The sequence below is a fragment of the Lepisosteus platostomus genome, chromosome 24, assembly GCF_059453375.1.
Source record: "Lepisosteus platostomus isolate fLepPlt1 chromosome 24, fLepPlt1.hap1, whole genome shotgun sequence".
Classification (NCBI taxonomy): Eukaryota; Metazoa; Chordata; class Actinopteri; order Semionotiformes; family Lepisosteidae; genus Lepisosteus; species Lepisosteus platostomus.
Genome location: NC_142634.1, coordinates 7,960,312 through 8,219,382, shown reverse-complemented (window position 1 = coordinate 8,219,382; position 259,071 = coordinate 7,960,312). Strand labels below are relative to the sequence as shown.

Sequence of the window (259,071 nt, the reverse complement as noted above, 5' to 3'; positions counted from 1 at the left end):
GTCATTTTCAGTCAGTTCTAAACACAGCATTTGCTGATGTTTTTTTTCCATGAAAAATGCCGTTTTTCCTTACATGACTTTTGATATCACAGGATTTTGAGACACAGTCCTATGCCCTCCATTTTCCACAGATTTACTCCAGACTCCCACAACCATTTATGTAATCATGTGCTTGTTTTCAATGCACTTTGCTGTAGTTTCCACTTGTATCCTCTGATTTGTGCTTCACTGTGGATTCAGGAGAGAAATTAAATTGCATTGAAAATAGCCAGAAAGGATTGTTGGTGATATCTTTCTCTTCTGTTACCTTTGCAGCACTTAATGAATGTAATCTCATTAATTAAAATGAATGCATATTCTTTAAACAATGCAAGCCACCTAATGTGCTGTCTATACTGTAGCTCTGCTTGTCTTCAACCCCATCATTTGCATGGATGCACACAATCCAGACATGCAGTGATACTCAGGTTCTTTACACAGAATATGCATCGGGATTGTGCCGCATATGAACTGTGAACACAATGTGGTCATGTTTACCGATATTCAGCTACTCTTCTTTCAAGCAAAAACCTGATATTTTTCCTTTCCTTCAAATTTACATTGATTTTCATGTTCTCGGTAAGCTGCAGGGTTGAAATAAAACAAAGGTTTCAAATCAATCTCTCCCCTGATGGGAGCAAAACCCATTGTGGCCCTTTCCTCAATTCAGACATTTTACAGAATCAACAGGAGGCAGCAGAAGGTCATGGAGCTTTATATAGACCTAACGCCAAAGCCGCTTTCAGTGAGCAACTACAGAAGCTTGCCCCTTTGTTCAGGGCAACCTTTTTTCATGTTAACTCTTTGGTGTGCAGTTTTGCTGTTCTGGTCATTTGTTTCCCAGTTTGGCTTTGCTGTATTCCCATGCTGCTTGGGCTGGAGCCAGATTGCAAAAAAAGGTGTCATCATTTACTTGCCACCAGTAATCACTAGATGGCAGCACACCTATCTTTAAACTTGAAGCAACAGGACATCAACCTACAGCATTTACTGTGACGCAATGCCACGATTCTTCCAAGGCTAACTTTAACTCCAGCCTCGCACACGATGCATGAGTTGGGAGGTGACAGGTTTTCACTGTTGTCCATCACTGATTTGATGACAGCCCGACTCGCCTGATTTAAAAGTCAGCCCCAGCCACGAGCCTCAGGAGACTGAGTATCGTAGCGGAACCAGCTCTCTACCTGTCTACAGCTTTGGAGAAAAGCAGAGCAGCACAAAGATGACAAGTCTGCACACTTCATGCAGACATGAAGTTTTGGTTTTCAATAGAATTCACATTCCCAACAAGCTGAATTAAGCACAGGCAGAGGGAATGTAATTCCCTATGGAAAGTCAGTGTTACATTAATGTACTGACATTATAAATGATCAAAATGTAAAATCCAAAACAGAATTTACATATATTTACCTTTCACATGTTAAAAAATACATCCTACTTTCATGGTAAAGTTACACTATTACAATTGCATTTATGTATCCCTTTTCTTTCCAAAGGAACCCAAAGCCCTTTCAGTGTAGCAGGGGATTCCCTTCCCTTTGTCTTCTTCTTTAGTGCAGCACCACTTGGGTGACATGTGGAAGCCATTAAATGCCATCAGCTTCTCTACAAAGCAGATCAGGTAGACATTACATCACCAGGTGAATCAAGGGGGGATTTTTAGGTAAAACAGATTACGCAAACCAAAAAAGGATTTTCCTAGGACTTCCAGATTAATACCATTACTCATCTGGCAAGTGCAATGTGATCTTTAATGCCAAAGTATTTAGGATCACAGTTTTGTCTTATCTGAAACTCACCTACTACAGCACAGTGTCTCCTGTTAGTTTACTGGTGGTCTACTCACAGCAACATCCTGCTATTTTGTAGAGCTTTGCATGTCATTATTGACCTGGTCTGGACCTGCTCAGCTTCTGAACCCTGATGAGATCAGGGTAGAAGGGGGTATCGTTGTCAAAGGTAGTGATGCTAATCTGTGTTCATTTATGTTAAGAAAATATTCACAATAAGATTTTGTAATGCTGACAATTAGTTATTTGGGCTCAGATAACATTTTGGGGGAAATTAATAGATGAAAATAAATATTTTTTAGGAAACAAACAATTTTCTGAAATAGCACACACGTCTGAGTACAGTAATTATCTGCAAGACAGGCGGGCTGAAAAAATGTCAAAATATGTTAAACAAGTAAATCATTTTTCCCTTACCATTCTAATTCAGCACTTGCAGTGAATTTTGTTATCCACATTACTATGACAACTGTGCCAAAATCTAATGTACAAAACATCCTCCATTAAAAATAAAATGAGAGCGCAAAAATAAAAATTGAAATAATAATTACAGTTATATATACTGTAGCCCAGGGCTATATACATTTTGATGTATAAACATAAAATATGTGCATACATATTTTTGAATGTCTCTAGTGTTTGGTTGTTTCAGTAGTGTTTACCTGGCCGATTCACTGCACAGTGAGGTCAGGGGATGGTTGGTTGTTTTTGAGTATGGGGGAGACATAATACTTTAGAAATTAAAGGATTAATATATTCTATTTTCTAGCACCCAACCTTGATTGGCTTTAGTTGTTGACCTTAACTTAATTTTCTGCCTAAGCTAAATTATAATTCTACTTCAAAGGCTAATTATAAAGAAGAAAGTCTGACCATGCACTGTCGGGTCACTTTAAAATTCAAGCTGTTTTGCATTTCACCTCTGTAGGACAAGCACAATGCAACCCACAGAGCAATAAATGTATTTTCTTTCTGTGAAATTTGGCATCTCCACTGAAGCTTTGCAGGTCATTTCTGTGAATTCTCTGTACTCACATAGAAAACTCTATTTAAATAACACCATACAGCGTGACTTGTTTAACACAAATAAAATGATAATGTTAGCAAGTGGATTACAAATGTGTAAAACCCCTCCTTTGATTCTGAATATTTTACTTTTCCATAAACATTTAATTTCATATTTTAAATTACTCTTGCACTGTACTTAGTCATTGTATCCAGTGTCTTCATTATGTATGGGATAATCTTCCTTATTTTTGTATTGAGCAGTACATTTTTCACTTCCTTTCCACGACCTCCTGACAGTTTAATCACAGCTCCCTGACTGCACTGTGGGGCTCTTCTGTTTGGTTCATTGTACCAGAAGCCTGTCCGGCACCCTGTCAGGAGGTAATGGAGAAGTCTTGTCTTGGAGTGAACCAGCCACCAGAACCCAGAGGACCGAGCCTCGGTCACTAAGACTTTCATGCTACTGTGTCATATAAGAAAACCTCTTGAAGACTGAGCACATGCATGCTTATTTGCTGAGTTATCGGACTGCTATACACTAATATATTCCATAGCACTTCCACATTTGGTATCATGCCTGGCTTAGATAGTTCACTGTAACAGAATTTATGACTTGTTGTTTTGGCATTTTTCCTGTGCATTTTTGTTTTGTTTTATTCTTATCGGCTCTCTCACTAAAGCGCTGCATTCCATGGCCTGGCTGTCGGAGTATGCTAATAGCCTTTTTGAAGTGCTCCTCAGTTATTTCGGGATACCCTGATGGAATGTTGTGATGCCACTAAGGAGGTGAAAAGCCTGAATGTGAGGCATAAGCCTTTGGAAAAGATTTTGAGTACATAAACATCCAAACAAAACCAGTTCCCTGGTGGCTGGGGCTCATTCTTGTGAATCAAAATAATGCAAAACAGCTTGCAAGCTTCACTTTGAAGATATTTGGGGTAACATTCACAAAGCTTTTTTTTCCAGTTTTTCTGGATTGGACAGCGTTCCATCTCACAGCAGGGAAGATTTATTTTATTTGCAAGCTTTTCAAATGTGTGTGCGGAGGGTGGGGTGAATACTAATGAGCTATTTTAAACAGAGGTGGGCAAAGATTTGCTGTAATGCTGCTAGTGTGGATTCATGAAGCAAAGCCCATCGAGATCCTTTTTTAAAGATGTTCAGAGATTACTCACTTCATCCCATTTGTAACCTTTCTTATGTTCTAAGTAATCAGGCAGCTGATAAGAATGTTATCAGCAAGCAGTTATAGTAAATTAAAATCATAACATTTGTACTTCTCATACTGTACCATCGAATATATCCACTCATATAAATTGCATGCATGTTTTTAAAAGTTTTCATGGGTAATCAGAGGAGCAAAACCATGGTCAAGAAAAGCATCTTTGCTGATGTGCTTAGATGTTAATTTATAGCTGGATAGCTTCATCTGATTAAGAACAATGGAAACATTTATCTGTTCTTCCTGGGAAATAAAGAAACATTCGGACTTCGATGAGCAGCAGCTATTATGTACTGTATTCACACAAGGAAAACTGGGGTAGAATATTATCTGATCCCATCAGAGTTCTGAGGTGTGGCACTCATACCCGCTGAGTGGATCCGCTGATCATGTTTGGGGTATTTTGGTTAACACGTTTGTTTGTTTTTCCCTGCCTTATGCAGCAAATAGTGGCTAGGAAAAGAGCTCATATTTCTCTGTCAGGAAATGAGATGGCAGCAGTGAATACATCAGAGCTGCTTGTGAAGTTGTTTTGATGGTCGTGGGTGTCATCGTTAATTCCAGGTAGCTTACATATTGACACCTTGGATCAATAACGAAGTGTGAAGTGGGAAGTATTCCCATGTGCCTGGTTCCTGCCTCCCCCTGCCAATGAAACATTCATTATCAGGAGGTATAATTAATGATCCCGCTGTCTGTCAGGGTTCCGGTGATGTCTTCTGGCTGTTTAGACAAGGTTTGCACAAATTTTAATTTACTGCACATGCCGATGGTGTGCCTCAGTTAAATGAAGCATTGTCAAGACCCATTGCCTTATCAGCTGTGAGTTTCATTAACACCTCCAGATAGCAATGAAATTGCAACCTGGCGACTTATAATAGCCACACAACAGCTATCTTACATTAATTTAGATTACAACCACATGATTTCTACTGTCCGAGAACGTTTTAATGGAAAACAGTTTTGTTTACATGAGCAAAATGGTAGCTCTCTGCTTCCAGACTGTATGCCTTCATTTTGTGGTTCCGCAAGTCTTCTGGAAACATTGTTTAAACTTCAATGTTTTTTCCGCTACTAAAAGGCTCCTAGGATTTAATATAGGAAGTCATTAACTTTCCTTGTGAAGTGCTTCATATATAATACATTTATGTATTGAGCATAAATAGAAACATATTACTGCATTACTGCAATGTTTTTAGAAAAAATAAAGTATGCAATTTTGGATATTGAATATGATCCTGGCATGATTTTAATTTTTTGCTCCTTCATGACCTACTGTGATGCACTCAAGTTACTTTGACTGCTGCACAAGCATTGGTGATGTGCTTCTTAACCTGTTGAATGTCAAAAAAGAGCTTCCTTATTAAGAGACCATCACCATGGTGTCATTGGTATGTTAGAGGCAGGACTAGGTCAGCGAACTGCCACTTTGGCAGAATTCACCTTTTGGAAGATGCCAAATTGAGGTCTCATCTCTCCTGTGTCGCAGAAAATATAGAGCTAAACCTTTGAAGACATAACACTGTTTTTATAGGTTTTATAGTTGTGCAATGTCTAAGTTAAGCAGGAACACATCATTATATCTCACTTTTGATTTCTTTTTAAACAATTTTAAAAATCGTTTGCCCAGCCTAATAACAGTTTGAGGATTTGGATGCTGTAACCCCAAAATACTTTGTGGACCCCAAAACCCTTTAAAAAATACTGTTTAAGACAAAGTAAACCACACCTTTGTTACTTTTTACAGCCTCATTCAAATTTAAAATGGGAATGCTTTTTTGCTTTTATTTATTTTATGTCCCATGTGAATAAGTTCCTGGATATAATGTAAACATAGCAAAATAAGTATAACTGGGAGGAGTACAAAATAAAATGAATTAATTCAATACATTTTTAAAGATAGATATACAGTATAGCAAATTGAAACAGATCCATCTTGTTTGCTATCTAACAGTCTTTGGGGAGTATGAAGGGGGTTTTTGGCATTGTCAAAGTAAAATTTCGTCCTTATCTGTATTTTTCTGAACTGCCAGAAAAAGGGGAAGTAATTAAATAATTTAACTTAAATTGATGATGTGGGTGGATGAATTCAAAATGAATTCTCATGGTGAATATTGAAGAGGAACAGTACAAATTCAGGTAATACAGTTAAATAGAACAGAACAAAGAACATCTTTTGAGCCAATTATAGTCTAGGAGATGCAAAAGCTAAGGCATGAGACAATGCAGTTGCAAAGACAGGGCTGTTTTACATGTAATTCCAATAGAAATCAGGAATAGAAAGCAGGAATTTTAATTCCATCAGATTCCATCACATTTAAATTAAATCATTCATTATCGGGTACTGACCTTCTGTTTTTGTCAGTAGTTGACCCAATTCAATAACAACATAATACATAGTTATTTAACTATTTAACTATTATTTATTTAAACAATTATTTAACTATTCATCAAATTATTGATGAATTAGTCCTCTTGTTTGAGACAGTGCTGCTGCTAGTATAGGTTCCACGCTAAGATTATCTCTCTTAGAAGCCTCACTTGTAGGATCTGTTCAAGCATATTAACTTAATATCGTGAACTTAAATGATTTTAAATTCAATGATGTAGAGGCCAGAAGCAAGTTAGAGAGGAGAGAGACTGCTAGCAATAAATGAAAAAATCAGATGTTTTCCCTCCGACTGCGGGAGTGTCTAATCATGTTGTGTACAGGGACTGTCTATTGTTGAGTTTTGCCAATTATAGATGCAAATTTGTTTCCTTCAGAAAGAAAAGCACTACTAAAAACTGAAATGCCAACAATCTATTTTTGAACTTTTTTGCACCAAGTGATTGCTTAATGATGTGGGGTTGCTTATTTTGAATATAAACAGGGATTTTGAGTATTAAGAAGGCGCTAATTGATTACAGGTATCTGAGCCGTATATTTTGGTTAATGGGCAGCTCAGCAGTTTGCTTGTCTTTAGTGTTCCTGTTGTAAGCCAGCGGCCACTTTCAAAACTCTGCCTTTGCTGTTTTACAGGCAGGCTTTGTATGTATTCACAAGCTGTGTTCATTCAACTAATGACCTGATTTTCTCAGTCAAAACATATTATCCTCTGAGATTTAGAACAGGGACTGAAAAGACAAAGTAGTTTGCTGACTCTATCATTGAAGAACAAGAATCATCTCATATGTTTCAGGAATGTATTGACAACTTTATCATAGTCTGCTTTTTATGTTTAAATATATTTTTTTAATGAAATGGAACACTTTCATGATCCATAAGATTTAAAACTTGCATGTCTGAATAAAGTTTTCCCTGGGTAGACAGGATATTAGAATGACCATTATATCAGTATCCAACAGCCGGTGGCACAGCTGTTCGGTGAAATACAAGTAACTACTGGAGAAGGAGGATATCAAAGTTTTATGTTTGATATTTGCTTATTAGTTCAAAGCTCCTGATTAGAATAACGTCTGTGCTGCTGTTAAGCAATTTATTGGCATTCTCTTCCAGAGCAGTATGCAATATCATCTTAAATGCCACTTTTCGAGCAGTGACAAAGCATATCTAAAGTGCATTAATGAGAAAAAAGCATTTGTTTTTCTTTCTTTTGAAGACCGTTCTTAAAATCTGATTATAACAAGTATCCACTTTCTGAATTTTAATCAAGATAGAATAACCAATCTGTAACTTCAAAGTTTTGGAAATTGGGGCAATACGGCTGTATTTTTTTTCAGTGAGAGTTCGAGCCTGTTTACAAGTATTTTAAGGAAAGCTGTTTTGACACATCAAAAGTCTCAGTCTGCGGGCTGTGTTTCTCACAGACACAAAGAAACGACTTGGCAGCTATTAGGTTGGAGGAGAAAGAGGACACAGAAATGACAAGTGATTTTTTAAAAAAAGAATAACATTTTGATAGATTGACACAGTGCTCTTCTCTCTTTGCTTGGGTCCAGTTTTTCCTCTTAGGTAAACCCCTATTGTTGTGATTGTTATTTTTCAATATACAGTACATTCTAAGTACACATTTAGTGAATTCTATGTTATCCCTTTTACATCTTTACATTTATTCTGGTCATTATGTTACCATGAGTAAATAATGTAATAATGTTCATTTGCATGGCCTGTTACTTTTACAGGTGTATTCTTTCCTTTTTGGCTGTTTTTAAGATTTAAGAAAATTTCAGTGTCACAATTTCAAAAGTAATGAAAAAGGTAACAATGACAATGTCCCATTCACTCTGTATGCTACAAAATCTGTTTTAAAACTGACACTTCATCAGACTTCCTATACAATATTTGTGACATAGTTATAAAGATATATTTAAAAAACATATTTTTTTCATTGGTGACTCGGAGTATTAGGATTGTACAGATAGAAGCAGACCTCAGGGTGAATGTCCAAATTTACTGGGCCCGATGTGTGAGAGAAATAACCAAATGTTTTCCCATTAAAGTCCTTTTAATAGACTAATAATAAGTGACATTGGCTTCCATTGAAAGGTGAAGATGTTTTCATCAAGTAAATCACCAAGGGTACAAAATGCATGTGGATTTTGTTGTACTTAATGTAATAGAAATAAGCAAACAAAAAAAAATGCCTTGCAGTGTAGCTGAAGAGGGCTTTGTGTCAGGCCTTTCATCATCTTTGATATAGAATGACAAAATGGTTAGAGAGGGCATGTCAGTGGCACAAAAACAGATTTTCAAGCCCAAGACCTCTATGCCTCTGTGTTCAAAGTAAATGAGCTCCAGGCCACCAGTGTGTTACCAAACAGCGGGCTGCCCAGTTTCTCAGATTCTAATCTGAAATGCCTAGTACCTGGGTCATTTCATAATCTGTAATGCATTTCTCAGGCAAGAGTACCTCCCCAAAATTATCAGAATCTTCAAGGAATTACAAGATAGAGTTGCACTTCTTAAAAAAACCTCAGACCTTATCCTCCTTAACCTCATGTTGTTTAAATGTGCTACCCTCCACTGTCAAAGCTACAGTGAAAGCATATCTTTTGCCATATTACAAAAAAACAGACATTTATATAGGAACAGAAAAAAATAATGCTAATGGAAATGGTGATTTTTGAGAGTGTTGAAGATCACATTTAAATTCTTATTTTGGAATTCCATTTTTATCAAGGAAACTGCTTTCCTCTTATTTCACATTTATATTACTGGGTTCTTTTTCAAAGAAACTTCCTTCTTTTTACCAAGCAGGATGTTGTACTATAGTAAGTGTGTGGCAGTGATTCCTTTTCTATACGCAGAGCACTTTGTTCCTCTGACATGTTGATAATAATGTTATGGTTTATCCTTTTTTTTTTAATAAGACGGAAGGAAGCTTTATAAGCTGACTTTGCTGTAGCTGTGTTGGTCTGGATCCCCCTCATCTTTATCTACATGATCATTCTCCTGCAGTGGTACTGGGGATTTCTGCAGGCTCAGCACATCAGCAAGAGCAGAAAAGAAGAAAAAAGGGCAATTCCATTAGCGTCTCATGACTTTTACATGAGCAAATTCTGAAATGCAGAATTTGAGGCTATTAGGGACATATAAGGGTCAATGTACAGTATGACATCCTTTGGAACATTAGGTTGGAGTTGTAATTATTTTATTTATTGATTTGCAAAAGTGCATTGAAAGTGATACAGTATATAAAAGTTTTAAGAAATCATTTCCTTGTGTCTTATTTCCTACCCTCAGGGCTCAGGTTGAAATACAGCTATAGCTACCATGCAGTTGCAAAGTTTTGAACTTCATGCAAGTGCTTGAACATAACAGTGGCTTCCATTGAAACATCCATTAATCCATTTTATATCTGTTATGTAAATTACTGTCAAAACTCACTAATTGCTTTCTATATAACTTGCCATTCATCTGGTGTACTTTTTATGATTGGTCAGCTGGTTGATTGATTAAATGGCTGCAGCTTTAATTGTCTGGTACCTTTGTAGGTTCTAAGGTGTCAATGTAATTTTCTTTGTGCAATGTACTCCTAGTACTGTATACTGGGACATAGTAATGGGATTCTCAGGCTAAAACATTTCAGTTGCGAGATCCAAACTGCTTCAATGTTCCATTACTCTTATAATCTCTATATAAAATATGTTTTTCATCATTTGTGAAGGAACTTTACAGCTTTTTCTTAGCTTTATAGGGATGCAGTTTTGGAAAATGGAATTTAGAATAACGTATCTTTAATGTCCAAGTTCATTTATTGCTATTCACAATGGATAAACGGCATAGCAGAGACATGTCAGAGAGATTATTAATTGTCCTCCTAGTATTTAGCCAGTGGATGCATCAAAGCAAAATGGTTTAATTTGTTCCAGTGATGCGACTTCTTAGTTAATCCCAAAAGAGATTTTAATATTTATGAAGTGATAAAGTTAATATCCTTGTATAAAAGACACTAATGAATGTTGTTTCCAATGTATCTGTTTAGGTTACGCACATGCTAATAAGATTTATAGAACCATTAAGCACCAGCACTGGTGTAAACAGAAAATTATACAGCCACAGTATTATTCCTTAATTTTCATAAATTGTTTTTCAGAGTTGCATGGAGTGTAAACTAGCCTCTAATGCACAGAAATTGGTTAATGTTATTTAGTGTCATTTTGACCATATAAAAAAAGACTACTCTGATAAGATTAGTGACTGACTATGTTTTGTTTTCACATAAGGCATCAGTTTTATTTTTTCTTTGTTTATAATTATAGGTTAAATAAGATCCAGGGAATATACTGTAGTTTGTCATTTCTAATGGAACTCAAGAAGGAATTTAGTCTTCAATAAATCCCAGGCACTATGTTACATTTTTCTTATATTTAATTTCTGATATTCACAATGGATCAATTGCTTTGTATGGTCTTTACCAAGCAGTCTACCTGTCTGGTACTTATTAAATATCTGGGTATCTTCTATAACCCCATTGCTGTCAGCTTCAGATTTTCATCAGTCTACTGTAAATAGGTGTCCTCTGTTTATGTACAGTGCAGTATATATCAATCACAATTGCTCATTTAACTCCAGCAGTTTCTGTGCTTATGTACTTCCCAAATAGCTGCCTGCATTTGTCTAGACACAGATTTAGATAGTTCAAGTAGGGAGCTGCGTCAGCATGCGTAGGCTGCAAAGGAACAAGCAAAGGTTTATTCCATGTTGAAAAGAGAAGAAAGGAAACACAGCATTTCGGCTGTGGAGCCTTCTCACACCTGCTCACACTGGAAGAAGGCTCCACAGCCGAAATGCTGTGTTTCCTTTCTTCTCTTTTCAGCACGGAATAAACCTTTACTTGTTCCTTAATAGATTTGGATAGGTTGGTAATTTTTTCTACACATACAGATTACATAATGGAAAATTATTATTTATAATTGTCATTTGTTTTTGCCTTGACACATTGTAGTATTGGGTACCACTTCTCAAGAGTGAAAGGTCAATTGACCACTTTGCGATTCAAGCAGTGCCAACAGTCATTCACTTATAAGGTAATAATATCCCCAGGATGAAAGTGTGCCTGCGAGATGAATGCTATTCATACTAAACCAATAATACAATTGTGGAATGGATTAGCCACATTAAGGATTTCCTCAAGTGCAAAATTTGCAGCTTTCATCATTGAAATATCCTTACAAAGTCAAAAGTGCCAATCCATGCTCATTTAAGACTCTAATTTGAACCTAGGGTCCCTATTCACAAGGTCTCAAATCATGAATTATTTCAATAATGTCTTTCAAACGATTTTGTTTTAATAATTAAATGAATTTTCATATTCATGAAACTCTTCTGAAATGAAATCCAACAGCAGTCTAGGGGGGCATTAGCTTGTACCTAAGTTACTGTAATAACCATTCCATAGTTAAATTAAAACTGTCCGTTATCCAAATGGTTTAGTCTTTTTCTAAATCTATGACATTTATTGTTCTAAATGCATTTTAAAAATGAGCTACTGCATAAGATTCTAAAATTAATGTGTGTTATACTGTATGTATGGAAAGCAGTGGGTGCTGTAGATGAGTATTCTTCAGTGATTTTAGCATCTTCAGCTAAACATTGTGCCTGCATTGTGAAACATTATCAGTTAGTCAATTCATAGTTATTATTGATAAAGGCTGGAGGAAATTTGGCGAGGACACAGGATTAACACCCCTTAGCTTTGCGAAAAACGCCTTGGGATTTGTAATGACCAAGATAGTCAGAATCTTGGTTTTACATCTCATCTGAAGGACAGGCCTTTTTTAAACAGTGTCCCCATCGCTATACTGGAGCATTCAGACCCTCACAGAGTGAGCACTCCCTGCTGGTCCCACCAACAATTCACACTGGGTGCATACAGAAGTACATCTGAGCTAGATACGTTCCAGAGCTGTTTGTGCATGGTTATTCTTAAACAAGCACCTTAATCACACTTTTAATGTTTCAGTGCTTCAATATGTACTATATCTGTCTCAGGGAATCAGGGGATTTCCTGCCATCTCCATCGGTAGGCTGAAGTGTAGGACCTGTAAACTTCAGCACACATTAGGTCAGCTGTGACAAATTTAATTAGAACTCCAAACGTGCCAAGGGTATTACAGTATGTATGTCAACAAAGAGGGTCTTCCTTTTGTATAAACCTTGAGTGTCAGGAGATGATTTATGTGCAGGCAAGCAATGTTTCATTAAACGAAAATCAAGTTTTGTTTTCTTGCAGCGCCTAATTTGATTTAGAGTTCCTCCTTTTCATTATTTATTTTCTTGGCTTCTTAACAATCTGATGCGATCCGGAAAGCCCTAATCAAGTCATACGGAACTGCATTGCCATGGTGGTTATTTGATTAATTTGTCCTTGGGTCAAACCAAGGAAATCTGAAGGGCTTGGCAAGTAATTGCACTAGTGAATGAATATAATTCACAACATTGGTCTTCTGTGATTTTCTTTCCCTTCTTTTCCCAATAATGTTATTGCATTTGATCTCTTTGTTGTACCAGCAAGGTCTAAAAGCAATAAATTGAACCGATGCGGAGAAGCATATTGTTTAATGGCAGTTGATATATGAAACTGCCAAACACTAAAAAATAAAATCACTGAAGATCTCTCAAGACATTAAGGAATCCTTAGCCCTAACCCTGATAAATGCCAGGTTTGAAAGGGGTATCATACTCAGAGAGGTTAACTGATTCTTAATAGCTTGAAACAAGATTCAAAGTTAAGAAAGCCATTGACCATGTTAAAGACTTTTTCGAGATCTGCAACATTACAAAATAGGACATACTACAGGTATACTCCTTTACACTTGTTGGAGTTTGTAGGGTTAGTTTTTTTTGAAGCTGACCTATTAATGTGATCCTTTAAGAAATGGTTTGGTGGAATTCTTGGATCACTAAACTACTACTTCCTATGTCTTATTTTTACTCTTCAAATTGAAAAGCGAACTCATGAATGGCTGACTCAGGATGCATTATGTTTTAAATGAATAAGATACAAACTCAAGGCATCTGCCCGTAGAAGCTTCTTTTTATTCATACTCTTCAAAACCTGCGATCTTTTACAATGACCATTTCTTTCCCTTTTATTTTATTACCCGGGCACCACTTTGCTTTTAACCTCTTTAGGCACTGACACTAATGATCATGGTTTTGCTTCTTCAGTCTTTCACCATCAGACATACCTTTATAGATGAAAAGAAAGAAATAAAAAAACACTTTCCCCAAAGCGCTGAGCCCAGGCAGGGTATTCACTGAGCCATGCCGTTGTCATTGCTCTCAGTTAATAGCATCTTCACACAGCACTGTTTAAGAAATACATAAATCAGGTGTAGCCTTATCTTTCCAGTGGCTCCAGAGCTAGAGATTCCACCCAGTCCTGGAGACCCATTTAACCTATTGTCAAAAATGCTCTTTTTAAATTCTAGAGAAAACCAAAGATGTTAAATTCATCTGTACTTTTTCCTAGCTATTTCAAAATGCTGTGATGGTTATTTTTTACTTCAATTACATTCTATTGAAATATGGAAATGAACATCATACACAGAAATAATTGCTTGATTGCTGGATTCTCAAAAAGGTCTGATTATAGAACTTTAGTCATCTCAGCTGTCCCTCCTTGTTGTAATAGTAGTAGTAGTATCAGCAGTAAACTGATAGTTTGCAAGGGCTTTTCTTCTGTTCAGTGTTTCCTTTCACACATACTGGATTGAAAGTGTGATTATGCACCACAAAGGTGATCTTTTTCTTCACGTTGTCTTGGTGTCTGAACTTTTTTATCATGTTATGATGTTGTGTCAAGCTTGACTGTGTGCTGGCTTTCAGGAAAATCAAATGCGTGCCCTGGGAAATTCAGATAACCTTTATCGCTTTAGCTTAGTCACATTCTTGTCTGGCAGTTTTAGGCAATGGTACTTCTGGTATCGTAGATATATGAGGGGTAATCCTTGTCTCGATTAAACCCCCTACAGTAATCTGACATGCTCTGCCTCGTGCATTCTAAAATATTGTTCTTACTGAGAATATTGTACATTAGCGGGGTGTCATTAATCAAGGCACTCTTTTGACAAATTTTCATGTCTGAAAAGATATTAATAATGCCATGAAAATAAAATGGAAATCAATAGTATCAGTATTAGTGTTTATTCAAGTTGCAAAGCTATAATAGAGATGTTGAAGTGGGATTAAGAAGTATAAAAAGGTCAAACAGTGATTTCTGCCTGTGCGCCTGTGTCTTAGATGTGATTCCAGAATAGATAACTGTACTGTAGCCAACTAAAATGGTTCACTTATTAGTCCATGGGTGATGACAAAGTTTTTTTTTTGTGACAGGTTCTCCATTTCAGTTTAAGCAGATATACACAATCACACATTCCAAAGTCAGTAATTCTCCATTCACTCAAGGGAAATCAACTTTTAGATTTTCCTGTGTGTTTTTGCAAATGGATGTTACATACAGTGGATGTTTTTTTTTTTTTTGCCATCCTGCATAATCCTCACTTTATTAACAGGATGATTTTCCTGCTCTCTTCCAGTTCTCACAGATCATCCTTTTGTTTCCATTGAATATCATTTTGAAAGTTTGCCATTCTATATTAGTGTTTAGGAATGCCACACTCACGTTTTCAGACATATTGGAAGAACTGCTTATCCAGTGAGTGTCTTGTAAATAACTGTAATTCTATATTGAAGAAATAGAAATCGATGACATCTACCTGTTCACATTTCCATCTTATTATACAATATTAACCCTTTTTTATTCTGAAGGTTGGTATTGCTTGGTGAATACAATGTTGTAATCCTAAAATTGCAGCTGGTATGTGTTTAGTATAGCAGCTGCTTATAGCCAATTAGAATGTTACTGAAGCTCCTTAATGTTATGTACTGTTTCAAGTTCCCCACAGCAAATGAAAAGTGGGATTGATCTTGTGATAACCTTTTGTGTCATCTTTCTTATTATTGTGCTTATGTCTCCGAAGTTCAGTCCTCAAGTGTAAATTCTTTGTACTGTAGAGACTGTGTTCTGCTAAAGCAACGCTATGAAAATTCAATAAATCCATTGTTCAACGTTCCCAAAGGGGCTACTTGATAGTGATAGAAACCTCTTCTGAATTTAACTGCTTGCTTTTCTCTCTTCCCTGAAACTGGGTCAGATTCCCCCCAGAACTCGTATATCTTTGTAACTAATTCCAGGTAACATTGAATCTCACAATGTGCTTATTACCATGAAGTAATATTATCATAGATTTAAATTAGACACACTTAAACTCTTTTGTGTACAGATGCATATTAGTTCTGTGCAATCACCTCATTCTCATCAATGTATCAGATATCTAATATGCAGAGACACACATATAAGAATGTGCTTATAAATGCATATGCTTCTAAAATTGACACCTGAAGAAGGCTCCACGGCCAAAATGTTGTGTTCTCTTTCTTCTTTTTTTCAGCATGGAATAAACCTATTACTTGTTCCTTTGTTTCTAAAATGCCTGTTTTTCATTACAATTACTTAAACCCTTTCTATTCTGTATATTCTTGTTATATGTGTTTGCCATGCTATTTCTTAAAGGTCTTTAATCTACCTTTATTATACACAGACTTTGTGATTCTCATGTGTTATTTCTGCTAAAAAATATATCATCCTAACCACACATTCCAGAAGGTTTGTACTGAAAAGGCATGTATAATCTTAATGAAGGAAAATACCTGGAAACTTAGTGCATATCACTGTTCCACATGCAAGCATGTATAAACTTTCTCCAATGGACAATTTATTCCATGGACTTGTTGGCTATTAGCTTAGAATGTCTTTTCACATGCAGCTTCTTTCAAGACACAGTTATTTGGGTAAAATGTTTAGCATTGACAGCAACAAAAATTCCCAGAGCAGACATCAAGCGGAATATACAGTACTGTTCTACATTACGATGTGAAATAACAAAAAAGGCAAATTTTGCAATCAGTGCTAAGCAATTTTTGCTAATCTTACTTCAACTTGAAAGACAGTTTGATCCTGGAGAATGGTGAGAAAGATGGAGTGAAGTTCTATCTTTTAAATCCTTAACTTGCTCTGTCCTTTTTCATACATTTTTATTTTAACTCTGACATTTTTTTTCCTGCTCACAGTAAGTGGTGTATAATGCAGAGTGCTGTAAAAAGGTTTGCTGAAATGCCCGAGGGGTTCAGAGTGTTTTATGAAGTTCTAATATGTAACTGGAAAACCTCATGACACATGAGGGCATTCACTCAATTCAGCAAAATGCTTAAGGGCTGCTTAACCTAGGTTTTATCAGTACATACTGTGTGTGTCATTCTAGCTGTAGCTGAAGGTCCATATCAGAAGACAGATTCTGTTTTCAGTAAATACAATTTGATTGCAGCACTCTGGCAAATGATAAGTAAAATGTAATGTGTTTTTTTCCAGTTTAAGTCGTGAAATATACAGTACTTCCCAGTTTTAGACATTCATAGTTTATTGCTTTCCATAATCAACCTAAATGGATTGAGATGAATGTGTTTTAATGTTTTTAATGAGAACATGTTATAAACAAGTATAATGTTAAGGGGCTGTAGAGGAATTTTGTTTTATCTTCTGAAGGACAAATCAAAATAGGGTAAAGCCATTGTTTGAAAAAGATTCATTGCAGCAGCAAAACAAAAAGGAAAATTATATATGAGCTATGTATTTATAGTGTTCATTTTTATTAATAACAGGTATTTGGCATTTAAGTATTGTATACCTACATATTACTGGTAATATTAGTGATTGTAGAATAAGGTTAACACTTCTGAAAGTAGAAACATTAGACTTAGCAGACAAACCACTATTATGTCTCAAAAACAGAGACATTATTATTATTTTGTAATAATACTCATTTAATAATAGACCAAAAGAAAAAAAAGGTATGTTCTAAGGCAATTTACTTCAGATAGATATTGGCTTACTGTTTTCTACTCTAAAACAGTTAACTATCTCCTTTTCTTAACTGAAAATAAAACATTTGATTTCTTTACATCTTTAAACTTTTACAATTAGCACCAGAAAACCAGGAGTGCATTTCAATGTCTTTTACAATTTTCAATCTATTTTTTATTCTAAAAAAACCCTGCTTGACAATGCAAGCAATTTTAAGTATTATTTAGAGGCCTTTGTTGCTCTGTAAACATTACAGTTTCACTTTTCTCTTTGGCCTTAATATTTCCAGCAGAGCTTGACTGAACCCCCAGTTCTTCAGGACTAGTCTTTATGTTTCATTCTACATGTCACTGTGGTATTTCAAATGGCAACATCTGGACTATACAAAATTCAAGGAACTCCTGCTGTCCCTGAAGCCTCTCTGATAAAATTACAAAGAGTTAGGGTGTTAATGTAACTGGATTACAACTCATACGAAATGTAAAATAGGAATACATCATACATTTCTGTCCATTTAGTAAAAATTACATCTGACATTAATGTCTGGAGTCATTTGTAAGTAAGCCCCACTGTTGAAGGTAGTCTTATTACATATTTTGAGCTGTGACATGCACAGCAGGGAAGAATATTAATTTTCTTTCATTTAAATGGCTTTGGCAACATACTGTGGTGCATCTTCATCAGAATATTGAAACTTCTTTGGAATACATTATACCTTAAGTATTTAATTGACAGGAATATAATTAGTCGAAGGAAAATAAAACACAAACAATTTATCTAAATTGTTTATGTAGACTTCGTTCTCTAATGATGCAGCTAATAACTGTTAAATATTTTTTACATTTGTGGGAATTAACCTAGTGTCATTGATGCTCCTTGTAGAATTATGGAGAAATAATAAATTCTAATTTCCTCCAGTCATTGACTCTACAGGGAACATGTACAGGGCTTACATCCATTATTCCCCAGAATATCTTATCAACCACTACCAGTAACATCACCATTTCACAAGCCTGTGGTTTATCATGGGGAGGTTCTGATTTCGTCTTCCATATGGTAAAGCAGTTATCCCTCAAACATACCAATAAATTCCATCCATCCATCCATTTTTTGACCGCTTCATCCAATTCAGGGTCCAGAGGAAGCGGAAGGCCATCCTGGCAAGCAATGGGCCACAACAGGGCCTTTTTCCCTCAAAACAATTAACAGTATGTCTTTGGGCTGTGGGAGGAAACAAGAACATCCAGAGAAAACCCCCAAGATCTAGGAAGAGCACACAAACTCCACGGAGATAGCACCCTGAACTCAAGGTCACAGCTCCGTGAGGCACCAAGGCCACCATGACACACTACCAATTAATTATCTTTCTTTACTGCAATTCCTTTATTCGTCTGTGCATTCTGAATTCACAGTTACAATACATTGCTGCCAAAATATGTTGACAGTGGGGGGAAATGTAATTGATATGGCTTTCTTTTCAACTGCCTAGGAGCAATATTGGTGTGAAGCATTGGGGATTTTAACTGGCCCTAGTTAACATTAAGATAAAGACCTTTCCACTTGAACAAAACTGCTTCCGTTTCTGAGTCATTCTACACATGAGAAACTTTTCATTCAGCCTTCTGATGTATTGTGCTCTTATCAAAATGACAATGCTTTGATTTTAATTTAGAGTCTTTAAAAGACTAATGCACTGCCTTATAAATTTATTTTAAGATTCTCGAGGGAGAGCTCTATCATTTTGCTTGGAGTACAGCACAGACACTGTCACAAATGCCATGTGCATGGAAGATTATATTTTCTGCTTACAATTTGGGGATATTTTGTGACAGGAGTGTGTTTAGATAATGTTAAAAGTTGCTTTCAGCTGCCTATCAATCAACCAATCAATCAATCTTCAAGCCAAAGAAACATCTACTTAATTGCATTCTTTGTCTCAGGATTTTTAATTCAGTCTCCTCAACTGTGGGTAAAATATTTTGATGCAGTAAAAACATGTGATGATTATTTGGCTGACATTGTCAACTTCCACATTATCACTGAGAATCTAGAACAGGTTTCTGTACTTATACAGGTCAGGTCATAGACCATTCTCATGGTACTGAGGGCGATCTCTTCTCATATACCGCAGACATACTGTCCCTGTCCATGGTACTGAAATAAAGTTTTTCCTCATATAAATGAAATCTTCTCTCTGCAGTGTGAGTATTCATATTGGTGATGTATATTGGAACAGAAAAGTAATTTTGAAGCATAGAATATTTTGTTTTTTTATTACTAAGTTTCAATTGGTGGGAAAGAGCTAGAAATTTGACTAGAAATAAGATTAACATGACTGTTAGGGGGTTCACAATAGACATGGTAAACCATTTAAAATAATTCCAGTATGCTTTTCACTTTCCTAGTTTTTCTTTATCTATAACATTTGCTTTGTGTTTATATTTTTAAGTTTACTTAGAATGTTGTGTCTTTAAGGGAACTGCAGTGCAACTGTTTCACTGACTTCAGCCATTACAATTTCAGACTTATTTTCATACAAGGCTTCTGCTTGTCTGTGTTTTCGAGTCTCCATAACTTCTAGGAAGATCATTCCACAAATCAATCAACATAATAAGTGGTTAAAGCAACATGGTCCTTTTCCTTTGGGCAACGAAGCTTGAAAAATGCTCTCCATTATTCTTCCAATTACAGTTCTTTCATGATCAGCTATGAAGAATGGCCAGCAAGGCTGCCAAGGCCACCTGCACTTGGTGATTATTATTATTATAACCTTTGAATGCACAATCTCGCAATAAATCTACTTTATCAGGAAACATCAGGTATTTCTTGCTCAGTCTGGCCTTTTGTATGCACTGCCTAAGAATGTCCTAAAACAGAGGCTTGTTCAGCTCAGTGACAAACTGAGCTATATGTGAATAATAGTTCTTTAACAGCAATAATATTAATATAATAATTTGTTTTTCAGAATTTCAAAGATTTATATTCAAATAGAAGACCACGTAATAAGACACCATGACTCTTTGACTGTAAGTTTGTAGAAGTCATTTTTGCCACAAATGCAGAATTCTGCTAATGATCTGAAGACCACACCTGTCTGTGTTTTCCAAGAGTGCTGTTGTTTTTTTTTTCCCAGTTCTTCATACTTCACAGACGCAAAAGTGATTACCAGCAAAGCCTTAGTCACAGGGGGAAACAGCTAATTAGTTTAATGACTTATTCATTTTAGTGAGTTGTATTTCAATGTATACAGACTCGTGCCAAGTAAATTCCTCGACCTCTCTGGTAGTTAGAGTAAGGCTACAGTACATAAGCTGCTGGTGGACATCTGGCACAAGCCGTTAAGCCCTGTAAGCAAAACACTTCTTAGAGGACAGCTTCCTGACTCATGATTAATGAATCTCTTGAACTGATGTTAATGATTTGCATTGTTTCCCTTTTGTCGGGACAGTTGAATCTGGCATTACTGACATCACTCTTGTGTTGAGTTGTTAAATCCCAAGTTAAGTGCTACCTTTTTTCATAGGTCACTGTTAACTCTGTTCATTTACTACAATAACAGTGTCTAATAATGTATTTTCCCCCAGCTCTGTAAAAGTAAAAGTGCAGTTAAAGAACTATTTGAAAGAAATTATTGTTTAGCCTCTTGTGTTTGCTTCCTGTATGAACACTGACCAAAAAAGTCAGACTATTTTGGTTGAACACAAAGATAAAATTAAAGTGTTGCACTTTGAGCATGTTGAGTATACTGTACAGATAATATATCTCTCCAGATTGTTAGTTCTGCCTGGTATTACAACAAAGAAAAAGACCACAGGAAACCACTACAACATTTGCAGAGATGATCTAACTGCACAAAATCAATTAAGGTAACTAGTTTACTTTTAATGTTTCTCTGTTCCAGATGTTCACCAGTTTATTGTTTCCAGACACAAGAAAACAGGGTGTTGTGCTACCCTGAGAAACTGGAGCTTAGGAACCATTTATCAAAAGCAAGAGCTGAAACCTGAGAAGATCTTTAAAAGAAAGACTTTCTTGTCATCCTATGCCCGCACCAGTGAAAAGAGAAAGGCAGACTTTGGACAAACTACAGGGGTTGCCAGCATGGGTGCCAGACTGACAGATGAGTGCTCCTTCCCCTTGGCACTCTGTGTTATTTCATTTCTTCAGGTGCTGTCATTGCCTTGAAATCAGCAGATACCCAAGGAATTGCAGATAAATCTGTGCCCTGAGACTTTTTTTTTCTCAGTACCAGCTGTCAGTGGATTTCCTTGGCCATCAACTTTCAATCTGAAAGCATGCTTGGCATTTATAAAGAGCTTTTTATGGTTTTTCCTTTTCTTCTGTTCAGCTGTTAGACTTTGAATGAAAAAGAAGCTCTCTGCACAGTATGGTAAATTTCCCATATCTCGTTCACAGTTAGCAGGAAATTCAACAGGTGGGGTCCTATTACTTTAGGTGGCGTTATACCACATAAATCACTTTCAGAATAGTTCAATTACTTTTGCCTTGTCACTGTTGCCTGTTTCATTTCTGTGAGTGATTAAAACATGCTCCAACTGCAAAAAGTAAAAGAACTACTTTAATAACATGTCCATATAAAGTGTAGTTATACTTCCTCCTGTGTTTCTTGAAGCCTTAGAGTCTCAGGTTTGTTGCCTTACAGTAGCACACAATCCCTGCCTATAGTTTAGATTGGAGAAAGAATTTTGTCAGCAAAAGTACAAATGAAATGAGTATGGGAGAGACCTGGGAAAATGGCAAAAAAAAAATGTAAAAGGAAAACAAACAGGACTCACCTGCAGTTTGATTTCTTCTAAAGATGAGGATGTTGCAAAAGCTTTTCATCATTTATTACCATTAAAGGTCACACGCCATTGGACGTTAAATATAATGTGAGCCATACCAACTTGTGCTGTGAGGGAAACTGTGCAGTAAAAGGCAATGCATATTCCCCCGTGGTGCCAATGCCATTTTGATGCAAATAAGACCAATCAGATTTGCAGCAAGGTGATGGCATTTATTTGCAGAAGCTTTTATTAATTATAGACTTGGGGGTCTGTACCATTAAAATGCCACAATAATGGTATTTGCCTATGTGCCAGCCCAGCTGCTGTGCTAGAGAAATAATCCTTTCTACCGATAGTGTATTGCATTTGGGCATTTATTTCCCCTGGATTGTGTGCAAGACTTACTTGCAGAAGGAATTACACAGTGCATGTGCTTCTGCAATTCTTAAGTCCTCCCAGTTGCCCAAATGTAAGTTATCACTCATTTGACTAGCATCCCTATCCCTAGTTCATTATCTTAATTAACCTTTAAGTGCTTCGAGATTCATAACACGTGATTTCCATTGAGCTGCATTGCAAAACTCAAGTCTTGTATCTGAAACCATGGGATATGTGGGATATTTTAAAACTGGATTGTTTCAGTATAGATCTTTCTATGTGCATATTTTCACATTAACACATTGCCTGCTTGTTGACTTCTTTCTATCCATCCCACAGAAAGCTCAATTGCTTGTTTGAAACTAATTGAAGGGGTGGCAATCCTTTTATTAAAGGTGAACGTATGCAATAACTCTTGTTATTTAGAGTATGTGAAGGTCAGTGTTGACTGTACTTCCAATAGTGTGTGTTGCAGATAATAGTGTACTGTTAGAAAGCTTGTGGAGGCTGGGATCAATAAATCTGACAAAAGGCCAATAACAGTCTAAAAGCATCGCATTGTAAATCTGAAGCAAAGCTTAATCTACTGATTTAACTAATTCACTTATGTACTAAAACATTGGACCAGTTTTGCTATGTATCCATACATTTACATGTAAAACTTACTATTATAACCATGTTTTGGTGGGATTGACATCATAAGTAAAGTTCAATTAAATAAGGATTATGTGTTAAGGTTAGCAAGAATAGCATGGGAGTCCTGTGTCTTCAAATAGGCATGTGAAAAGCTTTTTGTCATTACATCACTTCATTCCTTTGTGACACTTTGACCTAGGAAAAGACAAGTAACACACAACTTGCCACTTGAAGAAACTAATTAAGCACTCAGAAGTGTAATATATTTCACTTGGGTGTTATCACAAGTTGATTCTGATTAATCGTAATGCATTCTCAAATGGGGTTCAATTAGTACATATAAGGGTGTGTCTGACTGTTTAGGAGTAGAGAGTTTTGAGTGAGTGGTTGTTGCCGGTTTAGTTATGTTGCTTTGTTGAGGGAGTTAAGATAAGATCACTTTATTGGCCATATACAATTTCTCATATTAGGAATTTGTCTTTTCACATACCCCAACTTGCTCTCCATGAGACAAACAGACAGGGAGAGAAGCTGGGGGTCAGAGTACAGGGTCAGCCATTTATACGGTGCCCCTGGAGCAGTTGGGGTTCAGGGCCTTGCTCAGGGGCCCAACAGAGCAGGATTCCTCTGCCGGCTGCTAAATACGAACTGGCAACCTTTCAGCGACAGGTGCAGATCATTAGCCACAGAGCCACCACGCCGCATTTGGTATATTTTTGTTTTCTGAAACTGTTTTATTTTAAGTAGACATGAGGAAGCTTTCTAGCCTTTAAAATGTTTTATGTGTGAAGGTTCCCTTAACCAGTCTTGCCATAAGCAAGGATTTTTCACACCTTACTCCTCTATTTACAGTATAAAGAAAATGAACTAAGAAAATAGTTCATACTGAGTTTTGTTAAAAAGGTATTTAAATATATTAAAGAACAGAGATCCAGTAGGCCTCTATGTACAAAGCCTAATCTTCATAAAAGGAAAATGTGATTTTTGAAGTTAGGAACCTTCTCAGGTTTGCTCTCAGACAATGACCTTATACCATTGGTTATAATTGTCACCTTACTGGATGATATTGTTAAAAATGCACTTTTATTTGTATTTCCTTTGATATATTAAAAACATCAAAATGGTTGAATTCAAGAGTACTTTGATAGACACTTTGGCCCAAGAATAAATCAAGCTACTGTTCAGAAACACTCATCTGACTTGGCAGTACATCTTCTTAAGTAAAGGAAGATGATGTTGCTACAGCTAGGTGACGAAAACAGCCAAGGTCATTCAGCAGCAGATATTTGGAAAATTGTCTTGAAAGCGAATTAGATTAAAGACGAGTAAGCTGCCTATTTTTGGGATGTATTCTTTACGTCTGAGTATGACTTTGATAACTGGAATTCGTAAGGTAAGAATCTGGACTCCTATTAATACCTGCAGTAACATTAGATTTAAGAGCTGAACTTTCAGGTTTTGGTAGTATAGCTGCATGAACATTATTTTGACTTAATGTTGCCATAGAATTGAACCATTTCTGAGATGCTGCTAAACCTTTTTCAACGCTGCTATAAATATATTGAACGTGGACTGTAGTCTTCAGAAAGACTTGACATACTTCTTTCGTTTGTTTGCCTTATAGTAAATAAAGCATAGCTAAACATAGATCCTTTCATAATATGTATGCCCTATTTTTTAAGTACTAAGAGAAACAAAATCAGAGTAGAGTAGTTGACTATACTGAACTTTAATTTTATCTGCTGTTCAATTTGCTGATCATGCTTTATGTACCTTTTCAATATTCATATAAAGGTAAAAGGATAGATGCCAATGTATACATGTCTTAGAAATTTCCATCAATATGCATAACTTGGGTTATTTGTACACATTTGTTGTATTGTTGAATAATGAATTGTCATTACGGAAAGGAATCTCATTCTAGATCAGTTTAGAGGTTAAATAATGTAACACTTCTCTTTAGGTAGATAGGTCTTAAGACTTCAAACTCCCCTTCAGTATTGCCCAGTATTCATGACTGATAAGCACCCACACGTACATGTTAAGACACATAGCTGATGTTTGTCTGCAAGACAGGGCTAATTCCAGTCTGACTTTTATTAGTCCAGTAAATAAGAAATTACCCAGAACATAAACGCCTTTGGAATGGGCCTCTTAGTAGGTCTCCATCACAGCATACCTTCATGAATACGAAGTTATCATTGTGATGTAGTTATCAGAAAATGTGTAAACTCTGTGTCTCGAAAATCATTATATACATTTCACAGTTATTTGTATGTACAGTACTAAAAATACTACTGTGTGTACTGTACATACAAATAACTGTGAAATGTATATAATGATTTTCGAGACACAGAGTTTACTATTCCAAAAGTAACTTTGTGCTGAGCTTGTACTTGCTATACTTAATTCCAGGGACTCTATGAACAGTATTTTAGAAATCGGGAACATTTTTCAAAAAGGAAAAAGAGAAACCAAATCCATCAGCAAACGATCCTTGGATGTATCTGGAAATTGCAAGTTGGAAAATTACAATCCATTCTTCTGTTTTACAGTTCATTCAGTCTATTTCTTTCCAGTGGTCTTCTTTTTAATGTAAATCCAGTTTATGAAATTCACAAGCTATTTATTTAATCTTTGTGAGGTATAGTATTTGATACAACTTTCAGCCATGTTCAGCTACTGTTAACTACAGAAATAGATAAAATATGTGTTACAATGTACAGTAATTCATTAAATGACCTTTTTTGGAAATGACAATATTTTCATTTAACATAGTCTTAATTAAAGGTGTCAGACAATCTTTATTGCTTGTCTCTAAGTTCAATTTACTGTGGTCTTTTATTTTTTAGACTAGTATGAAATTATATCAGATCAGAGGCAGCCACAATGTCTACTATAATCTAATCTAATCAAGCCATATCTAAAAAACCCTGCAAAAGGGAACTGTATGAATAAAAAGTTCTCAAAATGGCAACTCAGTATAGATCTATATATAGTTATATTTTTTTAAATTAATATACAGTATTAACTGTTCCTAATGCATGTTCCCAATGTACTATGCATTCAAAACACAATCTCAACAGCATAATTTCATACTGTTTCATACTGCAAAATGCATCAGACAAACTTAATCAAAAATAACATAATCACATTTCTCCCTTATAATTATTCTACAGTGAATAACTAAGCAGGCTTTTTATTTCTTTACTTAAATTGCAGAAGCAGATCTAGTGTAAAAAGCAGCACATGATTTTCATCCTTCATGTTTTAAGAGTTTAGTTTCCTTCAAATGTTGACAAACTGCTTAAAATGTTTTAAAAATAAGTAGATTCCCTACAAGGCTTTATAGCTATTGTGTTTAATTAACTAATGGAAAAAGTCAACACATTTTTCAAACACTGGATAGGAGTGGATTCCACAGCCATACTCAATGAATGAACTTTTACTTTAACTTTTACTTTCCACTCTAAAAGCTTTTTTCTGTACAATGTGATACCCTGATAAATAATGAAAACAAAACTCAAATTTTACATCAGTAGCTATCAGTGAACACATACATAATGCTATTTACATTCTAAACAGTGAGCAGGTTTGTTTGAGTAGCATTGTTCCTTGGGATGACAAAATACTAAGCTCAAGACATGAATTGATTGAAACAGCAGGTGCTCAGTGTTTGGTATTTGAGTTAGGATCAAAGTGCCAAAATGAGTTGATTAACAATCTGTATTAATGTCCATTTCCAAAGGCATGATTTTAATTAATCCAAAAACGGAGAAAGATACAACCATTCCCCTTTAGTAGTAAAGATTGGTTGCTATTGGTATGATTGAAGATGGCCTCTCTGTATCAGAAGCTACCTAAAGAAGGGGATTTTCTAATACAAGAATCAGCAGACAAGAAAAGAAAAACTACAAAACGTGCTGTTAGAGACAGACCATGTCCTGGAATGCATAATCATTTTCCGACTCTGATGGCTTCAAGGTCAGAATTTGTGTGGAGAAATGACCAATGCGTCAGCAGAATATAGTAGCACTCCTTCTACAAGAAAATGGCCTGCTTGCATAGAAACATTTCAGTGATAACATATTGTATTTTAGCTGAGAGATTTAATTGCTGTCTTCAGTGGACCAGAGGACATCTGAGCTGGCAGCAGAGAATGTTACAATGTTTTATTCAAAAAAGCTGTTTTTCTCATAGCAGAAATGACAGAAGACAATGTGTGGAGATGTTGTATTATGGTTGTATTGTTTTTGTATTACAATTACATCGTTCAAAAGTGTAGGGCAAGAATCTCCCTTAATAAAAGATGGCCTTTAGTGACGATTAAGTGATACCTTGATGAAATCCTGTCAACTATCCAACAGGACAATGGAAAACATACAGTGCCAGGATTACAATGGCAAGACATCAAGAAAACAATGCAGAGGTTACACTATGGCAAACTTTCTCCTGACCTGAATGAACACCTCTGGCACCAACTCAGAAATGTCATCATCAGGAGACAACCACAATAGGCCATCCTTTCCCAACTAGCTGCAGTAAAACAGGAACTGTCAGAACGTCCAACTGCAACCAAGGCTGATCAGGGCAATGGTTCAGAGCTGCCAGGATAGCATTAATGCTCAGGTCAGTAAGTTTGTAATTTGACAGTATATCACATTTCATGCTGAAAATTTAATTATTCTTAGTCTATATTTTCATTCAGATTTTCTGTGATATTGTTTGAAATGTTTAAATAAATCCATTTAACCTGAGTACACCTTTCTTTTGTTCATTAGTATACTGTATATCAGATAGTGTCTTTCTCAATAAGTTGTCTGCACCATTATTTTGACTAATACAGTATATCTTATTCTGGTGTGAAATATGCAAAATAAATAAATGAATATTCACAGATGCATAGATCAAAGCGATCAAAATCTCTAAAATGTGTCCATTGCAGTCTGTGAAAGCCCCTAATTGCATTTGCATACGGTCTCAATAAAAGCATTAAAAGAGTAGAGCAGCAGAGCTCAGGGGTACCTTTTTTGCCTCAGAAGGCACAAATTAAACTTTTCCTCCTATTGTATGTCAGCTTCTCTTTTCCAATTTCTTTAGCCACCAAACCCTGAAGCTTTGACTTGCTCACCTGTCAGTCATAAAAGGCAATTGCCTGAAGAATTTGAGCAATAAAATGTTTCATTGTGCTTTTTAAGGTAGTAATCAAGAAGTGTCATGTTGGATCCAAAGATGATGAACACCCACATGTTAAAAGGAGTCCACACCGTACAACTAATTGCAAAGTCTACTATAAAATCTAATAATTGTAATCGTGCTGTTAAAACTAATAATAGTAAGTTTCAGGAAGTGCTCACACATCTGGAAAGGAATAGTAACAAGAAAGCAAAGCAAGAGCAATGACCAAAATAATAAAATTATAAAATAATAATAGTAGTTTCAGATAATTACGTTTTTTAAGTACCGAGGTTAAAACACCACTAAGTGTTATGGAAAATACACCCTATGATAATAAAGTAGTATTTAACTCTGTGAACAAGAAAATAATACTGTATGTAATATTTGGCAAGAATCGTTTTTTAAATAAATTTGACCAATTCTTGTGCCAGGATACACTTTAATATATTTAAATTTTTACGATTTTTGCAGAGTGGTTTCTCTTTCAAGGCTCACTATATTGTGTTGGTCACATTCATGGCAATCGGTGTTCATTCCTGGCTTGGGTCTTCCTGTTTTGTCCCTATTTGCATTCCAATTTGGGATGCAAGGGAGCTGCTTTAATGAAAAGGTGTTTTGTTTTTAATGGAAAGTAATTGCCTCCACCTCTTTCTAAATGGTGCTATTGTTAAAGCTTAGCTCGCAGCATGTACTGAGGCAAATGGAAGTAAAGTTAATGGAAAGGGCTCCCAAGAGGGGCCAAAGCATTACTTTAAAATCTGCATGTGTTATGGAGTATGACTGTTAAACCAGCAGCTCTGATCAAACCTGCAGTGATAATCTTGCACATGCATACCAACTGAATCCATGCAAATAAACATTACAAGGCATATTTACAAAGAATGGATTTGTATTGTGGTTAAGAATCCAGCCTAATTTCACACTGTTAAAGCTTGCTATTCAGGATATATTCCTCTGATGATAGCCTTCATGTTTAAGACACACTCAGTTCCAGGATAAATGTTCATTTATTGTGTTTTTTGTTTATGTTTTTACTGAAATGATCATTATTTATGCTCTGTGAAGAAAATGTGTTATTGAAATACTTATTTGAGCTGGTTAAGTTGTTTTTGTTCAGGCTGCCTTTTCTGAAGGGAACTGGGCCCTGCTTTGTTATAGTTACATTGGCTGTGTAGGTACAAATGATAAGTAAAATCTTTACATTATCCCGTGTAAGCAATCTGCATGATAGGACTGGGATTCTGCCTCTCAGGTGTATAGAACTTTAATCACAATTAGTTTGCATTCAACTCTTCATGAATATGTATTTACACATTCTTTCATCTGTGAAAAATAAGATAAAACAGGTATAATTATGATTAAAAGTAGAAATGGAACAGCTGATTCCACTCCTTTCAGCCAAGAACGCCTTGGGCAATTAAAATCCTCTTTCTGCTCAGTTGGACTTTGGTGAGCTTTGTTGTATCTAGTTGTCAATAGCTGTGCAAATGTTTAATTTTTATTGCATTGTGTATAACTGCTATTAATCCAAATTAAGAGCTTTTGACTTGATTTACTTTGGAACAAAAAAGGAAAATGTATCACTTGGGCATAATTTTATTTTTGATTTGTAGAACTTCTTGCTGGTATACTATAATTAATTATTACGGGAAACATTTGGACTGCTAGAATCCATCATGTGTTCTTTAACAAGGGTAAACTTCACTTATTAAAAGAGAATGATGAGAGACAAGTACTAGGTTCTTGTGCAGACCTTTAACCTGAGTATTAACATCCCATTGCCTAATTGAAGGTAAGAGTATAAACATTCCAGCACCTAATTAAAAGCTAGGATGTGCTGTCATTTTTTTACTGTATAAATAATACAATACTTGTCTTGTATGTCCTTCATGTGTGATATCTTTTGATATGAAACTGGAAGAAACAAATAGATTTTCATCTTCATTCACCTTGCCAGATCACGTTTGCTCTGATGGAGAAGCTGTGGTCACAGAACCAACTCAGCTACACTCCTCTTAATAGCTCTGTCACACACTGGAAGGACAAACTCCACTGAGGGTAATTGAATTAGTCCCATCCCAACTTATTTTTCACTTGTGGCCTTGAATATTAATGGTCCCCAACCTCCGTAGTTCAATATCACCATGTTCGAGGGAGGTTTTCCAGTTTATACAGTGTATGAATAAGGCAAACAGAACCATGATTTTACGTTTTTACAGGAATCCCACAGATTGTAGTGGAGGCTGTGCTGAAGTGTGTGCAGGATTACTGTTGTATGAATTTCTGTACTACAGATGCTACCATATTGCAACAGGCAGTGTCCCAGGTGGAAGTCTTAAACTGTACTTATTCACTGCTGTTCTTTCTTTCTTCCTATTTTTCTTTGGAAAAAGAGAACATATGCACATGCAATCCTAGATTAAAATATGTGAAATTTTGCAGATGGCAAAAGAAGCATACAGTGATTGTGGCATACAGCTCTCATAGATTGTCAAAGATTTCGGAATGGAAATGAATAGATGAAAATTAAACCCACAATGTCATCCTGAGTATTTGTTGTTTGCAAAATATCAGCATGAATGCAATAAGACTGTGGATGGAAAAACGTTTTTCAAACACAGCCAAGCCGATGGTATATAACAGCAAATATAAAACCACAAGTACAGTAAATACTAAACATGAAAATGAATCTTGGAAATCGACAGTGGCCAAGCTTTTTCAGAGTGAGCTAAGAACTGAGTGTGTGTTGCCATTAAATTCCCATTTTTATGCTCCTTGCTCTTTGATCTTTAATTTCTTGCCCATTTAATATCCCTTCATATATTTACTATATCTTTCTTTAGTGTTCTATCCTATGCCCATGAAAATGTTTCCATCTTAAAAACCAATGCTGAATTAATAGCTTCCCTCTTTACTTCTGAAGAAACCTTGCTTGTACAGTGTCAGCAAGAATCTGATACCATATTCTTTTGTATGTATATGAGCTCTAACTGGTTTCCTAAAAATATATGGCAGTATTTCCTGCTAACTTTATAATGGTGCTTTATTTGTCAATTAAATAAATATCATCCATTTGAATTGGTTTTGTTCCGTCAAACATGGATTTTTATCTTTCACCTGTAATGTTAGTGCCTTCTTGTCATTCTGCTCATTTTGAAGGGTGTTGAAGCAGTTTAATTGGTTTTCCTCAACCATATGTCTCATTGAGATCACAATCACCTTGGAAGGAAAAAGAAGAAACTTGACATGTGGAAGCAACGTCTGAGCCAGAAAGCGATGGTACACAACCAAGACCTTATTGTTGTTGTTGTTGTTTTTTTTCAAAAATAGTGCAGTTCAGAATAGTAAATTCTGGACCCCACTGAATCCCTTCATTATGTACAGTGCCCCCATTGCCATTAGCATGTGACAAATGTTCCACTCCAAGTCTGTTGCACTGAACCATTTCACATGCGCAATTTCCCCAGGTGCCTTTTGGTCAGCAGGTGTTCTATCTCACCTGGAAGCCTTTAATGCACAGGAAGGTGCTGTGTTACATAAGGATTGCGCATTCAGAAGCAGACAAAGCTATTTTTGCGGCAACCGCAACACCTACTGTACCAGAGTGAAAGACAGGTATCAGCATTCGGGTGGCGTTGTTACCTGGCTGGATCTCCAGGTGGTCTCAGACAGCGCCAGTTGGTGGCCATTGAACCACATCTCACCTTCGTAAACAGCCATTGACAACGGCGGTCATTAAGGCAGATGACTTTGCAGTTAAGGCGTACAGGACTTCAAGGGCCTTGGTGCCAGAGCTCTTCCTCCAGCCTTTGACTAATAATGTGAATCCTGCCTGCTGCCCCCCACCGAGGTGCCCTCTGCTGTGTAAAGGAAGAAGAGAGTCCAGCACTCTCTGTAAAAGATGACTCACCACCTGCTGACAAGTGTCACGTAGTATTATGCTTAAAGGGTAGAGACCTTCAATACTTGAATGCTTGTTAAAAAAAACAGGAAGCTTTGTTTCTTCTGTAATCTCTCTCTATAATTATACCTCCTTTTCTTTCACTCACAGTATTTTTGAATTGCTTAACTCAAGCCTTCAGTCTAAACCTCTTTCTCTCTCTGGTGTTCTTTTTATTTACCTCTGGGTGATAGGTAGTAGTATTTTTTGCTAGTAGTTTGTGTGTTTTTATTCTCCTTTTAATCTGCCTGGCTGTCATAGATGTCAGCAAGGAAAATGAAATGTTCCTAGTTCTTGTTTGTAAAGAAATTGTGTGGACTTGTGACCCAGCCAATGTTACATTAATACACTTAATGTATATTTTAGTATTGCCTCATATATATATAATTATCATACTTCTGAAATTAGGACGCAGTTATGAAGCTTCAAACAGATGTGACAGTATTGCAAAGGCAGCTTCAGGAAACATTTAGAACCTATAACCTCATTTATTTGATGTAAGGGAATTTGAACACATTTCTAATGGCTCTGTCAGAAGCCACAAGAAAGGTTTGAAAAAATGTCAAAAAAGCATTCAGAAGAAAAGAGGTATTTTGTTGTTAGAAAACATATGTCAGAAAATTTTAGAGCTCAGGATCAACTTGTAAACATCTTCAATTCTAATCATTACCCAATAATTACTTCACTTACAAAAGGAAAGGCAAATACAGCCTTCTATGCTGTATGAGCAGGTGAGAAATGTTACGATTATTCTAAAGACATTTTAATTACACTTGCAGTTCCACAATAATTGAATATTTTAGTGCTCCCAGAAGGAGGCTTTGGTGAGTTCTGTTACAAGGGAAAATCGTTTATGATGACCTTCGTCTGAGTTAAAAGTCATATACACCAGCTTGCTGAAATGATAACACTGTGGCTACGAAACTGTAAGATACAGTGACATCTTGTTTATGCTCCTACTTGTAAACAAACGAGGATTTAAGCTTCAAAATGTGTTAATTTTCAAAGAGATCTCCTTTATTCTTATTAACCTTTAGATATGTAATATACTCTAATATCCATGGGAAGTATTAAAATAAAATATTAATATACTTTCCCTTGAAAGGAATTACAAGAGTTTTCATGGAAAATTTAAGTGCACACAGTTTTAATAAATGTGACCATTTTTACTTTTATAAAAAATCTGTTATCTACTTCATAATTTTGAAATCTTGGGTAAATACAGGATCTAACTTCAATTTTATCTGATTGAAAGCATCAGAGAGTGTGAAATTAAAAATATAATGTCTGACCAAAAAAGAACATATTCAAACGTATGGTACACATTATAAACTTGGTGGATATGCTCTTCTTGGGGAGTACTGAAAACTAAAAAGGTATTGCATTTTAACAGATCACAGAGAAAAGGAAAATATCTTTCAAGACCTTGACTAAAGAAGTACAATAAAACCAATGGCATTAGATTTATTAATTATCTCCAATTATGTCACACCAGTTATCTAAGTTATTAGTTAATAACTAATATATACAGTTATTGAGAATTTTGTAAGTATGTGGTTGAAATATTAAAAAAAACATTTTCACTATTGTTTCCATTAGAGAAAAATGCTAGAGAAAATATGTTTGTACCTGACATGCTACCTAATCATGGGAAATGTGGTTTCAAATTGATTAATTAAAAGAATAAGAGCCTTTACATTACTAGGTAAAGCAGAATTCTGATAAGGATACACTGTGGAACTAATAGCAACTCATTAATGCTATTTAAATTGAGATTGAGCAGAGGTGTTGTTTAGGAAAGGAATCTTCTCGTCTACTGGGACTTCAGCATTTCTTCTCTAACATAATTCTTATCGGGTTTTAGCTTCTTATTTAATTACTTTGATCTAATTTCAAAGTGACTGCTAGTCATCACGAAGACTGCCTCTGAATGGAATTTAAATTATTAAACACAATAGAAACTTTGAAAATGAACTGCTTGAAACAGTAGCCATCTCAAATGCAAGGACTAAGGTGGTCTAATTTCTTTCCAGGCCCAGTATTAAAAAAGTTCTATAGACTAGTAAAGTAAACATTTTAGCTTTATTGTGTATTATTGTGCTAATTATAATTCTTTTAGTTTTTAGTCTAATCTGTAGTTTGTGTCTAAATCTGTGATCCACTAGAATGTGTTCTGAAATTTTCAGAATGTCTGCTTCTGATAGTGTACTGTGCATTGTCTTAAAGAATATATTTTCTAAACTGGAGTTGATGTACTTATTAAGAAAATGCAGAAGAAAAAAAATCGATTTAACGTCCATGCTTAATAACATTCCAAGTCTTCAGTTGTCAGCTGTAGGAACAAAGGGATTTCAGTCTGTCACTTCAATGTCTTGACCTTTCTTAAAATTCTGCATTGAAACAAAATGGCAGAAAAGCTAAATATAACATATTTAGCAGACATATTTATTTCATTTTGCATTAATAGAAATTGTGATCATGTTCCCTGTCACAGGCACTTTGAGAATATGATTGTTATTGATTACCATCATAGGACTTGACCAAGATGGCTGCCTACCTCCGTTGTCATGTAGCTCCCTTTGCCTGGTCAATCTTTTCACAGGAAGCTTTGTAGTTTCGGTATCCTAAGCTCAACACAACTTGACAGGTGGAAAACAGCACTAAGGGACCCTTCATGTTTAATAGCATAACCTTGAAAGATGTCTGGTCTCCATGGAGATTTACAGTCTCTTCCCTGAATTAAAAGGTTCTGGTGTTACAATCCCAAACACAGCTCTGTCTGCTGTTGTCAACTTTGTACTAAGCAGTTTGCCGAATTATTCATAATATGCCTGTCTCTATCTTTTAGAACCAGAGGTTTTGATTCATTCAATTATGGAGTTTGCCATTTTTGCCATTTTGCACTAGTTTCCTTTAAAAAAAACTGAGTGGCTTGTCAAAATGTGGGCTGTTTAGAGGAGTCATGTCATTAACTTTAAAATTTCTAACAGATTCTACAACTTTCTGTTCTCATCAATTTTTGTATTTCAAAACCTTTCACCTGTTACTCCTTCAAAACATAAAGCTTTTGTTCATAACAGTTTTTGCCTCAAAGTGACTGGAAAATGTTTAATCTTTTTGAGCTTTTGTATATACTGTCTAGCTCTTATCTTCAATGTGAAGTTTAATTGACTGTAATGGTAAACTGGGAGTGTTTCTTCCTCAGTGGTAGCTTTTGAGTAAGTGCCAAATTATATCAGTTAATTTCCTGCTCATTGCTATCAGCAAATGTTTGCATTGTGCATGGTAATTAGTACTATATTTGCATAGTATCTGCAGTGTGTTTTTCAATGTTTCCCACATAATGTCTCATTTACACCTGCGTTTGAAGCAAAATGTTATTACTAGCAGAAATTATTTTAAACAATGGGCTGAGAACTAAGCAGTTTTCGTTTTTTATTTAGAGATAAAAAGTTTTTTTTATTCACATCCCTATGAAAACAGTTCTGTAGAGTTCCTTCTGAATATCCTATTTATCTGTGACAGTAAGAAAAATAGACACAGAACAACAGGCAACAGTGTACTAGCTATGAAAATGCAAAGTTTTGATAACAGTTGAAAGAAAGCAAATGAACAGAGACGTTAACAATATATGACATGATAAACTTATCATTTGTTTTCACAGCTTCAAAAATATTACATTCCTCTAGTTTCAATACTGGGTTTGCTAGAACAAATCAATGTTATTTTTTTGTAGTTAGCATAATCAATAGACATAAAATCTGGAGTGCTTCACTTAACTAAATCAGCTATTTCACAAAGATTAACAACATCCAAAAATCATATGCTTTGTGATTGTTTATTGAGTATTTATGTTTTTGCTTAACCCACTCGGTGTTATGGGGTAGCCCTCCTGACCACAGAGCTAGGAACACCCCCAAAAAGAAAGAAGCCCCAGAACCACAGATGCAAAAACAGGGACAAAAGGAGCATGCAAGGCACAGTGTGGCAATCCGGACATGCCATTAAAAAGAGAAGGCAGATATTAAAGCTGTAGGATACCTGCTGGCTAAGCTGGAGGTAGGACGCCAGACATCCCTATGGCTGGGGCCGATGGACCAGCTGGGGCCTCAGTGGGTGGCACCTTGGGCTGTGTTTGATGCCAAGGATAGTGGCAGGGGAAAGGGTGGACATGGCTAACTATAGGACATGGCTAACTAAGCTAGAGGTAGGACACTGGACAGACTTGGGACTTAGGAGAGGATGTCAAGAGGAGCAGGGGCTGACAGTTAGGAACCTGGGGTCGAAGGCACCAAAGCTGCTGCGATTGAGCCACGTTGGATGTGGGGGATAAAAGCAGAAGAGAGGCAGGAGAAAGACTGAACTGATGTACAGGAGGATGAGGACGTCAAAAGACAGCAGGAAACGACGGAAGTAGCAGGGATAGTAGACAACTTACGGGGGGAAAAAACAAAGCTAGACTTTAACGAGGGCATGTAAAGAGAAGCACACAGGTAGACAAGTTTCAATGGAAGCTCAGCAGTAGGGGCAGCAAGAACAGGGGCTTTTTTGATAATGCCATCTAACTGCTTGCTGGTTATGGGGAAAAAATGATGCATTCCTTTTTGAAGGGAATGCTTTTATTTTAATGAAGTTTAGCTTAAATGTTTTGATTTATTCAATTCAAAGGAGAACGGCAATGGTGAATTATGCGCAACAGAAAATGAGAGACGAGTATCTCATTTATTTTAGAAATGTAGTTTTTTGTAGTTTGGAAGTTGGACCATGTATAAATGAGAAATGTATGAAGCAGATAAGAGGCAAGTGGCATCTTTTTCTCTTTCATTCTTTGCCATCTGGAGCATGGTCCAAATGTAGCATGAATGCAACAAAAAGATGAGAAGAGGTGTGTGAAAGATACGTATAGTGAAAGTCGGTAATGAATGAGAATTAAAACAGCTGGTTGACATTGGCTTTATCTGTCCTTATCCCTCTTGAACTTCAGTTAAGAACTTTCATTTAAGCTGAGTGGGGGGAATTGCAAGGTTGAAGCATATGGACTGTTTTGCAAATCAAATACATCTTTCTCTACCTTATGGGGTGTCTCTAAATATCCAAGATACAGTTTCTAACAATATTAAGGTGGCTTCAGAATGGCTGTGCTGCAAAAGGTGTTCACTCAAAGTTCAGGTTGAGCTCTGTGATCCAGAAGTCACACTTTTGAGCCAGGGTCAGGTCACTAACCAGCCGGAGTCTCAGTATTACCGGTTGTAGTGTTGGGATTGGTTGGCAATGGCTGGATCTTGTTGCCTCCCAGTGGAACACAGACTCTTATGACTTCCTGGGTGCTTACAGCTTGTGGTAGTGTCAGTAAAAGAGAAACGTCTCCTCTAGTTGAAGCTGTCCTCTTGCGTGCTGCTGCAGATCTCGCATTGTGTCAAAAGACACCCAAAGGATAAAGGAGGGTCCAAGGCGTCTCAAAAAGGCTCCATTCTTCCAACCCAGGGGAGGTGTTGTGGCCATGAGCCAAGATGTGAAAATGCAATTGGCAATTACGAAGAAAAAAACAGTTGGTGATTGTATATGTTTTAAAGAACAAAAATCTTAAAATAGATGCTGATGTTAAATTCTATGCACTATATAAATGGAAAGTGTGTTTAGATGTGTCAGTATAACAATATATGCATTCTGATCTATCTATCTAAAGTGTGGACAGCTTTGAGTGGTGTTTTGTTTGTCTCTACAGAGAGCTTAATGGAAAATCCCCACTTCTGAGTGTTCAGTCCATTAAAATTCAACTCATGACCTTCTCTGAGATTTCTCTCAAATCTGAAGGGAGATTCTCTCTATTGTGCAGTCCTGGAGGGAGCTTTTTCTGGAGAGTGTTCTTTTGAGAGGAATGATAGCACTGCACACCCAGGGGTATTATATAATCCAGCTCCTTCTCAGAGACACCCCAACCAGATTGCAAATTGACCCCAACAGGTGAGACCTGTAGCCTTACTCTTTCGATTTGATGTTTCACGTGTCGTTTCTCATTAACTTATTCAAGGCAGCCAGCAAGATACCAAGCTCTGGTGTCATTATTTACTTTTTAAGAGAGTTTGTTCACTTTTTTCCTTCACCCTTACATCTTTGTATTTGCACTATAAAAAGAGTACTGTTTTTTTACACCGTGAAAAAGAGATAATCTGTTAAACTGTGGTATAACTGTAGAATTATTAATACGAGTTTATTAAATATTATTTATAATTATTTTGTATGTGGATGCAGCATGTATAGCCTCAGGTTTCTGCACAGTGCTTATAAGTACAGTATCTCAGCTATGTTCTAAAAAGTATTCACAAAAGGCAAATCATTTTTGGACATTATTTGATTTGTAGAATAATTTTTCACTCTGTGTTATGTGAGGAGCAGAAGGGATTATTATATAAACTGCAACCTATAGGGACATACCTACCTGCCAGAATCAAGGAGCTTGGGTATTATTAAGGTAATTATGTTAAATCTTAAGCATTTCTCTGTTGTTTCTTCTCCTTCCTAAGTATTGTGAGCACAAAACCCACTGGCAACCCTAAGCCTTGAACCTTGTAATTATGAGGACTTCAGAGGTAGTATAACATCCTAAACAGTAGTTGTAAATCACAGGTATTTTCATAAATATTCAACAAATGGAGTGCTTCTCTCTTGCACATGAGCATGCATTTAAAAAATAAAAAAATCATGTCTTTGACTTTGAGGTATAACACATACTTGGTGAAGACATGGTTGATGTTTCAAAATCGTTATCCAGATAACAATTATCTGATTGCTGGAGATAGTCTGAGATGCTTCAATTATCCCATTTATATTTTGTAAGATGAGGTGACCATCTTTGTACCCACTAGAGTATTATGTCTGTTTTAAATGACTTTATCTAAGAACACATGAAAAATATACTTAAACTCCTTTGGACTCTGCTATTGTTGAACTCACCTGTATGCTGATGCCATAGTTATTTATAGTTACCTAAAAACATTATTGTGCAAGATTTTTTACAAATCAGGGGCCATTCAGCTCATCTGGGTCATTTGGTTTTTTAGGAGCTAATTGGTCTGAATATCTTATCCAGTCATTTCCTGAAAGAAGCCATGGTATCACCTGTGGCTAGGTAGCTTGTTCAGACTTTCACAACCTTTTGCTCCCTGTTCTCAGTTTTCAATACGCTTCCACATAGTTTTCACTTGTGTCCTGAGGTATGCGTGTTTCACTATTCATTCTTAAGAAGTCCATTGGGATGACTAGGCAGTGCATATGAAATTTTGAATACTTGGGCCAATTCTCCTGGTAGTCTTCTAAAAAGGCTAAAAAGATTAACTTGTTTTAGCCTGTCAGTGTAGCACATTCCTTTGATCCCAATAGTGTATCTGGTCACTGTTCTCTGGACTGATTCCAAAGCAGCAATCTTTCTGTGTATTGTAGTGACCAAAATAGCTCCAAAACAGTCTAAATGAGTTCATGTATTGTACAACTTTAATGTAGTGCCCCTTCAAATAAGTTGTACACTTTTAACTATATATATATATCAACATTATGTTTGCCTTTTGATCACTTCCCTATGTCTAAAAAATAACTATCTACATGAACACCAAAGTCTTTTTTTATAAGTAGCCTCTTCATACTTGGTGTTTCACTATTTTATATTTATAGCTTGCATTTTTGCTAACTGCATGCAACACCTTGTGCTTGCCTACATTAAATGTCATCTGTCAAATATTTCCCCAATACTGAATTTGGCCAATTATAAAACTTTGGACCATGATCTATTAAAGTAACAACTCTTGTGACATGAATGCTGTTTGTCTAACATGCTGGGATGCTAGTTTTGCAGCTCTGCAATAGCATAATAAGTGTTTTGGCCATCTTTGCTGTAATCTGTTGTTCCCAGAGGAGAGGACATTAAAGGAATCTAATTTCCAAGCGAAGGAGAAGAAGGATGTCAAATGCTTGTTATGGATGCTAGGTGCTTACCTATAAATTACTGGTGGGGAAAGAAGAGAGAATGTAACTGATTCTCTTCAGCAGTTCTTCAGACTGACTTCATAACAATCACTCATTTTAACTGACACAATGAGCAGACAGATGCTCACTGGGCAGTGACACTAAATCTGCCGCTAATGGGTCTTGAACAAGTCCGTGTGCAATTACAGGGTCTCCCCCAAAAGCTGAACTGCTATTTTTTTCTAAAAATATCTTTATCTATATTTGTTTTTAAATACGAGAAATGTGTAGAACATTCAGTGTTGTTTTTTTATCATCTTTAACAGCTTTCATAGCTGCAGCATCACCACTGTTGTTGCTTAATGTCTCTTTTTACCCATCTGCCTCATATGACCCTGTAGGCTCATGCTTTCTATTAGGATTTTTAGATTAGTCAATTTAAGAACTTTAACTGAGGCTCTTTGATGTAATTGCTGTATTTTTAGTGTCAGTTTATGTACTGTGCCATATGTACCAGAGTAATTTACATTCAACAGTGTGTAAATCACTCTACACATAGGCAATACAGAAGCTTTGTTTCTATTTTTTACAAATACAAATTACAAACCAATAATTTCATTAATAATTATTAGCCTTCAGATAATATACAGTATATATATATATTATAGATATGCCATGTAGGTTGGACTTTAAATACAGTATGTCAGAGTATTAAATAATTAGATAATGATATTCCTTTATAATCTTATTTTTTACATAAATCCTTTTTATATCCAAAGAGAATAATATTATAAATTAAAATTAAATCACATAACAAAAAAATTGTAAAAACATATGCAGTATCCTTTTATATACATTTTGCAATCAATTCAATAAGGATTTAAACAATGATTTAAAACAAGAGGTATAATGAAATGGGGTTACAGTAGGAGAAAAACATGGTTAAACAACTGTGTGTCTGGATGAAAGATCCAAGATTTTTTAGAAACAATACCAAATCAATAGCCTGCACATGTACATACTACAAAGCAGTACTATAGACATCCTGTTGATATGTGTTCCTTCATAATGCTGCTGGAATTATTTGGTGTTTGGTTTTACTTCAGCAGCATTAGTATTTTATCCAGATCAAAACCAGAGTCAAAGAGAGCCTGGAATATCTCAAGATATTGTATTATGCAGTTAATTCTATTTGCAGTTGGAAAGTCTGTTTAATCATAAAATATATATGGATATCCCAAGTTTCCTTATTAAAAAATAAAAAGTTAACTCGGTTGCGGTCTCTTGTTTCGGCTCTGTTTTTGGCTTTAATTCTTTATTTACTTATTGTGTGGGACATCTGATCTCGAGAAGGCTTGGCCTTTCAAATGAATTGCATTGCATTGGACAGCAAGTGATTTTTCCAATAACACTTTACCAGTAATGTCTATTTTTAATGTAGTTACATATGAAACCATACTCACGTTTCCAATAAATGTAATATCAAATGTCTTTTAAGTTACTATTAGATGCATTAAAGAACAATACACATGATTTCCTACTATATCTCATGATTTAAAAGGCCACATTGTAAAAGTGTTATGGATTTTTATTGTTTATAGGCAGCTGAGGGTCATGGACATTAGTCTCTTCAATTCTCTTATGCAGGGTGGGACCAAAATGATGGTCATTGTTAAGGGTCATATCCACTCACTGGATTGACTTTCTTCAAGGTCGATGCCGCAGTAGCACAAATTAAAATTCTAAAGAGTTTTGAGCAAGAAGTGACGCCCCCTTCCCCTCTAGCAAAATGAAGTAATTTATCAATTGACAAAATCCTTGACATACTAATGATACTGAAGAATATTACTCAATTATCGAGAAAGGATACAGCGTTTATTAATATTAATGGGGAATTTAAAAAGAAGTGTGTGTTAATTGCATGTTTCTATTCACTAGCAGCAAACGTGATAGACATATGCTGTAGATACTTCAATACTGTTTCTACCATCTTTGTAGAATCATTACAAAAAGTTACAAACAAGGCAGTGGACAGCATTATTGTTAATCCAAATGCCTCAGCTAGTTTTTTAATCAATTGAATCTAATGGAATCCATTTTCATCCATGGATTAAAAAACTGGATAAACCTACTGGAGTGGATTGGTAATTTGTTCCATACACATGTGCTTTCTTCTCTATTGAGAACATCTGCAGTTCTTTAGGTCTCCAGTAAAGGCATAGATTGACTTTGCTATTGGTCATGGAGGAAGAAAGAAAATTATTTCACTACAGCATACATGAGATTGTTCTGATCGCTTTTCTCAAAATGATCTTTTGATGCATCAGAGCCTACATCAGCAATCATGATGTAGGCCTGTACCACAGCCTTAATGACTTTAAGTTGCAAAATGTTTTCATGCACAAAATCATTATTAAAATATTATACTCTCTCTGGTATTTCAAATAAGAAGATATTTTTAAAAAATGTAAAGTGGGTATTGCAAATTTTTGCAACAGCAATTAATCTGAAGGAAAGCTGCAATTTTACGGTTGAGAGCTAAGCATATTAAACCACATAATGTGAAAGTTCTGCTGATGAACAATTTCCAACTGTGTTTGATACCAGAGAAGTGCTCAAATTACAAATTTATTTGACAGGAAATTTTTGAAACTGTGCTGCACAGATCAAATTACTGAAACTTACAGGAGACAAAATATGTAAATTCTTATTACCATTATAAATGTAAACCTATTTGAAATACACATTTCATTTCACATTTGTCTATCTTGCTATTTCATACAGTACACAGTCACACCAGTATATTGTATGTATTCAAACATTGTACAGTATTACCCAGCTGCTGGAAGATACTCATGAAAGGGATCTGGGTGTTTGTTTAGATATGTCTGTGTCCTTATCAAGACAATGTTTGGAAACTATACACAGCAAACAAAATACTTGGGTTTATAGCAAGAAGAATTTAAATCCAGAGACGTTATGTTCGAGCTTTACAACACACTAGTAAGACCTCATTTAGAGTATTATGTTCAGTTTAGGTAATCAAACAATAAAAATAATTTTTGAATTTCTAATAACCTATCTAATGGCCTATTTTACACTCACTGACAAGGATATAGGGTCACAGAAAGAAACTAAAAGGGAATATATTTATGACAGAATAAGAAATCCTTCCTAATGCTTTCGAGGTAGGTGGTTAAGGCCCAGACTCTGGGCTCTTTCAGGAAATGGACAGACAAAATTTTCAATTTTCACTGAGCTACTTAACACTACTGAACTACAAATTAGCAAGTTGGACCTAAATCCTGCCTTCATTTTCAGCCCTTATTATGTTCTTATACTACAGAGATACAGCATATATAGTGCAAGATCATAAGGTGTGCATTACATGTATGTATTTGGAATTTCATTATTACTATATATACAGTATATACTATATATAATTATTACTTAACTTAGCCATCTCAACTAGTCTCTTTCTAAGATGCTTTGATTTCTAATGCAAAAGACTATTTGGATGTGCTGTGCCAGTTATGACGCTGTAGTTCCAAGATGAAATAAAAGGTACCTCAGGGTATAATGGCCTGCCTGCTTGGTTATTTATTTTGTTTCACTTTCATTTTACAGATGGGAGAAAAAAAAACTTGCATTCTCCAGTCTGTAATGAACACCTTGGTGAATCTAAATTGTACATGCCTTTTATTACAACAGACAGATGGCAGGTGCACTAACATCAAAGATACCTGTGCACCTACTCTCACGCTGGAGCTACGTCTCGGAATTGAACCTGTCAGCACTGGGCTTTGGAGGATATTTTCAGAATTTAGTGTGTCAGTGTAAATAATGCTCCACCTGCTGGATTAGAATTGTCACCTCTAGCATGATTATTCCATGTAAATGGACAGAATATTTCTGGGTCAACTACAGAACAAGAAGCAGCTTGCAAAAATGCACTTGTTTAGGCTTTTCTGCTGGCCAAAAAACACACCCAGGGAAGTCAGTAAACAGAGAGTTCATAGACGTAATTAACAACGTTACGGCAAAGGGTTTGTTTGCTGTGGAATAAATATCAGCCTTCGGAATGAAGGTCTGGGTCAGTTTTGGCATGGTACACAGTACCAAACTAACTTATACAGCTGCACTTGAGTGCCTGGAAACTTGCCATTGTGTTACTTCTCAAAGGCTACTAAAGGCCCAGTACTTATGTTATAATCCAGTATAACTAACAGCGCTCTTCAAATCAAAAATAACCTGCCAGTCAAATACTGTTCCACAAGGACTAAAGAAAGCAGTAAGTAGCACCCAGTGCATTATGAGATGTGATTGTGAATTTGTTTTACATCTTGGGACATTGATATATCTTGAATTGAACAGATTGCTTTCTGGGCCAGAAGGTTTGACCTTGAGAATTGAAAAAGCTCTTGGCAATCAGATTTGCCACCAAAGACAATTATCCACTAGTAATGCATTATGTAAGGTAGCATTCCTTCAGCGATCAGTCATTTTCTACACATAGCCAATTTTATTGTCCATACCTAGTGTTCAATCCCATTATACTGCTTCAGAGCAACACACGTGTGACTGCTGTAAGTTTTTTTTTTGGGATGTTTTTCATCAAGGTGACCTTTTGGGGACATCACGTTTTAAATGATGCACTCAGGATTTATGTTTATCCAGGCTTACACAGCTGTGATAGAAACATCACATTTAAACTGCAGCCCAAGTGCCATTTTAGATTTATGGCAAAAGCGCTTCACTGGAAAACTTACATCATGCACCAAACCATTCCCCTACTATCCTTCATTCCCAGTGTGTGAGGAATATTAACATGTGCTTAAATTATTAGGTATAACCTCTCCAGGTGCTGTACATCATGTTTACCTACTTGACGGTGTCAATTTGTGTGCAGTGTTTATTTTGCAATTGTTTTTAATAAGATTAGGAAATCTTTTGGGGGAATTATAGCAAATACATTCTCAAAGGATTCATAAACATAGCATTGTAAGCATGCCGATTCTGAGCTTTTGTTTAGCTAATATTTTTGCGTGCTTTTTTCTCCTGATTAAACATGTCAACATTTATATGTGTATTCCCTCTGTGCTTGTAGGATTGACTTACATGTAATTAATTATTTCGGTTCAGTTTCCTTACAGACTGCTCAGTGTTGTTGTAAAGTCCAAAATGTTTAGGAAGGTTGTGTCCTCAGAATTACTAATATGATGTTCTCCTTCTTCAGAAGATCATATACAAAAGTGCTACAAAATCAAAATCGAGTTTCAAAGATCAGGATTATCAAATTATCAATTTTTTTCCGTTATTTATCAGGATTTAGCTAATAATAGAATGAGCTACAGGTATAGGCTAATCCCCCATTAAATAGTCACTCATACTGTAGAAAATACGTATATTTCTTCCAATGAGAAGGAATGAATTCACACATTAATAATCACTTTGACAATATGCTACACATATTAAAGGTGGAAAATTCATGGGGTGTGACGCAACAGATTGTGTCTCCAATCTATATTGGCAAATTGAATCAGAACAGTGACGGATAGCATGTCAGTAATCTTGTGATTTTGAGAGCTTGATTAATGAGAAAGATATTTGTATATGTATGTTTGCCTCTATGTGTGAATCCCTTAGTAAGAAGAAGGTAGGATGCAAACAATGCATATTTTTAAACAACAGCATGCTCTGTCGATTTTTCCATTGAGTAGCTGAGCAAAACTAGGAACCTGTCAGCAGCCTTTTTTCAAATCCACAAAAAATGTGTTTTTTTATAGCAGGCAAGTAGCTTCTAATACTTTCTTGACTCATTGCTATCTTTTCAAATATGTGAAACGGACTAGAGGATTTTGTATCACCAAGTCTTTGTAGTAGTTTGACTCCATATAGCAATATTTAAATAGAGATCCAGAACTCATTCACATTTTTCCAAAGTACAAAATATATCTTTGAGAAGGTCTGCATTAAACAGTAGTGGTGTATACTACAACGGCATGTACGAGTATTGCATACTCACAGCATTGCAGTATTAGATTGAGACTTCATCTTCTGTAATTTTGAATCTGCAAGTGACACAAGTAATACAAATCTATTTCTTATTTTGCTGTTGGAGACCTGTAGTTGTCGGTTTTCATTTGCATAATGGTGGCCTGTTTTTTTTCATAGTGTGCTATGAATTCTAAACATTGAAACACCTTTGTTATAGCATACAGTATAGCTGACACTTTCCTTAACAAAATCAAAACACTAAGTTTATTCACTTAATGCAATGTTAAGGACTAAATATGTAGAGCATGTTTGTTTTCTTGTCTGTGAATCTCTTAAAGAATGCAATGCTGCCATATCAATATTGACTTGAAGACTTTCATCTTACAAGTCTATGAATAGCATTAAGGTATGTACAGTACCTATCAGTACAGTTCAAAAACTGAACATGTAAGCACACCAGATGGTTAAGCTTAGCAAATTGAAAATTGCACTTCCTGGCAGACAGGAACAGTTGACTGAAACTGGAAAATGTGGAACTAGAGTGAATTATTCACAGTGCTTTTATGTAATTCTGCATTGTTTAATCTTGATTTTGAATGTTCTATCAGCAAATCCAAAGTCTAAATATGCATCAATGTTTATTTATTTTTTGGAGCAAATTACTAATCATTTAGGATGAATGTATGATAATGGATATTTCATAGGCTAAACATCAATGACATCATAAAACCTGATCTCAAAAGTAGTATATGCAATCTTCAGTTAGAAATATATTTCTATGAATTCCTTATATTAACAAAGTGAACATTTAAATATGTTATGCTGGATTCCAGAAATACAGTATGTGTATTGTTAAAATAAACATTATTCAAAGTGAATTAAAATTAATTTCACTGTGATTTGTTTTACATATATTTACATCCAAAATGTTTGTCTTTAATGTTTTGCATTAGACACATCCTAAGAGTAAGATTACTGTCTCTTTTAAATCCCTTTCAATATGCTGAAAGAGGTAAACTAAGAAATGTGGCACATCAATACATAAGTCAGTGACTGACTCAACTACAAGTAAGGATCTTTCCACCCTACCAAACCTCACAGGTGGAATTAATGATATGTCTGAGACATGTTTTAGATAGTTAGACCTCTCAGACATGGAGCTGTTCAACTTTTATATTAATCTCAATTAAAAATCTTTTATTATGCAAATGTTTCATGAATGTATTATGTTTAACAAGGTTGATCTCTTTTTAATACAGTTTATAGTTAATTTTTTTCAGATGATCTTTTATTTTAAGTAATAATACAAAATATTTCATAAGAAACACCAAGCATTATTTGAATTTCAGATTTTACTTAGCCTTAATTGTGTGACTGGATACAAAGTTTATTGCAACCACTCATACCATAAAGTGCTTGCACTGCCTTTTAATAATCTTGCTTCAGAAAATCTGTTTAAACTAAGTTGTTTATTTCAGTGTGGCATTATTTGATTTTTTTAGATATCTGAAAGACTAAAATATTTGATAGCATTCCTCACACTAACAAAGAGGAAATTTAAATATGCTGTGCTGCATTCCAGAAATTTTATGCAATACATATTTCACACTCTCCTAATATATTTATGCTGTGATCATTTCATTAAAATTTTATTTTAAAAGGTAGAAAGAATAACATAATGTCTTTTTAAATAACTTGAACAATTATTTTTTTTTTTAGTGTTTATTCCCATAAGCCATCTTGCATCATACATACCAACATAGTGTCTCAATGGCTTGACATACATACTTTATGTAAGCAAGTTCACAGGAGAGGAATAATGCCTTATTTATCAAGTCCATTTCATCAAAAATTGAGTATTGCTAAGACATGTTTGGAGAAAATAAATATGTGCCGTTCCTGACTTGGCAGTAATAGCACAGATTGGTCAACATACTGTGGGGATGAAGGTAATGAAGCAAGCTGTCAGGCAAACCAAATTCAAAATTGCCCTGGAAGTAGTGACAGTCATATGCTGTCTGAGTTTCATTGACTGATGGGCTCTGAGCGGTTAATGAGCTGGAAGATCCACAAGCAAATCCAGTGTTAACGGTAGACAGCAGATGATTGATGTTGGTAGCGTTTGTGATGATTGGATATGAGGCATACAGGTCTCCCTGGAAGTAAGGGACATGCTGGATCTCCTTCTACATCACTGCTGCTGTCAAATAAGGTTGAGACTTTGCTTAAAGGCTAGCTTAACCCATACGTGTTTGAAAATTAGACACCTGTAGTCAACGTATGAATGCAATGAATTAATCGTTATTGCTCCGCAAGAAAATAGTTTTCAGTCCATGTAATCCATTTAAGAAACTTTTTTGTTTCTGAAAGCCTTTTAAATAAAATGTGAGGCAAGCTACTTGGATGGACTGTGATGCTGGCTATAAGTGAAGCAATTTGATCCAGATTGTCAGATATCATCATCATCATAAGAAATTGAAAAAGGATTGAATTTGGCCTTTGATGTTTTGTTAAACTAGTCCATATGAAGATCTGCAGGTTGACTTTTTTTTCCCCAAGCGTAATTTCTACTTTTCTGTGTAAGATGCACGGTGACAGAGTATCACAGGTTCAGGCATCATTTGCATTCAAGATGGAAAGATGTTTAAATTTGGATCTAATAGTTAAAATACTTTCTATCCTAAAGTTTTCAAAGAAATGAAAGAGCAGTTACAGCTCAATATCTTTTTCATTTACAGTCTTATAACTCTGATCAAGACAGACTTTATCATTGATTCCAATACCGCTCACCCTGAATTCTGAATCAAGACAGAATTCCTCTCAGTCAGAGACCCTAAATTGAGTTAAAGACAGCACTTCCAAAATCCAAATGAAAATGGTTCTAAAAAGAAAATAACACTTTATACACTTTATAACTACATTTTTTATAGTTAGGTCTGGATTATTAATGAAATACTATTAATATAGGAATAATATTTTAAAATAATATACAGTAACGTATTCCAGTAAAGTCAATAATGCCTTCACAGGCTACTGCCTTCAAGACATATCTCAGCACCAAAATACCATGCATTTTGATACTATTAAAATTGAACATGGCATGACATCAAAGTTGTAACTTTAAAAAGTTTTTGGGATGTAAGCATTAAAATGACAGGCCTGTTACTTAAAGAGTATAACAATACATAGGGATGCTGGTTAGAGCAAGTTTCTCTTTAAAGTTAATTGAAACAGGCACGAAGTGTATTTGCAGACAATGCAAATGAGATGATTCCACAGAGCATGGCTACCGTAGACATCTACTGACACCACTCGAGAACTGATGGGTCAAAATGAAAGAACTGCCTCATTAAACTCATTCAGGTGTTAAAAAGAAATGTCTACTGTGCGCATCTGTTCAGGCCCAGCAGCATGAGAAATGAATAGATAAACTGCCTTCAATTACCTCAATATTGCAACCAAAGTTTTAACAAATCTAATTGAGTTTTCTGCCTCTTTAGGATGTCAGTTACTGCTCCTTCCCAGCCCTGATGAAAATGCATTGCACATACCCGGTCTGTAACCTAATACTTCTCTATAATCTATTACGGTAAACGACAAAACTGTATCTTGCCAATAGTTAGAACATACAATTTACTGTTTCCACTAATAAAACACTTTCCCAATCAATATGCCATTTAGTCTCTGAATGCTGTATATGTAATTCTTCTTCCCTCAGATGCTGCTAATGTTTAATCTCAGATACGGTACACATTACTACTACTGATTTATGCATGCTTGTAAAAACAATGAAAGCAAAATCATACTTCTAATACTTAAATACTTTTCTCTTGAATGCTGAATGCGGTACTTATGTAAGTATTTTCTTATTGAATGTGTTTCATTCCACAAGGAATAACAGCATTCAAGGATCTGATGCTTTGTGAATGTTTATATAGAGTATTTAATTATAAAAGTTTTGTTAATTATAGTTCTATCTTATTGGCCAAAGGGAAAAGGGGCTCAGAACACTCCAAAATAAAACAAGTGAACATGAAAATGCAAACATTACATGAAAAAGAGGAGGCAGACATTAAAAGCTGTAGGACACCTGCTAACGGTAGGACACTGGACAGATCCAGCGCCAGGGAGTTGCAACAGGGGCTGAGAGGGAAGATCGCCAGTCTCTATTGGACACTGGGAATTGTGGCACTGGGAAATGCAGGCATTATGTTATTAAAACAGAAAGCAGGCCTTAAAGATGTAGAATGCCTGCTGACTAAGCCATAGGTAGAGTAGGACACCGGACATCGACTGAGGCTGAGATGGCATCAGGAAAAGCAGGGCCTAAAAGGCTATGTTGGGGCTATGTTGGAGGCCAGGGATAGCATTAGGAGTAAAGGCAGATATTAAAAGCTGTAGGACGCCTGCTGGCCAAGATGGAAGTAGGACGCTGGACAGACCTGGGGCCAAAGAGTTGTCATCTGGAGCAGCTGGGGCTGAGAGTTAGGAATCCGGGGTCTGTTTTCTGGTAGCTTGTAGCACAGTCCATGCATAAAAGAATAACGCATGGCAGAGATGACAGACAAGTAGTATATATTTTTTTCTTTTCATTCCCTCTTGTTTTCCTTCTTTGCTGTTTGGAGCACAGACCCTGTGTAGAATAAATGCAAGAAAAATGTGAGAAGAGGTGTGTGAAAAAGAGAGGTATACAGTATGTAGAAAAAGCTAGTAATGATAGTGATTTAAAACAAGTGGGTAAAACTGTCTTTTTCTGTTTTCTTCAGCTGGACGACATAGGGTAAAATAATCTGGTTCAGATCATCCTCAAAATAGATGAATGGTTTCATAAAAGATTTTTCTATATCTAGGAAAACAACAGTTTGACTTAATATTTGACACAATTATATATTTGGTTAATTTATTTAATCTTTTTAGGAGAAAGTATAAACACAGAACAAATGTAGTATTTGATATATTTACATAAGTTCTAGATGGTATATTTAAAGGTGTAGTATATCATTAAACATACAGTAAAATACCCTTTTCTACATGTGTTCAGCTCTCAGTGACCTGCATTTAAATGCCTTTTTGTTCCATTTTCCTCTACAACTTATTAATTTTGTTTTCAGTTCAACCTGATTCTTAGGTGACAAATGTCAGAGAGCATTTTTTTTCCCTCCACACATCAGGTTTAATAAAGCTTCCAGCTCCCTTGGAATGCATGCATTAGCAATACCCCTGCTTCAGTTCAGGGGATTGGGCTGTCACTGTCTTTTGAAAGCAATATCACAGCATTCAAATCTGAAACAGGGAGAGGTCCCCAAGCTCTTTGTCAAATGAAGAAGCCAGTAGGGAAGGTTTGGTTTACATCATAAATGTTTTTCTCAATTAGAATTATCTGTACATATTCAGTCTGCCTTTGGGCTTGGGGTATTCAGAGACTAGCCACGTCAGAGAATGAAAATATTGTGAAAGCTGTTTTAGCAGAATCTTTTTTTCTTCTCTTCAAGCTGTGCTTTAAGTGCATCTGCTGTATTGTCTGACTTAGACAAAGCCTTTTTAAAATTAAACACTTAGTCTTTTAAAAATGAAATAGATGAGAGCTAAAACACTAAAAACAAAATTATCACAGAACTGCTGCACTTACTGTACATAATTGAACATCCAAATCACAAAAATGTGTTCAAATAAAAGAATTGCAATTACGTTCTGGAGAAACTGCAGGAGCCTTCAACTATAATTATTATAGTTTTTTACTGCTTTAATGAGAAATGATCCATAAATATTTTTAAAGTGAATTTGAATTTTATAAGTTTACATATAATTACCAGTACTGTGTATTTTTTACACAGTTACACAGTGTTACGTCAATGAAACAAGAATAGAAATTTATTTGGTACTTAAGAATATACAGTAAATACAACTTGAGTCTCGGAGGAATTTAAAAGCAAAATGCTTTATATCACTCCATATTCCTGTCACATTGAGGAGAAAGGTGAACCCATTGTATAAATTCATAACAAATGGAACTACGAAATAGTAATAATTGTGGTACACTTCACTGTGTTTTTCCATGCTTACATAGCCTAGTTTTCCTTCAGTATTGTTTCTTCATAGAAGAAGGCATTTTGTCTAAATTATCCTGAACAATAGAAAAGTGAAAAAAAGGCCCAACATAAAATATTTACCAGTCAAAACGTGTTGATTTTCTGCTGTAAGTGACAGAAGTAGGTCTTTCCAGCTGCCCAAGTGAATGCTGGCTTTGGCCTTGCGTCCTCTCTGCCCGTTTTGTTGTTGGGGACTTGTGGGCACAGAGAGTGAGTAAGAGACTTCATCTTGAAACCAGGGGCTTCCCTAAGGAAGGCATTAATACTGCAAGACAGGACTCACTTCCACCCACACACTTTCCTCTCCAGAGCAGAGCGCTCAGACAAATACATCCATTAGTGTGCAGTCACTCCGCCGTGTTTAAAAATCCTGACAGTTTCAACCCAGTGACATGGCATTTGAAAAGGGCCTATATCACCACTGTTTAATTCACGTTTCTGAACTTAGACTTTAGCATTCACCTGCAAGAGCTCCTATGTCATACGACTTTTGGCCATTTGGGAATTTTAATATAAAAATACACGGTTTAAATATTAATGTCATAATATGCAGCTTTATTAATAGACTCACAGAAGTTTTGCTTCCTTCAAAAATAATTCTCATAGGCACCTGTAAGAAAACTTAAGAATTTATTATTGGTATCTTTGGATATGTTGCTGCTAAGAAGTATTTTATTCTATATTTAACAAGATAAGTTACTTAAAAAAAGATTGTCAGCTATAGTGACAGCCTGAAGAGTGCCCATTTGTACTGCAGAGAGCATTTACTGGAGCACTCTGTTTGAAGTGCCTTGCTCTAAGGTACATATACCCCCTGGGATGTGAGCCCTCAAGCCTACAGTGTGGTTTCCAGAGCTCCAAGATGCTGCCTTTGAAGTTATTTCACCAAGTGGCTCAGATCACAGAATTTGACAAACCATGATGCACAGAACAAACAAGGAACTTTTCCACTCTGGCTAGGGTCACCAAGTGGCCCTCTCATCTCCATATACTTCAAAGGTGACCCAAGCTGAATTGAATTAAGCTAAAAAGCACCGTAACCAAATAGCATGGGTGGTTATTTTGAGATAGCCTTAAAGGGCAATGCTGGTCTATCAAACACAAATGAAACTGATCTTTAATATTTGGATTTATAACATTTATTTGTCTTCATTTATTGTAGCTGCCCACATTTCGAAGTTGCTATTTCACTTAAATTTAATTTTAACTGTTTTTGTCAGCAGAAACTGAATAAATCAAGTGTTTGTCTACACAGCCAAATTGTTGAAGCTAATAGCCTGGTGTATTTCAAAAAATGCCTGGGTAAGGATAAGGTGAAAGGTCTCTTCCCGTTTGCAAACTTTCTTTCATTTTTGTAACCGGCAGGCACGCTAGTTGATATGAAGTATGTTCAAGGTTTTGATTTAATCTGGACCAGATGGAAAAGAATTCTGCGAGACAAAAAGTAATGTACAGCTGTCACCTGCTGGTACTTTCTAAAGCCTCCTACCCTAAAGGTAAATTTGGCAAGACATATTCTAAAAATAAGTGGAAGACAATAACAAACATCAGCCAAGGACACTAAATAAAAATGAAGCATGTCAACATGAAGAGGCTACAGGCTAGAGAAGAAAATCCAGGATTGGTTGATGATAAAGAGGTGAAGGGTGTACAAGTATCTGCTGTTTATCAAAGTCTTTTGGAGCCTGTCTTCAATCCATTCTGCTTTCAGTAATTAGATCTATTGAAAGAGTTGGTGATGAGCTTGACTTGCCCTGCAACTGCAGATCCATTTCACATTTGCTTCAGAAGTAACCTCTTCTAACTGTCCATAATGTATATAAAGGTTTTTAATACAAGCCTGTCCTTTTCTTCAGTATAAATCATTGCTGTGCATCATACTGCAGCATCCCTAAAAGCAATCTCATCACAAAAATTACCTTTTATTACCCCTGTTCCTAAAAAAGCAGGTGGACTTCTTCCTGAATAACACCATGTGTGAATGTTAGTTTGAAATACACAGGAGTTTCTTCTAGGCAGGCTGTACTGTAAAAATGAAAGTGTTCTCTGTAGGGAAACTGGTTTATCATCTGTGTTTCTAAGGGTATAATTAGTAGTCAGTTTAAATACCAGCAAAGTCACCTCAAGTCTCATAATCCTCTCAAGGAGAGAGACCCTTGAACTCACATATAACAATCTTCTTGATAATGGACTTCTTCTGTGCTGCTGTTCTCTAGTCTTTCCTTTAAAAAAATCAAAAAATCTAAACAGCCTCCGATTTCCAATTACAGTACTTAAAACCTTACATGAGGCCTCTGCCAGCTGGTACTGAACTAATCCATTAATGGCATCATAATTAGTGCAAGGTAAAAATGCATAAATCGGTGCCAATTAACAAAGGATTATTACAATGGCCCTATATTGAGAAATAATGAACAATGCAAAAACAAATTGTACATGAAACACACTCCTAAACTATAGATTAGCAGCTGTTAAATTCAAAATCTGATATCAGGATGTACTGATTTTAGTTTCATCACTCATTGTATGTGATGTCTAAACACACATTTAATAAAATATAATTGGATTAACTTACAAGGCAACCAAGTACATACAGTATGCTGTCGGTTGTCATAAGAGAGCCTCTCAGGTCTTTGGCTGATTGAATAATGGCTTCATGTGGATTGTTTTCAGTATCTGCTACCTGTTTGCTTTATGTAGTGCAACAGCAACAAAAACAACATATCAGTGAAAACAAGTTGAATTAAGTTTAGTCAAGACTTGGAACTACTATACTCTCAGATAAGAAATCTGAAAAATAAAATGAGTTGTAGAAAGAATACATACATACATTTTCACAAAGATTTGCCTATTAAGGTCTTTTCTGTTCTTCTCACATTGGAAAAGAACGGCACTTTCCAGAAGGAAGAAAATACTCTCTCTGTTATTGACAAGTTCACCCTAAAATATTGATTCTAGAACCTCTGCAAAAGCTTTTTTAGATGTCAGTATCCATAATGCAAGCATGTAATTTATTCCCAACAACCAGCACTCTTCATGTGCTTATTACATGCCTGTAATACAATCCCTTTTCATTTTCAGTTATGATTTCCTGGTCCTGTTGTGTGAAATCAAAGGGCTTTGAAGCATTATTAGTTCATTCAGTGTAGACCAGACATCTAATTTCTTTTCAGAAATCTGCTTCTTCTTGAGATGACTGCTCTCTAGATACTGTATGTCCTTTAACTCTCTTTTCATATTTCCAAGTACCTTGTACAGCAAAAATGAAACATGCCTTTTCAATATTGCTGTTCTGCTGTCGCTCTGTGTTGTGGTTGATGAAATGCTATAAATCAAGGCTGGTTATGTAACTTAATTTCTTTTTACACGGTTATTAATTTTTAATTGCTGAATATTTATTATGAATAGTCCTTTAATTAATTAAGCAGCTCTTCTATTCTGTAGCAGTCACCATAAGTGCTATTTAAATTGTACTTAGAATTCTGCTTATGCCAATTTGTTTTCAGTTACAGAAATGTGTGTACTCTGAAACGGTACAAGTCAAGCAGTTTTGTAAATCAATCCTCTATATCGAGGTCATCATTGTAAATGAGAATCAGTTCTCAACTGACTGATCTGGTTGAATAAATTATCATCAAGCACTGTTTCGAGACAACAGCAATGCAAAATCTACAGTTCAAACAACAACAACAAAAACATCACTTGCTGCTTTCATTAATACCTAGCAGGTTACTGTATGTTCTTTGGATGCATTAATAGGGTGAAAAAGGAAAGAAAAATACAGACATTAAAATGGACAGCCTTGGACGAAATATGTCAAAATAATAATCTAATATTAATGATGTTAAGAAATACACGATCTGCATGAAAATGTTATTTTCTTAAGTGTTCGCTTAGAAAATATAAATCAGTTACCATGATTGCAAACACAGCATTCTAAGAAGAGTTTGAAGGATGTTGGATCTTACAGTAATTAAAAAACTGTGATAGGTGAGACTTCTTTCAATACTGCCAACATTCATTAAATGTCCATTAAATTACAGAAATACATTAACTTCCTGTCATTATGTTTTATTTTTTATTAATTTATAAGATTATCAAACCCCTGCACTGTGTAAATAAGGGAAATAATTGTGCAGTTGTTTTTCATTCTGCTTGAAATATAAGTTACTAACAGAATGTGTACTCTGTATGCAGTACTAACCTTTGTAAGAATTAATATTTTACAGTTTCACTGGTATACTATATATACTATGTATCACATATATTGAGATGTTAGTATTATGTACTCAATTCTAACTGTGAATTTCAGACGAATTAACTACCCAAAAAAAGCAACACATGCACAATCTGAAATCTGAAAAATTAACATATTCTTGTTCAGAACTATGTTAAAACAAAACAAGCTGAAAGGATTATATAGACCATAGCGTATCTGTCTTTTGAAGGAGGCGATATGGTGAGAATAATAAGCATCGTGCAAATATTGTCAGAGTCTGAGTAGTGGAGAAGGAATTAGGTTTTTAAAGTGGAAAAATGTGCTGTGCACAACCATACAATCACTTGCTGCAAAATGAAAATAGCTCAGTGGACCCTCAAGAAACCTGGCTGTTTGAATTTGGTGTTCTGTGCTGTGAAAACTGCATTTAAAAGGAGAGATACACTCACTGTGGCAGTCAGAATTGGGAATAGAGAGGCTGAACACAATGCATCATAAATATGGGAAGAATATTTTTCATGGCCAACATTTTACCATCAGACAGTCATAGCAACACTTTGCTGAAAATAGACTTGCTATTTGAAAATAGCATTACAGAAAATAGCAATACAGGAAAAGTGCTTTACCTTATTTTAAACATCTTGGTGTTCTCCTTCTATTATTAAATGTATCTGAAACAGACAAGACATCATCTCAGCTGACAGGAAAACCAGTTGAGGGGAACAGCTATCATCTGAATTTAAATGTTTAGTCAGACTAATTAAAAAAATATATAAATATACTGAGTAACATGTCACCTGGTTTCAGTTTAAATAAATAAAAAAAAACAGTTAAATCAAGTTAACAATTATAATTTCATAATCTGAAAAGTTGCTACGGGAATACAGGGTCCGCTGAATAATAAATATTTCTGCAACAATCAAGCTCTGCCTTAAACCTGCTTCTTCAACGTCTAGTGATGCTGAATTAGCAGTTCTGTTCCAGTCATGCAGAATTTGCAGGGTTGTAACAGTTAGTGCTTTGTGTTCTCTATGACATCCTGGTACATCGTGATCTTCATGTTCTGATCATTGTTCTCATTGTAAACCAAATGGCTGGCAACAGACACATTCCCAATTATGAATACATCTGCATACCAATCTCTCTGTCTCTGCCTGGGAAACAGTTAAAGACAGCTTCTACTTGTTTGTGTTTGCTTGTGTATTTTTAAATGTGCCTTTATCTGCAGCTGCTATTTCTATCAGAATATTCTGACCTTGGCAATAGAGTCTGGGGTGCTGGCATCAAATCAAACGCGATTCCCTGCTCTGCCGCCATCGCTGTTGCAGGCAGGTAAGAAATTTGGGTCACAGAGATTCTCTCATTCAGATCTAATGAATTCCCCCAGCATTGCGTTGGAAGATTCGCAATTTCAATTACTGGGCTAAAATAAAAATCCTCTAGCTGCCTCCTGCCGAGCTGTGAGTCTGGCCAGCAGACACAGTTAAAACAAAGACAATTTATCACCTTGTGCCTGAAAGATTACTTAAAGAGAGATGCTATGAGAAACTAATCTGGTTCTACAAGGAAGACACAAGGGGTGAGGGAGGGGGAACAGAAATTATTTGCAAAGGCGGTGGACTGTAAAGAGTTGGAGAGATTAATGTGCTGAATGTGTGCTAAGCCTGGATTTTTCCTGAAAAGTATTTCATTTTTTAAGTTACTGTATACATGCACCACTATGTATAACAATAAAAGCAGAAGCCATTCCATCAGATATGATTATGCTCATGCTGCTGTGTAATTGCTAAGACTATATTTATATATAAATGTATGGGCAGAGAGTACACAGCCCTGATGCATAACTGTGCATGACACTGTAACACTGCACCTTATTCAGTGAGAAAGCTCCTGACATTTATACGTATGTACTGCAGTTTAACCAAAACTCACTCACAGAGACCAAATCCTGGAATTAGGCTCTTTTCATGCCCCAGTCCTGGAATTACTATTTGAGTGTGTGGTAATCAAGAGAATGAGGTGAAACTGTAATTACAAATGTGACCAAAAAGAAGAATTAAGGAAGTCAACTAGACAGAAGACAAAATATATGCGAAAACGTTGCAAAGTTAAAAATGAGAAATGAAATCTAAAGAACGGTTTCTTCTAAAAAATAAAGTATTTTGTTGCTTGCATATAGGAAAAATATTCTTAAACATTATTATGGCCTTCTTTACCTAGCTTTTGTCCAGGAAGTAATTTTCATACTATTTATTTACTTATTTTATGGGGTAAAGTTGGTTTATTTTACCAATTGAGAACAATTCTTTTTTTGACAATGGCCTATATATTCAGCAGGGTATTCACTGAAACAATCTGAGTGATGTACTTTGCTCAAAATTCAATGTCTGACCTAGAATGTGAAGCCATGACCCTCAACCAATACTCCACACTGCTGTTTCACATTGCCTTGTATGCATTGTGTGTAACAAAAGTAAATTAGACTTACAGTATATCTGTAAATGGTACACGTTTTCTTACAGTGGACAATACTTTGTAACCCATGTTAGTTACATCATCATACAGTATTGCATATTGTGCATACATCACATCATCCTTTTCTGTCGCCCATACCTAAACTAATTACCATATTACCCATAATGCCTTTAGACATTTTAGAAAATAAGATACCAGTACCAGTACCAACAGTTATCCATTTATACCCGTCAGGATGTAAAGTCAATTTTATGGGCTAAAACATGCTTAAATACAGTATATAAAAACAGGCCACATAGCTGTGAATTAGCACAGCACAAAAAGCCCTCCTGTCGGTTCAAGTTTCGTTTCTTTTTTGATCAATCTGAAAAAAGTGAAAATTAATTTGGATGGATAAGTGGTTGAACCGATGAATGGCTGGATGGATGTCCCAAAATGGTTTCCACAGTCAGTCAGCTCAACAGATGTTCCTTTTCCAGGACAATCATTATCATTGTAGGCCAGCCAGTTATGATCAAGGCTCGAAGGGCGTTCTTGTGCTAGACGGTCATCAGAGGCAACAAGACATTACCAATTTATTTTCTTAATGACTGTTACAGCATTCCAGCAACTCATCTGGACTGATTAAGGCCAAGTTTTACTTGCATTTGTCTCTCGGAGAACAAAAACCGATGTCATACTGAATTTACATGGAGAGCAGAGAGGAGGGGTAAGCTGAAGATATAATTCACTGTAGCACTGTGCAGCTTTCTCCTGTCTGCAAAATGCACTTTTCAGCCTCAGATGAAAACTGATTAACATTTTTAAAAAGGCATTGGAAAAGTAGCCTCAGCTGGAGAGAAAGCAATTTAAACCCACAGGACTATATACTGTAGCATAGAAGGTACCCTGCAGTTAATCCTTCATTTGCGGTATATCCTGTAGGCTGCCTTATCTTCACTCACTTACAGGCTGTAGGCCGAGATAATGTGTATTGCAGCTCAGACTAATTGCCAGTCAACCCTTTGGAAGCTGACCCATTTGCAAGAATGTGTTGTAATTTCTGCCTAGCGTGTAACATCAGATTAGTGAAAGGATACCCTGTGTCATTCATGTTTATGATGTTAATTTTCTTAACAATCACCATGAATAGTGATTGTAAGCATTTTTTTAAGACAGAGTATTCTAAAGAACAGAGTCTCTTCAAACAAAATCACTAGCACACACACAGAATTAGATTGAAGTCCCCAGTCCTGGTCCTGGAGGGCCAATGTGTTTTCCATGTCCCTGAAGCACTAGATGCTGAAGAGCACTGTTAAACTGGTGCAACTGAGTGAATAATCAGCTAATTCAGATCTTTAAGAGTCCTACTGGAATGAAAACCAATAGACACCATGGCCATCCAGGACACGCGCTGTGAATTCTCGTTGCTGCCAACAAGCCTATTTCCTCAGCTCATTTCTAATCCCTGCCTAAAATGAAAAAACCCTTGTTTACATGAGCTACTGTACCAATCCCCTCGCTCGTTGGTCAGAGTCACTTGAAGGTTGCACATTATTGTAACTCATTGCAGGTGACATTAATGTAATGCGTCTGGTCATGGAATAGGAGAAAGGAGTCGCCCACATAAATTTCAATAAGCCTTTGACTGGATACCCCCTGGGAGAAGAAGCAACAGCTTTCTGTTGTGTGAGCTCCTTAGGTGACTTTGACTGTTTCCAAATACATTTCAAAATAACCTTTATTATTCTCATTGATTCTTAAACCGTAAATGTCCAACTGGCTTTCTAAAGTTCTCTGGAGAGGCTGCAGTACATTCAAGCTTTTACTATCAATGCCTCACTGGCAACTGATTAACTTAAGCAGCCTTGCAAATGCAGTGTTTAATCTTAGTGGTATATTCCAGAGTAAATATTCACAGAACATTTAAAAACGTATACCCCTGCCTAAATGGACCTAATGCAATTTTCAGCTGCCTTCATTACACTGATTTTTCTCTGGCCATTGTGTGGGTAGTTCTCTATACAAAACAAAGTTTTCCTGTGTTAACATCTGTTAACGGCACTGTTTTCCACATAGCTAACCCACAAGCAAAAACAAGAATTGAGTATATAGTCCTTTTTAAAGCGTGGTAAATTAAAAGCACCAGAGTCATTAGTATTCAAAGCAAAAGTATTGCATGACTGAGGCAGTGGTGCTGAGACTCAATACAAGCATGCTGACTGCATCCCACCCACTGGGGCTTTTCATTTATCCCTAATTACACTGAACTCTATTAAAGGTGTCTGCAGGCAAGTCAGTGGGATGCATAAATCTCATCTTCTTTCATTCACACAATGGGATTTAGAAAGTGTAACACTGCATAGTAAAGCACTTCAGTGAATAGCATGTCCAAATTTGAAGAAGAATGTTTCTTTACCTCACCTGAATGAGTGGTCTCGCTTCCCCTCCTCATCTACCTTGATTTGATTAGCTGTCGATGGACAAACCACCTGCTGTTGTTTCTAAGAATTCTGCAAAAATGAGCGAATCAGTATGTCTGAAACTTGCCTGAAAACTAGACAGAAAAGAAAGCCTTCAAGGCATTACACTGAATTGGCGCCATATAAATGACAATACACAACAAAATGAAATAAGAATAATGTGGTTTTCTTTCCAGAAAAAAAAGATCAAGAAAGACAACGATTTTTCATCATCATTCACAGGTAAGGTAAAAAACATTAAAATGAGGGAGCTTAAATATGTTATGCCTGATTTAGCTCTATTTAATACTATATCATAAATGAGAAAAAAGCATAATAATGTAACATAATGCCACTTTTCTCATTCTTTACCTTATAAAGTTTGCGGTTGTGATTACTGTTCATATATGTGAAAATCTTAAATATTTTCACTTGCATAATCCTAAACATAAATGCCTTTCTAAACCTCTGTCTATGTGTTTCTCCTTTGTCCAGTGGAAGTACAGTTACTGGATTTCACGTAAATACTCGCAAACACCTAAATACTATTTTATACTATTTCCTGGTGTGGTTCCTATAATCTTCACTATATAAAATCAGATCAAAATCACTACATCATAAGGGTTTCACTATTTATTCTCAAAATTCTGGGCTCAGATAAACACTGGTATTCCACAAAGATAGGAGAGGAAATGGGTATCAAGTTTTAGAAGGGACAGGAAACCTCTTCATAAATTTGGAGAAGAGCTTACCTTTTAATGTGAATGAAGATTCCAATTCATGAAAGATGCAGGTGCTGAATATCTATGGCAGATGGAGTTTCTCATTACCTAGAGGGTCAGAAAGTTCACCGCAAGAAAATATTGCTTTGCGCCCATTGATTAATGAATCCAAGACCACACAAGTCACAGTCACTTTGGTCTTACATCTGTCAGCAAAAACAAAGGATAGACCCTGCTTTTTAGAACAAAAGTAAGGCATTGGACTCAACACTTCGTGAGTAAAAGGTCAATATACACTATAGGTTTGCTTGCCTTGCTTTGTGGGACTCATCTGTATGTCTGCTGCATTGCATGAGGGTTTATTACTATCTTGTACAATACCGCAGTAATGTTTTATTTTCACTGCATCACTTTAGGTAATATACTATTATATTAATGTATACAATAAAATAGATGACAGCATGACTTAAAATATATCTGATTAGGATTAATATTTTATGTAGGATTCTTGTTTTATTTCCTCAGATGCTATATTTTATTATACAAGGATTTGAGTGTATGAAGCAACAAATGAGCTATTGATAAATATGCTTACCAAGAATGGAAACAAGTGTTCCTTGAAGAATACACATGTGATTGCTGCATAAATAAATTTTTTAATGTTCCCATGCTACTGAAAAAACACATCCATCTCTCATTTACAAAATATTCATAATTTTTGGATTTAAGTATTTGTTTACAGGAAAGAGGATTGGGGGGGGGGGATATTTAATATATTTATATAACACATTCAGTACTCCATAGGTAAAAGACTGCCACCTGCTGTTTGTTTCATTCCAGATGAATTATGACTATTACCTTTGGAATATTCTTTTCTCACTCTTATGCTTATTCGGTGTCAAAATATCAATCTGAATGCAGCCTGACTACTTATTTCATTTCATTAAAAATGTCTGAAATGCAAAATACATATTTTGCAGAGATTAATAGAACTAATATTCCTGCATATAAAGTTAAAAAACATTGTGTGTTGGGGTCACGGAATCTGCAAGAGTTACAAAAAGACACCGTGAAAATTCTGTTGTCTGAAAATGAATAAGCCACAACATGCTCTTTATAAAAATGTATGATTTTCCACAGCTTTGTCCCTGACAAATTTTAAAAGGCTTGGTCTGCAAAGGACTAAAGTAGCAAGAAGAAGAGACCCTTAATCTATAGTTCCATGGTTAACTCCTGCACATGAAACAAATGCAGAACATATACTGTACGAACTGCTCACTTTAATTAACAGCTATACTTAGAATTGTCCACATATGGCTCAACCTTTTCCTAGACTGTGTCACTCTGACTAGCCTGCCTGCTAGCATTTCAGGTTCAGCAGGGGTATTTTCTTCAAGCAGAAGTGTGAATCTTCTACACTAATCTTTTCTTCATTACGCTGGGAAGTAAACAGAAAGTGGGGATTCAGCAGCTCACAGCCCATTGCATTTGCTCTTTTGATTCTGGGTGGAGGAGCCTCATGCATGGAAATGTTTTTCGGCGGCTAATTCTTTGTAATTTGTTTTCTTCTGAATTCATCAGAGCATTGTAGAAATGGTGCTTCAGGGGAATCATACAGAATAAGCCTCTTTGTACATGTGCACCTAATGTTTTATTTAAAAAAAAATAATGCAAATTAAATAAAGCTTAAAAGGCTGCATTGTTTACATGTTAAATGTCTCTGTTTCCTCTTTATGGTCCACATAAAGATTGATATCAGATATCTGTGCAAAGATACAAAAGACTTCTAAAATAACAAAGCTAATAAATGTAAGTAATTTTTCCTTTTCCTCCTATTGACCAATATGATTTTTTTTTAAAGAAAGGGGCATTTTTGTTATGTATCCATTTTTAATGATGTTTCCAAATATCACCATCAATCCATTAATTCAATTTACACAGAAACTGCATTTTGCAAACAGCGTTTTAAATCTTTCCTGTCTAAATCTTTAAGCATTAAACACAAGGTTATACATGTTTTTTAAACCATCACAAACTGTCAGATCCAATTCATAATACTATAAAAGTCAAACTTCATGTCATTATAAACACTTTAAAAAAGTCTTTTTCTATAGATACAGTATGTAAAAACTGAGCAAGCACAGATTAACATCCTTCCTTCATGTCAGTTTCATGCAGAAGCTTCACATGGCATTCAAAGGATTTCATTCCTATTAATTTCATGATACACTTGAAATCATTTTAAGTCTTGGTAATCCTAGAGATACTGCAATCTTTACTGTTGTAGTGAGTATACAATCCAACCCCATGTAAACAAGGCTCTAAATTTGGTCAATGTCTTTCCTTCTGTATTTAGAGGTACCATTAGATTGTATTCCGTCCTGTCACATCTCTGCCTGAAGAGTTTTAGGAGTCGCGACTTCTGTCTTGTCCAGGAAGGGAAAGAAATCCCTCTAGGCATTTAGAGCTCTTCGAAGAAGGCAACCCTGGATTTTGTGCTCTGCAAAGTAAGCTGGAAGACAATTAAAATTAAATGAAAATGAAAGACCTGCAAATAACATAAGAATTAAGACCATATGGACTAAATTTGAATATCTCAAATGTCAAAACAAAGCTTTAACCTCAGGCCTGCTGCTGGAACAAGTATATGCTTTGACATTTACTCAGTTTTACTTGCTTCTAAATAGGCCTAGTTTTTAAAAAAAATATATTTGCTCAAGGCTGATAAAATATTAATGTATACTTCCATTTTGCTTTGTACTTTTTTAGAACACCGGGAAAAACTACAGAGCTTCTTCTGGAGAACAAAGGAGGTTTTCTTCTGTTTTTGCACAAATGACTTGTGCACAGGAAAGCTTATTTCAGCCTGCAAGCCCATTAGTGTGCAGGATGTTAACTATTTTGCAGAACTTGCGGGAAAGCTTTCAGATCACTGACACATTCTTTCATCTCCTCCTCCTTCCCAACAAAAAAAAAATATCACACCAAGTATATATCAGTCAAGGACTGGCGTTATCAATATTTAAAAGACAAAATCCATCCTCTAGATTTATCATCTAAATTCTACTAAAGTGGTTTCATTACATTGATAGTTCTGCATTCCCGTAATTGGAACCAACAGCACAACACAAATAGAAACTACGCACAAGTCCATTTAAAACTGAGGACAGAACATAACTTCTTTACATCAAGCATGATGGGAGTTTGGAATACACTGGCATCAAGCAATGGCTGGAATAGTTTCCTCGATCAATTAGGTACTAACAAATGAGTTCAATACTCCTTCTTTATATTTTGGGTGAAAGATACTCTTAAACATTAGACGTCAGTAACTGGAGTTAATATTTAAATGTCAAAGTGCTCTGAGACCATGGGTATACCTACAGTATATTTACTTTTAGAAGTGGTTGGACTGAACGATTTTTATAGTACTGATGGCTTGCTTTTTACAGATTGTAGGTTAAAGTAGCATTCCTGGGCAATGTTTAATTTATGTTAGATTTCTTTTTAATATAAGAATTCTTTTTAGTATTTCTTTTTGCTACACAAGTCCACTTGATAACTGCACATACAACTAAAATAGTTTTTAGAGATACATGGAAATAGCAGCTCACTGTACCGATAAAGCACTGAGCTTTACTCTGTTAAAGGCATTGCATATTTATTTTGCTTATTCATAGGTTGTCCTGGCAGTCCAGATGTAAATAAAGAACACAGAACAAAATGATTTGTGTCAAATCCATTGTGGAAAGTATGGTGTTGTGTTAATCAAAATATCAGATTTCTGGGAGAGATAGGGATATGTTTAGTCCATGTTTACCAATATTCCTCAATTTCACGCTCGGTAGGAGGAGCTGGAGAGATGGAGAACTTGCTGAAGCGATGCTCCAAGCATCAACTCCGTGATCTCAGCTCAAGGCATTCTGTTGCAAAGATAATTATCTTGTGCCTGCCTCCAACTTGGCAGAGACTCTTATGGGGATCAATAAGGCAGAACAACTCTGACCTGCAAGATCCTGGTAAGAGTTTTCTCAGCACCTAGCTGATCAATTTTCTATCAGCTTTACTGAAAATGTAATTCGTTGTTAATCACTGGACTACGTTGTGCCAGCTCCTCTTTATCTTCTATCGATTTGGGCAGTGGGATGAAACAGTTTTCTTTTCATACTCACTTTCTGCCTAGCATTATCTTTACAGTCAGGTTTTCTGTGTCAATGATTTGAAAGGACAATTTTACCTTAGCGATACAACTTTGGTTGCCACAAAGATGAAAAGATTTGGATTGGTTATAGGGGCTTTTCCTTGATTAGCCTTGTAAGTGATGCTAATTAATAAAAATTCAATTCAAAATTCAATATCTGCAGTCACAGTATTTGACACAGTTTGTGTAATTGTTCCTCTAAGCTTAGAGGTTTAAGTGCATGATCCATTCATTAATCTCTATAGGTCAAGATGCATATATTAAGATATTAAGATTATTAAATATTCATATAATGCAATTTACTTAATTTATATTTCCAATTTATTTTTTTACTCTAAAGCTTTAAATGAGTTCATGTGGACTCCTGAACTTTATAAATCATTCTAAAGAACTTATGAGACTTATGCTCTAAAAAGTTAAAACTTAAATTTGCTCATACAAAAAAGGGTTTAGAAGATGTGTACGAGTTTTGTGTCATTTCATACGAGCACTTTATTATCAAATTGATTTCTTAACTGAATCAATTTGACACCTTTCACCAATTTTCTTTTTACTGTAAAATTAACTATACTTTATTACCTATAACATCTTCTCTTCTGTAACTGCTGATGCACACACCTATTTTAGACAGAGATTACCATAAATAAATGACAAACTACTGCTGAGAAAGACATTTTATAGAAAATTCAAAGTTTGCCAACCATAGCTGAATTAACAAACACTTACTGAAAAGAAGACTGCAATATATTTAAAAGAAAAAGACTTCAATGTTCAATTTAAATATGCAGACATCCGACTACATGTTTAGTTTTAAACAAGCTAAGTAAACTAAACCATCCTGCCCAGTAATTTAACCTTAATTGCTAAAGCCTGAAATACTGATGTCAGAATACTAGACTCTGGCTAAATGCAGGAAAACTGGTTCTCCTTGGGTGGGCCCCAGAAAACCAATTTTCACTGAGTAACTCTTAAAAACGACATTTTTTTCTGAATTTCTCTGCCCTGCCACAGATGCAACATACAATCACACAACCCAGAAGATGAGTAAGAACATGAATACCACTGCACAGCACTATCAGACACCTAGATCATTAGCTGTCGGCAATGCACTAAGCCCTAGTATACAGCTAATTTTATAGATATGGGTGGTAGCCAAAAATTGCCATCAATAGTCTCTAAATTAGGTATTTCAGCAATTAACTGCATATTTCATCAGACTTACATTTCTCTGCCATTTCGTAATACTCAATTTCTTAAAGCTACAAAACATTGATTCCGCAGGGACATAGACACTTTTCAGAGTTTATTTTAATGCTGTCCATTTTAGCACCAAATAAAAATGCTTATGGTAGAAAATCTCTCTTCGTGAATGAATTGCTAATTTTGGTTTAGCACATGGCATAGCAATATCTCATCATCCTGTCAAAAACATTTTTTTTAAAACAAAGAGCAAGCTTCACTGTATCCTGCAGGTTCCAGATGAGGTGAAGGAGTTTGACTAGGTGATAAGGTCAATGCAATGCTCCCCATAGACACTCAGGCAAGGAGCTGCAGCCTCTAATAACAGGAAATATTAACGTGGAGATAATCTTCTGGTGTAAAATCTCTGGTTACCGCCATGCCTGGCACAAGTCCAGTTCCAGTCAGCTTCTACATCAACCATTAATCCCCCTCAGGTCCTACCTGAAAAACTCATCCCTGTGGTTCAGTTCAGGACTGCTGCTATCATTACTGTGCCACAATTACCACCGGGTGTACCAAAATTCAAGTCGGCCTCAAACGTTCTCAGATTTTTCCATTTGCACTGTTTTATATGAGGCATTTGTTACCTTTCGATTTAATTATTAGTATTAAATTAATTTACATTTTCACAGCATATTTCTTTAATCTAATGCACAAGAGCCGTTACATTAGATCACTTTTGGATGCTATATGCTTTCACCACATCCAGGATTCCTGTAAATTGATGGACACAGGTCATGTTGACCTGAGAGTAAAAAATTCCCTGCATTGAATACCCATTCAATATTCTGTGTTCTCCTGCCACTCAATATTGGCCGACTCAAGCACAGTACAATTTAGCTGTGGCCCTGAAGCTTGAATCTCATTAGAGCTAGCCTAGCAAAATCCCAGCATACCACAAACATAATTCTGTGCTCAGCACTTTTAATACGGAAGCTCTTTTTAATATTAAAATAATTGTTAATATTTTATAACCTTGGGTTACAATACAAATTAATTGAACTCTAAATGTGATTTTTATAAATTAACTTTTAGTGTTAGAAATGCCATATATTTTTAGGTCTGCTCTTTCTGAACTCTTTTGCTTATATATTTATGTTTGATTAATTTCATTTTCACTCCAATACTCAAACTTTAATTGCAAAAAATAAATTAAAACTAAGCTCCTTATGGTATGTCTACAGTGGTCTTCCTTGTAATCTGTTTCTACAAAATAAAAGCATAAACTCAAACAAACACCATCTATCAGGTAACTTTAGGCATTTGTATTGATCCATGCAGCAAAATTCTATTATATATTAGTCTTTCATATGTCACTTTAAAGAATGAAATGAGAGGTAATTTTACATTCCCATTTCTTAAAATCGTCTATGGTGACAGGAATTTAAAAGCTCTTTAGCTAATGAAAACCTTTAAAACCTCTTGATTACAAGCAAGCAACATTTATAAAACATTAAATACTTTTACTAGAATGCACAGCATATGAAAAAATCAAGTATGGCAGTAGAGTACATTTTTTTAAAAACCACATTCCAAAAATTTCACTTCATGTTGTATTCTAGTTTTCAGAGATGAACTTGCTAAAGTACCTTTTTAAAGTTGCTCTGCTTGCTGTTCCCTTTCTCTGCATTCTCATTGTGCAAGATGTCTAAGGGAGTCTCTCTCTCCTTGAGTTTTAAAGACTCAATCTCCGTTTTCAGCTCATTCAGCTGCTCTTGCAAATGTTTACTCTTCTCCATGTATTCCACTCTGTAAAGGCAACAAGCACTGGGTGAGTGAGCGAAATGAACTGTCAGTGTTAAACCTTTAAATAAGCCTTTAGATAAGACAGTATTGAGATGAAGTTACTAACAATGAATTAGCAACAACAAGCCATTTTGATTAGCTTCCTTACATGTTAAGCACCACTGCATTGCCTGCATTCTATTCACAGCTGTAATTCTTTTGAATACCTGCAGATTTGCAGGTCTCTTCAGTCCTTTACCAGCTCAAGACCTGTGCCAGAGTGTTAAAGTGGGCACATTAAGCTGCCACTATGCTGATGTAATTCTCTTCCTGAGGGTTTACGCAGCTAATAATTTATAGAGACCTAGAAAGCCTGCAGAAATGTTAATGTTGAGGACCAGAATGTGGGAGCACACCTTAGTAAGTACTATAGAAAAAGAAAAAAAAATGATGAGCTACTGATACAAGCTTTAAATACAAATGTTACACAACACTGCTTTTTGGAGCTGCATTTGGCAGAAGAGTTAAAATGGTCCACGTTACTGGGACAATTCATCATTTCTCTAATGACTTAACCTGCTGAAGACAATGAAAACCTAAGACCCACAGGTGGGATCCCTTGCTCCAGACCTTAAACTTACTTCTCTTTCTCGATCTCCATAGACAGACGTTTCATGTCGGTATCTTTGAAATCGAAGGTGAGGTTCTCGCTGCTGAAGTTGAAGCTGGGTATGTCAGGTGGCATGGCATTGGCAGACGAATTTGCCGGCTACAACAGGAAGACAAAAGGAGGAAAACAAACTCCAACTTCCAACATTAAAACACTTAACCACAAGCATTGAGGCTTCAGTGAACTAGCTCTCAAAAGAGCATGGTAGACAGGCGTTTGATTTAACCTTGTAAACGATATTGAATGTACAGCCTGCCCACACTGAAGGAGACTTCCAGGAGGCATGTGTTGAGCTTACTGTGTATGCAGACTTGCTAGTGATTTCCAGCAGCTTGTGTTTCGCCCGGCGCTCGGACTCCCGAGCCTCCTGCAGATCCTGCTTCAGTTGCTCTGCCTCCTTGGCTCTGTGAGACACCAATGGGAAACAGAGAAAAGTGTTTGTAATTTACAAACAGATTTACAGTTCATTTGAACTTGCAGTATATTGTATGTGTTACATAATCATATAAACAGAATAAGTTTATGGTCCCTGAACAAAACAGAGGTTTCTCTTAACACATGCCCTGCAACATTCCACACCCCACTGAGGTCACTAAACCCATGCAAACACTGAAGATCATGCTGTATCTCTAAGTAAAGGTCTTTAGGCTGCCTTCCTGTCCATGTACCTTCTCTCTGACTCCTCTGCCATTTTGAGAGCCAGCATCTCTGCCTCCAGCATTTTCTGCTCCATCAGCCTCTTCTCCTCCTCACTGCGAATGGCTGTCACTTTGATCCGCTGCATCTCCTGCTCAGCCTCCGCTGCCTTCTGGGCCAGCAGCTTGGCCTCTTCCTCTGCGATCTGGGCTTTCTCTGCCAGCAGGTCCGCAGTCTCCTCTGACCTCAGCTGAAGGGAGCAGGACATGTCAAGAACTGAGGAATAACAGCAGCTTCGATGAAACTGGATATCAATATGAAAGGTCAGCAATAGAGCAAAATCACTTCAATTTGCAAGAAAAGACCAAATGATTATACCTCAGAAATCATTTGCCTGATCAGGAAGCTCTGCATGGTTTTCCATTACAATGCATTGAGCATTACATACAGAGCCAAGTTTCTCCTTCTTTCATAACTGTTTAACATGTTGACAGAGAAACAAATTGTAGAGGCTGCCACAGTGTGTGTTGGTCTTCAAAACCACAGCACATTTACACACCAAAATGCAGTTTAAGTTTTCTGTACATGTGATCACTTGCAAACATTTTGCAAACACCTTTAAGGACTGCATTAACATGGCGCTCACACACTGCCATTGCTGAACGGCAGATTGGTTTTTCCTGAACAGAGGGGAGCTCACCAGGGCCTCGTTGGCCATCTGTGCTTCGTCCTGCAACTGGAGCAGCCTCCTCTCCAGCTCGTCTCGTGCCCTCTCTGCCTCTTCCCTGAGATGCTTCTCGCGGGCCAACCGCTGGCGCTCCATCTGGAGGGGAGAGAGAGAAAAGAGCATCCGTTCACTCTGTTCTGCTTCTGACAGTTCACTCCACAGAAGTAACAGTCATGGACGTCTTGTCCAGGGTACCAGCAGAACTGGGTGAGCTTCTTCTCAAGGTGTCCTGAGGCACATCTAGAACTGCAAGCCCCTGCAACGATAAACCTCCTGCATGCACACACACGCATACATACATTAGCCTTATAAATGTCACGGCACCTGTCCTTCATTCAAAAAAGGCTTTGACTTTCTAAATATGCCCTCAAAATCCTCACATAGACATTTCATAATGAGCTAATGCACTCTTAGAAAACAGCTTGTGGTTTGCAGTACTGAGCTGACCCCCTATCCCACCTGCTTCCTAGCCTTTTCCTCTCTGGCCTGAGACTTCATCTGCTGAACCTCCAGAGAGTCCACTTTTCTCCTTCTCATGAACAGGTCATGGTTCCCAATGCAAAGCTGGAGAATCTGCAAGGATAAAAGTCACCAGAAGCTTAACAGTTAAAAATAAAATGGAATAGAAACACACACATTTATAGTAATAGACTAGCAGACATTTAATATTGGCACCCCAAAACTGATAACTAATCTAAGTGAAGAAAGGTATTAAATTATTGTTAAATTAAAAGGTTGTTAAATTATATTCATTTGTCAATAATACAATTTCAGCATTTGTGGAATGGTAATCCATTTTATAATCCGGATCCTCTAGTGGATCTACTAGCAATTACCACATGCCAAAATGTGAGATTCCTCACCATTTTCCCACCACCACTACCAGGAATGTCTTCATGATAAAAGTAACTTTGCATTTAAAAACAACTGTCTTCTCCCAAGAATAATCGGCACCTAGAAATTCAATATACAGTACCTCTGTACTATCATGGCTCTAATTCATTTTTGTCCTCGCATAGTTTAAGTACTCACCAACTTATTGACTCTTAATTTTGAAGAGTTAAACTTAAAAACATCTGTCTTCTTGTCCAAGGGCTTTATTGCAAACTGAAAGGAAATGAAGAAAAGGTCTTTTTCATTGGTTTTCTATATGGCAGCAGGCAATTGTGCAGTGTGTGGCCATATTTTTTTCGAATCTTTCAAAAAAGCAATAATACCTCTTTATCACTGTAGGAAATGTTGCGGATTTCATTCCAGGGAAAGGAGATTTTGGGAGTGAGCTTGTTTTCTGGATCATATATATGAAGACCCAAAGCATCCACTCCTAGCAGCAAATCAGTTCCCTTTTTGTTCTGTGAAAAAAATGCAGAAATGATAAATGAGGTGTCATTACTCAGAGCAGGATTTTCCACAATCAAGACAAGGACAAAGGTGGTCTAAAACAAAGAGGAAGGTGACTGTTTTCAATTCCATTTAAAATACACTCATCAGATTGCACTGCTTGTTGAAATATTTTTACACTTAGTAACCGACATATGGCTACCCGATAGGAAGAACCCAATAACATGACGTCAGTGATGTTACAGTACATTTAAAGTATGTAAAATTCTTACAAAAGCTTCTACATCAGAAGTACAATCAGAGTGTACTGAAACAGCTACCTGAATATCAGGTTTAGCTTGGACATACTATAGATTTGTGTATCATCTGCACAGAAACTGTAATTCAGACCACAGAATTTTAGTATTTCACCAAGAAGAATGATACCAATACTAAGCAGCAGAGGGCCCAGAAAGACATTTTGCGAGGAGCAAAACCAATATTTAAATCAAGTTCAATAAACTGCATGAGTAAAACAATAAAAGAAGCTGAGAGGATAAAGAAAATTTGGTCCTAAGACATTATGTTGCCATTCATATGATGTTTATTATTTCCCAGAACAAGCCTCCTGCCTCTTAAATTTACAGTATTGTACAAAGAGATTTAATGACAATTCTGACCTCTACTGTCAGAATACATCAGTGAATGTTGTTAAAGAATGTCTCACCCTAATGAAAAAGTAGTTAACTCCGTACATCTCTAGGTCCTGGGCTATCTTCAAATACTCCATCTCTGCCTCATCCCTAATAAAAAGAGAAACAGAACATAGTGCACCAAGCTTGAGTATGAATTCCCACCCTTATGCTCATATGTCATTTGTAGTGAATGTAATCTTTTGCACATTCAGATAAGGAATTAGAACTGCTATATAGAAGCTTAATTCACTGCTGATTTCATCCTTAACACACTGCATGTGTGCCTCAAGTCACACATTTACAACATTTAAAACAATTGGACAGTTAATTCTGCAGTCTCCCAGTCCCTATCTCATTGCTTAATCTAAGACATTTCTCTTTTAAAGTGTTATTTTGTATTCAATTTTCACTGTTCTCCACAAATATGTTAGATCAAACAAGGTTCATTTCAATATTAAAACACATTTACATTTTTCTATAACTAATCTCTTTCCTGAAAATGCACCCTCAACAGCTGAGAGAAGTTAAATGGATAATCTTGATACTCAGTTTCAGCCTCTTATGGTCATTTTGTTAAACAAGCACAGCAATTACAGATTATATCCCTTTGGGTAAACTACCTCCTTTAGAATGATTATTATGACAAATGAATGTCACCGCAGTATCACTGTTTTAAATATTAATGTTCGTTCCATTTTACAATTTGTACAATTTAATTAACAATTATTTTTCTCTCCCTTTCAATTGCAATATGCATGTTTTAGACACTGCTGGTCACATTTACTCATGATTTGTTTATGCAATATAACTAAACATAATTTAAGTTCATTTAAAATATGTTTAGTAATCTTATTTGAGCAGTAATTTCCCATTTAAGAGAGTGTCATGTTAAAGACAAATCTAAGGAACTCTTAAGGCAGAAATAATCATTCCTAGTACAATCCTGGCAGTTTTAAGTTTTGTTTCCTGTAACTAGTGCCAGTATACAAGTGCTTACTGCTTACTTTTATTAATGAGATTAATGGGTTTTAAAGGAAAGCGTGATTGTTTGAAAAATAAAAATGTTTTACTTCCCTCCACTCACAAATATCTAGAGGGTATAAACGGAATTTGCTGATATGAGAGACTTTACACACTTGCAAATGACACGGTTTCTGTATTCCATACATGCAATATGCCTACACAACTGTACCTTGCTCTTCCTCTGTGTTCTGCATAACAGGCAGTAATTCTTTCTTCCCACATCTCAGGTGTCATCTGGTACAGGTTTATAACCTACAACAGAACATACTCTAAATATCTGCTTTAAAAAACATAGTAAGGTACATTAACTACAACAAAGCCTATTTTGTTGCATATTCTCTAATTGTAATTACTGATGTAAAATGGAAACTCTCTGGAGTTGGTTAATTTGGCATATAGGAAACAAAAACAGGTTTTTAAAGAAAGTTCCAGTAACAAGATACACAAGATAGAACACAAGCACAAATGCCTTGATCTGCAAAGTAATCTCTTCAATTTGATTTTTACCTACAACATTTAAAGCAGTTTGTTGTGGAAAAGGTATGCAAGTCTATTAAGAATTTTAAACTGAAAACAGACATACTGTACTGTGCATAGGGGTGGCTGGGTGACGCAGTGGTTAGTATTGCCAGGGCTGGTGCTCCGATTCAATTCCAACAGATTATGGAACAGCTTCTACTTCCAGGATGCTAAACAGCCGAGCTGCAGTCACTATCAGCAAATCACCCTAACGGTCACTGATAAATGGTCAGGGTCACATGGACATGTACTTAGATCACTTTATTGGCCATATACAATTTCTTGAATTAGGAATTTGTCTTTTCACATATAAGGGTGTGTCTGACTGTTTGGGGGTAGAGAGTTTTGAGTGAGTGGTTGTTGTAGGTTTAGTTATGTTATTTTGTTGAGGGATTTAAGATAAGATCACTTAATTGGCCATATACAATTTCTTGTATTAGGACTTTGTCTTTTTCACATAGCCCAACTTGCTCTCCATGAGACACACAGACAGGGAGAGAAGCTGGGGGTCAAAGCGCAGGGTCAGCCATTTATACGGCGCCCCTGGAGCCGTTGGGGTGAATGGCCTGGCTCAGGGGCCCAACGGAGTAGGATTCTCTACCGGCCGCGGGATATGAACCGGCAACCTTCCAGCTACAGGCACAGATCCTTAGCCACAGAGCCACTGCTCCACCACATTGTATACACCTTGGATACAAAGCAGTTCTATTCATATTGAGGTTTATTTCATTTTGTCTTATTTTTATTCAATCTTTATTGTGTTATTTATTATGTAATTTTATATTGTAACTTTTAACTCAGGTAATTTTTATTGTAGTCCTCTGGTGAGCAATTTCATTGACAGCAATTACTGCTGTACACTGTATTGATGTGCATTTGATAAATACACTTTGAACTTGTGTTGAGTTTGTATGTTCTTCCTGTGGTCACGTGGGTTTCCACTATATTTCATCCCACAGTCCAAAAACATGCAAGTAGGTTAAATGACTTCTGGGAAATCTGGCCCTGGTGTGAGTGTGTGCGTGTCTGTGTTTGTGTCTGCCTGCCCTGCAATGGACAAGCATCCTGTCCAGGGTGAATTGGAAGAAGTGGTTAGAAAATGGATGGATAGTTGGAAACTTAGCAGAGGTGGCAGCTCACCCTTTTTGGTAGCAACTCTTCTTGAGCTAAAAACCCAGGCTTGTGAACATTTGGATCATAGTCTCCATACTGCAAAATAAATCAGAGGGCTTTTTAGTACCATTCAATAATCATCAAGGGAATTAAGAAACTAGGAGAATTCTCCAAACTTTATAATGTTACAGACAAATGATGTGGCAGTCATAATAACTAATTAGCAGGGGTGATAATGCATCATTATTAGAATGATGGCGATAATGATTACTATGAGCTCTACTGTAACAAGAAAGACAAAACCACACCTTATGTGTCAGTTTCAATATAAACTGAATCTATTATTTTAATTCTTGGACACAGTCATCCTATCATCATTCACAGAACACATTCTACAAAATCCCTTTCATTACAAAGTCACTCTTCCGCATCACATCATAACCACGTTACTTCGTAAAAGGGTCCTGGATAAGTTCAACAAGATACATGGGGGGTGATCCAAAACTAATACGGTCAGTCTTCCATCCCAGGAAACTGACAATGAAATGTTTTAAGTACGTATTAAACTCCTGAGGCTTTAGATAATAGTCTCATTAAATCAAGCTGTCTGGGATTTTTATAATATGATCAATCACTCATGCCAGGATGTGCTCAGAATAATATCTGTGGGAGCATGACTTCTCTGTGTGGCGAAGCATAAGGACTTCAGATGACTAATAAAAATAAAAATGGTAATGAATTTTGCATGCAATAAATATAGCATTCGCCACAACTGCAAGGAAGTAAATTCTGACTTTTCGGTAGAATGGCTTGTCTTCTTTCTTCAGAGTTGTGAGGAAAGGGTTCAGTCAGGCTTCATCTAGTCATTCTCAATTCAGACAGACATCATTGGTGGTTTGAGTCCTCCATAATACTTTCAGCAGATGGTTATAGGCATATGCCCTTGAATGACTACCTCAAAATTCTACACTACATGCTTTCTCTTTGAGATAGGATTGGGAAACACAGCTGATTATTTCCCATTTTAATATCAATTAATTGAGCAAGACCAGCTGAGTGACCTCCTCTCATGCACAGACTGCCATATGGTCTTCTGTAATTCTATTATCATCTTTGTTAGCTAGTACTGTGAGTACCAGGCGTCTGTTTCCCTTAACTAAATAAAAGGAAAACCAAGCTACTGTTTGATAGGGATGGAAAGAAATGTATTTTCCTGACATTTTGCAGACTGCCAGTGGATAATGTTTATTACACCAAGGAACCTTGAACTTGTATAGGATGCTGGTCACCGTTTCAAAGCTCAGGTTTCCTATGTAGTTGTGTAACCACCATTATTTTCATGCTTTTGTATGGATTTTGCCTTTTAGGCCTCTTTCCTGATGTGTGAAACACTGTGGAATGACTCTGGCAGATGGCAACCAACAAGATGAATTTTAATCTTTTTTTTTCACGTCTAACTGTGCGACCCAGAATTAGAGTTGCCACCTTGTCTGCAGTGGAATACTTCTGCCGGTATTAAATCACACAACTGCAATCCTAACTATAAGCTGCAATGATGCAAAAATATCACAGCTGAATTTATTTTTCCTGTAATTGAGCACAGCTGAGCCTGACAGCTTAGTACATCCCCTCCATTACTGAAACATGATGCGGTTTGAGACCGTTGTTTGTAAATTTCCATGCTTAACAGCTCAACAAACTGATAAAGGGTAATCTGAGATTTACTTCATAGGAAAGCAATGAGTGATTGGCGGAGCCAATTATTAGACGAGGTAACAGCAAGGGCATCATTGTGACTAGCGAGCAGGACTCCAAACTCCAGACAGGAAAGCTGTGGGTTCACATACCCCGATGAAGACACTGCTGCATTCGTTAGCAATTGTTTACCAATATTGTTCCAGCCAACTAAGATGTATAAACAATTATCAAACCATATAAGAACTGAACATTCAAATTACTTGTACCATAATACCAACAAGTGTTCTTATTCAAATGGCAAGACTTAAATCGTTCTCATAAAGTTAGAATGGGAATTATTATTTTTCACCTAATTCAGTAGGTGCTATATAGATAAATGATTAGAGGTAAACTATGATGCATTTCAGTTTTTAAATGCAACTTTAGACCTCCCTAGACTCCAGCTAACACAAGTGCTGAACCTATAAGTGATACAGTAAATCAAGTTTCTGCCTGTATTGTTCAATCTTCAGCACATTTGCATCTTGTATACCAGACAGTCTACACCAATGCACAAACCGAGAGTCTTGCTGCTGTCTGTGAGCCAGAGGCTGAACAGTGGATCTCTTCTGGCTCCCCTGAAAAAAACTTCCACATGCTGAGCAGCTTCCTACTCAACTGCAGTGACATACATCACTGCGCCTCAAATTGAAGGAAGTCTTGGCTCACGTCTAAAAATGAAAAAGTACAGATTCCCCGGAGGAGCAGGAAACGTTAGTAAATAGATCGTATTCTGAAGTTACAAACCCCATTGGTTGCGGTCAAGGAAATTGATTTATATATACATGTGTACAGACTGCCCGGACCAGAAAAGGCTTTTGTTGTTCTGTTGACATGATTGACCGCTTGAATACTGATCTCATCCTAAGTTTAGAGTGTTTTAAATAGGATTATGATTATTCAAATCTAGACAGACTGATTAGGGTGATTCTAACTGCAACTACTGTAAGTCAGTGATCTGTATGATTGTTCAGGTCGGCCAAGGACATAAGATAATCACAAGTTTGAGTCCTTGCTGACAATAAACTGATCCCCCAGGTCCAAGGGCTCAAGATAGGAAAACCAGTTGATTTGATGCCACTTGTGGTGCCAAAGTAACTCCTGCTGCAGGTGACAGGTGTAGCCATATCTAGATAGCTGGGGTTGAGATCAGTGTTATTGTGCTTAATAGCTCAACTGCCTCCACTTATTCAATTCATCAGACAAAATGCCGTTCCTACAGCAACACGGTTCAATGCTACAGAGCAACGAATAGGCTAAATAAAAACATGATGCATCAAAAAAGATCCCAAACTAAAGGAAACAAAGTTTCAATTCACATTTCTTTCCAATACTGACTGGAAAAAAACAATATAGACTTTATAATAATACAGTATTTTCAAATTCACATTTTCTTCTGGAACACTGCCAAACAAACATTTCCTCACGTGTGATCAACAACAAACTGAATCAACTGATTTTGACCTTAGCAGTCTATCTGCTCACCAGACTTTTTGTCCTGCTAGTTCCTTACAGCAGTTTTTTGTCTTAAAAACCTCTTTGGTGCATAAGTGGTTTTGCTACCACGAATAGCTTGAGGTTAAAACGTTACAAGTGTAATTATAATGATGCATGCTGCATCATTTGTTATTTGGAAAGAAAACACATTTCTGAATCAGACACAAATTGAAAAGCTAATTGATTCAGAATCCTGACCTTGCTCTAGAGTGAAAGACTGACCTTGGCCTGGACAGCATAGGAGGCCAGGAGAACAGAAGCCTCAGGAGGGCAGTAGATTTCTTCATCGAGTATCTGCTTCTTCACCTAAATGAGATTGAAAATGTTCTAAGCATTTGATGGCTATGAGTCTAAAGGCACAAACAACCCATTATTCAGTGTTTATAGTGCAATTTCACAAGCTGCAGACAGGGGGACTATATAATATCTCTTCATTTTTTTCTGCTTGAAAACATAACTAGTTTGTTATTCAGAAAGAAAATCAAGGTTACTCCTCCCTTTGCATATTTGTAGGCTAAATTACTGTCACTTTGCTGAATGGCATCATTTGTAATAGCACATTTTTGTATTTCAGTGGAAGGACTTTGTTAAATAGCATGGGGAAAAATCAAATTGGTATATAGGTATAAACAGTAGGTGGACAAACTGTCAAAAAAAACAGCATTCTTGCTAATGCACCACAATAAGCAAGAAATACTTTGAAAAGACACATGAATTAGTTTTGCATTGACAGACCTATAAGACCTGCTGTCAGGAATAATGCACTGAAGAAGAACCTTATATGACACTAGACTGCTCTCTCGTATTTCAAAGCACTCTGTAAATGCAGTCCCTGAATGCGTCAGATGGTACCGCTCGTTACAATAGGTGCACAAAAAAAGATAGACAAAGATCTAGAGAGGTATTCAGAATCTTTCCTTCTGCCCTACACATTAGCTTCTATATTTTCTACCAGTTTTACTCAGCACTGTTCAACACACTACACAGTTCTAGTGACAAGACCCTAATATAAAACAGAAGAACATCTGTAATGTCAGCTTGTGTATCAAAAACATCTGCATGTCGGCTTTGAAGCTGACAGTTAATGGGTAAATCATTTCTGGTAATTCATAACTTCAAAATTCATAATACAAATAATGCATGTAAATCTGGGTTTTTCAAAATGCTGTTTTTCCAGTGTAGCTTATTTGTTCAATAAACAGCACTGATTAATATCCATTATTTCTAACACAATGTCTAATGTGCAAAACTGGAAACCCTCAATGGGGTGCCTAACACCAGATTTGACTGTAGCTTCTCATTTTAACATTGTTTACATATACTGTATCTCCGATATTCATAAAAATGGTCAGCAAAAAATGAAAACCCTAGAAAAAATCGTGCCACCAGAGAATCACTTTGAAGCTGTGCCAGACGCAGACTGTTTGAACTGGCTGACTATTTTGAGTCCCTTTTTGTATCTTAAATGCAATTGGCGTGTTTGAGGCTAAGAGCACCAGTGGTTTAATGGCAGACATCACCATGGGAAGGGAAAAATCACCCAAGAGGAAGCTAATGGACAGGAGAGGGGTAAAATAAACTCTTTTCTGACAAAAGATACAATCATTTTAAAGCGGCTGCTGCAGAGCATAATTCCCATCCATCTCTGGTGTCTTCCCTGATGAAAGTAAATTAATCTGAAAGGCAGTGGTCCACATTTAGGAAATTTTTAATCTTCAGTCCGCTTCAATATTTGTTTATGCCTCAGAGGCCTGTACAAAAGGAGAACTTATGTTTTAAGTTGTCCCTTAATGGCTCAGGAAAGGTTCTCATTACGGAATATGAGCAGAAACGATGTCTGTCTAAATCACCTTGAGTATAAGTATTGTTTTGTTGGCAATTGAAAGATATGCGCCTTAACTGTCAATTTATACAGTAAGTGCACTTTTTCTTTTTAAATGCTACATGCACTCTTGTTAATGGAGAAGAGCAGAACGATACAGCTTCTGCCTCATTTAAATAAATGCCTTTTCCTTGGTATGGAACTGATTTGATACAGTTTTAGGAGAACCAACTTGATATTTTGTATTACAAAACTGCCCTGGGGGATTTACGCCTGTGGAATTTAGTTTGTTCTGGATAAACTAAATGGTTGGGTATTATCACTTAGCCGTGAAACACTCTGACTTAAGAGCAGCCTGCTGCGGCATTAAGGATAAATCATCTCTGTATCTCCTGGACAGATTGCATTTAATGAAATCTCAGATGCCTTTCATTACATATCACATGTGAAAAAAGTGCATTGTCTGTATCTCTATTAAAGCTTCCGGGAGATGACCAAGTGGTGAAACATTTGAATACCTTAAATCAGACCTAATTTATACTCTACATCCAGTTATCAACATATGTCTGATCTCAGTTTCACTGCTGACCCACTTTCAGATTCTTGCTATTTTTCCATTAAAATAATATAACTGCTGTTTTGACCAACCGATATGAAGAAGTGATTAAAGAAGTCAAAATAGTTAGACAACCAGGCAGTTGGTTAAAGGTTCTGCATTAATGAAATCCACAGATGCATTATGACGGACTTTCATAACCTGCTTTCAGCTAGCTAGTTGAACTTTACACTTTAAAAAAATCCCATTAAACCACTCTACAGCTCAACGCCAACATTTCCAACAAGCCTATTAAGAATGTATATATACATTTAAAAAAGAGGAAGGCATATCACAGAATGATTTATTTTGGCTTGCAGATTTTCTGTATCACTGGAACTGACTTGCAGTATAGAACTACTGTTCTTGTTTGGAAAACAAAGAGTTTGATTTAGAAAACAAAGATATGACTCAAATGCAATACTGTGTTAATCTGATGGCCCCTGAAACCTAATTAGAACATACTTTCAATTTAATAAACTTCAGCATCATTTTGTAATGAAGCCCCATTCCCTTAAGGGAAATGCCCTTCCTAGCCAACCAAGACATTCCCCAGAGTATTTGTATGCAAGAAAGAGTGAATTCCTGTATCATGCTACATTAATTCCTCTTCTCTGTACACTGGTAGTGAGATTATTGATCAGCCTCATGTATGAATTAAACAGGCCAAAGTGAAACCATGACCCCAGCAGGTAACATTCTGCAGAACCACTCAGAATGCAAAACGACAAGTTCTTTCTTAAGTCAAAAATGGTTCAGCAGTTTAATGGAAACTAGGATATATGTACACATTGTTCACTGTACAAATTCATGTAAGAGCAGGCATCCAAAAGAAATCAAAGTATACATAAATGACTAAATATATTGGCATATATTGATTTATATATACACATACTAACACTGGACAGTAGGCAACGTACTATGTAAAACAGGTCAGCAACACTAGGTAGCTTTCATTGCTTTGAACCAGTCCATATCGATTTCTGTTAAACAGCAAGACAGCCTTTTAACTTTCGGTCATTTTCAAGATAAACGGTTGGTTTCTCACATAGCCCAGCCTCTACTGAAAAAATAAATAAATAAATAAATAAATAAATAAATAAATAAATAAATAAATAAATAAAGAGTCGATATTGCATGCCTCTCTCATCACAGAAATCTAAACCAAAACCTTAAACATCTGTACATTTCAAATATTGTTACATGAAGAGAACCACAGAGCTCACATTCGCATATGGGTCTGTATTAGTTTATATTGTTCATTATAAAATGAATGAGTAAATGCAAAAATATGTTTCCAAACCATTATGTATACATTAACTGACTTTAACTTAGACATGAAGGCCTAGTTTGGATTTGAATTGCCCAACTGTCATCCTGTAAATGAATTGAATGAACTGGAAATATGGAATAAAGTAAAAAATATGGAAACAACAGCTGTTCCAGTTTTATTGTCAGAAGTGTTATCCTCAGTTCACCCAACATTAGGACCTTGATTTTCCTTTTCTTGTTTCTAATAAGGGCAATGGTATACGGGAATAAGAGAAAGGAAGCCATACATTCATTGCTCTGGAAATAATCTTGTTTGATTTGTCATCTGTCTGCTGGTTTTTCCTTTTTTTGCCTTAGGGCTCTAAAAACCTTTGAGCCTCCTGGTTTGAAAGCATGGACTAGATCAGATCTGTCAGTGTATTTTAGCTTTATTTATCATCCCATCTCCAGCAAGCGTCTGTGATGCAAGCAATATGAAAGATGGTAACAAGAAAGGAAAACTCATTTTTATTAATAACAGCCTGAGACTGAATGAATAAGCATGGGCTCTTCCTGATGATAGAATTTCAAAGACATAAATAGTGCCACTCTGGAAGGGTATGGGTCAAAAAAGGAAAATTACTAGCCTGAGATGAGAAGCACTAAAATATGTTGATAATGGAATGGTTTAGCTCAAAAGTTTTATTTGTTTTTTGACTAAATGCAAAGCATGTTTTTTTCATTTGAGTTAAAAATTTTGGTAACATTGTAGCAAAATGCAAACTTAATTTGTAAATGAAAGACCACCATCACCAACCTGAAGGAAGAACAGATGTTGTGTGATTTCCTGCACAAGCTCTTCTTCTGCGTTTTCTGGATAGAATTTAGCTAGGAAATTGAAGGTGATTGGTTCTTCCTTTGGCACATCATGGTCCAAGACCTGCATTAGCAGTGGAAAAATGTAATTAATATAACATTTTTAGTAAGAAAAAGCTTGAGGAGGTTTTGGGCATATTTTCCTGATTAAGACAGAAGCGGTTCCATTCAATACCTCTAGGTGAGGGATCTCCAACCGTGGATCTGAACAGTATTTAGTCTCTCCAAGACTATGGTTGAAAACGTACATTATGTCTGACTCAGCTTTTCGTTTTCACAACCCAAAGTTAAAGAGAAATGCTGCGAGATGAAGCTTGTCCCCATGTGAGAAATAAAGAGTTGACAACTGCCTGATCCTCCAGTTACAGTAGTCACCAAGGGCTGAACTGCATAATAGTTCAGATTAAATTAATGCAGGATTAAGTAAGAAATCTTACATGTAACAGCCTTCACATACCTCCAATAATTAAATCGCATAATGAAATGTCAGAAAGACACTTTAATTTGATCATGAGGGAAATAGAAGCAGCCAATGTTGTGGAATATGAATAGTTTTAGTAAAATGAGTTCTTCCATAACAAATAGTTTTAGAACAGAATTTGTCACCTTGTACCTCAGCCCATGCTCTTGCAGTGTCCAGTGGGAACATAAAACTAGTAGAAAATAGAATCTGGAAACAGCTGGGAGCACTTAAAGGAGTATATAAAAAGGCCTCTTAAGTGACAGCACCAGTGGCTATGACTGAATATTTAAATTTGTTTTAACACACATGCTGAAAAGAGCAAGGCTTTTGGCTAAGAGGTGAAGGAGGAGCAGATTCATTAACCCACTAGTGGCTGTATGTCTTGAAAACATCTGCATCCAAGGAATCCAGTGCAGAGGTTGTGTGCTTTGCTTTGAGACAGATGAAAGGTTAGGCCTACCTTCTTGTCCATTTTTAGCCAGGCCACAGTATCCTTCACTTGATACTGAAACCCAAAGAACCAGGTCTCCCTGAGCCCCAGTGTCCTGCAAACCAAATCAAACAGGTCCTTCCCTTTCCATTTGACCTGCAAGAGAGGAATCCAAAAAACAGCAGGAGAGGGGTCAGCCAGAACACCCATAAAACAGCAGTTCTGTCATATTATTTGTGCTGTTCAGGAACTTCACCAGATGCAATCCTGTGTATTGGCCAGCTAGCACAGCACACAACAAAGGCAACTTCATCAAAGCTTGGAGTGGACAGAGATGCACTGTGCCACAGCATTCTGTACCAGCTGTACAAAACACTAATGACAGTCAACACCCACACCGATGTCTTTGTAATGATTCTCTGGGCCTCTATAACTGCTTTCTCATTTTCTATTAACAGAAAATCAGAGATCTGAACCATCCTGCTGTGGTGCAACACATAACACTTTCACTAACTAAAGGCCTAATAAACAAGCTGAAACTGAGATCATGTATGTAATTTGTGTATCAACTAGGTGATTGAACATTACCCAAAGCCTTTTGCTAGTTGACACAAAATTTCTAACTAGCTCTTAACATTTACCTGTGATTACTACATTTGTTAACAAAGCTGACATTGCACAGCACATGAAGCAAAAAACATTTAAAAATTTCATTTGCGCCAGTGACTACCTCTACTGCTATTATTCTCATTATGTAAATCCTCTGAAGTACATTTTAAAGCTTGCGGTGAGATCCCACCATTATCATAGAATAACACAAAAAAGTAAAAACTGAAAATGGATGAGAAATATTCTAATGCAAGATGAAAGAGATTACTGCTGTGACTCATTTAGTTTTTTATCGACAAATCTTTTATTCGGGACACGGTCAATTCACAGTATATGGCGCTAGAACTTACTTTGGATAGAAACTTCAGTGAATCACATCCCATTACAAGATGAGATACATTCTCAATTAAACACAGCTTAATCTATGCCTACCAGAAAAGGGGTTACTTTGGGTATTAAAGAGGGGTGTTGTGTGCCTTCAAAATCTTAGGAGCTAAAACAGAAAGAGACATAAGCTCTGATACATGACAGGAATTAAATTGTTTTTTACGTGTTTTGGACCACTTCTTTAAAACATGTACAGTTTAAAGTAGAAACCAAGACCTGCCGTATTTTTATTAATGAAGTCTTCCAGGTATATATATAAAAACCCTCACTAGATTAAACCTTGGCTTTTTCTACCTGAGACACATACATTATAAAGAGAATAATTGCCAGTCGATCATCATGACCTGTTTATACCACCTTCTCTTCCATATCCAGGTGAAATGTGTAAGTTATTTGGATTCATATTGTAAACTTTTCAAACTTGAAAATGTTGAAAAAAGGGCTCAGAGCAGCAATACTTCCTTTGTGAAAGCAGGAAAATTAAATAAGGACCCTTCATTGGTTTACTCATTTTGTTACCCAGACAAAGTGTGCCACGAACATAAAGGAATTTAAGAAGCAGGGCATCATTGTTCCATTGTGTCTTGACAAAGCAATCACTGCTGGTGGTGTTCTACTCCAGACAGAGCGCAAACAAATTAATTTATTTCACTTTTTATGGAAAAAAAACATCTGCAAAAATTCACCATGGCCAGATAAGGGCCTTAAACCAGATAAGGGAAGGACACGAGCAATGCTGCACATCTCACAAACTAATTCAAACCAGCCAAGCTGAAACCTTATTTTGTCTCCGTGCTCTCTCCTTTTTACTCACTGGCCCTCTGTTTCTGACTCAATAATTAATCATTTCTGACCCACAACATGAATCGATTATACATTATGTTTGTTATTGATTTAAGATTAAATTAACATTCAGAAAAGCTAAATTTACATAAAAAATAAAGGCAAGCTCACCAACGTCAAAGAGATCATCATTTCAGAGAGCCAACACCGGTGACTGTCAGCTCTATTATGCATAACACTGCTATATTAATTTAAATAATAGAACACACTTCTAACAAAATTTAGTTGGAAAATTACTTAATTTCAGCATTAGGATTACATGATTAAATAAACTGAAGCCTGCATTTCCTATGACTCTTCGGTGTCTTTGTATCTAGCTTAATTGGCAACTTGAGATAAAGTTCATGGGAAAGTTGCAAAAGTAAACAGTCTGGACAGGACCAAATTTTTTTACTGATTTTTCAGTGTAATGCCAGCAGGAATTATCAAATTAAATGGCATAATGGTGAGTGGGCTGTAGCAAATTTAAAGAAAAGTACAATATTCAAAACTAAGCTGTAGAAACACAATACATTTAGATTCAATAGTGAACATCATCTTTGGTACACTGTATTACAGTTCGTATCACTCAAGAAAAATGTAGCTCACATATTAGGCAGTGAAATAAATGGCAAAGGCACAAACAGCACTATTTTTCAATAATGTATCTAAAGTGTTGCCTCCACAAGAAAGATTCTCAAGCTGTCTCCTTAGCTTTTAACATCCCTCCTAGCTCTGTGATGTCCTTGGAGGAGATCACAGCAGGCGGAGAAGCTAGGCTTCAGAGATTCCTCTGTAGACCTCAAACGACAAGGTTAGCCTTTCTAAAACAGAGATGAAAGCAAAGATCACAGCACTGAACATTCAAATACTTCACGTTTTGTACCCTATGCATTTTCATGGTTTTTTTTTTAGATTTCTTTCTTTTAAAAATAAGAACATTAGACAGGATAGAGGTGAGAAGAGGCCATTTGGTCTTTTCAGAGGCAGATACCCAAGTCCAGACTCACATCCCCCACAACCCTTTATGTAAAGAAAGCGCCTCCTGTTTTCAATTTTAAATGCTCTTCCAGGTAGTTTCTATTTTTCCTTCAGGTTCTTGTTTCACTATTGGTTCCAAAGAAATCCAGGGAGTTGAAGTTATCTTTGCCTTTGAAGACTATGGATACTTGAATCAGGTCCCCTTGTAGTCTTTCCTGACTAAAACAGTTCAGTTCTTGTCTGATGGAATAGGACATACCTTTAAGTCAAAAAGTGCATGAAGTTGCTCTTATGCATGTAGACTGATTCCAGCAAAAAAAATGTCATAACCTGGTGACCAGTATATAAAATGTTTCCCATATAGTGCCCAATTTTAGCATATCTCTTAATGCAAGTTATACACCTTTAAATATATTCCTTAGTCTAATTTTATTGCTTCTCCACACTGAGTAGAAATTGTGTCAGTGTAGAATCTTTAGTATTTTTCATATGGAACTTCTTTAGGATCAATATTTCCCCATCTCATATTTCTATTTCTCAAGTGTTAGCTTCTTGCATGCTGTCACTCTGCTCTTCTCCATGTTCAGCATCATCAGCCAGATGTCTTTCCAAGCCTCTGCATGAAGATAAACGTCTGTAAAGTGATATAACTTCAATGATTTAATCATTCGGTGGAGACAATAAAATGCCTTTCAGCTTTGGATAATGATTCCAGTTTATCTGGTCTTTACTAAATGAATAAATTTATTATGTTCACCTAAAGGTGTAAAAATAAATCTCTCAAGAGCAGTCTGAACAATCTGTCTTGCAGGATTCATTTCTAATGAAAAAAGAGTGCCCCTCTCAAAAATAAATGAACACACATATCTGTTATTAATAAGAAAACAATGAACTACAGTGAACTTTTGCTGCCATCTTGTGGCTGTACTGTGAACAAGAGCAGGCCTTTCTCTTGGGTTTTACTGATTAGCAGTCAAAATAAAAAGCAAAACCCAGCGGACTGTTGATTTACCAATCCATTTAACTTTTTTTGCAATACAGCCCCAGACAACCACCTCTGTCATGTCATGCCAACAAACTGTGTAGTCAAGATGTCTTCATCATTTTCCCCAGCCATGTTTCAGTTATTCTTGTGTCCTCATATAATCCTGTTAATGCAGTAGCATTAAGTTCTTGCATTTTACTCCTTTTGCTTCTATCACTAAGGTATTCTTTTTAAGAATGGGTCTGTTATTTACATTTTTTCGTAGTGTTGCCCAGGACCTTTTTACCTCAGTAGACATTTTAATACCTGTCCCCCAGTTCACTAGTTTAAATATTCCTCAACTACTCTAAATATGGACTTCCCCCAAAACACTGGTGCCCCTTCGCTTCATGTGCAAGCCGTCTTACTTTTCTAAATCCCACATAGATCCATAAACCTAAACTTCCTTGTCTGCACTGCTCTTTCAGCCACACATTAAACCTCCGTATTTTTTCTCTAGTCTTCTTGGGATTGCATGTGGAATGGATACAATTCCTGAAAAGACGTCGCAGACATTCAGTCACTTTGTTTTTAAAGCCTACCGTTTCCCGTGTCTACAGTCTACATAGTCTAGAAACTGGACTGGCCTATTCACCTACTCTGGCACCAAGATGCCAACACACAATACAAGGCTCCTTATTGCTCATGTAGCCTGTACTAATATCAATAGACTGTACTTTGAATATCTAATATTGATATCGGCCAGCAGCCATATCACCCTGCAACTCACAACTGGCAACCCACTGGAGCTCAGCAGGTGTGAGCCTGGTCACTACCTGGATGGGAGACCTCCTGAGAAAAACTAAGGTTGCAGCTGGAAGAGGTGTTAGTGGGACCAGCAGGGGGTGCTCACCCCCTGGTCCATGTGGGTCCTAATGCCCCAGTATAGTGACAGGCGCCGTCCTTCGGATGACACATAAAACCAAGGTCCTGACTCTCTGTGGTCATTAAAAATCCCAGGGCATTTCTCGATAACAGTAGGGGTGTAACCCTGGCGTCCTGGCCAAATTTCCCATTGGCCCCTCCTAATAATCCCCATCTCTGAACTGGCTTCATCACTCTGTTCTCCTCCCCACTGAGAGCTGATGTGTGGGGAGTGGACTGGCACACTCTGGCTGCTGTCACATCATCCAGGTGGAGCTGCACACTGGTGGTGGAGGAGGGGAGTCCCCATTACCTGTAAAGTGCTTTGAGTGGAGTGTCCAGTGGGTGGAGTGGGCCCCAGGGTACGTGGGAAAATGCATATTTTCCTCCAGGATGTCAGGATGTAGACCCGTGTCCAGTTCGAGCTACCAACTGCTGGGCAAAGCAAGCTCTAGGGAGGTCTCCCCTGAATGGTGTGCACTCCCATCCCCGTGGCAGTGCCCAGGGGTACCTCTCTAGTCTGAATCTTCCCGTGTTTCAATGGAGCTCAGCAAACTGGCCCGACGCCCACAGATACTGGACTCTGGCTACTCAACCAGCTGACAGTATATATACACAGACATTATCTTCCTGGAAGTCTTCCACCCTGAATCTAATCCTGCACACTAAACACTGTAGTGGCCTCATTGCTATTCCTTTTAGTCTGCTTGTTAAAACCCCTTAAATTATTCAATAAACACCCAATCCACCAAAAAAGTACATTTTTGTGATTACGTTTCTGGTTTTGAAAATGGGCCTTTATCTTTAGCTCATTCAGTGCAATTCGTCACATGTCTCCTGCCCATCTGTTTTCTGTTAAATTAAAAACATTCCTCAGTCATGAGCAATTCATTTCCTGTTATCCCGAAACAGAGAGGAAAAGTCTTTTTCGGTTTTATTACTAGAGACCCCTTTACGTTGGTCTTGAATTGAAAATAATTTCCAAAAATAGATTTACAAAGAAGAAGTTGGCAATAAAAATAAAAGTTAATGTTACAGCAAATGTTTCCCCTGAGTTCCTGTGATTCAGTTGAAAGGAAGACACCAAAACTGTATCTTTTCAAGTATAGCTTAAGAAAAGGGCATCCACTTAATTGAATGACTGCTGGACTGTGGGAAAAACACAGTGCTCACATTGAAGAGAAAGGCATTGTGTATAACTGCAAATATGACTCTGCCACTGCTATAACACATCATTTCAGAAATCTATGCAGAGGAGCCTTGCTGGAGTTTTAAAATTGTGGCACTCAACAAGTCCTCTGTTACTGCAAGATAGGAGCAATTACTATTGCAATGGGAAACTGTTATTCTAATGGTATTATACATTTATGTGTGGGCTTCAAAGCTGTGAGCATTAGATTATACAGGTTTTAGCTCTAAATGTCCAGATTATAAAAACAAATTCCTCAACAACGATGCTGATTGTTAACCTTGTACTAATGCTGACCCCTGCGTTGGTCAGATCTTTGTACGGGACCTTTCTGCTGGACAATACAAAGTTTAAAAAGCACAAGCACTGCTCTAGTACTGTGGTACGCAGTGTATATAAACGCAGCGTTACATAAAGAGGGTGGAGGGAGAAAAAGCTACATATCTATTCATACGTATCGGTTATAATGGTTTTATTTCTCATCTGATGTAATTCACCACTGCAAAGAGCAGTAAAGGTGGAGAGATTATTATGCATGACCACGTGTATATAACTAAAGTGCATCTGAAGCAAAATAATTAATCCTCCACTATCACACTAATCCTGAGCACGAGTTTCAGACTCATTATTTAGCAACACCTGTTGCATGCTGTTTTTTTTTTTTGCAACGTACAACTACTAAGTCATGTGTTGGAATAAAGATGAGCAATTAACCAGCTATTGGTTGAAAGCATGCATACCAAAAATTACGAAAGGCGCCTCGTATCAGACTCACCTCACAACTAAACTCCATCTCAGCGTCCATAGTGATAATTCTTACGTTAAAGGTTTTTATCTGTTTTCTTCTCAGAGACTTCAAACCCATCCTGGATGCTATAGCACTCGCCATTGTGAATGGACGTTCTATATCTAATTTTAATTTGTTTTCATGTAAAGTTATTTTTTGCACTGCTTCAGTTTAAAATGCACCCCACGTAAAAACGTTTTGCTTGCAGAACGTCATTCGTCTTGAATGAAACATTCCCTCATAAGCCCCAACTAAAGCAAAAAAAAAGATAAAAACTTATTTCCGAAAAAAGTCAAATTTGCAGAGTTCTTTTAAAAAAAAACTACAACGTGGAGGTGTTCCAAATCCAAACTCAGGTCATCGTTTTAGCGCAGGCAGATTGTAGAAGACTACATTTATCAAAGTCCCCAGCCAAAAAAAAAAGTCCCTTGATTGAATTACTTTAAATCATCAGCTTTCTGACGATTAAATATCATCAGTTACTTCACAGGCACAATATTCAGACGTGCTCATTCCGGTGTTACGGTTTTCATTGTAATGATGTCACTCAAAACTGGACGTTGCAACAAAAGGCTCAATATTTAGTGTTTATTTTTGTTTCTCGTACCTATGTTAAGTCCCTTTAAAAGCAGCAACACGAACTCGGGCGCACACGCATGTACCTTTTTGTAGTCCTACTTATGAGTGCATTTTCAATTTACAGCTTCCTTATTGGCATGCCAACCCATGCAAATATCTTTCATAAACTGTCCAATTTCATGTTTCTTCCCCTTTCTTTAACTAGGGTAGGAAACTACAGCTGCTCGAAGACTACGAAGGGACTTCTGTGATACGTCCAGTTGCAGTAAATTATTTTCTCTTGAAGAAATGCTTTCCCACTAGTACATTCCAGAAGTTTCTCATCTCAGATTTTCGAAAACAGTAAAACATTATATTCCACTGGGGGCGGGGACGGACTCAACCCCTATCTTTATTTATTTTGTTTCCTCTTGAGACGTAACTTTTCGAAACGTTCCTGGTGAACGATTACAAAGTTGCAAATGCAAGACAAAGCCACAACACAACCCGTGAGCCTGTTCCAGAGGAGGCCCCTACCATCGACCACTGTAAACGCGATTGGTTTATTTTGTCCAATTTAAATACATAATTCCGGGAAAGCGTATCTATAGGCTAAATCGTGGATGACGTTTTCCCAAACAATCATCAAAATGAGGATTTTCATTGACGCGTATGGTGTTACTTGTTCACTCGTAGCACCGCCCAACAGCCACATCATTCACTATTCATTGGATAATAGTTGAAGATGGATGATGTTGATTGGAGGAAAATTTACTTAGGACCAACCCCTTTATCCGTTAGGGTGCGTCATAAAAGAACATAACTTTCTTTCAATATTCTGGCTTTTAATATCATGCGGATACATGTTAATTCGTATTCCATTCCTACTAATTTGTTTTGAATATTTATGTTATTCAACACCCAAGAAACTCCTGTTTGGAACTTCGTGTCAAATGAGGGGTTTGTGCTCTTGAGCCAGAAACTCTTGTTGTGTAATTAATTCTATATTTATCTTGTGTAATTAATTCATTGGTGGTGGTGGAGGGGAGTCCCCATTACCTGTAAAGCGCTTTGAGTGGAGTGTCCAGAAAAAGCGCTATATAAGTGTAAGCAATTATTATTATTATTATTATTATTATTATATTAATTTACTTTTACTATTTATAACAACATTATGTATTGAATACGCAGAATTATTAACTGGTTTGTCGATTTAAATGATTAATTCTAACTAAAATATGACATGGTTTCAAGTGTTGCTACCTATACGTTTAAATTTAAATCTTTAGATATGATTTATGCTTAAAACAATAAAATAAATTAAAATAAAATTAAACAAATGTATATTAAATCAATAGGTTACTCTAAAAGAAATCTTTTATGAATGGGATCCTAAACATTTTTTATAATCTTCCAATACTATTCTAATACTATGTGTGTAACATATGTATTATTTCTGTGTTTTGTTTTAAATACAAATAATAATGTTTTGATTTACATTATTGTGGATCAGTGATAATTTGGAGATGTTCCCTCGGAGAATGTCAAAGCTCGGCCCAGCTGTACAGCCGCACTGGAGTGGTCTTCGCAGTGAGGTCACTGGAGTAAACAGGGAAGATGGCTACTTCGGCTGCTGGAGATGGGCACTCGGGATTAAACGGAACGGTGTCCGAGGCAAGCGGGAAAAAACTAACCGATCTACCGGCTGAATTGCTGGAATACATTTTGTGTTTCCCCGTCTTGAACAATCGTGATATTGCCAATGTCTCTTGCGCTTGCAAGCGATTGCACGATGTCTGTCATGGAAGAGGAAAGGTTTGGGAGCATCAATATAAACTCAGGTGAAAAAAGAAAAACCCTCCCAGAATACTTTCATTAGACGTTATCCATTGACGCACTTTTAAATTTGTAGCAGTATAACGTTTTTTTTTGTCAGATTGCTGAACTGACGTGAATGGATTCGGCGAACAGTCACTGCGGCTGTCACAACTGTGAGAGCCTGAAATTTGTGCTAATGCATGTAAAAACGAAAATGGAGCAATATTTTACCGCAATTGTGAAATCATACAGCCCCGATCAAAGCCTCCGCTTGCTTACACTTTCGTAAAAAAAAGCATGCACGGTTGAATACATCTTTCGACCTTGAATAATTTAAGTATATTTTAGATGACGTAATTTATTATTTATTTTTATGCTCTCATTCATTCATTGGCTATCCCTCATGTATTTCTGTTTACCCCGAGGGGATTCTGAATGCTGCAAGGCTGAAATATGTCACGCTTCTCTCTGTCTGCAGCTGGTTTCGTTAGAAAACTGCAAATCCCTACTAACTGGCTGACTAATAGTGGACTATTGCACATATCTTCAGAAATCTGCGGAGCCAGGAAGTAGATTAAAAGACAAATCATTTTAAGATTAGGGCACTTCAGAATTACAAGCATCACACACAAGCATCAGATGTATACGGTACTCTGCACATAGTCTCCAAAGAGCGCTAGAACCGGGAAGCATTTCAATAAGTTTGTTTTGAATGTATGACATATACAGGCACGGAATTATATCACAGATATCACGAGACCTATGCTCCCCATTAAAACCCTTTTTATTAAATGTTGAATCTCACAGACTTTTCATTCCAGTTGTCTGGCAAACACACGGAGTGTTGACAGTTTGAGGTAACCTCAAATTTATTCTTAGATGGCCCGGATTGCTGAAGCATTATCCTCAGACAGAATCCCATGACTGGTTGAAAGAGTACAGAAAGCGGTTTGTTGTTGGCCTACAGATCAGAAGAACAGTGGAGTCGTTTTCCAAGAGATTTTTTGCAGAAGTAGTAAGTACCTTTTGTGTTTTTATCGTTGCCTTACACTGATTTTAAACTGAATTTCTTAGATAGCTACATGAGTTTTTGAGGTCTGTTTTTCACCCCATCAGACACAAACTTAACAGGAGGAATTAAAATACATTGTTTCACATGTAATGTGAAACGGCCCCCTAGAAAGAATTCATTCAGAGCTCCTTGGTGGTTAATGAATTAGAATTTAAGTACTGATCATGAATGGCTGTGAGATAGAGGGAGAATGACTTACTTAATGGGGCAGCACAGTAATTCTGGACTCAGTCCTGTACTGGAGCACCTGTCTAGGTGGAGTTTACATGTTCATCTGAGTGTTCTCTGGACTTTCAGTGGTATTCAAAGAAATGCAGGATATGTCTTTTACTGGCTTTCCTTTTCCTTTCTAATAGTGTGTCCTTGTCCTACAGAAGGTGTCTTTTACTGCCTCCTCTTACGCTGCTACATGTGTTTCACATTGCTAAGATGGTAAGCACGTGGCTTGCGCTATAACACTAACCCAGTGATCTGTAACAGCCTTGCATTGGTCAGGTTCTGGGGGACAGCTTCACCGAGATCGAGTCTTTGGGGGCCCCTGAACATTTCTGCGAAGATGAGCTCATCTCAATATTAAACTCGGACAGAAGGTGGGTGGCAAATAATACCGAGACTTTCCTGTAATCCCGTTTTCCACTCTAGACTTTTCCTAGCTAACTTTGGTCACTAGCCTTTTCCCTACTTTTAATTCCTGCCAGGTAATAAAAAATGATATTTGAGTTCTCTGATATTACATTTTCCTAGTGAAACATTTGCTGGTCAGACTTTCAGCTGAATGTAGTGTTTTTCAGAAGACTTACTAAATACACATTGCATAGATCTGTCTTGTAAAATTTTAACGTTTTGGAAGAGAACCGATTCTATCAGAAAGACTAGATATTCAACAGTGCTTCTACATCCATAAATAAACATTTTTGCATGAAATTATGAGTAGCCTAAAGGTGGTGCTCTCTCAGGTTTTCATGGAATTCTGTCATTTTCCATCTCCTTTCCTGTCCTCTGGCTTTCAGGAAGAACTTGACATTGAAGTACTATGCAAAGAAAATCCTGTATTTTCTCCGACAGCAAAACATCCTGAAAAGTTTTAAGAGCTTCCTTGCCAGACCCCCAGAGCAACAGTCCACTATAGAGGGTGAGTACAGGGCCTGAAGCAGACGTGCCTCTGACATAAATGCGGATTCCAGATGTGAATCCTGTTACTTTCAAATGGCTTTGTCAGAATATGTCTTATGCCATTATGTTCTAAAAATGCATTGGCACCCAAGCAAGTAACTTTTAAAATAATTTTTTGTATTCTTTTTAGAACCACAAAACTCTAAAATATTCTGACTTGAATTATATTCTATATTTCTGGTTTTATCTGAGTTCTGAACTTTATTTTGGTGCATCATTTAACCCATATAGGGTGACACAGCAAAATGGGTTATTTTTTCTTACCAGGTCAGTCGTCTGCATAGGTCCAGCCCAGAAGGCAATGTGGCTTTCTTCATTGCTGACTGGCTTGGTGTCTTCTTTCAGGTGCAGTACTGGTAGACCAGTACTGTAACCCTCTTGCAGACGTGTCCCTGCAGTCCATTTCAACTCAGCTGGACGAGATTGTGGACAAGATCAAGAAAACACTTCAGATTAAAAATCCTTCGCACCCCAGCTTGAGAACAACTGAAGGTAAGCATCCCTTCTCTGTAGAGCAATCCATTTCTCGAGGAGTCATTAGTGTGTTTTGTCTGTAGAGCAATCAATTTGTCAAGGATTCCTCTACAATGAAAACATCGATCATTTTAGTGATGTAATATTTTAAATGCAGATAATGTGTAATTACAACTGCACGAGCCTTAGCATGTAATATTTATTCCTTTTGGCATTGCACAGTGAGCTTTGCTGGTGAGCCCTTGTGTGTCAGTCTGAGCCTCTCCCACTGACTGTGTTTAGATGATGGGTCCCTGATTGACGATTTTGAGCAACAGAGACAAGTGGTGTGTGCTCTAAACTCTGTCCTCTACGATCAACTTCAATATAAAGGCAATGAGTGTGACTATTACAACCCTCTCAACTCATACCTTCACCAGGTAAAGTCCAGGATTTATGCATAAAGAATAACCTTTTCAGAAAAGCAAGGTGATCTGTTGATGCTGCAGATGCACACCTAGCAATAAGCAATCCCACACAATAATTTCATGTCTAGTCAAGGTTTCTGTTTTCGCATATACTGTGCTGCAGTATCTAATTGAATCTGAATAACAGATACTGTATTTGATTACAAGTGGCAGAAGGTGTAAAAATTGTATGTCTGATGCAAAGTGTGTAATGGTTAATGTCCTCATTAAAGCAAGTTCAATACAGTCTCTGTTCTGAGATTATTAAGAATACGTGCTTGGAGACGTATGATCCTGCAATGAGTAATGCTGGGATCAAAAGAACTGGATTTGTGTTTTGATATTTAGATAGGACTGTTTGCAAATACCGAATGAGGCAGGCATTATTATAATTTGGGTTATTTCACGCCATTATTTTGTGTTTTGTTCAATTTAATCAGACTCCTGATTATTGTGACACTAAGGTACTTTACAAAAAGTTATCTCCAACCTTTTACCATTAATTTGTTGTGTGTGTCAGAAGATGGGTCCTGTCTTGTTTTAAAAAAAATTAGTGCATCAGCATGTGTGCCAAATGAAAGCTTTATGAGAAGAAAAAACAGAAATTGATTTCTCTAGTTGTGGTTATCAATGTGTGGCTTGTTCAGATCAGTATATAAATAAAAATCTTCATCTACAACTGTTAAACTAGGAAGCTACATCTATTTTGTTATTCCTGAAGATATGTTTTTTGTTGCCATGAGTTTAGGTTTCCATTAACAGATCTGCTTCCTTCCAGGTGCTAATTCGTAGGACTGGCATTCCCATCAGCCTCTCTGTTTTGTACTTAACACTAGCAAGGAAGTTAGGAGTAAAATTAGAACCCGTGAACTTCCCCAATCACTTCCTTCTCCGATGGTGCCAACAACATCAAGGGTAAGTGGAGGAAGAGAATACCTTTGGACAACAAGCATATCCAGGCCATCTTTTAAAAAACATCAGTTCACATTGTTGACCACAGTACTGTTCTTGTGTAACAGTTCACTTAATTTTCACAATAATACATAATCTGACATCATAAAACATGGGTCATTTACTAAAATAAGATGTTGTTTTTTTTTAAAAAGTGGCTTTAAAATTGCCATTTTAAACAGAATACAAGACTATCTGTGCTTACAGATTTTCATTTGTGTCATCCTAGGAAGCCTGATATCTATGATTATGTTTACATTGACACTTTTGGGAAAGGAAAGCAACTGACCGCAAAGGAATGTGAATACCTCATTGGTCACCAGGTGACATCAGACTATTACTGCGCAGTCAGCACCACAGAAGTGCTGCTAAGAATGGTGGGAAATCTTCTGAACATTGGCAAGCGAGGGTGAGATTACCAATAAGCAGTAACAATGAGTTACTTCTTGTCATCACTATCTCTTTTATTGAGCTTACCTCTGTGTTGTGTTCTGTGCTTTCACAGAGAAGGCAATGAGAAATCCTACCAGCTTTTGAGAGACTCCCTTGATCTCTACCTCACCATTAACCCTGATAATGTGCAGTACTTGCTCCTGCAGGCCAGGCTGTACTTCCACTTGGGCATCTGGCCTGAGAAGGTAGGAAAGATCCTCTCGTAATCCGAACGGCATCACAAAGGAAACAGTTCTCAGTTATGGGTTGATAAATCTCATGAAAAAATATGGAGGTGACTGAAGAAGCAAGACAGTCCACTAATCAAAACTGAACTATCTTCCCATCAGATCTTGAAATGGCTTGTTTCATTTGTCAGGCAATCAGGATGTGACCGCTGTCTCGGTCTGTCTCTCAGGTCCTGGATATTCTGCAGCACATCCAGGCCCTAGACCCCTCACAGCATGGCGCAGTGGGGTACCTGGTGCAGCACACGCTGGAGCACATTCAGCATAAGAGGCACCCCGCCGAGCCTGAGATCAAGAAGCGCACTGACCCTGCGCACCATGAAGTGGAGTTCTCCGTGGGGCTCATCATGAAACACAAACGGTGGGCCTGGCCGCCTTTTGTGTACGCCAGGGTGCGATACTGCTCTTTCACCATCTACCACCAGGACACATCAGGGTGCACTGTTGTTAGCACAGCAGGTGGGAAAAGACACCGCAATCCATACCCATCTCTTTATCTCTTTCCACCTATCCCATTCCTAACACCACATTCTAATCTCTTAATGGTGTGAAGAGAAACCTACTGGATTGCAGCCCTGGAAGATCACTAGTATACAATAATAACCCAAATACTCCCGGAAGACTGGCCCAAATGAAGACAAGACTATCTTGGAGGAAGTGGGCTTACCTAATTAATATAGTGTTTTACCTGAATAACAAACCACCTTGTTGATATGGAACAAGTAAAGGTTTATTCCGTGCTGAAAAGAGAAGAAAAGAAACGCAACGTTTCGGCTGTGGAACCTTCTTCGGGTCAAGAAGGGCCCAAAGAAGGCTCCACAGCCGAAACGTTGTGTTTCTTTTCTTCTCTTTTCAGCATGGAATAAACTTTTACTTGTTCCTTTGCAGCCTACGCATGCTGACGCAACTCCCTTCTTGAACACCTTGTTGATATGGTCATTTTTGAGCCTGTGATATGATGTTTTTCTTCTAGATCAGGGTACAGCTGTGTGATTTATGGCTGGGATCCCAAGTGCATGATGAGCATGGAGTGGATTACCACGATGAGGGTCCATCAGCTGGCAAAAGGACCCAACCAACCTTTCTACAATGTCCTGGTCCAGGATGGCACGTGTCGATATGCAGCGCAGGGTAATGGTTCTCCCTCTTATTTGCAATCTGTTGTCCTGGACAGGAGAGTTCCAAGCTGAAAAGGTCCGTGTCCAGTTGTAGTTCATTGGAGTTTAGCTGTGGGTCAGAAAATTCTCCAGACACAGTCACCCTTGTGTGAAGGAGGATAAGCATGCAGAATTAAACTTTTTTTTGTGCCAGTTGCTGTCAGAAAAAAATGTTTAAAGAAGGTAAATATATTCTTATCTTTATGTGCTGTCTTTTTTCTGCTAAAGGAAATCAAAAATACATGGGAGGAAACATCCCCAGAAGGAGAGGAGGGATGATTCGTTAATTGCATAACTCTTGTTTTTTAAAGAAAAGAATCGCTCACCAGTGGAATCCTATCATCAAGCACTGTGTGAATGTCGCATGGGTCAAAGTTGAGACGTAGCCTAAGCGTTGTAATATTATTACTGCAATGAGAAAAAAACAGAATTTGCTACTTATACATTTGATAAAAGAATAAGGACCAGGGCATCTCAGCAGTCAATTTCTCTTTTCTCCTTACACTCTAGAAAATTTGGAATTCCACCCCTCTCCACTGGAAATTGGACATCCGGAAATTGGACGATACTTTGCCGAATTCTCGGACACCCATTACACCGCTAACGAGGAGCTCCAGACACGTTATCCAGAAGACGCAGCCGAGACTCTTCGAACTGTACCAGAGCAGTATAACAAACTGAACACTAACTCAGGGCACGAGGAAGGAACAGATCCACAGCTATGCAGTTCGCTGAAAGTTTAGCGCTGTCACTGCGGTTTAACACTTTGTGCCGAGACTTACATTAGTCAGGCTTCAAGCCACTTGCCAAGAATACATTACCTTCCAACCTTAAAACCATCCCTCCTTTTTCCCCAATCCCTTACAAGGAAAGAAATTAAGAATGTTGCTTCTGCAAGACAGCGATGTTACACTTGAATATGCTCATTTTGACCTTCCTGGGTTAACTTTTCTGTAAATTTACAAGTAAAGATCTGTAGTTAAAAATGAGCAAGGGCTTTTGTGTTTTGTCCATATGCTGCCAAAAGAAATATGAAAGGTGATTTACTTTCCAATTAATAGTACTGAATTGTAAGCCATTTATTGTATGGGCACAAATGTGAAATTGATATATTCTTTTGTAACGCAAGATGATTTTGTCAGCTAAAAAATTCTGAAACAGATTTCAGTTAATGTCAGCAAATATTAAACTGGTGTTCATTTTAAAGGTGTTAAGTCCATTTTGAGGTGAGAATAACTTTTATCACATTTCTATTGTGTTGATTCTTTCTAAATGTTTGACCGAGTATTTTGCACAGCATTTAAGAATGCCTAATCCTTTTTTTAATTCTGATTAATGTAATACAAAATGATTTTATCTGGTTTAGGTTTCCACTACATGTATGTTGCACTGATCATAATTTTAAAATGTCATTTAGTGCAGTTTATAAAATATAACACCAGGTGGCAGCAAAGAGGGTAACAAATCGAGAATTACGAACAAGTTTAATATCTAATACTACCATTATATGCTTTTACAACTTATCAACAGTCCAGAAATAAGGACAGAAAGGAGTTTGAAAACTTTGGACATTATATCAGGTTGCTCTAGTGCCATAATATGCAGAAATAAATGACCACTTAAAAGTTGTTTTTATATATATATAATTAGTCGTAAATATTGATGGAAGTGTGGTAGAGGGAACAGCACAGGGCAGTATGGCAATTGCTTTTTCAGTTACATTGATCTGTTCAAAGGAAGAACAGTTTTGTCTTTTCTTGCATCAGACACAGTCATAAGCCCATGCTGCAACTACAGTATCTGCATCCAAATTGCTCTTCTGTTGACTTAGACTGAAGCCTGCAGTGTTACAGTGTCTTTGCTGTATATAATGTCATTGCTGTATATAAAACGGGAGGTATGTGGCCAAGTTTTCGGAAAAATCAATAGATAGGAGATAGGCTTTTGAATAACAAAATGTAGGCACATTAGAAGCAATGCCACCTAGAGAATTCACTACATTTTCAGAGCTTTTACTTACACCACCCCGCTTTCATTGGAACATTTTACTAGTAATTTACACAGTATTTTTTATGGTACCATAGTAGAAATGATTTTTCTGTACATGTTCAAGTCACAACAAATCTATGGCCTAGCTGTCTGCAAAGTTATGTGAGCTGAAGATCAAAATAAAGCCATCCAGCCTTTCATAGACATGAAAGCAGATTTCAGTTTCTCTTTGCCAGTGACAGCGGTTCATTCAAATGACATTAATAGATTTACACAGATTTCTGTATAACTGCATATCTAAAAAATTGTTGATAATGGTTTTTGTTTAAAATTAGCTTCTGTTTTTTTCTCTGTTAAATCCCCCAAAAAACTAATGCATTTAAAAAGTAATGGGTGTACGTACTGTACAACAGATATGCATTTAATATTTACAAGATTATACACACCAAAAGTGTTGTTTAACATAGGCAAGTACTGATACCCAAAGTGAAGAATGCACTGAGCCTATGGCAACACGTTCATGTTATAAACATAATGGCATGCCATGAAGGGCAAAGTGGCTGCCAATGAAATATTAACACTAAAAATGTGTTGTATTAATAGTTACTTGCATAGATCTGTGTTGTCATCAACAGTGGTCTTGTTTGGCCCACTATATTTTCAGCAACCTTAACATGTTCATGAACCTGTATTACATAAGTATTAAAACTGTTGTTAACATTTCCAGATAGGGGCTACAAATTCAAGTAAAAATCTACAAATCAAGAGTGTCAAGCTAAGTACCTGGAGGGTCTAGTGTTTACCTTCAACCTACACACTTGATTATACAATTAATCTAATCTAAAGGGTACAGTTACCTATAAAATACCCTGGACCTTGCTTAGAAGTATTACAATTGCAGTTAAATAATTAAACTGATTATGTAACAGAGGTGGAACAAAAACTGTTTGGCACTATGCCCTCTGGGAACTGCCTGGAGACTCCTGCCACAACACATGAGGTGAATATCAATACCATGTCAACATCCTGGTAGTAAGTGACCCTTACTAATGATCATTTGCAGAGTTTTTAAGTGACATAAGTCAGATACTTATTTCTAACTAGACTATCAATGGAAACTGTATATTAACAAAAGTTATGCACCTTTAAAGAAATCAGATGGCACATTTACAGTTTACGCCACACAACATACTGCTACAAAAAAGCCCATTTAAAATTTTACATTTACACACCTGTTGCTGTCAACAACTGTGTCTCAGCCCTAAGTATTCCCTTTTCCAGGCCCGTTTTGCTATTCTATAACCCAACAGGTGAAAACTAAAAACGGAACTCCAAAAAAATACAGAATCCAGTTTAAGTTTTAATGTTTAGAAGTGTTGCTAGTTATATATTTAACAGGGAGCCAAAATCTAGACAACAACAAATCACATAGCTCTGATAGATTTAGGGTGCCATATTATTCAGAGCCTCGCCGTAGCATATAAATGTTTTCAAATGTATGTTAGGTGAACTATGTTGCTTAAGTCGTTGTTTTGGAAAATAACTCTTACGTTTGCTGTTTTTTCTTCTTTTACTAGGATAGCTAATTTTTCTTTCCTTCTTTTTTTATTATTCCTTCCCATAATGAAGTGCCTTTAATTTATCGCCTTCCCCCGTGAAAAGTATTGGATAACAGTATAGGATACTTCTGCTCTGCACAGGCCTGTGTGCCTCAGTGCGTGTCGGCTCTGCTCAACATTAGGACCTCGGGGAAATTCGACAGCATCATTCGCCGACGGAGAATAACACCAGCCTCATGCCTCAAGCCTTCCTTGTAGAAAACGCACCCAGTGAGTGAGGCTGCAGTGCCACACACACATAGAACTAGAGCGCTCACAGTCACCAGCTTTGATCGCTACCATCGCTACCATTCTGTGGCAACTTTAATTTTTTAAATGTCAGAAGTATCGCTATATTGTTAGGAAAAGGTAAACAGTAGTGATGGGAGCTTTTCACTCTGGACCCCACGAGCAACAATTCCGACAACTCGCTGATAAAACAGGCTGTGAGTATGTTGAATACTTGATCATTTTTGAATATTAATTGGAGGATTGTAAATACTGTACATGAACGTAAATTATTTATTCGACACTGTAACCGGACTTCGCAGCAGTGCGTATTTGAATAAAAATCAAGTATCACTGAGAATCTTTCAGTTATTGGGAGGTAATGTGTTGCATTTAAGATTAGGATCCAATAAAAGGAAAGTGTATTGAGAAAAATCAATCATTTATCGGGCGAGACTACTTTGAAAACTCAACTTGTGGTATTATCGTTGAGATTTCCTGTATAAAGTCAGATTTGGACTTACAGTAAAACGTAAAAACGTTTAGCTGACATCAGAGAACAACAAACGCAGATGAATTATTAATCGCACGCCCGTGACTTCTTGCGGTCTTTGATGCGCAGTTTTTCTGGTCTGACTGAAAACGACAGAAGGCGAGATCTGAAGGATCTGAATTGTAATATTCCCTTTGTTGTAAGAGTCTAGAAACAAAGAGGAAGTTTGAGTTTACAACAACTGATGACTGTTTTAAAGGGAAGTGCAACCATTGCGTTTAACAAAAAAAAAACATACACATTCTAGTAATCAAATACCTGGATAATGTATAGTTAGCTATATAGTTATCCGTTTATCTCACCCTGTAACATATTAGTAATGCTAAACAAACTCCAGTCTTTCGTGATCTTGACAAACGACACAGCTGACTTCAGACCTTCAGTGTTGAGCAATTGTGAGAGGACATGTAAGCCAGGCTCTTGCAATAAATTTCCGCAGCCTGAAGAAAAGCCTCTGTGTTTAAAAATAATGCTGTCACTCTGAAGGTCTGACATAAACCTTCTGCCCTAGCTCAAGCGCAAACCACATATATCTCTTCCCTGTAAGAAGAGTACCGCTGAAGGATTAAAAAACTCTCAAATACAGACAGTCGAGTGTTTGTTCAGATTAGTTGTCTGACAGTGTTTTGGATACACCTGCTAATTACTGTATGCCTGCTTTGTTCATAAGTGGTTGGCCAATTTTCATTGTTTGCTTTGCTAGCACTGCAAACAAGCACATCAATTATCCAGGGAGCTTTGGTATAGATGTGCGTGAGTGATTAAAATACAATAACATCAGGGTGAATTTCACTCACCTTCTTTGTAGTAGAAAATACTGCAAAAGTAGAATTTTTACTTTACATTCCATGTTTACTTTCATTGGCTTGACCCTCAGACTTTACTTGATTCAGCATGCAGCCAATTCAAAACAAGACAAGACAAAAAAGAGGATAGGAACAGAAAAGTTTGAAACTAAACTTGCTTGTTCATTCATTCAGAGCACATGCATTCAACCTCTGCTCTTGCCAAAGAAACCCAATTTCCTAATGGCTTGGCTGACTCTGTATACCTTGAAGTCCCAGTGAGAATATTTCAGATGTCTGTCCTGATCTCTTCCCTCAGTTAGGTGCCAAAACCCTAATGAGATAACGTATATGTCAAGGAGCAGGTTTTGATTTTCTGTTACTCAATGCAAAACCACCATCCCCCACAAACGCATACCACCTCCCCGATAAGTCAGTGGCTGCTTTGTCAAAGCACCTAAACCCATAAAACAGATCTTGCAGGTGAAAAGACAAAATGAACTCCCAGTCGTTGTTGCACTATTTTCTCTTCTGGATGGTCAAAAACTATTTGTTGTCAATGATCACTTTTTTTACACAAAGCACAGGAAGGACATTATCTGTTGTTCTTTTGCACATTGCCTGTTGTCTCTATCTTTTTTTCTTATACAATTGTTTTGTTGTTTTTTGTACTACTTACCGTCTAGAGCTACTGGAGCTAAATAGCATTTCATTATACCATATACCTGTGTATGAGTATGATGACAATAAACCTGAACTTGACTTAACTTGAAGGATGAGTAGAGAGAAATATACTGTAACAGAGTAAAAACACTAAAAGTCCAGAATAACCTAGAAGGAATATAAAATAACATTAAATATTTCTGAGAAAGTAGTGTTTTTTTAAACACCCCCCGGAAACACTCGTTTGGAACTGAGGTTCATAGTAATCCTGTACACCAACTAAGTGCCTATCAATCACTGAGGTGCTTTAAAACAAAAGAGAAGACAATGCAGTGTGACAGGGAATAAAATCAAGAGACCAATCACTGAAGAAAAGAGAGATAACCCCCACGTCTTCTCACCTGTTCTCAGAGTCCTCGTTTTGCTTCTTGTATGTCACTTCTGCTTTTACTTTCTCTTCCATTTGACTGTAAAATCCTAGAGGCCTCCTGACTCTTGGAAATTCATTTGAATACATTGTTGCTTCCGAATACAGAGAATGAAGGAACAAACACTTTCATTTTTTTATACCATCAGAATTATTCAAATCCACAGGGCAACAACCCAGATATTTACCAAGGTAAAGGTGTGATATTCTTTTGTTTGTTTTTTTTTGTTCAGGGCTTTGCTCCAAAGAGATTCACCAACTATTGAAATTTAAAACTAAGTGCAAACATAATTCAAAGACAAGTGGTAGAAAGATCTCAGGATTACAACCAAATGGGAACAAAGCAAATCTTACATAATACTTAGACTATTGCAACGAGTTGCTAAAATACTTTTATATTTGTTTGCAGACTTAAGTTAAAATGAAGTACTGAAAACAATTACCATTCAATGTTTCAAGTTGCCTTTGTTAAAAAGGAAGTATGCTTTGAAGACCAGGCCATTGTTTTTCACTTACAGTAGGTGGTATGAAATACTTTTACATTGCAGCAAAACCACAGTGAAAACATTCATCTAAGTATTTTGAGTCTTGCATACTAACTTGATGCATCTTCTTTCCACTTACGATATACTGTATATGACTGCTGAATCTCTTTGTAAAAACTGTAATCTTTAGAATTTATATTAAACCAAACTAAATGCACCTACAGTATGCAAATATTTTATTAGATGCAGGTATTTACATAATATGCATGGCACTGTGTAATAATATTTTATTACTGTTATTACTGAGAAAAATAAGTATTTTTTCAAGGCTTTAATAACTAAATTATGAAGGTCTTTAGCTTTTTCAGCTGCCTTCTGTAAAGCAGTATCACTCAGGAAATTTCCATTCTTAACCCAGTTTGTCAAAATTGTGTTTTGCTGCTCTGTAAAACAACAAATGCCAACGGCATTACATGAATACAGTATACTAAGTGAACATATTCATGCTCCACCCATGCATTCAGGTTGTTTTGTCACCACGTCATTCTTTCACAAACCTTGTGTTAAAATGTTTTCAAACCGCGTTTAACTTTAATAACTGCCAAAACAGGAACTAGTATGTTATGCACAGCTGTCTGGGCTTGATCATTTTTAATGTGTAGATACTGTATATAATAAGCCCCATGTATGATTTAGGGTAATATGGAACAATTAGGATGTGTTTTAAGGTTCTTAACTTAGAAACAGATGTTTAAAAGTCACCTTTCCTTCATTGCTGATTCTCTCTTAACAGATTATGAAATGCAATTTGCTAATGCTGAAATTTTCATCTCGTCAGGTCATTCCCACCCAAATTAGTTTTCTCGGTTGCAGAACTAATCGTAAACAAGGCAAATTTTTTATGTACAGACAGTTAAAAAGAAATGTTTTCACAGAAGCGCGCGCAACACTTCACGCACACTAACCTAGGACATAACATACAAAAAGACCAGTCTTAATACAGTTAATTAAACACACCTACTTTGCGCATCAAATCCCAGAAACATATGACAACAAGAAAGTTGACTGCAAACTGTGGAATGCATTGGAGATGGCTTATAAATGTTGAACTTCAAGAATGTTAGATTTGTCAAAAAGAACTTGGTTATAATGCAACTGATAAAATTAATTAAGATTTTCAGTAATAAAATGACATGATCCTTGAATTAGTTTTTGGGTACAGTTTTCTAAATGTGTTAAGAAATTAAAATGCTATACCTGGTTGCCATCTACTGTCTGAACAAACTACATTTCAAATACTACTTGCACCCTGTGAGAGTGCCACTTTGGATAAGCTTCTCATAAATTTATTCTGCTTTCATGTCCTGGGGCTTTGAACCTAAAAATGGTCAAGTCTATATTGAAATGTGGGCCTTTTTCAGTGAAATTATCCTGTTTTAACATACTCTTCTAAAGTCCTTGGGATCTTCAGTGGGATCAAGATTTAACATTCTTGGACATGTTTGGACGTGAACTTCTCTTTCCTTTTGTTCCAGTTTCACTGGAGCAAATTGAGACTCTGCACAAGCGTTTTAAACAACTGAGCCAAGATGAAGACACTCTCCAGTAAGTCCTGGTGCGAACTGTTCAACATCTTTCGGTCTGCTTTGCAAGGTTAGCAGACAAGGGGGTGTCGCACAAAGAGCATGGTGTTTTAACAAGCAGCTGAGTAGCTCTTTTTGAAAGCCAACAACAAACTCCCCAATTCAATGAAAGCTACGCAAAACTTGCAACAGCGTAGGTATGCCACTACTCTAGTCCACCCAGCTATTGGTTGTCTTCAGTTTTGCCTCTAAAGATCTCTGACATGCCTCCAACTGAACCACCTACTGAGTGAAGCTCATGATGGGGAGTCAGACCCGAGAAAATGATTTATGCCTCCACATTTGTCTGGATTACCAGCTGCCACTGGATCCTGGCCAAATCTAGGGTCCCACCAGTGGATTTCTTGCTTGTGCACCACTTGTTTTCCAGCCTGTGATTCATCTTGTCTACAAGCCATATCATAAAAACAAACACTTCTAAAGGCTTCTTTGTTGTGGCTTACCTTATGTTATTAATGAGGATAATGTTACTGTGATGTGTTTGCTTTGTAAATTAAGTTTTTAGATATGCATAAAAATCATTATCTCATACACAACGGGATCAGAGGCTGTATTATTTTTCTGCGTAATCATTAGATCTTGAAAGCTGCAGGAGGGACTAATCTATTGTACACACTTGTACTGAGGTTTAAAAATAGAAAGAAATGACATATGCAAGATCTTTAATGCAATCAAACATTAATCCTGCTGCATATCGGACATGTTTGCACATTCAAGTGTAAGTGCTGCATTGTTTAAACAGCACATGCATAGAGTAATGTTTAATTTTAGTAGCCATGAGTTTTCTAGGAAGAGTCTGGCACAACATAACAGATTTGATAAGGTCAAAAAAACTAACACCCTTGTTTTAATTCTTCAGTACTTGAAAATAAATATTAAAGCCAGCTGCTAGTTTTAGCAGATAAAAGCTGGGAGCAGGTTTAAAATGAAGGTTATTAGAAGTACATGGCTCAGCCCTGCATGACTATCCTCTAGAGTACAAACTAGCATTTGTTTTTCTCAAGGTAAAAACAAGCTGGTTACAGTATGTAAAAGACAAAAAAAAGATTATGATCCACTATAAATCATGTGATATCTTAAGTTGACTGTAAAAATACTTTTGGTTTATAGCTCACAAAGCACAAAACACTGGAGACACCAAAAAAAAGTTATTGCATGAAACATATGTTGCTATTAGTGAAATATCTGATTTTTAATTGGTTTACTGTTTTTTATTGAGAGAACTAATAGATTATTTAGTTACTTAGTTACTTAAATCTTACTACCTAATTTCTGAACTCCAGATAGAATGACTATGTTATCTTTCACTTGCAGGAGGGAGAACTTTGACAATGTACCTAATCTGGATTGCAATCCAATTAAAACTCAAATCATTGAAGCCTTTTTTGACAAAAGGTAAGTGGCGGACTAATACTTGAAAGGAACTAACATATTAAAATTAAAGCTCTTTCGTGTAGGGGTAGAGACAAGCTTGGGTGCAGCTCAGATTCTGCATTGGTATTATCACAGCACTGGAAGTTTTTTTTTTCCTGCACGGCAGCCAAACCAAAAGAGAATGAACCCCAACGAAAGCATTTAGGATTGCAGTTTTTCATAAAATATCACAACTTTATATGTACAAATGAAATAACGTAAAATTAGCTAACCAGCTGCAATCTGAAATGTAAAAACAAAGATCTTGCTAACAAACTGTTCCATTACTAATAATTTCTACTTAGTTACACAGAAATGACCAAACATTTCAGATAATGCCAGAATCAGGAAGGAAACTTTTGAGATCTGCATGGAAAATCTGCGCACTGCGTTGTCTGTCCTCCATGATATCTTAACACGTCCATTTTATGTGCCTTGAAATATATTCTAGCTATGTGGTAAAGGCCACAAAACTATTGCATATCTGCAGAAATGAAGAAGAGAGGTTGTTACCTCTCTTGGCAACCGAAGGACTAACCTTCAGTTGCACCTGTGCAGGAACTTCGAGAAGGGTGGCGCAGGGACAGTTCAGGAGATCACATTTGAGCAGTTTCTTACTGTAATGGGACACTTCCGACCCCCGGAGCTGCGCATGAACGATGAACAGCGGGACAAAGTGAGGAAAGAAAAACTTCGCTGTAAGTATAGTGGCGCAGTGCATTTCAGGCTGACTAGAAAAGTTACCTAACCGCCTTTACTTGTACAGGTTACTCCACATTCAGGAAATAATTCTACAGGAGCAGTGACTCCATTGTAGTCCTCTTACTGTGCAGCTGGGCAGTAGCAGAAACTGTGACAGAATTTGAATTATGTGGGTGTGGTGATGCAGATTCTAAACTTTTTAAACTTAAGTATTTTCCATCTTCAAAAGCAAGACGCAATTGTATTTTTTATATTTTGCGATGATGGGTATTAAAGGGTTAAACGTCTTGGCATTCTGAAGGGTGTTTTGGCACTCGTATGTACGAAGGATGGCTTCAAGTAGTTCTGTAATCTCATCCTTTATCAGTCCTCGGGGCAAGAAACAGCAGCCAAACAATACGTGTATCTTTCTATTCAGACTCTTTGAGGAAACATAACTAGTATGAGTTAATATGAGCTTTGCATTTATGGGGAAGAAGTGTGGAGAGCTTCGTTATAATGGGAAAAAAACAGATGACAAATTCAAATAGGAAACAAGTTATTCACTTCCTCTCCATTCTTTTATAGACTCCAGTGCATAGATGTACAGTATTTGAGAGACAACCTGAAAGATCCTATATTTTTGCAAAAAAAGGTATAGGAGCACTAAATATAAGGCTGTGGTTAAAGTTAAATCTCCCTCTTTTTCTCTGCAGTCCTCTTCAACATGTATGACACCGATAACGATGGCACAATCACCTTGGAGGAGTACAAACATGTACGGCATCACTCTCGATATTTCCTGTACACCCCCTCCACAGGCAGGAGGAATTATCTTCATGCCCTGTGATGTTACTGTTGTAGCATTTATTGAAAATTACTTCATCAATGCTGAGGAGTTGTCAGAAGATATTGCTGTCTTCCATTACCCCAAAGTATACAGCATGTTCTTTATCTGGCAAGTAACTGTACCTGGGAACTTAAAATCTGGAGTCCCAGCTTTCTTTTAATAGACAACCAACCACGTTTCGCTAGGAATAACAACACACACGAATGAAGTGTACTGAAAGGTCTGAATGTTTTAGTCACAATAAATTTGGCTTAACCCACTTGGCTGAGGACCAGCCTCCTGGCCACAGGACGAGGAGACTAGGACCCCAAGCAGAGTGAGGAGTGTCCAAGGGGCAGCTGCAGACGTGGAGAGGGGTGGAGGGAGGGATATAAAAGACATAATCGAGGGAGTGAAGGGGATCACTTACAGTACTCATGATGTTTAGGTGAGAAAATTGCATCAGGATTGATTACAAATTACTGCCAGCTGAGAGACTGAACTTGGCTGTTGTCTTCCTTCCTGAACATTGGCTAGAAACTTCATTATGCTACTTTATTTCAATTAATGCTTAGCAGAGAAGGTAATGCATGAAAAACAAAACAATGTAATAAGCGCGATCGTACAGTATGGCATAGCCAGATCCTCTAAGGATTAGAGGCTGCAGAAAAACGACACGTAGCCGAGGCCGAAAGCAAGCGTGAGACACGAAAAGCCAGAGCTGTCAGCACCTCAGTATATTTCAGTATATTGCATTCACATACTAACCTTAATCTTTTAAGAGATCTAAACCCAGAATGTTAGTTCTGATAGAACTGGTTAAAAATGTCTGTTATATTCACAATGGTTTATGTGTCGAGGATGGAAAAAGGAGTATGTTTTTTTTTTCTCTTGGCTAACTCTTTTCTTGCCATACTCTGCAGGTTGTGGAAGAGCTCTTGTCTCGAAGCGGCACTTTAGAGAAAAAAACAGCCTCGGCCATAGCAGATGCTGCAATGCTGGAAGTTGCGAGCATCACCATGGGACACATGGTTGAGTATTCCCATTTTAATTTCTAATCCCCGTTACACAACACCAAGGTCACATCAGCTGTACCTGCAGTTAGTTGAACACATATTACTAAATTTGCCATAGTCTGACTTCACTCTTATATTCAAAGGCAGTTTGGTGTTCAACAAAAATGAAGGTATACAGTTAAAATCATATCTTTGACCTACCACCAGCATATTACCCTGCCATCAATCAACCCTGCACATTTCTTAATAGAGTATCTGGTGGAGAGTTTCTCTGCAAACCATATTTTTATTTTCTATTAGTGGTGGGTTTAAGGTTTGCCTTAAACCAGGCAATTACCAGTCTTCTGTACCAGAGGCAATTATTATAAATTACACTATCAGCTTGCAATCTCCTGGCTTATTTCTTTGCTAAATATACTATACAGTGATATGGGTGAAAAATTACTTTTAATATTGTTTATTAAAGCTTGAGCTTCTGTCCGCTTGAGAGGCCACTCAGTTTAAAGTAGCTGCTTGCTGAAGTAAATGTGTATCAATGACAATCTAAATGATAAAACACCAGGACAGAACCCACAATGGAGAATCACACAGGAAGGCTACAAGAAGCCATAAAACAGAAAACCAAAAACAAGAACATACTCTTTTGAACTACTCCTGTATTGTGTTTCACATTTCTTTCTATTGTTGTTCCAGGAACCTGATGAATTCTATGAGGGCATCACCTTTGATCACTTTATTAAGGTTTGTGTCTGTACTAAGTTTGAAAAAATAAGAAAGCTACTCATAGCAGGGGTCTGTAATGCTTAGTTAAAGGATCTCATCATTTTCAAACTGAGCAACTATTTAACCGAATCAGTTACTTGACTTATGTAACGTGACTTTTTAACCACAGGTAGATGATGCTCTTTAAAACTGAAGGAAAGAGACTACCTTCCTAAAAGGCTGAAGCTTCTGATTGCTAAACTGATGCCCTAGGCTCAGCCACAGAAAATCATTATACTGATAATTTTATACAATGTACATTTTTCCTTCCATGTCATTCTGACTATAACTGATCAAGCATAACCATCAGCACTCAAGGAAAAATAATAGGATTATTTTTAAAACACTGAAAAGTAAAACAATCCTAGCCCAACCTTTGGTCTTTTGTGTACCGATTATAATCCACTCAGCAGTAATTTCCTTCTTAAACCTGTTCCTCTGGAAGAACAACATACGGCAAAGACACTAACCATTGCTAGATCAAATCAGCTAACTGAAGAATTTTGCATGTGAGAACATGCTCTCTTTAAGTAGAAACACTAACTGCCCCTAGCCAATTATGTATGTTTACTCACAAGTACATTATTGATCGAATCTGGTCTTTCCTCTGCAGATCTTGAATGGCCTGGAAATAGAAACAAGGATGAACATTCATTTTTTATATGTGGATACCACAACCCTCTGCAAGTGATGACTGTCGGTGAAAAAAAGAAAGGCAGTTACACAGCTCTTGGTGCAATCAGCAGATAATAGGACATCCTTTCCCTGGCTTGTGCTTTTTATTCACATGAATGGAAGTTGGTATTGTAAAAAACATTTTTTGCAACTCAGAAAAAAAACTAATCTTATAAATTTATATTCCAAATGGTACTAAAAAAATCCTATTAAAGTCTTTGCTGTGAGTAGAAGGCTTTGCTGGAATAAATTCTAAATCTCAGGGAATCCTAAGCTACTTGAAAGCCCAATTGAAGGTTAGCAGTCCACATAATGGCCTGGCCCTGCCTTCCTGAACCTTTTCAGATTCTGTGCTACTCCCGTTCTAACTCTAATTTGGATTTGGCTTCAAAGTAAGTACTGTTTGGTTTGGAGCAGGTCCCGTACTTGCTTTAAGGCTGACATTGAGTTTCACTCTTGACAAAACATGAAGTTTTAAGAACAGTTTGATACATATGAAATACAAGCTGTGCAGGAAACAGTTCAGAACTGTCTACGTAGTGCTCTTTTCCCACAATCTCTTATTTACATTCTAGGTGACACCGCTCTAATGCAACTACACCACTTGTACCACAGTCTTCCAAGCACAATTTGCTTCCTGGTTACTATCAAAGCAGCCAGTGGAAGTACCTGCTGGACTACTGCAAATTATTGTTTACTGAGCCCTATCCTAATAAGCATCCTCTTAGTAGACTAAGGTATACAGATTATTCCTTAACTCACAGTACACATACACATTATTTCCGAGGTAGCTTTTAGCAGAACAGAACATCAAAATCTTGGTCAGCAAGAATGTCTTAATGCATCTAAAGACTGGCTCACTCTTGTTCTGCTGTTTCATAAATTATATTTTGTCACCTCAATGGTAGTAACCAGGTAAGTTAGATGTTAGTAAGGGTCAAGCACCACATCTTGGATTTTGGCAAGCAAGACAAGTCTTATTAATGTATAGTAATTGAATATCAAAAAGTCAGGAAACCTGACAGGAATACCAATAGACAGAAAATGTCTATGCCTTCTACAGGAGTTATGTACTTACCATCATAGCAACCTGTACAGAACACTAATTGATATGATAATTTAAAAAACATCTGACTTTATAGAGCTGAATAGGTGCTTCTTCGTTGGCACAAAATTGTATTCTGTAGAGATTTGTATTTTGTTGGATGAAAACAATGTTAAGGCCAACATGAAGAAGCACACAGCACAGATACAGTTCTTTAGCCTCACTCTCATATCAGTAAGTAAAGGGCACTTTGTTTTAGAGTCAGTTATTATAGCACCGTAAGGACAACAAGGTTATACCTTCGCAGTATCATCTGTTGTAGACCAGGCGATCAGCTTGTCTGAGGCTGCTGAGACCTCTAGTGTCATTAGACTATTGTCAACACACTGAGGTTGATTTTTGGAAAACAAAGTTGTATCTGTGGAAGAATAAACTTTAGGCATTACTCTAGGCATCAGGGGAAGTTTGTTTTTGCCCCAATCAGCTCAACTGCACTTTTATATTTTGTATTTTATATTTCCAAAAATCATGTATTTTGATTTGAATGACTTAACAGAATATTTTCTAAGTACTGGTTAATGAATTCTGTGCGTCACTATAGCTCTTACAAAAAGACTTTTGACTTGAGAAACACCTCACTAAATCACGTAATTGGAAAACTAAATTCAAACTCCACTCTTGTAATATTAAACTTCATGTTGTCTACCTACCTGAATTGTTGTGATTAGTGACTCATTTCTGACACACACACTCATATAAGAATTACATTGTTTTAATTCTACATTTTCCCCCTACATACAGATCTTATAATGTTCTGATCAGATTAATCACACACTGATTACATAAAGCTAATATTACCCTCAAACATAAAACAAATTTTAAACCTGATTGAAGAACTTTAAAGGTAAACAAATTACAAATAAAACATGTTTAAGAAGAAATACATGTATTGTACTGTACAGAGTTTTCTTACATAACAAAATGAAACAGACTACATATCTGTAATTAGATATATCTAATTTATGGTCTAATTATCTGAACCATTATCAACAAATTATAGCTTTCCCTGCAGCTTAAAATTATTTGACTACATTCATAATTACATGAATTAATATCTTAAAAGCAGATCAGATTGTAAAATAACGAAACAAGCCACCCCCCTCCAAGAAAAGCGAACTGGAAATGGTCCATTAGGTTTTCTGAACAGAAGCAAAATGCAGAGTGAATTCTGGATGTTTAAAAGAGAAAGGGTAGGAATAAAGTCTTTTTTTTTAAAAATATATATATTTTTTTAAAGATTATTCTGGCATCACCAAGCACTGTGTGAGTGTATGTTGTGTAGCTGCAATGTGTGTCGCCCCCGTGTGTGTCACACGACAGACCGGGGCTCCGTCAGGATGTCATAGGGCATTGCCAGTCCAATGTTGTAACTGTAGCCTGTGGACTCCGTGTAGTCTGACCGACAGATGGGGAGGACGTGCTCCAGCGCCGACATGTCAACTGAGAAGTCATACAAGTAGATCACTCCTCTGTGCCTGCGTGTAAAGAAAATATTTCATCTGAATTACATAAGGTGAGATACTGATTACAGCCAGGATTTATACAAGAACAATTATTGCCAGCAGAGATATATGATTTAGCATTTTCTTTTCCTTTTTGTTACGCACACGCCCTGTGCTTAAAGGCGAACACCCTGCTGTTCACAGGCATAACGCATAAAGCCCCATCCCTGAAATGTTTCCAGACAAAGATTACGACCGCTAACTTAATTTTGCCACAGAAAAGGCAGAAGCTGGAGGACGGGAGAGGAGACAGTGAGATAAGGCAGGGAGCATGTGAGCAGCCTGAAGGCTGGGGCCGAGCGAAGGGGCACAGACCTGCGATGTGCGGTCAGGTCGTCGTCGGTGATGCAGGCACCTCGAGGGCACTTCTCGTCCGGGATGTTAGCCGTCACCAGGGTGCTGGTGGAGAACCGAACGTGACGGACCGGATGTCTATAGCATGACCAGAAGTTACAAAAATAACAGAGTGAAACCACCACAGCGGTAAACAGAATGACAGCACCGTGACCCTCAATCATAGCATCCTTCGATGTTCTAACAGCTGGAAAAAGATTTTCTTTTCAGAAGGTACAAACAATTTATAAGAGTGATGTGCAATTATGAAATTAACATTTACCAAAGAGCCTTGTGCAAGACCTATGTAACATACAAAACAAGCAGACTATTCTAACAGTTATCAAGGAACTACTGTACCTACTCATGCGTTTTGTGATAAGTTAATAGTTAACCCATTAATGATAGTTGAAAGCTTAACAATTAATTAATGATTCCTTGCAACTGTATAGAGGTTTTCATCTTAAGGAACCCAAAGTGCTTTACCTAAAATTCCTAATTCATCTAGTACCAGCACAGCCCCCACTGAGGAGAGGCAGCAGCGGTTCTGCCCCAGCAACCCCATCACACAACAGATCAGGTGAAAAAGTAAGAATTGACTTCACCAGCAGCCCTACTCTTTTGCAGAGTAAATAGAATGGGATACCAATGACCATTACAAAAGATGGCACCTCCTTCAGCAGTGTCCTCTGTTACTGGGATACCAGTTCACAAATGTGACTTCCAGGGGTAACCTGTTTTTCTGTGGAGGTCTACCATCCTCCATCCTATCAACCATCAGGGTCTCACCTTGCTTAACTTTTCAGATCTGATGGCTATGGTGTGGAAATGCAGTTGTATAAAAAGCTAAGAACTGGTTCCTTATATATGGATGTTCTTAATCAACCTTACTACTTCATAGTGTAGTGAGGTGCATTGATTTTGCAATTCAAAAACAGTCTTACCTGTTGTGCATCTCCCAGAGTTTTGCTCCCATTCTCATTTCCCACACGCAGACCAGCCCCTCTTCTCCCCCACTCACAATCTTCCAATCATCTGTCTGCACAGCCGACACGCCCAGATGATGGGCGTACAACGAGGTCACACAGCTCCCAGTACGGAGGTCAAACACCCTCACCCTAAAGCCACAAAACAAGAGCAGATGAGTGGAATAAAAAAGGCACAGTCCAAAAAAATTAAGAATCCTTTTTCCAGCTAGTCACTGAGGAGTAGAGCATGTGTATTTTCTTCGTATTTAATTTTTTCTGTTTTGATTGAGCAGCTGTCAAAAACTATTTCCCTTTCTTTCCTGTCAATTAGCCTCTCCAGTAGGTTGATAATTGAAGTGAAGTCCTGGTTGTCACTCCAGTTCTGATTGCTTCCTTCTATTCCGAAAGCGAATTACACGTGAAATGCACAAGGAATGTTCAACGTAAGTTAAAAGCCTGGAACAAGGAAAGTAGAATCAATGCATTTCAGCACTACAGAAAAAGAACCTGAGTTTCGGGTCATTGTATTAAATCTGCAAACTCCAATTCCAAACTATTATGACAAAGTAATTCTGTGCTCACAAAATATGGTAGATGCATAAACAACAGCTCAACACACAATTTTCAGTTTAAGAAAAGAAAAGGAAACACTATAGAAGAGCAAAGAAAAAGATTAATTACATACAGACCTTGGCTACAGTGGCTGTATGAAATATTAAGAGCTTTAAGACCACACATCTGCCTGGTTTCATTTTTCTAATAAAGGTCTAATTAACTGAGTGTGCTGTATTTTCAGTACCTTTGAACTCTATGGGGTAATAAAGAACACGCCAGCAGTTTCAATAAAGTAGCACTCCATTTATTAAGACAATGTCCACTATCTTTAATACAAGTGTAGATAAACTAGCCACAGGAGCTCAACCGTTTCCTTCCATCTGTTCTTGTAAATTTTATTAGGAACACATTTAGCCAGAGGATGACTCCATGGAAAGATTGTCCAAAGTAGGCTCAGAAAACATGGAATACTCACTTTTCCTTTAAAAAAAACAGAGAAGGAAACTGAATGTGAATTCTAACCAGACTGTGACTACCTAAAGAACGTCAAGGGATACACAGCTGTTATGTGAAGAACAACTATTTTTAAAAGACAAAATGCTTCTCAAGGAGGGATTTAACTGTTCTTGGCATGGTCATCCAGCCATAATTTTGGAAAACACACAACCCTGTTAAGGCAGGCATTAAATAGTCCACTTTTGATTCTCCAAAATAATTATCCTTTACAACATGAAGCGGACAGGCTTTTGTGATATTACTGTTTCCCTACTTAATTGGATCTAGATAGTACAGTGGCAAAGTTACCCATACAGGTTGAATAACCACTCTAGAAAAAGAATTTCATCCTAAATGAAGATGTTTCTTTCTGAAAGACACTGTTCTTGTAATTCTATGAAAGGTAAATAATTAGAACCATTAATTGTAGGTGTAATACACAATGGTCTCTTTCAAAGGTAATTTAAGACTTCACAAACATAATCTCACAGATTTTTAATGCTCTTTATGAAACTTGATTAATGAAATATTTGTGAACAAATACTGTATTATCAAAAAATTCCAACGACACAGGTGGTGTGTTCATGATAAATTAATTCACAAACAGAATGCTTTGTGAACTATTAAACAGTACTTTTGCAAATTTCCATCTCACGTTCCCATTTATGTCATGGATAATGCTTTGACAGCTTTGACCAATTTTTCATTTCTTTCAAAGAAATTAAGACTGAGAAAGCAAAAGCAAATGAAAGCATCAAACCCAAACCCGAATTACAAGGAAGAACCTTCCATGCTGCTTTACAATGCAGAAAAACTCTTTTGTCTTGGGAGTACATTCAGAGGCTGAGCACCCAAACCATCATTATCCTCTTTAGCACCCAGCATGTATTCTTGTTTATTCAGATGTTTCCTTGGCAAAGCCAACTAGACTCCCAACTGCACAGCCTTATCAGGGGAGCCGCTCCTTAATTTGCTCTCTGGAAACTCCAAAAAAAAAATTGGGGAAAAAGAAATGCATTAGGCCTTGGCCTTTGGCCACACTAATGCAAGGCCAGAACTGTTCCTTCCATTTCCCTATTCTTTTTTTGGCCGTAGAGCAATATAAAGTGTCCAAATGGTCCGGCCAACTCTGCACACACAAACTATCTAATCAGTGAAATGGACTTTGGTTTGAGTTTTATATTTTGACACTTGGGGTTTGGTAAGGTGGGGGTCCATTAAAATTGGGCCGTCGCTGTCCACAGACACATGGCCTCCTGCTTTGGCCGCCTCTTTAAGATCTGATAGATTCAGGAAATCACGGCAGGAGTTTAATTTCCAGGGCATGCCAAGCAACTTCCTGCCAAACACTGTTCTGCAGCCAGCCACTACTGCAGATGAGTTTTCCTTTCTTTTTTTCCCATGCTGCAGATGTTAGGGGCGTGAGCTGTTCAATGATGGGAACGCTGGGCAGCGGTACAGAAGATTTTGGGTTCCAGTGTTCCTTTGTGCTCTCGCACATGCCTACAGGTATTGAAAAAGAATAGCAAACAACCATCCACAAAGCACTTTTAAGTATCTGAATAAGATGAATGAGACTCTGAAATTGAATGTGGCGACACACTTCTTCATTTGCATTCCTCTCTTTTATTGTTGTCTGTCATTGAGGGTTTGCCAAAAAAAAGCCGGAGACACAGAAGACTAAACCCTGCTTTTTGATGCTGCAAAATCAATTTTGGATACTAAAAGAACACAATTAGAGACGTATATTGAGAAAGAAATAGAACTGCCTTCCAAAATTGAATCCTTTTAAAGTGTTTCATTGGTCAATTAAAATTTGTCTACATCATTTTGCTGAAAAGTGACTGAAGCCAAGTTTCCTTCTTTCTAATGTGAGTTTCTATAATCATATAAGGCCTTTCTTCAGAAGAGGGAAGCAAAGTCTGTACCTCCTGTCCTTGTTCCCAGAGACCAGTAGATGTGGCGGGCTGTCTCTCAGATTGACGCAAGTGAAATCTCCAGCTGAGTTCCCCATCGCCAGCTCTGTCTTGCCTGTCTGTAAGCTATACACCTGGATCTGAGGAGAAAACATGAAAAACCAACCCTCAGCACTAACTCGTTCAAGCTCATAGTGCAACCTCAAAGAAGCTCCCATATTATGGGGAGGTAAATTTCCCTTACGTTTGGGAATTGAAGAGAATGCAAAAGGCCCTCCACCACAACAACACCCACTGAGTTTCCACCCAGAAAAAGGGCAGGTATTTTCCTTTGTCTCTTCCCCACTAACATTTTTTGTAGTGTTGTGCACTCCACATTTTGCATTCACCACAACCATCTCTGATTGATCAAATAGCACAAGAGAGACTTATACTAAGGCTCTCAAATTCATCAAAGCGTGCAGAGCTGTAATCTGAGATATTATCAGACACCCAAAGAGGCTCGGATTCCAAGGTCTCTAAACGACTGAATAATTTACGCCATTACAAGTCCCTGAAGATTCCCTTCAGAGCTGTACTGAGTTAAAAGCCTACAGAGAATTGCTAAAACATTCTCCACCTGAGCTCGCTAGCCTCTGAAAACATTTCGCACTCCCACCTCATCGCTTCCCCCCTGTTCACCTTTTTATTGCCCATCAGGTGGGGCTACTTTATTAATAAATTTAAGGTACTGTGTTCATTCGTGTTGTACCAGCATGGAGAGGCTGTGTTTATATCAGGGGATACAGTGGGTGTTTACTGCAGACTAGCAGGAGGGAAAGCTACTGTGGAAAAAATATTTAGCTACAGAACAATAAATTTAAAAATTCTCCACAAGCCCATCCTAAAAGGGACACGTTCTCCTTTAGCTAATTATTAATTGAATGAAGAGTAGATGGGTATTGCACATGACGGGACATTTTTGGTTACTGCTTCATCCCTCTATTATAGCAGTAGTTCCTAAAGTAAATCTCCAAACTGATAAGAAATATTCAGACTTGTTTCCATTCAGATAGGAAGGCATTCTGAGAGGAATGTATGAAGTTTGGCATGCAACAGCAGTCATGTGACAAACAGCAAAAGCTGCTGTTCTTCATATTTACCTGGGATGAAGCACTGCTTAAAAATGAAACAATAACAAGACTAGAGACAGGTAGATGCACAAAAAAGAATGAATAATTCAAAAGCCAATAAAAAACTGCTTACATTTCATATGATGTAAGTTTTGACAAAATGCCAGATGTTTTATCTGTCATATTTGGGCCAGACAGGCTTAATTGTGTGATGCCTCAAAGCAAGCCAAGTATCTGACAGGAGTTTTAAATGACTGCCTAACAGGGTCTTGGTCACAAAATAAAAGCAACATTTTTATTCTAGTGAATCACCAAATGTTGAGCAGGATGAACTGAAGCACAAATTCTACAGGAACAGGACTTTTCATTTTAAGTGGTTTAATCTGATTTAAACCATTTCAACTTGGAATAACATTTTTAACGAACATGTCTGAGAAGATTTGTTTATTTTATGAGAATAACGAAAAGATAAATTTCTCCTCACCCTATCTAACGTAATGTCCAGATTCATATCATCCTTTTGTCTTTCCCTTTGGGTGACTCAGGACATTGCATTTCTTCTTTTGTTGTCAAAAATGTTTTGTTTGCAAACTGCCTCAGGCACTTCAGCAACAGATGCCATCTTGTTATTGCAGTGAGTTAAATAAGGAAGAAAAAGAACCAGATAAACCAAGCAAAATCAATCCTTTTGGCTCGATACCTCATATCTATAAACGATATGGGTTTTTATAGTGCCTTTAGGGAATTGTGCCAAAGGCATTTCCTTGGAGGTAAAAAGGCAACAGCTTTAGAAATTGTTACTCTGATACTCCATTGCTGCAGACAGACAAGCCTGTGGAGATGCCAGCAAGTTCTTCAATTAGTGCTTTCAAAAATGGTACTACCCACAGACCAGATGTATGGCCCTAGAGGTATTCCCGTAAGAAACAAACAGTAATTAAGACCAGGGGAGTCTGCTGGCCATTCCAGATAAACAACATAATGACTGCAGCTCAGAGATTCAGCATAAGGTAATGTTGCTCTGTCCCTCATGTCCCTGAGCCACCCATCCCTTCTGTGGGGATGTATGATGAGCCAACACTCACATACCCCATTTACAGCCTCAGATATGGCTCAATGCAGCTTCTCCGAGACGTGGTGCACAAGAAAATAAATTGGCCACATACTTTAGTTAACCAAATAAGCAGTCACTGGGCACTTCTGAGGACATATTCCAACTTCAAGTTATCACAACAGAAGCTTTTTTCAAGTCATGTTAAAACTGAGAGAAAATAAATGCCATTTTTATCCAAAGGCAGTGTTTAGTCATAAACACCTCAATCACACACACACACCTACACTAATCAGAATGTAGAGGCAAATTGTAACCCCATGGCTTAGATAGGAATAGTGAACCACACGTTGAGTCGCAAATACAGAATGCAGAAAATATCTTTTTTTAATTGATTATAGATAAGTTACATTACCTCTCCAGCTTTACATATGCCTTAAACATTATTTTACATGTACTAAAATAATATCATAGTGCATTAAAGGCGTTCAAAGGCTACAAAGCTAACAAATTATCAAGTGGTCCATTTGGAGCTGCAATATTACCAGATGCTTTAATATCTGTTATCAGTGCAGCACAAAAGCCACAGACAATTTCATTGCAATACCTATATTTCCTTTGCACATTTTAATTAGATGTGTCATCTACACATTAAACACTGTAAAACATTACACATCACACAATCTTAATTTTATCACCTTTTATCCCCCTAACAGTACAAAATTGCTCGCTGAAATGAAACAGCTTCCACAAAAGCTTTTTGGCTGATTATTACTAGTTCTGACTTTGTACGTGCATAAATTAGTCAAAAGCAAAAGGTGCGAGTCATAACAAATTAAAGAAAAAAATCATCGTTGTTCTCTGGAAATTACTGAAGCATTATAGAAATGCTGAAATATTATTATAAACGGTGCTACTTAAAAGAACTTTAGTTAAATGTACTATTTTAACTCAGACAAAAATATAAAAACAAGTTTAAATATGTAAATTACAAATCTGATCCATTTCAATCTTAGCTTGACAAAAAAAACTTATTTCACCAACTTTTTGTTGCAAGTCATTTGAATTGTGGTGCAATTACAGTACAACCACCAGTAATGAGAAAATGAGTAATTGATGTGATGTCACTGTGTGAACACTGCCAAGGCATTGTCTAATACCGAGAGCAGCCATCTGGAGCTCTTGTGCTCTCTCTGTCTGATTAGGAGCTTTGCGTGTGTCCAATTTAAAAAGCAAATTCTAACAGCATACACAGACGAAAGTGAAAACGGATGGTCTTGCTGCAGGGCTCCGACTGTGAAAAGAGGTTTCATTTTCTATTACTACCCCAAAATTAATTTACAAAACAATGTATTCCGAAAAAAGAAGCATCTTTTCCTGCGAGCACGCAAGAGCGTAGCTTCAGACAGGTTTTATGTTTCTTGGACGCCAGATCACCTGGGTACCCAAGATCTGATTAGGTAAGTAAAGGCCAGGTCTATCCACAACCCTAATTTCATATTCATTTAAAATGTAACGCTGGCATTGTTGACTACAAAAAGATTTAATGACAAAAAAGACAAGGTCACGGGATTTTAATGCATGGTGTGAAGAGAGAGAAATATATAACTGACCTTGCAGATTTATAGAATGTGCAGTAGGTATGGTGGAGAACTTGATCCCAGAGCTAAAACTCTTGTGATTATTTTTACCTGATCTCACTGGGAGTCTCAGCCCAGTGGAGCTTTGTGCAGGAAGCCCTGAGGATTTCTCCTTGTTCTCTTTTTAGACTTACCTTGTTGCCATCGTTCATGGCCCACCCACCACTCTTAATCCCTAGGGCTGCCTGCGAGGATGACACATCCATGCAGGTCACAGGATGGCCATAGACAGAGTGGAGAACACTGGGATCCTGCTCTGCTCTCAGCAGGTACACTGTTTCAGCAGCAGACACCACAGCCAGAGGCAGTTCCTCTGTGTCGGGGGCAAGCCGGAGAAACTCCACCTGTCAGAAGAGAAAAGCCCTACGGGTCTTAGTTATAAATTCTGAGAAAAGCTTGATTTTTTTCCAGGTAAAATGTGTGGGCGTCAAAATATTTCACTCAACTTTAAAAATACAATGAGGGCAGACTTCTGATTACCTTAAATACACGCTAAGCCACCAAACCATTTCAGTCTGTGTAACACGCTTATTGTGTAGTCAACATGTGAATGAATTCATCAGCTATGAATCAGAGGTAATCAAATCCAGGACTCAACTTCCTCAACAGCTTGGCTTTTGCATGAGAATGGTTATGTAGAGAGGAAACCATTTGGCCCATCTAGTTCATTTCATTAGGATCCCGTTTGTTAAAGATTAAGTTGTATAAAAATGTATTACAGTAATTCCTCACAGGACGCTCGTCGTTTTGACGCTCGTCCTTATGAATTCACTCACTGGCTTCTGAAGTTCAGTCTGGTAAAGCATCTTCCAGTAGCCCTTATCAACTGGACAGTCCAGTCGCACTCGTGAACCGCAGGCTGAAGCCACAGTAGCACCATCTGAGCCCAAGGCCAGGCCCTGCACCTTCTGGAGGTGCTGGAAGTGGTGTATGGGCTCTTGACCTGTTTCAGTACTCCACACATCCACAGCCCCTGAGGAAACAAGAGCTCTGGCTCAGCCTTTTTCTAAAGTGAGAATGAACAGGATGTCCAAGTAACAACATATACCCTCACTCACTCAGTTTTTACTACAAGACATCACAGGGAAGTAATACATTCAAAAACGGATCAAGCTATTATAAAAGTCATTTTAACATTAATACAGCAACAGATCAGGGACTTCACTTTAAAAATAATAATAAAGGTCTGTGTGGTTTTTCATAGTTTCACAGGTTTCATAGTTATTTTAATAATCTACACTGATAGCCTGAGGTATAAAATGTGGATCTACCAATTTTAGGATTCTATTCTTTACATGGTGTACCTTGACCTTGAGATACCATACTACTACATTTAAAATGTTCACCAGAATGAAAAACAAATAGAGTAAAAAAGCCGTACATCTCCCCTAATGTGATGAGACAGTACTACTTAAAGCGGTATACCATCTAATAACAAGTAAACAAAGCTTAACAAGTATGATGAGCTGCATGAATTATTTAAAAGAAAGATATGTGGAAAAAGACATGATAATTGAGGAAAATGCTGTCTGGGAGCAGACCAAGAGAGAAAGCTGTTACAAACTACAGGCTAAAGCTACGTTTACAGCTTACCTATCAATATTTAATGAGCTCTCCCACTGCGGAAGAATTGTTGACATAAATTGCCCCTCTTTGCTTTATGTCCCCAAAGGGGAACAAATAATTCTCTCCAGCAACATTGATCAATAGGCTGTGCATTATAACTGCACCTCACTAGACATTCATAGGTCCCCAACAAGAGACCATGCTTTAAAAACAATTCTCAACACTTAGCCCCCAGACACCGAAATGTTGGTATAGGAAAGTCAGATCTGTAATTATGCAAAAGAAAAGAAGGAGGTGTTTGGAGCTAGCTAAAACAAGATCAGTGGGCAGGATATTGCACAGCAGGAGTTTCAGAGTTTGGGAGACGTCGCTTGTTCATTCTCACACAGTGCTCGCTGTACAGAGATCTCTTCTTTTTTGTGTTCATTAGAGATCCGGAGTGGGAAACGTTACAAAACATTTGTTGGGTATATAAAAAGGTAATTCTACAATCTGTTTATAACATAAACAGCTGAGTTGTTTAAACACAGCAGATACAGTGATCTGCCCACATGGTAGAGCATTGCGCAAGTAACACAAAGATATGAAAATCAACTAGCGCCTGCTTTCCTGGCCAGAATGATGAGTAATAAGAGAAGCTGATGACAAGAACAAGCTATTCAGACCATTACTGCCTCCAATAGACAGAGTGGATCTGTCACAGCATTAAACCTTCGTTTAAAGGGTTCCTGTGTGTGGTGATGTGTTCCATTAATTGCAAGCTCTGTGTAAAATTGGCTATTTACTGATCTTGGTACTATGTTGCCTTTCAACCAATCTCAGTTAATCAATGGTCAATGCTGAACCTAGTTTTAAATAACTGTTGTGATCTACCTTATTGGCTTCCTTTAAAATTTTGAAGATTCCTAAACTGAAATATTCTATGTCCCCAATGTAGATCATATTTGCTGAAGAAAAAAATAAAATAAACTACTCAAGGGGAAATTTCCCAAAATTACGTATGAAATTATGAGTTATTAGTATTTTTGAGTATTCGTATGAGTTATGAGTATTTTCTTATTCCATATGCATGTTAAGATGCCTTGACAATATTGACCTAGCTCACAACATTTTACCATACATACCCTGTCTATACATTGATATTATAATGGCAATCTTCCGGGCTCATGGATACTCTCCAGTATTTGGTGTGACTGAGACAAAATGTATGTTAGAGATGTGTAAATGATATGTAATATGCCTTTAAGAACTCTGGTTTACATATAATCTGGACCTGGTAATTTATTTAGGTTTTTTAAAAAATATTTGTCTAACATTTGAGCTTCTGCTGTCTTAGTTTCCTGGGTTTATATGTATATGATCTTCAGTAGCAAGACCCCTTTTGGGATATCATATTACAGCTTACCAAGTTCTAGCGTTAGACGCACAAACTTCGGGGTTCAGTATCTTTGTCTAGTTGTGCTGTAGTCTGCCTTTTGTTTCATTACATGATTTAGCTACATCTGTGCCCTCCATTAATTCACTTACATGTGTTATACTGACAATATTCATTTCATCCCTCCTGATGTAACTGTTTTACACCTTGTTATACAATTTCTGGTCAGCCATAAATGCTCAGATACTTGGATTCCTTAAGTACTTCTCCACTCAAATCTCCTGCTCAAGGAAACCCCTGAAGTACAAAAAGGTTCTTTCTTATTATAAGATTTTTAGAAGATCTATATGTTTTTGTAATTATACATATATGTATAAATGCGTTTTCAAACGATTAGAAAAAAAATCTTTCTACTGCAGTTATCATAGCTTAATCCCCCTCAATTTGTCTCAACATGACCATAAAAAACACTAAAGTACGAGAAAAAAACATTAGTGCAGCCAATTCTGCTTGGCTTACAAACATTCTGTCTGCCCTCCCATATGGGTGACTACTTCAATGTGCCAGTGCATTTCTTTGAGAATTAGAGATTAGTGGTTATGCAGATGTCCTTAAGTGCAATTTAATTTCCATCACAATGAATGCTGAAGAAAAAATAAAAGAAACAACTGCCCAGTTGGGAAGCTGACAACTGGAAAGAGAAGATGCCAAAAGCAGTTAATAGCAATTACGCTAATTACTCAAAAGGTACATTATTGTTCCACAGAGATATATGCCAAACATATTTAGATTAGTTAAGTCTTACTACAGTAAGAAGATGAGTGACATAATTGCACTCCAAACCTAGATGCTTTGCAGGTTTAGATTGCAAGAAACTGTTTCTTTAATTACACACAACTTTAGCATCCACATCACTCTAATTGTGAAAGTGGTCATGTCAACAGGAAGTCACACAACATCTGCTTCATTCAGGAAATGAAGAGTGGTGATAAGGTCTCCATGCATGCTCAAAGTCTCCCACATTTGCAGAGAGAGATTTGAATCTGATGTGTCACACACAACATTTGATACTATTAAAGCATCTTAAAGGAGGGAAGAGGAACCAGAAGATTAGCAAACATTAACACAGCCAGTCACTAACCAGTGCAAATCTAGACCAAGATTTTCTTTAGGAAACCACAGGAATATACAGGTATTAGTTAAATAACCATTCTCAAAATTGTTTTCCTGTTTTGGTTTTGTTGCAGATGTTATTCTGTTTTTTTTTGTTATTCTGTTTCTGTTTTGTTGCAATTATTACAGCCTCATAATTTCAATATTTTGTTCCTTAGTAACTGACCTGAAGAATGCGTTACCACTCGAGTCAGACAGCAGTCTACTGAAAATGCAGATATGTGAATGACAGTCAACATAAAGCAGAAAAAATGTATCATATGGACTAGAAAGGCCCATAAGCACAGAAAGAAAACTCCACAGCTAAAAAATATTTTTCTTTCTACTTTTCAGCACTGAATTGACCTCAGCTTTTTCAAAGAATATAAAGCAAAGGTAGCTGTCGGCATGCATGTAATATGCAAGGATTCAGTGAGGGATGAGCCTGTCACATTTCTAACTACAGCCCCTATTCTTACCATCCTCATAGGCTGCAACTGCCACAGTTCTGTTTACTTGGACATGACTTATGTGTGGCCTTAATGCTGTTTCCATGGCAACATGAGTGGGCCGCAGGTAGGAGGCGCCAGAGTCCCAGTGCAGAGTATCCCACAGTCTGACATCACCTGACGTGTACCTGAAAAACAGTTTGACTAAAAGGTACTCAAATGATCATAATTGAGCAAATCTCAACAAAAGGGCTACATTTATTAAATTTAATCCCATCAGACATTTATTCTGTTAGCCGGCGTTACCACATTTTTTCACCTCAAAGTGAAAATTCAACAGCCGCATATTCTGGTTTGGGGGAGTCACAGAAAGGGCTGAATTTAAAGCTCCAAACTTTTGGACCACCTACATTCTCAAACTGAGCACAAGGAGTCCAGACAGCAGGATCCTTGGTTTTTGACAGGAGACAGAACATGCAGAACTCTAACCCCCAAGCGTTTCTTACGACTGTAAAATGTCGACCTCTTACTGCGAATCATTCAGAAACAAGGACACATCGTGGATTAAAAAAAAAAATCCTCACTTTTTTTTTCTTCCTCCAACCTTCAGCTAAACCTCACGGGAAAAAAAGGAAGAGATTTTTCACACTGTAACTGAAGCAAGCCACAAAACAAAGAAAAAGAAAACTGGAGGTGAAAATGAAACGAGGTGACTTACTATGTGCGCGCATGTGTGAGTGTTTGCATGTAAAAGCTTTTACTAGGCCCAGCTAGCAGCTGAGGCCCGCACAGTGGGCCTGTAACGAGCCACCTCCATGCCAGATGCTTACGGCTCGGAAGGACGCCTCCTGGACGGCACTCAAAATCAGCCCTGGGCTGCTGGAGTGAGAAGGAAACAGGAGCTGCCAGCTGATCCCTTTTGTTGACTTCTCTCGGCGCAACGTTTGCAGCCTTTTGTAACCACACGTGTTGCTGCTGTGGCTGCCTTCGCCCCCACCGTGTGCCTTCGCCCTGAAGAAAGGGACGGACGAGAGAGAAGCCAGGAGCCCCGAGCGACCTCTCAAAACACAAAGAGTAACTACACAAAGCGACGTAAACACGTACTGCTACACTACCAATCCAGTCCAGGACTTTGATGCCACCCTGGCATTACTTGAATTAACCTGTCAACAGCACTAAGGATTGAAACATGTGCCATTTCAATTCTGACACTTTGTTTTAGTACGCAGAGATCGGCTTGGGTCCTACTGGTATGTTCAGCCAGCTCTTAAAAAGTTACTGTGGCAGTCGCTGTGTTTACCACAACTGGTTTTATTTTACAGAAGCTGTTTCTTTGAGGCTACGAATGGCATTAGACGGTCAGACACATACACAACAATCCTTCCACCTGAGAAGAGAATCCTTCTGAAGTAAGGATGTCACCCAGAATTTATTAACATTATCCCACTGCCCCATGATGATGTGCAATTGGTGATTCTCAGATCCATCACAAACCCCTTTAACGCCAAAGGGGTTAAACAAGATTGCATCGTTTCCCAGCCCTGTTCTTAATATTTCTTACCAAAATGCTACATCTGATCACTGACACACTTCCATTCGCAGTGGGGCCAAACTACTTAATGTATGGCCTGCCTGGGACCACTTATTCCTCTCTGACATATGTAACCAAGCAGTGACAACATCTGTCCATCCTGGATTATCCTCACCAGTCAACTTCAGACCCCCAGACATGACAACTGCAGAAGACATTCATCCTCAACTGTGAGACACTTCCAAAAAAGAAGAAGAAAGAATATGTGTGTAATATGAAAGCCCGGACCAAAATATAGGTGTTTGTTTATTACCAATATGACTGGTTCCTTAAACACGATTCCAAAAGATGTGATCGTTTTAAAGCATAAACAGACAAAGGCAGCATCAAATCCCACTGCAGTTGTGGAAGACACCTTTTTTAATAATACATGACAGTTAAAACCAATGTTTCCATCCTGGAGAACTTGGTACATAAGGTATGTAGGACAAACATGGTCATTCTCACAATAAATTACTATGTGTCGCCTGATGCCTCATATAACTAATTAAGCCCCATGTTTGCAGTCTGTCAGAAGAGAATTTAATCAAGATGGTCTCTAGAGGACAGCTGATTGATAAAGTGGTTACAAGGCTTGTTCAGGAAGTCCTCAGACCTACATCCATTTGGGGGAGCTGCGGGGTTACCTCACTTTTAATCAATAAGGCGAAGCAACATAAACAGCATACTTAGGTTTTTCCAGCAATCTGTATAATTGTTTCCATTTATCTTATTTTAAAGTACAAATGGTCACCTTATGCACTACAACACTTAACTGCTTTGCTCCAGTGCTCAAGGGGACGTCAGTTAAATATTTAATACATTGATTAGCAATATCTAAGTAGTATCTGGAGCCAATATCTACAGATTTTAGATGACATAATACTCCTTTAAATATGAGCCAAGTTTTAAAATTTCACCTCAGTGACTGAGAAACTAACTGGTAGGAATAACCTTTTGCAAGTCCTAAGCCGGCATTATAGATTTAAGGGAAATAAAAGTATCCAGAGGTTAATTACTCAACCAAAATGCTATTACACAAATGTCTTTTAGAGTAGGTCAAAAAAGATAAATGTTTTCACATGCCACATAGCATTCTTTGCAAAGTGGGACTTCCAGGTTACACTTCATGTTGTGTCGGTTTTCAGGCCTGCTGTGATCAAAATGGATTTGAGTGCTCTTTTTAACCAATTATGTTATTACATGCCCACCCAATTTAAAACTGCTACTTGCTTTTATGGCTGGACTCAAAGCAATGAGCCCTGTACCAACATGAAGAGAATGGGCTCTTTTAATCAGTCCACCAAAACCCTACAATTTTCATTTTGCACGCTGTATTGATGCACCTGTGACAACCAATGTTAATGAAAGATATTTCAATAAAATAGTTACAAGATCGATAAATGGGATCAGCTCCATTAATGACATCAGAGTTAACAGCTACAAAAGCAAATACCAGACCATACCAATATGTTCAGTGTGGCTCCACTCCTCACATGGTACGTTCCGCCTAATAGTTATTTCTGGAGCCAAACCATCCCCACCCACAGAGCTGAAATTGACACACTACAAGATGTGCTGAGTGGAGAAGAGGTGGGTACTTCAGTAACATTATCATGAAACACAGGAGTCTAAATTCACCAGCGGTCACTCTTTAACTGAGAGATGAGAGAGTTCTGGCAGACTAATCTCAGCCCTATCCCCTGCTATGCTTATGTGTCATGTTCACTCAGCATCCACTCAAACTGCTTGCCTATTCATACCCTTAGTAATCTTGATGATATTTACTCATGCACTACAGTTTTTAAGGAGAGGAAACCGCTGAATCGCGACCGAGAGGATGCTGGGGAGTTTTGAAATCTCTTACCCAGCTATTACCAAGCCGTCACAGGAGCTGACGTCACACAGCACTTTGCCAAGTTCGTACTGCAGATGGGTGACGGATCCAACACGATTCTGCGGGAGAAAAGACCACGTAAAGTGAAGGATGCTACATTTCACAAAGACAACAAGACACAGTTAAGGTGGATTCTTAATATTCCCAAGCCAAAACTGAGCTCAATCTTCAAGGCAGGCACAAACCAGCTCTTTGTTGTACTAATGTTCGCTATTGTGATATTTTAGCAGGGAGAGCAATAAAGGTACTTCAAAGACAACATGTACATAAAGCCAGTAAATAAGCTACAATGGAACAAGTAATAGGTTTATTCCATGCTGAAAAGAGAAGAAAGAAAACACAATGTTTCGTTTCACACCCCTCCTCACCTCTCTCGACCTCACACCACTTGATTGGTCACTCTGTCTCTCCCCTGCTCCCGCTTCCTCCTCTCTCCTGGCTTGTGTTTTCCCATGCTATATTATCTTTGCTGACTGCCCTATCCTTCTTACACCCGAAGAAGGCTCCACAGCCGAAACGTTGTGTTTTCTTTCTTCTCTTTTCAGCATGGAATAAACCTATTTCTTGTTCCTTTGGAGTCTACGCATGCTGACGCAGCTACCCACCAGAACTACTAATAAGCTACAATGTCCAGGGAACAAAATAGCTATTGCTACAACAGTATAAACCGGATTTGTATGGTCTGCTTAAAGTCCCTTAAACACCACACTTTAATTTTACCACATACCTTTCAGCGTTGCAATATATATGTTGTACCTATGATTCTTACCTTCCAATTGTACTTTAGAGTGTGCTCCACATTTCTGCAGTCTCGCAAAGTGCCCTTCCAGCAGGGGGAGTCAGAAACACTCGCCCCAGTGAGGTAGCCTTCCTTCATGCACAGTCTGTACCACAGAACTTCATCTTCAGCCAGGGCTTTCCACGGCTTGCTCACCTATGACCAGAAGAACCAACAAGCAGGCTCCAATAACACCAGGAGTACATGACGGGCATTGCCTGGGACAGATCTTAAACAGTGCTAGTGGACCATCTACAGTACGTACACACTCTTTAGATACCACGCTACAGATTTTTCCGGAATCGGGTTTACCTGTGCACACCGTCCGAGTTCTGTCCTGTTGAGGTACTGGAATATCTTCAGTGCCAATTCATATGGGAGTTCCACATCAAAAAATGGAATTTCATTTAATTCATTCTGTGGATGAAAAAAAAATACACTTAAGAAAGGACTCATGAGAAAGGGCGAAGCCTCTTCTGAATGAGAGATAAATAAGAAACGTTTTTTTTTAATTATTAATACAATTAGTAGTTGTAAATACTTTAATCACGACTATCACAAATAATAATTACCAAGTCCTGTATTAACTGATCCAATAACGTTTCCTTCTTGTGCAGCTTCTGCGGAGGCTGCTGTTGAAAATATCTTTTTGCCGTGCCCTTTGCATGAGCCCTTTTTCTCCGTGAAGTCTCCGCCTGAATTCTGTCCAACAAAGGGCTAGCCCTTCCATCCAACAAGCCCTCCGCAATAGAAACGTATCCGGGCTGATCCTTAATGCTCGACGGCTGGGCGCTTGGTCGACGGTCTTCGCTCCTGCTGACATCAGCCCGCATCAAACAGGACTGCGATGCAGACGTTGGGTACTCCACATATGATTTAGTTGTATCGGAGTTTCGTTGTGCCAGGAAAGAATAAGACCCAGCGTCATTCGCCGACTTCCCAGCTTTTTCGCTGAGGAAATTTGAGCAACTTGATGTTTCATCTCCACGAGCATCACCAATGGAGTCAGATGGTCCCTCTTGTTCTGCTTTAATTTTCACTCGGGCACTTTCGGTGTGTCCGCAGTCTTTAAAATTAGGAGTTAAAGTCGTTTCAGAAAGTGCCTGTAGTGGATAATGGCACGTCTCCAATTTACTCACGCCAGCTCCTTGTCCAACGTCCGTGTTGTTTTTCTCCAACTCCTCCTTCCATCGTTGTCTAAACTCTTGCAGTTCAGCATCTCCCATTTCAGCTTAATAAGTACAGAAAAAACACAGATCGTCCATACTTACAATGAAAGAAAAAAACGTTCTCAGACCCGGTTTGCTTCTTTGCATCTATACGCGACAGTCCTACAACAAAAACAGCCCGACTGGAACTCCTAGTCTTGAAATAACAGCACATGGGTTCCACACTGAAGAGGTCATAGGAAGGTTGAGTACTTGAACACATCCAAAGCCTTATGGTATAATCCACAGATAAGATATACAATGAGAATAAGAAAATAAATACGTGTGTATACCTTTTCTGAATATTTTTTTAAAATAATTTTAAACGTACTTTTTTCACCTTAGTGCAGAATGACTTACCGTTTAAACTATTTAATTGCATAAAAATAAAAATGTGAACGTTAGTTAATCATTGAAGGGGATCTAAAAGGGGAGAAAATTGCCATTATGAACTTGATTTTCTCACTTGTGCTTTTTCAAAATGATCTGATTTGTTAGTAGAGAACTAGATTCTCTTTTGACATAAAATGTAGAAAGAAAAATTAACTTGCCAAGCAAAGGATATTTGAACATAGTGATAAACCATGGAAATATTTATCCTTACTAAAAAGAGGACAGGCTCTCCAACTATTGCTTCAATTATTGATGGGACCTGGCCCAGGTGGGCTCGGCAGTGAGCTCTAGAAAGAATTGTAGGTTCTCTTTGTAGATCCCTTGCTAAGTATGTTTAATAATTTGTTTTAAAAAATATCACAATAACCTTTTGTCACAATCATTGAGAAATGCCAATATTTCCTTACCAGGGGAAGTGTCCAGAACAGTGTGTTAAATGTGGCCCTCAAGCTTCTACCAAAATAAATAGCTACACATCCTGAGGGGCTGCTGCCTTTGATAATTAATGAAGATTAGACTGGCTTCATCAAAGACCACAACTCAACTAACAATGTCTGAAGGCTTAATGTTTTCCAGGTATTTCAGAAGCAAGCAATACATAGCCAGGAAGATATTTGACTGTGTTGAATGGTCTTACCTTTTCTATACTCTATGCAAATGTAAGCACTATGAGAAGGAATAGTTTATTATCAAAAGGAACTCTACAATAGCTTGGCCTCATTCAGAATTTGTTTAGTTAAATTGTCACACCCAGACGTGAGTCAGATGAGATTTAGTCAGATGTGTAAAGCTAACTTCATTCCCCTCTGTGACAGAATTAGGCAGGACCTTGAAGAGTGGAACACACTCCCATATCCTGTCTGAGCCATTCTGAAAATGAATTGTCCTACTCAAATGTTTCCCATTATATCTCACAAAATATTGAAAAACATAAATAGCTGCTTCAGCTCTTTTTTATGGTGTAAGGGGAGGCCCCAACTTAAAATGGCAGTGTTGTGACTACCAAGTATCAAGGGAGGCCTAGATCTCCCAGACTTAAAAAAAACTGTTAAGTGCATGTGTTCAGTCTACAGTACAGCTTGGTGTGCAATGATCCCTCCTCATTTTGTAAACCTCACAATCCAAATGTCTTGCTCCTTAAGAATTTAAAATCTGTCAGAGATTGTTGTGAAAACCCAATACCAATCAATACAGTCAAGGCCTAGAGAGTTGTTTGCCATATTGAGGGGAGTAAATACAGGGGTAGTTTCTGTATTTAATGACTTCTGACCAGGCATTACGGATTCTATTTTTACTCTATGGGTGTGAAGAAGGATTGTAAATCTTAGTGATTTATTAGCTGGTTCCACACTGATGTCCTAAAATCAGATTATAGAGATGTACAACAACCAAAGACAAGATTGTTTCCACTACTTGCAGATAAGTACAAAAACCTCACTGCTCACAATTTCCTTTTCTCATCTGTTGAGAGTTTTTTTTTCTCACAAGAGGTTACAGCTCTATAGTGTTTTTTATGCTGAAGGACTACACTAATACCAGTACTCAGGGCCTGAGGAGAACCTGGGAGAGTGAGTTGAATGTAGGAATAACAGAGGGCCTGTGGAGAAAGGTCTTAAATGGGACAAAAACATTTCAGCTTCAGGTAATACACAGTATACATATATCTTCCAGTCATCAAAGCAAATTCAGGTTTCTCTCCACTGTGTCATAAGTGAGATAAGGACATAGGCAGTCTCACTCATTGTCTATGGTCATTTGTCAGGCTGCAAAATGTTTGGTGGGTTGTTTTGCAGGAAATTCTGGATATTTGGGGAATTGAGGTTTGAGAGATGCTGTGAGGGACAGTGCCTCCCTTACTTCGCTGGCCTTCCAAGTAACCTAGTGAATAATATTCCTAAGAAAAGGCTTTACAATATGCTAACATTCTGTGCAAGGAAAAATGTCCTTTTTACTGTGAATCTTGGATAAGATGCCTACTATGGCAAGTTGGCATCGGATTATACTGGAGTATGTCCCTTCAGATTACATTATTTGTCTATTCCACTGTAAATGACATGACTTTGTAGCAAGTGGGAACCTTTCTTGGCATACGTTGGTCCAGACCTTTCAGCCATACTGATGAGAGGATTCACATGATGTAATAAGCTCGCCTGTTTTTACCATGTGTGTCTGTCTCCTGAGTTCATGCATACGGTATTTGTAAAAGACATCAATGTGTTTCTGGGTACATCTCTTGTTATGAAGGAAGAAAAGTTAATAAACATAATATAAAAAGTGTTTTTTTTTAATTCACATTCATGTTTTATTTGAAACTTCAACACAATAGTAACTCAGACACTGATTATAACACTTATAATCAGTGTCTAATGATCACTAATGATGTTTATTATCTGTGACAGGATGCTTTATTTTCACCAAAACAGTTTATTCGTTAAGAAAAATATTAACAACCTATATTCGATATGTTATATAATAGAACTATCATTAATACTGTATGTAGTGCTGGTCAGTCAGTATGCTGACAGTGGGACACTGTGCCGAAGGAGGTTCACTCGTTCGGATGATAACAATATACAGTAAGTACAGAGATCCTAACTGTGTGCTCATAAATGTCAGAGAGTTAACACCAGCGTCTTGGCTTAATACCTTCCTGAGATTGTACATTCTTGACTACGTTTTTTTCTTGGGTTGGTAGAGTATTTTATCGTTTCCCTGCCAGAACTGATGAAAAGTGTGATTGCTACTTCCTCCTATACGCAAAGCTTTTTGAGATCCTTTGGGATGAAAAGCACCATACACATAAAATAAATTAATTTATGAAGCCTGGAAATGTCTGGAGCATTATTAATTTGTCTATAACGCGGTTATTGATACCTGTACAGTATCCAAATATAAAGTCTATGATTTAGGCAATCTCAGGTTGTATACTACCTGAGAGATTTGTCAGTGATTTCAACAAACCAACCATCAAACAACTAATCCCTTAAAGCATTCTAAATACGCAGTCATTTTAAAAAAGTGCAACTGACTAGATTATGCAATAGGTAAAGCATTAAAATACCCAAATATAGTGTTGAAATAATATCTGTAAAACTCACAGTTGGCAAAGAACAGTAAAATCACAATTTACTGATTAATGACATTCTAATTGGTACGTTTCACTTTTAAGATATTTCTTAATTTAGCATAGCAGCGTGTTGTTGGTATTTATAGTAGATCCCTTACCTTCAGTGCACACCTGTCTCGTAATGAGAAGTGACAAAAGGTTCGTTAGGCAAGCCGAGCGCTTCAAGAGTTAATGATTACCTTTGTCTTTTGGGAGAAGATGATGTAAACCCCATCATCATGTGACACTTTAATAAATAATACAGCGCTCAGAAACAAACACACTAAAGATTTGATCTCCGAGGCTAAAGGGATCGCTTTCCACGCAGAGAGTGAGAGGAGACTGACAAGGCGAAAAGCAAACGCAAGAAAGAATAAGACATGTGCTGTCTCCCAATGGATGCGAATCCGGCTGCGGCGTGCGGCTCCATCACTGCCCAGGGATCCGAGCCCTGCTCCAGTGCTCAGCTACTCGCTGCCCGTCTGAGATGGATTGGAGACCAGTTAGAGAAAACGAGGGCAACTAGACAAAGTGGATCCCGCAAAAACCCGACGAGCAACAGAAAAGCCATCGTTTGCGGGTTTTACGCTGTGTGCACGGCAATCCAGATGACTGCCATCGTGCTACTTATTAGAAAGCGACACCTGTAGGCGAAGTTTCTAACGTGGAGCCAGCAACAGGTAAGCCGCACAGGTGAGGTAATTCTGTATGAGTCACCTCCATCACCTGGGACACCTACCCAGTGCGACCCTGTGACATTCGTCAGCGCTTTCTATATAAAGCGATTAAATCACTTAAGAAAACAACAATACTCATAAAAATAATCATGATAGCCTTGCATACCACTGCCAGTTTTTAAGTTATAGTTATTACGGAAATGCATTTAGGTTTCTCCGTGAACACTAATGTAACCAAGTCACTGCTGATACATGATTCATAGCAGAAAGCATTCTAGATCAACCGTTTGTTTTGTCCTTCATAGCTAATCCGTTTATTTGTTTTTTTTTACACAAGATAATTATAGGCTGATGATTTAGAAGAACTGCACTACGACTTTTCCATACGGCAGTAGCCATAGCTCATACCGGGATGTGAGTTTTCACCCGCCCGCTCGAAGAGCTGATAGGGACTGTCTTATAGGAGTGTAAATTCTAAGAATTGTACTGTTTTTTTTTCGAGGTGCCGTTTTTGTAAAAAAATATCGCCGAACAATATTATACACAAAACTCGTGAAAACTGTCACATCTTAACCCACGATAACTCTTAATTGACTATCTTCTGTAAAATCTGCAAGCCATCTGAATTACGTATTACTTAAAACTGTATTACTGTTGACAAGGGTAGAGTGCGCTTTCCTTGTACTTGTGCCATTTAAAATCTAATTTGACAATAACGCGAAAGTTATGTATTTACTTCAGATGACGCCTTCGGGGTGATGATCCAGAACAACAAGGAGGAAAAAGAACAGCTTCCTTTGTATTTGCGGTTTGCACTGGAGAAATTTAAGCCAGCAAGGACCAAATTTAAGGAAAAACAAAAACCGAGAGAAATGGAAGAATATTTATGAAAACTACGTGGTTGGATGGCTCGTTTTAAAAAAACACTTCATCTCCAGCGGCTGGGAATTCTACGGAATTCGTTTATCTCAATACTTAACTCTAAAAGGTCTGTAGTACACCAAATCTAAATCAGACATCCTATGGGTTAGGATATCCAACATCCCGATTTCTCACATTTAACAGCCACTGAAATCGTGTTTTTGAAGGAGTATTTAAACTTTTCTCAAATTTTATTGAATTTCAATAGCAACAGCTTTGATAAGTTCTAATGTATTATTATTTAAATAAACGGGGAGGCTAGGTGATGACATATTAAGGGGAATTCACGGAAGGCACAAAATAACCGTTAAAATCCAATAAAAAGTACATCTTGTGATGTTTATCAAATGTAGGTGCTATGAATGTAACGTATGAATGAGACGTTTGCAATACAGTTTTAGCTTAGGGGTGCTTTTTTGTTTTAGGAACGATATCGGATTGAGGATCGTTCTGAATATTGTAATCTATGGTCCTCCAATTCTTAATTTCTATAAATTGAACAGCGCATCATTTATAATATAAATATGCGTTTGATGTAATCGCCTCTCGAGAGAAAAGTTGTTTTTAATATACTGTATATAATGAAAAAACTCTACACTGTATTGGTATCTGCAAGTCTGCAAATCCAGGTCCGAGTCTTATTTGCTATTAAATAAGAATTAATTTTGTGGAGGGGGGAGGATGGTTGTCTCAAAATATTGGCATCAGACTTGGTATGGATCATATTTTTACAAAAGCAAACGCGATTGTAAAAAAATGATCTTTTTTTCTGTTTAAGATGGAAGTTCAAGTTTGATGAAAGTTGCAAATCCTTTTACAAAAACTTTGAAAAGAACGTCGTGATGCACAGTTGTTAATGACTGTGCAAAAGAGCAGGTTTAGATCGAGTGTCTTGCTCTCAGTCTTGTATTGTATTTTAAATCCTACACAGTAATGAGAACAAGCTTAGTTCCTGTTTGTGTGTTTTTTAAGTGGCAAATACTCTGAAGAACCACGTTTAATTCTGATTTTCAACAGCTTACAATTTCGTCATGTAAAACAGGAGGAGTTCATAATTAACTTGTGTAGTGCGCCGTTTAGTTAATAATTTTGACCACTGATGGAATGTCAATTTACAATTCTATTTTTGCAACCTTTTTTTAAAGAGTCTGTGATGGTCAACCTGTGTAGCAGTGTTAATTTAGAGACTTTTAAAATCTATCATACGTTTTACCGGGACGAACAATGTGCAGTCAGGAATAAAAGCATGTTATGCCTGTTTACATAAGCTACAACGTTTTTTGTATCTCTGCAGAATTGTGATTTTCACTGCATCTGTACACCTGTGTTTTTTCTAATCATTCATAAGACTTCAGATTTTATTGAAATATTTATAACTATCCTGTGAATTTTGTACAAATTTAAAGAAAATAAATTTTCATTTTAACTGTTTAATCTTTTTGTCCGTTTGTAATTTGTTTAAAATGATTTCTTTCTGCCTGATCACCATGCGGGTCGGTATGTTGAGTCGAGCTCGGTCGGCACTGGGGCCTCAGTTATCTTTAGTTCGGGGTTCGATTCGGCTTTAGGGCTCCATCTATGTGATTCCTTAGCCGGATGCTGCATGTTTCCTCTCGCAGACCAAAGACACACTAGCTGGGTTAATTGGCGTCTCTAAACTGTCCCCCACCGTGTGTGTGTGCGTGACCTTAGATGGGGTGGCGTCCAGTCCTGTTTGTATCCTGTCTTGCGCATAATAAACTGAGTATTGATGGATGATGAAAATGTACTGCTGCAATACCCAGCTAAGTGAGGGCTCTTAAATACTTGAGTCATTTATTGTTTGGCACTTTGATAAAGTACAATGTTATTTGGTCCTCAAAAGAATAATAAATCTACACGGAACTATCTAAATAAAAAGCCAACTATTAAGCCGTCAGGAAACTACTGGCTGAACGTAATGACCGTCTTTGCCCTGATAATTACAAACTGCTTTTGTTCTGTACCTAAGTGATTGAAAAATAAAACTAAGTTGCTTTCAGCAATCCTAAGGGATAATAAAAGTTTATATTAGATTTAAAGTAGTCGGAGGGGAAGGCACTGAAGAACATGATGTAATTTAGCCATCGCTACACCAGAGGGCAGTATGCGGCCAAAGCACTCGGTAAAACAAGAACATAATGGTACTCTACATATACGATGAGCAAAAGCCTATTTAACTTGTCTGGAACTGCAGTAATTTGTCACTGTAACGTGTTTATTTCGTATTGACAGCAACAAAACGCATTGTAATTAGTACACTACTTTTCATATGTCAGTCAAGTAATATGTGAAATACCTTTGCCATTAACAATAACGCAGTCTATAGTTTTAGAATAAAACTATCAGTACTTTTAAAAATATTAAGAAATCTAAACAAAGTTTATGCACATTTCCATTTTTATTTTCTGAAAAAAAAAACCCTTCCACTGTGAGTTACCGTTCCAATAATTACCTTCTTTATGTAACACGGACAGGCTAGGACCAAAGACCGTAGTGCAGTCTAAAGCTGCAATGCATATTCGTCACATTGTAACAGTGCTCTTTTGAAAACTATACGCAATGAAACTCAGCGTGTTAATCTTCTTTCCGACAACCATTTTTTCAGCCATAAATTAACAATACATCTTTACCACAATTAAAAAGGACTAACATAAATGGAATATGAGCCAAGACAGAGTTAACTCCGTGTATGAAGTTGAATCCATGCGTTTTAAATTCTGCCCAGGAAGCTGATCATGTCGTCTGGGAAAACAAAAACGTTACATTGACTCCTGCTATTCTGTGAGGAGCGACTAAAAGCGTTACTATTTTATTATGTATTATTGTGTTACTCTTTCAAGTCCATGTGTGTCCGTACGGGTCTGAGCTCTGTAGCGTGTTTTCAGCGCATGGCGTCGAGGGGTGGTGCAGACAGAACTCAGGAAAGTGCTGCTCTTCTCCACGGCGGGCCCCCGGCGCTCGACTGGCTTGTCCTCTAGTAGACCTGGAAGTGTGCAGAGGTGGTGCCATCCTTCCAGCAGCGCAGGGTCTCGATGACAGCCGAGCGGCACAGGGGACAGGAGCGCTCCCGGTCGAACCACAGGCACACACACTCCTCGCAGAACACGTGCTGGCGGCACAGCGGCAATCACAAGGTCACGACGGCAACTACCGTCACGCACCTCTCGGCATATGCTCACACATGCTCTTCAGTCTAATAGGGCATTACATCTGCTGGCTGTTTTAGATGCACTGTGATCAGTGCAAGTATGAACCAATTTAATACTAAAGGTGTAACGCAAACACGTTCGTGTGTGAATAACTACAGTATTTTATAAACCTGTAATCACACCAATGTGCCACAAAGTACATGAAACTACCCCAAAGCTACCACAAGATTATCACAAAGTATAAAGTATATCAAAAAAAGATTATCATGAAGTATGACAAATATACATGCAATAAAAGTCAGCAACAACAATGCACAATACAATGCAATCAAGCACAAAAACCACCAAATGGATTGCAATAATAAAAATTATGGTGTTATCTCTATTTGTGCAAAGATTGAGATTATAGTTTGTTTATAGCTACAGCTAAGATTGAAAGTCTTTACTTTTTAGTTTTTGTACTTTGCTATACCTTATTTTCTGATCCATTTGGTCGGTGTCTCAATGTTGTTTGGAGATTGTTTAACACAATTTGTGTAACTGTAATTTAATTTTGTAATGTGTAATTTTGTGGTTACTTTGTTGTAGGTAGTAGGATTCCAAATGTCTGGCACTGCAGTCCCACCCAGCACAAAAAGAATATTGACTTTCATAAATGTCCTAGTACATAAAGTGTTTCCCTGAGAGCTTACCCATCCTGGGCTGCTTTTCTTACCTGACACATGAGAGCTACAGGGTCTCTGAACTCTGCCTGGCAAATGGCACACACATCTCCTGCCTCACTGCATTGCTGGCTACTGGCCCGCACACCGTAACTCTGTCGGCAAACAGCAGGAATGGACTCTGAGTACATAAGTTTATATCCATCTATTCTCTTGGTAGTAAGGATGACATGGGCTTACAAAGTAGTACAGCACATATACAGAAGTATACTTAACCAGTGCAAATTATTACTGAAGCACATCGAAGATGATATGCCTACAGTCAAACAGAGACACTGTGTTTATAAAGTGGGCCTATTCAAACAGCCATGTTGTAGAAATTGCACTCCGGTAAGCAGTAAAATCTGGGACAGATAAAAGTGATATAAAAAAACATGTTCACATAAACAGGTACAGTACCTACTAGTGATTGCTACATTGCCAAGGGTGCTAGGGATGTTAATACTGGACCACAGACTGCCCTCTAGTGGACCGTGGTGATGTTAGCGCCCTCTGGCTGTCCACTGGATATAATTCCTCATGGTCTCATGTGTAGCATTCGTTTACTAGGTATGCACTTTCATCTTCCCACGCTTCTTTTGGGTAATTAGGAACTGAGAAAAATACATTGTCTCTCACCTGAGAGCTGCAAAACATCTTGAAAGCTTTTCGGATGGCTCCTACTCGGTTACAAATGTCAAAGGACTGCAAAAAAACATTAAACGGATGTTATTACACCATCTACTCAGTTTGATGGTACTACCCACACTTATACACCATCATTGTTGTCCCTCTAGTTGTAAATTGCAGTTTTAGTATTTGGATTTACCTTGCACAGACTGTAGAGTATAATAAGCACTCCCCCCAAGAGATAACTTCCAGAAGGGTCTTCACCCATTATATATTTGTACCACAACTGGATAGGAACCAGGGCTCGAAACAGCTGACTGAGCTCTTCAATCAGTAGGTAGAACTTACCCTAAAAAGACAGAAAAAGTGGAAAACAAAAACACAAAACACAGTTGCAGAAATCAAAAGAAAATACTAAACCACTTCAGGAGTCACACTAACAAAAACTGAGATTGCCTATATAGACATTATACCCTTACTTCAGCTTTAAATGACAACAGCTCAGCCTGCACAGCATCATCCAAATGCATGCTGGGTAATCATTTCGGGTTCAGTCACAGCGTATGGCTGAGTCAACCACACAACTTGCAATTGCACCTGGGTTTTATTCCGAATTGCCCCCTTCCAAGCACTTCTTCAACAGCCAAACCTTGCTTAGCTTCTAAGATCTAACAAGAACGGCCTCCAACATAGAATGGCTGCAGGCCAATATTCCATGGCTTCAGTTCGACGGAGGCAAATTATCTGCACTGCTAGCAAACTGGCAGAGACGTCCATCCACCTGCTACCCACACTATTCTGTAACTGCATGAAGCAAGGATATTACCGAGGTTTAATAAAACTGGTTTTAAGTTCCTTGCGCACATAAAACAAGGCCGCTGTCAATTCGAGTATGTTAAGAATTGCTTTCAAACTTTAGGGACAGCAGACAGCATATCAATCTGTTTTAACTGTGTGTTACAGAGGGTAAACTCACTGGACAACACACCAGCAACTGTAGAATCTCAGTGGGCGCTTGCATCTCATTCTGTATAATGAATTAATGTGTTTTACCTGACAAGGATTAATCACCCTTCCCAAGGGTCTTACTGACAATGAGACAGGGTTGCAGACCTTGAAGAGGTGGCAATTTATCTTCTCTTTTGTCCCCCCAAGCAGCCTCTCATTCCGTCAATATTTTTTTAAATCTAAAACTGGGCTTCAGCCAATCAAGTGTATGTGGTTTCAAAGTCAGCTCTAACAGAAAAAGTCTTCATTAGTACCCCGATCCGTAACCCTTATTTTCAAAAACATTCTGTGCTGGCAAGAATTCTCATTGCTGCTTCACTGTCATTTATAGAAAAGCTCTGGTATTTTGTTATTAAAACGTTTTATAAATTGCACGCCTATTTCCAATCACTCTGCAAAGAAAAGGTTCTCACAGAACCCGTTTAAGAGACTTTTGTCAGTGCCGTCACCGAGTAAACAAAATATTAAAGTGCACAATTACTCAAGCTAGAAAACTTAAAAAGTGATCCTGTCCCGAAAAGTCCAGGGTACCAAGAATATTAATGGCAAAGTATTTGGATGACCGCTAATCAAATTTTAATTTCTTTAACCAAATTTAGATGCTGTCAAAGTCAAAGCAAACCTTTGGCTGAAACTGAAGCCAGTGCCTCATTAGCTAAAAGCAGGGTGCCTGGGTTTCGATCAGATCTCAGCTTGGGAATGGTGGACAGAGAAGTGCCCCAGCTGACAGAGGCTATCTGTGACAGACAGCTGTAACAGCCTACCAGGGCATCGCTTTTACCTTGGAGCAGTGACTTCACCCCTGTTCCCAGGGGAATAAGGTCAGTACCCGACAGTGCCTTCCTGTCTATCGGCCTGTTTACCACAGTTTCTACTAGTGCATAAAGCATCAACACACCTTTTAACCAGCAACAGGCTGAAGGAGTCCTCAGCAAAAAGGAACAGAGCGCAAAACCACTTCATGACTGCTACTTTGCAGGCTGTTTCTCAATCAATTTATGAGACAGATTCACGAGAAGAAAATTCTTACCCTGGATTTGAAAGCTAGTAAGATTCGTGGCAGGACAAGAATGAAGCACTTCAGGCCAATTGTGAGATATTTCAGAACAAAATCAGTGATTCCAACCACCCAGATCAAATAAAAAAAATCAAGGCTGACGAGGTTGGGCCTCACAAATATCAGGCTGTGGAGAAAAAAAAACAAAAAAATAAAGTGCTCAAGTGCTCATATACTGTATGCATGTATAAACTAGCAGATTTAAATATTATGTAACTGATAAAGGATTCATATAATTTACTCCTGAACACTTCACCTGTTACATTAGGCAGTTGTCAGTAATTTACAACATTCCTAAATAACATTAGTACCTCTTAAATAGCCTTCGCCACTTTACATGAAATATTTACAGAACAGGCAATGAAAATGACAATGTACTCAAAACTATTTCCCTCAAGTAGGATAAAGTGATAAACATTTTTAAATAAAGCAATGTCAAATTAAAGGACAATATAAAAATAAAAGGAGATGTGGAAAAAAAATACTCACAGGATGGGAGGCAGTAATGATGCAAAAGAAACCTAAAGTATTACAAAATGTAAAAAAAAAAGATGAATATGTGGCAAAATCATTCATGTACACAAAATTAAAAGAAGGGAACGTTTTCCTGTCAACATAATTTGTCCTGGCTCACTTCCAAATCCTGTAGTGTGCGTTCAAATTGACTAAGATCCCTCTGATTCCACAGAGTAAACAAATTGTCAGTAAAATGAAGTTATAAAACCACAAAAAGGCTGAAGCCACAAACGGAAATATTTATTGTTATTGTTAAAGCCTTTCTCACCATTCCCTGGTTGATCTTAGGTCTACTCATTACTAACTTATTCATATAGTTTTCAAAGCATTGCCTCTCTCTGCTGTGTCAAAATCATGACAACCCCACAGTGATGTAACTCAGTGGATTAAAAGGACACTGAATGGACCTTTGCATGGCTAATGGATCTATTCACAGGGACGCCTCAGTGCCCAGACAGTGAATGCTTGTCCTTAGTGTTGTACCTGTTGTATAGCTCCTCTGTGCTAAACGCGTAGTAGAGGTACACAGTGTTCCCAGTGAGGAAAGCCAGAATCCAGAAGGTGACAAATACAGATCTCTTTTCCTGGAACATACATGTACATACTAGAAACTGACAGGTCATAAACAAACACATTAACATTAAAAAGACAATATAAAACATTCATCTACAAATCGGCTTAAAATCAATTAATTTATTTTATTGAGGAAAAAGACAAAATTGACCTATCAGATTTGCTGCCATATTGTTAGCCTTCTTAAAGGTCTGTGCTAATAATAATACCCTCCTTAACACTTTGCTATGGAAAAGAATCTTTGATCTTTACAAGCATCAGATTGATAAGATTGATTGCCGTGAAGCCAGATCACTATTCCAATCAGTTAAAAATCACACAATCAAGTCTTACCCGTAAAGACACCTGGTGCTTCAGAGTTGAGTTTGCACAAGCAAATGTACTTGCCATTCCAATACACACGGCAATCCCTGTGGAGAAAAAAAAAAAGATTTCTTTTGTTTCAAAAGCTGAGATCTCCAGCTAAAGTCCTCGAGAACTCTACAAGGTCTTCTAGGATTTCTTCCACCAGAACACTGAAATACCTACCTTAAATTATATAAAGACCAAAAAAGATATCATCTCTGTGGGGGTGCTGTATTTACAGGACGTGATGTGTCAGAATAGTTCAGAACAAGTGCTTTTACTCAAGTATCTTGTAGTACTGCAATGCAACTTTTCTGTCTCAGGAGGCTTTACAGAGATGTTCTGGAACATATGATTACACAGTGATAGATCTTAAAATGTCACTTGGTATTATCTTTGTTTGTCTGAGATTGTATGATTTTTATTTATTGCATGATAATAAAATAATTCAACCTTAAAGACATCAGCAGGCAGAGATTCAATGGGGATGAGGGATGAAGACATTTCAATGAAGACAAAGCATGTTTTTCTGGCTCTTTCATCCCACTGTTCACTTGTCTTTGGTGTCTCTTACCCAGTTTGTGCTGGAAGCAGACTTTGGCCAGGAGGATGAGGATGAATGGGAAGCCCTTCTGGAGCCAAGATATGACGGCGCGAAGCTCGGAGAGCGCGGGGGCAGGGGTGGAGGGGTCTTCCGTGCTGTCTTCCCCGTTTCCATGCCGATCTGCAGCGCAAGAGTGCAGCAGGGAGGACCGGTGAGGAGGAGGCTGATGGTAGTGGTTATGGTGATGATGCTGGGGCTGGCGAGGCAGGTAAGAGGCGCTGTCCGGGCGATGGGCTCCCTCCTCCCTGCCAGATGACGTCATCTGTATGAAAACCTCTGGCGGCGACCCCAGCACCAGGCCTGCAGCCTGGAAAGGAGCAGCTGTGACACTTCCTGAGGGGACACCAACAAGCCCAGAGAAGAGCTGCTGGGGCGAAGGAGCTTCAGGCTTCAGGCATTCAAAAACACCTCCTTCCTCCCGGCTGTTCTCCGAGCCAACCGTCTGGCTCCGCGTCCTGAGGGAAAGAGTAGAAATCGAAACACCTTTCCACAGCGTGGATGGGGAAAAAAAACACCATCCTCTACTTTAGAGTTCAGCTAAGAAAAGCTTTATCTGTTCTCCTCCCATGTCACTGGATTGTAATGAATTCTAAAGTCACAAAAGGCCTTTCTAATCTGTACCCCAGATTAATTAGAAATTGAATTTCAATTTCAAGTACACAAAATCAGCTCTAGACGTGGGATGCGGATCTGACAGTCAGATGATGCACAGTGTCCGGCATGCAGTGAAAGAGAAAAAATTCAGCTCAGGAGAACACCCATACGGGTATCAAGGTACTGAACCTTTCAGGCGGCAGGACATCAGTGTTGCTGCTGTGTCTCCGCTGCATCGGGTCCAATGTCTCACAATATGCTCCACGACTGCAAAAGGCAGAGAACAGTGCCGACTAACGGCAAACTGCACTGAAGCAAAGATGACTTGTCAAAACCAACAAGGCACCCTCAAAGAAGACAGTATTTCTGTGAAGGCAAAGAAAAATTATCACACCAGCAGTGGCTATCTAAAATCACATATTCTGTATATGTATCTGTGGTCTTATTCAGCACTGGAATCAGCTTAGAAGTCTATATGTGAATCTCTTTCAAAGGTTTGAGATGTGCCCCTCGAGCCTTCTCCTCTTTGGTGCCCCTCATAATCACATCTTATCTAATATTCAATTTGGCACCCTGGCCTTTTCCACGTTACTAGGGAGACGTTTGATTTTGCTCCATTGGAAACAACCGGTTGCACCCCAACTTCGCTCACTGGGTAAGGGACGGGATGTTCTTTCTCCCCCTTGAAAAAAATAGGTTTTCCCTCTGTAGCTCAACTGCAAAATTGTATTCGGCCTGGTAGCCCTTTTTAAACTTCTTACTTCCTACAAACATAAGGAAGACCTTGAAGACTGTGGCTTCCCTCTTCTGTCCTTTGACTACCTTTTTCCTTTGCTTAACTCTTCCAAATCTCTGGTTTCCCTTTTTCTACTCCTTTATTCCTGTTTTTATATTATTGTTGGATTTACACAGTTTGTTTAGGTACCAGGTCTTTTGTGTCATGACGATTGTTTACATTAGTTCATTATTGTATATGGTACCATGTACCATTCTTTCTTTCCCTGAAAAACTAATGAACAAATTGAGCAAAAAATCACACATACGCTACTACAGTATATAGGCTAAATTCGCCACAAAGAAAAAAATATTGGCAAGCTGTAAAGCAGCTACAGCATACTTTCGTATCACCGAAGGGCATCACATTACGTCCCTGGACTACTTTTCAGAAAAACTATAAAATACAATTCTGTAGCAAATTATCTCAGATGTCGCATGGTTTAGGATAACGAATGAATACGCTATAAAATTATTGCCTTCGAAAATGCATGAAAAGAAACATTGACAGTGAAAAAATGCAAGAATTAAAGTAATTACGTTGCTACACAAGCAGGCGCGTAACGCATTACTATCATACAGAACATTCTGCGTTGCGTAGGAACAATGTTATACTGTCTTACTAGGTAAAACCTTTCTTTCAGGTTTCGCATCTTACCTACTACTGTCTTTTGCCCCCTGAACAAAGTGCAAAAGAACCACTTCCTGCAAAACGCCACCTGCCCGAAAGGCCTTGCTCCGATAGCCAATCCGAAAGCAAACAGAAGGAAAATTGCTACCCACGTAGACCAATCAGAGACAGCATCCCCGAAAAATGATTTCCGTGTCCCTGTTTTTCTTCCTCTTTGCAAGAGAGGGCACTCCGCTGCTGCAGAGGCAATAGAGTTAGCCAGGCTGCCTTGTTTTAATTTCTCCCCTCCTCAGACCGTTTTCAGATTTTCTCTTCGTGTGATCTTGTGTGCGTGCGATTTCGTTTATAGATACGATGAGTTTAGGCTAATAATGCGTCTACCGGTATTACAGATGTGGCGAATTAGGATTCGCGAAATTAGTTGTTGTATCAGACAATACAATACATCTCTTTTTTAAGGCGTATCAATTAAGCATGTTGTAATTAGTCTCTATGTAACGTATGGGATCACTGGGTTAGTAAAGAATGGGTTAATTAAGTAGTAGTCGTTGTGCGGTAGATTGAACACACTAGTTGCGGATATTGTATCGTGTTTTCTCATATCTCGATCTTAAAATAATTGTCGAAGTCCTCAGAAGAATCAGAAGCATAACCTGCAATTTCTCGATAGCGGATTGCTGTGAATTAAAAAAAAACCCTGACTTTCCGTGTTAGATCTTGTTTGCATGAAAAGACTGCACTGATAATCGCAGTGAACAGCGGCCCCATGGTGTTGCGCCGAGTTCTGAGAAAACGCTGGGTACTCGGGGTTGTGTTTGGATTGTCCTTGATCTATTTCTTAACCAGCACGCTAAAGCAGGTTGGTACCTTCAATGTTTGACTTAACCCTACTTCATCTAAACGAATATTGAGATTTCTAAAACAGTTTTTTTTCGCATTTGCTCAAATAAGGGTATTGCTACCAGACGCCGTTCTCGTACTACTGTACTTTTTGCAGGAGGAGAGAACGATTCGGGACCGGACCCTTCTCCAGGCTAGAGACCCGGAACACCGCATCGCTTGGAAAGTGCGCTTCAACCTCGGCAACAGCAGCAGGCAGATCACCCAGTGCAGGAACTCCGTTCAGGGCAAGCTGCTTCTCACAGACGAGCTGGGTGAGCTAAGACCCACAGCCAGAGCTTTCAACCAAGTCCATGGCTTTAAAATGATCAGGTTAAATCCTCAATAAGCGTGCTATACTGACCCAATTAAGTGCAAAATTCCATTAATAGCTGAAACGCCAGAATGGCCCTGTAGCATTGGGGCAATAAACCCATTTTGTAAATGCTCTCATAAGAGTGTGGAGAGGTTTTTCAGCTCCTACATTATGAAGTCTCCTCATAGTTTTTATCTGTTAGTCCATAGCAAACATCACCATGGCTTGTCCATCAAATGGTAGTGTAAACATTTTAATTATTGCCTGCGTTGATAGCTTATTCACTCATATAGTCCATGAATTAAAAATAACAAGAATCTGAGTACGTGAAAACTTCTGTCTCTAACCAAGTGCCTTTTCAGTGAAGTATGTGAGCTCACCTTTTCTGGACAATGATTTACAGTATCAACATCGGGTATCTCCTCAGGCTACGTCTGCGAGAGGAACGACCTTCTGGTGAACGGGTGCTGCAACGTCAATGCAGGGAGCACCAGGCAGTTCTTCTGCAAGAGCTGTCTGTCCAATGGCTGCTGCAGTGTGTACGAGTACTGCGTCTCCTGCTGCCTTCAGCCAGACAAGGTGCCCAGACTGCACCTTCAGGCACTCGCTGGGGTCCGCCGCGGAGTTTGGAAAGTCCCGCACGAATGAAATAAAGCCTAAATTAAATATTGTTTTGCAGAGCAGCCTTCGATGTAGAAGCCGAAAAGAAACGGGCAGGGGCCACAGGCCGAGACAGTGGAAACTTCTGTCTCTGTCAGAGTAGAGAACCGAGTGCCTTTTCAGTGGGAATCCTGCCGCTAGTTTGGTTTTTCTTGTCTGACAAGTTGTGAAAAAGCAAAAACAGGAAAGGACTGAGTGAAGCTGGCCAAGAGCCCTGGGTGTCACGGTCCTCAGTTCCCTCCAGGATGAGGCGACTATGCAGTCTGAGGCACACGTAATTAAACATCCAGACAAGTTTTGTTTTTAATATTCATTAAAAAAGTGCTTGGGCCAGTGAGATATGCAAGTGTTCCTCAAAATCCTTATATTCATGCAAGTGTGCTGTGGGATGGAAGTGCTTGAGAAACACTGCGCTAAACTTACTCAGTATGAATAAACTCCCCACAAGACATGTCGTCCTAGAAAAGTGCTAGAGGTTCTTTGAGAGGTTTTGCTTATAACCAATTTATTTAATTTATGTAGTGTTAGTACCCATACAGGTTTACAGGCTTCACTTGCTCAACAGAGTTGGACTGAGATGAATCTGAAATTTTTTTTTTTTCCCCCACAGCAACCTCTTCTAGAGCACTTCCTCAACAGGGCAGCTGAAGGGTTCCAGAACCTCTTCACGGCAGTGGAAGACCATTTCGAATTGTGTCTGGCTAAGTGCAGGACCTCCTCGCAGGTGGGCCTCGACCGTTGCTATCTGAGCAGCGCTCGGAAACGTGGGGTTCGAGCAGTGTTGGGGACACGATCGCCAGCCACAGCAGTTTGGGGAATTGCAAACGTGTGCAGCTTGAAGGTTGCGTGTTCCTGTTGGATGTTTGCCATCGGAATAATTCAATTTAATTGATACTCATTGATATCAATAAAGGAGTGTGATTAATGAAGGCTTAATATAATCTTAGTAAACTCCCTTAGGATTATATATATACACACTGACAGACCACGCTTAAAGCCTATTACCGTTTTAAGAACTCTTTAGTTTTGCAATTGGTGCACTGGAACCTTGATTTATCTGATGGCTTCTCTACATCCATATCCCAGGTCTGTTTAATTAGGTTTATTATGCCAGCTTTAGCAAATACACAGTTCTTCATTAGTGCAGTTATTAGTCACAGCTGGTAGGGGCTATTAAAAACAGGTCAGAGCATCTGGTATATAACATTGAGTCTGTTAAGAACGCTTTTTACATGTGGTAAAGTAAAACAAAAGAAGTAACAGAGATTGAACCATTTGCAATACTGTGGCTCTGTTAAGATAATTCATTTGAAATGTTCTACGAGTACCACTGTAGAATGATGTTGACAAATGTAAAAAAACAACTTTGGCCTTTTGTGTCTTTTAGCTAGACAACCATATTCATTAATCTGCATTTAAAGGGGAATTGCAACATTTTATATTTCGGGGATAGAAAGAATCCGCATTGATAAGTGTTTTTCAAACCACAATGAAAGTAAAATATACACAGTAATTTGTAAAAACCTTCCAGGTATGTGCAGCGCCATATTCTGCAGTTCAGAATGATGCAACAAAACTTCGATGTGCTGATGTGGCCCTATTACTTTATAAATGAGCAGGCTTGTACTGTAAATACATCTGTTTTAATCCAATAGAAATATTACTCTCCACTTCGAAATGGTTTTGCTGACAAATACTACTTGTTAACTCTGCATGCAGATCACATTGGAACATTTCAGCAGCTGCACAACCTTGTACTTATTTGCTCATTGAGTGAATAGACATTGCATAAGTCATTACTGTGACTAGCGAGCGGGAAGGGCTCTCTAACTCTGCGTCACATCACAATTTGCATGATCTCTCACCCTGTCTCGTGGCGAGAACACAATGGCGACTTGCAGTACTTTCACAACATTCGCAGTTTTGTGTTTAATTCGAAATTCGGAAAATTGTCGATACCATCAGTGGATTTTTTTTGTTAAGAGATTTAATAACCGGTCTGAGAAATTGGGACTGTAGTTCCCCTTTTATGCAGCACAAATATGTTGATTTGAAGAATACACATATAATCATAAAAATAAGTTCAAATGTAGGAATTTTGAAATGTTTTTCCCAGCTGTTACATCTGTATTTTTTATTCCTGCCGCCACTAGAGTGTTCAGCATGAGAATACCTACAGAAATCCACAGGCCAAGTACTGCTATGGAGAAAGTCCTCCGGAGCTGCTGCCTGTATAGTCCTGCTGCCTTCAGATTTTGCAGAGATGGAACAAAAACATTGCCGCGCGGACAGAGTACCATTCATCAGAACCGATGCCAAACGTTGGTCAAAGGACTGTGACTAAAAGGGAAGAGGACACTGGATTAGAAGGGGCCCACAGACCTCTCCCTGTCTCCAGCTTTGGAGCTTTCTCTGTGGGGGTAAAGCATTTCAAGAGTGTGATATGCATTTGCTTGCTGCCTTGAAGGAAGGAAGAAGAAGCTGATGTACGTCAACCATCTACTAACACCAAGAAAGAAACTTCCGCTTTGAATTTACACTTCATAAGTGCAAAGAACGCTTCATTACATCATCAGTGATGATCATCAGGTTTCACTAAGTCATCCAGGTTGATTTCCACTTCAAAAAGAACAAGTATTGTATAGACTCAGTGGTGCAACATGCCTTGCATACAGCAAGCTATGGCGAATGTACCCTGAATACAGTGGTGCTATGTGTTCCGTGGGTGGGTTCAGAACTGCAGATATCAAATGTTTGGATGCATCTCCAGTTTTACTGTTTCTCATTAAAAAAACACTAAGGAGTTCGATCACACAGGACAATGTGTATCATGTTTGTGTTTTGCCATTCAGGAAAATACATGCAGAAATTGAATCTGGTTAATTGCATTTTGAAGTGAATTATTTCCTGTTCATCTCGATGTACAGTTTTTTAAAGAAAATGTAATTTCAGATACTAAATGTGTACGTTTGAAATGACTGGATTTTTTCCCCTAGCATTGTAGTTACCCAATAATGTGCTCAATTGCAGGTTTGTCTTGTTCTTTATTTGGTGGAGCCATGGTAAAAAGATTATATCGGCTCACTAGATAAAAGTAAAAATGTTTCAAATGTTTGTATTTTGTTGTTGTTGTTGTTGTTGTTGTTTTACTTGGGTGATCACTCCGATACCTCAGTCTCCTTGAAACTGTATAAGAGACCAAGGACAATTTAAAAGTTGTTGTCGTGATTAATAATATATATGCACATAAAAGCCTGAGTGTAAGCAGTATTTTGTGTTTATCTGTGTCCTAAAAAAATTAATTGTACTAGAGGTTGAATACTAAATCTAAAAATTACTAGTATTCTGTAAAGCCAGCTGATGTTAAAAAATGTTGCTTGGCTTTTTGCAGACTTGGGCATCAAATGTCTGGGTCATAAAGTACACACTATCAGTACAATGAATGATAAACAGCAATGTAATATTCCTTGGTAAAATGCTACTTCGTTTTATAATTGGAAGTTCACCTAATGTTGATCAATGAAAGAATGGCATCCATTTTTCATAGCCACTCCAGACTGTCTCGGTTCTTAATTAATTCTCAGGCTCATTAGTCTCCAGTGTCATTAGAGAATAGACAATGGGCTTGATATCTACATTTTAGAAACTGGCTTATTCAAAAAACGCTACCCAGCTACTGATAATGAAAGGCAAAGGCCTCTGTTTGACACTGCTGAATCATAAGACTGTTGTCTGTGTGCTTTTTAAATGAAGCTTAGACGAGATGCAGGACATATATAATGTAATTTATCTTCTTGATTACTATCAAAAAGATAACGGGGCATGATAATTAAATAACATTATCCATGTGTTTTTTTTTTTGATGCTGTTGATTAATGAGGGTCAATTGTTTTTCTTTGTAGAATGATATAGCCCAATTGATAAACCTGGTGAATTTCATTAAAGAAAGTGTTATGGAACTTTGGTGGAAACCTTACTGTGCCAGCTAGATAATGAGTATTCTCTTGAGCTGTGTATCAGGTATCCTACCCAGGGCTAAAACTGTGGTTTTTGGCATCTCTTCAGAGGTCCTTGTATGATACAGAATGTACTAATGAAGTTGTATTTAAAAAAAAACTATCAAGTCATAAACAGGCCATTATACATCTACCTGAGTGAGCTCCTAAGTCTTTGTATTTAACTCTGTTCTAAGTATGCTGGTTATCTGCAAATCCCCCCAAAATGGTAAAAAGAGCACAGGCAGTAAAGCTTACAGTTATAGGGTCCTTCAATTGTCAATTATCTTAGCACCACATGTTAAAGTAGCCCTATCTCACTTTAAGTCCAGACTACAACCTCATTTTTGTATTGAATACACTTAGATATTTATACTTGTGTGGCTGCTGATGCTATAGATTTCTGCCATAGGTTACAGTAAGCCGTTTTTGCTGCACAATGTTATCTTGTACAATCCAGAAATGTCACGTCCACTCTATCCTCCCAGAACTGCCTTGTCCAAACTGGTGTAAGTGGCTAGATCACACTGGATATAAACCATACCTGCCCTGATAGGGACACATTTCAGATGGCAAACATTGAATCCCGAGTGTTCCTGTCTCCTCCAGCCCCTGACACAGCTTCTGTCCTTCCAGAGACATAAGTGCTCAGTCCTCTGAACCATGGAAATGCTGAAATGAACATAAAACTTACAAAACTTACAGGAACTTGTCTCCTGCTTAGAAGGGAGGCGAGCCATTAGACATACAGGAGACAAGAAACAGGAACAACGTGCTTAATAGTTATTCTTAATTTTTTTATTATCCTTGTTCTGTTATTAGCTAATTTTATTGAATATCATTTTATTACTCAAATATTCACTTGCCCAAATATATACAGTATATATGTATTCCCACTAACCACTATTCATGTACCATGTGCTTGTAAAGCATCCTGTGCCAAATGGGTGCAAAGGGCTGTTATCCAAACTAAAAAATTAATTGAAATGCGATTTCAATTAAATTTCAAGTCGCTCTTCAAAACAATTAAAAACAGATTTAAAAATTTAAGTACAGTAAATGTTTTTTATAAGTATTTTTTAATTGTTTACTTCTTTATGCATATTCACAATTGTCCTCTGCACATTTGAAGAAAACTTTATATCATCTTGTGGATTGCATAAAAAATAAGCCCTCTACTCAGACTTCCATGTGAATAATCATTGCTAGTTTGCATGCCTAGCATAAACAGTACATCTCATGAATGTAAAATTCTGCACTATCGTTTTACAAATGGTTCAACAGACTGTTATACCTACACTCTGGGTCCATTGTTAGCTGTTAAGAATGTTACCACAGTGTTCTTTTGCAGTTTGTTTCAATCAGGACTTAGATTGAAGAAGCAGAACAAACAGCTTATTTTAAGAGTTCAAACAGTTCATTTCATAGCAGTAGCATTATCAGTAGCATTTTGTTGAAAGAGTTGAGATAGAGTTGTCAAAGACTGAACATGCTGTTATGCTAGGGATAACAAAGAAAGGTAGCAGGTTAAACTTCCCCTAAACAGAAACTGAAGCAGTTGTGAAATTTGCCAAATTGCAAATAAAAGATTATTTATTGCATGATCTGATTTTTTTGTTTCTAATGATCTTTTAATTAATGGGATGTTGTGAGTTTTCTCAATCGAAAGAGATGCCAATGGGACAATGTCAATCATGTAGACTTTATCATCGGCACGAACCTTAACAGGTCTTGTCAACTCTATACCAAGCCATCGTAGTAACTGTAGAAACTAACACGTTTGATAACAATGATAGTTGTCAATGACTTTGTGGTTAAAACACAGGTCTAACAAAACTGAAGTATCTCAAAAGGTTCCGGAATCACAGCGTAAGGTGGTAACCCCAGCATCAACCCACTAGCCACCAACACTTTATTGGATTGCTACGATGATAACGGTTACCTTTGCTTTCACAAAGCTGAACAGCATCGCTAGATGTCAGTATAGCTAAAAGAACAATTTAAGCTTCTTGATTCACTTGCCTGCCCTAAATGCCCAACAGTAGATTGCATCAGTGTTTGACAAGTAGCGAGTTATCTACAGTGACCCTAGTCCTAGGGACAGTAGTGTTACTTTTATAGGGAGCTCAAACACTTCAGTGTCTAGTGACTTTGGAACAGTTGTGATTAAGACCAATTTGGTCAATAAATGGCTTAATAAAGGCACCAAGAGATCGAGTAGAATTAAAGCAAAAAAAAAAAAAAAGGATTTGAGGATAACTGTTCTGGTTAACAAGGCACAAAAAAAAGTCCAGGGTACTTCTACAAGTTTTAAAGTTAAGTAGAGCACACTACTATTACTACAGGATTTTTAATCAGAGAATACAAAATTAAAATATTTAATTTAGTATCACAACAGGAGATTTACCTTTAAATTATTTAAATTACTTTTATTTAAAGTATTGGCATCATATGAGCCATATTGAAGGTGAAGTTAAGTTTCAGCCAGAGCTTGGGTGAACTGTTATTGCTCTTGTCGTGAATATTTGCTGTATCCATTAAAGAGAACAAATACCAATACTCCTATTTAACTTTTCATTATATTGATTTTGTTAATTTTGCTTATAGCCTCATATAATATAATTCTGTCTTAAAGGTCGATGCTTATAGAATGTCTAAATGTTTCATTGTGCAACACAAATAAAGTAACCAATAGTACCTTACTTGAAATAGCAAATACAAGTAACATGACCAACAAACACTGTGCATATCTTAGTCAACACTGAATTCTCCAGTTGTTGGAAATACGCAAACACAGAAGCTGCAAATGATGATATTTGCATAACCCATGCTCTGAAAGATTCTTAACACATACTCTTAATTACAGTATGAATTTTGATTTTACTTTGCTTAAATGGCATAAAGGCAATCTGTTCTGAAAAGCACTTTTGTATTCCTAAAAGCATTGTGAGTGCTGTTTATAGTACTATACAATACATATCACATACTGTATATAGTACATAGTACAGTAGTACTGCAGTACAACTAAAGTACTATGGTACAAGGGCCTCACATACAAGCAACTGGTAAACACATACTCAAGGCCCTTATCATTATTACACCTCTAAAATGTTACTTTAATTACTATTTTAAATATTAATTACATGCATTTTTCTGGTATGTTTTCAGTTCATGGATACTTTAATTTTTGTAAAATCTAGTTTGATCACAACTGTGTACCTCTGTAACAACTCAATGCTAAAATGAAAACTTCAAAGTTTTACAGACTTCTAAAATTCAGGTTACATCAAAACTAATAGTCAACATGTTATGCATTTAGAAGTGTGTGGTTATGATTTCAAGGCAGTAGAAAATTTCCAATAAATGTGTTGTCTAAACCTGAAGAGTACAACTACAGGTAAAACAATTAATAGCTCAGGTGTGAAAACCCCCAGGGAACTTAACCCACAGTGACGTGGCCTATACCCTGCTATGGTAGAACCAGACAATGAGTTTACAAAACCACAAAATGATAAAAAGGGGCAGAAAGCCAGAGGGGATTTCCTGAAAATTGTGAAAAATCCAAAAAAACATACCTGCTTATTTTCTGGTTTGTTTAATGAAAAACAAAAAACAAAGACCCATTTACAGTAACTATGTCAAAAATAGATCTGGAGGCTGTGTGTGAGAGTGTGTTGGTGAGAAAGCTGCATTTGACACAGAGTTGCCACCCTACCAATACCTTCACCACTCAGAGACAGTGTTGGGGGTGAGGTGCCTCCCCCTTATAATGTGGAACCACATCCACCTACATAGATGTCTCCTGTGATATAGTCTTTTCCTCTTCCATTGCAAGTGATAATTCCCTATTGTCTATTTTCTAAAACCTTGCCTTGTAATGACCTTTAATGAGTAACACCATGCTCTACATAGATCCATTATTGCTTGTTTCCAGAAAGTGAACTTCTTTCATTGACACATCACCTCGATTTGACCATTTCACTAATTCTGATCCATGCCCACGTTTTCATGGGAAGCACTGATGCATAAAACCTTAATTTGAATACATGAAGGAGTCTGACATGTCCCTGACAGCCTTTCTCTGTCTGTTAATGGGTCAAAGTATTAACGTTTCAAAAACTCCATGTATCTTGTATCCAAAAGTATTACTACAATCTTATGACAATTGTTTTTTTTTATAATGTTCCACTTATCATAATCAAAACACATTCTCAAAAATGTGGTTCCACTGGCCTTCATAAACATATTTTGATGAGAATTTCATTTTCCTCCTATAGAGGCATGTCACTGAAAGACAGCTTCAGTACATATAACGCAAGTGGTTTCTGTGGTTGTTACTTTGCCTAGGTAGGAGCAGATATGTGAAACAGTGTGAGAGGTTAAAGAGGTTACTTTCACTTCAGAGCTTTCCTGTGCAATATGTCAGTTCTAAATGACATTCAAACATGAATGTCAGCAAGTTCTTCTGTCGTAATTTGGCTATGTTACAGAAGGGGTTTTGCAATTAATAAAACCAGAGGAATTTCCCTGGGTAAGTGAAGATCAAAGTCTTTGGCTTAATACATATTCTAAAGTAAAGTCAGATGTAGAACAGCACATCTGTATAATCTTGTATTATCTGTAGGCCTATAACGAGTCATTAGCAGCAGCAGAGATAACAAATCAATACTTTCAAGCTTCTGGCCAATGGTGGTGGAATGAAAAATATCAAAGGAGTTCTTCGTTTAAGATAAGATATAAGTTGAGCCCTGCATTCAATTTTTGTTTGTGCCTTTTGTTGCTTTGCTTTTCAGTGGCTCTCTTTCCCCCTTGCTGTTTAAGGTCAGTGTGAATAATATGCTGCTTCAGTGGGATACTACGCTAGTTCCTTCAAGTAGATGGCCACTGACACAGGTGAAAGCAACATTGGAGAGGTCTGATGTCTCAGGCAAAAGCCACAGAACATTTGCAGTCTGTCTGTAACCTTCAAGTGGCCCAAAATGCACTCTCACACCAAAATAGTCAGGGCATGCAAATTTTGTTTTAAACTTTGTTCATCACGAAACTACCTGAGTGCACATGGGCCATGATCAGTCTCCAACTGTCCAAGCAACCCAGTATGGCGCATTTCATAGAATTCCTAGGAACGGGTTGGAGACCAAGTTTATTAAAATTAGCATTGAAAACATTAATAACTGTGCAAGCTCACTCAAAATCCTCTCGAATAGAAATAGATACTTGAATATCTTCATATCTGGTGCCAGTGTAGTTCACCTATAAGCTATTGTGCAACTAGGCAACCTGGTTATCATCATACAATTCCCCAGGCTGAAATATGTGAAAACCACAATAAACAATGCAAAGTGTTCTTAAAATGTAGTTTCAACAAATATTAAACGTAATGTACAGTATGTGATTTCCTCAAGGCTTTTATGTAACATGTTAAACCGTAAAAGAAATGGCTTGTGGAGGTGAACGTAAGCAAACAAAGAGTTTTGGTATATACTGTACAGTATTAAATTGTGATGCTGAAGTTGTTAAACCTTGTAACAGTTATACAGAATGGCTTAAGCAAAAGCATTCATCCTGTGACAGACATTTCAGCAACAAAGGAAAAAAAGATTCTATAAATATGTGTCTTATTTTTATCTACAGACAAGCTGCTGAGTAATCTAGACTAGACAAGCATCTAGTGGCATGAGCACGCAGAAACATTTATGAATGACCATCACCGCTGAATAGTATTATTTCTCTCTGAACAGGGTTCAAGCCTCCTCGTCCTAAAACCTGTTTATATTTCTTTCAATTATGAGTTAAATGTAGATTAATTCACACCCTCAATAACCCTTAAAGAGGGAATTTGAAGATTTGAAAATTGAATGACTGTACAGTAATGTTACACACAAAGGAATATGAAAATATAAGACTTTTGCAGTGTGGAGATTTATCTCAAAGCAGGAAATATATCAGCAAAACAGCACATTGATACAGTGTTGATATTAAAGTATTGCTGACGACCTCTAAAATGTGATGCAATTGCAAGCTTCTTTGCCTTTACAGACACAGCAGTAAACTAGAATAAACTTGTTCTAAATATGGGCCTAAATCACAAGGCATTTAAACAAGATACTTCCCTCAAAAGCCAAAATCAAGTCTACAGATGTGATTTTTTTGCAATAACCGGTGCTTTGAGGAAATCTCTGTTGAGATAGATACCATGAGACTATATCCTTAATCCTGTTCATCTTACATCATCAGCACAAAACTAGGTTTGCAACTTGAACTCAGACACAGCAACCTTTTCAGTAATTCAGTCAAATTCTAATGGCAAGACTAGACAACAAATACAAAGGGATAACTCGCTTAATGTCCTGGCTGAGGAAATGAGAAAAGAGCACGGTCACAACCCTCTTCACTGAAGAGGAATGAACCAGGGAGCTGCTACAAGGGATAGTCCAGGTGGAGGGAGGGATGCTAGAAAAAATGGACCCAAAGTTGTGAGCAGCCAGTGAGTAGAAGAATTTGACCTCCACCTGGACATCTATTAAATAGCACCATATGTTCTCCCTATCAGACCTGAACAGAAAAACACAAACATTTCTCCTAAGATTTAGCATTTGCAAAACTTAATGCAGAATGCTTGTGTGCACCATTCGCCAGAGAGAGAGGGACTGACTGATGAACAAAGGAACTCATGAATGTTGGTCTGTGAATTTTGGAAGTTTTGCCTTGAAGAGTCTGAGAGAAGCAGTATCGTTCATCTGGAGGTACAGTAGGTGAAGCTGTTTAGCTGCTCAGCTAGGATACTTCAAGATGAAGTTTAATCATCAGCTCTGAAAAAGCTTAGGGTGTTTTTTTAACCTTACAGCTGTGTTTTGTGTGACTGCTGGCCTGGACCCGCTTCTTTTAAAGACCCTGTTATACTGTACGATACTGGAAGTGAAGGTGTTGTCATAATTCATCAAATTATGTCAAAATTAGGTTTGGATTTTTTCTTTGTAAAGTATGATTAGGTTGTGTAAAAAAAAAGAAACGGTCCACGAAATGTATTAATGACTCTGACAAAGCTGTAGAAGGTGGGGTTTCTTTTTAGCTGGGAGGAAGCAGACTGGCCTGTGTGGTGGGCACTGAAACGAAGGCTGGAGTTTGACCCCCCTGAGTGTAGCCTGGTCCAGTTTAGGTCAGAATTGTGGGGTCAGTTCTTTGCTTTAGATCAGAAGGTGAAGGGGGAAAGATGGATTGATTTACAATGTAGGCACTTCAATGTTCCTGCCCGTTCCTTCGGTGTGTTAAAACATCATCCTCCAGATCTGGAAGCTGGTGGCTGATCAAGTTAATTTTTAACAGTGATTTCATCTTGTTTATTCTTTTTGTAGCACCCTATTGAAACATTTTTTACTCATCCCCCTTCATTCAAAGGATAGCGCTTGACCTTTAAGGCCAGTAATTAGCAGCTTTCTGCGGGCGTACATGCTTCCACCCTAATGCAGCAAATTAACTGATAATGTAAATAACACATTTAAAATGAGTCTGGAATAAATCCCAACGTTGAATCACCTGCCAATCGCAAGTACTTTCTTTGCCAAGGGCACCTTCTGTCTACCCAAAGGAGCCCTGCTGCCAAGTACTGTATGGGTGGCTCGAACTTCTGTTTTAACTTTGAGTGCTACAGTATGTTAAGAAAGAGAAGAAAACATGTTTCATACAAAATCATCTGCATTCACAGGAAGACATTTAGCCAATAAAATGCCTTTGAAACACAAAACATTTATTTTACAGCTGGCCACTTCAATGGTGGAGCTGTTTTCAAAACATCACAGAAAGACTGTTCTTGGGTGTATTAAAAAAAATATAAATCTCTACACATTTTTGTATGCACACAGATTAATTCAGTTTCTTCCACAGCAAATACCAAAGTGATATTTCCACTGCAATTAAAGGGAAACTATGTGGGGCAAGATTGTTTTTGAGATTATGCTCTTTATTTGATGGGGCTGCAGTTGGGTATCATTTATTTCTGTTTTATATAATTTTTAAGGTGACTCAAATTTTTGAGCAATCAAAGGTAAGACACTACAGTCTCTCTTTATTGCTCAAGAATGTAAGTAGTCTCCTTCCTATCCCTATTCCTATAGACACGATAGTCTGATATCATAAAGAGTATAAGAAAAGTTAAAAACGGGAGGAGGCCATTTGGGTAATCTTACTAGTTTGGTTCCTAGTAGGTAATTTATCCAATGGCGCCATCCAGTTTCCAGACATAGTTGGGATCCACATTCATCTTTCACCGTTAAGCTTCAATAAATCCATTTGGGTTGACTTTGTCAATACCTTTAAGGTCTTGAATACTTAGGTCAAGTCTGCTCATAGTCTTTTGTGCTCAAGACTTTGAACCTGGAAGTGTTAGGCATACCTTTAAGGTTAGGAATATACTTGACTGATTAAGTTTCTGTTGTTGCCTTTTTAAAGAACTCCAACAGATTAGTAAACAGGACTGAGACTTTCCTACATGTCCCAGGGCTATCCCCCAAAATTTATCACAGCACTGAAAATCCTCTACTTTATTTTTAGCTATTATTTCCATAACCTTACAAATAAACAAGACTTATTGGTCTATAATTTCCTCGCTGGAGTTTTCCCCTTTTTTGGTATGAGTGCTATATTAGCAATTTTCCAGTCAATGGGTATTACCCCTGTTTTGAGTGACTGTTGGAAGAATTCTGTTAATGGTCTATAAATAGCATCCTTCAGCTCCTTTAGTTTCTTTGACAGCCCACTACTCTACAACTGTGTACAAACATGGGGGCAGACTCAACATTTGAAGTCATATAAAAAAGAATTTGTGTGATCGTGAAACAATGTAAGAATTTTGGATGAGTTTTTGAGTCTTAATATTTCCTTTCAATACCAATTCATCAAGCATTAACAGACTAAGAGTTAAGGACTTGTTTGAAGAAAATAGCTCAAACCCCATAACCGGTAAAAATTGACAGATAAAATAATGCCCACAAAATTCCAATATCCATGGAATGTTAATTTAGTCATTGTTTTCTGATTAAGTTATAGTCGTAGACAAGTAAACTAAATTATTTTCTGACTGAAAATGTCAGATGACATTTTAAATTAGAAAATAATCTTAAAATAAAATAAAATAAATAATAGGAACAAGAACAAGTTACTTGTACAGTACTTAATTTTCTTGAATTATGCATAAGACTGTAACTGTTCCATATAATTTGTAAAAAAAGCAGTGATCATCCAGTTAGTTATAATAAACATAAATACAACAAATAAATAAATAGCAGTATTTAAAAAAGTATCTCAATGATGAATCGTCTCAACTATTAAGTGGTTTTTACTTTACACAGAAACACACAGAAAATCCCCTTGCATGTCACAGCTACTTTCTTCCTATACACGGACTGACTTACTTCACCAATGGGATGTGGGCAGGTTGAAAAAAGTAATGCAAAATGCACAACCTTTATCTACAATTTACATATGGTGCTCATATAAGACACATCCCTGATATTGACAGCTGATTCTTATAAACTAAAACTTCTTAGGAGGCTCTTTTTAGAAAAATATATCTTTCCTTAAAAATGCTAAAAATACATTCAATTGCCTGAAGTGTGCAAAGAAACATAGTGTGCAAAGAAAGTTCCGTTGGCGTCCACATGTCCATTGTACTTCCAAATGTTCAAGGAATCTAGGAATAAGTAAAATACAAAACTTTTGAAAACTCATTCTCATTCCAGGTATGAATACAATTTTCCAGATTTACATTCTGTTGCACACAGAGAGCTGCCACCTACTGGACTGCCAGCATTACTTACAACACAGCTTACTGAGTGTTGTAGGGGGCAGACTCAACACAGGCCTCCTACAGCATCCGAGCTTTAATAACATGAGGCTTAGAGGTGGGAAATCACAGACGATACCCAAACAAGAAATGATGAGGACTGTTTGAGCACTGAACAGGTCCATTTCTTCTTTTTAAAGCCATCTGAGGGGTAGTTAAAATGTATTTCTTTCTTGGGACCAGGAGTATTATACAAGTTGTGCCAAATGCTGTCCACGTGAGAAATCAGGTCTTCAGTCCTTGAAGCAGCCACGGCCAGATTACTGTGAAAATCTTTTTCTAAGGGATTTTGATCCTGTTGCTCCATGAGATAAATCTTCTGCAGTGTGACATTGATGAAGGCAAGCCCATTTTTCACATGGGCAAGTTTCTCTTTATCACTCTTCGACTTGTTTAAAATCTGGAGGTCAGACTTAGACTCCATGCCCGTGCACAGCTCTTGCTGAAAGTGTGTCAAGTTAACCTGGAATGAGAATTTTAAAAATGCCAACGTTTAGTCCCAGCACCTTAGCAAAGATAAACGGGCTTTTGTCTTTCCCATGGAAAAAAAGTGTAAAGGGCACTTGAAAATGTTTCTCCCTGTGTCCCCAGGCTAAATTAATGCTGGACTTATAATATTAGTTTCCAGAATTTGCAGTCTCACAATTTATGTTTATTTATGAGCCTTGACTACAGTGTCCATTAGGCTGGTAAGGCAACTGGGAGAGGGCTTCAGATTTTTTTGTCAGATTTCAAAGGTTATGGAAATAGTGTCCATGCTCACTTAAAGTGTATTAGGGAAGGCTGTCATTTCTCAAGGCACAAGAGAGGTATTTTTCAGAATGTTGCATCTTAAATGATGCTTTGGATTGACTGCAGTTATTCAATAAGCATAACTATTAGTATGGTAATGTTAATTAGCTTGATGACACTTTTATTGTCCCCTATCCAGTGGATTTCTATCTGAGAGCTGTGTAATCAAGGAAGTAACTCTCATATGACTTCGCTTGGAGGGATGCAAGGTTAACATGTTCCCAGACTTGGTGCTGTGTGATTAATCACCACCTGGTCCCTCATAAAGCTGCCTAAACACATGACAGGGTGACAGGCTGATAGGCAAAGGATGCAGAAATTGTGTGAATAGGAAATACCGATGATAAAACGAATCTCTATGTCTGTTGCATATTAGATTTACTGTATTTTAAGCAGTTCTATGCTGCATCTCCTGCTGTGCTTAGATGCACAAACTATTACAGAAATACAGTAGTTGACTCTTTAAAGAGTTTTGAAAGTGCAAAACAAAGATGTGGAATTCCAAAGCATATCAGAGCTAGTCAGTGCTGAGAACATAAAAAGAGCTATTATCTTTCTCAGTGTTCTACCCTCTCATTTAAGGTTTCTTTTCATGAATGAAACGTACTATACTTCTTCAATGGGAAATAATATAAGCTATTGCATAAATGAAGAATCACTGCAAACTCATACTGTAGCAGGGCTGCAAAACAAATAAATGCAGGGCTAAAATATGGTGAGGATTAGTCCTTTAATCACATTTAATCACAGTGAACATCACTACATCCTGACTTCTACTAAGTGATAGAAAATTATTACTTTTAAATTTACTTTGCATTTGAATCCATTTAAACAAATCGGGACTCCTGAACACTGTTAGTCAAAGAACAATTAAAATATATATATATAACTTACATATTGAATTAGGAGGTGGTTCATGTTTTTTCTCAGGAGGTTTGTTAAGTTTTTAGCCTTGCTGTATTCTGTAATTTTGTAGGTCTTTGCTGGTGCAGCAGTGGCTACTGTCAACATCAGGCAGAAAGCAAAATATGCATTCAGAAGTCCTAGGGAAAAAAAAGGGATGTTTGTGAAATTTCTCAAAAGACGGTGTACAACCAAGGCACAGAATTATTAAATACCATAAAGTGGAAGTGCATGCTGTGGAAATGTCAGCATGACAGAACTAGTCAAGTGTACTACACAGAGGATAGCCTGCAGAAGTTAAAAAGTAATAATATGCAGTCCAGGCTACGATTGAAGCTACGATGTTAGCAATGGCATTTTACTTCTTTTAGTTCTTCTGATATTTCTCTCTTTCCTTCTCCTTTTTTCTATTTCCAAGGTTCCTTTTGTGAAAATGTTGGAAGAATTGGTTGCAACACAATTAAAGCAAGGTCTTCATAAGGAAAAGATTTACATTTTCAGAATGTAAAACACAAACGAAACAAACCCGATAAATAAATTCAAGGTTAGTGCATTAAGTAGGTCGCCTGTACAGTCCTTAACAATATGACTTTTCTGTCTTCTTTCTACTTGGGAATTAATCTTTGGATAAAGGCTTGTGAAGCTTGTGAAGCTGGGAAAAATAAACTGTACTGGACACATAATGCACTTGTCAAGAGATGTTAGTTTAGATGGAAATAATACTGAAACAATTAAATGCCCATTTTGCAATAATCCAAATCACATATGAACTCCAAATGAACATATAACTGTTTTTCTTTTTAAAAACATGCATTAGAAAGTGCTCAATAAGTAGTTTAGCAACTAATAATGATATTTCTAACAACTCACGTACTTATATACTCATATAACAGTATAACAGTGATATTAGTTTTTATACTTTTATGATGTTGTGTATAAAATGTTGTAACATTATTAGTGTAAAGCTAATTGAATATTCACGTGAATATTTGCTCAGAAATGCATTTCAAACCATTCCTATAAGCATGCTCTTTTCTAAACTAATCTTTGTATTACAGAGCTATACCAGTCACAATAATGTGGAAACAGAGTTAACAAACATAAATATACATAATACTTACCTGTTTTTGACTTCATGAAGAGAATCCAAATATTTTATTTTTTAATATGTTTTTATATATATTGAAGCAAATTCCCTGGGACTTTTTCAAGAAATGGTTGGATGAGATTCTTAGGTCATTCAAGATGAAACCTCTCTTATATTCTTATGTATAGGAGTTAAGAGCTTCAGTCCTAATGAGTTAGCTGTGTGAGAAGGTTTACTTTTATACTCCACTTACTTAGTCATCAGCTACAGTAGACTGGAAATGATGAAAAACTGTGATTTCCCTTCTATGTTGGAAATACATGATTACAAAAACTGTACATGAAAGATAAAAATATTATACCACTGAATAATAACATATATTGAAGAACAAAAACATAAATATCAGTAAATCAGTGTTGGATGAAGCCTTCCAAAAACAGTCAGGGGCTGTTTTGTAACATAGCATTTACCTTCACTGTAAAAGGCTAACACCTTGGTGTGTTCTGGCTGAAGGAGCTACCATGTGACCCTGTTCCACCTGTTATAAACACGACACATTGGCGGTGTTGTCCAGTGTGTGTTTCTAAAATCCCAAAGCAGTCTCCAGCATGTTGGTGCCGCATATCAATTTCATTTTGCTTACTGTGCATGTGACAGACCCTTATCTTCTATGAATTCATGGATGCTCAATTTGTTGAAAAAACATTTTTTCACTTTTTCAATATTTTCACAGTCATTATCAAAATGTGATTTGAAAAAAGGTTACCAGGAATTTAATAAACATCAACCTGAAACCCAAGGTGAGTTTACCTTTAGGAGGACATAGAACAGGTTTTATAATGTTAAAATGAACCAGTAGGTATCTTTACAGCTTGAAACACTGTTAAGTGTAAAAACACTGTAATATAAACTCATAATACATCTGAAGTGTTTTACACCTAAATCTGCTTCACTACATTATGGGTCAGTACAGTGCAGCAATCTAGTACAACAGAAATATTTTTAAACAAGTTAGCAGCAATTTGTAAATTTGACAAAAAATTATTAGTAGTAGAACATCAGACATATTTTCCTGCTAAAGTAAGTTCATTGCACTTCTTAAATACAGACCAATTCCATGTAAATAGTTCAAACACATTTAGGGCCGTGTTCATAAAGCATTTCGACATGTCTCAGTCAAAATTGTTTTTGCAAAAGAAAAGCTAAATCCTGCCTTTACAAAACCCAAAAGTAAATCTCAAATATCTTCAAGGTTTACTAAACTAAGATTTCTATCTCTAATAGGGGAAAGTCAAAGTTTTAATTTTTGGGCAAATAAGTCCTTAAACTTAGTGTGCCAGTAAAATCTTCCCCAATTTGGGACCTACTGTATATTCTAATAAGTCACTTTCACTATAAAATAGGCTTTTGGACATCATGAAATGATGTGTCATCTTGAATACATAATTGAAGCATTCAAGGCTTCACCAAGTCCCATTTGCAGACCATGCAAATGCATCCATACATTTTCTAAGGACTTCTTCCAGTTCACAATTGTGAGGAATTTTGTGCCTATCCTGGCAAGCTAAAGGCACAAGGTGGGATCTACACAGGGAGGCCATACAATCTCCACAAACTTAGGACCCCAGGTCTGGAATTGAACGTAGGACCCCACCTCTGCAGGTAACAATGCTAACCACTGTGCCACCACGCCACCCCCATTTATTAGCAACTTATATTTATCATTTGTAATAACTTGAATTTATTCTTTCATCCTAGTCCAATGACTAATATAATCATAGTAACTCCCACCTCTGAAAAGAAATGTTAACACTCCTCTGGCTTTAAGCCTATAAAAAAGGATCATTACGACACATACTTGTATCTTTTGCATATCTCTCCTTCACCGCAAGTCAGCACTTTCCGAGAAAACATTTATAGAAAGTTTGTGATGTCAAGACAAATATTCACTAAATAAAAATTATGACATATTCCTAAAAATGTCATCATGGTTTTCCAGAGGAGTTTTGTCATATTTATAGCCATAAAAAGAATTAAGCCATTCCCTTTCAAAGGAAAGCATGCCATGAATTTGTTCTTCTGTTGCAGATCACCCCAACTCCTGATCCATGAGAGCCTCAGTCTAGGTAATCACTAAATCATAATTTATTAACGTGGTCCCAATTATATTGCGAACTGTTGCTGATTTGTTCAATTAATTTTAAAAAATTAACTTAGGTCAGAGTACCCTTCAGGCCTAAAAGACCATTTTTTATCTGAACAAATGACTTTCATAAATAATCCAAAAGTTCCATGTAATCTTAATGATTTTTTCAAAATAAATGATTAAGGAAGCCCTATTAGTTGAACTGGATCAGTGCTCTTCAGTCCCAGGACTGGCGATCCCTAACCTAATGCCTTTAACCTTGAATCTGTTTGTTTTGCAGAAAACAATATTGGAAAGGTTGTGAAACAAAAGAGAAAAATTCTACATGAGATCTTGTCAAAGTAACACACACACCTTCTACATTTTACTCTCATTTATTTTATAAAAATGTGTTAATTACATTTATACAGAGAGCCTTGAAAAAGTATATAAATCCCAGTAACAATTAATATTATTTTATTCATATTAATATTTTCTATATACACAACCTACCCCTCATACTAGAACCTATTGAAAAAGTAATGATTTATTAAGTATTAATTTTCTTTAGCCATGGCAAATCTAAATGTATTTAGATGCATAACATTTCCTTAATGAACCACACAATTAGTTGAGTGGCCTCTTTCTGTGTACAGTAATTGTGATCATCATGATCTAACACACTTTCTATCCCCATGACCAGTAATGACAATTTCCCCATCTTACAAGATGATCCCTCCATTGGTACTCTTTTTTCCGACCACCACATCAACTCATATCACTGACCACCTAATCTGCATAACCTTCTTGTTTCACAGCTCTCTCGACCGCCCTCAGTAATCATCTACACCAGGCACTTTCCCCTATTTACGTTGGTGAGACAGGAAAGAGACTGGGAGACCATTTCAGTGAACATGTCAGGGCTGTGAGGATCCAAGCCCACAATTTCCCTTTTCACCTCTAACGGCCATGATCATACTGAATTATTCTGAAACTAGGATCACACTTTCCCCCTTCTCTCAACGACAGACTCGTTTCCTTCTAATCCTCTCTGTTCATTTGCAGGTTTTGAATTCACTACTCTCTTTACCTCTCTCGACCTCACACCACCTGAGTGTCAATACTGCTTCTCTCCTGCTCCTGCCTCCTCTCCACTCCTGGCTTTTGTTCTCCCGTGCTTTATCAACTGCCGGTTTTCCTCTCTCCCTAACAACTGGAGGAGGCTCCACAGCCGAAATGTTGTGTCTCTTTTCAATAAACCTTTACTTGTTCCAAAGCTACAGTGGTGTGAAATCACTTTTTCACACAGGGCCATGTAGGTTTGGATTTTTTTTCCCCCTTAATAATAAAAACCTTCATTTAAAAACTGCATTTTGTTTTTACTTGTGTTATCTTTGTCTAATATTTCAATTTGTTTGATGATCTGAAACATTTCAGTGAAAAATAAGAAATCAGGAAGGGGGCAAACACTTTTTCACACCACTGTATATCGGAGTGGCTTAATAGTAAGTTAATGTCCTTGAGTGAAGCAGTCAGAGTCTGGACTGGTACACTATTGATAATACTGTATTTGGAAAAGACTTGAACACTACTGTCCATAAGTGATAACCAAGCAATGCAAGACAGCTTGAATGAATCTACTAAGAATAATAGGTGTAAATTAGGAACAAGCCAGTGTGCAAAGTTGGTAAAAACTTACCCACAAAGAATTGCAGCTGTAATTAGTACAAATTAATATATATATATATAATTAATCAAAAGAGCTTCCACCAAATATTTGGTTTTCGTATTTGGTCATGCTGCACACATTTCGGTTTTAGTCTTTAGTGGTGGCTGACATTTACTGTAACTTATCTTAGAAGTCTTCAGTTTGAGCATTCAGGATTTTCCTCAAATTAAATTATTAAATTCCTCAAAAAAATTATGTTTAAAATGTGTGTATCAAAATTCACAAAATGAGACACCAAAGGAAGGATCTGAATACTTTCACATTGTATGTTCTAAAATACTTTGAAATAAATAAATTAGTACACAGCTAATTTGTGATTGTTGATTGTTAATAATGCCAGTGAATTTGGGGCAAACTACTTTATTAAGAATTATCTCAGAATAAACTATGCTACCAGGACATTTAAACTGCTAGTACATATATTAAAAGTAACATAATATTCAAACATAACCATCTATGACTAAACAAAGGTTATTATTTAATATTATCATGTGTTATTTTATTATACCATAATAAATGAGTTAACCTGATTAATGCATGGACTGAGTGTAAGGCTCACAAAGTATTTTCATCTACAGTATAAGCATTTTCTTTGTGGCCCATCTACTTGGTATTAGTTGACATTTTGATTAAAGGCAGAACCCAGGTCTTTTGTCTGCTCAAGTAAAAACAAATTACCACCATGTGTGAGACATGAATAAGACTTTGGTAAAGGTGTCATTAACAGAAATGATTGCTTTGCCCAACATATCATCATCCTAAGAGAGTAAAAATCTTTACACATCTCTGTTTACATTGGTATCATCCATCCCATACATAGTGACTTTCCCTCAAACACCTTCAAAGTTTGTTTAATTTCTTGGACATATTCTTAATTTAGAAGGTCCAGACCCACTACAAGATACTAATTAAGAAGTCTTAAAAGAAATAAAATATTACTGAAGAAAGCTAGACAATCTTACTGCTAAGATGACAGAGAAACCTCAAGCTACTGATTTAAAGTTAAAATTCCAATTCTAAAACAAAATATTGATAAGGACATGTTTTCTAAAAAAAACAATAAGTAAATGAACAGTGGCTAAGATGACTTGGATTTAAAATTTGTACACTCATATCAAACTCTCTGATATGCATGGGTGTTCCTTCCAACACTCAATAAATCACTTATTGTAAACTCCCCTTCTTCTGGTTCAGACACCTGTGTTAGGTTTGGTTTCTTTCTCTCACTTTAGATATGAGTTTTTCTCTGATGTCCACCAAAAAGAGTCTGTTTAGTGGAATTCTAAACATTTGTCAGGCTTTTAACAGTGTTTTTCATAGTAAAAAACCCCTGCAGGCAATACTTTCCACTGTTAAGCCAGCAGCCATATCACCATATCACTGTTCAGTACCTGGATGGGAGACCTCCTGGGAAAAACTAAGGTTGCTGCTGGAAGAGGTGTTAGCAGGGCCAGCAGGGGGCGCTCACCCTGTGGTCCATGTGGGTCCTAATGCCCCAGTATAGTGATGGGGACACTATACTGTAAACAGGTGCTGTCCTTCGGATGAGATGTAAAAACCGAGGTCCTGACTCTCTGTGGTCATTAAAAATCCCAGGGCATTTCTCGAAAAGAGTAGGGGTGTAACCCCGGCGTCCTGGCCAAATTTCCCATTGGCCCTTACCAATCATGGCCTCCTAATAATCCCCATCTATGAATTGGCTTCATTACTCTCTGCTCTCCTCCCCACTAATAGCTGATGTGGCGTGAGCGTTCTGGCGCACTATGGCTGCCGTTGCATCATCCAGGTGGATGCTGCACATTGGTGGTGGTGGAGGGGAGACCCCATTACCTGTAAAGCGCTTTGAGTGGAGTGTCCAGAAAAGCGCTATATAAGTGTAAGCAATTATTATTACCTTTTCTGTAATTTACAAGCTCCTGTCATCACAATCCATGAATAAAGCACATTTTTAGTTATTTATACAAAACCTTTGCATCCTAAACTTTTTTTCTGATTTAAAAAATGTCTGTCTTTTTATTTTATTGGTGGAATTCACACTTTGGTTTCTATTTTAATGAGATGTGTCTTTGTAATAGAATTAAATGATAATCTCTACAATCATTTTTGTTTATTACTCAACAACAGTCATCAACCGAAGGAATTTTGTAAATGAGTAATTACAGTAGCTGAGTAAAATTCTCATATTAGTCAGAGATTAACGTTATAGGTGTGGACAACACCTGCTTTTGAACTTTTTATCAACAAGGAGATGCAAACAGCGAGAATAAATATCAGACTTTTCAGTTGTAACTAGAAGCTTAGCTGGAAATTCACTTCATAAAATTAATTGCTTTTGCATTTCGATTGATGTATTTTTCTATTTTCTTCAATTGTTTTAAACTCTCTCACTTCCATTCACCTATAGTACATATAATTCTAAACCACCCCACTGTGCATTATCATTTTGTGTGGTAACACTCAGCACACATGCGCACAAAACAGGTCTATCTGCATACTTTAAACTACAACTTTAAGTTGCTCTCCCCTGCTTCCACATACACAAAGGAAATGGAATCCCAGCTCTCCAGACTGACTCGGAAACCGGATTTCGTCCTGAACTCAACCCTGCTACTTTGGTAGTCTGTTATCTCCTTTACTCAGACTTCACTTTCCCCTCATCTGCTCTTCAATATCAAAATCTGCACCTTTTACCCAGTCCCCACAGGGGCTGGCACCACCTCTCAGCCTACAGACTTCCTATTGGTCAACCCCATCATCCATCCATTTTCTAACCTGTTTATCCAATACAGGGCTGAAGGGAAGCCAGAGCCTGTCCCAGCAAGCAATGGGTACAAGGTAGGATACACCCTGGACATAACTCCAGTCAATCACAGGGCACACAGACTCAAACACACACATTCACACCAGGGTCAGTTTTCCCAGAATGAACCTGCCACCATGCATTTCGACTGGGGAAAGCAACCTGCATTAACCCTGGGAGAGCACAAACTCTATACAGATAGCACTCCATAAATTTAACCTAGGGCCCCAGTGCTATGAGGCAGCAGTGCTAAAATGATCTTCTGCTATACTCTACAACAGGAACATCTTGCATCTATGTTATGAATGGGGTTTAGTGTCAAATGTGGTTAAGTTGCAGCAGGTACTGTATACTGCGTCACTGGAAGCAAAAGTGGACTAAGGAGTAAGACCAGGAAGCAATTCATTCCTGGCTAGCTACACGTTTCAAGCTCTTAAGCAGTTTAATCAAACAAATTGAATGAAGTCATTTAAATGTATTCTTTTAAATGACTTTTTAAAAGTGCACTCAAAAAGGCATTAACATATTACAATCTGTTAAAACTACTTCAGGATCACAATGCACAGTTGATCATTTTACACATCCAGTAAATAAAAAAAGATACAATAAAAAAGAGAAAACAAAATTTTGAACTCACACCCCTGTGGTGTGAAACAGTATGGAGTTTTAGAAAAAATATTTTTCAGCTTTAGGAAATCTTTTTGGATTTGGATCAACCACCTTTTGAGCACATTGTTAAAGTAAGATTTTTTTTTATTCTGTAGACAATAAAAACATTCATCTAAGGGACATTTTCTTTATCTAACACATTAATGAGAATTAATGTACATCACATACTGTATGCTACAGCAACCAGCCAGTGTAGTATGTTGCTCTTTGTGGAAAGGAGGTCAGTATCTGTCAGTTATGCAATAGAAACCTCTATCATATTTGAGGCTAGAAAGTCTTTGAGACCCAGAAAAAAGGCAGTTCACATCATAAGATCACCTCTGAGTCAGCGTCTAGTCTTATGTGACCCAAAATGGCCCTCTGGTCTTGTTTCCAGTGGCACAAATACAGCCGAACACAAAAATGTCTAACAGGTGCCAAGCTAATTTACAGGCAATATTCAAACTTCATGTGTACTATAGTGAGTTGCCATTAAAAAAAAAAGACTGGCTCAGATGGCTGAGAACCCAAAATGTTTTTCAACTGCATATTCCATTCATTCATTTGAAAATACAAACACTCATAATCCACATATAAATACATCCAACAATCACTTAGTCCATGTGGTTATGTCAATACAGAGCCTACCCCAGCAGACAATGGGCACAAGGCAGAACCACACGTATATATTTGATATGAAATATAGGACAATCTCATTAATATTTACTGTAAATTACATTCTTTGAATAAAATTGGAAAAATGACAGCAAGAATTCATCTTGAAAATCAGTACAGTACTTTTGAGTCTCACACAATCCTAGTCAGAGATTAATATTAATAACAATATTTTATCAATATTTTGAAATAAATAAATATATAAATACCACAAAGTTAACAAACAATTTCTTCATAGGTGAAGTAATCGACAAAGAAAAAACAAATGCGTTCTGGAGACATTAACATTTTCCTGTAGAAAAATAAAATATCTTTAAACAAATGGAGTACAAAGCTCATGCTGGAAGTTTCCTCCCCTGCCCATACCCTTAATGCATGACATTAGGCAATATGGAAAAGCTTGCTCAAGAAAACTTGACCTCTTCTTCCTTATGGCCCTTACTCATTTTTAAGCCTTAGTTCTGCACTTTCATGAACTTTTCTGTTGAATCAGTCCTCTGTGCCTCAAGATGAGCCTTATTCACTTAGTATGAAGCCATACTATGTGGCTTCATACTAAGCCATATCACCAGCAGCCAGCAGCCATATCACCCTGCAACTCACAACTGGCAGCCCACTGAAGCTAAGCAGGTGTGAGCCTGGTCAGTACCTGGATGGGAGACCTCCTGGGAAAAACTAAGGTTGCTGCTTGAAGAGGTGTTAGCAGGGCCAGCAGGGGGCGCTCACCCTGTGGTCCATGGGGTCCTAATGCCCCAGTATAGTGAGATGAGACGTAAAACCAAGGTCCTGACTCTCTGTGGTCATTAAAAATCCCTGGGCATTTCTTGAAAAGAGTATGGGTGTAACCCTGGCATCCTGGCCAAATTTCCCATTAGCCCTTACCAATCATGGCCTCCTAATAATCCCCATCTATGAATTGGCTTCATTACTCTCTGCTCTCCTCCCCACTAACAGCTGATGTGGCATGAGCGTTCATGGCTGCCGTCGCATCATCCAGGTGGGTCCCCATTACCTGTAAAGTGCTTTGAGTGGAGGGTCCAGAATATATATATAAGTTTAAGCAATTATTATTATTCTTCTCAATTTCACTCTGGTGTTTTGGTGCCAAAGTCACTTAATTCTTTCACTACCTGAGAAAGGAATTCAGTATATTTCTTCAAGACACTGCAGCCAAACAACTTCTGCTGGAAATAGTTGCCGTTGGCCAGAGGAGAACTCTCCTGTCCTTTGACAACAGACAGTTTTGGGAAGGTCATCAGCAAGTTATTGGCAAGATCTTTGATGCGGCTCTGAGCCTCGATGAGCATACTGTGGAGTGTGTCGTCAGCAGGGTACAGCAAATCCCGTTGCTGTTCAGAGATTGTGTCAAACAGCCCTTTGAAGTGTATCAGAGATGTGTATATACTCTGCATCCTTTCAACAGGCTCTTTACCAGTGATTCCAACATCCGGGACCACCTTCAACTGCACTAGGGTGCATATCCGGTAGATATCTCCTTGTTTGAATGCCTAAGAATGAACATGAACATCTTATTTATGTGAATTAAAAAGAAAACATTACGTACCAAAATATGTACATTTACTACAGTATGCCAGAGAGCTTTTATATGTAATATTTTTTCCAAGTCTGGCATGAACTGAATACAACAGTAGAGTACTTCTTTGGTCCTTGATGTGGGATGCATTTTAAGTGCAATATCCTTAACTGACATTATTACTTAATAGCTGGAACTATAAAAAGACAACATTTTTCTCCTCCCAGATCCTCAATTTCTGAGGTTAATTCTTTATCTATAACATTCTCTTAATGTCTTTCTCGTGACAACAAGCATTCTGATGGTTTTAAAAACCAGAGTGCGAGCTATCTGGGCACTGATGGTACACATGTCACCAGCAGCCTCAGTGGGATGCCAAGGTGTTTGTCATTTCAAGTGGGTTATGCAACTGAAGATAATAAAGAAAAATATGTAGAAACCTTTGGTACTTGCGTGCCCAACAACTGTTCAAAACTGTCACTCTCTGCTGTTGGAAAGCCCTAGTGTCTTCTACAATTTGTTCCAGTCAAAATCTCAGTGACTTACAGTAATTCTATATACCTGATTAACAGAAAGAACTTAATACTTTCACCCAGGCTCAAAAAAGTCTCAAGAAATACTGTACCTTGAGCGTACAAACATTTACAAATGTAAGGCTAAGCCTAATTAAGAAAATATTTAGATGAAGTATTCCAGTTGGCCCTGTCTGTGACCCTGCAGGAATTTCCTATCTTTACTACAGTATAGTCTAAGCAAGAATTGTGTGATCACAGAAACTTACATAGGTTTTCAGGAGCTGCTCAGAATCCTTCTTCATTAATTTTGCTAGTTTTAGGCTCTTTAGCTGGATTCTTCTGTCTCTCGCTGCTTCACCATAGGTAATGAGGAAAAAGTACACAAAGCCTGGCAAGAAAAGCGTGTTCTTATGAAAACCAAAGCAGTCACTCATGAAAAACAATTGTGGGTGCATCTATAATCTTACCACACGTGCTTTACTTTGGATAGTCTAATAATGTTTCCCACAGAAAACACTACAAGGTTATCAATGAATTACAATTCAAAATCCCAGGAAAAGAAAAAATAGTATGGGAATTTCCAGTAAGAAAAAAATTAAAACAATTATTTAAAATAGTACAGGATTTGCAATATACTCCTTTTTAGAAAACTGTTCAGATTTGATTACTTGTGGTAATGTCCGGTAAGTAAAATCAAAGTCGACATTTTCTTCAAAAATGCGTTTCTCTTTTAAAGATACCCAGATGTTAGGGTGATCAACTATTTTTAATTAAACAACAAATATAGCAATAGCAACAAGTACAAGAGCAATACTGGTAAGAATTCTCAAGGTCTTTAAAAAAGATCCAACAAAAAAAAAATCACAGATAAAAAGTCAGTGTATAGTGAACACACTGCTTGGAAACTGTGTCCAGATTGGATCCTTCCTTCACTTTAAATCTAACCTCAAGATATCAAACAAAACCCAGGTGGATAAGACTGAAGACACTTATCACAACTCCCTGAGTTCCCACTGTGTCTAAAGTTTAAAGCATTAAACATGAACACTAGCACTTCTTTAAAAAAAGAGAACTTTTTCACTTTTCTTTATGCTCCTCATCAACTTCTTTATGTAGAGAGTAACAAAGAGCAGTTTTTACCTAATGCTGATCGGATCCCATATCGGTGGAGAACCATGCTAGCAGCTGAATGGATAGTCTGGTATTCTCTGTATGTAGTGTATAGCACTTCACACCAGATGCGTCTGAGCAGTGCTGATGCTGTACAACTTTGACTACAAATGCAACACAGGAAGTGACAGGCAATTCTTAGAAATAATATTGCAATATTATCGGTACCATGTTAGTAGCTCATCCCGTCTTACCTCAGGTCTAGAATATAATGTAAGAACAAGATATATAATTTTTAATCCTGAATAATACACACAATCATGCAAGAGCTCCATCTATTTCAGAAAAATAAGATTTATAGTGCAGAAAGTGGAGAGTTTCTTTCACTATTATCATTACTTGTTTTGGTGGGGGAAGGTACTGTTTATTTTTTAGAGAGGACTGTAGCAGGACACAAAGTAGAACAGTCATGTGGTACTGAAGTGGAAAGCACCACAAAGATTTGGCAGATTTGGTCATTCTGCCTTCACCAGTGGTCAAAGCTTTCAGCAAAAGAAAATGAAAATCACACTGAAAGCCATGAAGTCAGTGATTTCAACGTCCTAAAGTTAAAGCCACAATGTTTACCAGACATTTTTAAATTGGACAGTTGGCACTCCAATCGTATTTCCCTGCCAGAATCCCTGTAATGGCTTTATGGGTGTAAACTCACTTCACCTCGCTGTCTACACTCGGTAGCTGTAAGAGAGCTGGCAGGGCCGCCCATGTGGACGAAAGACAGTCAGGGATTGAACAGTTCCCATTTATACAAGTAACTTATTCCACCATTGAGAGGCATGGCCGGAGAATATGCAGGACAACAAATGTTATAAACTACTGATTGCAATTAAATGCAGTCTTCCATTACACCTTAAAATGCTATAATTTTTTTTTGTTATTGATTTAATACAAGACTATTTTAAAACTACTGTTCAATATGGCCATTTATTATGGGTATGTTCTACTGTACAACAGGGCTTTCTGGCATCCTCAAAGGCTGGTATTCTTAGCCCTGAGGGATAGGCAATTTCCAGAGTTTTCCAGGTTATTTTAACCTGAAAGCGGATACCTTCTATCAAGAAGCATGATTCTGGCCAAAAAGGTTTCAATGTGTGCTTTGGATCATGATCCTGTTGAAATGTCCATTTGTTACAACAATAATGGAAAGATCTGAAGCAAGCAGAATCAGGTGAATAAGCTACCAGGCCCTGTTATTTCAGGTGATACCCCGTCTACTTTCAAGAAAAGGTTGGACAAGATCCTTGGATCAATTAGAGGCCATCAAACAGGCTAGATGGGCCTAACGGCCTGCCCTCATTTGTAACGGTTATTAGATCACAGACTTGGGATCCTCAACCTGGAGATCCTGGAGCGGATCTGTGTAGATAAGTGGACAAAGACCTCACTTGAAAAAGGCTTGAGCCTATAAAAAAGGCTTCAGAAAGTACCTTGTGATGAAGTCAAGGTCAACGGACACAAAATACTGATTAATTTACACTGGCTGGGTGTGGGTGCAACGAAGTAGTGTAGTGTAGGAAGAAAGGCCTTATTTGGTATAGCAGTTATAGCAGTGGTTCTTGTGATTTTTGTTCCAGTCAAATTCTTCATCTCAGGGTAATTTCTGTCAGTTTTCTAATTGTGGCATAGTTGTAAATTTGTTTTCTGTTCTTCAAAGGTCAATAGGGATTTGTATTTGGTATCATTTTTAAAATTTCCCTCATGCAGTTGTGTTGCCACAAGTGCGCTTAAATAGCCCTCTGCAGAAGGAGAATATTCTCATTGTGGGAGTGGCCGATACAGTGTCATTCCCAAATGTTGCAGTATAAATAGGCCACATTATTAGAGCTGTTCAGTCAGAAATAACAGCAAGTTGAGGAAAGACTGCATCAAGTTCATGTGCTAAGGTTATTGGAAACGGTACCCTTGAAGTCCAGCTGAGCGGGGATGAAACTAGATACTGTTCCTCCAGGAAAGGGATGGGAACTACAGAATTAGAGTTGATTTTCTCAATTCAGGAGTATATTTGTTTATTTTAGGAGAATAGATTTACCTTTCTTCTGCTGTGTCACATTTGGTCAGTGCTGGGATTTGCTTGTCACTGAGAGACAAATGGAGAGAAGTCTTGGGATTAAAAAAAGGGTGGGACCTGATAACTCAAACCTCCTGTAAATATTAATTCAGATGTTTTGTGTTTTTCGCATGACCATTACTGACTATTAGGAGGCTTTATGTTTTTTCTCTAAATCTGCCTTCTAGGACTGTGGGTGTGAGGACTGACTATCTCAATTACTGTAGATATTACTATATTTAAACAAAATACTTGGCAGTGCAATATATATTTTTGTAAAATATTTATAAAAAAACTACACTTGCATTGTATTTGCTATGCCATCTTCTAGTTATACTTCATGGGTATGAACAAATTTGGTGTGTAAATTGGTTAGATCACACTGAATGCGAGAGAAAGATGTATCAAGTTGCGAGGATTGAGCTGGGAAGCCGGCTGCATAGGTGTAGAAGAACAGGCCAGGGGGTTGAGAGAGAGATATCAAAAGGAAGTCCTGGGTGAGAGATTTGAATGTGTAGGCAAGGAGAAGCATGCAGGATTAGGATCTAATCTTCCTCCTAAATTTCTATTATAACTTGTTAGAATTCCTTTCGATTCCACATTCTGTACTGCAGATCTGTTTATGCCCTTACTCAATGCAGTAAATAGGCTCTATTAACTAAACCTTCTCCCTGCTTTTTAACATGTGTGCAAGGCAAAAAAGGGGTTAGAATGGTGGGGATGTGAAACTAAAAAAAAAATTCAACCATTCAATCTACAGATCTTTACAGAGCTAGACAGTTTGCTTTGCATAAAAAGCCTTCTTCACACACAGAAATGGGTCGATGAGATCCATTAACTATTAACTACCAAACAGGCTGTAAAGGCCAAAACACTACATTCTTCATCCAATTAAACTAATGAGGAAACAAAAGGTAAAATAATTAAGGATAAGAGTCAGAGACATATCATTAAGAAATACAAAAGCAACACTCTTTACCTTTAGCCCAACAAGTTTCAACAGACAGAAGATACTAAAGGAAATAACGTACATAAGGAATCTGCTAACGTACAGGAAGAATTTCTCAACTAAGACACTGATAGTGGTGAAACAGTGAGTTACGTCATTGAATCTGCAGTGCGTATTCCCACTAGAGCAAAACACATTGTAGAAGTGTATTGTATGTCAACATTTTGCAACATCTTAGTGTGACAGGTGATGTAATGACTCCAGAATTAAAGATTGCATGAGCATGTATAACGCATTGCTGATAATCCAATACAAGAGAACAACAATATTGTTGGATAACAATATTATCCCTTGGTTCATGGGAAATGCAAAGAAGGATCTACCTTATTTTTAGTGCAGTTTAAAACTTTTCTAACACTTATGCACCTTTACAAATCAAACAAAAACACTATTTTAAGAAGTACCATTGGTAGTTTTCAATGCATTCCTTGTAATATTATTAATTTGACTTGTTATATGTATAGCAATCTCAGTGACAATTTATACTTTGCAAATATGCAATAAGTGAAAAGGATAAAAAGGGTTGCCAAATGTGGTGGCAAATGATGCTGCAACACTTCAATGTTGCACAACCAGGATCTTCGTAATCACGAAGACACTTATAGTGAAAAACTGTAAACACAATTGCAGACCATTTTGAACATTTGCTGGATGAAACTTTTCAACCAGATTCAGCAAGTTCCAACCCACTTTATCTTTATCGCACAACCAAATCGCCAGGAAGCCAAAGGAAGTGATTCACTGTCAGGGAGCTGTGTGACGACGGTGTTCCTCTTTGAATAATTTAAGGTTCCCCTGAATAAAAACTGGGAGAAGGGGAAGTTTCTTTGTTTTGGTGATGAGCAAAATGTCACAGCAGAAAAAGAATAAGAGAAAATGGACAGGTCAAATGCTGCGTTTGAACTGATGCATGATCAAAAAATGGGTTTGTGAAAAACTGGTTTCCATGACAAGGGTCTGAACAGCATGAATGCAATGTCCCAAAACTGTCTTAAAACTGAACATTAAAAGGCGAAATACTATAATAGAGCACAAACTACAAACCCTCCCCTCCAAACACACCTTAAATGAAAGAGACAGAGGTCAGCATTACTTAACACCTATGTTTTCTAAGAAAAAATAACTAGAAATGAACTGCATGGTTAGATTATTCAGCCATCTGTAGAATTCAGTTAGACATAGAATTTACGTTCTCCGTGTTAGTCTTTAAATATATTTTTATGCCACGTCCATTTATTTTCTCTGCTGTGCGTGTCTTCATCCCAAACATTTAACATAAAACAAGGGGTTGATCGTGGTTGACCAGGTTAAGTAAAGATAAGTTAATATCTCCACTTTGCTCTCCAAACAGCCACCCATAATAAACTGATTTCAAAACTGCACTGAATTGTACTGTGCATCCCTATATAACATTACAACAATTACTCCTACTAGTGAAGAATGTGGAAGATATGTGGGCGTTTCAGAATTTGCAAAGCTGGCGAGCAGATAGTGTAATTCACCACAAACACGGTAAAAAAAGTGTGGGCTTCTCTGGAACTCTGAGAAAAATGTAGCATATTGTTTAAAGAAAATGCTCCACCCAGACTGAGTGTGACTGAGGAGCAAAAAATCAGAGTCCTGTGAGGAGGTGCTCAGATGAGGTAAAAGGCAGGCTTGAGTGATAAAATGAACAGAGGGACCAGTCGAAGCTTGTGGTCCATTCAGCCCATGCCATGACAACATTTTACATATGTCATATTTTCCCATCTAAAAAAGAAAAGAAAACAAAAAAAATGTTTTGCAATGCATGAGACTCTTTAAGCTTTCTTCAGTGTACAGCATCATGAATGAGTCCAGCCCTTTTTAGATTCTTCCAGTGGGCATCTATACAAAATCTGTAGCGCAACCTATTTTTAAACATACAGTGTTTAAGACACGCTTTTCAGTACCATTATTTCAGCTGCATGTATTAAAATGGCAGTTGTGTCCAGGACATGACAAGGTGGTTGTTTGTCTTATTTTTATTGACTATTTACAGGTAGGATTTTTCAGTGCATTGCATCATGGAAAGGGTTGGAGAAAGCCCCTGTCATACTTCACACTTCCTCTGACAGATGCATATCGCGGTTATGCCCCTGACTATGAAAACCAGACATCTAGGAAACTTTGAATGGGTTCAAAGAAGTCAAATAGTGATAGGATAAAGCGTTTCATGTACAGTACCTGTGAAATTCCCCTTCACCTCTGTCTTTTTAACCTTTTGCTCATTATATTTGCAAGCATGATGGCATGTATGAATACCATTCCTAAGTAAAATTTATAAAAGTTGTATAAATCAATAAACACAGTTTGTTAACTATACTAGAAAGAAAATCTTTTGTCCCCAAAGCTGCAACATCTATTTGATAGGTCACTTCTTATTGGATGCCTACACACATGTACAACAGTCAGCATTTCTGAAGTAATCAGCAAGTTCATCTGAAGTTAGAAATCCAATGCAATCTGGGGCCATATTTGTTTTTTACTTCATTTCTAAAAGGTTATGAACGATGAAGTTACTGATAATGTTTTAACAGGATGTAGGATATCGTATTTTCTAATAACAACCAGATACAATCAGTGTTTTAAATGCGTCAAGTTGTTTAAAAATGATTATCATCACACCACTTCCTGATTCAGGAAATGTAGTCTTCTACAAAACTATCCAAAACGCCATCGAGATTTTCTGGAGGTCTCCTCCAAGTCGAGTATCCTTTATGTGATCCTGCCTCACACTGATCCTCCAGAAAGAGAACTACAAGCCCTGCAATGCTCCTCACTGGATCTGGTTAAATAAGAGCTCTTGAAAGCTACACGGGTGAAATGTCAGAATCGAAACAGTTCAAATGCATTCCCAGGAAAGCTCATCTGGGATATCAGTTTAGATCAACCCTTGGCACACATCTCCCCTCTGCATGGCAGCTTTTTCACAGGCTTCCACTGAAACCCCCAGAACAGGGAAAGCTACTACATTGCCAATGGACTTTAACCAAAGCTACTCTTATCACTCTTAGGAAGCAGCCATATCACCCTGCAACTCACAACTGGCAACCCACTGAAGCTAAGCAGGTGTGAGCCTGGTCAGTAGCTGGATGAGAGACCTCCTGGGAAAAACTAAGGTTGCTGCTGGAAGAGGTGTTAGTGGGGACAGCAGGGGGCGCTCACCCTGCAGTCCATGTGGGTCCTAATGCCCCAGTATAGTGACGGGGACACTATACTGTAAACAGGCGCCGTCCTTCGGATGAGACGTAAAACCGAGGTCCTGACTCTCTGTGGTCATTAAAAATCCCAGGGCATTTCTCGAAAAGAGTAGGGGTGTAACCCCGGCGTCCTGGCCAAATTTCCCATTGGCCCTTACCAATCATGGCCTCCTAATAATCCCCCTCTATGGATTGGCTACATTACTCTGCTCTCCTCCCCACTGAGAGCTGGTGTGTGGTGAGCGTTCTGTGGTGAGTCCCCATTACCTGTAAAGGTACTTTCCAGAGAAACCAATGAACACCACTTCAAGAGTCAGTGCTATGTCGTGATGCAGACACGTTTATTTCTTAGAACTACTAAGAAAATTCTTGCCAATGTAGACAGCTTGAATACAAGTAGTGTCTTTTCTCATACAAGGCAGAAGCTAATAGATCAAAGGAAATTAAAATTACAGTATTTTTTTTTTTTACCTGTTGGGCAGACAGATGCAAGATTTGTGATTTCCCATACTCTTGGTGTTGAAAAATACCAGGTAAGAGACCAAAGAAATTTCCTGTCATTCAGTTGACTTGTCACTGCTCTAAGAATAAAAGAATTACTGAGTGCGATTGGTTAATCAAAGCACCTGTCTTCTCAGGATTTTGCTTAAGCAAAAATTTACCTGAACTACCAACGAATTAATATGACTTTCAGATTAGATCTCAAAAAGAACAGAGAATTTTTTAAAACCAAAATCAACAAAAGAAGTCTAACCAATGGATTTTTTTGAAAAGTCTCTTTCTAAATCAAGGACAAGCTTTCTTACAAACTTTTCTAAGCTTAGATGTATGAATGTGGTGAAAAAAACTCCCATATAACTTCAGAAAATGTCTGCTGGAAGATCAAGACGTACATATCCCAGCATAATTAATCATACAGAGAACTTTTTAATACAAAAAAAATGAACATGGGGTGTAAACACTTTGCTGTTCAAACAGTATTAAAACTCAGTCTTCCTATTTTAATATAGGAACAAGTAATAGGTTTATTCCATGCTGAAAAAAAGAAGAAAGAGAACAACGTTTCGGCCGTGGAGCCTTCTTCAGGTGTGAGACCTCACACCTGAAGAAGGCTCCACGGCCGAAACGTTGTGTTCTCTTTCTTCTTTTTTTCAGCATGGAATAAACCTATTACTTGTTCCTTTGCAGCCTACGCATGCTGACGCAGCTACCCACCTGAACTACTATTTTAATATATGCATGTGTTTCTTGTAATAGTTACTTACGTCCTTCAACTATCTCCAAGTTGGTGAAAAAGTTCTGGAGAGCATTGTCACTGACAGCCATCATTGACCCTGATGGAAGAAATGACTTTCATTCAAAGCATTTAACCAAGTAACAATACGATGATTTTTAACGATACTAGCTGTTTCTACTACTAGCTGTAATCTGTTTTCAACAGAAATATAGTTCTTTTATGCAAATAATAAGCACATATTGCAGCTGTCTGAACAGACCTTCAAATTAATTCCTGTTCCTATTCGGCACCACAGACCTTTGAGAAGAAAGGACCATCCAACGGCACTATGGCATGGCCCAAGGATTTCAGTGAAAGTAAAACTAAAATAGCTTCACTTCACACATCATACACCAAGAGACAATCCCACAGGAGCCAAAAATGCGTTGGCAGAAATCAACTATCTAAATCAAACACACTTCCTATTAGAGCTTAATTTCTATGGAACTTCATTTTCTTATCTCTTGTGTGTATGAAGTTCAGAGAAAGCACGGTACTGAGGAATACAGATAGCCTATATTCCATTAGCTTTTCTTTCTAACTGAAATAACGTTTTTTAAAAATATGTAGTAGAACATTACGAGGAGGATTCTGCTAAATACAATTTATCACTTTCACAGTTTAATATTAGATAAAGTTCTGAGGACAAAGGTTAAATGTTGAACACAATGCAAAATGGCCAAAATGTTCAGGGAAGTCTAAAATTCTATTCATTCCTTAACAAATCCTGCCAGCGAGAGGCTCTTCTATGGAGTTTCCATGGAAGGAATGTGAATGAAGTAGCACCGGAATACAACAGAGCATGCAAGAAGACAATGTTCTGTGGAATAGTTTCACTGGGGACACCTCCTAGTATTTTTGTAGCGTGCAAAGACGAGGGATTTTTTGCACAAATGAAAAAATAGAAATAAGAAGCTAAGAATAGTTCCATCAAGCCTAGAGTTACTTAGCCATTCAGGCTAAAACTTCTTTGTACTTATGATCACTAACCTCACAGCTTAGGTAAGGGGTAAATCAACCTTACATCAATTGATACTTCAATTTGATTCCATTGTAAGTCTTTGCTCCAGTCAATCATTCAATATAATGTTCTGCTCTTTAGTTAATTAAGCAATTAAGGCTCAATTCAGTTATTACCTTATTGAAACATTCAATGCCAGATAACAATGAATGGAGGTTTGACTACCTCTGTCCAAGATACTGCACATTCAAGAAGCAATGGTACTCACCTCGCTGAAATAAACAGTGGTGTGCTTGAGCAAGCAGACACCGGTTCAAATCCCTTTTGGGATTTGCTGGCTGAGAATGAAGAGCTCTGTTATGTTCCCAATGACCGGCAAAGAAGAAAGAGCCGCTAAACCAAGGGAACCACTGCCATCATTGAAGGCTACAGTCCTGCAGGTTTTATAGGTCTTTTGATGTCCAGCTGCTTGAGAGCAAGTAAAAGCATTACATATATCCAATTAAATAAGTTCAGCCACCGTACTGTATATGAAGAACAAACTGCAGTGGCTTCCTAAACCTCCAGTGAAAAATACATCATCTCCTCCTATTGGCAATTACCTATGTGGGCATGTAGATATATCTACATTTGTATTATTTTTTTTAATGGAGAAAAAATTATATAATTATAACGCTACACTTTTCTGGACCCTCCTCTCAAAGCTCTGTAGGGGTAATGGTGACCCTCCACCACCAATGTGTAGCCCACCTGGATGATGTGCCAGCAGCCAACGTGTGCCAGTACACAGTAAGGCGGAAGTTTTATTTACAGAATATTTCTGAATACTGTGCTGCAACCCCATATTCATCTTGCTTAATAAAAGGGGTTTAACCAAAATAAACGGGATTTCAGAATCTGCTTTTCCTAAAAGAAAACCCAAATAGAAAAGCACGCTTTTTGAAAATGTTACAGACAAGCAGATTCAATCATGTTTGTCACACATATTTGGACTTCTAGTCTGTTGTTAAAAGTACAGTTAATGAAAAGACTACCACCTTAAATTCAACACATTTTATTGATTAAATCAGTACATTTATAAATGTTAATACTTTTTGTACAAAATATTATACCAAAATAAGTATTGCCTACATGGGGTGAACTATTACAAAACGTTCTTGGTGTTCTCTGCAGTAATCATAAGTCAAAAACAATATTCTCTCAATGTGTAGTATTAACTGAAGTCAAGTCTTTATATACACTAGTCTAAATCATACGTTGGCATTTGTAGAATCTTTTCAGAAAAAAATGCAAGGCCATATAAAGTCTGCAAGTACAGTATGTTAATACTCAGGAAATTTTAAAAGGTTTTGTTCTGAAATTAAGACCTATTTTCAGTGTTTTGTATTTATCTCAGAACAAAATTCCAGAAAAAACAGTAGTGAACATATGCAGTAACTTAACACTCTAAATTAGAATGAACAAGCCATCTTGAACATTAGCTTCATTTTTGCTTATACATGTATCACTTCCACGATAAAGAAGTAAACTTCTTAATGTGTGCAAATTACACTGATCTAATCTTAAAGGGAATGTACTAACAACCAACCTGCTGTAACTCAGTGGGTTCATCAAAAAACTTCTGTTAAGTCAGCATCTTAAACATTAAAACTTAAAATCAGATAGCGAATACACTACATTTGCACCAAAGAATAACGAAAATTTAATATCGGGGGGAAATGGGATGGAGGATGTAATATAAAGGTTATACAGGGATGCAACCTAAATTATAAACCAGATATGAACAAGTGCAAAAAAGTAAAATATTGAATATAATGTCATGTATGGATTTTATAAAAGAAAAGGCTGCGGAACAATTCTCGTCATAGCATAGAATCAGAATCATAAAGACTGGATTCTACTATTCAAAAATATCAAGCCCTCAGTTTTATTCTCCTGTTCTGAAAAAAAAAAATATTTCTGGGGCTGAAAAGAAAGATAGCCTACTTTGGCTTGAATGGATTTTCACTGTTGTTGTTGATCAGTTATAAGTACATTACTGCAGAACACTGTGCTAACAAACTTCACACACTGTGCATAGCTTTATAGTACTGGAATACAACTCTGTCCCATGAATCCAACACATCCAATATCAGCATATATCGACACTCGCATATTGTGAATTACTTGTAAAGATAAAAGTGCGAGAATAAAAATGAAAATCAGAAACTTCCAGCTCATGCCCTCTTCACAGTTTCAACATTTCAAGTAGCTATTTCTTTCCATTTTGTCATTTTTTTCTTTCAAAATCATCTTGGCCCACTGTGCAAAAAAAACCAAACGCGTTACTAAAGTACCCAAGAAATAGAAAGGACACCACGTCGACTCCGACATGAACTGGCAGGAAGACTCAGGTGTAAAAATTGAAGACTGCACAGCATTCCAAAAACTCTGACCACTCCCAAACGGATACTGTACATTGCCAGCTGCCCACCATCGCTTCTCTGGCTGAAACTTTGGAAAAGGGTACACATCAGCTTACTTGCTAGAGTTAAGGGCAGTTTGTGAGGATCAGGAATTGAAGTCATGGCAAATTATAAAAGATAATACTGCTTTGTCAGTCTCGTTTCTTGTGCCGTTCCAGGCACCACAGAAATGTCTGTATCTCTTTCATTACCACCTCCGAAGGAGGGAACGAGGAGCTGCGTTAGACCAACCATTACAAGGTCTATTACCGCTGTTGCTGAAGCATGTCAATCACACTGCTGATATCGTCTTCAGGTACCTGAACCAAGAAACAGAAGATGTGCATTTGAATAACAGTCTTTACAATTTAAAAAAAAATAGAGACATTTAGACAGCACAGGGAAAAAAAACACTTATTTTTGCACTTGCTAATAAAAGAATACTATGCAATATTCTAATATTTTTCTTTAGAAAAGGAACAGTGTGGGAAGGACACTACTCTCCTCCTTTGCAAGGAGATTAGATGTATTCTAAGAAAACTGGGAGGAGTTAAGATGGTTTTTTTCCCCCTTTTTCAAACTATTTTTAGAAACTCTAAAGAAAAAAATAGTCCATTGAGTCAAAGCATGCGGGTGTGACCATGTGAGTCAAGATTTGGATTGGAGTTGCTATGAAATCAAAATATTGCTCCCCCCTTTTTGAAGAAGGACATAAACTTCAGCTATTCCATCATTAAATCCATCCATCCATGGTTAAAGGTCATAAGCAGAGGAGTAGTTAATGGAAAGGGAGTGAGAGAATGGGATGTCCCCAGATAAACTTTTCATGATGAAGTCACTTGAGTGATAGAACCACCTTGTCTGCTCATTTGGAAGAGCTGAAGGCATGTTACTGTAGTAATTGTTATTGGCGAGTGTATGATGGAGATATAGTTTTCCTCAAGCAACACCTGTGACACTAGCTGCTGGTACTGAACTCTATCACTTTATTTCCAGGACAGGGCAGAAAGGACAGAAAATAATTTGTTTTTGTAATGGATCCCATTTGTTTTTGTGTCACTTGTCTAATCTGTTGTTTTAAACATGGTCAATGACATTACTAACTAATGACATTGACTAATGTTATTTTACTAAGTAAATGTTTATTTTAAAGCTCCAAGAAAACAGCTACCCGAAACTAAATGTAACCTATTAAAACTAGATAGATAGATAAGACTTTATTGATCCCGAAGGGAAACTGATGAAAATTGAAGAGTAATTTCATGGTAACCCTGTCCAGAATTCTGAACCTGGCCTTCTAGGAAAAACCTGAAAACAATGCAAGAGCTATACTTGTTTTGAATTTTCACTCCATGCACTACTGTGTAGATTATCTTTATTAGGGATCATAAGCCCTTTCATATCATGCAACATCTTAACATACCCATACGCGTTAAGCGGTCTGTGAAGATGAGTTCCAATTTGTATTATCTGTCTTTCATGATCTTTTCTCAGTGGTTAGATCTTCTTTAGATTCAAAGTTCTCGGGGTTGTAAAACGTCAACATTTTTACTTCTAATGAATTACTGGTATGTCAGATAAGGAGGGTAACCACAGCTCTTTCAAAACTGTCAGTGCTGTACAGTCCAGTCACTTCCCATACAGAGGTAGATTCCTGTTTAAGCACTTTTATACTACTTTTAAAAAGGCATCTGAATAAAACAGAAATGGTCATATATGGATGCATATAATTTAAGCTCTGGAGGCATCATTCCAAGTGACAGCAGACTGACGAGTGAAAGGGTCACTCTCGCACTGAAAAATGTCCCCCCCCATAAGACTTTTCAGCAAATGGCGACGCTGTGGTTAGCTGGTTAGCACTGCAGCCATGCAGTGCTGGGGCCCTGTCTTAGACTCCCAGGGTGCTATCTGGTTGGGGCTGGTATGTTTTACTCATATTCTCCTAGGTTTTGCTCTGGGATCTCCAGTTTCCTCCCACAGTTCAAAGACATGCTGGTAGGTTCACTGGCTCCTGTAAAATTGGCCCTGGTGTGAGTGTGTGCATCTTTGCATCTTTGTGTGCCCTGCAATGGACTGGAATCCCATCTGGGGTGTATCCCCCGTTGCTTCCCAGCACAAGCTCCAATTCCACCAGGACGCTGAATTGGACAAGCTGTTAATAAAAGTGATGCGATGCGACAAAATCTTTAAATGTACATTTTGTCTCATTTACTTCCTTGAAAGTGAGCAAGATCCAATACAGAGATATAAACAGGCACGTTCGTTACGCTCTACATGAATTCACATTTTGCAGGAAAGCCATTGTTACACGAGCAGGATGAAGATGTTCGCTGCCCTGCCTTGAGTGTCGTCATAATAGAATGAGGCCACAAGAAGGGCAGCAGAAGAGGTCCTCAGAACTTGGTGTCAGGTAGTCAGCAGTTGCGAGTGGCGTTGTGTAGTGACTGGGGCACTCATTCATCGTTAACAAGTACTTGCCTTCACAGTCAGCCAGTTCACCTGAGTTGACTTAGTCCTGCCTCCAACGAACCAATTGCACAAAGGTGGTTTTCTCTTGATTAGCAAGGCTCATTAGGCCCTTCCTGCTCTTTTCTTGTTTTCCACCAAGCTTCACATTTAACATGTGAAATCAGCTCATTACATGGGCCCAACCAATACTGAGGTCCTTCAGTTCTTATGTACAGTAACAGTCACTGGAGTTTCTCACAGTCACTTATGAATGATTAATCAAAATGTATAAATCATTTAAATAAAAAAATAACATCTAATATCTGTAGACCATTGTTCTAAAATATACATGCATAAACAGCGATGTGTCTTTCAATGCTCACTATGCATTAAATTGATCAAATTAATTTTCAGTTACATGCCTTTCAAAGTATTTAGTTTAAAGACAATCTGTGATGTGCCGCAAGAGCCTAACTGCATTTTGCTTTTGCACTGGAGTATATTTTAAATATAATATTAACATACTACATAGCTCTATATTAGCCTTTAAAATTAAGTTGAAAATGAGGGAGGGTCTGGATATACTCATCCTGTAGTCTACACTGCCATCTAGTGCCTGAAAGTAATAATATCTGTGAACTAGTAGTTAAGACTGATCATTGACTTTTACATTCACAAGAATAATTCATGATTTTTTTTGTCTTGAGCTGCTGCATATATTTTGAACACATTCTTTAATCATTATTTATGGCAAACATCTTTACAGTACCAAACAAAACAATTTTTAAAAGGCAGATCCCATGCTTTCAAACAAAAATAGCATTGCAGATCCATCCTTCACCTTTCCAAGGGGGTAATAAATTGGCAATCATGAGTGCATTTCAAACCATAACGAAACTAACAAGCACACAGTCAGTTGTACACGTTACATCACAAAACAGACGATGTTTCAATGTATGCATTGCACCATATTGCCATCATTACAATTCAGAACGGGGCAAAATGTGATGGCTCAAAAGCGGCCCTATCACACTGTAAACATGCTTTAGACCAAGTGAGTTTTGCTACTATATTAATTATAAATACTTTCAGGAAACCCACACATACGAGGCGAAATTTTTAGATACTTTTAAGTATTACAAAAAAAGATCAACCTGCCAACCAACTAAAAAACACTCATCATAATTGTTAACAACTTTGTTGTTAGGAGACCACTTTCTCATTTGCTTACAATGACTAGTGAGCAGGAAGGGCCACTTTCACGTCACAACTCTTGCTCTCACCCTTGGAGAGATCAGTGGTTTGTGACAACTTGGCAACCACACAGTAACTTTCACAAAGTTAAGAGTAAAATAGTGAAATTCGAAATTTGTAAAATTTCTCAATACCATCATTGAATTTGTTACCAAGATTTAAAAACCAGTCTTAGAAACTGGGACTGCAGTTCCCTTTTAAACCATAATGTTTAGATGTTAAAAATATTAACTTAATAAATGCTACAAGAGAACCTCTTATCCAGATGTTGCCACAATACAAAAAATGCAACACAAGTGGAACTCACCAGGGCATGATCAAAGCTGAAAGTACTGATGTAATAGGCAGAAATGTCTGCATCCGCTAGTGGCTGGGAGATCTGAGCAACAATTCCACATTCATCTGAAAAACGAAGAAACACCCATAAGGGTTTACAAAATTAATCACAAGGTGGCTCCCCCTCCATATTCATCAGGAAAAAAAAGGTTTCAATGATGAATCAGTTAAGTTAAAGGGAAAAAAAACATGCATCTTGAACCTTCATAATGATGTGGGTCTCCGCACGGAAACCAGGATAGAATCGGAGTGATGAAACAGATAAACCGCTCCAAACCTACGACAGTGTGCTTCACTCACCAAATCCGAGAGGCTGTCCCCCGATTCGTACCATTCTCCACAATTCACCTGAGGAACTGGTGAAGAGGAGGTTGCTAGGAAACCTGCCAAGGGACCAGCACAAACTTTTAGTCAGGTTAAAGGGTTTCAAAGTGTTAACAAGCATGATTATATACTATAGAACTACAACCACAAAGCAGCGATTCCCACAACATCTAAAAAGAGCAGGCTATGCAAACAACTACCCCCACGGTAAAGTCATTCTGCAGTGTATAACTTGTAATGACCTGCCACTGTTGTCCAACTGTTGTGTTTATCAATCAGCTTATCCTGTAAATAGTTATATATGAAAGTCTATATTTAAAATTTAATCACCACATTTATACAGTATGTACATTGTTCTTCTACAAATGAGCAACTGCAAATATCCGGGAGAGTCTTTTCCTATTCTGTTGTGTTTTGTGTCATTCTCAAATATATAAAAAATATACCGATAGCTGTGAAAGTTTTCTGGAATTAAAATACCGACATTGCCAGACACATACCAGTATCTAGGGGTGGGGGGACAACAAAAACGTGCCTATTTTCTCAGACGAGAGAAAGAATGAACTATTTAGAGCAGAATTTTTTTTTCTGTGCGCAGCAACTCAAAAACAGCTTCCGCTTTTCGAATTCCACTAAGGAGTCATCATGGGAAGACTCACTGACCGTCTCTGGGTTTCTGTGTCCATGACCAGAGAAATATAGCCGTCAATCAAAGAGAAGGAGAAGAATTTGATGCAGTCTAAAGCCTGTGTGGGATGGGCACCATCTTTTGAGCTGTTTAGGAAAAAAGCAACAACATAATATTTACAAAAAAGACCAAATTCAACACTGAGCACATTTTCAAGACCTGTCATCACAGTGAAGACTATTGCATGTAACACTATACCTCGTATTCTAATAAACTTATTAAAATTAATTAATTGTATTACTACATCTAGCATAGTCTCAATAAGAGGACAACCAAAGGAAATGCAAAATGGATTTGTCATCTTGTTTTTGTCAATATTCACAAAAGCCATTATTCAACAACAGTGGATGGGTTTGGCTACAGAAAGCCAAATCTTTAAATCTTAGAATACATACTTGAAAACTGTGTAATAACTTCTGGCTGTTGACAGAAGACTACTCATCATGTGCACTCTGCTTAAGACTGAATGCAGTCTGGCTGGATGCTGCGTTAAGCCACACAAAACAACCTCATGTTGAAACCTCATGTTATAACGATTAAAATAAAAAACCAGAAAACATACCAGAAAAATCAAGATCATGGATCTCTGATTGTGCGCTGGATCTATTCTAGTAAAGTAACTGCCTGCCACATTTGCCATTTGAAAAACAGCTTATAAAGAGACACACTGTTAACAACATGCTGCCTTCATTCTGCTATGGCAATAAAGGAAAACACTGGCACTTACCTGCCAGAATAGAAGAGGACATCAATGAGGGTAGTAGCTATGGCTGGCAAGGTATCAGGGTCTAAACTCATCACACAAAACTGGTTCTGGGGGCTTAGCACTGGATGCACAGTGAGCTTTATAGCTTTAAAGGGAAATGAGAATATGACAATATTAATACTGGACCAGAAACTTTTCTTACTCTAAGACTTCATGTTAATTGCACCCAATGGGAAAAAAATCTGTTTAAAGCATTAAAATCACATTCCTTTATTTAGTGGTGAAGTAAGAGACAAGATGTAAAAAGGGTTAACTTAAGTCAGTTCTGCCTGAAAATTAGACTTCTAAGCAACAGGGGTTTATGGCAGGAAAGGGGGTTAACTGATAAGGATTCCAGATGCGAGCAAGGAACCCCCTGGGGGCATAATCTTAAACTGACCATTTGGCCAGGGTCTCTTAACTGGCCAAATACCATGACCCCCCCTTACCATAACACCGAATGACGTCCGAAGCAGCAAGGAAGGACTATATAACCTAAAAGTTTGTACTGGCACATCGAACAATACTTCAGTTTTGTTGTTTCTTGCGGGAAACAAGACTTCGGCTTTATTGTTCCTTGCATGCAATAAACTCATCTGTTTTACTTCATCTCGGGATCCAGAACCTTATTCTTTCTGTTACAACAGTGGTAATTCAAAGAATAAAAACTTGGGCCATTGTGGATTCCCGTGTAGGGCTTGTTTGGTTTTCCTTTGGTTAAGCATGGAAATCAAAAGGTTTTCCCATTTCTCCCACATTACCTTCCTTGCCGTTCTTGTGAAAACCATTCTGCACATCCTTTCCGTGCACAGGGATGGGCTCTCCACCTTCTTCCCGGTAGATACTGAACTCTTCCTCCAAAGTATGGATCACCACAGGAAGGTCTTTTTCTCGCACCTGGAAAAAAAAAAGAACAAGAGACTCAGGCTTGTCACTATACATTACTCTTAAATCCTCAGGACACTGTCGAAAGCATAGCAAGAGTCTTCCCAGAGGAAACTTAATAATAGGCCACATTCAGTCTGCCATTAACTGATTTCATTCCTGTACATAATTATCTTGTATGGCACCGTTCCCTTGAAAATAATTCTCTTTTTAAAAATAACAGGAAAAACAACAAGACTTTTGGTAATAAAAAAAAGACCTCTTTGACACAACCCTTCCCAAATCCTGATATTTTACTTTGCTTGTATTCGTGTGCTTCAACAGGCCACTAAGTAAACGCCAATTTCTATTGCACAAAGGCCAGGGGTCTGACTAAAACACGCCCTTGGAAAACGCAGTTGCAGATGATGGAAAAGGGTGCTGGGGTCAGAATGGAAAGGAAACGCAGAGGAAAAGAGACTGGACAAGGTGTATGAGAAATAAGACGACAGAAATCAGGTTCAGGTTCACACAGTGACAAAAAAAAAAGGGAGATCGAGGGGAGAAAAAAAATCGAGTACAGAGGCACGGAAAAGGCAAACGGAAGAACGCCGATGGAGGAAAGAGACCACATGGGCTCACCAGAATGAAGTCCGTCTGGTAGGTGGACAGCATGAAGACCGAGACGTGCTGCTCGGCCAGCGGGGCGATGACCGACTTGGCGATCTTGGTGACGCCCACGGCCTGGGAGCTGCTGGAGGCGTGGCCATTGGAGACCACGTTCAGGGGCAGCCATGTGGCGCCTTCCACCAGCAGGTGCTCAGAGACGGGGAGATCTGGAACACAACGAGACGGGGCTCAGTGAGGAGAACACGGCAGCTCGGGCTTGCCCTTTCTGGGTAGAGCTCAAGAAATTCATAATGTACTTTCCCCACTCGCCAGAGACGAGATGTAAAGCACAAGAAGCTGCAGCATATTTTTGCATAGTTTATGCAACATAGTTTATGCTTCACTACAGGGAAATGCCTTGTAACATTATCTTTCTATACACTGAATACATAAACTTCATACATAAATACAATAAACACTGGAACACTTTACAAATACATAAACACTAAATACATACATTTTAAAGCTACATGCAGTTTTGTTTTTTGTGCCACTGCAAAACTGGAATTACCAGGGCCTTGTTTTATTTTATTGCTGCCAGGAGACATTTCTGGCCCATTCTTCTCAACTATCTGCAAATTTGTGTTTTTGTGACAGGGAGGCACACCTTGATTAATGCTCAGAACAATTGTGATCTGTCAAAAAATAGTAACCACCTGCTGGCAAGCCCATCATCCTACTCAACTGTCACCAAGAGGAAAGAGACCAGAACACCTTCACTGCAGATGGCTTTTGATTAGTGCATTATTTCAACTCCTGTCAGGGGTAAGAAGGTGGGTGCAGAGCTCCTGAGGTTACCTGTGCATCTGGTCATCACACTGCATTAATGTTGTGCATTGTAGAGAGCTAGAGGACACTCTTAGTGTTAGTATATAGAGATAGTGAAATAGAAGAGAGAAGCTCTTGTGTCTAGAGAGGACCAACTGAAAGATCTGAATGGAGGGACTGGAAAGGAAATTATTGGCTTATATTCATGCATACTGGCAGAGAACACTTTTCTATTCTCATGTGAAGAACTGCAAAATGTTAAAATCTATGATAGAAACAATCTGTTTTTTTTCTGAAAGAGATTAGATACATATCCACTGTACGTAATTTACTTCATAAACATTGCAAACTATGCTTTACTTGTGTGAAAATGTGACACAAAGGTCAGGTAGAAACAATGAATCATTCTGCTTTTCAGAGGCATCTGCCAATAATAACTCATTCTCTTCTGAAACACCATATTTCTCCATTTGAACAAATCTGCTCCCAGTGGTTCAATAACATATTACATTTTGCTTATTCACAGCCCATATCACTCCACTATCACAAATAAAGCTTGATCTGGCATCTGAAAGCCACAACTTTGAAATAAAAATATATTTGGAAAATCTGAATTAAGCATGTCCCAGAAGAAATAAAGGCAGTTCAAGTGCATGATGTCCATGAAAAAATATTAACTAGACAAAAGGAAGCTATGGGCTACATGGTATAGAGAGAGGTCACTAGGTTAAAAACATAATGCATGCAATACAAATCAAGCATAGAAAACAAAAACTCAATATGATCTGGATTCATGCATATGTTATTCAGTAACTCAGTGCTTACTCAAAGACTGACTGTAATTGTTTAAAACCTTCATTAAACCAGAATACAGTACATGGATCATACTTGGCCTCCATCGTCCCCCATCTCCCTCATAAACCTCTATGAATTCTGCACCATCCTTAATTAAGCCTAGGAAATAGTCAGAGAGGTTTCTAGATGCTTCAAAAACAGCAAGAAATGCAACATCTGTCTTCAGTAACGACAAGCTACACCATGCATACCGACGTTAATGTGCACTAAAACATTGCAATAATGAAAACCATACTAAACAAATCATTTTTTCTACATGAACAAGGACATTATTCACCAGAACAAAACGCATATGGCTTTAACAAAAAAAACACAGCTTTAAGTTGAGTAATTTATGCACAGTGTGTGCAGTTTAATCCTAACTCATGTGTGGAACAGGAAGCTGGAAAAGTAAAGATAAAAAGAATATTAAAACATTCGTCAGCAAAACAACAGATCTATGCATCACCTATTTTTTAAGGGCTCAATGCGTTTGGTTCTTAAATGGATTTCTACTCTTCATAAAAAATAAAGTCTTTAAACAACAGCTTAACAGAGAACTATAAATTCACATCGCTCCTGTAAACAGTTTTATTTACTTCACTGTATATCTTCACCCTTAAACAACATTGTTGAACAGTAAAACTGAGCTCGGGCTACTTATCGAGTTCCTCCCCCAATTGTTGTGTCAGCAAAAGAGTGGGGTGATCTTCAATGTGCCTTAAAACTAAGTCTTGGCTTTCTGTCTGTAAAAATGATATCCAGTACTTAGTGCGTGTGCAGTCTCCACTTTAAGGTTTTTACAAATACATTCACATCTGACTGCTAACAAAAACATTATTGCACACAAACACCAAAGACACATATTCAGTTTCTCCAGTGATTATGCACACAAGCCACTCATCAACAGACTCAAAGAAGTGAGAAAAGTTTAATCATTTAGATTTTGCATTTTTCATAACTGAGCAAATACAGTAAAATGACTTTAGGAATGCATTTTTAACTTTGTAGAACTACACAATCAGATTTTAGCATTAAACGTTTGGTTTGTGTAAAGCTCAGGTGATCTGCAAAAAAAAAATGTTCAAGGCAGATCAGATTTATGGACAAATCATGGAAAATGCCCAAAATATGTACAGACAAAATGCCCATAATAACAGAACAGCCACAGTACCTTTAAAGCCTTCCTCATCAAGCACTACTGTGTAATTCTCAGGGGTTTCTGTCAGGCTGAAGAATTTGCACCTAAGAAAAATGGTAAAAATATATAAATTATTTTTCAAAACACAATAGACATCACAATTTGCAGAATATCAGATGCTACTCTGCTCACCATTTTGCAATGGCAAGACTTAGAGTGTAGCAATGACAGTACTAACAGATCACTTTTATACCTACATGTTACAAGCCGTTGTACAAACAAATATTCAAGTCTCTGAACAACTCATGATTAATTGAGGATTTAAGCTGGAATGTCACTCATGATATCTGCATTCTATTTCAAGTCTAAGACTTACCCAATGACTAAAATGCCTTTAATAATGGACTTTGGTGATCTTGTTTTTGTACTTTTAACATTAATGTGCTTCACTGATGTCCATTTCTTATTTCTTATAGGTAATACACAAGACTACAGGGAAGAACGCGTATAACAGAGGACATCCGGGCACAAGGAGGCTTGACCGCAGGGGTTAAATTCACTGGAATTCAGTCTAAAGGTTTCTTATTATTGATGGCTTGAGAAAAGTGGGTCATCGGGAAAGCTGGCACTGCAAAGCCAAGCACAGATTAGGCCACATCACCAAGCATCTGCTCTTAAGTCTGCATCCAAATTCTACTTCAATGGCTCACGGTTTTATTTCAATGTGAATGGCAAGCTACTTTTTACAAAAGGAAAGGCTTTTAATTTTACAGTGCAACGATAAACAGGATGCTGTAAGGTCTTTTTGGCAAGGACAAATGTAAACGTACGTGGATTTTTTTTTGCTACAAAAACGTAGACTCCCGGGGCCCAGCATTCTGGTTTATTCAGCATTGCTATTATAAGCGAAGAGTTCATTCAGCACATCTGAATCACACAGACACTGCCAGCAACAGAAGCTCATTGAATCTGAATGTTTTGCGTGTTCAACGCACTGTTTTCCAACAGGAAAAACAACGTTAAAAAGAAAGCCTTTGCTTGTTTCTGACAAAGAATGACTTATCCCACCGCCCTACAGGTGTTCTGCTGTTCAGTTCCTGCTTTGGTCCATACTCAACAAATACGTCACTTCTAATAGAAAAGATCCAAAGGGGGAAAAAAAAACAACTCCACCCATTAGCCAACTCAGCAGGCCATTGTCTTTTCCTATCCTGCCACTTCCTTATAACCTCTAACCCTCCCTGGAGCTGTACTTCCTCTAAGCAAGCTAACACTTCCTGTAAGAAACAGCTTTACTGGGGTCATTTCCTGTTTATGTAATATTTTTTATGGCACTTGATAGAAATTGTTTCAATTGTCCTGCTTTTACATTATCTTACATCTTTATACTGTTGATCCTGTGAAGTGGACTGTATACATATGGACTTGTAAAGCAATTGTAACAGCAATCGTTTCTGCAATGTCGAAAAAGACTGCTTTTCTCTCTCCTTTCTCCTCCTATGCTGTGCCTCACCTCAGCAAGCTCAAGAAGGTGTGAACCATGTGACAGTCTGTGTATCTGCACATAAAAGTAATAAAAATGAAACCAAAATGCAGAAGTGCCAACAATTTGATAACATTTTTTCAGCAGGTCTTGGAGAACTTACCGATTTACCCTTGTCATGAACACCTGCACTAAGCACACTAAGTGGTAGCACTACAGAAAGGTCATCTAACAGTCTTCTGTTTAAGAGCAAGACAATATATCCAAGGCAAAGCACAGAAATGTGGCACCATGAAACACCAAGATAAGAAACCACTGGCTATAACACTGGGGAAATAAATGAATACACACTAAAGTAAAAAAATATATCCTCTTAGCATCAAACAGACCAAAAGTATTTTAAAGGAAATGCAAAGCACTTTGAAAAACTAAACCCATATGTTTTATACCTTAATACGAGTACTGAAAACAATATGAAGTTTTTTTCATTTTTTTTAGTTCATTACTTTGCCACAAGAGGACAAAGCATGTGGAAAGCATTATCTTGGCAGTGAAAGGAAGCAGGCCACATACAGAGCTGTCAAGACTTGTCCAGCCATTGGTCTGCGTTAACTTGTTAATGGCTTCCACACAAAACAAATCACTGGTTCTCACAGAACAAGATCTTACCAACTTTTTAAGTGGTTTAACAGAATTAAATAAACTCTCTCAAACATTCACTTGTGGTCAGTTCTGCATATACAGTACATATACATTGTTCATGCAGCAAAAAACTTATCATAACTTCTCTAAGACATTAGCAAGATAAATACACTATAGCATTTACTGGGTCCATTTCATCCTTGTGAGACTTCTCCAACTGTTCAGACTATAACCTTAGCTTGCCCAAAATGGCAAGGTAATCTTTACCAGTAATTTGAAGAGTTTAATGTTTGTGGTTTCTCACCATACAGTACCCACTCACAATTTAACACTCACAATTAGACTTTGGGTCCAACGCCACACCAATTTTTCAGAAATAAAAGCTGCGGTCCTTTGCCTCTCCACTTCAGAACAGTAACCCAGCAACAGAAAAGACTGGATCCAAAAGCTACTATTTCATCACAAATGAGGCATCAAAACTAGGTCGGTGCGATCACTAAAGGTTCTTTTTCTCCATGAGACAAATCCACTTCAATTTCTTTCCCCATTCATCACAAGTCTCACCAGTTCCCCCCCCCCCATTAGTGTCTTCACACATATGGAAGGTAACAAGATGGTGGTGAAGGTGGGAGGTAAAGTGATTTAATCCTGAAGTTTATTGCCCCCCCACCCCCCACCCCAACTGGACAGAATGGAAAACGAGAAACAAACAAGTGTTCCCAGCCCGCCGAGCGAAAATGAGGTTAAGGGCTTCAGTCCCGCTGGTTTGTCTGGGAGCAAAGCTTCCTACCCTCTGCCAAAACAGGCTGTTGCAAAGGCTTGCTATTGTTCCAGGATCAGAGGCTGCATTGTTTCGACTGGCCTTCAGACTCCACAGGAGACGTGCCTCTGGTACGACAAAAACATCAGACACTGACCTTTGGCCTTCAAAGCACAGTACAAGTACGAAACCAAGGGAATGGAAAACTGAAGTTCTTTCATCGTGCTGTCCTTCCTTTATGTAACCTACAGAGAAAGCGACATGCTTTTAAGTGTGTCCTGGAAGTACCCTCAGACGATGTTTCAGCCTGAATGCTCACCTATTTACAGACCACTTGCAGTATTAATACTTATATAACAGTAATGAAGGGTTTTGTTACTGCAATGGCCTCTTCTCTAGATGAAGCAGATGTTTATAATTTTAAAGGTCTTTTCAGGTCTCTCTTAACTCTTACCTTCTACAATCTTATCCTAGAAATACCAATGGCAAGAAGACAAAAATTATCCTTCCTGAATGCCAAAGTAATGAGGGCAAACAAATCATCGCCTTTAGACTGGTTATGTTTTATAAGATACTTGCTATTAAAGAACAAACATCCACATACTGAGGCATAAAAGATGTCGTATACCACTGCATTTCCCTTAGCACTGTAACACAGCCACAAGTAAGAATCAACCGGTTTCACCAGCTCTTCATTAATAATTCAGGCCTTATGTATGTTTACATGAACTGCATTTATGAGAAATTGTCTAGGTGGAGGTTAATTTGTACGTTATTATTGCTACCGAACACTGAAATCTACCATGTTTTACAAATAGAGCATTGGCCTCAGCCATCACTTTCCCCTCTATCTTTGCCACCGATTCCTGAAGACATGTTTTATATAGTTACTCAACAGTTCACAGAAATTACACAACCTCCCTCCTTACTCTGGCCCCTCCATCACCATGCCCTGAACCTGAAAACAAAAACTTAAGATATCACAAAGAATAAAAAAAGCTTGTAGATTTAATTACAGGGGTGACAGCGAGACAGAATTATATTTACACATGTATAAAGAGATTTAACACAAAATACACTATAACCTGTATAAGCTGTTGTAAGCCATAACCCCCCACCAGTGAATCCAAGTTTATATTCAAGTATTATTAACCACTAAAGCTTTGTTAAGCAGGTGTCATTTGAGGCTTTGTAAGTTGCTGAATAACTTTTTACAGCCAACATAAAGCAATAGTTTGTGCCTTTGGGAATTTCCTTTGGGGATAATATCACATCTTTAACAGGAGTAAAGAGACTGTTTCCATTACAGACACAATGATTGGGATTTTTAAAATCAAAAGTATTTTAGCAAATACTATTCTTGCCTAAGAAGACGTTTTCCTCTATTAATAATTCCTTACATTTACGTTGCACATTTGATCCCAAAGGACCACTAAATGATTGAAGCAATAAGAATTGAGACCCTCTGCATTTACTTCCAAAGTTGCTGCTCCATCTGTGTAATGTGCAGCAACAATTCTGCACTAGCAGCCACACTACAAATAAAGTACATGTAGATCAAGTGGCGAGGTGAGAATTTGCTTCAAGCAAACCCCTATTTGAAATCTGCCAAGGAATCTTCAATGACCGTTTTATCTAGATCTTAGTTTAATGTCTAATCTGAAGGGTGGCACCTTTACTACAACAGTGCTTCCATCACTGGCTTGGGAATCCTGGGTATTCTTCTGTCCTACTGGTTCACCAACATCACTTACAGTGCAAACTGAACATCCCTGGAGCTCTCTCTCAGTGCAGTAGAGGCCCAACCTTGCTTAGCTTCTGACGAGATCTGTAGTAATGCTGCTAATGTTACCCATTACTAGTAAGTAATTATAGAGGTTGTAGTAGTTCAGGTGGGTAGCTGCGTCAGCAGCCGTAGGCTGCAAAGGAACAATTAATAGGTTTATTCCATGCTGAAAAGAGAAGAAAGAAAACAATGATTCAACCATGGAGCCTTCTACTCACACCTGAAGAAGGCTCCATGGCCAAAACGTTGTGTTTCCTTTCTTCTCGTTTCAGCATGGAATAAACCTATTACTTGTTCTATTATAGAGGTTGCTAAAAATGTATAAAACCTTGTTTAAATATTTTGGCAAAGGTCTTTCAATAAAAGGCCTTTCCACTTTAACCCAGGGAGGGGAAAGCATTCCTGATGATGAAAACAGTTTAGTTTCACATCAATAATCACTGGCCACACACACAGCCTTTTGCAGCGAGCAAACAGGTTACTTGATCAAGTTAATGCTTACTTTATACTAACTTTGTAAAGCCTTCATTCTGAGAGGGTGACATTCCCTACTGTAAACACGGCATGTTTACTTGATCTATTTTTGTGTTCACAGTATCTGCCATTTTTTGTCGGTTTTGTTGGATTTTCGTCAAATGTTTCATCAGACTGGAGTGTTGTTTGTTTTGAGCATCAATACAGGTTAAGAGCCGCAAGCTCAAAGAAGAGCTATGTTTCAGCATTCACATCTGTCTTTGTAGTATAGTACCTTTGGGTGCAGAGCAGACTGCCTATATGACCCAGTACTTCCCATTTGATTCCAGTAAGTTACCAGGTGTTTGAGCTGTTCAGCAGGGAGGCAGTTAAACATACAGTGTTATAACAATTGTGTAACAAAGAAAGGATTTCCAGTTATTTTCTAAAAATTGCTCCACAGGCCACCATCTGACTCGGGCACTAGATGTACTGCCACCTGCAGTGAACAGTGCTCTCTCCCTTTTTCAGCAGTCTGTATAAACAGTGATGCTATCCAAACATGTTTATAGTGCAAGCACTGCATCTACCTGGAGGCACTGCAAACTTAGAAAGGTGCATAAAAAAATAAACAAGACATAACAATTCAACCTAAACATCTTCATGGAATAAGTCATAAAAGATCATGCTCTAAAAACCACAGGCTTCACATTCAGGATCAAAAGCAAAGCTCAAAGAGTGAAGTAGCTGGCGATATGCTGTAAAACAAAATAAATTCTAATTTTTCCCCCCCCCAAGTCTTGCATAACTGAAGCCATCACCATTAAATGGGCAAATATCCCAGTCTCTTCAAAATGTTAGACTTAAAACCATCATCTGTTTTGTGCTCTCTGCTTTCAAAGACAGGAAAATCTAAATACAGTGCCCATTAATTATTAACTCTCCAAGTTGAATTTTTGTAACTAAATTCTTACACAAAGAAAAACTTTCATGAACAGATGATCCTTGTGGAGTACAAGGTGCACTACCTTTAAAACAGACAGGGAATTTTTTATAACTACAATATACTGCACAATATTTTAATTGTTTTATGGGCTTAGATTTAGCCGTAGTAGTCAATAAAATAGTTAAATAAGTTTTTGTATAGGAGAATTTCACCTATCCCCCAGAGTTTACCATTAACAAATGTATACATAGATACAAAGCAAAATCTCTTCTGAGAATACTTTCAACACAGAGGACAGTCCACGCTTTATTTCCTGAAATGCCTAACAATGCTGTCCTTGCAATATACAGATTACTTATTTTTATGGAAAAAAAAACCTATATACAGGTTTGGAAAGCAAGAGATCACCCCTGAAACAGTAGAAAAACAACTAAGCAAACAGATGTGCTGTCTGCCAGATTAATGCTTGAGTATTACTGGAGAAACCAGCTAGACACTGATGTAGCTGGCTTTTACATAAACAGCAGTCTGTCAGATCTGAATTTATTTTGTTCAGCAAGGCGTAGCTCATTTTTGTAGACCAAAAGTAAACCAACTTTCAACAATTATGCTAAAGGCCAATAACAATCACAAACTTAGTAAACCTTTAAAAACTAGGAGAAAGCTTAGAGATCCCCTCTAAACTCCGTAGAAATTACATTATGATAAAAGCGCACTGATTTTGAGAGCTCAGTTTTGATGCCATTTTTAAAAAACGTTGGAGTAAAACGTACATAATGCTGAAGACAACTTTGTGATGAGTGCATATTTGCAGTTCAAAGTTAGGTTAACAGTTATAGAAATTAATTCATCCTTTTGAGAACGACATTATTGCATCACCATCATATTAAAGTCAGGTGGGGTTAAAACAAGTCGTGACATATAGGTTTGTCCAGTCTGTACTTAAAACAAAAACGGTCTATATACTGTACTGTTTGCTAAACTCTACTGATTTGTCAGTGGCGTCCCTTCTAGTTGTTTCACACACAATCGAGCTTTGCAAACGCTAATTAAGGTGTTCCGGTAAATAATTTAAAACACTATCTATATTTACTGTGCTTCGGCAGTTCCATAGACTTAGTTACAAAACACAGGCAGATGTCACGGAATAATTATCTTAAACGTTTACACTTGGCACACTGAAAGGACAGTACGTACAAGTTTTCTCATGTCCTTACAAGTCAAACAAACCCTCTTATCGACACGTAACCAAAGCAGGGGAAAAAACGAATGAAATAAAGAAGTAAAACCTGTACAAATGACACTTTTAAACACGCCGAGAAGTGTGTAAACGTCCAGTTATCCTCCTGATCAGTTAAAACAAAAAGACGAAATGATATCTCTGCCATTTAGACAAAGCAGTATTTGCAAAGCATTAAAAGACACCTGATACTTTAAGGTAACTTCTCCGCTTAATTAACACACGCGTCCACTAAAAAAGTGACCCTATTTACATGCATAACACTTTTCGTTCATCAATTTCATGGGTGTCATATATTGCTTTACCAGTGTGCTACTGGTAACATCGTTTTAAGCACTCTACCCCTTGTAAACTATAGCAGTTAGGCCTTTCCATCAGCTACAGAGAGTTGGATGATGATATGCTTATGTTTATATTTCGATGTGAACGATACTAGGGCATGTAGCAACATTGCATTTCCAAATATTGTAAATGTTACCAGCAACTGATGTCATCCAGCTGGAAACTTAATTGGTTAAAAAAATGTCTTTCTTCGCCTTACCTCGTCCTGTTACGAAGAAAAATGAGTTTGATCAATGGGTGAGTGAAATTCATTAACCCATCTTTACAGATGCTAGTCACTTTCAGTCTATGGTCTAGTATATGCAAATCCATGCTCTTGTTTGTTGTTTTCAACGGTGCCTAAAATTAACTAAGAGCACAGCTTGCGGGAGACTTCTGGAAATGACTCCCCGTTTCTAAAGACTTGCAACGGTTTAGTAGTGTTGTGTTGCATTCCCCTGCAAGCACCCGATCGCCATCCCCCGTCTTGCATCATTCAGCGAATAAGAATACAGCGCAATCCGACTCCGAAGCAAAGACATTTAAATAAAAGACAGGCCTATGAAATTGCATACGCCCCCTCGCACTTAAAGGGACAGGGACTGGAGATAGCTGCTGCTGCTCTTTTTGTGTCATCCCCCCTATACAAGCTGCAGCACAGTATGTTAACGGTGCATGTACAGTACTGTTACAGAGTGCTGAATTTCATGTTTTGTTCTGTAGTCCTTCATAAAGAACTACAGTACTGCAAAGAAAAAATGAATTGAGTGAAAAAGGAGTCAGTCCAGGCAACTATTCATTGTCAGACATTTTCAAATAATTTACTGTATTCATCGTGCTGGATATAGAAATCTATTTCGCCTTATTTGTACTCACTAAACCAATAGTTTCATAAGCTAATAGAACGGGGGTATTAAGCCCGGTGACCTGGATATGGCTTTGATGTTGACACTCGCGAGTGTTACAGTACGCTGCGAGCAGCCTTTAACTTTTCTCTGTTTTTTCTGCAGGGTTCTGTCCTCGAAGCCAAAACCCAAATACTGTTCGTACCATGCCCTGTCAGATGACCTTGTTCAAACAAGAGTGTTGGGCTGCTGCGAGGAATTAAAAAACATCTTAACATTCCATTATAAACATTATATCCTTCACATTCTATGTTATTTAATGAGCTAAATAAATATTGTTGTTTTTTCACTACAATGTTTGTTTTATTTATATAATACAGGGGGAAACAGTTTTTCAAAAATACTATCTGACATGTACAACATATACAGTACAGTCAATCTACTTTCCTTTGCAATATTTAATATAAATTATATAAATTCATGTTTTGAAAAGATGCTAAAGATATGTACAGTATTAAGTACAAAATATTGATCTCCCCGATCAGCCACTGAAGACAATACACTACATACAATAGTTGAATACAATTAAACGTTTCAGTGTTCTCTTTTAATACTATTTTAGTAGAATAGACTACATTTTGACTGATAGAGCATATTTTTTAATTTACTACAGCGACATTCTTTCTCTGTTCATTATTAGAATAAATGCCTATTATCCATTTCATGCCTAAGACACAGCACTGTAGACTCACTGCAAAGAAATTGTCCTTTCCAAATTGTAAGTAAATTATTTTATGTTTGTGTTATTTTGCTGAGTTGTATACAATGGAATATGTACAAAATGTACTGTAGACAGCTGGACATTTTACTAGAGAAATCTAAGTACCTCGCTCAAAGTTACAATAGCTACAATATGTCACACATGGGATTTAAATTTACCCCACACACACACACACACTTGTCTGGTTTATTATTAATCAGTATTTCTATCTGCTGCAGGCATTTTGTTTCCCTTTCTCTGCTCAAAAAACAAAGTGTGCAAGAAGACAGTAGAATGGTTCTCTGAGAGATCTATAGAGCCATCTGTTCAAACCACAAATTCATCCGTAATCAACTGAGACAGTAAACAAAAAAGAAAGGATAATCTAGGCCTCAGTATTCCTTATGGGTTTTAATACCTTCAAATGAGTTTGTTACCGTTAGTTAAAGCTTCATTATCCTCAGTTATGCATAGCAACCTAAAAGTGTTATATGAATATTGTAGGAAGAGGATTAAGGAAGACACAAAAGCATCTTTTCATGACATACTTTAAGACCATTAAGGAGTTACTCAATTCCCTTTGTTTCCCGAAATTGGACTAAGAATCAATTAATGGTTAGAAGAAGGCTGTCTGCTGTTTTTATGAAAATATACCTAGTTAGTTTTTCCTCAATGCCACTTTGTTCATAGGAGCAACAACAGATTATAACAGGTCAGGAAAGCAGAATTCATGAGTTGAAACTGAGAGATGTCTGCTTCCCTGATGCTTGCTAAGTTTACTGAAATTTGATGAGCAAGTTGCTCAAAAACATGACAGCCACTGGATTTTCTAGAATATGTGGTCACTGGTGTCTTTAATGCCAATGCTTTCTGCTGCAGAGTGTGTGTTCACAAATCACTTGTGCAGAATAAATAACATAATAAAATGAGAAATAAATGCTACAAAATAATATTTATTTTCCACAGAATTTCATGATTCTACAATGAAACACATACAGATTAAAGGAGAGAAGATAGGATCTTCAGACTCTGAAGAGACATACTGTACACTTATCACCGATATTCCAATGTGTGAGAATATCAATTAGAATTCCTAGCAATGGATCACTTTGTTCTCCCTGATTAGTAAAACAATTCAAATCTAATACAGTATTCAAATTACACATTACATAGACAGAACATATCGATTTTGTTTTTCACAAAAGCAGCACTACTTAGCAGGCAAATGGCTTATATTTTGAGTTTTACAGAAAGGATGGTTTAAATTTACATTTGAAAGGGAATTTGTAGCAAATGTTATGTTATCTCATCATAAAAGTATTCGCAAAATCATGTAACAGCCACCAATGAAAAATAAAAATAACTTTTGGTAATCATAATTCTGTTGTATGGGAGTGGCATAGTTTCTGCAGTTGCTTTGAATTTAAGTGAATATCAGGTTTAAGCTTTGGGTTAGGGGAGACCGCATACAGCTTCAAAATGACCTATGTTTTCAAATCTCTGTTAAGGTAAAAGAATGCAAGTAGACATCACACAAATAAAATTATGTTCTCACAAGGATAAATTATCAATGTATAACCTACTTTAGCCAGACTGATGGCTCCTTTTTTCAAGGAGTGGCATTCAAGTGAAATTACTATTAAATATATATATATATGGAATTTAAAATTAATGTGTGTAAACGGAAGACACAAGAATACAAGAAAGCTTACAAAAAACAAGAGGCCATTTGGCCCGACAAAAGCCAAAGAAGTGGGGGAAAAAAACAAAGTCAATGTGGAGTAACATTCCTGCCCCAGTTCACAGTGCAAAAAGAGAATGTAATCTTGTGTTCATTTAGGGGCCTGAAATAAAAATAAATTAGTGAGAGGCAAACAATGATAGACTAATGTGAGCAAGTGACAGAACTCAGTCTGTATGGAACCAGTAATGCACAGAGCCCAAGATGTTTCACATTCCCCATATACAGTATATTCACAATGCTTCCCCACCGTGTGTCGTGTGATAAACATGTTACCTCTAATATGTCTAATATTCTATCGGATTAATTCAAATATTGATAAAGGCAGCTCCTTGGAATGCTAACCAACAATGGCCAAGATCCTCAGAGGAACACTAAGATCTTAAATGAGCAAGCTCATTCAAGAGAGCTTGCTCAATAACCTCTCATGGTTTTTATATTCAAATATTTTGAATGGTATACCTGTAATGTTGCCAGATTCCAAATGAACAAAGTCAGGACATGTACTTTTTATATGAATTTGTATATTTATACTACAACAAAATTCATTTAGGCTAATTTGACCGTTCGGTAGGCTGACAATTTTGATTCTCAAAAAAATCAACTAATAATTTAAAGAGGAAAGAATTCAAAATGTCTTTGAAAGTACTGTTTCTTAGAGAAAGGATCAGGCTTTTATCAGACTTTGCTCTGTATTATGTATTTTATGTACGGTACCGTGTTCTACAAAACGTTTGTAATCAGTTATGATTTGAATAACAAAAAACATGGAAACATGGTTTCTATTCTGAGGTACCACAAACATGAAATAACCATTTTTACTTAGTTTTGCTGGATTAATATTAAACTGGAAACTCTCCAGTTTTGGATTTCAAGCCTGAGGAACATGACAGGAAATATTTGTTTCCATAATAAAAGTAAACTTTTGTAGCTATCACTAGTCTAAACACTGAACATGCTGTTCGATAATGAAAGCTTTAATAAAGCTATTCTAAACCACAGGCTAGCACAGGAGGAACATGTCAAGTGTTTGATGATTATGGACTTACCAGTTCACTGGGCAGTTCTTGAACTGTAAACCACAATAAAAATATCTGAAATGTAACTGAAAGTGTTGCACAGCAGCTTATAAACTGAGTTAAAACAGAGAAACTAAGTGTTACAAGTACTTCTGATATTTCCTGAAGTGATTTGAGTACAATCAGATTTTTACAGTGTAGTTGAAGGATTCTGTCTTGCTGAAATTCACGATGTGGAATGTGTTAAATGCGGGAGATGTTGCTTTCCACCGTCACTGAAGAGGGGAGTTCTTCAAAGGAATCATGATTCTGGATTCCATGCTTCGAATCAGCGGCACTGCAAGAAACAAAGAAAAGAATTTTAAAAAGTGGTGCAGCATTACAACAAATACTCACGGTTACATGAATTCAGGCTGAAGAAATAAACAATAACCTCAAAAAGATTTGGAAAATGCTCAACAGAATCCAAACATCAACAGTAGCTGTGCTAATTAAGTTACTGTGACAGTTAGGGCAGGAGGTTAGGATCATGGCTGGATTTAGCACCTTGGGTTAGAAGTCTGCTTGTCACAATCACAATTATGTCTGCTATGAAGTACTGCAGTCACATTGAATCTGTCCCAGTTTTTAGCCTGTATATTAAAGAGGGAGTTCAAGAGTCAGCAAAGCACTTTGGATTTTGTTTTGTACTTTACAAAAAATCGTGTGTTTTTTCATCTCCATATGATTGTGCTTCCGTTTACCTCAACTGACACCCACTATGAATCTAGCTCCTAATAATGTTTTAAACACCGTGGAAACTGCAGAGCCCAGTAGAAGTCCTGATCCCACCTGTGTAATACACATTTTCATCCCAGCCTGGTTTCTGCCACGCAGCATTTCTCGTCTCTTCTCGAGACTGCAAGTCTTTGTAAGCTGTGAATATAAACACACAAAAAATAAACCAGCATTAAAAACCGCTTGCACATTTTGATAGTCACTTTATATAAAACGTGAACCAAAACTTAATAGATGAATAGCCTCCTTTCAAGCGTGTTTGGGTTTTTGGTCCCATACCGCAAATACACAGTGTAGTAACCACTTCAAACGAGATCAGGGCTAATGAGACGAGGGGTCAAGCCATCTTCCTCATGCCAATGAGGACCCACAGGCATAATTTAGGACAGCCAAGAAAATCTCCCACACAAACCTTTGGGAGGCGGGAAGAAACTTCAGCACCCAGATACAGCCCACATGAACACAGAGCATTCAACGCCACACAGTCAAGAAGTGCTAATTACCATGCCAGAATTTTTCATGCATACCTTTATCAATCTAGTCTCCTGGCGTTGTCTTAAGATTGTCAATACTCTCTCTCATCTTAAACTTGATTTGCTTTTAACTGTATTTACTTAAGCCTTACTCCCCATGTTTCTGGGTTAAGCTCCAGGTTGCCGCAACCCTCACCAGGAATAGGCAGCTTTTGGAAAATGGAAGGATGGTATTTACTCAAACGCTCAATGCAGGAAGCTTAAATGCACAACCATCTGAAGCTGATTTGGCACAACTAGTGAGATCCCAGTCCAATGCAGACAACAGTTTTTGATCTATGGTGGAAGTCTACTGCTTTCCACTACACTAACCGTTTCAGAACCCTAGCCTTTTCTCTGAACTCACCCCACAGATGATGGACCACATACAGATCTCCGATCTGCGTGAAGAATCCACCCACAGCTTCTTGGTTTTCTTGACGTTTCTGAATGGCTCGAGCCCTAGCAAAAAATAGCCTTTGTTAAAGCTCATCGCCTTGCAACAGTCTTTTATAAGTGATCTGAGGGAATGAAGACAAACCTCCTAAATCATATCCAGAACTCATTTGAAAATGAACATTTTCTGTAGGTTTTGGAGATGTGAACACTTCAGAATACACCCCTCACACACATTAGTACTAATTGCTCCTATACTGCAGAAATTCATGTACTGTACGTGGAAACAGAGTTTAACTGACATCCTAAATTTACATACAGTATAAAGTTTGAATTAAACTCTTCTATTATTTGCATTAGTTCTGTGGAACCTGGTGAGTTCTTAGTTTTTTTTAAAATCAGTTTTCTCTCCTTGCAATAACTATGAAATTTTGTTTATATTAAAAGAAAACAAAGATTTCCTCTGAAGTTTAAAGCAGAAACTTTTAGATGCGCGAGTCAGGCAAAATACAGGAAAACTGACGGGAAATAATGTAAAAAAGTGCTGTAAATTGCATATTGTACAGCCATATGACTAGGTCATGAGTTTGAACAGAATATTTTTTGTATCTGTGAAAGTCATTTTTCGTTATCACTCTGGATCATGTTCATGAAAGGCAGCAGTAAATGTGTAAGAGAAAAGGGCTTACCAGTGATTTCCCCACTCAATCATGGTTCCAGGCTAGAAGATAAAATGAAGATACCGATAAAATTAAACTACAGAAACTGCAAAAAAGAATGTGTGTATAGGCATTCCGAAGGGCTCGAGTGATTAGAAAAGTATTTTCAGTGTGATAAGCTGCTCAATAGACGGGACTCAACCTTCAGTTTGTAGGTACGCAGCTCATAGATATTGGGGCCTGCCCTGGAGAGCGGCTCATTCCAGAAGCTGAACTCCAGAAGCAGCTGGTTTCTGCGCGAGATCAGCATTTTACTCCTCTCCTTCCGGAACTCCAAGTACTCCTATAGGGATTCAGCAGATGGAATATCAAAAGCAACCAAGAACCGGGCTGTAAGAATCTTTCATACAGTACAGCACGCATGTACATCTTGTTGTTCTATTCCAAAATAATTTCTACAATTAAATATGTGCATTCATTGGTGTGCAAAAAATCCTATTAAAATCGTATTAATGCAAACCCTTAATTCTACTGATATTTGAGCTAATTTGTTTTAAACTAACCAGCTTATCCTGATAGACCTGTATTTGGCACTACAAACAGTATGTTCGGATGTACAGAGGAAAAAAAATACGTTAATGATAGGGAACAATGAGTCAATTAGACTTGACTGATAGATACTGTATGATGGAATAGCTATTGCAACACTTTATATTGGATATTCATATTTACAATTGAACCACTGTGAGTTTTTTAAAAATCAATGTGAATTGAAAAATAAGTGACAAGCTTGGTTTCTTCTCATCTAAACTAAGCATTCAATGTAATTTTCATAGAAGAAAACACTAATGAAGGCATCAGTACATTGCTGATGCTCATAACAATCACATATTTTAACTCTTGTCATCCAAGACACCAAAGACTTTTGCACAGCAGAGTAATTCAGAATGCATACACTTCACTATTTGACTTCTTTAACACTTTCTAAACATGACACGAGCATCATCACAGGAGCAAAACAAAATCACAAAAAAAACCAAGGTTACTTTAGAAGACCAATGTTCCATTCACAAGAGATTCTTGACATTTAAACTTGCTTTAAATCTACATGGACTGCCTAAATATCTTTAATCCACAGGAAGAGAGAATGTATACTATGTAACCTCATACAGTATGATAACTATTGCATATTGTTTACTTGGTACAAACTAATCTCTATTTGACTGGTGTTTTTAGTGCATTTTCTGGGGTGTGATGTTTTTTTATAAATCCTTTCCAGAGAAGTGACAGTGAGCAAGCCTATTTATACACCTTGGGATCTTTAGTAGTTATGTATCAATTCATCCCTGAAGACGACTACCTAAAACTATTAATGTTCAACTTTATGATGCTGTTTCTCCAATATCTGAATTGTTTCCAGTAAAGTCACCAAAACAGAGGTACCTGTATATACACGCTTAGCCAGAACCTCACCAATTAATTTGATTTAACTTTCTCTTACCTTTGTATGCAGTCAACACACCAACAACAGAAGAACCACATACAGTGACAAACAGAAACAAATATCAGTGACCATCAATTATAATATGAAGGAAAAAACAACTGAAAGATAACTGTCAAAGAACCAGTTCCATACCTTATCCTGCCACAACTTGTTTAAACATTCAGTCAAGGCTGGATAACCCCCAGAGTATCGCCAGAGGTGCACTGCAACAGCAGAACAGCACAGGTCACTATGGCTTTGTCCTACCACTGGAAAACAGCAGGATTCACTATGGCTTTGTCCTACCACTGGAAAACAGCAGGATTCACTATGGCTTTGTCCTACCACTGGAAAACAGCAGGGGTCACTCTTACTTTTCCTTACCACTGGAAACAGCAGGGGTCGCTATTACTTACCTTTACCACTGGAAGAATACAAAGACGGGTGAAAAACAAGGAGAAACAGCAGATCAGCATATAACCATTTAACACCTGAAGAAGGCTCCACGGCCGAAACGTTGTGTTCTCTTTCTTCTTTTTTTCAGCATGGAATAAACCTATAACTTGTTCTTTTGCATCCTACGCATGCTGACGCAGCTACCCACCTGAACATATAACCATTTAATACCCACCTGAACAACTATAAACATACTGATCACGCAGAAAGCTACAAAAAAGGGTCCGTTTTATAACTGGTCAAGTGCCATAAATATGGATGGATAGTGAACATATGACAATTCTCCTAAGCTTTTGTATAATACGTATGCCATGAGCTCAATGCAGTACTGAATGAGCTACAGAAAACACTTACCAGCTTGGTCTTGTTCCCCATACCAAGTGTTCCAGCTTCCCACTATCTCACAAGGATAGTCCTTGTCACAGTGCAGTCGGTTCTGAACCTCAGCTCTGCAGGCCACAGACACAACAATGCCACAATTGACACTCGAACTCCTTCTATCACCGAAAGTGTGATCAGAGCAAGAAATACTTGAGTAAATCATACTGATAATAATCATGAAGTCATTGCTAATTACTGGTGGATTTTCAAAAATTAACTGCATAAGCTAAACCACAGTGGACCCCTCTGACATGTATAAAATACACATTCACCACCATGAAGGTGACTCCATAATCCTCTGATGTGATTAAACTAAGCGTGAATGAATCAAAATATAAAATACTTACGATAAGTTGTTATAGGCGTCTAGGTACTCTGGTTTCACATTGTGAACTGAAATAGGAAGGAAAAGAATCTGCTTAGTCACAAAGAGTTTGTAGTAGAGTCTGTTTGCATGGGTGCAGGGTGTATATTGTATATGAATGGTTGGGTTGTTGTTATTGAGAAATCCAGTGCACACAGTGCTTTACAGAATTTTAAGAGTTGCATTATTCTGCATAAATTCAAAAACTACCTGAAGAAACAGCAGCACCATTTGAGGTCGTCTGTACTCACACTGTATTTTGTACAGGTTGCTGGTCTCTTTTTTTGACAGCAGGTTGGAGTGGGCATCTTTCCTGGGATCAACTTTATGCACAAACAAAGACTGGAACCAGCTTTTGTCTGCAAGACCTCTATTAAATGGGGAGACGGATAAGGGGGGTGGGGTGAGAAACATATTGATAAACAAGGCTTCAAGATAAACACCGATTTCTGATTTTGCCTCAGAGGCTTCAGTCAAAGGTATGTTTGCCAAGACGGCATGTTTCCAATAAGCAGCTCACAACAAATAAGTCTAATTGATTGCTGAGTATTGCCCACTTCAGATGTTTTTCAGCACTGGCTACTCCCTGTGCAGAACATCAACTGTAGTGGTCATGTGATAGCGCCTACTGCCCCGAGGGGCAAAGTTCAGGAACCAGGAAAACGATTGACTTCAAACCTTAGCCCTTTCTCAATGTGCACGGAATAGTAATTTAGTGAGCTTTCGTGCTATTTCCTAGAACACCAACTACTAAATAGGAAAATGAAAAATGAATCGACTCCATTACAGTCAGAAACCATTTGTATTGTTAACAACATCATTCATTGTATTTTACAACCGGAGCGCCTGAACCCTTCCGATCAAAGAAGCTGCCATAATTAAAAATATCATACATTTTCTTTTTTTTTCTTTTAGAAAACGTTTAACGTCCTGTCTAACGTCAGGACACGAGCATTTGCAATGCACCTGCAGGCACATCTTTCACCTTCGTTTCTAAGCACAAAACACTGCAGTGACAGGAGTCTATAAACAGCAGAATAAACATATATATTTAAAAAAACCATGCTCTCTGTTAAATCTTGCAACTAGTTCGGCTTTACCTTTTAAAGATGAACAGCCCCAAAGTATTCTTACACAGTAATTGCTGGGGTTTGGGCAGTTTTAAAAACCACGTCGCCGCCATCTTCTAGTGTTTTAAAAACACTGTGCTTTATTTAAAAGAAAAATACTAGCTGAAATTGCAGTGGTTTCTGGATGTGTCGCACGTGTAGATCCGTGTGTCACATTCACCCAAATCACTCGAGTTTAGTTCCTGCTCAAAGGTTGCACACGTTCAAGTGACGTGATCCTGAATATAACTAAGGAACAAAATATCTTCGCAACGGAGATCGATTCATTGACTCTAAAATAACAAGCCAATGGCTGTATGCCTGGCTCGTTTTTTATATTGTCCTATAATTATTGTTTTTTTTCCACTGTGTGTGATATAAACCTCTCTCTATGGTCTTTAATATACAATAATAAAAAATATACAACTTATGTAATCAAAATCAAAATAACACGTTCTATGAACAAAACAAATTATTAATACATTTACAAGTGTGAATGATGCACAAGAATGTATTTATTTCCGTCCTTAATCATACTGTATATTGATTAGTAAAAGGCTTTGTACTGCTACTAAATGTAAATACTGTTCTCTTATCATGCCAGTATGCATTATGTTTTTTTAATTTGTCGTATAAACGGGATAACTAAGAAAATTATGTTTCTTAGATGTATGTATGTTGGTCATTCTAATATTAACTAGTCCCACCCACAAAGAATATTATCCATTACATTATCTTAATTTATTTTTAACAAAACCACATACCCTGCTCTAGGCTTACTTTTCTACCTTATCATTGTTAATATGAAACATCATGTACAGTATAATTTCTGTTGCACTATTGTTAACAAACTGCAACACCTCTGTGTTTTTGTGTTCGGCACCCAGACTTAACCATTCTGCTGTTTCCCCAATAACCTGCAGTAAGTAAATAAGATGTGTTTTCCTAATGTACGTTAAGCTAATCATAAAGAGGAATAATATATACAGTATTCATATCAGAACTTGAAAGTGTTTTATTATCCTGTGTAAGGTTGAAAATAACTCACAATGTCAGATGAATCTGAAACAATTTATAATTTAATTTACTTATTCACTTCTTATGCTCTTATTGACTTATTCAATTCTGTTGCTTTTTTTGTGGGGACAAAACATTAAATCTGTTGCAAACACATGCACCACTTGTGAAGGGACGAAAGAAGATTCAAACACAAGGAGACAAGGAGAAACAGTCAACATTGTGATCTTTTTATTATTCGTGCAAAATGCCAGAGCGGTCCAAGGTACCCACGATAATAGACAGATACAGTATGTGGTGTTAAGCTTTCTTCAGCAATGTGCTAAACTCTCTGAAAAACAGAAAAACAAAAACAGTTGTAAACTCACATCACTCTGGGGCTATTATAAAACTAAACCAGAGAACACAAGAAAAACAGAAAGGAAGGAGAAATCAGTTTCATTTCCTCACATCTGGATTATTTGTATTACCAAAAGAATATTGTTTTGTTTTTTGCCTCTATCTAATACTGTACACTATAGCAGTATATGGACAGCACATGGCTCTCAGACACATTCAAATACTACACAACATAAAAATGTTTTAGACTACACATCCTAACTAACCAGTATCTTCAGAAGGCTCATTAGCTTTCTTCATATTAATATATACTTGTTCAAAAGTGTGACGCTAAGACTCCTCTAAAAGGTGTTATAAAGATTATTTCAGTGTACCTGAAGTCAATCTCACCACAGTTGTCCTTATCAAGATCATCCATGAATTGCTGCACTTCTTCCATGGTTAAACAGGTTCCTATCCCCTGCATCAAACAAAAAACACTCATGAGCTTTTGAGCAATGGCAATTTATATGGTAATAATGTTACACATTCCAGGTTTATGACAGAGGCGCTGTGTGTTTACTAACCATGAGTCCCAGCTGAAACTCTGCTCTAGTGATGAGAGCACTTCCACCCTCTTCCACAGAGTCAAAAGAATCCTCAAGCTTCAAGTTGTTCTTTTTTATGTGATCCTTCAGTTTTCCTAAGGGATCTTTCTAGAGGTGACAGGAGCACTTGAGGTTGGATATTGTTTGCTCATTCATTGCAGGTCCAGCAATCATCCATTGATTCGATTCTCTAGCTGCTATCCTTTAATACAGCCATATTTCTGGCTGTACACACACAAAAAAAATCTAACTGAGAACAAGGAGCAAGCGGAGGTTAATTCCAAGTAGAAAGATATAGAACTATAACTCTAACACTAAGACTCAACAGCCGAAACATTGTGGGTTTTTTTCTACTTTTCAGGATGAAATTAACCTTTAATTTTTCCTTGTCAGCTGATGACTGTATTTATTTGACAAAAACCATTGACCTATAATTATATACCGTTTTCATAGATTCGACAGGTGGTTTTATCTTCTGAGTATCATTCTTGCACTAGAAGGGGGTCTGTTTTACCCTGTTACAAATAAAATTGCTTTATGCGTTTTTAGCAGTACAGATTAATATTCATGTTCTGTTATAATATTCCCCGAGGTGGAGTGTTGTACAGTAGTTGCAGTCCGTCAACTAGCTGTTCGCTGAGCCACTTACTGGGACTTTAGATGTTTTGAAAGAAAAGCTGTCTGCATTTCTTTCGTGTTTCACCTGCAGGTTCGGAAACAATTCTTTGACTCTGTTGTACAATTCATCAAAATCCTTGTTCACGGTGATGTCCTGAGAAAAAATATACACAGAACGTTGATAAGTATGCACACACCCATTCAAACAAGGACAGTAGTAGTATAACAGCAAACTATTTTAAATATGTAATATGTGTTTTCCGTAACATTCTGTAGGATGTGTACTGTTTTGCATGAGGACGTGAAGAAAACAGTAACTGAGAGCAACAGTTGTGCCATCAACGAAAAGTTAATATATATGAATAATTCTAAAATCAAATTAAAGCCGAAGGTGTAGTACAGAGAAGTCCAGGGTCTCGATGGCAGATTCAGGGTTCCCTTCCATTGATTTTAGTATCCCATAACAGCCAGCACTCTGCATTGGATTTCGAGACATCTAGAAAAGAGAAAGGGAAAGAATGTGCCTTTAATCCCTAAATAATCTTTATGGTAAAGTAGATATCTAAGATATCTGTAGGGGTCCCATGTACTTAACGTCAGTCTATTCTTACTTTTCATAACTGTAACTATAACTATAACTGTTGCTGAATTGTATAGAGGGTTATTTAAAAAGAAAATACAAATGGCTTGATAGGTCAAGCTAAAATAACAGGTGTGTTTTGTGCCCATATCTACTGTACGGGGGACACCGTAGGAATTATTTAAAAAGTAAGAGATTTCACATCTTACACTAAGGATCTTCAGTGTCTTGTTTTCTTTGAGTCCCATGGCAAAGCGCACTGCACCTTCAGGAGGGATCTGATTGTTACTAAAACAGATAAATGCAAGAAAATGATAGCTTTGGAAACGGGAGCAAGACAAAATCTTTAAAGCAAGGGTTTCAACTTCAGTTCCCGGAGGGTTTGGTGTCATTATGTCTTCTTTTCGTAGTTTTCCAGCTCTTGTGTCGCACAGTCTGTCTAATTAATTAAATATGTAATTTTAACACTTTTATCTAGATCCGTAGGTGTTTTATCAGCAATTGCACACATAATGACATGAATGCTCTGAGTAATAAACAGTAAAACACCTCAGGAAAAATCCAATGGATTTGAAATAAGAAAATAATTAGATTGTTTCTTTAATTGGCTGCTCTGGCTGTGATAAAGATGCAAGATCCCCTCAGGCACCTGTTTTAGAAACACGTTCTTTAAAACATAGAAACATGTTGTAGTATTTTATAACAAATTCAAATTCGACTACTGAGACATGCCTGTCTGCTTCAATTTTCACCAGAAAAAACACCTATTTACAGCATTTATTCCTAGGAGTTGCACAGGTATAAAACGTTCCATCTACACTGGATAGACATTTTCAAGCACACAGTTTTCTTCAGTAAGGTAATAATGTCAGTCGGTACTTAAAGACTTTACATGTTTCTTCATGCTATGCTAAAATCAGCAGAAAGAGGGAGACAAAAGTTAAGTTTACAGTGAAATACACTTTCATTGGATGGTGGGCATTCCGGTATGCAGTTCAGACTCTACTTTCACATACTGTACTGTACCTGATGTTCAGATCTTCAAGCACATTGTTCACCTTAAGAGCTTCACCGAGAGCTGCAGCTCCATCTTTCCCAAATCCATTGTACGACAGGTCTAGCTTTCGAAGAAATATGTTTGCCTAAAATGAAAATATAATAATCAAATAAGGTGTATTTATAAACTATTATGTTAGATGTAATATGTTTATTTTCCAAAGTACTAAGATATAAAGACAAGTATGTAGTCTTATGCTTCCGCTCCCCAAAATATTTTCATCTGAGCTTTTTCAGAAATAGAAAGTTGCATTAAAACAGAGAATGGACAGTACCCCTAAACCTTTTGCAACTGCTATTGAGCTCTTTCCCCGTAAACAGTTCCAGCTCAGATTGAGGGTCTTCAATCCAGTGTTCTCAGCAATAGCATTGCCCAGTGCCTCACCTGAAGAAACAAACAAACACAAAACAGCAGATGAGCTTCCCCAATGACATCTGACATTTTGGTTTCTGGTTGATTTTGAAGAATCTTCTTTGAAAAAGAACGGGATAAATAATATTTAACATCTAATCAAAATAATATTAGTGGTTTGTACAAGTGAGCACATAAAAAAAAAACAAATAAAAGGAACAAACTGAAAGATAGCCTGTTATGTTGTCCAATAATCTGCAAAGCAACTTTCTTAAATGATGTTGCTATGCAGCTTAATTGTTTCCCAATTCAGTCCTCTGAATACATTTTTATTGGCAGAACAATAATGCTTTCATTGCATCTGTTTCTTGCTCACAAGTCTTAAAACGTTGCACATTTCATCTGAGCTCTGGGACAGTGTAAAATTTGTGTAACAGTCTTTACAGGTGTTTGTATGCCATGTCACGCAGTGATCCAAAAGCAGTGGCAGAAACCCTCACTATGTGATTATGATGATTATGACAGTAATCCACTGTGCCTTTTCCTTTCCTGCAGGTTCCTGTAGTTTACATATGTTTTAATGTTAAATTGTCTTGTAACCCTTTGCTCCACGAGCATGTAGAAATGACTCTGTTTAGCCTGTGCACTAATCATATATATATGATTATAAACATAATCATTTCCAACAACAATTAATGCTACTACCTACAGCACACTTAATTAAAAGGTGAGCATTGGTTCCGGTGTACAGATCACCACAGAGTGCACAGTAAGTAAGGGAAGTAAGGTGGTGCTTACACTTGTTCTTCAGCATTTAGTCATAATCTAAGGCTCATTATTTGAGTCACGAAGCTGAAGGTTAAAAAATAACATCTTCTAATGTGGAAACATTACTGTCCTATTCATTTTCCCACGGCATTGTCGCGGGCAGTACCTGCGCCGTCTCCCATCATGTTGTGACTCAGGACCATGCTTTCCACTTTCTGATTGCTCACCAAGGCTTCAGCTAAGTGCTTGGCAGCGTGATCATCAAAGTCATTCCCAGAGAGGCTGATAGTGACCAAGGTGGTGTTCTCCAGGAGCATACTGGAAAGGGCTTGGGCACCTCTCTCTCCCAGTTTGTTCTCTGACAAATCGATTTCTGGCAAAGAAGTGGAAAGAATTTTGGGGGGAGAAGGATTAGTTTAAGCCCCCCTCCTCCAGTTAATGCCAATTTAATTCTTGCTGATGGCTCATACAACGAGCAGGTTTCATTTAAAAAACGCTTTTGATGAGACAGAACAGGATGGCAGAGCCCTTACAACCAGAACAGAACCTGTGATGTAGCAGTTTTCTTTCAGCATCTCTGCAATCGCAGCTCCGCCCAGCCCCTCAATCCAATTATCCCTCAGGTTCAACTTGAGGATGGATGTGTTGGTTACCAAGGGAACAGCAAGAGCTTTGGCACTCTAGAAAAGGACATTTTGAAAGTAAGTTCCTGTTTCTTAAGTCTGATATGTACTGTATTTGTTCGGAGAAAAAGAGCCTGAAATCAAAGAGTAAGTAATAAATTAAACAGCATAGACCTAGAGATTTATAGATTCACCAGCTATACCTGTGGACCGAGGCCATGATGCATCATTATGAGCTCTGTATCATTCATGTGACGCAGGAAGTATGACACCGGAACCACACCAAAGACCTTGCAGGCAGCCTTGTAACATGAATGTCCAGTGGGATCGTAAGGTTCCTTCATGTCTTCAATAAATCAAGAACACCTGAACTTATAATCATAGCACTACAGTAGCATTCTTCTTTTAAGTACTTCGATATGGGCACAGGTGATGTTTACTTATTTAATCATCCACTTACAGTATGACATAAAAAATAACAAGGATTGTAATTACTATTGTGAAACTCACTCCACACAGTAAATAGTCAGGATGCATATCTATATTGCATAGTCCTGTATGTAGTGTTCACATTATTTAACACACTGAAAATACCTTACAGGTGAAAGGCATTCCTTGAAGTTTATATGTGCGAGTTTTCACAGAAGCAGATTAGTTTTAATAAAGAGAGGACAGTTAAACTCTACCATCCACCTTTAAACTATTTTTATTTTTGTGCCGTAAAGTCAGCAGTCAACAGTGGGTTGGATATGAGGGAGGTGGTACCTTCTAATTCCAAATCTGTGTCCCATTCCTCCTCTGCACTGACCGTCTCCTTTTCAGAGCTGTCAGCTGGTTTATTTTCCAGGGCATTGTCATCATCATCCTGCTCGCTGGGTACGTTTTCTTCTCTGCTCACCTCTGAACTCAGAGCTCTGCTCAGTGCGGGGGACTGACCTTTGTCTGCTCTTGAGACAGTCTACATGAGAAAGAACACAATCACAGCATTAGCTGAATTGAAAACAGAGCCAAATAATATCATATCAGGAAACTGCAGAGAGATGTTTACAGAGAAGTGTGTGTTTTACTTTAAACACAACATAATAATCAGTAGGCTCATTAAAATAAATTTGACTGATCTGTTACTACTGATAAACTACACATGCTGTAGATTTAAATCTAGAAGGAATAAAAAAATCCATAATTCCTACCCACCTTGTTGTCAGTGCTGCCTCGACTGAAGGCTTTTTGAGGTCTGCTGGTTGGCCTGCTTCCTATTCCTCTCAGATTGTCCCGTTCACTGTCTGATTCACTTTCTGGCTCAGTATCGTTCACTTCTAAAACTGAGGGCAACATGGACTCTTTCATTAGCTGTTTACTAAAAACCATGATATCCAGACAAACTCTCAAAATGTATCCAATGCAAATCACCCTAAGAACATCAATGGTTTCAAAAGCCTACAAACATGCACAATAATAAACAACACAATTAGTAGTTGTGTGATCATCCATGAAAAATAAAGAGAAAAAACAGCTTTTTGTGTTCTAGGAAACAAATCACTGCAATTATCACAGGTAGGCAGGGAGTTTTTCAACTTCACAACCTACCTTGTTACTAGGGGAATCCTAATCAATCTCTGATTGGCAGAATGCTCTGTAACTAATCGCAATCCTTCCAACCAGTGAGGACATAACACAGCAGAGCTGTTAAAGTTAGGCTGATCCATTTCTGTTGTCAGGTTGCTATGGTGCTGTGGCAACACTCCCAGTATCTGGACATATTGTGAAGCCTTTGAGATCTTGAATGCAAATGATATTGTAATGATTAGTAAGTGCACTGGGAACAGATGTTAAGAATGGGGATTATCTTTGTTTGCAAAATTCAAGAGGTCACTAACAGCACCAAGAAAAACTCAATGTGTTTTTTCTTTAGAGAACTCTATTTCCTAATGTTATGAAACAGACTGAGCTACTTAATATTCATACAGTATATCCCATGAAGCAACTACCGTTTCCTGTTAAACAACTGTCATCCTGAAAGGTAATCACAGTGATGATTCTATTTATCTCTAGCTATAAGGTATAATTCTAATTATTAAGTAGATTTATGTACTTTGGAAATCATACCTTGTGATACTGGACACTGAAGACAATGCTATCTGTGCCCTTAAACAAGGACCTTTAACCTAATTGTTTCAGTCCAGTCCTGAAGTCCCTCTGTGTGGGAGGCATGTTGCTATGTGGGATCAATACTGACTTTACTCTCTTCCACCTGTAATATTGTTCTGGGCTATCCTAACATTAGCAGCTTTGAATCTTACCAGAGTTTATACAGGCACCAATGAGTTAATTTTACAAACAAAATAATTTCACCCAGGCATCAACATAGAAATGTTTTTATTAAGCAAATGTTTGGAGGTAAACATAAAATGACACATAATTAAGGTCAGTAGATTCCACAACAAAAAGACCACTGCAAAGCCTGTTTATAGATCATATTAGCAGCAGTGATATAACACAAATGTACCCCAAGCACACAGGCATTCAAGCATAGGAGCTGCAATCAGTTACAATAGTACAATATTACTTATACTTATAGTGTTAGTAAATATAAGAATTCTTAAAGTCACAGGATACATCATGCATTTGGATCAGTATTCCACTTTTCCATACGAAATGCATTTCTTTCAAAATATTTCAAGCAGGAAAGACAAACAATTGATATAACCAAAAATACATTCTTAAAAAAGATCTAATTATTTAGCTAGTTCTTTATTTTTTTGCACATTTTTAGATCACAGAGTGTAAACGGTTTGCATTCCTTTTAAAATGAACATTAAAAAAATCCAACAATGGCAAATGAATGAAGTGATTTTTTTTCAAACTCATTTTTCGTTAGAAAATAAAAATAAAGACGCTGTCATAGGCAAATTGCTCTATTCTTGTCTGCAGCATGCTGAATCATTTGGCACTGAAACCCTTTTAGAGACAACAAGGATTTCTGCAGTTCAGCTCAACCAATAACTTGAAAGCAATATGGTAAAAAATAAAATACAAGCAATGGCTAATAGTATAGCCTTTGTGATCATTCACAAAAAGTATTCATAAAATCAGTCACATACAGTAATATGACCTCTGTAGTGTAGCTCTAAAAGGCACAGCCTTAAAATAATGCATCAACTATAGTTCCAATGTAGGTGTTTTAGCTGTGATACATATAGTTTATTTTTTGAAAAAAAATCAGTTATACCACTTCTTGTTGGTTATCCCTTGTACAGTGCCAGGTAACAGAAAAGCGCAAGTATGACTTCTAAAAATACACTGCTCTTCCTTATTCCGGTTACATGCTTATGACTTTGTGATACTAACTGGCAAAGTAAATGTGCGTGTGTGTGTTTTTTTTAGAGGAGGCAATGGAAAGAGTCCATGCACATCTACAGACCTTCAAGCTTGAAAAACTCTGTTGTCTTGCATTGGAGCTCAAAAAGGACAAGGGCTTGAAGGTGTTGAAGAACAGCCTTACAGTAAAATGAAAAAATGTCTATATGCGAAAGGTTATTAAGAAAGATTTTTTGAAAGTGAGGTAATTAATCAGTACAAAATGAACATCACATACCCTGGTATAAAAGTTAAGAGAGCATCAAAGATCAGGTGGCTAGAGAGTGATCAAACATCATGCAGAAAGACTATACAATTGCAAGTGAGACAGCTACATGCATGTGAAAAACCAACATACGCGCTGTGCCTGGACTTTATTAGCTCAGGAGTACGAGCAAGCGCAGGAAAAAAAGTTAAAAATGGGGACCTAGCACTGACTTTTGTACTATAAGGCAAGCGTCAGTCATCCCTACATTCTTCTCATTATGCAACTTTCAGCAAAAGGAAAAAGTAAAAAAAAACAACTTTAAACAAACATGAAAGTTACTGTAGATCTGAGGATCATAATGCAATTTGTCACCTACTGTCTGTCATGCGAAAATTATGAATTATTTTTAACACAAACATGCAAATCAGAGAAAAGACATCCATTCTTTGCTCAAATATGGAAGCTCTTTAGATTATGGGGGACAAGAAGTAACATGCTCTGTGTAGTAGGCAGAACTGCTAATGGTTACTGTAGGTGCCTTCTCTTTCCAAGTAACTGCAAGTGGAGTGGTACAGTATGTTATGCTTAGCAATGAGATGCTGTTGTAGAAAAGGTGACATGAAATGATATCAATTTGTCTCTATGAGCACCAGGCCTGCACTACAGCATTTGTGTAGCACATCTCTTACAGAGAAAATCACTCTAATCCAGTCAAATTGGAGGGAAAAGGCCTGCAGAGCAAATGATAAAAGGGCTCAACATTCTAAAACACAGATATGTAGAAAGTGTTCATTCTTTTACACTTGAAGGCTAGAAATCAGCATAATACCTATCGCCAGAGCAATACACCCTCCATATAAATTACTGTATGTAACCTCTGTTTTTATTACCTTCTAACCTCTCTTGTTATTGTACGTTGTTACCTTGTAAGAGATTAGTTTTGGTAAGCACTATATTGTTTGTATGGTCATCCATTTTAATTTACGCTACAATTTCTCCCACCAGCTAAAGATATACTTTTAAAGTTTAGTGTTTGGCAATATTTTTAATTTAATATTTTTTTCTGACTTTATTAGGTTTCTTTTTTTATAACATATTCCTAATATGTGTTGCCTAGGCACCTCAAGACGCAGAGCATGAAACTATAACTCTAGGACGTTTATAACTTTAGTTAAAACTAAATATAATTTTAGTAATCTGACTTGATTTGATCACTGAGGAAAATACCAGTTCATCCTTTAACTCCTGGCAAAGTCATCGACTCGCAGAAAGATAGGGGATAATTCAAGCACTATATATTATGATTTGTGAGGAGCACCCAGCATTTCGCTGAAGTAATAGCAATGTCTACTCAAAGAGAAGAGAATCCTCACAGACAAGGAAATACTAGAGATTTATCAAATGCCTTGATTTTTGTGAACGCCACAAAAGACTGAAATTATATGCATTATCATCTTTGCTGAATTTCATTTCCTAAATTCATTGTTTATTTACTTTTTCTAAAGGTACATCATGGTGACTGCAAAAGTAAAAATAATAAGCCTGAATTGTATCATTTCACTTCAGAAAACAGTCCCACGATGAGCAGACCTGTAAGCATTGCTGTTTGGTATTGGCTAACAAACACTACAGACACATTTTCACCGAAAGATAGGTGATGGGAGTTTGTCGACAAAATAATAAGCAAGCTTTTATTACTGCATACTGAGCATGTTGCATATAACATATGCTGTGTTGTCAACACTGCCTATTGTCTTGGAAATGTTGCTTATTCTATATGTAGTCAACAATAGTCTTGCCTAACAGGAATGGCAAAAACTATATAATTCACAGAAAATCAGTATACTGTATGAGCACTGCCACTAAAATCAGAGGCCACTGAAAAAGATCCTGCCAGCAACTTCTGTAGTTTATATATGATCTTTCTTATAAGCCAGGGGTGTCCAGTCCTGGAGGGCCTACAGGACCTGCAGTGTCTCTAGGACCACCTCAAAGTAGCAGTGATTAGTTGGTCCAATTTAGCTATTAAAAAGCTGATTAAGCTTATCAAGAGTTACTGTAAAGTGAAATGGCAGTGCTCAGACACATCAGTGTCTAGAACCAGGATTGGAAAGTGAGAGCAGGTAATCTCAGTCTCTTCTGGTTTTTGCTCCAGCTGAGTTCTCAGGCTGCTTCTAAAACACAATGGCTAAAATGCATCCAACCAACATGTTGAGGAACTGAAAACAACTCGCGAAGAGTTCAAAGTAATCCCTTTATTAGCTCAATTAAGTATTCAATTAAGTGAGAGAACTCAAGTGTGGGGTTCCCCAGAACTAAGGCTGGAAAACCTTGCAGTAAAGCATGTCTACACAACATCCAACAATTTTCTTGGGAAAACGTCGAAGCCACAGCAAAGCTATACTGAGAAGGAAAATCACCCTGCCAGCAATGTAGCATTATACTATTCCAAATCCTCTTGTTGGTACAATAAAGAACTGAGCTTAATGCCTGTATATGTATTCTTGCTCACGAGTTCAAATCTTTAAATGCTGCACTTAAGGAGAAGGCATCGTTCGTTACACTGATATAGTAAATATAGGATATATTATAAAATACTTTTGTCTTACATGCATTAATACCGAGCTTAAATGTTGTGCACACGCGAACCCGGTGTTTACAAAACAGTCATTGGCGGATGTCTTTCAAAAATAATAAATGTGTTTTTGTGGGGAAAAAAGGGGTTGCCACAGGACAACTGCACAGCCTGACCATTACAAAGCATTTCCTGTAGAAAAGAAAGAGTCGGTATGTACTGTATACAGTATAAAAGTCGGCACAGTATACTTTGACTTTAGCTGCAGCGCGTCGCTTCTTTTCAAACAGCGCCCACTAGTGGTTAAACTTCGAAAGGCTCCACAGGAACAACGATCCTATGAGCAGAAAACCCTGAAAAATATTAATTAAAATTGTATCAGGATAGTCACCTGCGTTGTGTTTCTAATGGAAATGTGAAACACCATTTTAAGAAAAAAAAGACAAAAAGTCTCACTTTATTCTATTATCCTAAAATTGAAAAGCTTAAGTTAAAATGTTATAGCACCTTCTGCTCCACAAGGCATGTACTGTATTAGCAAGATGCTTGTCTTTAAATGCATAAGTGCATTTAAAATATCCCTGGAGATGAACCATTTTATAAATAATCCTATCTGGAAGGAATACTTTAAAGTGCAGTTTCCATGGTTACCAGTTTTCATTTGTCATATTATTCTAGAGGCTATGATCTACAATCTATAGCTCCCAGGTCCCACCTACAGTATGTCACAGAACTAAGACGAATGCCCTCCAGACACACTGAACCTCTGGAGGTGTTCTCGTCCAGTGAAACTCAAACTACACACTCACTCATCTGAATCCTTTTTGCTTTCTTCAATAAAAGCGATGGATTCCGATCGCAGCCTGTTAGTAACTTCGTATGTGCGCAGCGTGACTCCAAAGATATCTTCGTGGTACCGGTTTTCATCCTGGAAATAAAAATGGAAAGTAAAGATGCAAGCAATTCTCACAGTTTTACAGCAAAGAACATCTTAAATGATGCAAAGAGGTTGTGTGTGTGGGTTGAAGAAAAGTTTTGGTCATTTTGATTAAAAACTTATAAAACTTCAACCGACAGGCAATTCAAACGCACCCAGTGTTGCTTACCCTTAATTTGCTGATGTAAAAGCCAGCATCTTCCAGCGACATGTTTCCCTGCACCTTCACAATCTGCTGTATCGTCTTCAGTACATCTCCAGCCATCGTCACATCCCCACACACGTACACATGCCCGCCCTGCTCCTTCAGACAGGTGTATACCGTCCCAGCAAGCTGCTCACGGAGCACGTCCTGTACATATTTCTGGGAAACAATTCAAGGAATGTTCTCCGTACATCAAAGAAAGCATTTGAGGCAAGAGCAGTTCAAACTGACACTGTGCAGCACTCAGCCCGTTCATCGCTTCGTCTCTGTTTGTTTTTCTTTTAAAAATCTCACCTTTGGTTTCCCTGGCTCCCTTGAGTATGCGGTGTACAATTCTTTAAACACCTCTTTGTTTCTGGCCTGAATCGTTTCTTCTTTGTAAATGTGGTCTATTTTGGATTGGCGGCACCCAAAGACAAGGATCATAGGGCTGGATTTAATGCCTGTTGAAGAAAAAAAAAACAGAAATCCAAACATTTGGGATCAGCCTGCGAAGTTTGTTGCCAAATCATTAGCAATGAACAAACCTTTGGTGTATACAGCGGGTACGACATACCCTTGTGTTCAAAATCATACAGCCTCTGTTGCCAAAAACTTCGGAAGGGAGCGATTCCTGTTCCAGGACCCACAAGAATGCACGGAGCCTTGGGATCTTTGGGCATTCGAAAAGATGGAGCACTGCGAGAAAGATTGGTAACAAAGTTTCAAACTTTTGAGAGTGCGTTTTCTATTTCTAAAGCAAAGCAATTGTTGAAACACATTTGTTCTCTTATTAACACCGCTTAACATTAGGAGAAACAGATGTTTCACCAGTATACCAATAGACATATTTCCATGTGTCAAAAATGAATACTGTACGTTCGGATTTTTCTCATTCTGTTTCTGACAGCATGACTTCTGTTTTTTTAAATAACACCCTAGTCAAATTGTATTCTTCCTTATGCTTTAAACAAGGAGGAAAACCAAAACTAATAAACCAATAAATCTCACAATCACAATTTGATCAATTACCCTCTGACAAAACATGGAACAATTTCATCTGTTTCAATCCTGTTGAGCCAGGAAGAGCAAACACCGTGATGGATAGATCCCTCACCATCTGAAAGAGAAAAATCCATATTAAAAAAATAACAACAGACAAAGAGGCATGATTAATTCTTCAACAGTCAAACTATGTTGTTAATTTAACGGGTTAATTTAATGGCATTTTGACTTTCATTCACAAATTGACTCAGAACACTTTGGTTCTGTTAAAAGTCACAAAGTGTGCACTGTGGTGACGCAGGTCTGGCTGCAGACAATGGTTCAATCCCCATGCAGTGTGTATCAGGCTTTACTGAAGACTATGACATGTTACTACTGCCATTAGGTAGGATGATAGCTACCTCTGGTGCGATATGAAACAACGGCCACAGTAAGATGGATTTCTCCGGGGTAGGCATCTGGAGAGGAGCTGATGGAGTAATAGCGGGGCTGGAGCAGAGGAAGCTGGGTAAGCAGTAATGTGGAAGGGATCTGCAGGGAGGGGAACTCTTCCAGAACCTCCACGATGGTGGGATTGTTATACCATTTCCACTCCTCATATTCTTGTAGGCCCTGGAAAATAGCAGTACATCAGCTGCTCACCGAGGTGTATATCAGGTCCAGGGGCACCAGACAACCATTTCAGCCTTATGCCTGCAAACCAATGGCAAATTACAAACCCAGCCTTTCACCACTTTCCATTCACAAGAACGAGAGGGATCTGGGAAGAGAACTGACTTAACTTGCATAATGTGTGTTAGAACCGGTACAGCAGGTGGCACAGATTTCCTGAATCAAGACCTTAAAATTAAGCTGTAAATTTGTACAGTATGTTGCTATTTAAATGGTTTTCCATAATCCCCTATTTGCCACATTCTTTGATTCAATAATTATAGCAATCCAACAAAAGAATTAAATTACTGCTGGTTCTTACCTTGCTGAGAACCTCGAGTTTCTTCCTCTGTTTGTCATTGGTTGCCAGTGAAGCAAACTGCTGCAACAGGAGAGGGGTGGGTGGGGTCGTAATGTCCAGGAAATACTTAAAGGCTTGGAAGATGGTGCAGGGGGGAATGCGGATCTCATCAGTCCAGTTACTGATGACACCTTTAGAAAATAAATTTGTCAATGACATCCACAAATTAACAAGGGAAGTAATTATGCATTGCTGTTTTTCCCTTTTTCAAGCCCACTAAATCTCATTTAATATTTGAATAAAAAAATGGGGAACACTATTCATATGGCATGCTTTCAGGCTATGGCGTGAAAAACTGCATGTAGCATGTATCAGCACTATGAACCACCTTGGTCAATATCCAGAGTAGCATAAAATACCCACAGGGAGAAATGTTGTGAACTATCTAGGATAAGCTCATCGCATTAGAAGAGGTGATGACTTGAGCTGGTTCTTTCAGCCATTCGGTTATAAAAAAATTGCAAATCATTATAACTGTAGTTGTGCCCACTTACACCACTGAACAGATGCCATATCATGTTGCCATAGCTAATGCTGGGTCATGTATGAGAAGCTTTGGAAACCCTGATGTATTCCAGAAAACAAAAATCAATCTTTTAATAAGAACGCTTTACCCAAGGCTGTGCTTCTCTCCTCTAAAAACTCCACCTTCACAATCTGGTTGACAGGAGGGGCATCTTCCAGTTTTTCAATGAGGGAAGTGACAAGATCCTCATGGTTCCCGGGAAAGATCCCGAGATGGTCCCCTGGCAGGTACTTTAGACTTTCATGATTAGTAGTATGGAGACGCAGGAATATGGTGGATCTACTGCTAGACAGAAAAAAAAAACTATTGGATATGGTACATTTATAAATAGACTGTACATACACACACTGAACTGTATTAGGGAAATATACCAAACACTGCAGAAACATTTAAAGAGCCTTTTAATTCTGCCTCACATGTATTTTTGTCATGATGAGAGAGCCCAGACAGCTGCTGCTCTGTTATTAGAAGTCGTTAGTGTGTTACACTGTATTTAGCTGTGCTTTGACCTGTTATGAGAAACACCCTGTCAGACTGTAAAGTGTCTGAGAACAAACAAGCAAAAAAAACAAACGTCAATGAAGTATGGGCAATATGTAAACTAAATTGCTATGGCCATGTTACAATCTTAAAAAAATAACATCAAAACAATACACTTTGCAATTCTACAGTAAGCTCTATGTTGATATAAAGAAATATCGATATGATACTCTACCTGTTATCGAACTGTACATGTAAAAAATATCTTACCTGGATTTGGGACTTTGAAGATTTTGCCGTGTCAGCAGTTTTGCTCCTGAGACCTTCTTCTTGTGAATATTGTATAGTGCTGTTGGTAAACACACAGTGGAGACGTTAAAATAATTATGGCCATGCAAGACTGAAATAAACTGTTTCAATGAGTGTCACTCTAGTTGTGTTTTTTTATCAATCACCCAGACTAATTATATTAATCTTTGCAGCAAAGAAAGAGAGAATTTCAGTGTCAGTCGTGCTGAATGACAAGAACCATAAAACTACAAATAAAAGTTAATAACAGTTCTACTTCTTGATAAGTTCTAAGCATACAAAGCAGGAATGTGTATAGAGAACCTTGTGTGAGTTCAGGCGCCTCTGCTGTGTAGGTCAGTCGGAATTTACTCCTCTTCCAGCTCCGATCATTGCTGATTAAAGAATTGTTTGCCTTTTCAATATTCACATCGTCACCCACGCAGAAGACATCACAGGCCGCCTAAACAGGACAGAAATCAGTCAGTTCACACTATGTCCTTAAGTCAACTCTTTTTCTCAGAATCTGCATGACTATACTTGATTCAGTATTTGAACTGAAATTTCTACACCCATCAATAAGCGACTGAGTACAGCAACATTTTAGACACCTCCCTGCTAACCTTACAAAGTGTTAGAGTGTCATTAATATAAATACATATATAAAATCTTTCCACATGCTAATTTCAGGCAGGTGACTACACATTTTGTAGTAGAAAAGAAAATGAAGCATAAAAAGAAGCAGTTTCAATGTCAGCACAGGTGTAACAGTACATATATGAATACTTTAAATTACTGTAAGTAAATTGCGTAAACTACTGTAAAAGCTACTGTAAAGAAGGGTATTTACTGTACCATCTAAACCCAAACTTGCAGTCATCAGAAGTTTTATAAAATGCCACTGACCGTGAATTACAGATTATATTTTGAAGTTTATTTTCTCATGTGAACTTTACTGAGGGGACGTGAAGGAAAACAGGTTACAAAACTGTGTTCTCCAAGATTTGGGCTTTTTTTTTACTTTGGAAGGATGCAGTGTAGTAGGCAGGCTTGGATTTTAAAATCCTGGCAAAACTGCAAGCCTGTTCTAGCAACAGACAGTCCAAAAAGTTAAAATAGTCAAAAAATATTAATGACAGAAATTGCTCCTCTCATAGGATCGCATTATGTATGCTTTTTTGACCTTCACTGCAAAGTAATTTGACAGATCTATTGCAGACCTGTGCGCCCTACCTTAAAAACTTTTTTGGCCCAGGTGCGGAATGACTCCTCTTGGCCACAGAGCTCATCTCCCTCACCCATTCTGAGGATCCGCTCCCCTCCGAGCTCCTCCAAGAGAGTGTCTATGGCACGAGCAAAGGCACAGAAGTGTGGATAGGCCCTAGATCCTAGGCCAAACACAGAAAACCTACGAATCAAAGTGAAGAAATACCATTCTCAATTAGCAGGTGACTTCAGTTCCTTCAAGCCTCCAGCAAGGATAAGGTACATTTTTTCCTGAGGTAAAATAAGGCTCTTGTTCACTGCTTTTAAATCATCCTCTGGTCTAATGTTTATTTAGGTTTGTGATTGGTCTATATACTTTAAAAGAGCTTTCTTTAGAAAATACATACAGGCTTGACTCACATGGTGCTCATACAGCCTATTCCTTCCCAGTCTCACTAGACTGTGCTGTATTTTAATGTCATAATAAATTAGTCTTTAAATGCAACATATATTGATTTTTCTATGCCCACACACAGAATGTAGCCCCTCGTTCCCTACACCCACACAACACATTGTTCATTTGCAGAAAGAGTACATTTTTTATAATTACCTGACATTAGCTAGAGGTCCAGTACTTTCGAAGTTGTCTCTGGGCTCAGGTTCATCACTTGAAGATTTGCGTGCATCGGAGTACGATGAGACACTATTGAAGCGAACTTTGTAACTCCTGTGGGAGCACAACGTGACAGAATGATTACCCTACCTACTAGATCAAAATCAGAATGAGCAAACCCACAGGATGTACACACTAATTAGATCAGCAATCTCTTTCTTGGTGTGGAATACAGAAAACATTAAAGTTTAAATAAAGACGACAAGGGGACACCAAAGAAAACAAGTAAATTCCTTTCTGTGCTTTGTTAAAGAAATACCATGCATGATAATGAAGGTACTTTTAAGGATGTGATTTCATGTAATTTAAATTAACAAAAGTTTACAAAAACGTTTTGTATATTGGGATATATGCATGGTTTAGTTTAACTTACTTTCTGTCTTCTGAATTGGAGTTGGGGTGCCTCATTTCCATCAAAGCACCACCAAATTTCTAGAAAGAAGAAGGATAAACATGACCCTGATGACAATGTAGTGAAAAGGTCTTGTCATTGATTCTATATAAAATCAAAAGGTGACAGTTCTGCAGTTATGAAACCAGGCAGGCTCTGTTATGATAGCTTTGTCTCACTTTCTAAAACAAAAGGAAATTTGATCTGTTGAAAATTGTGCCTCCCACATACTCATAAAAAACACTTAATACAGAATGGAGTAAGTATCACAATCATTACGCAGGCAATTAATTAGTCATTAACTTCAAAAAGCAGCCCTGAAAACCATGTAGATATTGTATTATGCACAAAAAATATCATTAGTAATTGTGGGGCTGTGTGCTTTCTCAAAAAAGTGTAAATGAAATGAGAAAAATACATCTAAATTGAAGGAGAACGTAAAGGAAGTTAATTAGTTTATTTTTCCATACAGTAGGTCAGTATTTTGTCATACCTCTCCATTTTCTGGAGGGTCTCCATTGCCAAATGTACTGGTCACCACTAAAACCAGTGTTTCGTGTTCCAGATCCACAACATCATACTCGTCCATGGACATCACCTAAATTATACAGAAAACAGAAAGGAAAAAAAAAATCTGCTGAACGTAATGGAGCAGCTAATATAATACGAAAACCTGGGCAACTTCAGTCATAGAACTATAATGAGCTCGTCAACAGAATGGCTGTTCACTAAATGCATTTGCATGTATTTATCCAGCACCTGCACCTTGAAGCACTGTGTTCTCCACGAGAAGCTTCTGATAGTTTAATATGACTCAGACGCAGCTACAGCAGCCAAAATGATAGGCGCTTCATGGAAAAAAAAATAATTTGTGCAAAAAATTAATTTCAGATGCTGTCTGTGGCCTTTAAAACCTCTTTATCTTTTTTCTAAGGAAGCATGACACTATCCAGTAAGCAGCTGTACTTTTATGACCTTCAGTCAAGCGTCATGAAATAAATGGCACTTTCTATTTGCTTTGGAACTTTATGATGCAATAACTGTTTTGCTTTCTTGGCAAAATCATTCAAGTTCTAATTCCTGCAGGAACAGCCATCAGTGCTGTTGTTGGAGACATGACATTTCAGAGACCAGCATAAGCCCCTTAACTGTGCTCTTTTCTTCATCATGCACTGTGTAGGAAGACTATTTTGCACTTTTTAGATGAATTCCTCCTGTCAGAAAACCTAAAAGCCCACAAAAACATGTGATCGAGGAGACATTTTTTTATCAAAAGTTCTCTGGAGCTGAATAGTGAAATTTTGTCTTTTATTTTATTTTCAAAGCTCAGGTGGTTGCCGATCTTATAACAAACACCACTTTTACAAAGGAAAAGGAGGTTAATTCCACACCAAAAAATAATAATCAGAAAGACAGTTTCAGCTGTGGAGTCTTCTTTAGGTGTGCAAAGACAACACCTAAGGAAGGCTTCACAACCAAAGTGTGTCTTCTCTTCTTTTTTCTTTTTACTTTTCAGCATGGAATGAACCTTCACTTGTTCCATTACAGCTTGCATGCTGACACAGCTCCCCACTTTAACATTTGTTCAAGCCTGACTGAGCAAACTCAGTCTTATCCTCTGGCTTTTTTTTTCTGAAAAAGAAAAAGAAATATGAGAAACATTTGAACAGAAGTGGGATTAAATCTCAAATGGGTGTGAAAATGATTTTATCATCCCCTGGGCCACCTAGACTATGACTAAACATAAAAATAGCAGAGATGTCTTATTGCCTTAGTTGTAACTTTTCTTTTTTACTGTATAAAATGCTTATTCCTGTTTCCTCTGACTATAACAATCTGTGCTATAAACACCGGGTATGCCAGGTATTCATATTTTTACAACTGTTTATAAATCACCATGGGCAACAACCAGGAAGAAGAATAGTTTTTGTAACAATAGAAAGTGGTAATTTACCTTTGCATCGAAGGCATGCTTGAAAATTTCACATAAGGTTTTTGCGTAGACCTGAGATTTCCCTGTTTCCGTGGCATACAATATAGTAGCTTTCACTCTCTTTGCCATGGCCTGTCCCATAAGCTTTGCGGAGAACTTGACTGCCCTGTGAAAGGAGTCAAACACTTAATGAAAGCAGAACTGGCACTGTCACTGAGGAGACTTCCATGACGTTCCTATGATACCTCTGATCACCTTTATTCTCATAAAGAACAATTAAGTCCCATGTGATATTTTTATCTATGAATTATATGGGAGTTTTTTAATATATACACTGATACTTCCCCTTTAGGAATTGTGGTGGAGCAGTGTTACTCTGGTCTCATAATTTATGGGTTGTGTGGTTCCTGATGTAGACTGATGCTGTGCCTTGAGCGAGGTACTTTATATGAGTTGCTTCAGCCAACCCAGCTGCATGAAAAGGGACCAGCAATGCTATTACATGGAAATAGGATCTTTTAGTAAATATTTTCAACTCAGCCAGTTTGGGATAAAATTCTGCTATTACGCTGGTAGCCTACTGGAGATACTCTACTTAGATAGAAGGAGACAAAATATACAAATCAAATTAATAAAATATAAAACACCAAAGCTCTTCACTGTATTATAAAATTCATAAAACATGCTGAATTAAATGGAGGCTTAAAATGTAATATCAGCTGGTGCTTATTTACCAAAGCCTAGCCCACTCCTATCTTAATTGGTAAATCAAAAAAACTAGCAATAAGTACCAAAAGGCATCACAGGCGCCTCTTTATGTACTCACTTTGCTAACTTCTTAAAGCCGATAGCTCTTTTTTTTGTCGGCGTTCCGTTAATCCCTTTCCACACATGAGTATTCCAGGGGTCAGGCTGGAATAAAAACATATATACTGTATGTACCATACTGTAGGTGAGAATCAACTACGATACATCCAGCCGGTAATGAAATAGTTCTTCAAATGTATATAGTGCTTCCCAAAAGAAAGGGAAACTACAGTATAGCGAATCCAGATTGTACAAACACAAAGCAGAATTTAGGCAGGACACTAGGGTTAACACCCCTACTCTTTTGAAAAGCCAGAAAATTTGAAGAAGCAGCTGCAACATGTTTGGTCCAAACATCAGGCTTACCTGATACTCAAAGCAAGGTGTCAGTCGATAATTTAGCATCTCTTGGTGAAACACGGGGGTGATGCTCCCTGACATTGGGGGTACAATCCAGACCCAGTCTGCTGGACAGCCTCCTCTCACCCGGTACTCATTCTCCATGTGTTTCATAAAGGACTCAGTTGCAGAATGGTGATCCACTATAGTAACCTTAGAACTCTAAACAGGAGTAACAATGTTACAAATGGGTGGAGGTGAAATAATGCAAATTGTATACACTTGCTAGCCAAAATATTTGGAATCTATGTTTTGCGGAAGCTGAGCCTTTTCAGGATGCAAGAACAGAAGACTCTAACAGGATTTGACAGGTAATCCACAAGGTTTTGAAATGCCTAAAACCCAATCCCACCTCATTCCTTACATTCTGAACTGGATGTTGATGTGGATAACAATGGGTGTGATTGAAGCCCACTTTCTATCCGGTTCTGTAGGATTGAGATCTGGAAATTGTTCTGGCAATGGAAGGCAGTGGAAGTCCATTTATAGATCCCAGTCCCAACCACTTATTGCCTGCCACTGAGAAACTCTTATCTCATTTTATTTAATAGTAGTAAGATTCCTGATGGTAATTTGCAATAATGTACCCACATTGTAATACAATTAAATGAAAGAAGGTTTTTAAGGAATCTGATTTTCAAACCTTGTAATTTCATAACTGGGAGGTATCCACACATGTTTATGTACAGTATGGATTTATTATGTACAGCTAAGAACAGAGCTCTTGATCTGGCAGAACAGTTTCCCTTGATCAGACTTAAGGTCAGAAGATGTTTGGGGTGGAGAGCAATAAACCTTTCACAGTGTGATAATCCCTAAAGTAGAACAGCTCAATGATTGTTACAGTAGGCATTCTGTAATAATAAATATAAATAAATCAGTACCTGAAAACTGTAAAGCACGGCAATGTTAACCTCCACCAGTGCCCGATCCTTCCACAGCGAGGAAGTCTTTCTGGCATCTAGGCCCATCTTTGCGGCAACTTCCTTTTTGTGTGCGTGAGAAAAAAATAATTAGAGTTTGCTGTTGGTGAACACCCACCCTTGGCATAAGACAGTTGTAACGGAACATTTGCTCAGGAAATAAAATGTACAAAAAACTTTTAGAATGGAATTTTGTTTAACATTTTATGTTTATTAATAAAGTCTTTGATGATGTTTAAAATGTAATTAGATCTGGCAGTAATTTTGCAGGCTTCGTGGCCTGATCAGTTGAAATTTCACAAAAAAAGATACACAGTAACATCCATTTTCTTATTATACAGTCTCCATGCTAATTAGGATCTGTGCTTGTGGGTGGAGAGTAGCTCTTGCTAAGAGATACCTAGTGTGTCATTGTTGTGCTGTTTCATAATGCAATCCATACATAAAATCAGAGCAGTAGGATGATTCAATCACCTTGCCACTAATGTAACTAATTAGATGTAATCTAATGAAAAATACAAACACTAAGCTTGGGAAAAGTAGGCGTCTTGAAGGTAGAGGTTATGCACCACTTTTGCCAAAGACTAATGATAAGATTCCTTTGAGGAAAACATTCCATTCTCTTAATTGCTAACACTTCATGCATTTAGTGTGTTTTACAAAACAAACTTAAAAGATTGGAACAAAAAAGCAAATTTTTTCACCTTGTAGCAGGAACATTAAAGGATGTTACATACAAAGATGTTACAGAAACATGCAGTACACAAGTACATACACTGGTAGAAAAAGAGCAACAGTTCCAGCATCACGATGCAAAATGTATAATGTTGACCACTATAGGAGCCTGATGTACCTCAAGAATGTTATAACGGGAGCTGTCACAGAAGTCACGAACTCCAATCTCTGTACCCATATACCAGCCACTGAAAGGGCAGCCTGTGAACTCAAGTCCACCAATCTCCATAAGCATGTTGGCCACAGCTGGGAGACCATACCATTTGAGATTAAGATCCTTAAACCATTCAAACCTGCATCAAATTAGATATACAGGCACATTATTACACTAAAAGGAATGATAAGGAATTACACAATAAGGAAGGAAAAACATTTTTGATACAGCAAAAATTCAATATTTCCCATACAATGAATTTTTATTGCATTGAAAATTACTGAGTACATATTAAGACATAAAATTGTTTCAGTTTTTGCATTCCAATAAAAAGCTACAGATGATAAAATATAAGTAGCATACAAATTTGAATTGACATTTTTTTTACACTCAAGAAACAGTTGGAAACTGCCCTAAGTAGACTTGGAAACCAGAATATTTTTATTTGGAAAATACAGGCAGCATTTGCCATAAATGACTGCTGGCAGCTATAGCCTAAAAAATAATACAAGTGTATCTTGAGTTTAATTAACTTCCCTGTATACCATCTGTCTGATCCAAATCTAGATTTTATGTGTCCATTGAATTGATCTAAATATCTTTATTGCTGCCAGTATAATAAGAATTATAATGTAATCTCGACTATAACAATCAAACATTCCAAGCAGGCTGATGTACCAAGGATTACTAATACATTTTTTCTGCAGCTGTTAGCTAAGAGTCTGGCAGCAAAAGCTCTGCTTTAAAATATATATTTTCTGTTATCAACCTTTACAGTATCTCGGGTATATAGATAACAATGCCATTCACAATTGAAGTATGAGGCATCTTCATCTATAAAGGTGGGGTTTAAAATGGCTGACCTTGTCACAGAGAAGCTGCTTAAATGTTTGACTAATTGAATAGTCAACAGTAAAACATGAACTATGTAGAATGTGGGAGCTAAGGACAAGTGCATTTAAGACTAAGAACAGAAGCCATGTCTTTCCACAAAGAGTTGTGGGACAAGCTACCCAAGCAATGTCATTGAAGCTGATACCTTGGATTCTTTCAAGATAAGGTTGAACAAGATCCTCAGATTGATCATGCACCAGCAACCAATTTATGAAGATGACCAAATGGTCTCCCTTCATTTGTAATATTTTTAACATAATGGACTTATGTTTTAGCACGTTATCGCTGAAGTACTCTTCCACAAAGACATATGACGGAGCCATGTGGCACCTGTCTTAACTTACTTTGGATGTGTGATTGGCACTTCCAAAATGAGGTCAGCTGGAATCTCAAAAAGCTCTGGATCATTTCCGTTGGCTTGGAGTAAAAGAGGAAGGACATCAAATCGACCTTTTGGTGCTTTCCAACCTTGCTGGATACAGACCTGTGTACAGAAATAACGCAAAGTTAATTTTCCCCAAACTCACAAAAAGAATGTCCAGTGGTTGCACGGTCTGGAAGGCTTATCTGAGCTACGATGAAAAAAAACAACAAAAATTAGACTGTGTTTGTGTTTTTGTTAACCCAGATGATTTCATACATATTTACAGAGAAAAATTCAAAGATAAAATATTGTGGGAATATTTTAAAAAATAGGCTATATATTTTAATTTTATAGAACAGTGGTATACAAAAGTTAGATAATGAAAACAATCTATGAAAATCATAGGTGCCTTTTTCTCACTAAATACAGTTCCCTTTATATGAAGTCAGGCAAAATAGTAAAAAAAAAAACATAGGAGAAGACTATTCAAGCGAAAAGGGAAAAGACTAAAGGTCCCTGCCATGTCCTATGGTAGTGAAAATTAATTTCTTGCACCATTTTGCCAACATGTTTAAAAAACTAAGACCATAACGTGCTTACCTCAGTGAGTTCCACAGAAGCTGGATCACCAAGAATAGAGCCATCAGGCTGCTTATAGCCAGCATAGCGGATCAGCTGGCTGTTCCAGACACGAAAGTCATGTTTACCATCTGTCCGTTGAGGAAATATGGTGATGGCAGACCTAAAAATAAAGCATTACTTGTTAATGCGTGGATTCATATAAAGAATATGGCGATATTTATAATTTCCCATCAGAGATATTACTATCTAATCTGTGTACTTTTTGGGACATATCATTTGTGGGGGACAAAAAAGCCCTATCTGCCAACGTTCAATAATATGATCATCAGCAGGTTATGAACACAGACTACAGGTTGTTAATGTCCTTATGGATATCATCAACACTAGCACTGCTATTTCACTCTACTGTGACAGTACTTTATATACAATCAAATTGCTCCTTTAATTGGAAAATTAAAGGAACTCCAAAATTCTAAGTGTGAGTCTCTTACTTTAATAACATGATCAAAATGATGTGGAAGAATATCAACTGAGACCATAAAGAAGTTGCACCCTAAGTTGATTTCAAAATGAAAGTGTGAATTTAACTAATGTGGCAATAATTCTTTAAGTCCCCTCCAGGTTATAATCTGTCATGACTATGGTATCAGGATAGATCATTAACTCATGCAAATGCAGTTAAGATGAAGTAATGTAGGATCAGCATAGTACAGTGTTCAATGACACTCTTTGCAAAGAGGGTTTTGTTTAATATTGGCACTGTTTCTATAAATAGACTGAACAGGAACACACTTAGCCCTGAAATATTCACAGTAATTTTCAGAAATTCATCATATATACATATGGCACTCTCATTTAAATCAATTATTAAACTCCATTTATCTTTAAAATGTAGTAGTCCAAAAAACAACACATACAGTTAACCTGCATCAACAGACTTGACACAAAACAGACATCTACTGACATCTACATGGATTTTCTTCAGCTGAATATTAACTTCAATCTTAACATCATCAGTTATATTTCTCCTTTGAATATTCACTCTGTAAATTCATTTTGTAATCAAAAGCTATAATTTACTAAATGAATGAGGAAAACAAACATTTTTTTCTAAGCAGTTCTTCACTCTTGTATCTGCTTTAGCAGAAATGTTGCTACTCTTCTGAGAAATCACACTGAGGCAATGTTATATCTAAAGACCAACACAAGGAGCATCTTGTTCCTTGTTAGGTTACCATAGCACTGAGACCATTTTAAAATAGATTGGTTTTAATTAGTCAGCACTACATACTAGTTGTCATGTATAATTATGTGTTATAGATCTAAGTGCTGTAGCACACTGTTAATTTAAACAGACTACAAAGGATCTGGTTAAACAAGAGAAGCAGTGGATTCAAAATGCATGAGGAGCATCCACTTGTAAACAGAGTGTGGTACTCTGAAATAGAGAATCCACAGTTCACAGCATAGAGGTTCACCTGAGATTGCCTTTGTTGGTGGCATACTTGATGTGATTACAGATGTAATTAAACATCCCGTGAGCTGTTGTACAGTCCCTGGCATCGAACACCTAATCAGAGGAGGGAAATGGACAGTGAGAAGGGGAGGATCAATATAAATATCACTGGTTTGTGTTATTGATTGCAACATACAGCATCAGAGCTGATTACACCTATAATTGTATAACATGTGACATTAAGAAAATAATATTTCTTAGTATTCATTACTGGCATTAATATTACATTTTTGTTAGTATAAAATAATGATAATATTTCTAAAGCTCATTATAGCTGCATATAGCATTTTCTATAAATGTGACAATAAACAAAACTTGATTTTGCAGGATAAGCACATCAATTCCTACCTGAAGTTTTGACCACTGTATTCTACCTATACATCTGGCTGCATTCCTCCAAGCATGTTTGGCTCCATAGATAAGCTCTGTGTCTTTAAGCTGATAAGACCCAGTTGCTTCAATTTCCCTTTTCACTTCTTCAAGCCTGTCCACATGTGCCTTAGAGCCAAATCTTTAATCAAACAAATAACATCAAAGAAATGAACAAAATAAATACAGTGCAGTACTCCGAAGAGCAAATAAAACATATTTTGTCTTTTACAGGTGTCGGACCTAGTGTCTGAATATAGCATTCTCCCTGATGGCACAAAAACAATTCCACTTGATGCTGAAGTACACACAATGTGTTCTCTCAGCTGTTCCTTCTTCCACAAAATTGCGAAAGCAAATTTTGAAATTTAACACATTTCTCATTGACATGCTAAGCACGGGAAATGTGGAGCTCTTGCTTGTATTTATTCTGCACTGCAGCTCCGGAAAAAGACGAATTGGTGGACAGAATTTCTTAGTCTGTTTTACCATTGAAGTGTCTCCTCGGTATACAAGTTTTTATTCATCAAAGGTTCTCAAGATCTTGTCTTCAATTGTTTCAAATAGCTGAGTCACATAAACACTTTCAGGAGTCAATGTGATGTTGCTTGCCTTTTTATGGACGTGTAGTACTGATCAATGAAATCGGTTGCAAGTGGTAGTAATTCTTCCCTTGTTCTCACTTCCTCTGGTTTGCGAGCATGTTGGCTAGGTATCATGATAGAACCTATACAAACACTCTCTGTGCAGATCGGTGTCTGTAAAAGGAAAGGGTCTTAAGTCAAAGGTCAATGATATATTGTCTGTTACATGATGAATATTAGACATTAGAAGAAGACAGGGTTTGAAATAGAAAGCAGTAGTGAGTGTGCTTCAGATCCCTTCTCACTTGTACTTTGAGAATGCTTTTTATATTCTCAGGATACTTTTAGGCCTGTTTCTCCTAAAACCATTCCTCTCACTATAACCTAAATAAATACGACCTCGGTATATTCAGTTAACCTACAATTTATTATTCCCTCGTGTAAATTAAATGGCTATTGTAGGATAAGTGGTAATGAATAGGTAGTCATTCTCATTGAGCTAGGCAGTGGTAGCCTTCAATTAATTGCAGGAAAGCAAAGAGTGAAATTAAAGGGAGTCATCGCCAAGAGCAGCTTCATATGGAATCAGGCAGAAGGTCAGCGTAATAAAATTAGATGTGAAGTGCACTGTCACTTTAGCGAGGCATGAATGTATTTGTTAGATGAACAATAAATGATCATGTTCTGAAAGCAGGGAATTAACAATAACACTCTCCAATTAAAAGGGGCACCTCACAATGTAACATTTCTGCGCTTAAATTTTGGTAATAGTTGCAGCTCCACCCTGACTGGGAGCACCAGGCTTGTTAAAAAACACTGTAACGGACGTTTGTCATTGTTATGACCATTGCAGGGCAAAGCTAATACTAAACCTACTGTTGAATAAACAAATTGTTTTTCAACAGAATTATTTACTCAATGGCTCTAAATAGTTGAGTAGACCAGATGTCTTTTTGATCAGTTGCATATTGTAATAAAATATTTCTTGTGATATATAATGCATCATAAGAACATCACTACATTTCTTGGAATGTACATCTATGCCCAAAGCACCATAGAAATTAAACCCAGTGAACACAAATGTTATCAGTTGATTTGTACCATATACATGCTCTACACAAATTCTATAGATTTACATGCTTTGTGCATGCTCTGTTTCAAAGCAAACAAAAAGAGAAATGCAAGCAAATCAATACATTTTAGAAGGCATTACCGAGCCATACCTTACTGGAGGTAAAATGTAAAGTATCATTCAAAACATTTCCACTCTCCAAGTTCCTTATCTTCATGAAGCGAGGACATTTGGAAGGACTGCCGTTTGGCAGGGTTTTGGTTGGTGATATTCTGCCTTGAGAAGGTGGCTGCTGAGAAGAGGGAGATTGAGTCATAGCTCTGTAAATCTGCCCTTACAAATTGTGACACAGCATTGAAAAGAAGAACTTCATTTTCAGCAAAACATTGTTTTTTTTTCAGAATCTGGAATGTTAGAAATATACTTGAAATATACTAGCACTACACTTGGTTTGAAACCTGTTGGTCACAAAAGAAAAGTGTTGAACATTTGATGTAAGCAGGAGATTAGCAAAAACACAGGAAAATGTGAACAAATGAAGAGTTACAGATGCTAGGCATGAAAAATATACATATATATTATTCAAAATGTTCAAAGCTCCACTCTTCCACTTTCCAATAACATTTTTTAAATATCAGGAAAAATTAGATTCAAAGTTTTTTTTGTCGAGCCATGATTGATGTTCCCTTTTCACTTTTTTACAATTTCTTTCAGATAATTGGGAGCATATTACTCTGCAAATTGCTTGCTACTCATGTAACAGAAAGTTCATACAAAGTGATTTCACTTTCAATTTTATGACCTGAAAACCTCAGGTAAAGACATTAGAACAGGCCCTGGGATGAAGAAAGACGTCTATTTCATATAAATAATAATCAGAGGCTGGACATTTAACTATTCAATTCATTTTGAGCATGTAGTTGTGCTATGATAACTAATATTGTGCTGAACATATTCTACAACATGTTCAATAAATGTTATCAATATTGTTAAACAATATCATATTATGGTTATAATGATGCTGGTGGGGCCGTATACAGTAGATCTATTGATTGCTGAATGTTTGTAATCCATCCTCACAATGGGTTTTCTGGAAAGTAGTTGGGAGTCAACTCTATTGAAGGCAGCTGGACCTTCTTATGATCTGTAAATCAAAAGGAAATCAATCATTCCTAGTATTACTGCCATCATTGTAAGGTGAGGTTACATTAAGTGCCTTCCACAAAGGTGCCCTAACTACTTTGTAATGACAGTGCTTAGTGAAGAAAAAAGTGAGCACAAAAATCAGCTGAGACTTAATGATGTTCCTAGTCTTCCTCTTGATATAAGGATGTATATAAAAATTGATTTAGTGTCTCCAGGCCTAGAAGTACATGTATGTTCTTTTTACACAGCCATCAACTGAAATTGTGAGTCAGAGAATGAAAGAAAGCCTGAATAATGGGTTGTTGATTGCTTTAGGGGATAAAATAAAGGATAACAGGTGTGGACAATTAAACTGCAGCAAATGTAATGTTAATTGTTAGTACAGGTTACAGAAAGTTATAATGTAGATGTAGAACTGCTCCACACAGTATGCAGAGGAGTGCTCTTCTTCTCACTCATCTAATTCAGTTATTCATTCTTTTAAATACATAGAGATACAGGCATGTTCTTTGCATGCTGTATGTCTCTAGGAAATCCATGGAATAAAAGTACTGCGGAAGTTATTACACCTGCCTATACTGTAAGTTAACGGCACCTGTCATTTTATTTTTATACCTCTCTCACATTTAAAGGAAGAAAGCCAAATTATATGGTACCCTTGCAAGACTACATTATCGTCCAATAAAAAAGACAGGAAGGAATGGATTAAAACCTGTAAATCTTAATTTCATTACACTCTGTTCTATGTCTCCCTAAATCAATGGGTTTATTCTGAATCACATTTTAACTATAATTTTTACAGAAACACAATTAACATAGAATCTATGTAAGATTAACAGCACTCAGTAACAAAGTGTTAACTCCTGGCCTGATTCTAAGGTTTGTACTATGTCCCTATTGTAGTGCAGAGATCAAAAAGAGCATAATATTTGTCAGCATCTACAGGTTTCATTACAACACAAACTTCAGACATACAGTACAGTGTAACTAAATGATAAGTTACAAAACGTGTTTTCTGAACTTTACCTTGTACTATGATATTCTTTCTTAATATTAAATACCCTCTCATCCATCAAACCTAAAAGAAGGCATGGAATTATACAGTATCTATTCAATTTCCAAAAACACATTTGTCTCACATTTGTGAGATATTATACTGTCATTAAATAATATAATAATTAGTAAGCGGTTTATATGTAGTACAGTTGTAACCCCAAAAAAATATATATTTTATTTTTTTAAATGCATTGAGGCTTTTAAAAAACTACATCTTCTCAATCCTAAATGATATGACATTTTGACCAGTTTTCATCATTGGACAAACTCAGAAAATTACCAATCTCTTTCACTTACAATTAAATGGGCAGTTTGCTCACAATTGCCCATATCAGGGAAAATCACTGCTTTTTTAAATTATTTTTTTGTTATCCAGTTTTTTTGTTTTAGTATTACTGATATTGATGTAGTTAATTTTGGTACACACCTTTCATCCTGCCTACTAATTTAAATTCTGAGTAATTGAAATTAAATATCAAGGAATAGCAGGTGATATTCAATACTGGGAAAAAACTAACAGCATCAGATTAGCACAGCTTGAACTTGGTTCAATAGCTCTAAATTTCTGTTGAAACACTACAGCCATGTCTTGAAAGACTGCTTGTTGAAGAGCATATTGAGATGCATTTTCTTTGTAAGGCACAACACTAACTCAAGACCAGAATCAAATGATGGTGGGGTGAAACTGAGGAACCGCCAAATTCTATCTAGGCCTATATTAAAAGCTGCCCTGCAATAACTGCACTTTGAAATGGCTGTGGCAGCTATCCGAGTCACACAAAAAAATCTTTATCAATGCTTCAGATACCAGGGGCAAGTCTGGGAGGACTGCATTTTGAATCTCTGGCAGTAGTATTAAATCCAACACAAGCTGTAAGTATTCTTTCCAAAGAATGTCAGTCTTAATTTAAGTATGCTGCCATAGACAACTGAAGGCTGTAATTCTGAAATGTACTACCTCTAATCATGCTGTCAGCATTCCCGTGACAATAGCATGATTTAGCATGCTGTGCTCCTCCTTATTTACAAATCTCATCCTTTCTTTCTATCACAGAGTGGTGCTCACAGTCAAAGTCTACAAAGTTCATCTGATCTTCAATCCACCTTTCTATCAATTACAGTTTGTAACAGAGCAGAAACATTTGATTAATTGAACCAAATTTATATTTCCCAGGAATCAAACAGTTCATAACTTCCTTGGGTCTGGAACCCCTGATGTTCTAAAGGTCCTGGAGACCTAGAGTTGCTAATATGATGAATGTTGCTGCTTGATTTTCATGCATCAACAACTCTTTTCTGGATAATGAAACCTGGACAGCACAATATTTTAATGACAGGTTCGCCACCTGAAAACAACAAAAAAAAGTGTCCATCCAATATCCTCTAATCGACCTGTTGTTGGCACTCTACCTGCTCACTCTCAGAGTAGGGGTTGTTGAGGACCACAGGCATATTGTCCTTTCCCCACAGGTCATCAAACACTCTGTCATTATCCGCTGCTAGCTGCAGAGTTTTCTCGCTCACCTGGGCTAGACCCCTGAAACCAACACAGAATACTTTAATTAACATTTCTGCCGTTCTTTCCAAGCGACAAGTATGTTTTTAAAATGGAACACAATAGCTGTTGCTGTGGCATCCTGCTTTGGAATTAGACATCAACTTGGTTTGAAAAATGCATTTAAGTGTGGCTAAATTGTGATATTGCACTAGAAAACCTACATCTAACTTTATATTTAAAAATAATATTAACATAGGATGAAAGCTGCGCTGAGATGAAAACTGTATTGGTAATGTGGCAGGAAAAAGCAAACAGGAAAGGTTCATTTAAGAATACAAAGAGGCGCATCGCCTGAGTTTTCTTCCTTCCTTTGTAGCAGAAAAGATTTGATTTTCTTTTTACACAATATGGTGGAAACCACATTTGAGGGTCAACAGTGGGCTGCTAAACTTGTTGAAGTGACGTGCTTTGCACCAAGAAGTGATATTCTGCACGGCAAGGAAAAACACAAAATTCCGTTCACAGTTCGCATCCTGCGTTCATTATGAAAAAGAAGCACTGGCTTGGAAGATTTCCATGCAAATCTGAAGCTTCACTTTCTGACCCATAAGTTAGTGCAATGTTAACTCAAGTGTCAGAGGTTCATTATTTTACACTCACGGTCATAATTGTGGCTTTTCAGAGTCGCATGCACATAAGCCAGTGGTGTTTCTGTGTGCCCCTGTGCAGCTCAACTTTAAAGACAAATCAGAATCATGTCCTGCAGATTCAAATGGACAAATCCTTTATGCCTCTGTTTATTCTGTGTTCCCAACTTAATAATGTTTCTTGGTTTTATATTGCATGGGCTATTTAAGAGATTTTAGAATTTTAAACTCACACAACTGATCTGTACTCTTCCCCATTGTTCAAGAGAACACTAGTATAGATTACAATCTACGGAGTATAATAGCTGGGATTATACATTTCTAAATCATAAATATGACCTGAAGGCCATATTCGACACTAAAAAAAATTAGTACGTTTTGCTTCATCCAAGATGTGCTGCAGAAAAAAACATAATAACCAAAGAAGTGAAATGATAAAGGTAATATTTCTGTGCAGGAAAATGACAAATTTTAGGGTGACAAATAATGTACACAAATTTTACAATGACCCTAAATTTTAAAGATGCCCTCCTATGTTTTCAAATGATGATCATCCTCAGTTGAAGCAAAATAAATTATTTTATCACGACACATAGATCAATCTTTTAATGGCATATTTGTGAGTATAGGTCTTACAGCTCCAAAACTCCAATACTTCCAACACACACTGTGATTAGTCATAATAAATTGTGGTTCTTTCGAGCTGTTTTCCATTACTCACTGTTTCTTTGAGATAAAAATTTGAAAGCTGAAAATTATATACAAATAATGCTTTACGTGCACATTTTCACAAAGTAAACAGCTGTTTCTAAATCAATACATCCACTTAATTCTCCACATTCTTTTAATAAACTGCCTATGATGCATCCAGTTCCTAACATCTTTTTATAATGAATGTCATGGGCAAGCAAACAAATCTAGTTAGGAGATTTCTGGTTGCTGCTCAAATGTCAAAGCTTTTTCTTAACAGTCTAAAAGGATGTTTCGTTTTAAAAGCCCATTTGTATTAGTGACCTGTTTATCAAATGATTATTTTGCCACAATCACATTTAAGCAGGGCTTTTTTCCAGTCTAAAAGAAAAGTTGAAGTCACAAGTTATTTTGTGATTCATTTTACAGCATGCAGTTAGTATGGCCTACTAATGGTACATAGATATGGTAAGGCGACTCCAGTAAACCAACCATAAATGCAAAGTAATCTCATATTCATCCACAGAACATTTTATAGAGGAATCGAATACTTGACAGTAGCTATAACATTATCGACAAAAATGTATTTGATGTGACTTACAAATATATCTTTCCACAGCAAAGCCCTACACGCTCCAAAAATTGAACTTTCAAATGCAGCACTGAGCATTTGCTTTCCTGTTATAGAGAAGGCAAATGCCAATAAAATGCATCATTGATTTTTTATCAAGGCTGTTACTCTAATATGTACTGTATCTATCCTAAATACCTGCATGCTGTGTCGATGAAAATTGAAAGGATTCATTTTTAAAAGTTTCAAAAGTTATTTTCATGTCTCGGATGTGGTAATGCTCATTTCCTTTTTTCTTTATATACCAGCAAATGCCCAAGGAAAGAATGAAATCCCTTCCAGAAAACACTGTAGGCTCACATTTCTGTTACAAGGCAAGATCATTCCAAGACTGTAAATGAGGGTTGTTTATAAAGCTGTTATAGGTGCTGCAAAGACATTGAAAAATAATACAGTAGCTGTCCTTTATAATATCTGACATTCTGTCCAAATGGTTCATGAAAAGAAACTTTACCTGTCCACCTGGACTTCTACATCTCTCTTCTCTATCTTATGCAGACCTTCTCCATTGATTTCCCTGTTGCTGTTTTTTAACAAATTCAGCACGGGTTCAATTTCTTTGAGCAGGTCATTGCTTTCTTCTCCACCATTGAGAAGGGCACTGTGATCCGTAGTGCAGCCGCTGTCTTTGAAGGAATGGTCCTGTCCAACCAAGGGGGATACAGCCCCATTGATCTGAATCAGGGGGTTTTGCTCCTGGCTGTTCTCTGTGGGAGAGGAGAGGCTTTCGATGGCTCTCAACTGCTCTTTGCTGTTCTGAAGGCCCTGAGTGGTACAGTCAAAGGATTTAGACACAGGATACAGTGGCCTGGTGACCCTTATAGTCTTTGGTTTCCCATCACCAGAAAAGGTAGTCTCCAGGTGAGTAGTATATCCCTCTGGACCTCTCAAAATCAAAACTACATACGTCTCTGGTGAAATGTTCTTCAGCATCTCTAGAGCGCTCTCATAGCTCATGTCGACCAAAGGCTTATTATTTACAGCTAGGACAATGTCCCCTACTTGAATGAGACCACAGTCTTCTGCTGCACCTCCCCTGATCAGGTCAGATATTATGACTGGGGGTTTACATACTCTTTGCTTCACTAGAAACCCGAGACCCCCTACTTTCCTTTTGAAAAGTCTCACTGAAATGATGTTGGGCTGCAGCTGATAGACACAAGGCTCAAAATCCTCCATGGTGAGTTTCCTGGTAGTACCGGTTGGTTTATTTAGCACAAAATTGATTCTAATTTAATTTCTGCAATAACTCATCACATGTTGATTCTTCTCAGAAATCGTAAAATCAGCGCCAGGGCCTCCTGTAATGATTAAAAACAGATTTTGAATTAGTTTAATTTAGATGTTTTTTAAAAATACTAACATTTCAGTGGCTCACAGGATTAAAGATCAGAAGTCACTCAGGCAAGCAAATATCATTAAGCAAAGTTCATTAAGTACATATCCTTATATGTCACTCATTGTTTTGGGCTTTTTGTTTTTCCATAGTCTCTTAGTTTACATTTGTCTATAATAGTGATAAATCACCCCCAGGTGGATAAGAATATCTTCAAGACAAGGTTGTCATGGTCGCAGATCCCCTGTAGGATTGGTATATGCTGAATTCCATTGAGATGGACAAGAATTAGTCTCATGATGTACTGTAATACAGGAATATTTATCTATTTATTTAATCACATTGCAGATCTGAAATTGCCAATTAATAAAATTGCCCATTTAATCAAATAGACAGAACACATAAGTGGGAGCGTAAGGCAGTGCTTCTGTCAGCATGCTGAGCTGTATCTGAAGCCATCATCTTAGTAAAAATCCCCACATAATTAAAAAAAACAATTAGCATGATTTTAATTTTTTAAGAATCTTATTTACTAAACACGTTTAGCCCAGATGTGACTTGGCTGTATGATTATTACAATCATTAATGGCAGTTGGCAACAATTAACTTTATATTTTTAAAAAAAGTCGTTTTATATTTAAATACAAATATAATTAACAGATGTTTATATAACATCTGATGCTATTTTAATATTCATGCCCGTTATCTTATCGTTCCCTGTAATGAACAAAGATTGAAGAACAAATTACTGTGTTCTTTCTTTAAGATGACTGATCAACCAGAATACTTCTCAGGGCTTTCTTGAATTTGCTCTATTTCCTAATAATAGCATATTCATGTTGTGCATCAGGACCATACTGTACAATAAATCACATTTTAACTTACACTTAACAACAGAAATAAACCACCTTCTACAATTGCAGAATCATTAATAGTACTAAAATACTGAAACCAACTCATTCAAACTTTCTACTGGAATCATAAAAGTTCTTCTTAATACTTAATAATACTCAACATTAAAATATTAAAAAAGGGTTTGATTAACAACGTGGTACCAGGAGTGATAGCTGCGATGTATGCAGAGAATGAGCATTAAATCCACTCAACAAAATAAAAAGCAACAGATTTGTACATCAGCACCTGGCTCTCAATAAACGAACATCTGAAAGGCATTTCTAATTTACTGTCATATTTTTCTGAGAGGGGCACAGTGAGGTGGTGGTTAGACAGTACTGCTGTCTAACAGCTCTTGGGTCCTGGGATCGATTCTCCCACATGCGTAAATGTATGATTTTACCTGGTTCGGCTGTTGCCTCCAACCTACCACAAAGTGCCCCCCTCTCCATATATGAATGTATATGCTCTGCAATGGACTGCAATCCTGTCTGGGTGTAGGTCCACGTTAGGCACGTGACTCTAAAATAAACTAAAAATAAAAATAAAAAGGGTGTTTTCTGAATTTATGTATGTATAAGTGTATTTGAAAGTATGGAACAGTTGAAGACAAGGAAAAAAAGTTGAACAAGTTTGATCTCCTATCCCTTTCAGCCTCCCCTGGAATAAAATACTCATTCACCAACGGTCTCACTCTCAGGCAGGAGTGCAGTTATTTCAGCACCATGGACAGCAGTAAGCACACTGCCTCAAGAAATACTGTCGATTGAAGTATTGCGGAAAATTATTTTGTCAATTGTTTGTCAAATTAGAATAATTTAGTTTTTTTAGACATTGATGTTCATCATATTTTCTAGTATTCCACATTCAATGTATAACTTCAGTAAACAGCACATCATATACATAAAAATTGTGTTTGACGCATCATGACTTTCTTGAAAATTCAGTTTATAACCACAAAGGATTTTATGTTGTCATTTCAAAGAATAGCTATATTTTTTAGGTTTATTGCAAGTCCATTCCATTCATTTGTAGCACATTGTTTTTTTTGTATCTTTTCTAATTGTAATACAGTATGTTCTCTTGTTCCAAAGAATACCAGTCTTCCCAAGTGCAAGACATTGTGCTTGAGATAATTCACCAGCAGTCTTCAGTTAGTAAAACTGCATTCTTCAGACAGAAATAAATAATATAAAAAGTGTTCTTAGAATGTTTTATTAAAATCCTCCCCTCATAAAACACCAACTTTTCACATGTTTTCTTAAAAAAAAAAACAACTATAAGACTAATATCACTTGCTATTCCCTTTTCACCCTTTTGTCACCAAAACCCACACAAGTGCCTCAATTCTAATCAGTAACAAACCTTTTTTTTTCCATTGGCTTTTTTATTTCACCTACACACATCTACTCACATTTAGCAGAAATGTGTTGGAGCTAAACATACAACATTAATTATTGATATTATGTTGTTTGTTCAGATTATAACATTCAAAAGGGTTAAGTTAGCAAAAGCATCTGATGAAAAAAATATTGCCCACATTCAGGCTATCTAATGCTACTACACCCCCTCATTTTTTTCTGTGAATTACTCTCCTTCATACCGTTCCAAATTCTCTTTCAGATCTTTTCGGATACTGAATTTAAAGCCATAGTGTTAGAGTCTGGCGTCTGTTTCACAATCTCTAAGCCAACCAATCATACAGCATATTATTGAATGCATTACCTTATAATAAAGCTTTTTGTGTGAATTTGTTATATTTGTAGAGGTGTGATATCCATGTTCAGAACATATTAGATATCAGAACAAAAATTATAAGATTACAGAGATCTTCGAAAATAATTATTTTAATGTGAGAAAAATAGCCATTTGTTGGAAAAAAACGGAACATCAGATAGAAAAGGGCTGGAAATATAGATTTCAACATGACACCACGCAAACAAAACATGCTAGAAATCGCAAACAGTTATCAAGTTAAATTCTGCCAGAGGTGATCAGCCAGTTAGAGATTATCACGTTGTATTCAGTCGATTCTGAATTTGTCATGTTTAAAATTGTCAAGGACGTTTTTCTTTCATAAATATTCCCAACTTACTATATTGCTGTAGAATCGTCCTTGACTACCCATTATCGTAAAAATATAAAAGAAACACGTTGATAAATTCAGAATTTTTAACATGCTCTGTTAATTTAATTCACATTACTTTTACAGACTGCAATGCAATTGTTGCTCGAACCATACTTGTAAATTTAATGGGAGCACACAGGTGTTTGTGGTATCTGAATGCAGCAGGCTTAAATTTTTTTCAATGATACACATTTTGTAGACAACTGCCATTCTCCTGCACAAACTCAGTGCAACGTTCGAAGTAATTACGAGCTTAAGGACTGAAGTCGGGAAAAGCCGTCAGTCCAAAGCTTTCTTCTTAGCTTCGGAATAGAGGAATGCGACCAAAAGTAGTCTACTTAAAAAAAACGGACAAACGCATGACAGGAAAAAAGGCAAGAACATCAGCTAAATATATTAATACCTCAAAACATAAAATCATAAAGTAAGAGTAAGCCAGTTTCGAAGCAAATCCTACTTTCAGCAAATTAAGTCAGAATAACTTACCTTTCCTGAAGACAACCTCTCTAGAAATAAAGGTTTCCTGTTGCTTTCGGAACTCTTCTAGTAATCTTTATCAGAATTAGGCTGGTTTGTTTCCTTGAGAGAGATCTCGTTATCTGTTTAGCTTTTCCTCACTTCTTCGAACTGTCACATTAAAAAAGCGGCGTGTCTGCGCGTCTCTAAGATGCAGGGTGCAGTATAAATATGTAACACGGGGGACTATGATGAGCTCAGAGTGGGTCGTGAGCAGGAATTTATTCTACAGTGTACAGCCTTCATTTCTGTCATCACAGAGACGAATTACCCCCTAACGTCCAACCAGTGTGATGGGTGTGCATAGGTAATATTGCAAAGATGTTTAGCCAGTTTGTCAAGGAATGGTAAGACTTTATGAACAGGTAGCTGTTTACAACATTCTCTTATGTTTTCTGTTTTTTTTATTACTACCAAATCATAGTTATAATAATGATTCTAATATCAATAATGAATTGTGACACACCAAAATCACAGACATACAGGTACTGTACAAGAAAACAAGACCGTTACCATGAAAACTATTCCTCATCAAGTTTATCTCAATGTCACTTATGTGGCTCTATAGTAAAGGTAATATTTAATTAAAGTGTGTATGCTATAACTTTAAATTACAGTGATGGCGTGAATTATTTTATTTATAATAAGCTTCCCATAGTACTATGTATTTTCATATTCACA

The 259,071-nt window shown here is 37.4% G+C and overlaps 11 protein-coding genes and 1 long non-coding RNA gene across 26 annotated transcripts; 3 read left to right on the top strand and 9 right to left on the bottom strand.

Annotated features, from left to right (window-relative positions):
• Positions 1 to 64,120: 64,120 nt before the first annotated feature.
• nf2a (NF2, moesin-ezrin-radixin like (MERLIN) tumor suppressor a) lies at positions 64,121 to 96,471 on the bottom strand. Of its 3 annotated transcripts, none has more exons than XM_088617699.1 (16): positions 96,341 to 96,471; positions 84,823 to 84,948; positions 83,841 to 83,963; positions 79,578 to 79,661; positions 76,149 to 76,217; positions 74,659 to 74,741; positions 73,499 to 73,574; positions 72,669 to 72,803; positions 72,484 to 72,558; positions 71,911 to 72,024; positions 71,425 to 71,547; positions 70,757 to 70,974; positions 70,387 to 70,492; positions 70,060 to 70,187; positions 69,283 to 69,442; positions 64,121 to 64,762 (listed from the first exon to the last, which is right to left on the bottom strand). In XM_088617699.1, exons 1-16 carry the CDS (start codon positions 96,356 to 96,358, stop codon positions 64,712 to 64,714), a joined length of 1,689 nt encoding a protein of 562 aa, XP_088473825.1. In that variant the 5' UTR covers positions 96,359 to 96,471; the 3' UTR covers positions 64,121 to 64,711. The 3 variants fall into 3 exon arrangements, with proteins under 3 accessions (XP_088473825.1, XP_088473823.1, XP_088473824.1); XM_088617697.1 differs by lacking the exon at positions 96,341 to 96,471 and adding an exon at positions 91,444 to 92,656; XM_088617698.1 differs by lacking the exons at positions 79,578 to 79,661; positions 96,341 to 96,471 and adding an exon at positions 91,444 to 92,658.
• fbxo21 (F-box protein 21) lies at positions 93,558 to 100,990 on the top strand. Of its 3 annotated transcripts, none has more exons than XM_088617696.1 (12): positions 93,558 to 93,854; positions 94,711 to 94,846; positions 95,384 to 95,493; positions 95,914 to 96,035; positions 96,422 to 96,568; positions 96,833 to 96,969; positions 97,775 to 97,911; positions 98,177 to 98,356; positions 98,453 to 98,585; positions 98,798 to 98,988; positions 99,606 to 99,758; positions 100,295 to 100,537. In XM_088617696.1, exons 1-12 carry the CDS (start codon positions 93,631 to 93,633, stop codon positions 100,386 to 100,388), a joined length of 1,764 nt encoding a protein of 587 aa, XP_088473822.1. In that variant the 5' UTR covers positions 93,558 to 93,630; the 3' UTR covers positions 100,389 to 100,537. The 3 variants fall into 3 exon arrangements, with proteins under 3 accessions (XP_088473822.1, XP_088473821.1, XP_088473820.1); XM_088617695.1 differs by having other exon boundaries at positions 93,559 to 93,854; positions 95,399 to 95,493; positions 99,601 to 99,758; positions 100,295 to 100,990; XM_088617694.1 differs by having other exon boundaries at positions 93,560 to 93,854; positions 99,601 to 99,758; positions 100,295 to 100,990.
• A 2,531-nt stretch (positions 100,991 to 103,521) lies between these two features.
• Positions 103,522 to 115,291, top strand: tesca (tescalcin a). Its single transcript, XM_088617691.1, has 8 exons — positions 103,522 to 103,817; positions 108,048 to 108,117; positions 109,470 to 109,550; positions 110,127 to 110,266; positions 110,966 to 111,027; positions 112,002 to 112,109; positions 112,788 to 112,835; positions 113,470 to 115,291. Exons 1-8 carry the CDS (start codon positions 103,754 to 103,756, stop codon positions 113,545 to 113,547), a joined length of 651 nt encoding a protein of 216 aa, XP_088473817.1. The 5' UTR covers positions 103,522 to 103,753; the 3' UTR covers positions 113,548 to 115,291.
• A 41-nt stretch (positions 115,292 to 115,332) lies between these two features.
• fbxw8 (F-box and WD repeat domain containing 8) lies at positions 115,333 to 134,358 on the bottom strand. Of its 2 annotated transcripts, XM_088617688.1 has the most exons (11): positions 133,568 to 134,356; positions 133,308 to 133,412; positions 132,987 to 133,151; positions 132,188 to 132,276; positions 128,781 to 128,938; positions 124,985 to 125,181; positions 124,343 to 124,552; positions 120,418 to 120,545; positions 117,416 to 117,589; positions 116,454 to 116,570; positions 115,333 to 116,111 (listed from the first exon to the last, which is right to left on the bottom strand). In XM_088617688.1, the coding sequence occupies exons 1-11, from the start codon at positions 134,219 to 134,221 to the stop codon at positions 115,946 to 115,948; spliced, it is 2,163 nt and encodes a 720-aa protein (XP_088473814.1). In that variant the 5' UTR covers positions 134,222 to 134,356; the 3' UTR covers positions 115,333 to 115,945. The 2 variants fall into 2 exon arrangements, with proteins under 2 accessions (XP_088473814.1, XP_088473816.1); XM_088617690.1 differs by lacking the exons at positions 115,333 to 116,111; positions 116,454 to 116,570; positions 117,416 to 117,589 and adding an exon at positions 118,283 to 118,474 and having other exon boundaries at positions 133,568 to 134,358.
• Positions 134,359 to 141,517: 7,159 nt separating this feature from the next.
• On the bottom strand, positions 141,518 to 150,065 carry rnft2 (ring finger protein, transmembrane 2). 2 transcript variants are annotated; one of them, XM_088617788.1, is made up of 10 exons: positions 149,931 to 150,065; positions 148,688 to 148,864; positions 147,875 to 148,359; positions 147,289 to 147,365; positions 146,866 to 146,966; positions 145,840 to 145,993; positions 144,001 to 144,150; positions 143,811 to 143,876; positions 143,186 to 143,287; positions 141,518 to 142,430 (listed from the first exon to the last, which is right to left on the bottom strand). In XM_088617788.1, exons 2-10 carry the CDS (start codon positions 148,732 to 148,734, stop codon positions 142,296 to 142,298), a joined length of 1,317 nt encoding a protein of 438 aa, XP_088473914.1. In that variant the 5' UTR covers positions 148,735 to 148,864; positions 149,931 to 150,065; the 3' UTR covers positions 141,518 to 142,295. The 2 variants fall into 2 exon arrangements, with proteins under 2 accessions (XP_088473914.1, XP_088473916.1); XM_088617790.1 differs by having other exon boundaries at positions 148,688 to 148,765; positions 149,931 to 150,010.
• Positions 150,066 to 150,126: 61 nt separating this feature from the next.
• Positions 150,127 to 155,907, top strand: spring1 (SREBF pathway regulator in golgi 1). Its single transcript, XM_088617791.1, has 5 exons — positions 150,127 to 150,762; positions 150,901 to 151,057; positions 151,526 to 151,677; positions 152,369 to 152,482; positions 153,912 to 155,907. The coding sequence occupies exons 1-5, from the start codon at positions 150,670 to 150,672 to the stop codon at positions 153,993 to 153,995; spliced, it is 600 nt and encodes a 199-aa protein (XP_088473917.1). The 5' UTR covers positions 150,127 to 150,669; the 3' UTR covers positions 153,996 to 155,907.
• A 7,572-nt stretch (positions 155,908 to 163,479) lies between these two features.
• On the bottom strand, positions 163,480 to 172,403 carry LOC148641518 (uncharacterized). Its single transcript, XR_015929793.1, has 3 exons — positions 168,411 to 172,403; positions 167,281 to 167,429; positions 163,480 to 166,057 (listed from the first exon to the last, which is right to left on the bottom strand). It is a non-coding gene; the product is annotated as an uncharacterized LOC148641518 (long non-coding RNA).
• Positions 172,404 to 177,116: 4,713 nt separating this feature from the next.
• m17 (IL-6 subfamily cytokine M17) lies at positions 177,117 to 188,992 on the bottom strand. Of its 3 annotated transcripts, none has more exons than XM_088618804.1 (4): positions 187,346 to 188,992; positions 187,115 to 187,183; positions 178,669 to 178,790; positions 177,117 to 177,861 (listed from the first exon to the last, which is right to left on the bottom strand). In XM_088618804.1, exons 2-4 carry the CDS (start codon positions 187,176 to 187,178, stop codon positions 177,439 to 177,441), a joined length of 609 nt encoding a protein of 202 aa, XP_088474930.1. In that variant the 5' UTR covers positions 187,179 to 187,183; positions 187,346 to 188,992; the 3' UTR covers positions 177,117 to 177,438. The 3 variants fall into 3 exon arrangements, with proteins under 3 accessions (XP_088474930.1, XP_088474931.1, XP_088474932.1); XM_088618805.1 differs by having other exon boundaries at positions 188,355 to 188,992; XM_088618806.1 differs by lacking the exons at positions 187,115 to 187,183; positions 187,346 to 188,992 and adding an exon at positions 179,543 to 183,059.
• A 132-nt stretch (positions 188,993 to 189,124) lies between these two features.
• castor1 (cytosolic arginine sensor for mTORC1 subunit 1) lies at positions 189,125 to 208,760 on the bottom strand. Its single transcript, XM_088618803.1, has 9 exons — positions 208,453 to 208,760; positions 200,635 to 200,705; positions 197,832 to 198,025; positions 197,087 to 197,222; positions 196,308 to 196,431; positions 195,556 to 195,666; positions 194,869 to 194,951; positions 194,540 to 194,634; positions 189,125 to 190,850 (listed from the first exon to the last, which is right to left on the bottom strand). The coding sequence occupies exons 1-9, from the start codon at positions 208,563 to 208,565 to the stop codon at positions 190,797 to 190,799; spliced, it is 981 nt and encodes a 326-aa protein (XP_088474929.1). The 5' UTR covers positions 208,566 to 208,760; the 3' UTR covers positions 189,125 to 190,796.
• Positions 208,761 to 211,997: 3,237 nt separating this feature from the next.
• On the bottom strand, positions 211,998 to 219,012 carry nipsnap1 (nipsnap homolog 1 (C. elegans)). Its single transcript, XM_088618183.1, has 10 exons — positions 218,726 to 219,012; positions 217,877 to 217,995; positions 217,609 to 217,654; positions 217,235 to 217,329; positions 216,578 to 216,648; positions 215,144 to 215,284; positions 214,972 to 215,003; positions 214,254 to 214,348; positions 213,429 to 213,512; positions 211,998 to 212,934 (listed from the first exon to the last, which is right to left on the bottom strand). The coding sequence occupies exons 1-10, from the start codon at positions 218,806 to 218,808 to the stop codon at positions 212,870 to 212,872; spliced, it is 831 nt and encodes a 276-aa protein (XP_088474309.1). The 5' UTR covers positions 218,809 to 219,012; the 3' UTR covers positions 211,998 to 212,869.
• A 948-nt stretch (positions 219,013 to 219,960) lies between these two features.
• Positions 219,961 to 226,256, bottom strand: lrrc74b (leucine rich repeat containing 74B). Its single transcript, XM_088618234.1, has 13 exons — positions 225,869 to 226,256; positions 225,440 to 225,632; positions 224,878 to 225,020; positions 224,599 to 224,731; positions 224,218 to 224,424; positions 223,207 to 223,316; positions 222,902 to 223,017; positions 222,085 to 222,163; positions 221,696 to 221,791; positions 221,327 to 221,449; positions 220,657 to 220,785; positions 220,465 to 220,550; positions 219,961 to 220,082 (listed from the first exon to the last, which is right to left on the bottom strand). The coding sequence occupies exons 1-13, from the start codon at positions 226,040 to 226,042 to the stop codon at positions 220,052 to 220,054; spliced, it is 1,620 nt and encodes a 539-aa protein (XP_088474360.1). The 5' UTR covers positions 226,043 to 226,256; the 3' UTR covers positions 219,961 to 220,051.
• A 4,220-nt stretch (positions 226,257 to 230,476) lies between these two features.
• On the bottom strand, positions 230,477 to 258,592 carry nos1 (nitric oxide synthase 1 (neuronal)). 7 transcript variants are annotated; one of them, XM_088617961.1, is made up of 29 exons: positions 258,361 to 258,592; positions 253,971 to 254,817; positions 251,461 to 251,587; positions 248,000 to 248,140; positions 246,805 to 246,950; positions 246,172 to 246,334; positions 245,786 to 245,877; positions 244,326 to 244,467; positions 243,706 to 243,845; positions 242,432 to 242,606; positions 241,540 to 241,641; positions 240,623 to 240,817; positions 240,276 to 240,361; positions 239,471 to 239,615; positions 238,010 to 238,114; positions 237,499 to 237,557; positions 237,063 to 237,179; positions 236,480 to 236,654; positions 235,571 to 235,709; positions 235,229 to 235,307; positions 234,567 to 234,763; positions 233,914 to 234,083; positions 233,342 to 233,552; positions 232,968 to 233,055; positions 232,513 to 232,634; positions 232,251 to 232,399; positions 231,921 to 232,115; positions 231,624 to 231,742; positions 230,477 to 231,167 (listed from the first exon to the last, which is right to left on the bottom strand). In XM_088617961.1, the coding sequence occupies exons 2-29, from the start codon at positions 254,693 to 254,695 to the stop codon at positions 231,152 to 231,154; spliced, it is 4,320 nt and encodes a 1,439-aa protein (XP_088474087.1). In that variant the 5' UTR covers positions 254,696 to 254,817; positions 258,361 to 258,592; the 3' UTR covers positions 230,477 to 231,151. The 7 variants fall into 7 exon arrangements, with proteins under 7 accessions (XP_088474087.1, XP_088474088.1, XP_088474089.1 ...); XM_088617962.1 differs by having other exon boundaries at positions 234,567 to 234,760; XM_088617963.1 differs by having other exon boundaries at positions 248,000 to 248,137.
• Positions 258,593 to 259,071: the final 479 nt, after the last annotated feature.

Bases quoted from the DNA above. Each gene is read 5' to 3' on its own strand.
- nf2a (XM_088617697.1), bottom strand. From the start codon at position 91,557: ATGGCGAGTGCTATAGCATCCAGGATGGGTTTGAAGTCTCTGAGAAGA. The intron at 79,662-83,840 runs GTTGGTGATGGT...AATCTCATTTAG, and splicing joins AACATCTGTTCTTCCTTCAG to GTGAAGAAGCAGATACTCGA. The intron at 74,742-76,148 runs GTGAGCTGCCAC...GTTCTGTTGTAG, and splicing joins AAGAGTTGCTACCAAAAAGG to GTTATAAACCTGTACCAGAT.
- fbxo21 (XM_088617694.1), top strand. From the start codon at position 93,631: ATGGCTACTTCGGCTGCTGGAGATGGGCACTCGGGATTAAACGGAACG. The intron at 96,569-96,832 runs GTAAGCATCCCT...GACTGTGTTTAG, and splicing joins CAGCTTGAGAACAACTGAAG to ATGATGGGTCCCTGATTGAC. The intron at 98,989-99,600 runs GTGGGCCTGGCC...TTTTTCTTCTAG, and splicing joins CTCATCATGAAACACAAACG to ATCAGGGTACAGCTGTGTGA.
- tesca (XM_088617691.1), top strand. From the start codon at position 103,754: ATGGGAGCTTTTCACTCTGGACCCCACGAGCAACAATTCCGACAACTC. The intron at 108,118-109,469 runs GTAAGTCCTGGT...TTTCACTTGCAG, and splicing joins CAAGATGAAGACACTCTCCA to GAGGGAGAACTTTGACAATG. The intron at 111,028-112,001 runs GTACGGCATCAC...CATACTCTGCAG, and splicing joins CCTTGGAGGAGTACAAACAT to GTTGTGGAAGAGCTCTTGTC.
- fbxw8 (XM_088617688.1), bottom strand. From the start codon at position 134,221: ATGGGAGATGCTGAACTGCAAGAGTTTAGACAACGATGGAAGGAGGAG. The intron at 133,152-133,307 runs GTAAACCCGATT...TTCTGGTCATAG, and splicing joins AACTCGGACGGTGTGCACAG to GTGAGCAAGCCGTGGAAAGC. The intron at 125,182-128,780 runs GTAAGAATAGGG...TTGTTTCCTCAG, and splicing joins AGTTGCAGCCTATGAGGATG to GGGCTGTGGATGTGTGGAGT.
- rnft2 (XM_088617788.1), bottom strand. From the start codon at position 148,734: ATGCAGCGGAGACACAGCAGCAACACTGATGTCCTGCCGCCTGAAAG. The intron at 143,877-144,000 runs GTAAATCCAAAT...GTTTTTTTGCAG, and splicing joins TACTCTACAGTCTGTGCAAG to TCCTTTGACATTTGTAACCG. The intron at 142,431-143,185 runs GTAAGAAAAGCA...CTGTGCCGCCAG, and splicing joins CTGTAGCTCTCATGTGTCAG to CACGTGTTCTGCGAGGAGTG.
- spring1 (XM_088617791.1), top strand. From the start codon at position 150,670: ATGGTGTTGCGCCGAGTTCTGAGAAAACGCTGGGTACTCGGGGTTGTG. The intron at 150,763-150,900 runs GTTGGTACCTTC...TACTTTTTGCAG, and splicing joins TAACCAGCACGCTAAAGCAG to GAGGAGAGAACGATTCGGGA. The intron at 152,483-153,911 runs GTGGGCCTCGAC...TGCCGCCACTAG, and splicing joins AGTGCAGGACCTCCTCGCAG to AGTGTTCAGCATGAGAATAC.
- m17 (XM_088618804.1), bottom strand. From the start codon at position 187,178: ATGATGGCTGTCAGTGACAATGCTCTCCAGAACTTTTTCACCAACTTG. The intron at 178,791-187,114 runs GTAAGTAACTAT...TTTTCTTGCCAG, and splicing joins CTTGGAGATAGTTGAAGGAC to GCTTTGTGTACTTTTTCCTC. The intron at 177,862-178,668 runs GTAAGTTTCTGT...GTTCATTCTTAG, and splicing joins AGCAGCTCCTGAAAACCTAT to GCATTCAAACAAGGAGATAT.
- castor1 (XM_088618803.1), bottom strand. From the start codon at position 208,565: ATGGATTTGCATATACTAGACCATAGACTGAAAGTGACTAGCATCTGT. The intron at 195,667-196,307 runs GTAAGTGCCAGT...TTTCCTAAACAG, and splicing joins GTCCTCTTCTATTCTGGCAG to CTCAAAAGATGGTGCCCATC. The intron at 194,952-195,555 runs GTCAGTGAGTCT...GTCCCTTGGCAG, and splicing joins GACACAGAAACCCAGAGACG to GTTTCCTAGCAACCTCCTCT.
- nipsnap1 (XM_088618183.1), bottom strand. From the start codon at position 218,808: ATGGCGGCGACGTGGTTTTTAAAACTGCCCAAACCCCAGCAATTACTG. The intron at 216,649-217,234 runs GTAAGTGTTTTC...CTGCTGTTGCAG, and splicing joins TGGGGAACAAGACCAAGCTG to TGCACCTCTGGCGATACTCT. The intron at 215,285-216,577 runs GTATGGAACTGG...GAATCCCTATAG, and splicing joins ACAAGTTGTGGCAGGATAAG to GAGTACTTGGAGTTCCGGAA.
- lrrc74b (XM_088618234.1), bottom strand. From the start codon at position 226,042: ATGGTTTTTAGTAAACAGCTAATGAAAGAGTCCATGTTGCCCTCAGTT. The intron at 225,021-225,439 runs GTACCACCTCCC...GATTTATTGAAG, and splicing joins CACAGATTTGGAATTAGAAG to ACATGAAGGAACCTTACGAT. The intron at 221,792-222,084 runs GTAAGATGTGAA...TCTCTTTTCTAG, and splicing joins AGACACTGAAGATCCTTAGT to ATGTCTCGAAATCCAATGCA.
- nos1 (XM_088617961.1), bottom strand. From the start codon at position 254,695: ATGGAGGATTTTGAGCCTTGTGTCTATCAGCTGCAGCCCAACATCATT. The intron at 240,362-240,622 runs GTAAGCCTGATG...TTTTTATTCCAG, and splicing joins CACCTTGCTTTGAGTATCAG to CCTGACCCCTGGAATACTCA. The intron at 232,635-232,967 runs GTAATTGATCAA...TCTTTCTCGCAG, and splicing joins GTTCCATGTTTTGTCAGAGG to TGCTCCATCTTTTCGAATGC.